This window comes from Lytechinus pictus, chromosome 7 (genome assembly GCF_037042905.1).
Source record: "Lytechinus pictus isolate F3 Inbred chromosome 7, Lp3.0, whole genome shotgun sequence".
NCBI classification, from domain to species: Eukaryota; Metazoa; Echinodermata; class Echinoidea; order Temnopleuroida; family Toxopneustidae; genus Lytechinus; species Lytechinus pictus.
In genome coordinates this window covers 45,347,855-45,636,212 of record NC_087251.1, presented here as the reverse complement: position 1 = coordinate 45,636,212, position 288,358 = coordinate 45,347,855, and the positions used below count along the sequence as shown (strand labels likewise).

At 36.6% G+C, this 288,358-nt stretch overlaps 7 protein-coding genes, 1 long non-coding RNA gene and 1 pseudogene across 18 annotated transcripts; 5 read left to right on the top strand and 4 right to left on the bottom strand.

Annotated features, from left to right (window-relative positions):
• Positions 1-13,287: 13,287 nt before the first annotated feature.
• LOC129264334 (girdin-like) lies at positions 13,288-52,491 on the top strand. 7 transcript variants are annotated; one of them, XM_064102869.1, is made up of 24 exons: positions 13,288-13,532; positions 14,335-14,493; positions 15,271-15,553; positions 16,048-17,116; positions 17,612-17,927; positions 18,991-19,118; positions 19,527-19,616; positions 20,544-20,693; positions 21,818-21,893; positions 22,388-22,549; positions 23,161-23,424; positions 23,721-23,926; positions 25,013-25,118; positions 26,523-26,668; positions 27,425-27,514; positions 28,123-28,168; positions 28,738-28,894; positions 29,788-29,916; positions 32,040-32,165; positions 35,067-35,159; positions 38,155-38,352; positions 39,532-39,725; positions 42,475-42,543; positions 46,951-52,491. In XM_064102869.1, exons 1-24 carry the CDS (start codon positions 13,293-13,295, stop codon positions 47,710-47,712), a joined length of 5,259 nt encoding a protein of 1,752 aa, XP_063958939.1. In that variant the 5' UTR covers positions 13,288-13,292; the 3' UTR covers positions 47,713-52,491. The 7 variants fall into 7 exon arrangements, with proteins under 7 accessions (XP_063958939.1, XP_063958941.1, XP_063958942.1 ...); XM_064102871.1 differs by lacking the exon at positions 35,067-35,159; XM_064102872.1 differs by lacking the exon at positions 38,155-38,352.
• Positions 52,492-63,248: 10,757 nt separating this feature from the next.
• Positions 63,249-92,364, top strand: LOC129264336 (D-glutamate cyclase, mitochondrial-like). 5 transcript variants are annotated; one of them, XM_054902203.2, is made up of 10 exons: positions 63,249-63,721; positions 70,049-70,202; positions 72,506-72,707; positions 77,436-77,586; positions 81,001-81,120; positions 82,627-82,827; positions 83,224-83,490; positions 84,043-84,300; positions 89,405-89,679; positions 90,147-92,364. In XM_054902203.2, the coding sequence occupies exons 1-10, from the start codon at positions 63,589-63,591 to the stop codon at positions 90,282-90,284; spliced, it is 1,899 nt and encodes a 632-aa protein (XP_054758178.2). In that variant the 5' UTR covers positions 63,249-63,588; the 3' UTR covers positions 90,285-92,364. The 5 variants fall into 5 exon arrangements, with proteins under 5 accessions (XP_054758178.2, XP_054758179.2, XP_063958936.1 ...); XM_054902204.2 differs by lacking the exon at positions 72,506-72,707 and adding an exon at positions 71,747-71,942 and having other exon boundaries at positions 63,256-63,721; XM_064102866.1 differs by lacking the exon at positions 63,249-63,721 and adding an exon at positions 67,349-67,449.
• LOC129257021 (uncharacterized) lies at positions 85,509-89,062 on the bottom strand. Its single transcript, XR_008584126.2, has 3 exons — positions 88,974-89,062; positions 86,469-86,572; positions 85,509-85,893 (listed from the first exon to the last, which is right to left on the bottom strand). It is a non-coding gene; the product is annotated as an uncharacterized LOC129257021 (long non-coding RNA).
• Positions 92,365-93,472: 1,108 nt separating the features above from the next.
• On the top strand, positions 93,473-106,794 carry LOC135154801 (cyclin-dependent kinase 2-interacting protein-like). The gene is made up of 5 exons (XM_064102864.1): positions 93,473-93,817; positions 99,888-100,050; positions 100,493-100,628; positions 101,748-101,874; positions 102,361-106,794. The coding sequence occupies exons 1-5, from the start codon at positions 93,748-93,750 to the stop codon at positions 102,555-102,557; spliced, it is 693 nt and encodes a 230-aa protein (XP_063958934.1). The 5' UTR covers positions 93,473-93,747; the 3' UTR covers positions 102,558-106,794.
• A 6,150-nt stretch (positions 106,795-112,944) lies between these two features.
• LOC135154666 (uncharacterized) lies at positions 112,945-115,856 on the bottom strand (annotated as a pseudogene).
• Positions 115,857-119,728: 3,872 nt separating this feature from the next.
• LOC129264337 (mucin-2-like) lies at positions 119,729-132,225 on the bottom strand. Its single transcript, XM_054902206.2, has 7 exons — positions 130,310-132,225; positions 129,666-130,032; positions 128,660-128,900; positions 127,345-127,583; positions 125,898-126,209; positions 125,271-125,453; positions 119,729-124,785 (listed from the first exon to the last, which is right to left on the bottom strand). Exons 1-7 carry the CDS (start codon positions 132,181-132,183, stop codon positions 124,408-124,410), a joined length of 3,594 nt encoding a protein of 1,197 aa, XP_054758181.2. The 5' UTR covers positions 132,184-132,225; the 3' UTR covers positions 119,729-124,407.
• A 252-nt stretch (positions 132,226-132,477) lies between these two features.
• LOC129264339 (vesicle transport through interaction with t-SNAREs homolog 1B-like) lies at positions 132,478-159,450 on the top strand. The gene is made up of 7 exons (XM_054902208.2): positions 132,478-132,577; positions 151,596-151,654; positions 152,306-152,416; positions 153,363-153,440; positions 154,640-154,813; positions 155,966-156,027; positions 157,566-159,450. Exons 1-7 carry the CDS (start codon positions 132,478-132,480, stop codon positions 157,657-157,659), a joined length of 678 nt encoding a protein of 225 aa, XP_054758183.2. The 3' UTR covers positions 157,660-159,450.
• Positions 159,451-178,462: 19,012 nt separating this feature from the next.
• LOC129264340 (uncharacterized) lies at positions 178,463-202,609 on the top strand. The gene is made up of 4 exons (XM_054902209.2): positions 178,463-178,750; positions 185,574-187,626; positions 192,970-193,190; positions 198,053-202,609. The coding sequence occupies exons 1-4, from the start codon at positions 178,730-178,732 to the stop codon at positions 198,227-198,229; spliced, it is 2,472 nt and encodes an 823-aa protein (XP_054758184.2). The 5' UTR covers positions 178,463-178,729; the 3' UTR covers positions 198,230-202,609.
• A 59,778-nt stretch (positions 202,610-262,387) lies between these two features.
• On the bottom strand, positions 262,388-278,434 carry LOC129265682 (neurotrypsin-like). Its single transcript, XM_054903647.2, has 8 exons — positions 277,978-278,434; positions 272,365-272,566; positions 270,869-270,993; positions 268,978-269,334; positions 268,349-268,482; positions 265,984-266,218; positions 264,297-265,573; positions 262,388-262,909 (listed from the first exon to the last, which is right to left on the bottom strand). The coding sequence occupies exons 1-7, from the start codon at positions 278,069-278,071 to the stop codon at positions 265,227-265,229; spliced, it is 1,494 nt and encodes a 497-aa protein (XP_054759622.2). The 5' UTR covers positions 278,072-278,434; the 3' UTR covers positions 262,388-262,909; positions 264,297-265,226.
• Between the last annotated feature and the right edge of the window lie 9,924 nt (positions 278,435-288,358).

Genomic DNA, 288,358 nt, shown 5'->3' with positions numbered 1-288,358 from the left:
CAAAAACCAGACATATAAGTACAAATCAATGAACAGATAATACAACAAGATAAATAACATATATGGGAGGTTCTCGAGGACCCCTAAAAAGCAGAGCTTGTGAGTGGGGCCCTACAATAAATGAGATGTAAACAGTGAAGGAACATACTCTACATACATGTAATGAGAATAAAATACAGATGTCCACTTTTGAAAAGTACCGTTGATCTATGCTGTGATGAACTTTCTTACTGTTACTAGAAGATGGATACATAATAGTATTACCATGTTATATTTTGACGATTATGACGTTTACATGTACTTCACTCATACCCTCTGTGATTGTACAATGAAGCCAACCTCTGTATCTTCATCGCTGAGGGGCAGAGTTACAGCAGCTGTGTACACCTCAGTCACACTAGCGGACAAACTCCAGACCAACCAAATCTATGATACTATTCCCAACGATATGCTATCGGTCGGTTTAGAGCCGGTATTGTTTAGTGTGACTGTAGCATCAATATGTAGTTATACTGATGTCATGACTTACCACTTTCACACTGGCGATCCCGATTCTAGATCGACCAAATCTATCACTTTATTACCAATGACATACCATCGGTCGGTTTGGAATCGGTTTCCTTGGTGTGACCGTAGCATAACATTGGTAAAACTATCCCTGGTACATGGGGACTAGGGCTGGAGAAACAGATGCTGCTTGGTAAAACCAAATTATTTGTCACTCAGGAGAGGAAATTGGCTCAAGCATGCTGCCGGAAAAAGGGTGGAGGAAAGGACAGATTTTCAGTCAGAAGGGTTATGACAAACTTACATGATGTAGCTACATTTATCCCCTGATAGAAAATCAACCCTGAGCTGCTTCTTAGTATGTAGCTGAAACATTCATGTCAGTGTTTGCGTTGCCAAGCATTCGTCTATGTTTTATTTCCTTATTTGCTTTCGAATGTTTGCACCTTGAACTGGGTCAAGCGTTAGATTAGGTTCGCAGTAAGCGTCATTTCCATAAATATTGACTGATTTGAGCAAACTTGGTTTGCAAACAAATTGAAGGAAAATTCAACTAAGTAATGATATTGCCGTGGAAATATTTTACTACTAATACTACTAGGAAATTATTTTTTCCTCTCTAAATGGCTCAATAACCGGTGTGTTGGCGCAGTTGATAGAGCGTCCGCCTCACAACCGGGAGGTCGGGGGTTCAAACCCCGGCCGCGTCAGACCAAAAGACGTTAAAAGATGGGAGTTGCTGCTACCCTGTTTGGCGTTCAACGATTAAAGGGATAGAGCCTCGTCGATCTGGCGCTGCACAGTGGCTGCCGGGCCTACGATCAATTGGGCAAAGCAAATTTTCTGAGTATTTCATTTCATGACTATTTCAAACAATAAAATATGGATTTATTTTGGTTTTTCGTTTTTATTTTTATTTTTTTTATTTTTTTTAATAAAACATTCCTTTGACATTCAACTTAAGATTCATAGCGAAATTTAGAATGCTCTTTCTAGAAATGAAATTAAGTAAAAACGGAAAGTCAGGAAATTTGTCAATAATAATTTGTATTTGCTGCAAGACCCGAGTTGTGATAAGTACCTTATAGATAACCTTATATTTTTTTTCATAGTACTAGGACCCTTAAAACCTCACTAAAAACACCATGTCAGAAGTAGGGCATGAAATCCGTGATGTATCAAAGTTTATCACTTACAATAGTTGATTAACCTCTATCTGTCGCAAGATAAGGTAACAAGGCCGCTCCAAAAGAGAATGCAGAGGTAAATAGATACCATTTACATAAGATGAAAATACAATGAGGGTGCCAATGTTTTCCATATTGGTTGAGAGTAGTAAATAGTAATAACCAAACTCAATGTCATTATACACTCCATCAATAACAGAAGATATTAGATCGAAGTGAAGGGTCTGAAATGGTATGGAAAGTAGGCTCTTGGTTGATAATTTAATCATGCTTTTTAATAATGTACCTGCCAAATCGCGGTCATTAGAGCCCAAAATATGTCATCAGCATGCTTATCAAATACAATTTGCCATCTGATGAGAAACTCTTCCCCTTGGAATCGTCGCCATGGCGATACCTTCCATCTTCTTAGGCCCCACCTCTTAGCCTCCATCCATTAAGGTTGATGACTGAGAAGAGAGAGAGAGAGAGAGACAGAGGAGAGGCAGAAAGAAAGAAAGAAATAGAGAAAGAAAGAAAGAAGAGAGAATGAGGATGGGTTTCATGCCTGTGATGTATTATGCATTACGTGACACCGTTTCATGATGGTTTGCTGAGAAGAACGTGATCTAGGAGGGATGATAAACAGGATTAGATATCAACACCTGCAAGTTAGGTAGAAGACAAATGATGAATATGGTGATTAGTCAGTCAATATTAAGTAGTTCCGCAGTCCACTGTCCATCATGTTTAAGTTACCCATTTTATGAATAATCTGAATTGAACTTTTAATTGTGAATGACGATGAATGAGAATATACTTTGGGACATTCTTTCAAGGTTTCTGAATGATCAATTCTCATATATTTACACAAGAAGTACCATAATTCGTTAGATTAATGTTAGATATTCACTAATTAACAGGTTTATTCATTTATGTGTAAAAGATCTTTCAAAGAACAAATATGACCCTGAACTGTGAGCTAGGTGATTTTTGTACCCAGTTATGGGGGTGATTAAGCCCCCCCCCCCCCCGATATTCTCAAGAGAGTTCTTGGAACCAAAAAAAAGGGAGAACTGGAAATCCCCATTTGTCACGATGTTAAAGCTTATAAATCCAATGTTGCAAGATTTAGGCAGTAAGTTATGAAAACTAGCCCCAATTTTTTTTTTGCCTGAACATGATCAGCTATCTACACTTATAAATTAATATTTTAACTTTGTCTTCCTTATAGGTAACGGACAATTCTGAGAATGTATTCAACCTGGAGCTCGGTGAGCTGAGTGACCTAGACCAGGCCCAGAAGGAGATAGTTTCTAAGAACATGATAAACCATCTACGAAGGCTCGCATCAGAGAGGGATGACTATTCAGAGGTAAGCTAGCAGTAAATTGCCACTTGATCTACGCACACTTGGTCTATTTTTCGATTAGTCTCATCCAATATGGTCTAAACCTAGTTTGACTTCGGTCAGTTCATCTATGAACTATTTGGTCTCATTGACCAAATATCATATTTTCCCATTTATCTAATTTTCAGTTAGGCTATTCCAGGAAAAAAAAATACATGGGGGGGCTCCGGGCGAGTTTGTCTCGAAATGCCCAGAAGAGCTCTGAATATGAAAAAGAGCCCCGGAAAATCCCCCATGGATGTTTTTTGTAAAGGATCATAAAGGTTTTTAGATTTGAAAACTGGGCTATCTGGCCAAGGATTACATGTTGATAGATGTACCAGGGCCCATTGCATTAAAGTTACCATTCAACTTTGCCATCCAATTGTCTACCAGTGCTCAACAGCCAATCCAAAAAATTGAGAAATTGGATGGTAAAAACAATGTTGTAGATTATATTAACTGTCTGTAACGGGGTTTCTGCTACAAACAGTCTTGGAAGCTCAAAACAGGGAGTCGGGAGTAGCTCCCTGCTCGAGTCATATCTGAAAACGGAGAGCGGGGCAGGTCACCATGCACACAGCATGTCTTCTCTCGTTTTAGGTGTAAATCTTCCATGTGAAGTAGGAATCCCCATTTACCAACATGAATCAAAGTCGTCAAATAATGTCTTTCCTGGTGCTAATCCCAGCGCACGCTCTATTTTGGGATGTTCGACTCTGCCGAGCCAGTAAGACGATACGCCTGCACGGGTGACTAAAGCTTCCTCTCGTGCCCCCTTCTCCAGAAACGAGGAAGAGACGTTAACTCCCCACATGAAGCATGCATTCCCACATTCAGAAACATTAAAGGTCAAGTCCACCCCACAAAAATGTTGATTTGAATAAATAGACAAAAATCAAACTGGCAAAATGCTGAAAATTTCATCAAAATCGGATGTAAAATAAGAAAGTTATGACATTTTAAAGATATGCTTATTTTTCACAAAACAGTGATCTGCACAACTAAAATGAGACAGTCTATGATGTCCCTCACTCACTATTTCTTTTGTTTTTTATTGTTTGAATTATACAATATTTCATTTTTTATGGATTTGACAATAAGGACCAACTTGACTGAATCATATAGTATTAAACAATGCCCATTCCACATGTTCAGGGAATAATTAATCGTTGTTTCACTTGACAAGGAGGAGAAAAATAGGATATTCCCTATTTCATATAATAAAATACAAAAGAAATAGTGAGTGGATGACGTCATCAGTCTCCTCATTTGCATACCCAACAGGATGTGCATATAACTGTTTTGTGAAATTAAGCAAAATTTTAAAATGTCTTAACTTTCTTATTTTACATCCGATTTTGATGAAATTTTCAGTGTTATGTTTGTTGGATTTTTCTCTTTTTATTCAAATAAACTTTTTGTTGGGGTGGACTTGTCCTTTAAAAACTGCATGATGTACCTCAACCTCTATTTTGATCGTGTGTAAGTTTTAAAGGTTATTTCCTTTGTCAGTGTTTGAATGAGATCTGAATAGCAGACACAAATTGCTTAAATATGCTGTATTCATGTATATGTATGATCGAAGCGCATAGACCTTGTTCCATGTTTGATGTTGATAGACTTTTAATACACAAGAGTCTGTATTAGCATCATCTACTTCATCCTTCCAACATTTATGAGAAAAGATATCCAGATCTTTTATTTGTAGGGTTGATTGGGTGTCAAGAAGGTACTGAAATTTATCCAACTTCTCAAGTGTGAACATGGCCATGGAAGTCTTTAGTCCCATCTATGATTCATGGCGTCTGTATATGTCAGCTGGATCAGCAGAGAATTGTCTTTCCTGTGGGACAGGATCCGCATAGCCACTGTGAAGCATCGTTTCCTAATTGGCGATGGCACAGTTCAAGGATGTGTCTTACAGAAGCCCTAGACGGTGGCTCAAGCTCTGCAAAGCTCCTGGCCGCACCGATGGTCATTGATGCTTTTAATGAGGAAGAGCATTAAACGCTTTCTAATGAAATACCTAGGTTTATGAGAGGGTGTCTCCAGAATTTTTCCTCCTGAACTGCACTTACTGGACAGACAATACTTGTCTAATTAGAGAATACTTGTCTCTTTCCCTTGTCCTTTGTACTTTGAAGGGATTCAGTAGGAATCTTTTCCATTATTATAGGGCTTGTTCCTAATATAGAGCTGAAATCTAGTGTTCTGCATCAGAATATTGTTAATGCATGGAGATAAGAATAAAGCTCCATGGTCGAGGCTTCCCAGCCCATCAGGGAAAATTATTTTATTTTTTTCCAGTCAGGAAAACATCAGGGAATTTGATAAAAAAATACTCCAAATCACGGGAAAATGCCTCAAATGAGGGGAAAATCAGGGAATTTTGATCGGCCCAAAAGTCGAAAGCACTGTAGTCAGTCAGACTCTGTTATATTTTGTTGCATATCAAAACAAAATCCATTGAATGACTGGTTATGGTGGTACTAATTAGTTTTACATTATTGTTTTTATACTGAAAATACATGTAGTTAACTGCAACAACTTTATAGAAAACCTGCAAAACTGGGAATGGGTTTGAATAATTATCAGGGAATTTTTAAACTTCATCAGGGAAAAATCAGGGAATTTTGTTTTCTTGAAAAGCTGGGAACCCTGATGGTCTGTATTTGATGCTAGTAAATCATGAAAGTTTTATCTTTTTTCATGTTTATCGATGAATTCAATTGATCAGTCATTTTATCTTACATTTTGTTAAATAACATATTTGCCCATTTATTCAGGCCTACAGCCTATATAGGTCAATATACAAGTATGTTTTCAATGAATTTTCAATGAAAAGGATTTATTTCAAAGCATTTTGATAATAATTTAAGTGGATAAGATTAAGATTTGAATCCTACATGTGTTTTACATAAAGGAAAATCTTTTAGTCTCATCTATAAACCTAATACCATAAGAGGGGAAAGACATTTCTATTTTACACAAAAACATGAACAGTCACAAAGAATCCTTCTTATTATATGATGCACATAATTAGCATTCGCTGTAGACTTACATTGAAGGGTTTGCAAATACACAAATAGAAATTGGATGATTATGGCTTGCATGAAGTCTTTGAGGTTGTTTAACTTTTATCCAATAGAAACACCCTCAGTACCTCAATTTTTGTTTGATTCCAAACAATTCTATGCATCCGGTTTCACAGGCCTAATTACAACTGGCAGGCAAAAGATTTTCATTCGAGCCAACCCATTCTCAATTTTTAAATTTGATATTGCTGATTGACAAAAATGAATGAATATGACTGACAATCTAACACCGATTCCAGGGAGGGTACCTACTGAACTTCCTTTTTCCAAATTGGAAAGATATATCACCACTTTGGAACTATTTATTTACTGGTGGAAGAACTAGGGCCATTTTACTCTCTCAAGTGATGGATTTGATCCTGTCAGGTGTAGTCTTCATAAATGTCGATTTATTTTTAAAATGAGCTGGACGAGATACCCTTTTCTGGTCAGATATGGAATGTCAGACATATATCCTCTATCCACTGGTAGTAAACATTCAACCCTCGAATTTTCTCCTTATTTTTGATGAAATTTTTTTAAAGTGCCACTTTAACACACGAGTCTATGGGAAATTATTTAGGCCTGTGATACCATTCTTTCTGCAATCGGGATGAGTCAGTGATAACATTCTAAAAGTTGTCTGAAGTTTAAAGGAGAATGAAACTCTTGGAGCAAGTTAGCTTTTGTGAAAGCAGAAAAATCAAAGGATAAGATCAACAAAAGTTTGAGTAAAATAGGACTAGCAATAGAAGAGTTATGAGCATTTGAATGTCGAGATCACTAATGCTATGGAGATCCTCCCATTGGCAATGCGACCAAGATCTATGATGTCACAGATGAACAACTCTCCCCTTTTGGACACTGAAAATATACCCCAAAACATCTCTTTTTGCTCATTCTAATCATATGACAAACGATTCATCAATGATATAATGTTGTGAAACCTCTGTACTTGTCCTCTCATAAAGAGAACACCTCACCTTGTGATAGACTCTATATAAAAGTGAGAATATAAGTGAAATAAGTACTAAAGTAATGAGGGAGTTGTACGTGTGTGACATCACAGATCTTGGTCGCATTGCCAATGGGAGGATCTACATGGCATTAGTGATGTCAATATTCAAATGCTCATAACTTTCTTATTATTCATTCAATCTTCCTCAAACTTTCAATAATATGTTTCTTTGATTTTTCTCTTTGATATGGATCCAGCTGGTTTCAAGGGTTTCATTCTCCTTTAAGCTCTGAATCTTCATCCAGGATGGTTGTGCATGACCGCATCATATGGCTCGTCTCTCTCTCTCTCTCTCTCTCATCCAGGAAATATGTCACAGGAATAATCTAATATCCGTTCCAGTATCTTCTTTCATAACATGCACAAGTAGGAACAGGCATAGAATATACTTGTTCTATGCCTGGGCATTAGCCTATCACTTGAAAACTGGACTTTTGAAGTTTGAAGAAGTGTCTCCCAGAAAATATTAATTTACTAGATTTTTTATTACTTATAATCAAGGTCTTGTTAAAAAATATAGAAAATTCAATTAAGTTCAATCTTTCTCTCAAAAATGATAGTTCAGTTTCTATGGCCTGTCGTCTGTTGGATGAAGTCTCATGTTTTCAAATTATAGGGGACGTTACACACATACCTTGGTTTGAAGATCAAAGTTGTCACCCTCAATTGGCAATATATGTTGCACTCTCCGTATCCTCATACTGTTGCTTGAAGACAGTTTGTGTATACAGGAAGGATATACCTGATACTTATTTGTCAGATAACTCATAAATCTTTCCCAAGAAGGAAAAGTGCCTAGTAGATTACAATAAGTGCCTAGCTGTTGGATTTTTATCTTTTCACGGTACATAGAGATAAGTTAACATTAGTGACAATTGCTTCCTTCTAGACAGAAGGCAAATAATAAAGAGGGGTATGTTTTTTGTTTGTCTCTGCTGCATAGCAGGAGCAAAGCATATTTACTGTTTTTCCAATATCTCTGTCAATTGGAATGATTTGCATACACGCACTCTTAAGTTGCAGAGATTTAAAATAAGCCCAGGTGGACTGTAGCTAAGGACCAATCAAATTTGAGATTTAATCCTAAAAGAACAAATTATTTTAAAATCTCTAAAGGATTTAACTTAAAATCTCTCGAGATTAAAAACTTCACTGCAGACCATATTGATGTATTTTAATTCCCTGCAATTTGATAGAGTGGAGCAATTGAGTAGAATTCCCCAGATGCATATATTTGTACCAAAACTTTTGATATGAAGTTCATTGAGAGGCAAGATGGGGATAAAAAAGAAGGAGATGGGTGTATAGCAGGAGATGAAAATTCTGGTATACCTTTTCCTAATATTTACTTCAGAAGTTCAGATAAATGTATTTATTTTCAATAAAGATATTTCCAATATGAAATTGTGGATATACCTGGGCCTCCATAACATAAAGCTAGGTGGTTAATCTCATCCGGAGCTGATTTTTTTACAATTGATCATACACAATAATCAATGCAATTAATCATAGAAATCAACCTTATGATCAATCAATAGGCTTTGTGTTAATGGCCCTTGCATGGTGCCTATGAAGTTTATACTATCTATTTCCAGTGAATCTGTATCTTTGGATGAGATATATTTCCCAAAAGTGCATTGCCATAAAAGTCAGGTTTAAGTATCTGGAATACATCAGTTGTCAGATATATGCTCTGTAATGTGGCATTTCTCCCAGGCGTAAGGGACCAAACCACGAATTTTGATGTCAATTCAGATTCTATCGACAAGGCCTATACTGTGGAACTTCTCCCCACAGGGGCCAAAGTATGATTTTTGATGTCCATTTAAATTCCAATGAATCATCGTGATCATGCAGGTGGTCTGCCAGCGGAAAATGCTTTATTGGCCTACATGCAGACATGTATATTTTGGCCTGCATTTTATTTTCCATCTCTTCAAAATGGCTGTCAGATTTTTATAAGCCTTATGTTTCGATTTGAAAGCTGCTGCATTCATCACAGCAATGGCAATTGCCGTCACCATCATCATTTGGTAATTTTACTTGAGAGCAAAGAACAAATTATGCCTACATAATATAAATAAAGGAAACCTATTATGTAGCCTGACATAATTTGAGACCTCTGCAATAATTGAAGCACTATCAGGATTGTGAACCAGAACTTTCCTTGTATTTTTTCTATTAAAAAAGAAAGTAAGTCACATCATTCAATACTATCTAGGCCTTCTTTATTTGCTAGTAGTTCATGCGGCTTTTCATAATAAGGACCGCATGATTGTGTAATTGACATTTATGTTTTGGAGGAGATTGTTATTCATTCAAAATAGTTATGTAGCGCTGACTCAAAAAAAGGAGGGGACCTCTGTGTTTGGTGTATGTATGTCGCCATGACAATCATAAGTCATCAATATTTTATTAGATTACTCTACATTTGGGTATTCCCTCATCAAGTCTTAAGTTGAATTTCGAAAAGGAAATAATCTTGCTGTAGTTGTAACAATTTATCCTATATGCCTTTCCATTGCAATCGTTAGTTCAAATAGTTGCATGCAAGTCTCACATTGTCTACAATTGATACAATCAAGTTATATCCTTTGCAGAGAAAGGGGGGGGGGGCGGGTGCCAATATTTTCATAATGGAAATAAAAAAATGACTGAGCTTTGCTCTTTTGAATAACGACATGCATTCAACTTTTTTTTCTTGCTTGTTCGTATATAGACTTAATCTCATCAATCATATACAACGTTTCCCTTTCGGATCGATGACCGTAATGCTACTCAACTTCATGTAACATGTTACTGTTTACTTGTAGCTTTAGAAAGAATCGTGAAAATATTTCATCAACCATGTGCAAACAACTTCCAGCCGTACCAAAAAAGTTTATCAACCGGAAATAGTGGCATAGTGGCACAATATCTGACTTCAACTGTTCACTCTTGGTAACATTTTTTTTTACTCCTTAATGAAGCACGGGAGATTGACGGGTGTCAAAGGTCGTGATACAGAGACTGATCATGTGGTCTAACCTTACATGATTCACAAATTTTCTTCTCTCGCGAGTCAAAAGGTGCTTTCAGACCGACTCGATCACCAGAATACCCATAGCTCCATTATACTTTTGTTTGCATATTACAAATTTACAGTGGCCTTGATGTTTTTATTTTTTTGTTGTATAATTTCTAATTCACTTTTGTCTGTATATTTCAAATTTTCTACATTGTAAAGCACTTTGATATGGATCTCATGAAAAGGGCCCTCAGACTCAGTTATGATTGATACAGTTATGAGAATTTGATCCGGCCTCAAAATACCTGTTTCTGCATTGATACTCGCCCGATTCAAATCCTTTCAGGGAAAGTTTTTGAAGTTGTGAGCGTGGCCAGTATGGTCTTAATTGTTGACGAGGTGCATGATTCACGATTGAGAGCTCATAGCAAGCTGGCAACCCAGGTGCCACATGGTGCCCACAGCCATTGTACTCACTCGGATTTGAAAGTTCTCCATATTTAGACAAGTACCTACTATTTAGTTGGTATTTTCATTCAGAAATATAAAAAATTATTTGCTTTCACAATGGCAAGAATACCTGTTTTTTCCGATTAGTGTAGATCAGGATAAATTTACTGATCAGGGCCCTGTTTCATAAAACTTGTTATTAACAATTTTTCAATAACAGTTAAAAGCTACTGAAATCCTTCACTCTGATTGGCTGACAGTAAATTTGATATCGAAAGTGTTCATTATTACAACAAGTCTTGATGAAATGGGAGTAGGATAATACCTGGTATTCTTTGTTTTGAAGTCAGACTGAAAGCACCTCAATAGGTTCATGTGGTTTGGATTTCAAACTGAGAGGGTGACAATGACTCCTGTTGTTGCTGCTAATATTCTGCAAATGTTCTTGCCAAGACCCCAGAGGGGTGGTAATTGGGTGCAAAGGGCCCAAGAGTTTCGACTGATGTCTGTATGAGTTTTAAGATTAAAAGTGGTCTTGTGTTTTATGAGTTGGGCGTAACGGAAGTGCAACCAAAGGATATGTAGCTGATCAATAGCAAAAGAATCGGCAACAGCAAGAATACTAAGAATAAACAACAAGGAAACTAGCATTTGTGTGTCAAAGTTTAAAAATAAAATGCAAAGTTACTTTGCAAAATGTTTCCTGTTATGTGAAAATAACTCCCATCTTGAATATCCTTATCTTTCATTTTCTTGAATTCTGTCTTTGGGGGTGTTGCAAGAAAATATTTGCAATCAATCGCAAATATTCTGTTGCAATTTTACAATTGATTGATCACTTTTAACAATATCAAATCAGATTACACTCCTTGTTTCATGGAGCAGATTAGCAATCAATCGCAAATTTACAATTAATTGCACGGCATATGTTTGATTTCGGGAACGAAAATAGACTTGCAATTGATCGCAAGTTTCTTGCAACGCCCCATCAGTTTATTTATTCACATTTGCATGAAACATATAAAAATACAATTCAGTCACATCTGCATAGGCTCCTTTAATATTTCATCAAGAGAGACTCCTTTGATTGAATTGATTAATTGAAATCATTTAGGATGAAACTAAAGCATCTTAGTGTGAATTACGTGCAAAAATCTACATGCTCACATACAGCACATAGACGTCACAAATGAAACTAAGCCATTTATCTCCTTAGCTTTTATTAATATCTTTAATCAGCCACTTAATCTTCATCATTACATGATTTGATAATGCAATCGAATTCATAACAACTACTAATGCAAAGGTATATACTTTGGTATATATTCTGAGAAAGAAATAGTCAACTTCCTTGTATAAAACATAAACATTGCCTGGCTAGTGTGTTTGGCAGAAAAGTGGAAAAGGAAGTTGGTTGTTTACTTCAAAGCTTGTTATTTTAATTTTTAAGTAATTTAATGACAGGTGCTTAAATGTCATTTTTTTATTTTTATGCATCACATATATATGCTTTTCACACTGCATTTCCTTAACCCCATACTATCCTTAACCCCGGACTATCCTTAACCCCATACTATCTTTTTTTCGATTCACACTGTCTTTCTTAACCCCATACTATCTGCTCAGCCGGGGATAATGCATTAACCCCGGACTATCCCTCAGCTCATGAATATTGATGATTTTACCATACAGAGCGTGATTAACGTGCAATTCTACTTCCGTGATTGGCTAAATGCTTAGCCCCACTTTCCTTAGCCCTGTTGGTTTTCACGCTGCATTCTCTTAGCACCGCAATTGTGGTGCTAGCACCACAATAAGCCGGCTAACCCTGCTTTTTTGCAGGGCCAGATAGTACCGTACTATTTACCGTGCTAGCCCACTTTGCTAAAACGTAGTGTGAAAACGAAGTGGGCTAAGCTTAACCCCGGGAAATTGGTGGGGCTAAGACCCCCCCTTAGCCCCACCAATTTCCCGGGGTTAAGGAAAAATATTGCAGTGTGAAAAGCATAATAGAGGATCACTGAAGATTTTAATTGCATTGGTCTGATGTTATGGGAAAACATTCTGTTTATCTCAATCCAAGAAAAATGTACTTGTTTTGATATGTGGTGTTTGAGAAATAAAATATTTTCTGATTAGTTAAGTCCTTTCTTTAATCACTAATCTAAGCACTAATCATTTAAAGACAATTTCAGGATTTTGTGGGTGTGTTTTGTGACACAGAAACTTACTCAAAACTTGTTGATTTTTTTTGTAATTGCGATGTTTATAGGTCAGAAATATGTTTAAAAAAATAAATGAAGTTGAAAGAAATGAAAGCATTTGTTTTTTGTGGGATCATATTGAGTATTTGCAGGCATTTTTGAATTCAGAAAGAAAATACCTGCATTTGCAGTTGCCATGTATGCTCTATTGACATTTTGTTCCCATCAAAAAGATGTACATTAAATAATAATCATAAAACATCACAAACATAGCATTCACCTTTATTCTTTTTTTTTCAAAATGTTATTCAATAACAAATAATGCTGATAATTAAAAAAAGAGCTAATTATAGCAGCCTTTAGGCTAACCTTATATCTTCAAAAATATTAAGATGGGAGCAAATTGTTGCAGGGGCATATATTGGATCACTTTCCGTTCATTATCCATTCATCCTTTTAACCCATAGACTATCATGGAGCTTAGTCAAGAGAAGGAGTACCTCCAGTCTCAGGCAGACGGGCGTGTCCTCTCCCCTTCCCCCTCCCTGACGAGCCCCGGAACGGACAAACGTCATGTGACTGTTGAGCTAGCCGAGTCCAAAGCCAAGCTGAGGAGAATGAGGCAGGACCTGGAGGAGAAGAATGAGATGGTTCTGGAGTACAAGGAGGAGGTGGAGAAGTATAATACCACCATGCAGAAGTTACGGCAAGAGGTAAGCCACAAAAGTTTCAAATATTTAATCCTAAGTTTTAAACTTATTTTCATTTACCCTGTGGCCCGTCAGATGTAAGATACATTTAGTTAACATCGATCTCAAAATTGAAAATTGGAAAAATATAATCTGCCAATATAAGCATGGTGATTTGTCGATTCAATTACACATGCATCTGTGCATTCTCTTTTGAAAGCACTGCTTACAGGTTCTGCACGTTGTAAGTGACGGATTATGGACTCACTGGCCTTCCATAAATAGAACTGAGATTAAATCAACCTCAGACCTTTATTGGTTTGCACTCAGTTATTATGTAATCCGTGTAATATTTGCCTTAAAAATGTATTTTTACACTTAATTTTCTACACTGGACCATGTTAACAGGGTAGCAAACCCCATTAGCCATGACTCTTTAAAGTAACCACTCTTGAGTGTGTCAAATATGTTTTATTAATGTGGTGAAAGTGAAACTTATTCAAATTATTTGGTATTATGTTTAAATATAATTTGTTCTTTTGAATTGATGTGGATGATATTAATGTCTGCTGAAGTGAAGTGATGAAGTATTAATATTATTTATTAATGTCATTTATTTATTTATTTATTTATTCATTTATTTCCAGTTTCATGTCAACAGAGTAACCTCTTGAGTTGACAAACTGCTATCACTGAGGGCCCTGTACCATGTTTTCTTTACTCATTCTTCTGATCAATGATTGACTTTACAATTGAGTTTTGAAAACTTGATTTGTCATTATAATCACTAATTCAACCTTATTTATTAATATTTTTGTTTTGCCAGAATCTCGAGTTGACGCAAGATGCGCGTTCAGCGAGAGCGTACAGGGATGAGCTCGACGTGTGGAAGGAGAAGGCCAGCAAAGCAGAGAAGTACGAGAACGAGATCGCCAAGTACAGGGAGAAGCTCAATGAGCTAGAGTATCTCAAGAAAAGAGTCGAGGTAAGGTTGCTTGTTTATGAATTTGTGTTTTCAGGGATGCCACTTTTCAGAATTAAGTCTGAATTCAGACCTTTTCAACACATTTCAGCCATTAGAATATGCCTTTTTCATGTACATGTAAGAAACGGGTCATTCTAGATGACGTTTAGACTTTTTGTATCAATTCCAAGTGGCATCATGTTTTATGCCATTTTTTCCTCATTGGATGATAATGGCTTTGAAGGAGAAGATTAATGTAGAAAAATATAAAAAAATTATGTTTATTTTGCTGTCATAACACGGCTCTTTAGAAATGCTGTTGAAATTTCTTCTATCAAAGCCATTTCTTGTTGCATCACTTCGTAAAGGCCATTCCGTAGTGTATGTCCATTCCACCCCCTGTATTTGTCTTCTGTTTTCTAGTTTATGTGAAAGGGTTTACTGCTCTCAATTATAATGGCTTGAGCAGATTATAGAGTGAAGAAAAAATGGAAAAATATTAGGGGTCGGACATACAAAAAGTTTGGATTATTTTATTGAATTGCCCAGTTGGCGTTGTCTTTTCAAGACTTCCACAGTTGCATAAAGCCACTTTCACATCTTCAGTTAACCCTTCTTTAATTATCGATATGAAAACCAAGTCCCTCTTTTTATGAGCAGGTCACCACCGCTAACGACAAGCTGGAACAGGGCCACCTTGCCGAGGCAGAGTGTCTAAGGCTAAAGGTCCAGATAGAGTAAATCCGTACAGAAATTGTGCTTTATACATTCACAATTATTACTGTTGTTATCCATCAGGAATTAAAAGAAGACAACACGGTTCTTTTGGAAACCAAGTCCCTACTGGAGGAGCAGGTCACCACCGCTAACGACAAGCTGGAACGGGGCCACCTGGCCGAGGCAGAGTGTCTAAGGTTAAAGGCTCAGATGGAGACGCTAGAGGAGGAGAGAGATATGGACAGGGGTAGGATAGCAGAGCTAGCGGAGGAGGTGGCTAGGCTGAGTTTAGACCATAAACAGAGTCTCAATGAGTCGGCCAGTCTGGGTGTGGAGCTGGAAAAGGCAAAGCTAAACTCTTCAGGTATGTTGGGTTCAAGGATTTCTTTTTGCCAGAAAATAAAAGTAAAGTTAAGGTTTATTTAAGTTTATTCTTGTCATATATCATTCTTTAAAAAAAAGCAAGGTCCATGTATACTTTTAGTTTATTTTTTTAATTAACTTGGACAGTGTTTCTCCTGGTTCACCCAATCTTTTTTAAAAGATGCTGGAATAGAAAAAAGTAAAATAATGGTCTTTAAAGTTTATTCTAGTCATAAAGCAATGTCCGAAACGAGGTTCAATACACTTTCAATTTATTCTTCTGGTTATCTTTAGCAATGCTTCTTCCAGTTCATCCCCTCTTTCAAAATTTGCTGGACTGGGTCAATCTCCACTTCTTTGTGTTTTGTCTGATTTACAGTTAGTCAATTGATATACTCTCATGAAAAGTATTTCATTCCTTTATCACTGAGTTTTTTTTATGGAACTTTGCTTGAATAACAATTTGTTTCAATGCTTTTTGTCCAAATTTAACAGCTGCTGCATCCTTGTCAGCAGAGTGCAATGATAGTGCTTCAAGTAAAGTGCTCAAATTAGAAAAAGAATGTCAAAGACTCCATCGCGAGATGGAAACAATGCGAGAATCTGCCGGGTTAGAAGCGCAGACTCGGCTCCTCGAGGTCGAGAAGGAAAATCAAAGACTCAGCCGGAAGCTTGAAAAAGTGCAAGAGGCCAGCTCCAAGGAGATGTCTGGTCATCTTGAGATTGAACAGGAGAACAGTGTCCTGAAGCGAGAAAAGAAGGCTCTGGATGACACCATCTTGACCATCAAGGAGAATTCTGAGAGGTATCAGAAAGAATGGGATACGGAGAAAGAGCAGTTGGAAAGGACGATAGAAACCCTGCGGGAAAGAAATAAAAAGGATGTCGACCAGAGGATACAGGATGTTGAAAAGGAGAACAGGAAGTTGTTGGAGGACATGATGGATAATCAGAGTAAACTGTCCAAAGCGGAACACGAGACAAAGCAATTGCAGAAATCGTTGGAGAGATTGAAAGAGAGGACAGACAGGATTGAGGACTTGGAAAAGAGCAATGAGGCTCTGGAACTGGAGAAGGAAAAACTATCGAGGAATGTTGAAATGCTCAAGTTGATGTGTGAAAAGTTTGACGAGGTGGAGAAGAACAACACGGAGCTGGAGGTGGAGATCAGCAAGGTGACGCGGGCGCTGGAGTCGGCCAAGGTCCGCATCCAACGTCTGGAGCACCTGGAGAATGAGAACGTGAGGTTGAAAGCGGACACCCAGACCCTGCAGAGGTCGCTGGATGCCATGAAGGGCATGGCAACGCGGATCACGGAGATGGAGCACGATAAGGAGGAGTGCGAGAGGGAGAACAGACAGCTCCAGAACATGGTGGAGGGGATCAAGACGGTGCAGGACAAGGCGGGACAGCTGGAGGTGGATAATATGAAGCTAGGTAATGAGAAGAGGAGGGTGGAGAAGGTGGTGGAGCTCAACAAGGATACCATACACAAGCTGGAGAGGGAGAATGAGAACCTGGAGGCAGAGGTGGAGAGGTTGAAGAAACAAATTGAAGCTCTCAGGTAAGTAATGTATCCTTTAACCTAAACTTTTCAAACCTTTAATCAAAGAAGTAGGACTATGGAATAAGATTGATATATAAAATAAATATCATTTGATGGTTATAATTACAAATTGAAATCATAACAATATACATGCAGTGATTCCTGCATTTTAGCCTTCAAACGAAAGTCAATAACTCCTCGATCATCTATTTTCCCCAAATATATATGTTTAAAAGAACGTACAATATCTGTCCTAATGTTTACTTGAGAGTTCTCTACTTTTGGCATTAAAGATATGCAGGTACACTTTTGTGAAAGGTTGTTTGGGAAGGTTGTTCGTGTATCTTTCTTTCCAATATGTCATGATACTTGCATCGAGGAGTCATTGAATTTTGTAGCTGGCAAGCTATGATAAACATTCTATATACAATTGACATTGATACATTTGATGTTGGTGGCAATTAGTTTCTATGAGCTCAGCTTTCTATTCCTGCCACGTTCCTTCCTTCACAGTCTGAGTGAGAAGCGATTGGAGGAGCTGGAGAAAGACAACAAGACCCTGGAGCTGGAGCAGCAGAACCTCACCAAGGAGAAGCAGAACCTGGAGAAGGAGATCAGGCGTCTCCGGGGTCTGATGGAGTCCAGGGACCAGCAGCTGGACAAGGCCCATGCCAGGATCGGCAGCCTGGAGCAGGACAACAAGCTCCTGCAGAAGACGGTCGGCAAGAACAAGGGATCCGGGGACAGGGCCAAGGAGCTGGAGAGGGAGAACAAGGAGCTACTTAAACAATCTACTATCGATAAAAAGACTCTTGCCACACTCAGGGAGGTAGGTTTCGGCGCAGTGCTACAATCACACCAGTGAAGCCAAACCACAATGACAAATACTGTTATGTTATTCCCAATGACAGACAATGGCCCGTATTCTGAAGTCAGGTTTAAATTAAACCCTGGTTTAAAGTTGTGGTTTAAGTATGGAGAGCCAATCGGGGCACAAATCCATAACAGTACATATCCAATTTATTAACTCAAATTGTTCATAAATGTCTGGGAATGATTACTGAAGTATTTTGAAGTATATTTCCTCATTATGAAAGTAAGAGGAATCAAAATAGTAAACATAAGAAAAATACAATATAAACAATTTTTTTGAAATATTGGCTCCCCATGATTTTAGCACAGAGTTAGACCGTGGTCTAAGTTAAACCCGACTTTAGAATATGGGTCATAATATGTTGGTTTGGAGTACAAAGATGAGGATCGGGGCCCTGTTTCATAAAGGCTTGTTATTATAACAAATGCACAATTTCTAACATGTTTACTCTCAGCACATCAAAATGAATGATTTTAGTAGCTTTAAACTGTTATTGCAAATTTGTTATTGTAACAAGTTTTATGAAATGGGCCACATGTTTTGTGCCAGGTTAGAGTTCAAATAGGTTTCTCATGTGTGGAACCTATTCGATTATTTCCATAAGTTTTATGACACTTTTCTATCTGATTTTCCGATTAATGAGTATCTAAGAACTTCAACCTTGCCCTTTTGGTGCTTGCTGTCAATAAAACAAAGTGATATGTTTAGTTCTACTTCAGTTCAGTGCAAACTGTGAGTATAAATCACCAGGAACCATATTTCTACTGCTTTTAAAATCTCTTTAAATCTTCACTTTAAGAAGAAGTCATTTTCTGTAGCTGTATTTTCACATCATTCTGTAAAGGATTGTTTTTAACAGATTTTTATGTAACAATTCAATAAAGTCTATGAGCAGACTTTATGCTGGAGAACGTCTTTACAACATATTCCACATATAGAACTACTAGAACACTATTCATTATGTGCTTAATAAATAACCTCTATTATTTTCAATATTTGATCTCTATCTCGCTCTCAGGAACTTGTAAATGAAAAGATCAAAACTCAGCAGCTTAGCAATGACCTTGAGAAGCTTACCTCAGAACTGGATCGCATTGGATTAGATAAAGAGAAGTTACTCCAAAGAGAGCTCACTGCGGATGAAAGGTATCCTAGAAAGCTTGCTTCTTTTCACTTCTAACAATCATCCCAAACCCTCGTTTTTATCAGTTCACTTAACAAATGAGTTTGTTCTATTATTCAGGACACTTTGGGTAAGAAATTTTAACAAAACTTGTTTATTTTCTTCAATGTATATTGTGTTGTAAATTGCACTTACAAAATTAATTCTGATCTAAAATGCACTTATTGGATATTTAAAAACTCAAGTTAAACTTGGATATGTTTGAAGGTTATCCAGCAACATGTAACATTGCAGTAATAACATGCAGTGCATAGAATCATGTGTATGAAGCATAATATCAATTTTACATATTATTATTACTATTATTAACATGTAAATTTTATATACCCTATTACTTATGCATGTTTGTGTTACTTATTTGAAAAATACAGCCGTTATAAGGACTTGGAAAGCCGAATGGAAGACACATTTAAGAAAAGCAAGGACATCAAAGATGACAAGATCAACACATTAGAAACAAAGTAAGTTCATTTTTAACTATAAAAAGGCAATAACACCATTTCAGCGTGAATGAAGGTGTAAAGATGTCAATACCTTTGTATTATGTGTGGTTTGTTGAGTATACATATGTATTGTATTTAGACTCCATGTTGACTCCTAGGGCCCAAATTCACAAAAGAGGTTTAAACCAGGTGGGTGTTTGCTGTCCGAAAGTTAAGAGCGACTTAAAGAACAACTGGTGAACCTTTATTACGCGCTAAATAATCACCGATGAGTATTCAATGCTGACTATCATTTACCACAAGAAAGGATCACCAGTCGTTCTTAAAGTCACTCTTTATTTATGAACAGCTTTATGAAACGGCCCCCAGTTGGGGATACAGAACCACAGACGAAGTAGATTTTGTGCATAATTCATCAGGTACACTGAAAAAGGCAAATGATATGTGCATGGGGTGCTAAGTAAGCTCCAAAGTAAGCACAAGTTTTTACACAAAATCTGCAGAGTCCATGGTTTTGTGCCCCTCTTCTCCTTGTTTAAACCTCTATTTTGAATTTGGCCATAAAGTTTCATAGGTTTTTTTTTTAAAAGTTTCATAGTTCATACATAGTTCATGTCATAACGAGATAAGTTGTTGCTTTATTAATGCAAGGAAATTGCTCTGTATCAGATAGAATTACTGGTAGATTGGATTAGTTTCTATCAATGAATGAGCGCCCGCCTCATGATTGGGAGGTTTGGCTTCAATCCCTGGCCAACTCATACCATAAAAAAAAAAGGATATTCTGCTATCATGCCATGCGCTCTGCATATAAGAATGATCTTGTGGCTACCCTTGGTAAATACAAAATAGTATATACTATACTATTCTATACTTGAAACTGTCATATTCTTCAGGAAACCTCAAGTGGTATATCCTTCCTTTGCTCCTGTTCTCTTTCACCAGGCTCCAATCGGCGGTGAGTAAGAATCAGCTATTGACCGATGAGCTGAAGAAGATCAAAATAGACAACGAAATAGTCAAAGAACAGCTGGTGCAAGAGACTAGCAGTGCCAAATCTCCATCTTCCAATACTACACAAGAAGCCAAAGTCAAGTGAGTGATTGAAGACATTCAAGTAGATAAAGAGGGCTGTGTTTTCTCTTAAATCTCTCTCTCTCTCTCTCTCTCTCTCTGAAATCCTCTTAAAAACTACCAACTGAAATAAAGAGGGTTGTGTTTCTCTCTCTCTCTCTTAATCTTTCAGCAGTCCTCTTTATAACCTAATGAATAAAAGTAGAGCTTGTATGAATTGCAGTATATGATTTCATCACCAATGACTGCTAGGATAAGAATGAGAGTTTTTGAATAAAAAGAACTGAGTAAAAGGTAAAAGCCAATTCCAAAAGGCAGTATGACTATGAAGAAGAATAAAGGAATATCAACTTTAACAATTTGATGAGAATAGTTAAAAGGATGAAAAATGAAGCATTCTGTCTATAGAACTTTCCACTCTTAATTGCATTTTTAAGAATTTATAAAAGTAAGATGAAGATATGGTATTTCGCTATTCATGCTTTGGTTGCTTTCCACCCACAAATGATTTGAAAATTATTGCAAAGCTTTGGTCGTGAAATTATGTTAGAAAATCCCCACAACGCATTTCTGTGTTTAGAGTAGTGTGTCCATCATACAGACCTACCAACCAGTACGTTTTAGCCGTATTTAGTACGTTTTTGCAACCAAAATACGGCAGTACGTTTTTTCTTTGAAAAATACGTTTTAAAAAAATATATCTTTTTTTACTAAATCGTAATTTATTGAGAAAAATAATCTCTATATGTCTCTATTTCATAAAACGTACACAAATATGGTTATTAGATCAATGTAATTTCAGGTAACTTATTTTTTTTTCAATCATTTTGTTAAAACCAGGGTGAAGATATACACATGTTTTAATGTTTTAATGAGTGTGCCAAGCATTTTATTATGAAATACACTTTTCATGGGAAAAATGCATTTTTTAAAATCACAGAATACAGTTTTTCATTCCCAGAGGTTGGCAGGTCTGCATATTTATCTCACACGGTAAATATACTGATTTTTTTGTCAAAATACTGATTTTGGGGGGATAAGAATACTGAAAATGCAAAATACAACTTGGCAGCTCTGATCATATGTTGCATGCATAGAAATCCTTTTAAGTGATTAATTGAATAATACTTTTCTTCCATTTTCAGACGATCTGACAGTGACAGAGTTCAAGCAAAACAGATCATGCAGATGAAAGATCACTTAGTAGAGCTTGAAAGAAAGGTAATGTAGTATTTATCATGTCTAGAAGAGCCCCTTCTAGAATTATCATCTGAACTCATTTGTCATTACTAGTACATCAGCTTTGCCTACAGCAGCCACTCTCAGAGAACTTTGAATGTTGGTGGGGGAGGTGGGATCTTGGGACTCTTTTTAATATATGTCCCATGCATATGAAAGAATTTTAAGAGTCAAAGAAAAAGTACATTCTGATTCATCTGACATTCCTGACAATTTGATTACCAGATAGTGTCAAGATACAATATACGTTGTTTTGAATCAGTTCAACTTAGTTATTGCAGTTTGCAGTATTTTTAAGTATGTATTGCAGGCCATGAAAAAACCTAATTTTGTAATAAATAAATATTGTCACCGATTAGATTTGTACGCGAGTTTTTTCTTCAGATACTGCAATATATTCCTGCATGTGAATTCTGTTGTCACCTTACAATGTGTATGTTCGGTGCTGTAATACCTCTAATTTCTTTCTCCCATAGAACGCCACCTTCCTTGCCGAGAACACCAATATGCAGACTCAGGTTCAGAATCTCGAGAAGCAATCGGATACATTGAGGTCGGACTGTAGGTCATTCCAGAACAAGGTTGAATCCCTGCAGGATCAGAACATGTCTCTGCAGGCACAGAATGCCAAGTTACAGGTATGCAGTGTGCCCCGGGAATGAGGCTCGTAGCTATTTGTGGGTTGAAACGGGCAGTCTGAACATGATTTTGAACATAATTGTATAATAGGACCACCAGAGTATCCAAGTATTTGTATGTAGAAATGAAAACTACGTGCCAAATGACTCTGGTAGACAATGTGTAAATGCAATTGCTGAGAAAGTGACTGAATAAGCACGGCAGTCCAGCAAAGTGTCTGGTATTTTTTAAAACAATAATAATGATACACTGTCTCATATGTGCTTATCTGTGTTGGTAATCTACACCTTAGATTTCATGATTTCGCAGTTGGTGATGGTGATGATTTTTTTAATAAGAGGACCGAAGTGTAATGTCCTATTTAACGGACCTGGTAATTAGGATAAATACCTTGCCAAAAGGGCTCTAGCGCACCAAGTTGGAATCGAACTCGGGTCACTAGAATCCAAATCCCTGTGCTCTACCTACTGAGCTATCATGCCTCCATATTAATTAGGTTTGTGTAAATGAACTAGAGCTATCGAAAGCAACTTAATATTCAGTTTGAGAGAAGTTTAATACTAGTTTCCTTCCCAATACCACATTACTCTCTTTTCCTTCATCCACACAGGTGGAACATTCCACCATCTCGGCCCAGATGTCCTCGCTGCGCTCCAAGCTCAACACCCAGGAGACGGACTACGACAAGCTCAAAGACCGCTTTGAGGAGCTGAGTGCCAACCACGAAGCACTGCTCAACGACCACGAGAACCTGGTGCAGCTCCACGAGACACTGTCCACCGAGTACGAGTCTCTGGATTCGGAACATGGCACCCTGAAGTCACACTACAGGCATCTGAAGGGGGAGCTGCAGGATGTCCAACAGAAGTGCCAGGTAAGACCCGAAGTCACGTGTTGTGAATCTTCCTGATGCCATCAGCCACTTTCTGACTTTTGCTACACCCTACTCATTGCAATAAAGTTTCATACCTTCTTTTGTTTTGCAGAATGTTATCATGTTATTGTTATGTTTGAATACTTTGCTTTGTATAAAGCACTAAATTGGATGACTCAACTCTAAACTTCAGTATTCTAGCACTCAAGAAGATTGTGATTATGCCATAGGATTTGAAGTATCGGATGTGAGGGTCATCACCCACTTTGATGTTGTGTAATCCAATTGAATCGCAGGAGACCGAGAAGAGGTACAAGGACCTGGAGACACTGAAGAGCTCCCTCAAGGAGGAGGAGGCCAAGTTCCGTCGGCTGAAGTCCGATGCCCAGAGCGTGGCGTCCCTGCAGAAGGAGTACAACATCCTCCAGGAGAAGCACACCCGCATGGACAAGGAGTACCAGAGGGTGGAGGGGGAACTCAAATCCATGAAGGGTTCACAGAGGTAAGTGAACCGATTGTTTTTGAAGAACTTAAAGCGAACTTTCATTGACATATCATGGGGAAATCAAGGCCAATCTCAGAACGGAGAAGGGATCAAAGTCTTTCACTCGGGCGTATGCCTGGGGGTGTTATGTAATAGACGCCGGCATGTCTGGGAGGTCTAATACGGGAGAGCAATAGTTAGTAGACTAACCAACCAGAAGTAAACTGTGTGTTTTCACTTTGAAACATGTAACTTCAAAGAGGACATTTATTTTGGTTTAGCAATCAAGAGACCTGCTAAGAGTCTAGGAATTGGGATTGTTGGAAACTAGAACTGCGACAACCCGAAGTAAATAACTATCACGAGTTCGGTCAAATTCGTGCTGTCTGAACTTTTATCGCATTAGTCCGACGGGCTCTCTTGACGGACGGATTATATTATGCAAGTCAATTTGCAAATTTCGGATTGATTCAATTTCCCTATGATTTGGCAATGTAAGGTCGCATTAAGAGGGGGGCAAATGTTGAGTCACTGTTAGCACATGTGTTTCGAATCCGTGATTGATTTGCTTTGAACTAATCAGAGTGCACTCCTTCAGTGATATACTACAGTAGCTTTTGAATTGCCTTGGATAACACTGGTTTCAAATGGGGAACGGAAGGAAGATATAACTATTGTGAGCATGGTAATCAGTCCCTCGGCCACAGTTCATATAGACATTAGCATCATTATGTTTACCACAGATATATTTCCTATCACTTTTATCACAAATATATTTCTTATCATTACTGTTACCACAGAGTATTGAAAGAAGTTTCAAAACAGTCTTTTTTTATTGTGGGGGGAGGGAGGTATAATCTAGTTCTGACATTGAAATATTGAGTAAAGCTATTTTTCTGATGAATGATGAATAAGAATAAATATCATGATGGTATAAAGACTGTGATAATTATGGTACCATATTGTTATGGGAACCCAATAATTTGATCCTATCTGTTGATTGTACCATTCTGCATGGGTGTATGGGAGCAGTGATGAGTAGAAGTAAACATTTGACCTTTTCACTATTAGATAAGTCAAAAATATGTTTTGTTCTTATTTCAGGACGCACCAGTTGAACCATACCAACATGCAAGGTCAGCTGTCTGAATCCAAAGATCAATGCCAATCATTAGAGATGGAGAGAGCTAAACTAGAACATAGATGCGAGGTAAGGAGGCTGTCATTCTAGGCACTGAGCAGGACAACTTGACTTAAATAAATATATTAATTTTTTTTTTTTTTGGGGGGGGGCCTAATCATGAGATAAGTCAACCCTTCTTCCAATGCGTGCAGTCTTACACAGTACAAAGTGAATGGAAGTTGAATAATGTCTCCGCCACCGACGAAATGAACAATTGAATGTACAGGTGACATGAACCAGGATAATGACAAATTTTGTCTTTCTTATTTCTCATTTGTCCCATATCAATGCTTCTTTTGACATAAAAAAGGAAATGATGTATGTAATAGGTCAAGAGTACTCTACAGCCGTGAAACACGAATAATTTAAATTTTATTTTGGATTTATAAGAAACGTTATGAACAATTTCTAGAGATGGAACTGTATGTTAGTCACAATTTTCGCTAACGACAATAACCAAAATTTCCCGGATGTCGCTCCATGTTTGCTTGTGTGAACAGTAACTTCCAGTTGCTTGAAGGTAAGAATAGTATACAGCATGAAGGATATTACAATTAAGTATTAAAGGGATGTTCCGGGCTGGAAAAAAAAATGCTTTAAACAGATAAAGAAAAATCAGACAAACAAAACGCTGAAAATATGATCAATTCGGACGACGAATGACAAAGTTATGGCATTTTAAAAGATTTGCATTATTCCGGTGAAACAGTTCCAGGCATGTCTTCATGAATATTCAATGAGCAAATTGATGTCATATCCCCACTTGTTCTTTAGTATTTTATGATATGAAATTAGCTTTATTCAAATTGTTCTACAAAGAACTGAAAAATGTAGATTGACAACTGATTTAGTGCATTAGATATCCATTGTTGCAACTTGCTTCATTATAGAGGAGACACATTATTCACACATATATGAAAAAAATGAAACAATCATGATTTCATGTAATAACATAAAAAAAAGGAAAGTGGGGATGTGACATCATCAGCCCAATTAATTAATATATTCATGATGACATTCATAACATAATGTCAAACTTTAAAATTAACTAACTTCGCTATTTGTAATCACATTTTGATGAAATTTTGAGCATTTTGCTCAGAATTTTACTATTTTTATTTAGATATAAATATTTTCAGCCTGGCGTACCCCTTTAAGTGTTATGATGATTCCTCGAAATGTACAACAACAAGATTGATGAATGCAGTAGAAGAGCGGATGCAACTAGACCTGCGCAAGCTACGGTCTAATAACGGGTCAAACTTCACTGAACAAGAAGTAATATTCCTAGTTCAGTGCAAAAAGTGAAGTGCAAATTCATGCCTTGCGCTTCACGCGGGAAGTTCTGGATATTGTCGATATCGAGCATTCACTCCGTACAGTTAGACCGCTGCTCTAAATGACTTAATACATGGATGTGTCTCCATTTAGATGCTGTATCAGTTGAATGCCAACCTTGAGGAGGAGAACCGTAAACTGATGGAGCAGCTGAGTCAGCTGATGGCTCAGAACTCTGAGCTCCTGGTCAACACCCTGGAGACCAAGGAGCTCCATCATGAGGAGCAAAGACAACTAGAGTAAGTTTGTTTTGTTTATTTTTGTACTTTTTTTGTACTTTTGTTTTGTTTTGCTGGTTGCTTGTTTTTTTATCTAAAAGAAAAGCATGTGCACATGCTGGTATCAAGAATGCTTGCCTCATCATTTATTTGATGCTTTGGCCTTATCTTAACTGGGCTATTTCAGACCAACATATATACGGGGGGGGGGGGGGGGGTTATTCTTATGTATTTCCTTGTTTTTTCAAACCTTAGTTTTTTTTCCGATGAACTTTGTCGGGGACCCTTTTGCGATAAAAAAAAAATCCATCTAAACCAACAAAACTGAAAATAATCATACATTTATGATTTTAATAAGTGTTAAAGAGCAATGTATAGAATGCATTGCTCAAGGGCATTCGGGCATTGAACTGTGGACTTTCATATGTGTAGTGAGGTGCTATTGATGATTTATTCTTATGGTATCTTCACAGATATCGAGTTAAGCAATTCCTCTTTAATCATATTTTAATGTTTTTATTATTAGAATGAAATCTCTATCACTGGAATCAACAAAATTAGCATGTTTAGATAGTGATTTCAATTTATTTGTGTATTTTGAATATTTTTCATTTTTGCATTAACAAATGTATCCATCACCAAAATTCTGATAATTCCAGAGATTATCTCATTAGATATTCTTTATCCTCCTTTTCCCCTTTTTGTTGTTGCCATAGCAAGGATGATTTTACATTAGAGATAACATTTATTATCATATTGATATTCTCTCTAATGCAGGGATCAGCTACACAACATGAGACGGCAGAAAGAGAAGCTAGAAAACAAGATCATGGAGCAGTACAAGAGTTACACATCCCCGTCAAAGAAGTATGTTCTTGAAACACTATGCGACGCATGGTCTCCGATTGCTTATGAATCTAATTCTTTAACCTACTAATAAAGCATGGCAGTAGAGACTGTGGTACTACTGACCATGTGTAATGTTTTTGTTGTAATTGATTGTTATCATGACAAGGGCCTTTTTTTATCTCAGCATTTTGATATATTTTCAATTCAATTCAATTTATTTTTCATTCTTCAACATAATACAAATAATTACATGATAAATCAATTCAATTTAAATAAAAGCATGAACAAAATTTAACATTGAATAAATAATATACATATTCAATAAGTGATTCAAATATAAATTAACATGCATGTCAAATTTAAATCAATATAATCAATATAATTAAATATAATTAAATCAATATAATATAGATATCCTAAGCAGAATTAGTGTTTAGTACAAAAGGTAAGGCTCTGGAAATTGAAAACACATGTCTACTGTGCCCCAGTTGTATATTTTATTGTATCATAATAGACAAATTTACTGTCTGTAGATTAGATATAGAATTGCCAAGTATGAAACAAAAAATAAAGATGCACCTTATGATTACAGATACTGTTTACGTCTTTCTTCCTTGTGTATTTAGGACAAGAGGTGGACTGAACTTCAAATTCATGAAGAGGATATACAAGGTATGTCATTTCATTGTTTCTGCTTTTGATGGAAATTATTAGATATTAAAACTTGTTCTTCCCATGAACTATGAATATAGATTTGTATTTAGAAACTGGAATATATCAGACATTTTATTTCAATCCAACAATCTGTATTTCTTAGCCATTTGATGTATTTTAAGATTCGTGTAAATACATATTCATGCTAAATATAAAGGCAATCATGCATTGTTTGTAGATTTACACAGGGGTTCGTTTGAGAAAATGAACAAAAAAGCCCCCCAAAATCCCCACTCATTGCAATGTTAAAGCTTATCACATGCCGCAGATTTAGGTAGTATGAATAAGTTCTTTTGATAAGTAGCCCCTGATAATAACAATTTTTGTTTCCTGTGCTAAAAAAATAGAGGGGCATTAAAGCCAGTCAGAAGGGCATCCATGGGTCATTGTCTTTGTTGGCCTTTGAGTAAAATAAGCCCTGCATATACCTGTTTGAATTGGGCTAATCTATAAAAGCAGAGAAAATGAGAAAGTGTGATATATATCAATAAAATGAGCCTTTGTGTCATAAATTGTGACCTTGACAGAGTAAATCACGAGACAAGGACAGGGAGAAGAGGAGAACGTTGGATGGAGACAATCATCTCGACGTAGCCCAGGATAGCCTCGGTGAGGCGTCATCCATTGGATCCGGTATCGATTCCCTCGATGGATCAATCGTCATGGAAACCAACAAGAAATTAGGTAAGCACTGTCTGAAAGATTGGAGAGGATTTTTCTTTGTTCAGGTGATCATCTATCAATCCCATTAGATAAATATGTCCGAGAAATGAGACTTGTATGGATGCCAATTGTTGTTCATTGGGGCTATTTTCTTTATTTGTTCTGGTGTGATATGAATATTTTATAAATAGTAATTGTTGTTTACATATGTATACACATTGTAAAGTCTACTTTGCACTTTGGAACATCAATACAATTTATATACCCTTTGTATATTGAGTTTGATTATATAATGTCTTGGGCATCTAATCTTTAAAATATATGTATCTCTGTACTTGTATCTAAGTGCTCGAACTTATATCCTCAAATCTCCCTAGTTATGTAATACCAAGGCATGCTTTTTAGACTTATTTTTAACTAGTTCAAATATATTCTATTGGGTTAGCATGAAGCATTTTGGTGTGAACTTGGGAATCATTCATTTGTAGGTGACCTTGTTTTTGAGGGAAAGTTTTACGGAAGGAACATGTAAGGGGCTTATTACACCTACATAGCTTGTTATTGGGAAGTCATTTAATGTCTTTGCATGTTATGAATCCATTGACCCATATTGTTAAATTTGTAAGAAATTAAACCATGGTTTTAATCCTAATTATAGGTAGCAAATGTGTAACAGATGATAAAGTAATCGGGATTTGGGGCTGTTCAAACTACTGAAACATCTTGTCAGTGATAAATACAGTCATTTTCTTTTTTCATTACCGTGTGAGACTAGAAGTCCAGTATGTAATTTAGCTACCCTACCCGTATGAAAAGAATGTTTTTACATAAAACACATTTATGCAGACCAGTATTACTTTAAGTGAGATGCTTTTGAACGAGAATGCTAATGTTAACACTCCCATTGTGAACAGACGATAGGAGAGCAAGCTTGGATAGCAACAACTCAGTGGTTAGGAGAAAGAGAGACAGCTTTACAGCATCAGCAGCCAATCGACAATCCATGCCTTCACATGTATTAGATGGAAATTCAGATTCCAAAGGTACATATCAAACCACCTCAATTAAAAAAAAAAAAGAGCACAAATTCGGTTATTTTAGCTTTCATTTATTTCACAAATTTTGTTGCAGATATTGGGCCAATGTAATATATTTTATTTTGCTTTGCTATTACCGTTTTGCAACTGCATACCTCAAAAGGGCATATTCTTTTTTATAGCAGGGCATGAGGATAAGGTGGGTTATTTGGTCGTACAGTACCAACTTCAGAGGAGGAAAAATGTCCATTCTGTAATCATCTTTTATTTTAGACTTTAAAAATCTTATTTTGCATAAAGGCAATATGGTATAGGCAATATGGGCTACGCAACATGTGGAAATTTCCAAAAATCATTTGTTTCCAATTTTATTTTTGATATATGAAACGCTGTAATGCTCTCACTTTATCATGGCTCGAGGAGTTTATGAAGTGAGGTAAAATTGACAAAATGGGAGTCTGACTGTTAAAAAGGTTGATTATTTTATGGAATTGCCCTTGTTGAAGTTTCCTTGGATTGATCTGTTCTGGATTCGATCAGAAGTTGCTTTTTAGGGGATGGGGGTAGCAGGGAGTGGAGGTTGGTACATGGAAATCATAAGTTAATTGAGCAACCACAATAACAAGCACAAAAAAGGGGTGGAATTGAACGTATTGGCTCAATTTAATTCCGTCAGTGCATTCTAATTTTCTAGTTGGTATCTCATTGCATTTCATGTTATAATTGATTAAATTGTTAAACAACAAACATATATGTGTCACATGGAAATTGCATGCATTTCAATATATGTTATTGATGGTAATATCATGTTTCATATGATGGTATGAATTATTAATATTATGCTTACATTTTCGTTACACTCGTATGTTTATTTATTTTCTTTGACTTATTATTGCCAATGTTTTGTTTGAAAATAAAATAAATCCTGACACAATTTGCAACTTATATCTATGGAATGCTTGCTGGGCACTTTACCCACATATTTGCATCAATGTTTATTGTTCATTTTTTTTATTTTTAATTTTTTAACCCTGCTTCTGAACATTTTTGTACACTTATCATTTTCACTCAATCCCCATGTCATGTTTCATTATCGTCAACTTCTTCATAATTCAATTATCATTTTCAAACCCACCCTCTTGTCCAATTTATGTTCATTGTTATGGCCCCCCCCCCCCCCTTCCTACTGTTTGTGCCATTTCCTTTTCTTGTGAAATGGCATCCTCTTGATTTTGTCAAATTCCTTTTTTTTTTAAACTAACACATATTCAATTGAAAAATGCAATGACAATCTATTTCTGATTGGCCTATTTTAATTCGATGCATATTCACCCCCCTATGCACTCTCTCTTCCATTGAAAAAAAAAAAAAATCCTATTAATATTTACTGTCCATACCCCCATATGTTTTAAAAACATTCCCTTATAATTTTTTCTACCACTCCCTCAACCTGTATACCGATGATACCTCCCGTTAATGCCCTCTTGTCGACACACCTCACTTCCACGCACTTGCCAAACTAACTGCTGGTCCTTTTTATGCCATCCCCATCTTGCCTTGTTTTTTTTTTTACACACCTTGTACTTTGTAACCACACCTAACCCTACCCTGATCAAAATCACTACTGTTCTTTTTGTCCTTTGACTACGTCCCTGATCTTATCCTACACCTCTGCGCCTGTTTATACTCTCTTGGTAATGCTTCATGTTCTCTGCTCTAATATTTCTCTATTTTTCTTTACACACCCTATATTTTTTGAAACACTTCCAACCCCTCCCTGACCCAACTAACCACCTTTTCTCTCGATGTTCCCTTATTAACCGTTCACATTCGTTTTCTTGATATTTCCTTTTTTTTAAACACCCTGTACTCCTCAAACACTGACCCAACATGCCATTGGCCCAATCAATCATTCTATTCCATCCCTTGCATAATTCAACCATCCATTTTTATTTCCTTGCCATTTACTTTTTTTTTTTACACACCTTGTACTGATCAATCATTGCCCCCAACCTGCTACATGTCCTTTCAATTATCTTCCATTTCCATTCCATCACATCCATCTTGTCCTCTGTCTGTCCGTCCGTCCCTCCATCCATCCACCATCCTCCATTCCATCGGTGGTACAGGAGCCTTCAGCATGTCTAGCGAGGACCTGCGTATGTCCCGTGACTCCCTGGATAAAGGTATGATGCCCAGTGTCAGTACCCCCATGCTGCACGACACACAATCACAGGACAGCCAATCAGACAGAGGTAATAATACACACACACACACACACACACACACACAGCCCTTACCCAGCATGCATTGCACTAATGCTTTACCCCTGCTCATTCTTTAAAACGGTGTTTTTGTTGTGTTTTGTTGACGTGCTTGAGTTTGTTGTGATGAGGACTTGTTCGGCAGTGGGTGTAACATAGTTTGAAGTTTCAAGTTTTATTCAAGTTCTTCGACTATGCATTTATGTGTCTAAAATAAAACAATTTTGGAGTAATGAAAGGAGTTTCTAACAGAAATACATTCACATATTTAAAATAAAAAACACATTCATATTCCTTATTTGGCTCTCCAATTAAGACCTGTGTTTTGAAATCTCTCCTTGCCTTGCCTATTATCAAAACTTAGCAATTCATGGAATCTAAAAAGATGAATTTTGAGCTAAAAAGGCAAGAATGCCCTAATTGTTTTTGCATATAGACAAATATAGTTTTGAAATGCTAAGATGTGTGGTTTTATGATGCTTACTAACTTTTACTAATCGTGCATTTGCTGCTTTTAGCTTACATGTAACATGATATAATCCTCGGCAAGTTATTAGCATGCTCTTAACACCCTATCCCTTCATGCTTTCCTTTAGCTGTATTCAAATTCCCCTTCTCTTAAAGTAAAACACGCTCTCGAGGATGAATTAGGTTTCTTCAATTCCTAAATTCTCATCAGCGTGCTGTAGCCATGAAGCTGATATTGATTGAGAGGCAAAGACTGAACCTCAAACAGCTCTTTGATTTTAGGCTTGGGAGCATTTCATGAAACAAGTAGCGATTTTCACTGTTATAAGCTAGCAAAATCCTTGCGTTTGATTGGCTCAGAGGAAATTTGTCATAAAAAGTCACTGAAAAACTCTTCATGAAATGCTCCCCTGAAAATATTTAAATAGATTGTGATGTAAACTGGTGATTCTTTAAGACTTCTTTCCGTTTCCTCTTCCATGATTGCTTAGTTGGACCTAAAAGAATGGAAAGTACCTGTAATGCTAATCAATGCTAAAATACATTTCTCTCAGCTTTGAAGATACCATTGTACATTCTACGTGGGTGACTTTGTTTGCAATATACAGTTATATCTGCTGCTTCTAATGTCAGATTATTTGCCCCCAAAAAAGTTTGATACAAATTGCTTTAAAAAGGGAGCACTGCAATTGATGATTCAATCAAACCTTTGAAAGCAGAAACTACTCTTAAAAGGTCAGAATTAACAAAAATAAATTAGAATGAGAAAAAAAGTGAATGCAGTAGTGAATGATGAACCCCTGAGCTGATATTCTTTGATAACATTATAAAGGAATAAAGCACCCAGTGTAGTGCAATAATTTAACTATATAGCCTAATGCTTCTAGTACTAAAAAATAATTTCACATTTCATGCCAAATGCTGTCATATATTTTAACAGTCGTAGTTATTACATCATGCAATTTTGAACTCATCGCCAGTCAGCAGTCCAATGCTTAGTCATTCCAGCCCACCAATATTACTTACGCTGCATTTATCAACAAACAATATGCCAATATGAATTTCAACTTTATCTTGAAATTTTCTCAATTTATTCTTTATCTGTTTCCCATATAATGTAGAATATTTTTATCAAGCAATATGTTATCATTATTAGATTTTCAGCATGAATATTTATTCACTCGAAATATTTACAAAAAAATGTTTTCATGAAATTGAAGTTGAATTATAAATGTCAGAATATTTGAATTGTATGTTTAGCCTAGCATTAGTGCCTGTATCCAGAATTATTTCTTAATTTTTTGAAAATATTCATCATAACATGACGAAAGCTCTAATAAAACTGTAAGGGTGGGGGGGGGGGGGTGAACACAGAGATAGGGCAAAATAGCAAATAAAACTCTTTATCTTGAGTGCTAACAAGTTTCCACCCATGATTAGTAATTCATTATGTTGAGGACTCAAGCAGTAAACTCTAGCTGTTGATAATATATCATAGTCATTTGCTTTACTCTTTTCATACACTGGGAGGGAGGGGGACATTATGTTACATGAGCTCTTGTGTACATTTGAACATTATCATTATGCTACAGTCACATTAATTAAACTGACACCAAACTGACCTATGGTATGCCATTGGAAATAATATAACGTGGTTTGGTGGTCTGGAGTCAGTTTCGCTGGTGTAACTGTATCATCAAGTATACTTGTACATGTTGTGTACATTTTGTAAGTTAGCCTCTTGTTTCTTGCTGGTGTAGAAGTTAACCTGATGGATGATATGTTGGGCAAAGATTCTCATAATCATAGTCCTTGCGAGTATCAAACTCATAGCATATATCGAGATGAAGTTGCACAAACACCACTATTGAAGGTCAGGAGATGGTATTGATAACCAATTTTTCCGTCTGTTTTGATAGTTTTGAAAAAATTATCATTCTGTTGATTGTTGTTTAAGAAAGTCACATTGGCAACCTAATTTACAGCAATTCAACTCCTTTGTTGATGTCCGTCATATGTGATTTAACCAGTTCAACATATCTTAAAATTGAGATTTAGGGTGTAAAGTGCTTTAGTTCGGAAGATTTTATTCACCGGATACAAATTATTATCTCATTCCAAATTATTAGGTAAACAAGCTAGAATGTTTTCCACAGAGGGAAGAGAAAGGGAATATTAGCCAATGAATTTACAATGCCCCCTTCTGAATTTAATACCTTTATCATGGAACGTTTGTTTAGCCTGATGAATTATCAAATTTGCAACTGTCTCTCTCCATGTGCTATGATATAACATGTTAAACTCTCCACGCTATACCCAAGTATCAAGAGGTTAACCTTACCAAAGCCCATCCTCATTGATGATGTGTATCCATTGTGTACCCCCCCCCCCATCCCCAAACTTCAACGTCTCTGATCGGAACAGCTCATCGTCGGAGCAGTAACCTGTACTCCGTGGAGGAGAGCCCGCCCTCTAGTGTCTCTCCTTCGTCTGTCTCCAACAGTTTCAACTACACTGGTATGCACACTATTCCCTATGTATTTCCTCCATCAAGATGCACCACTTTTCTATCCTTCTCCTCTGTCAAGGGCATCTTCCCTCTGTCACTTCTGGGGACCGTTTCATAAAGAGCTACAATCATTGTAGGTATGCCAATATGGCTACTACCATGGTAAGAGCCTAGGTGAAGTGGTTCTGACTCTCGCCTTGAAAACAGAGGGTCGTGTGTTCGAATCTCATTGCGTTCTAGCGTCCTTTGGCAAGGCGTTAATTAACACTTTGCCACTCTTGACCCAGTTGCTAAATGGGTACCCGGTAGGATACGCAAAAGCCTATGTAGTATGCTTAGCAATTGAGTCTTGGAACTCTTTTTGGAATGCTCCCCAGGGAGTGGAGAAGGTGCATACATTGTACGCGGGCATGCAAGGATCCGATGACCAGGGTAATATGCTGTAAAGCGCTTTGGGCCATTATGGGAAAAGCACTATATAAAAAAATAACTATTATGGTAAAAGGGCTCAATCAGCAGCCAATCACAATCAAGGTTACCATGGTAGTTGCTGTTAATGGCACAGTTACCATAGTTGTGACTATTTATGAAACAGGGCCCCTGTGCTCTATTCTTATGCTGCTTTTCAAAAATTCTTTTCTTTACGCTAGTCCCCATCAGTTCTAGTTGTTTCTTTTTCTTATGTTCCTCCTGAAAACCCTGCTTGCTTTCAATTTTATCCATCATATTCTATGTTCTTTTCATATTGCTTAAATTCGAGATTTTGAATGGGGTGCCCCCCCCCCCCCCCCTGTCAGAGAATTTGGTCATCTCGGTTTATGCCTTCTTTCACTCTTTTCCCTTTCCCCATTATTCCTTTCCTTTCCTCTTTCCTTCATCTCTACTCCTACTATGCCTTTACCTCTATCTCTGCCAATCGTCGCTTTCTATCCTATCTTTAATTTTATTTTCTGCCTTTGAAATCCCAATCTTTATTCCTTTTTATTTCAGTTACACCTTTCAGTTCCTGTATAGCTCAGTCGATGCATGAATATTCTTTTCTTCTCACACTTCCATGATATTTCAATGATATCCTTCTGCTGTTGTATCACAGGCACATACAAAATGTCCCTTATTGATATGTTCCCCCACCTCGTGTGCATGTTTGTATTTTGTGCATCATGTGATCTTGCATTGCATCTTGGGATATATTTGATTATATATATGTACATACAGAAATCCTTTCATTCATCAATGATTATTTATTTGCTTCATGATGCTCTGATATTATTGCTTCTTAACTTATCAATTATGCTGTCTGTTGGTTATCATATTGTCTACAAGTGCAAATTCATACATTCCATATCACTTTTTTTTTTCAAATGTATTTCTTTGTCACCAGTGGTACTTGAAATGTATTTCTTATGTAATTGGCAAATCTAAGTGATTAATTTTGTATTGTTTTCATTTCTTTCCATTGATTCTTTTTAAGTATTGGTGTGTTTTTTTTCTCATGGATTGTATTACTATTTGGTGATTATTTTACTCCAAAGTTGTATAATGATTGTGCTGAAAGCTTTTCCTGGTGATAAATATTGACAACTAAAGTAAAAAAAAAAATCATAAAATAAAGTTACATATTCTAACGAATACTAGGGAGCATTTCATGAATAGTTTTGTCACTGATTTTCACCGACTTTGATACTGTCAGCCAATCAGATGCAAGAATTCCCAGTAGCTTATAACATCTGTCAGTGAAAGCACTGACAAAAATCTTTATGAAACCTTCCCCTGATCTTGATTTAATGCGAGCTACATTTCTTAGTGATCTGCTCCATGAATTCTATTCTCAAAACATTATCTTGCTCTGACAAGCATTATGTCATTGCCAGGCCCCTAAACACTGATTATATTATGATAAGAAAATAAGAAAAGCTTGTTATGTTTAACTGATTGATGTGACTAAATAACTATTTGCTCATATTGCCATCTAATAACAACCTCAAACTCTTTCGAGAAGGCAGCATTTTAAATTGAAATATTATGTTTGATGATTTAATTATGTATTTGTTCTGCTGTGATGTAAGCAGGCAGAGTAAGAATGTAGCATCCCTAAATGGTTTATTTTAATCCATGCTGCAGTCATTCATGCTTTTGTTGATTTTACATGCTCTTTCTTGAATACAGCTATTAATTGACATTTCTGTCTAACCATTTCATTTTTTTATTGTTGACAGTATTGTATTTATTTCAAATTTCATTTAACTCTGGGGAAAGTGGATATTCTCTATTTAAATGGTTAACTATTATAGGTGGCTTATGTATGGATACTTAATTTAGATGCCTTTTGTAGCAAAATAGTGAAAATAATTATTCAAAGTTAATAACCAAATATAGAATCATGTATTCCCTTATTTTTCTTTTTTCTGGTTATTTTCAAATGTCTGTTTCTTGGTGAATTAAAAAAAAACTTTTCCAATCTACATGAGAAAAAAATAACTCTACCAAATTGATATCAACATAATATTTTGATACTCAGCAATTATAATGTGTATCCATGCATAAGTCAGTTTCTATAATCAAACCGGTTTTTGCCTTTCTAACTGCTAACACTTCATCTTTCTCTTATCCCTCACCATTATTAACAATCTGACATCTAACATTGATTCCACTCCGCTGACTTGATCACACCCCCCCCAAAAAAAAATTGTTTTTCCAACATACCATTTGAACTGCTTTTTGGTATTATTTTGCATTTATTTTGGTTTCATAAAATTTTCTATGATATATTTTGGTTATAATGACGTGACTTTGGCTTAAATCTAAAAAACATAAACCAACCAACAATTTTTTTTTTCTTTGGATGGCATGCATTCCAAATATTGATAAAATCAACATTCAAATTCTGCCACGTAACATTTTGCATGCCCTTTTACATTCCCTCCAAACGCCAAACCTAAACACTCATCAATAAACACTGTACACCCAACACCCACATCATCATCATGAATGCTACACCAATAGAATCTGAAATAAGAAGAGGTGCACTGCGGACGTCTCAGAGCAGCGGTGCTCTCAACACCAGCTGCAACCAATCACCGTCCACGTCGGCCATCCCAACAGCCACCAACGGGAGGCCCCAGCACACCTCGACGCCAAACTCTTCTTCCCAGAATACATCTCCACCGTCCAAGCCCCCTCGATCGCCGACAGGTGGAAGCGGTAATCACATTAACCCCCATTTATTCTTCTTTAGACACGCCCCTTTTGAGTAGATTTTGCCCTCCTAAATAGAATCCAACCTCAGTAGACTTTGGTGTGCGGTGCTTAATAATTAACCTTCAGTGGTTGAGTTGACCACTTGCCTCTCATATTATCTTTCTGATTCCTCTTATTACTGGTATATGTTTATTAACAAATGTGGTTTTGTTGACCATCATATTTTCTTTGTGATCCCTCCTCTTAATGGTTTTACGTTCATTAACAAATTATCTGCCATTTAGTTTCAATCTGATTTCCATCAATGTTTCTTTTTACCAATACTAACATGAGTCCTAAAATGGAGATTGTAATTATGATTATATTTTGTTGTCCTTTTCTTGTTCGTGAATTTGAGTTTTGAATGGAGCTGAACTCTAATGCATGTTTTCTTTGTCTTTATTGATTTTTACCGTATTGTTGGTTTGAAAACGAAACTATGAATTCACTCTTGAGAATGATGCATGGATAGCATGTATGTTTCTATGACAACCAAATCAACTAGAAAGTGGTGAAGAAATCGAAATATAATCCAAATCAAAGAAGGAATGAAATCTGATAGCATTTAGTATTTACTCTATATAGAGGGAACTTTACATAAGCCTTCCGTAAAGACAAGAGTGAACATTTTATTATTTTAATTACTCTATATATATTTGCAGTCATTTTGATAATGAGAAGAATCAGTACCTACTGCTACTTTTGTTTTTATTCCTCAAGTATACTAGTAACGAAATTCCTTGTGGAAAATATAGATCATACAAGGTCTCAGGAGCCCTTTTACCAAATTCTTCTTCATGGCATTATTAGCAAACTTCATACAGAACTTCAATATGATTTTTTTTTTGTATTGCAGTATTTCAAAATACTTAAGGATATAAATCACCTTGTAGTCTAAACTGGAAACATAAATTTATTGGAAGGGGAAAAAAATGACTAGTGTCTAAAGTGGGAGATCTTGCTGTTCCCTTCTCCAATTGTAGAACTGCTAGACGACCGAACTGTAGAACTGCTAGACGACTGTAGTTGACACATGGGGATAATTGCCTTGCATATAAAATTGAATTCATAAGTGTATTGACAGGAAAAAAAATGACTAGTTGCTAAAGTGGGAGATCTTGCTGTTCCCATCCTCAATTGTAGAACTGCTCGACGATGACGGCAGTGGACACTACGTGAAGAACCCCCAGAGAGGTGAGAAGATGAGACAGCGTTCCGGCGCCGTCGGGATGCTCTCGAGGATAAAGAGCCGCTCTAGGGAGATCCTGACAGACCTTCGGGCGGGGTCGCTGGAAAACCTCAACGACATCTCGCGGGACGGCGACGGAAACACCAAAGTAGGTACCAGGCGCTTGTTTGCAAAAAGAAAATAAGCTATTCACTTAAAGAGACGTATTTGTTAGGGTCCGTCTCGTACAGACATGAAATGTGAGACATGCTTACAGAATGTTTTAGCATTTCAAACTTAATTCTTTCTACGCTGAATGGTTGATGGAACTGTGGGAAGGAGGAATGAGTTTCTTGAAATGGGATTCGATATTATATCAGTACTGGAAGTAATTCATGGGAGCCCATGTGAGACAAAAGCATCAATTATAAATTTGGCTACTTTCAGTGATGAATGGAAAGAAATGTAATTGATGGTAAGTTAGAGTAGTTAAAAATGGAGGAATCAGAAATAGAATGTAAGACATCATGGCCTGAATTTGCAAAGGAAGTTTAAAGCCAAGGGCAGTTAAAATACCTGTAAATTCACTATAAAATAAAAGAGATGATATTTATTATTTAGTACATTTTCCTGTCATAATCAAAGAGAAACATAACTTTGTAACAAACCTTGAGTGTTTGTATCATTAAAAAAAAAAGATGTACAGGGTTTTTAATCACCCCAGAGTTTCAAGCTTCTTTTTTGAAGGCCAGGTTTAATGATCAAATTTGCTTTTGGGGGGTTTAGTAGGTATAATGTATTTAAAAAATTATATCTGATAATTGATCCATTCATTTACTAAATTTAAAATTCAATGTAAGTAATAAAAAGCTTGGGAAGATCTCATGAATACCATTGCTCAATACTGTATCTCCCATAAAAAGTACAATACATTTTTTGAACATTGATTTTGCTTGAAAAGTTGTCATTCTGTGGTTTAAAATATTGTTCTTTAGAAAAATATCTGATACAAAATATCATATGAAAAGTGTGTGGAATTGCAAAAGATGGTGCTAAGTTTTAATTTCTATATTTTATTATTATATTTGGTATGTGAGTTTTTATCTTATGGAAGTAAATTGATATTTTAACACGTTGAGTTTAATTGATGAGATAAAGCAAGGTTTTATTACATCTTCCAAGTTTTTTTAAATTGTTGATGAATTGGCAAAAAATGGCATGATTCATATTCATATGAATCAGTCTTGAAGGGGTTGTTTCCAAATTAGCAGAAAAATGCACTTTCCAGAGTTAGAAGTTTACATTCTTCATTTACTCATCATACACTATGCAGAAATGATAATTAATTGTCATTACATTCAATATATACAGTATATGATAAAATACTTTGTTTGAGAACGCCAAAAGACTGCTTGTACTGCAAACTCTGTTCAATAACATTGTTTTGTATCTTATTGTATCATGGATGGATATTTTCAACTTAAAATACATTAACTGCAAATTTGGGAACAATCCTTATATTCTTATTCATTGCCTCTTCAAGCCAGAATTCTTTTGACTCAAACTTAGTGCAGGGTTAATATCATTTTGGTTTGAAATGGATAATGATATGTTCATATTTTTTTCTGAGTCCTGTTTCATGAAACTTGTCTTTAATTCCAAATGCTAGAATTTGATGACAAATTAGTTTTTAGCCAATCTAAACAGCATTCTATGACCATGTTATCAGTCACAAGTTTAGTGAAACAGGTCCCAGAAATATATGTGTGTGCATGCTGTGAATTTTAGCCATTCTCCTTCGTCTTTTTCTCTCTTTGCTTTTAATACTGTATCAATTGGGTGGAGTGTACTACTATTTTAAAGTTTCTGTGCACCTTAAATAGTCAACTAAACCTAAACATTTCTCATTAAAAAAAATCTTGTTAGAATATCTACTGTTTATCAATAACAATCCTTAATCTAAATATGGTCGGGTGTCTATTTTCTTAAAGCTTTCATAGGTGTTTTACAGATATTCCATCAAATTACACTTCTAATTCTATGTCTCAGAATGCAAAGGGCTAAATATTTTTGTTGGAAGGGAAGCTGGGAATAGCTTAATGGTTTGATCACTCTGACAAAAACATCATTTACTGTCATGAAACATTGCTTCAACTGTGACGGAATTCACTTTTAAAATTGCATTATCTATGAAAATAGTGTTAGAATACAGTTTTAATAATGAAGTGAAATTACATTGTCTCCCTGTGCTTCTGGCCAAGGGATATCAAATTTATACACTTCAATGTCACTACAAATAATCAAAATCAGAGGTTAATATAATGTGGGAATCTTTTTAAAGGAATATCTAAGACTAGTTATGACAGTTGTGAGAAGTGACCCCCAAGATATATGAAAGTTAGGTGTTTCGTCAGAAGAAAGGAATTTTACCTGGAATTTAACAAATTTCTTAAGGTGCTGGGTGGAACTATGCAAACCTTTTTTTACTTGCCTTTCTTAAAGAAAGAAAAAAAAACATTGAAAGAATTTCATATGAATTGTTAGGTTATTGTCTTACCATGGACCCTGTGACCCGTTTCATAAAGAGTTACAACTGTTGTAACTTTGCCATAATGGCAACTACCATGGTAACCTTGATTATGATTGGCTGCTGAGCCCTGTTACCATGGTAGTTGCCATTATGACAAAGTTACAACTGTTGTAAGTCCTTAATGAAACGGATCCCAGGTCTTACAGTGCAAAATTGACAGTGCTTTGCATAGGATGTATGTGTGGCTTACATGCACAAGAAAATGTCTGCATGTAGTAAAATATTGTTCAAATTGGGGTATTTGGGCATTTTGTGCAAGTCTGTGCATTGTTCCCTTCTGCATGCTGCATGTTGCCTATTGTTCTCGGTTTCTGTCGCATTTTTGAAGTTTCTCGTCCGGCACCAGTCATTTAATGATAGAATAGGCCTCAGGTATTCTTGCTGGGACTACTATAGTGTAAGTTGAGCATGATTTGTTGTGTTTGTGGAAGTTTTATTATTTTTCTTAATCATCGTTCTTAATATGTGAAGATGTCAAATTGTCCTAAACTTTGTGAAAGTTAATATTGCAATATAGGAAGTTTTGCCAAATGAAAATTTTGATCGAATTTTTATCATTAATCAAATTTATTCCATTCAATCATTAGATCATACATGAATAACAATGGTTATTTGAAATTTACTCTTGAAATTGGAACATGTTTTGCATTAAGGAAAAAAGAGAGAAAATTTTGGAATGATTTCTCGAAGAGTGAATAAAATTTTCATAATATTAAAGAAGAGATGAAATTGGCACTTGATAATCATCAAAACCGTATAAATAATAATGAACGTTTAGATTCGTAGCAATTTTCATATGCACTCCACCTTAACTTCCTTTTATGCGTATGACATGGTTGCTGTTATTCATAGTTCATTGCCATTCAGTTCTTAATTACATTTTGAGATTTGATTTATTCATCATTTTTATTTCTAAGTGTGGCATTTTATACCCATCTACATGTATCTTAAATCTTCAATTTGACAACATTTCTAAAATGTGAGAGTCACTGATATTTTTTATATACTGTTTCATCATTAAGATATAAAAGACCAACATTATTTGTGAATAAGCATTTTTTAATTCTCATTTGCCAAATTAATCTCTGCCATGAATTATTTGTTTTAGTGTACATTTCAGGAATTGCAGAAAATTGTGTGTTGTAAATTTGAGAATGTAATATATGTACATGTAAATATTTTCTTAGAGAATATATCTTTGAACCTAGTGAGGATGAAAACATATATCAGTGAAAAACAAATTTTGATTATGTAGTATTCTTATTGTAAATAAGTTAACTTAGATAACATCTTTGTGATATGGAAAGAAGTCCTTTTTATCTTATTATATTCAAAAATACATTTGCAACTTCCTATGAGCAGTCTTAAGATAAAAAAAAGAAATGTGAAGGTTTTAACTTGGCTGAAATTTTGGAAAAAATACCCCGTTTTTTATTTAAGTATTGATTTTAAAAATTTATTGTCGATATTAGATAAGTGAAATTAAAAAAAATACAGTCATTCAAAGGATCATTCTTCTGAAATGCACATATTGCAATCAATTTATTTTTTTTCAATGAATAATTCAATTTTGTCATATACAACATAATTTTACATTCAAAATTTCAATATTGAAGCCAAACTGTTTGAGTGTGAGCTAAATTATTGTAAGAGCTGTTTGAAATTTATATCCAGCCATTCTTTTTTATTATTGATTATGATTTTTTTTAAAACCCACAGTTATTTTATTAGAAATATTTTTTATCTCTTAAAATAAGTAGGGGGTAAGGAATTTTCAGAATTAATTTTATTATAATGTATCGATACAAAGATAATAGACAATTTTCCTTAGAATATGCCCATTGCAATAGACAGCTACATTGTAAGATATCCATCCCATTTAGCAATGAAAGCTCCCATTTATGTGTGTGTACTAACAGACTTATCAACATATTCACATGTTGACCAATAAACTTGCACCAAATTAAAGTCAGACATTGCATCGTTTTGTTGTGTTTGATGTCTTGTGTACCGTGTGACTTTCAGTTCCTTTTTTTTTTACCCCAATAATACCCAAATATCCTGCTTATTCTAGCTCCGTGTGCATTTCATTTGCTCTTGAATTCAAAAGTACAGTTTACCATGTATTTACCTCTCAAAATTTATGCATGAATTAGAAATATTATGTCTGATAGATAAATAGATAGCATAAAGTGCATAGAGTGTCGTTACTGATTATTATGCACTATAGAAATTTCAAGTATTATAAATCTTTGTTGTAATCTTTTATTGTATTTTATAGAAGCAAGGTTCGGGCATCATTCATGCATTATTTCCTTGCTCAATTCTCAACATATAGCTAAAACTGTACTTTTGAATAAAGAGATTTTTATGTCTATCTTCTTGGTGTGTGTGATTTTGATTTTGGGATATGAATTGCACGATTTCTTATTGAGGTATCTCCGTATGTCTTCTTCATCATGCACGTTTCTGCTTGCACCCTAATTAAACTGCTTAATACAATAATATCAACATTCGCAATGCATGAACCACAACCATCAACATATAACAGTGCAATATTATTTGAACAAAGAAGACTATTATAGATGATCTTCAGAATGATATGAAAATTAGAATAAATCGGTGATAATTTTCACAAAGTTTTAACTTATCCTGTAATTTTTACTCATAAGTACATGTAACATTTAAGGGAAATGCGACATACATAGTACTTGATTGTAGGAAAGTTTGACAATCATAAATAATCATAATGGGAGATATTATTGTGATGAAAATAGATGAAATGATACCTACTCAATGTAAAACAAAGTTGTACTAGTACCGGTAATAAAAATTCATCATAAATTTTATGATAAATTTTGTATTCTTATTCCAAGGTATTTTACAGTAAATCCTGATGTCTAAGATGTGTTTGATATGTAAAAACAATAAGTGATACAGGGTTTTAAATTCAAGATAAAAATGACCAAACACCATCATGTACAGACCTGTATATTGTAGTTAGAAGCATGATCGTGTAAATGAAGGTCAGAAATAAGCGAGATATTTTTCATATACATTTATGTTTTGACATTTTATAACAACTTGTTTACTTGTATTGCTTTGGTATCTCCTTATCCTTTTTTTTCCCTAATGGAATTAAAGATGTGTCGCTCCAAGCGTAATTTTTATTTTTGCACCTTTGGTGGCGTCTGTGCTTATCCTGCATGGCTCCTGTGTTGTTTAACTTGTTGCATGTGCCAAGTCTACTTGTGTCTCTGTGTTATGTAGTGATAGCAGTAGTTTAATAGATTCATCTAACCTGTATAATACCTCGGTCTCACCGGTAAAACAAACTCCAGACCGACTAAAGATGTTATGGTATGTTTTATCCATCGACAAACTATTGGTCAGTTTCGAGTCGGTTTCATGGGTGTTACTGCAGCTTAAATGTGTCTTCATTTTCAAAGTTTAAGTTGTGTCCCAAACCATGTGAAAGCATTGAATTGGTCCTGTGTTACAATGGTCCAGTGCAAACAAGTGATGGGTCATTGTTAGCGGTGAAGGACGATTACACATCGCAGGTTTAGTTAGAAGGCCCCTGGGGCCCGTTGCATAAAACTTTTTACCTGAGAAAACTCAGATTGTTTTTACCGGAGTTTTTGCCCAGTATTAAAGTCAATGGCAGAAATCAGACTAACCTTAGTTTTCAGTTTTTACCAGAGTTTTCTCAGGTAAAAAGTTTTATGCAACAGGCCACTGAAGTTGGATGAAGTCCTTCATTCCGAGAGTTTAGCAAATTCCCTTGCAGTGTATTAGTACAAGGTTTTGTAATTTTTATTTTAAAATTATATTTGCCTAACATAGCAATACGTGCCTTGCTGTTACCCATTGAAAAAGAATTGGCCAAAGAATTCTGTAATAAAGGGCTTTGATTGCATCAAACTTTTTTTTTTTTTTTTTTTTGGGGGGGGGGGGCAAACTGCAGTGAATCACCATATACGAGTAACTGGCAATTTGTGATCGCTCCTTTAAGGGTTCAGTCACTTTTAGCAGAATATCTCACCTCTTAGTCTGGTAGAAACAAATTATTCTTTATTAGGCCAGGACCATTATTGCGTAAGACCATTTGAATGTTTTCAGCTACGATGAACTCCAGTGAACCTTAAATTAAAGTTATCTATGTGTGATCCAGTGAACCATTTCTTTAGATTTGTGTCCTTCACATTGTCTTTTCTTTTAGAATGCTCATTTATGATGTATCACTTTTCTCTTTTTGTTTTTGCAAGGTTATTGATGTCAGTGAGTAGTCATTTGCCATGACAAGTACAGGAAACTTGTTACTGTAGCGTAGTTAGCATAGATGTCTGATTAGATCACACAACTCCTATAGATCAGCATTTATGTTTTATCCGTGACAAACTTAGTAGGGTGAACTTGGGCTCGTTGCTCAAAGAGTTGCATTCAAACGCAAGTCTAAATATCAAACACAATTTTATTTTTAATGAATCAAAAAAGTGCATATTAGGGACTTGTGTTTGATGTTTTTTAGTTGTGCCCAAATGCAACTCTTTATGCAATGGTCCCAAGCTCAGATTAGGATTAAGAAGGTACTTGGAATGCTAGGTAGCTTTAGGTGCATTTTCTGAGGGGAAAGGTTCTTGCTGATTTTGTTGCACTTTCGGATGCATCTTGCATGTCAGCATGACAGAAAATGATTGAAATGATATTCTTTGACAAGTCTCGCTTGTTTCACTTGTTGCAACAACAACAAGGACCACACCCACCTATAGCACCTCCTCCATTTTATATTCCTTCCCTGCAGCACCCTCAAGCAACTGAGGTCGATGGCCCCGTCGCAACGGCACCCCACAAGACGTACGGATCGGAGGATTCCATCGAGGCGTCCGTAACACGAGATCTTCATTCGGTCAACGACAGCAGCAAGCGAACTGTCAAGGATGTGGAGTTTGAAGTTCTGGACGATGAGGAGGAGGAGATCGTCACTGTCCGATCGCCGAAGCGGGAGAAACAGCCTGTCCCCGGTAGTAAGGGTGCTTTGGGTTCATCTGCGTACACGGCACGGCCGTACACCAAGCAGAATTCCCGGGAGGACAACAAATCTCAGTCATCTGCTTCATATGCCTTACCTTCCCAAGGGAGTACAAAGGTGATAAAGCCAAAGCCACACTATCCTGACAATGTGCCCATCAAAGCCAAGTCAATCCCCATTGAAAATGCGGCAAGGGAAATGAGCAAGTCCAGCGAACAATTGAGCCCTCTAGGAAAAGACATGTTGACCAAAGAGAACCTGGCAAACCTTGAGGCTAGGTTACGTCTCGTCAACATAGCTGGTTCTCCGGATTCCAGCCCTTCTAACGTTAGAAGGTCACCGGCTAAAACGGCTGGCAATGCAGAGACCAAGGGCCCCAGCGGAAAACCTCCCGTACCCCTCCCGAAGTCTCGCCCCGTCTCTGCCACAGAGAAAACTCTCAAAGCAAAACCAACACCAGCAACCTCTAAAGAGGATAAGGAAAAGGATCCTCCTAAAAAGAACTCGGTGTGGTATGAATATGGATGTGTCTGAGTGTATTCTAACCAAATAGATATATAAATTAGCTTTATAGGTTATAGGTGGCCTGAAGACTTATGTATCTGTCTTGGTTTGTGCAAGTTTACATTAATGTCAGTGTGAGATGTTGTATATAGACAAAGACTAATAGATAAAAAAAAGCTATTCAAAGTATTGTTATTGTGAAATGTGCAAAACAACTCCTTTTACAGTAAAGTAAATTTGATGATGATTCCATGTGATTTGCACAACTTTGGACATGTACCATTTGATAGATCATGGTATTCAGATTTTCTAAAAGTCACATAAGTTTAGTATTACAATTTTCTAGAGTGAAATGTATCTCATGAGACAGTAATTGTTTTGTTATTTTCATTGTGTACTCTAGGGCGTGTTACGATAATGTCTGCCCTTCAATACGGCACCCGCTTGAATGGCTAATTCTTTCACTCGTTCTGCAAGCAGTATATCTACTTCTCAGATAATTTTATTCAACATGGGCAAAACCAATTTAGTCTAACAATTTGGTCTAACTGCTGTGTGGTCTACACCACGTTTAGTCTAATACCCACTTAGTTTATTTCTCATTTAGTCCAATGCCCTTGTAATCTAATGTCCGCTCCATAATTTGGTTCATAAACACTTGATTTTACCATATAGACCAAGTGTCATTAGACCAAGCGGATATTGGATTAAATAAGTATCTCGCCTAAACGGAAATTAGACAAATGGTAACAGGGCTAAATGGCAATTAGACCAAATGAATAGTAGATAAACAGGTTGTAGACAAATTAGGATTGGATTAATTTGGGTGAGACCAAACACCGAAACAGAAAGTAGGAAAGGCAGATGTGGACCAATCGGTAATTTATTGTATTAATCAGCATATGCATTATGGTATGGTATCAATGATGGAACAAAATATAGTTCACCTTGTAATGATATACATTTCCACACCAGAGAGTTATTATATCATGTAGTATATAAACAAGAAAGAACCAATGTCTTCAAATAGATAGATCCATTCAATTTGATGGAACTGATTTACCAATAACAATATGTGTAGCTATTTTATTTCCATGACCTGGGGGGTGTTTCACAAAGATTTAGGTATGACTTAAATCGCTCTTAAAAATGTCAATGGGTACATTACATGGAACGCGCGATCTCATTGATAGATACGCAGTAGTGCGCGTCCTCATGACACGATCTGACCAATGTGGTCAAGCTTTTCATACTGTACTTAACTCGGTATTTAAGTACGACTCTAAGTCATACTTAAATCTTTGTGAAACACCCCCCTGTTTTGCTTGTCATAAATTTTTCCTCTCCTGACGAGGCTTTCCAAGTATGCTACCTACCTGGGGCCTGTAACACAAGGCTTAGTAATTGATCGTATCCTTGATTTTAATGATCGATGATGTATTGTAGTCTATGTGATCAATCATTGTGCTACGACCATTGCTAAACCTTTGTGCTACGACCATTGCTAAACCTTTGTGCTTGCCAGTGTCTTCGAAGCTTCTTCTTTCATTCTTCTATTCATGTGGAGTCATGAGGACACACATTCATTCTGTCTTGGAATGTGGTACCCCATTACAACCAATGCCAGTCTTTTTGTCAACATTATGGAATGTTGGTACATGGTGTATGAGTAAAAGCTTGCTCCTCTATATTCTGAGTCAGCCATGTTCAGATTGCACATGGTGAATGCTTTTTATGAATTATTTGTTTATATTTTGTTTTCAAATGTTATACTTGTGGGAAAGAATCCATTATTTCACTCCACACCTTCCCACCCCACATTGTTTTGCCAATGCAGAAAAGGGGAAGTACCGGTAAGGAGATGAGCAGGATTTTTGCTAAAACCTGAGAAAAATTGGCTGTCTTTTATTAATGTAACAAAGTATAAGTTGCATTATATTTGTTACCAGCACGCACTTTCACTCTGACACAGTGAGGTTCATACTTCTTCTTTCTATCCATTCCAAGTTCATCCAACATGGTAAATAGATACGAGTGCTTTCAAGATATAAGTTTAAAATCACAAATTATTTCTTCGCTTTGAAATCAATACACAATCAAGAAGATTCATTATATCTATGGAATCTATGGAAATTGAAAGAAAAAATGATTTTGACTGTTTAATGAACTACACAAGACATTTTTAGGTGCTAACCGTGCTAATTTTTTATCCTCCAGATACTTTTTGGGGATACTTTCTTGTTTTGAAAAATATTTTTGTCTTTGTTTCATCTTTTAAGATATCTTAACTAAATTGCTTGCATGGCTTTGTCTCATGCCATGTTAAGAACACTTTTTTCGGAACGCCGAGTTTGGGTGGTCCTTTTCAGGACCAAAACATGTATACGGTGAAACTTTGGCACTCGGTCTTTCTTTGCCATGAAAACCTTCAGAAGTTACTTACCCATGTTTAAAATTATAACGATTGCTCATATCCTTCCTTTTGATCAATCAATCAAAATACTTTGACAATCCATTACTATTATTCGTGTTTTAAAATTATTTTGTTGACAATATTGCTTATTTGTTGTTCACGTATACCTCTTCTGTATTTTTTTTTCCAGTGTTTTTAGTTTTACATTTTAAATATTTCAATTTGCATTATTATTTATAGTATGATTGACTTTGTTATTTATGTGCCGCAATTCTTGTCAGCCCACGATGGGTTTTGCTGTATTGCCTTTTTTTAAATTTCTTTGTCTTGGTTTAAGTCTAGGAATTTACCAAGTATTAGTTTGAATAGTGCCATGTGTATGTGTACTTCTTTCAGAACTCCAATTAATTGAAATATTTTTCTCATCAAATAAAACAAGGCAAATCACGAATTATGATCCCTAAATTACCCATTCGAAATCCAATAATATGTGTATTTAAAAGCCCAAATCATGAAAATCAAGAAATATTGAAGATTTTTTTTGTCATATAAGTTGCCGTTCAACCTGATACGATGCTTTCATTTTTAGAAGAAAAAAAATATAGATTCTGAATCGTGAATGATTTTTTCAGGGCAGCATTATTTTTGTATTTGTCATTTTTATGTGTTTTGAAATATTTTATTATGTACATCCTGTGAAATTCCATTTTTGTTTTCTATCAATATTATGTTGTGTAAATATTTGTTCTTTCTATATGTGCTTTAGCAGAATATTATGAAACTATTGCGAGAGAAATGTACATATTTTTTTCAAAATATCTATAAAATAGAAAGCATTTGAGTATATGAGTTGGAGTGGTGACAGAACTTGTGTATTGTTGAAAGAAAGTCTTCAGAAACTATAGTTTGATTTTATTCTTTTCTTTTACTTAATTTGCAGAGCAATATTACAAAATCATTGCATTTTTTATAAAAAAATCAGAGAATTTATGACAGTATTTGCTCCCATGGAATGGCATACCAAGGAACAATTTATGAAATCTTCCACTTTGTAGTTCATAATATGATATGATGCAGACCAAAATCCCCAAACATGTACATGTATTTTCTTTTTTTTATCTTACTTGCCAGGTCATAAATATTGAAAAATAGATTTCTCAAAAAAAATTATCTTTAGACCATACTGCCATAATAAAATAAGTTTATTAACACCATGACCAATAACCAATGATGAGTGAGTTTTACTGACGTATTTACTCTGAGCCAATCAGATGCAAGCACTTTGGGTTGAGAATCACTATATGTTCTATGAAATATTCCACGGATCGTATGTATTCATAATAAGAAGCACAGTGTCGAATTGGATATAGGATATTTCCTATATGATTTTTATCAATTTTCTCTCTGATATCTCAACTATTTTGTAGACAACAGTGCCTACTTCTCATAATCGTCTTCAATTGGTATAATTTCATGTAAAAAAAAACCTACAAATTTTAACATAAAAAACATCATGATTTATTCAATTTTTCATGGGCCCTTCCCCAATTTGACAAACAAAATATCAGCTGTGTATAACATGAAGTTGTAATTGACTGCAATTGATTTGACATATTTGTAAGAAAAGCCAGGTTCCCATCTTACAAAGATGTTATAATTGATTCAATCAACCTCAACTGGAAATCCATCATTGTCTAAGTTTTTCTTACAGGAAATAATCCGCACAGTGTCCTTTGTGAACAACGAGGGGCACACTGAATTGTCAAAACATCGAATGAGAAACCAATTTGAATACACTTGTGTGTTCGATTTTGGCATTGCTGGCTTTCCATATTTGTAGTTGATGGGATCAATCACAACTCTTTGTAAAACAGGGCCCTGGGACCCGTCTTTCAAAGAGTTGTGATTGATCCGTTTGATCGCAACTATGGAAAGCAAGCAAAGTCATAAAATGCATGTTTGCTAATAAAAATTCTCTACATATGAATGTATATCCATAAATTCATTGATTTCTTGACAGTTTGGTGTGTTCTCCTTTGTTTTCAAAGGACATTTTGCACATTTCCTGTAGAAAAATTATGACACTGATAGATTTCCATAGAGTTACGATTGATTGGATCAATTGTAACTCTTTGTAAGACGGGGCCCTGGTCTCCTTTCACCCTCTTTCTGTAATCTTTTATTCTCATGAACCATTATGATGTAGTTATGTGTGATTTGTAGATCAAATTGTCTGAAAACCATCTCCAAATGTGAGAAAAGAAATAAAAAGAAGATATATGGAAAACATATGAAAATCATGGTTTATGTGAAATCACAAGTGATTTGTCTGTTACTTAAAGTGCATGTGTATGCTGAATATGAAAGAAATGAATAAATGAAATGCTGAAATGAAATGTATTTTTTCGGATGGTATTTATTTGTAATGTTTACAATGTTTGATGATCATCTTTATGAATTCAAGGTTTTATTTTCATTTAAAACACGCTCATGATATCCCCCCAAAGTCAAATTTCGTTGCCAAGAATGTCATGCCATACTTAAAGGTTTTAAAGCAGAAGATTTTAAGTTTAATGCATATGTTATTCCGCACAAGTTTATACCTGTAATTTTGTCAGCATTAGGCAATAAATATAAAGCTGTAAGTATAAGGTTTTTTCAGCATATGGATTTAAGTTTTACATATGCTTCAAAACCTTGTACATACAGACACATTATATTTTTAAAAAACTTCTACTTAAACCACCTTGAAATACTAAAAACCTTACACTAAAATTAAATCATTTCAATGAAATAAACATGAAATAAAATTCTTTCCTCAATAAACTTCATGCTAAACAACCTTATGCTTTAACTCAATCTAGGCCTTGGAGGCCCCCCCCCCCCAATGATTCGCGCAATATTTTCACCATGCAAATTTTTTTGACCGCGCCACTCACTGACTGACTTTTTACTTTCAAGTCTTGCACATCTTTTGAGACCAAATTTGCATCGCCCGGGTACGCGGTTCTGAAATTACGTAACATTTTTGTAAGTGCATTTCAGACCAAAAATTGCTCAAGAATGTGATTTCGTGTTGTGTTTTCAACCAAAAATCATAAATGTATGATTATTTTCAGTTTTGCTGGTCTAAATGGATTTATTTAATGCTATTTATGATTTCAGAAGAGTCCCCGACAAAATTCACAGAAAAAAACAATGAAAAACAAAAAGTAAGAAAAAACAAAGAAATACATAAGAAATTGCAAAAAAACAATATAATGCTTAAGAAATTGATCTCATGTCGCAAGTTTTTCATGCACATTTGCTAAGAACACCACAGAGAGTTTCTACACCAAAGATGTAGACATTTGGTGCTTTAATTATCGAGTTAGAGGAAAAAGTATGATTTTGCATACTAATTATGCATAAATTAGCATAATCAATTAATAGCAATTGGCATGAAATAAATTAATATAGAAATCTGTAGACTTTGTCCCAGACAACCTGCGTGCCAATTAACCTCAGAAAAATGCTATACTGAATATAGAGGGATATCAGGGCTCCGTTGCATAAAAGTTACTATTATAGTAACTTTTCCATCAAATTGTAACTACCATGGTAACAATGCTAATCAGCCAATCTAAATCAAGGATTCCGTGGTAGTTACCATAATGATAACTTTTATGCAACGGGGCCCTGAAACCATCTCTGTGAAATGGAAAAAACAAATGTATTTTTCTAGAAACTGTTGCAAAACACCTTATACAAAATCATGAAAAATGGGTCTCACATGAACCTGTGTATAAAATCCTTATAGAGATTTTTTATTTTATAACTAAAATTAAAATGGTTATTTCTATTATAAGTATTTGGCAGATCCATATAAAAACCTTTATCTGACATTAGAGGGGATTCACCCTAACAAATTGTTTTCATAAAATCAGAAAAACTGGAGATGAATATTTTTTAAGATTTTATGTTAAGAAACTTTAAACTCTTGATTTTGTGATGTCTTAGACAACTCCTTATGTCATGTGATATAACTTTTTTTTAATGTCACATAAAAAAGAAAGTGATTTCATATTTTGTGGAATGGATATATCATTAGACCAAGGAGATATCACCTCTTAGAGGTGATATCTCCTTGACACATCATATGTCGCCCCCTTATTGAAGAAAAATATTTTTATTCACTATGTGCTGTTAAAATATATCACATGATACTGTGGAAGCTACTCGCAAATGACTTTACACAACTTCAATATTTTATAAATCTCTTCTTCATTGACAGATTTTAATCAAACCTTCACTTATAGTTTTCTCAATTTTATCTACTTCATCAAAACCAACTTATTTTCAAGGTGAACTTCACCTTTAAAGGACAAGTCCACCCCCCCAAAAAAAAGTTGCTTTTTTATAAAAAGAGAAAAATCCAACAAGCGTAGCACTGAACATTTCATCAAAATCAGACGTAACAAAGTTATGAAATTTTGAAGTTTCGCGTAATTTCACAAAACAGTTATATGCACATCCTGGTCGGTATGCAAATGAGGGGACTGATGAAGTCACTATTCCTTTTGTATTTTATTATATGAAATATTCTAATTTGCTCCTATTTACCTGTGAAACAAAGTTTTCTCCTCACGCAACATGTGGAATTATCATTATTTTAACATTTCATGGTTCAGTCAAGTTGGTCCTTATAGTCAAATATATAAAAAATGAAATATAGTGTAATTCAAACAGAAACAAAAATAGTGAGTGAGGGACATATCAACTCTTGTTTGCATATCCCTGAGTTGTGCATATTACTGTTTTGAGAAAAATAAGCAAAACTTTAAAACGTCCTTACTTTCTTATAACATCCTATTTTGATGAAATTTTCATCACTATATTCTTGTTTGATTTTTCTCTATTGATTCAAATCAACATTTTTATGTAGTGGACAGAAGCCTTGGAGAAATACAAAATCTTCCTCTGACATTTTTACCTGTTACAAATTTTCATTTTTGTCATGATTTTTTTTCTTTCTGGATTAATTAAAACATACATCTGTTTATTATTTTTATCTGATATTTTGACAACTGAAATCTTTAACTCTTGACATAAATTTCAGCTAACTCCTCTTGAACACCATCTCAACATTTGAACCAGTAGAATTACAACCGACAACTCATGAATTTGGAGCATGCTGGTCTGACTGCCTGGCTTGTTTGTAGCTGGAATTTTTTTTGTGGGGGGGGGGGCAAAATTATATTTTGCCCCCAATTTTCAGAGGTTTAAAGAGAACAAAAGGGGGAATAAAAGGGAAGGGCGAAAAAAAAATAGGAGGAAGAAAAGAAATGGAAGAAAATAAGGAGGCAAGAATTGGCAACTTGCAGGTCACTATTTCAACACCCCCCCCCCCCCAAAAAAAAAAGTCCAGCTCATGCTTCACGCTTTCATTGTTTTATAAGTGAAGACGTTTTGTTTATACATAAGAATAATGACTGGTCGTAAAATACCATTATAAACAAACAGAATAAAACAGATGATAGCTCTATAAAAATTGAAAGGCAAAGTCACAATCTTTGTCAGTGCACATCTGGTCCCCTTCTCGTCATCCTCTTCCACTCCTGTTTACTTTCTCCTCCCTCTTCTTCACTCTATCTCTTCTAAATTATTCTGTTCATCCTCTTCACCTCCTTTTTATTTAATTTGTTTTCTTCTTCCTCTTCCCCCTTTTTATCATCATCTTCTCCTCTCATACCTTACTCCTCTTATTTTTCTTCTCCTTTTTTCATTCTCTTTCTCCTTGTCCTATTCCTCCTTCTCCTTCTGTTATCATTTTTTTTCTTATCCCCTTCTCTCCTTCCCTTTCTCCTCCCATTCTCTTTCTTCTAATCATATTCCTCCTCCTTTTCCTCCTATTCTCTATACGCGGTTCTGAAATTACGTAACATTTTTGTAAGTGCATGTCAGACCAAAAATTGCTCAAGAATGTGATTTCGTGTTGTGTTTTCAACCAAAAATCATAAATGTATGATTATTTTTAGTTTTGCTGGTCTAAATGGATTTATTTAATGCTATTTATGATCTCAAAAGTTCATAGAAAAAAACAATGAAAAACAAAAAGTAAAAAAGAAAAAATGCGTAAGAAATTGCAAAAAAACAATATAATACATAAATTGATCTGATGTCGCAAGTGTCATGTCATGCACATTTGCTAAGAACCCAACAAAGAGTTTCTACACCAAAGATGTAGACATTTGGTGCTTTAATTATCGAGTTAGAGGAAAAAGTATGAGTTTGCATACTAATTACGCATAATCAATTAATAGCGATTGGCATGAAATAAATTAATATAGAATTTCGTAGACTTTGTCCCAGACAACCTGCGTGCCAATTAACCTCAGAAAAATGTTATACTGAATATAGAGGGATATCAGGGCTCCGTTGCATAAAAGTTACTATTATAGTAACTTTTCCATCAAATGGTAACTACCATGGTAACAATGCTAATCAGCCAATCTAAATCAAGGATTCTGTGGTAGTTACCATTTGAGTTACCATAATGATAACTTTTATGCTATGGGGCCCTGAAACCATCTCTGTGAAATGGAAAAAACAAATGTATTTTTCTAGAAACTGTTGCAAAACACCTTATACAAAATCATGAAAAATCGTGTCTCACATGAACCTATGTATAAAATCCTTATAGATTTTTTATTTTATAACTAAAATTAAAATGGTTATTTCTATTGTAAGCAATTTGGCAGATCCATATTGAAACCTTCATCTGACATTAGAAGCCTACTTAAAGGGGACGTTCATCCTAACAAATTGTTTTCATAAAATCAGAAAAACTGGAGATGAATATTTTTAAAGATTTTATGTTCAGAATCTTTAAACTCATGTGAAAATTTGTGATGTCGTAGACAACTCCTTATGTCATGTGATACAATTTTTTTTTAATGTCACATAAAAATAAAGTGATTTCATATTTTGTGGAATGGATATATCATTAGACCAAGGAGATATCACCTCTTAGAGGTGATATCTCCTTGATTAGACACATCATTTGTCGCCCCCTTATTGAAAAATATTTTTATTCACTATGTTCTGTTAAAATATATAACATGATACATGTGGAAGCTACTCACAAATGACTTTACAAAACTTCAATATTTCATAAATCTCTCATTCATTGACAGATTTTAATCAAACCTTCACTAATAGTTTTCTCAATTTTATCTACTTTCATCAAAACCAACTTATTTTCAAGGTGAATTTCGCCTTTAAAGGACAAGTCCACCCCCCCCCCAAAAAAAAAGTGTTTTTTTAATAAAAAGAGAATAATCCAACAAGCATAGCACTGAACATTTCATCAAATCAGACGTAACAAAGTTATGACATTTTGAAGTTTCGCGTAATTTCACAGAACAGTTATATGCACATCCTGGTCTGTATCCAAATGAGGGGACTGATGACGTCACTCACTATTCCTTTTGTATTTTATTATATGAAATATTCTAATTTGCTCCTCATTTACCTGTGAAACAAAGTTTTCTCCTCACGCAACATGTGGAATTATCATTATTTTAACATTTCATGGTTCAGTCAAGTTGGTCCTTATAGTCAAATATATGAAAAATGAAATATAGTGTAATTCAAACAGAAACAAAAATGGTGAGTGAGGGACATATCATCAACTCTTGTTTGCATATCCCTGAGTTGTGCATATTACTGTTTGGAGAAAAATAAGCAAAACTTTAAAATGTCCTAACTTTCTTATAACATCCTATTTTGATGAAATATTCATCACTATATTCTTCTTTGATTTTTCTCTATTGATTCAAATCAACATTTTTATGCAGTGGACAGAAGCCTTTGAGAAAAACAAAATCTTCCTCTGACATTTTTACCTGTTACAAATTTTCACTTTTGTCATGATTTTTTTCTACCGTAGGTGTACCTCCTTTCTGGATTAATCAAAACATACATCTGTTTATTATTTTTATCTGATATTTTGACAGCTGACATCTTTAACTCTTGACATAAATTTCAGCTTACTCCTCTTATTTATTTATTTATTTATTTATTTATTTTGTTTTATTTATTTTATACTGCAGGGTAGGCCTGTTCAGTTCTTAAAACTGCTTTACAAAGGCGCCCTGCAGTTTAAAATACATGTCAAGATAACTATGAACAACAACAACAAACAACATCAAAAATACAAAATATCTAACATCAGAAACAATTAACACCAAAATATAGAGTGGGAAGTGACAATTTAAACATACATAGCATTGTAAATCAAAGGAATATCATTTCGCTCTTTATCAATTCGTATGAAAGGCTTTGCATAATTTTTTAAAAACTAACAAGGAGGTACAAACTTGTAAATTTGAAGGAAGTGCATTAAATAATTTGGGTCCGACATATGCGAAAGATTTTCTTTTATGTTCAATTCTAGCTTTGGGAAGCTGAAGGGGGCATCGTAAAGAATACCGTGTCCTGTATTTCACGGGCCGTTTACATACTAAAGGTTTTAAATAATTTGGAACTAAATCATTCATTATTTTATATACAAGAACACAATACTGATATTTTATACGCTGATCTACTGATTGCCACTTCAGTGACTGCAACAAAGAAATTTGTGATGTATTATAATCTTTTTTCAAAAGCATTCTGGCATATTTATTTTGAAGTTTTTGTATCTTACCTAAATGTATTTTTGCACTGCTTCCCCAAGATGTAATACAGTAATCAATGTAAGGTAAAACCATAGAAAAGTACAGCTTCTTCATAATATCAAAGGACAGTAAGTGCTTAATCCGCCTTACACAACCTATTGCCCGAGATATTTTACAAACGATATTAGTAATATGTTCGCACCAAGTCAAGCCCGGATCGAGCATGACACCTAAGTATTTAATCTTTTTTACATTTTCTAATTGTATGTTCCTGAATTTCACTGACAAATGAGCACCCCTCAACTTTTTCTTTTGACCAAATACCATGGCTTTTGTTTTTTGCGGGTGTAAATGCATATTATTTAAGTCTAGCCATTTACTTATTGAATCAAAATCATCTTGCAAATACTTTTGTACCTCCTTAATTGATTCACCGTGATTAAAAATGGCGGTATCATCAGCATAAAGAGACATTTTAGAATGTACATGCAATTTCAAATTACACATGTCATTAATAAAAATACAAAATATCAATGGACCCAGTATAGATCCTTGTGGGACACCTGATTTTATCTTCAAAAATTCACTGCGACAATTGTTAATCATTACAAATTGCCTTCTGTCTGTTAAATACGATTCCATCCAGTTGTATTCATTGCCAGTAATACCATAGTACTTAAGTTTTGCAAGTATAAAATTGTGAGGAATAACATCAAAAGCTTTGCGTAAGTCCAAGAAAATACCACCAGTAACATGTTTTCGGTCCATTTTATCATACAAAAAGTCTGTAATCTCAGTTAGACAAGTGGCAGTAGAATAAGACGGTCTGAAGCCAGACTGACAATTTGCAAGTAGATCATTTACATTTAAGTACTTATACAATTTATCATGTATTGCTCTCTCTAGTATTTTGGACAGGACTGGAAGCACAGAAATTGGTCTATAATTGTCAATATCAAATGATCCTCCCTTATGTACAGGAGTAATTCTTGCTGTTTTAAAATCTTCTGGAATAACACTAGTTTGTAAAGTTGCATTAAATAAATGGGTTAAAGGGCCAGCTATACTCTCTGCTGCCAGCTTGAGAAACTTAGGGTGAATGCCATCTACTCCGACCGCTTTCGAACAATCAATATGTAATAGTTCTTTCAAAACATACTCCTTTTTGATTGCATAAAATTTAAATTCACAATCTGGAATAAACAGAGTTTGTAAATTGTTTAATAAATCTTTCGAGAAATTACCCGAAGCGGCTTGCAACCTTGAGCCGACTTCATTAAAGGCTTTGTTTAGAACGTGAGCTATTTCATTGTTAGGTATTTGATCATTATCAATTGTTAATTTAACATCATGACTCGTGGTTTTATTTTTCTTAGGTATAAGCTTCGATAAAATGTTCCAGTTCTTTTTTATGTCATTTTCGCAGTCCTTAAATTTGTCCTGATAATACTTCTTTTTCAAATTTTTAATCAAGTTATTAGCTCTGTTACGGGAAAACTGAAATTTATTCCACCAATAAATTAATCTAGTTTTTCTAAATTGCTTTCGATAATAATCCCTTTCGCGTGCTAACACCAAAAAATCATCATTTATCCAAGGTACCCCTCTTTGTTTTTGCCGCACTGATATCACGGGGGCATGCCTGTCACAAATGTCCAGGAGTGTGTTTTTAAAGTAGTGCCACAATTTTTCAACGTCAGTCCCACAGGAATAAAACTCATGCCAATCAACTTTCCTTACATCATCTTTAAATTTCTCACTGTCAAAGTACTTGAATGAACGACATTTAGTTATTTTCGGAGAAAGGGATTGATGTTTCCCTTTAATTGCAGTAAAAATCACAGAGTGATCACTAAGTCCAGCTGACTGCACTCCTGACTTAATAATATTGTCAACAAGTGCATCAGAAATACATACCAAATCGATTACTGACTGGCTATGTGGTGAAATTCTAGTGGGTTCAGATATAACCTGTGTCATTTGCATTGTAGTAAGGAGACTGGAAACTTTTCTAGAAAGATTATTTATGGTTTGCATATTACAGTTAAAATCACCAAGAAGGATGACGTTGTTTGTAACTGTATACAATTTCTCAAGATTACTTTCAAGACTGTCAAAAAAATCTAAATGATTATCCGGTTTTCTATACAATATACCAATAAATAATGAGCTACTATTGCTACGTTGCAACTCCAACCAAATTATTTCTAAGGCAACAGATTCAAGATCCAATCTCCTTATATACGATAAATTTTCTGATATAAAACATCCCACTCCACCTCCATGAGTACATCTATCCTTCCTCTCAAACTTATAACCTTTAACAGAAATCAAGCTATCAGAATGTTCTTTTGTTAACCATGTTTCTGACACTCCTAGTAGATCATAAGGGTTATTATTCAGCCAACATTGTAAATCAGCAACTTTATTAACAATGCTTCTGACATTAAGATGAGCTAATTTTATACCTTTAATATCTTTTAGAGCAAAATCATTAGTTTCGGTTGACATATCATCATGTGCGTCGACAGAAATATTATTACAGTTATACACGACTTCAGTAGATAGATCAGGATCATTCCAAAAAGGTAATACACTTTGGAGAATACATTTCGGGCACTGCCAATTTTCAAACAGTTCATCTGAATCATAGGTCTCTCTTGAGACCCCGCCACAAACTATATGCACCCACTGTGAACATACAGTGCATAACAAAGCCTTTTGATTTATTTTAACAGATTTATTACAAATTGAACATGGGTATTTAATCATTAAATCTTATGTTGAAATTAGGTTGAGATTTTACTTCCTCCACTCTAAGCAATTTATATACATTAATCATTTTAATTATCAAATATATATACATGAAAAACCCGAATATGTGCAAAATAGCAACAGCAACAATAACAATAAAATGTAAATTGTCACACTTCAAAACAAGTGAAAAGTATTACGTGTAAGTAATGAATGTAATTTTATACAAATATTCAATAAAATAAGAACCAAGTTCTAGTGATTAACGTTATTAAAAACAAATCGTATATTTAATAGTGCAATTTAAAGCAAATAGTAAACAGGAATTCGCCTGTGTGCTCAAGCAGACCAAGTATTACAGTTCAGTGAATTTGATTGATATTGTTGTCTCATTCCTTCAATTGGTCAAGTTTTCCGAGGTCCTTTACACTCTTATTCATCGCTGTTACTCTTCCGTCTTGAGTCCAGACTTTGTGGACTTGCGGGAGGTTTCCCTTCTTTACTTGCCAGAACAGCTGAGATCGCTTCCGTGTTAGATTTTCATTGATGTAAATTGAAAGGCCTTTCAGCTTAGCCCATCTCAACATTTGAACCAGTAGAATTACAACCGACAACTCAAGAATTTGGAGTATGCTGGTCTGACTGCCTGGTTTGTTTGTTGCCGGAATATTTTTGTGGGGGGGGGGCAAAATATAATTTTGCCCCCCCCCCCTCCCACAAAAAAAATCAGAGGTTTAAAAAGAACAAAAGGGGGAAAAAAAGGGAAAGGCAAAAAAAAATATGAGGAAGAAGAAAAGAAATGGAAGAAAATAAGGAGGCAAGAATTGGCAACTTGCAGGTCACTATTTCAACACCCCCCCCCCCCAAAAAAAAAAGTCCAGCTCATGCTTCACGCTTTCATTGTTTTATAAGTGAAGACGTTTTGTTTATACATAAGAATAATGACTGGTCATAACATACCATTATAAACAAACAGATCATAGCTCTATAAAAATTGAAAGGCAAAGTCACACTCTTTGTCAGTGCACATCTGGTCCCCCTTCTCTTCCACTCCTGTTTACTTTCTCCTCCCTCTTCTTCACTCTATCTCTTCTAAATTATTCTCCTTCTGTTCATCCTCTTCACCTCCTTTTTATTCAATTTGTTTTCTTCTTCCTCTTCCCCCTTTTTATCATCATCTTCTCCTCTCATACCTTACTCCTCTTATTTTCCTTCTCTTTCTCCTTCTTGTCTTATTCCTCCTCCCCTTCTCCTTCCCTTCTCCTTCCCTTTCTCCTCCCATTCTCTTTCTCCTAATCATATTCCTCCTCTTTTCCCTCCTATTCTTCTCTTCTTATTCTCCTTCTCTTTCTCCTCTCTCTTATCCTTCTTCTTCCTCCTCCTCTTCTTCTCCTCCTACTCCTCTTTTTTTTCCTTCTTCTTATCCTCCTTATTCTAGCTCCTTCATCTCCTAGCTTCTCTCTCACCTCTTCTCCTTAATTATTCTTCTCTGTTCTTATTCTTCTCTTTCTCCTTCTCATACATCCTACTCCTCCTTTTTATTTCTTCTTCTTATCTTTCTCCTTCTTCTTCTTCTCCTCAGCCCTTCTTTCCTCTATCTCCTTCCTCTTCTTCTTATGATGGGGAAGGGGGTAACATTCATTTTGCCCCCGATTTTGCCCCGATTAAAGAACATCTCGCAAAGATAAACAAATGTCACCTGATGATAGGCGTAACTGGTCATGTGACTTTGTCTTGTCACATGACAGTGTAGTAAACTCTGTCGAGGCGAGTGGAAACAAACCAAGGTCGGTCGGAGAAGGATATTCGAGAGGATATTCTTGAAAACCGGGTCTAAAAGTTAAACTAAGCTAATTGCCCGGCTCATATCAGGGATCATAATTCATTTGGTAAAGGCCTACACATTTTCCGAACCAACGAACAGCACAAGTTCGAATTAAGCCCAATCTCAGCCTCACCGCTCAAGCCTCAGCTCCGCACGGCGAGCTCCGCAGTCAGGGCCTCCGCTCAGCTCAGTCAAGAGTAGTAAGACTACTACTAGTACTAGGTTCACTGAGCCTTAGAAACGATTATTGAAGGATGACGTCAACAGGAGCACCTGATATGCAGAAGAACTTCCAGGAGATGATGAGAGGCCAAACTCCAAAGGATGTTAGACTACAGTTCCGCAAAGGGAAATATTTCATGGCAGCCACTTCTGGCATCTGTTCAGGTACTGAGGTAGACCAAAAGCTTCAGTCTCTGTATTTTGGTTGTTCCGCTGAACTGCGTTGGCTCACTCACCATACATAGACTGAAGCGGAGGGGGCCCCTACCTACAGCCAACGTATAGTGAACTAGCGTTTTATAGATCGCGATTTAAAACTTTTTTTAGGCAAAATTGACATTTTCATGGTTTCCATTATCAGTGTAATATAGATAACTTAAGCTAATTGCATACCTTGGGCCGGAGTTATTGAAAAAAATCCTCTGGATGATTGAGAAATCTGTCATCTAAGACATTTTCACCTGACCTGACGGTTTTTCTTGCAAGTTGCCATCTTGAATGACGTCATTATCGTTATTAACTTTTTCATGTCTCGATTTATCGCGATTATAACTAGTATCGTTTATCTTCGTGTAGTGTATCGTATCGTATTATTTTATTCGTATATTGCCATGTATAACGTTAGGTGTGCTGATTGCTGGTGGTAATTTTATTTGATTCATTAATTCATTTTAGTAATTATGGCTGACTACTGGTGTTGTAATTGTGACCGTAATTTGAATAATCATCCTAATAAAAGAAGATCTTTGAATGCAAAATTGGATCACCGTGATTACACCACTGCTGACGCTGTCGAATCATTGGGAATTAAAGTGACACCAGATCAAAAATCAAAAAAATTCATTTGCGACAGATGTTGCAGAATAATTTCAAAATTATCTGAAAGCAATTCAAATGTAATTGAAAATAAATCCAAATTAAAGAAAATTAGTAGAATCAATGTTTACCTGGGGAGGAAAGTGAAAGTGACCAGCTATGCTTCGCCATTTCTTCGGAAGAAACGAAGAAGACTGAGCCTATATTTTGGTGAAAAATTCCTGCGCTTCCACAGAGATTCCAAGTTATGACAGCCCCTCCCCCATATTCACGAAAGTGTATATTTAAAGGATGTTTGATTCGTTTAAGGTCCATAGTTATCATCATATTTAAAAGTCATTGGAATCTTATATTAAAAAATTGAATTATTATAAACATATTCCCATTACGCAGTGGATATAAATTAACCTCTGCAATAAGCTAAACGTAGTGATTGTCAAGGCCAAATTAGATTAAGCGCGGGGCAGAGCGGCCGAGTGAGAAATTTTTCATCTTTAAAATGGAAAAACTTGGCCAATTTAAGCACCTTGACTGCATTTAAAGATAAATCCACATACTAAAAGTTATTGACCATTTGATAATTAAAGAATATTTTTTTTCTGTGTTGAAAAGTGTGGGGGGAGGGGATGCATACCCCCACCCCCCTCTGGATTTACGCTCGTGTCATGAAGAGTAGACATATCTCACCAATCAGTGGAGTGACTACGGGGGACATGGGGGCACCCCCCCCCCCCCTCGGCTGGCAAATTATTTAAAAAACGGGAAAAGGAGAAAAAGAGGGAGAAGGGAAGAGAAACGTAGCTTTTGAGATATGTACATGGATATGGATTCCTAAAATAGGCCTATTGTCCTTAAAATGTCCCTGTTTGGGGTCAATAAATACAAACATTTCAGCAGTTTTGCATTGTTTAGCGAGACGGGCACGTATCATAATTACAAAAAAATGCTTGTGTCCCTTTTTAGGTCTGAATATCAAAGATTTTCAGCTCGCGCTTGGCGCTCGCATTATTTTTTATCAGTAATATACATATCCGTTTAATGGCACTGCCCTTAAAATGCCTCTATTAGTATACTCATTTTTTTTTGCTGGTCCCCCCATGCCGTGACACACGGTACGCCACTGTATGGCCAATGCACTAATGTCAACGTAAGCACGGACTGGAAATGTTTTATATTTAGACCTTAAATGCGGCAAATGTAGTAGTCATTAAAAAAAATCAATGTCACTACATACAATAATTTTGAAAAATCCGAATACAAGGAAATATATTTGGTGTATATTTATGGACTTGGAAACGGGATGATTTAGAACCATTTAATCTCCTTAAACAGGATTATTTATCTCATCAAACAGACAACGCAAGCACCAGTAGGGACTAACATTTAAGCAAATTATGTTTCATAAATAGTTCTGAAATAAAAATACACGTAATATAATTTCATATATTATAACATACTTTGTATTTTTCTCTCTGTGTTTTTCTTTCTTTCACTGCGCCTCGGGCACCCTGCCGAGTGGATTTGGCGCATTACACATCCATTATTATTATCATTATAACATAGGTCGACAATAATTCTTCTTTAACCCCACTTTCTTTCTTCCTTTCTCTTTCTCTCCTTTTTTTTCTTGCCAGCCGATTGGGTGGATCTGAATTGGCGTTCACTCTGTGTAGCATTAATTGGTCTGATTGTCTTTAAAGTTTTGCGTTTTTAGAATAGTTAGACCTAAAGGTCCTACATGAGAGTATAAAGGTCAATATGGATCTAATATTACGAGTCGTCTTAAACAAGCAGTATAGCCTCTATTGTGGTGATAATAGCGACGCAAAGGAGACACTCCCCTTTCCTTCAAATTTGAATGGTTCGATGATAAAGCCTATAATTGGAGCCCTCAAATAACACTTTGAATAGATAGCTATTGCAGAATTTTAACATCATTTCTTAGAGTTTGTTCCCCCTTTTTTTTTTGGGGGGGGGTGTTTGAAGGTTTCTTAATCAGACATTTAAATATGATAGGTATAAAGATGTTGGAAATGTCTTTTCAAAATTGACTCATATCCCCCTGAGACGACAATCATAGCAACTCTGTACAGCGATTTGAACGTATAGGCCTATACGAGAAGATCCAGGACTTGACTGTGTGGATTGCAATAATCGACGTTATACTTAATTTCAGTCAGTGTTCACATAGAAAAGATTTAAAAACATTGAAATAAACAAATGCATTCAATGTGGCCAGTCATCAGAATAGCCCAACACAAAATAAATAGTGTAAAATGAAAGAAGAATAGAAAGAATAAGGTGTAAATAAACGTAATAAATTGTGTATTTGATTTAACTGGGACTGTATGTCTGGTCAGTTGGAGTAGTGGTCTATGGGAACTTCTAACCTATAAAAATATTTTCTGTTAAAATCATTTTTTCACTCATTTTATGTTCAGTGTTAGACTAGTATGCAGATATAGCATCATATAAGTGTTTTAGTGCCATTTGATATTCAATTGAAACGATTATGTAGTATAAATAGGCCATATGTTTATACTGCTTGAATTTAAGTGATCCACAAACCTAGATCTGGGTCTAAACGATGAAAGCTGCATTTTGAATGTCAAAGTTAATACTACGGTAGTTATCATTTTCCCAATATTTTATAATAAAGTAGGCCTATTAAAAAATTAATAACCTTTGATTTCCATATCGGAAAGACGGTGAAAATCGCCGACTTTCCATGTCCAGTGGGGAGCTGGACCCACAGGTCTCTCCCGTCCTCCAAACACTGTAGCGCTTCCCGCTGGTCAGGCTTGAGAGTGAAGTGTTCCCCGAATATCCCCTTGGCTACAGCATCCATCATGCAGGCCTTTCGTTTATGCTGCTTGAACTAAAGTGATCGTTTGATTGTCGTCTGCTACTTGTGATCGTAGCGGTTTCGCTCGCATAAGGAGCAGATCGTATAATATCGAAAGCAATATCGATATCACATTCGTGATTGTTGACGCCCTCTCCGTTCGTTTGTAAATATTTCACAGTTTGGCTGCCATATTGACTATTTTGATCGTGTTCAACCCAATTAAACATCGGTAAAGTATAATTTTTCATGCCTTTTAATCTTATATCGTTTAAAATATTGTCTTCACTAAATATCATGGTTTAAAAGTTTGATGGCTATACATCCTTAGATTGTAAATTCGATGTGTAAAATTACATCAAACTTTGGACTGTGAATTGACAAAAGGGTGGGAATGAGAAAACATGCGAGCCCACACGTATACCCTACCGTCGGTTAATGGGGATTACAGTAAAATGTCAGAAATTGTTGAATAAATCCCCAGAAACGACGGTTATTCCTGTCTAGTACTGAGGTAGTAAAATAGTATGGCAGTGTATCCTATATTCCTATTACCGGACACCTTTATTTCAGTGCTTTAAAAATGACAACTAGAGGAAATACAATCAAGAAATATTTGCACTTGCTATTCCAAATATTATGAAAATTATGAATATGATAAAATTATTTTATATTTACCAACCGTTTTCTTTGCATCGCAATTGTCGCATACCCCTCCACGAAAAACAGTTATTTTCGCGCGCGACAAATTACATCATGATTCCGGACGCGCGCCGGACGGGTAAAGATATTCTTCATTATAATGATGTAAGAAAGAATTTGTGTGAATTTTTCTTCATATATCATATCATGCATAAATTCTAAGCTTATGTTTTTGTTTTTTTTTCACATCAAATCTGAGCAGATGTTGGTAATAAATTCGTGTTTGATAAATTTTATTTTGACTTCTTAGCTGCATGTTCCATGGCATTTTCCAATCTATGCTCGTTCGTATCGTAACGCTCATCAGGTTTGATGAGCTGTCAATCGACGGCTCTAGTCACGAAAACCTCGCGCATGATATACCTCGAGTCTAGCCATCGACGATTAACCACAATACACCACACTTCATCATTCGATCAAAGGAGCGGACGAGACTGAAATTCGGCAAAATCAGGCCCATTTTTCCATCAGAAAATATATCAATTGTTAATGCAAAACTACCTTATATGATATCTTAATCATTTTCTGTCATTTTAGAGATAAATAAGGTATAAGTTGGATTTTTTCGCCTTGTTTTAGCAATCTTGTTCTATGTATTGCTCTGTGAAATTGAATGGCGGAAGTCTTACGGTACAAAATTGTTTTCGTACGCAGTACTATGCGCGTCCGGAATCATGATAGTGTCCGGTAATACAATACGTAACTATACTATCATCAAGTATCATCATTAACAGTTACATGTTAAGCAAATCGATCAATAGCAAGATGGATGAAAGAGTGTTTAATTTCAAATCATTTTATATTGCCATTTTATATGGCATTTCTTTAGTTTATACCAGAACTATAAAATGCTAAAAAGAGATGTTTATAGGCTTTTTTTGCTAGTTAGTAAGAGCAAGATAATCAGATAGTGAAAAAAAGTCTACCTCAATAGTTTTATACCAGATACAATAAAAGACTGGAACAATCTCCCACCAGGGATAAAAAACCTCAGTTCCACACAGTCCTTCAAATCATACCTCGAAAGGTGTCATTCACCAGAGTATATTGCACATTGCATGGAAGCGACATCACATCTAGACGATAGTGCTTCTAAGCGATGTCTGGATTACCCCTTTGTGAGATTGTGCATTGGGACAATGGACGATATGCATTTTTTTTTTGGGGGGGGGGGTTTCATTTGACTTTGAAACCATGTTAATACACAAAGATAAAAAAAAGTAAAATAATTCACTTTCCATATAAATAACAAACTTTTGTTATATTTTAATCTACATATAATATATTATAAACTGATCAAGTCATTTTGGAGAAACAATCCAAGATTGGGATGTGAAAAAAGTGTGCACCATACTTTCTGGGCAACATTATGATTTAATTCTATTTAAAAAAAATTCACGTCCTCTCTTCTTGTTGATGCCTACAATCAGGAAATATGATTATTATAGCAAGTGAGATGTTTGTAATTTCTATGAAAATTCATCATGTATATATATCTAATGATAACAGACAGCTGGCAGCCATCTGTTTCGAGGAGTTTTTTAACATTTTAATATTTTTTTATTTCTCGTACACAGACGGCTCGCTATCGTGCAGCCACCATTAGGGGGTAACAATGCAAAATCCCCCCGACGGGGCTCATTAATTTTTGTCTTTATTTCTTAAAAATATATAAAAAGAACTGGACCAAAATAAAGAGTAGTATTCCGTTTTGGCCTGAAATGCACCAAAACGGGAAAAAAACAGTGACTTACTTCAGCTGTCGCGCAATTTCACTTGGACCCTGTTGTATCCAAACTTAATACATAAATATATGGCCATTGAGTCCCTGTACAGATCGAGCTAGAACTTCGGTCTCTGTATTTGGTGAGTGGAGCCAACGGAGTTCAGCGGAACAACCAACATAACAGAGACCGAAGCTTTTAGTCTAATGATAACTATACCTCTAATCTCAAAAGGTTTCATTGCAAAAAAGGGAGAATGATCAATCATCATTATACCTTTTTACCGCATCTACCAGAAAACACAGTTATATCTGCAGTCAAATTTCCAGGTACATATGTTATCTTCTTAGCTTGGATAAATTCCTAATATCCTGCGTCATTCCCTTTGATTTTTCTCAATATCAGGATACAAACAAGCGAATCTAATGGCTGTTCACAAAGATGTAGCAGCGGATCTGAGGGAGTATTGTCGTTTGAACTATGGACCCATGGCCTGTATCTTTAGCTCGGAACCAGGCCAGTTTGATGTTCCTCAACTCTCTCAGGATTCGGATGTAAGGTATGAAATGAAATTAGAGGCATTTTCATGTGACCTTTATACTGTTTTCGGAGCTTAGCAGCTGCAGAGAGATACCGAAGCCCAAGGCTCTGAAATGTAATTATGATTCTGAATTACTGATTTATTTCTAAGGGGTAGGAACTTAATGCAATATAAAAGATTGTGTGAATTGTTCAGTTTTTCCTGATATTCTTTGCCCTCAGATATGGCAAGTGTTTATGTACATATATATATATCATGTTGTTTTAAATTTTGTTTATAAATTTCCAAAAGTGTTGAAGTGACCAAAATTTTAACATAATTTATAGTTTATTCCCACTTTGATTTAGAATTGAATTATGAATTGTAATGATTACAATAAAAAAAAATCAAGATATAGCTTATGATAAACTGTTAGTATAGAAAAAGAAAATCTGAGGGTCCTTGTAAATTTATATTATTCGATGATTTTCTCGCATCTTACTTATGGTATAACTGTATGGGGACAATGTCATAGATAGCCTACCTTTTCCAAAGATTATTTCAACTTTAAAAACAGTCTATCCGTATTATAACAAACTCAAATTATTATGCTCACTCCGAACCATTATTCAAAAAACTACAAATCATCCCTTTGAATGACCTTTATAAGTTTCACGTTGCAGTCTTTATGTATTCTATTATACATAATCTACTTCCTCTCTCAATTAATGAATATTTCCTCTATAACTATAACGTAAATAAATATAACTGCAGAAATTCTACAGACCTATATATTCCACTTCTTAAATATGATGTTTCCAGAGCAAGTATATGCTATCAAGGGCCCCAGATTTGGAACAGCCTTCCAAATCATTTAAAAGATAGTCAATCATTAAACATATTCAAGAGAAAATACAAACATGCTCTCTTACATACTGTACTATAGCTTAATCTGCCTCTTATGTCATACAGCATGTTGGTGCAAATATTATTATTATTTTTTTTTTCTTTCTTCTTTTAATTCATATTTATCATAAAATATAGAATAATTAAGTGAAATTCTAAATGTTATATATACATCTGTATCAGTATATTTATGTGTATATACGCCATAATGACTTATTACAATACAATATTATACAATATTAAATAATTAACACTTGTGTCCCCTCCTTTGCCTGCCACCCCCCCCCCCCCTCTCCCCCGTTAGTTAGGATTTTAATTCCTCTGTTATCCCCTTTCTTGCATTGTGTTTGTTTTGTTTTTCCTGTTGTACGGTAATCAGGGGGATAGACCTCGATAGGCCAATGGCTTTCTGTCTTTCCCCCACATCCGCCGTACAGCGGAAATCATTGTTTATATTTACTGTGTTTTACTATCTGTTTATGACTACTTATACTTTATACTTGTCAATATCTGTTCTGTCGTATAAGATTTTTATTTGTATTTATGTATTTTTGTATTTTAAAGAGGTGTGAAATAAATGAATCTGAATCTGAATCTGAAAAATCGGTGCTCATTTACTCTGGCATATAATGTTAACATTAACAAGTCATTTTAAATTTTCATGCTTTGATTCATAGAACTGACCTGTCTACTTATTGCATATTCAATGATGGGAAATTAAAAGAAGAGGTTCCTGATCTTCTTAAATTTGGGGATCAGTTGAATGATTTCTGTTTCTTCTACCTGGGATGCAGTTTTTCCTTTGACAAGGCCCTCTTGTCAGGAGGAGTGCCTCTTCGAAATTTGGAAAAGGGAAATGTTTCTTCTTTTAAGGTATTTTGGATATTTACATTTTAGCTCACCGGGGTTCTTTGTGCTGATATGAAGTTGATCTGAATAATTGGAGTGAGATGTATTCATAAGAAAAAAAAATACTACAAATTCAGTAAAATCAGAATTTAAATGACAAAATGGCATTTTACATATATCAATGCAACATAGGAGGATATAAATAGCTGTATGTTAATTGGTACAAAATGGCTCCTCTCTTTTTCATTTTGTCAGATTTCAAATATTTACACCTGCTGAAGCAAGAATACACTCTATGAAAATAAAATGATGTGATTTCATCGACAAAAAAATATGGCAAAATCATTAAAAAATTTTATCCAACAATGAAAAATATTTGTTTTGCAAAATAATGAACAAAGGTTATTCAGATCATCTTAATATGAGGATTTAAGAACTCAATCAGTGAGTTTTGCCATGATTTGGTGGAGGGTTAGTATGGCTACAGGAACAAGAACGTCCATTATTAATTAAGTCTAGGACAGTTAGAAAATGCAGGAGTCAACAAGTTAATTACAAGTATCTTTTTTTTTATATCTCGATCATAGGACTGATTTGGGAGCCTTAAATGTATTTGTCAATGGAGAGTTTGCCGAAACAGTTCCAGACCTTCTGAAATTTGGGGAGCAATTAAACGATTTTTGCTTCTTCTACTTCGGGTGCAGCTTTTCGTTTGACGAGGCCCTCCTTGCTGGGGGTGTTCCTCTCAGAAATCTGGAGCAGAAAAACACAAATGTCTCCATGTACAAGGTAGCTGCTTCTTTTCTACACATACCATCAATACATGAAGAATAACTTATACACTCTAAATCATTTTTATTTCATTTTCATTTCATTTCATTCATTCCACTCTCTTGTTAAAAACATCAAAAGATCTATACAATGTATATTTCACAAATAATTGCACATGAGAAGTGGGGGAATCATAAGAAGCCATATGGGCTTGCCAATGATGATTCCCTACAAAAATATAATTTACAATTGAAAACATTTAAACATAAAAGATACCAAATATCAACTTAAACTATGGATAGGACAGAAAAGAAGAAAAGTAGAGAATGAGATTCCAGGAATGAATAGTACAAAATATTAGAATATCAAGAAGTCATATCCAATGAATGTAAATGACTATTATATAAACGTTTAAATTGCTGGAATGATTTGCAGTCTTTTATAAGTTTGGGTATGTTGTTTTGGACCATTGAAAAACAGTGTATTTTTTGACAAATATGTTCCAAGGGAAGATGAAAATCTTGGGCATATCTCGTATTATATGTACTACAATTTAGAGTAAAATGCTCTTTGAAGGCATTGGTAGTAATGCATTTTTATATAATGAAAACATAAAAACTGCCACATTTAATGATATCATGTCATGCAGTGATAGAATGTCCAACTGTTTAAATAGGGTTTACTATGACTCAAGAAATTTGAATTTGTTACTATATGCAAATTGCCAGTTTTTGCAACTTGAGAATTCTATCAAGATTATTTTTTGATGTGAACCCCCAGATTATTGCAATAATTTAAGTGTGATGAAACTAATGAAAAATACAATCTACTTTAAGATCATCTGTGGTAAGAATTGTAACCTATAAAGTACTTCAATGTTTCTAGCAAGCGTTATGCAAAGGTCGTGGACATGATAGTTTCAAGAAAGCTTTTCATCTAAATTAATACCCAAGAATTTAATACATTCAAGATTTTTAATTTCCTTATTTCAACTGTAAATCAATATTACCAACTAGATGTGTACCAACTATCATATAGTTTTTTTTTCAGTACCGGTATTCAAAATTAATTTGTTTGCTTGCGTTCATTCACTTATATTAGATAGTTGCTCATTAACCACTTTATACAAAGAATTTGCATCTTTTCCTGTAGTAAAAATACTTGTGTCATCTGCAAATAAAATAAATTTTATAAACTGAGTACAAACCGTGATATCATTCATATATAGCACAAAAAGCAAAGGGCCGAGGATTGAACCCTGGGGTACTCCACATCTAGTTGTTTTACAATCGGATTTTATATTGTTGATTTCTGTTGGTTGTTTTCTTGAATCCAAATAATTTTGAAACCACATACTTGTAAGAGGAATGCCTCTTATTCCGTAGTAATGCAATTTATGTAAGAGTATTGAATGGTCAATTACATCAAAGGCTTTGACAGATCTATGAAAACTGTAAAGGCACCAGCATCAATTGCTTGATATTGTGTATTCTAAAATTGCTGTAGATGTGGGGTGCCCCTGCCTAAATCCAAACTGATTCTTAATTAAACAAAATGTCATGCTTGTGAACAACATCAAGTAAACAATTATAAATACATTACAACGTTCTAGTACTTTAGAAGAAATATTTAAAACAGAAACTGGTCGATAGTTGTTTATATCATCAGTTCTTCCTTTTTTATGAATCAGAGTTATACGAATAACCTTCAAGTCATCTGGTACTTCTCCAGAATTTAAACTTTGGTTAAAGATTTTGCACAATTTTTCACTGATAAAACAAATTACACGTTAAATAGCCTTAATATGTATAGAATCAATTCCAGCACTAGTTTCATTCTTCATTATCATTCACAATTTTCAGATGTGCTAATAGGTTTTTAAAAAGCTGTTTGGTTATTAGGACTATTCAAGTTTGATTTAAAGGGATTACAACATGTACGTGTTTGGTTTTCAAATAATTTCTCACCAATATTTACAAAGAAATTGTTAAAGGCATCGGAAATATCTACTACATATCAGTAAGTTTACTATTTTCAAGACTGATGGTATCAATATTCACTGATTTTTAAATATTTTTTTCAACAATACATTAATCAAATTCCAAGTAGATTTAGAATTGTTTTTTACATCTATAAACCTTCAATAGAAAAAGTTTTTTTTTGCCTGTCTTAGTTTCCATGGTACATAATTATGAAATTGTTTATAATTTTTTTCATTTACGTTTGATGGTTTGTGAAGACATTTCTTGTATAATCTAGACCTTTTTTACATAGCTCGAGTATTTAAATTCTCGAGTAATCCACTGTTTTCTATTACATGTTCTAGTGCCAGCAGATTTAAAAGGAAAACATTCATTGTACAGTTTCATGAATTTGCTCATAAAATTTCCATATACAATATTAATATCTTCACTTCTGTAAATATTCCATGATAATTCACTTAATTTTGAGGAAAATAACTGCAAGTTCGACTCAGATAAAGCATGCTTATTGGTTAAAGTTGAATTCTCTTTCTTATTTTGTAAAAAGCTTCAATTGAGTATTGTAAATACTGGCAGGTGATCACTTATATCACTTATCAAGAGTTGCCGAACTCATATGGATGCTGTCATTAGTAAAAATATTATCTAAAACTGGTGCAGATGATGATGTAATATGTGTCAGGATTTCTATGATTGGCTGGGGTGAAAAACTGTATAAAATGTCAAGAATATTATCCACATATGAATTTGAACCTATTTTCATTCAATCCAAGTTAAAATCCCCCATAATAAAACAATTGTGAAAACTTGCATTTATTTTACCCAATTCAGCAGTAAATTCATTTATAAGATTAATTACAGATTGTCCAGGTGGACGATAAACAACGCCAATCACCATTTTCTTGCATGTTATATGTTTGCCATACAACTCATTAAATAGACTTTCCATGGATTCTGATATAAATGTCAATTCCTTAATCACCATATATTTTAGTGACTTGTTGATATATAAACCAATTCCGCCACCTCTTTTGTTTTTTCGATTTTCATGCAAAAGAGTATAATTATCTAGGTTATACCGACAAAGTGTCACATAACCAAGTTTCAGTGATACCTATTATTTTAAATTTGTGCGATATGTTATTTAATAATATTTCAAAGTCTTCAAAGTTTATAGGAAGGCTTCTGCAGTTAAAATGAGCTATGGATAAATGTTTTTTTGTATCTTCATATCTTGCATTGAACATATCTATATCGAAATAATCGTTTACAAATTTATTTTCATTCGAAACATTCCTTATGGTATTATCATTATTTGGAGTACATGTTTCATCCAATGTGTCTTCTATCATAAAACCGTACTGGAAGAATGAAAAAGCATAATATACGACATGGTTTCCTGTAAAACAAACAGAAGAGGAATTGAAAAAACTTCAAGCAAGAAGAGAATAGACATTATAAATTCAAAATACATCAAAATCCACAAAAATTACAATACAAATGAAATTCAATGTAGTATCAATATTGAGCAGATTGGGTTGCATCAGAATATTATCTTAGCAATTACAAGCATGTTGAAATGGCAAGTTCTCGGCAGATAATTTATAAGTCTACATGTATACAAGTTCAATATGTTGAAGGTCACTTTCACAACTGATGAGCTTCTTGACACTTATCCCACCGCTGGCAGGAATCAAAAAGGCTATTATTCCACCATCCGAAGAATAAGCTGAAATTACTCCATCTGTTCCCGAGTCATTGCAAGCAACTTTTGATTTCTTGACGTCAGGTCTTCTACAATTGATATTCCAGAATTTTTGAGCTTTTTCCTATCATCCAAGATCTCTTTATTCTTCCTGGTTAACTGGTTAACTTTACGATTATCGATCTTGGGTGAAGTTTCTTCTTACGTTTGTGAGATGCTTCCCTTAATTGACTCAGATGATGAAGATTCTGACAGTTCAGCTTGGGTTGTCAAAGATGATTGTGTATCCTTCATTCTCCCGACACGATGCGAACGATCTTATTACAAACCACATCAAGGGAGACACCAAGCCGTTTTGTCACAATGTCAGCTACGATGGTATCCGTATTCTCACCACTGGTCTCATCTATACCAAAGATTCATATGCAATGCTCGCCTAGAACATGGGCGGAAATCCCAGGGGGGACGTGTCCCCCCCCCCCCCCCACCCAAAATAGTAGGGGGGACACAATATCAAATGTCCCCCCTACTATTTTGGGTCTTAAATGATGGAAAGAAATACATCATTCAAAAACGAAATAAGACATGTATTTTGGACGAGATGACCATACTTTTTTGGTGATAACCCTTTTTTTTTTGGGGGGGGGGGCTAGTCAAATTTTCCAGCCCCTGGTCCCCCCTACCTTTGGGGAGAGATTTCCGGCCTTGGCCTAGAGCATTGCTCCATGTTATTTGCAGCACTTTCAAGTATTTCAACCTACATAATTTAGACCAATTAGATATTAGAGTAACAGATAATCTTACTAATTTGACATTGGAGAAATTAAAAGTGCAGAGTAGACCATAATGTAATTATGTATTACAAATAGTTGTTACTGTTGAGGATCCAGTTTTTAATGGGTTGAAAATGTTGGTACAGTATTTAAGGTATTTTGCACTATAATAAAGACCAATTTATATATTCCTCATTGGAATTACAGTATCCTTGAGTGATATTCATTCACGGTTTCAAATGTTTTCTGAACACTAATTTCGGTCATTTTCTCCTATCCCTTCCAGAGCAATGTTCAGTGTCATGGGTATGGCTGTTTCTATGGTAACCAGGTAGTTTCCATGAAGCCCATACCTAAGGAATTGGTTGAGAAGAGTTATCAGATTACCCATCCGCTGGGAGACGTCCATGGAGCCCCGATGCACATAGGAGATCCGGGTTAGTTTGTCTATATTAGTGAACCAAGTGATAGAAAAAAATTGCTGTTTTGTAGCCAATTGATATACAGTGCGTCCCACAAAAAACGAAACCGAGATTTATCGATGATTTATCATAACTTAATCGCAAATACAATAGACAAATGACCTACCATTGTAAAGCTTAGAATCTCCTCTTTTATCTGAAATTACTTAGATTATTTCTCATTCACGCATGAGTGAGCAAACACAATTTGAAAAGGGGATACCAAAAAGTCACTTGGCGGGCCGTATCTGGGTTTTAAAAAGAAAACCACATTTTTATAAAGTTCAATATCTGCTCTTTAATTTGATACCTCAATTACAGAAAATGGTCAAGAAATAACAAAGTTCTGGTTATTTGAAACAAGGCTTGAATTTCAATAATTTCATAAAATGAAGAGGTTTTACAGGCTAGCGTTCACACTCCGTTTTGTTGACGATCAGCCATGCATTAAGTCCTTTGTTACCGTGCGATAGCTTCAGTGGGAAACCGGTGAAAACACGTTTATTTAATGAAATTATGGAAATACAAGCATTGTTTCGAGGGATCATAACTTTTTTACTACTTGACCATTTTCTGTGATTTAGGTATCAAAGAAAAGAGAAGATATTTAACTTTTTAGTCATGTGATTTTCTTTTTGAAATTCAGATACCCCCCGCCAAATGAGTATTTGGCATCCTTTCTTCGAATTGTTTTTGCTCAATTATGCGTGAATGAGGAATAATCTAAGTAATACCAGATGAAAGAGGAGATTCTAAGCTTTACATTGGTAGGTCATTTGTCTATTTTATTTATGATTAAGTTATGATAAATCATCGCTAAATCTCGGTTTCGTTTTTTCTGGGACGCACTGTACAAGTGTTTTACAGTTTGGTTTGTTTAGCTCAGTTCAGCTAATTTATTTTCTCGACTTTTTGTGAACTTGCAATTTCAGCTGTGTTCACTCACACCCCAAAGGTACTAAGTCTTGTAAAGAACCCGCAATGTCACACTTTCACTGCTATAATTCTTGTTTCATTGGATGTGATCTATCGCCTTTGCTTTATTTTCGATATAGTGCATTATTTTCCTGTGGAATATCATGCCGTATTGCACAGTCTAATGAATAATGATCGTTATAAAGATGATAATAATTTTATTGGATGGCTTTTATGGGATATCAGAATCATGCAACTCATTATACAGTGCGTCCCAAAAAAAACTATACACTTTTGAAATGGCTGCCAAATACAAAATGTAGCATTTTGGGGGAAAAGACTTACATATATGGAAAGCCAATAAAGTCAACTTTCAAATGACACCAAAAGGTTGGAAAACTATTAATGCTTGAGCGAGCACTGCCCACTGAAACAAAGGGTATGAAAATTAGGGTGGGCTGGAATTAGCCTTCCAATTTATGTAAGTTTTTGAGAGGCAAATCCTTTCGAACTTGCAAAGTTAAGGGCGATGTGATAAATTAATGATCAACCATGACCAGTTTTGGTTGCTTAAGCAAATTTTATAAATTATTAAATTGAACTTTAATGCATGAGTGAACACAAATTACACTTTTTGGGCAGCATTTCAACTTTATCATTTGGATCTCTTTTGGGCAGCATTTCAAATTTATCATGTGGATCTCAGCAATGTGTTCATGGGAGTCGGGAGAATAGGGGGTGAGATAGGACTTAAGTGAGAGAAGTAGGTTGATGGAATAAGGGTCAACAGAACATTCAGCCCCCGCCCCCTCCCTCTTTCCCGCCCTCCCCTCCTGTTGAGAGATTGATGGCTATTGTCATGTACGCGTGGAGTCCAGAGCAGAATGTTGATTATGATTAATTCTGAATTGGGACATCAAATTTTTCCTATCAATCATTTAATCAACAATTTATCAGTAAATCAACTTATTCAATGTGCAAGGTGATCAATCAAACATTCCTTTTTTTCAATTAATTATTTCATTAATCATTAAATTTCTTGGTAATCATTGAAAAAAACCCTGACCATCAGCCACCAGTCACTTGGCAGTTAAGTTTTGAATAGGCTACAATGCAGGAAGTGAGATAGAGAGAGGGGGGGGGGGCTGGGAAATGGAGGTGGAGAGGGGAGGGTACATATGACTTTTAATTTGTAAAATGAAAAAAAGAAGAGGAATGCCCTTTTAACCAAGTCTAAGCATATCTCGCCCTCTTGCTTGTAACGGGTACCATCACATTACTCTGACTCTCATGAACACACTTCTGAGGTTCACAAGATGAATATGCTACAATAAAATCACAATTCCTGTTCACTCATGCATTAAATTTCAATTTAGTAACTCATAAAATTTGCCTAAGAAACCCAAACTTATCTCACTCATTAATTTAGCTTAACAAGTTCCAAAGGACTAACCACTAAAAAAACTGTAAGGCTAATTCCTGCCCAGCCTAGCTGAGCGTAGTCTCTCAGGAGGAGAGAAGCGGGGGGGGGGGGGGTTGAGATAGAGAAAGGGGTTGCTAAATGTTCTGTTGACCTTTATCCCATCAACGTACTTCACCTACCTAAGTCATATTACCCCCTCTTCTCCTGACTGTCGTGAACACATTGTTGAGATCCACACGATAAGACAAAATGCTGCACCCAATTCATGATCACTCGTGCATTAAATTTCAATTTAATAACGCATTAAATTGTCACAAACAACAAACTGATCACAACTGATCTTTAATTCACCAAATTACCATCAACTTTGCAAGTACCAAACAAAAAAACCTGAAAGAAATTGGAAGGCTAATTCCAGCCCACCCTAATTTTCATACCCTTTGTTTCAGTGGGCAGTGCTCGCTCAAGCATGAATAGTTTTCAAACTTTTTGGTGTCATTTGAAAGTTGACGTTATAGGCTTTCCTTATCTATAAGTCTTTTCCCCCAAAATGATACATTTTTTATTTGGCAGCCATTTCAAAAGTGTATAGTTTTTTTTGGGACGCACTGTAGTGCCAATGCTGCAATCAGTGGCGGACCCGCGTGACCTGGGGGGCGTTTCATGAAAGGACTTGTCGGACGTTTTATCCGACAAGTCCCATTTTATCCGACAGTTACCATAGTAACAGTACCTCTCAGCCAATCAACATCAGAGAAAGATGTCAGATCTGACAACTTGTCGGATGAAAATGTTGATGAAACACTCCCCTGGAGGAGACAATGATTGGAGGGGCACTGTATTGTTTGTGAACAAAGCTGTGCCCCTCCATTGCTTTGTCTCCTCCGGGTCACGGTCCGCCACTGGCTGCAATCATCTAAATATTGATTTTACTATGGCACTAATTTTTGGATATTTGTGATATCCCATTCTGAGCCATCCAATATAATTATAATGCCAATAAATGTAAATAAATAAGATATAAATAATTTTATTATCCCTTTGTCATTTAGCTGTCATCGGCATAGATGTTGAAAAGGTTGACTATGGGATAGCTACTCGATTTCATGAAGGAGATGTTGCAGTGTTCTGGCCGTGTGGTGTCACTGGTCTAGAAACTGTCAAAGCTGCCAGTAAGTGTAAACGATTTAAACAATTTACTCTCGTTCTGCCATTGTGGGGTCTATTTTTACATCGAGGTACACCAGGATGAAAATTATTATATCCAAATAAGTATGGTAAAATTCTTAAGATAGTTTAGCAATATTTTGTAAAAATGGTTATATGCATGGAGATATGCTCAAAAATTAGCGGATGATGCCATGTTCCCTCTTTTTCTTTTTTTATTTATATTATTAATTGTATTAATTGCATGAATTAATAGTTTTATATGATATGTACCCTTTGTAACAAAATACATTGCAGCTATTATGATCTTATTCATTAAATCAGTAGTCAATCCATCTTTTACATTCTTGGAGAAATTTTAATGAATATAATTTCATATGATAGAATACAAAAGAAATATTTGGAATATGACATCAGCTTGCTTGTTGCATTTTCATGAAGACAGGCATAGAACTGGTCCCCAAAATAATGCATTATGGTTTCGATGAATTGTCAGATTTTGATAAATTTCTCAGTGGTATGTTTGTCTGATTTTATTCCATCTGTCAAAGTATGTCTAGCCTTGAGTACCCCGTCAAATAGTTACAGTTGAATATTAAATCCATTAGCTTCCAAAAGCTGGAGACTTTCAATCTTTCTTTCATTTTCTCTTTCTCTCATTTTTTTAAATTTGATTTACATTTAACTGGATTTATACCCAAATTCTCACCATGTTGTATTTGTTTCTGTTTATACTGTTTATACAAATAGTTTATTAGGAGGCTGCACTCTACAAGCTCCGCTTTTCAGCAGCCTCCTACATTTCCAGCCTGTTTGAATAGTTATCTTGATTATTGTAATATACATTTTCCTTGTTCTATTGATTATCAAGATGTATGGAACAAAACATATTGTAAATGTTGGAGATGTAAATAAATGAAATGAAATATTGTAATCAAATGATGAATTAAATATTGCTCCTCCTTAAATCCATTTGGTGCAGTAATAGGCAAACATGGTACAGTTGCAAATCCAGCCTAGTAAGATACAGTGCCATTTCATGGCTATACTGTCTGTACGCAACAATGGGGCTGTCTAAAATATTGTGTCTAATCATAGGCAGGGGGACCTGTCCCCCCTAAATTTGATGTGGGGGGGATGGCCCCCCTAAATTTTTTGTTAACCTTTTTTTCTTTTTGTTTGCTTGTGAATTTTATTTCCTACGTCCCTCCTCTAAATTCAGGTGGACAACCCCCTTAAAAAAAATTTGCCCCCTCCCTAAAATCTTGGTTTATAACTTTTTTTTTTTTTTTGCTTTTAATTCTTTTTTTACCTGTGTCCATCCCAAAATTTCAGGTGGACCCCCCCCCTAAACTTTTTGGCTTCCGCTGCCACAATGTTTAATCTAGCTGTATCTACCCCTTCTGGTATATGATAGTAAAGTGGTGCTTTTTACTCTTCTCTTCAATTGGTTAAATTATATAGAGATAAATTTTGCATCTCTTTTTTTTTCTTTTTTCTTTGTTTTCCAGAACTACCATTGGCTTTCACACACAGACCTGGTAGCATGCTTCTGACGGATTCCCCCTGCACGAAACCCAACCCCAACCCACCCCCAGAGGATCTCCCCAGGGTAGTCTGGCTTGCTGATACCCCACCCCTGGGGAGCACCCTCTCTCAGGCTACCATGGATAGGATTAAGAAACTTGAAACTGCAGCAATTGAGGATATAGGTAAGATCAAATCTTTAAAAAACATCATCCAACAACTAAAATTAAACTCAAAATGGTGGATGAAATTTGTTATTGTGGGTGAGAATACAATTCATATTGTACTTAGAACAGATTTATCAACATGTGTTGCATAAATTTTCATATTCTTGTTTAAATTATTTTGGTTAGGTTCACATTTAATTTTTTTTTTCAATTTTATTGAAAAATAATTTCTACTGGTATTCTTTAAAAATGCGTGACATATATCTTGACCTAAAATGGATATGATATCTTTCATTTTGTATTTTATTTAATTGTGTGAAATATTTTTGGTTATATACACATTACCAAAAATGATAATTATTTAAGAAAAATAGATTTACATTTGCTGTGCTATTTTCAAATAAAAATGTACAGGAAAGCGGCAAATTGGCCATCTCCTTGTAGAAGACGATCTCCTGAAGGCTGCCCTGTCACTCTCCCATGCAAAATCAGTTGCCGTAACGACCGGTTTCCCGGTGAAGCTTGAGGGAGACAACCTCTTTGAGACCGACGGACCTCCAGGAGCTATCGCCATGGCAACCATGCTCCAGGTCCTTGGCAAAGACGTGGTGCTAGTGATAGATGATGTTGGAGGACTTCTTGGATGGATGATCAAACTGGTAGACATGTTAGTAGAAAGAGGTTGGTATGGAATTGAATCTTCTTGGTGACATAGCATTTGTTTGTCTGGAGACCTTGCATGATTTATTGATCCTAGAAGGGTGTTTCATAAAGCTTTTCGTAAGGTACAAGTGACTGGTGACCCTTAATTTCTTGTGGTTAATACCTCAGTCACATTTGCTCTAGGGCGACCATGCGACGAGTCGAAAAGAGCTGTTTTAACATTGTTTGTAACAGCTACATATAGGTGGTTTGAATGAAAATGAATAAAACGGCTGTTTTCGACTCGCCGTACGGCCGCCGTAGAGCAAATTTGACTGAGGTATGATATTTGCATAGGTGTTGATTTAGTTTGTAAGAAGGGATCACCAGTCATTCGTAAAGTTGCTTGTAATCTATGAACGCCCAATTGGTCAAACTCCAGACTAAAAGATTTTAGTCTTTACTTTTATTGAATGATAGGTGTTATCTGAATTTTTCATTAATCATGAAAACGACAATGTACCGAAAAATTAATTGAAATATATAATTAAGATCTGATCCACAAAATGGTTAAATGTTTTATTCCATCAGGTGTCCTGTCCAAGACCATTCCTATAGAATGCTACCCTCCTACTGGTCAGTCCGCCTCCAAAGAGAATGCTGTATCCTTCCTGACCTCCCAAGATGGCCAAACTCCTAGGTTCGATCACCTGGTGGCGATAGAGCGAGCCGGAGTGGGTCAAGATGGACTCTACCATTCAGCCTCTGGGAGAGTCAATAATGCGAAGGTTGGAGGGATCGATGCTCTGTTTAATGCAGCGAGAGATGTGGGACATGTATTTACCACAGGTGAGTGACTTATCAATAGATGTTGATTTGACTATTTGATTGCCACTATGCTTTGTGAAAACTATCCTCTTTATTTTGCATCCTCTATCTTCTATTTTGCAGAAATAAGGAGTAAAAGTAAGAATCTGAGACAAATTGGGTTACACTAGTGGGGTGTTGCAAGAAACTTGCGATTGAACGCAAATCGAACGCAACTCCCAAAATTGAGCGTAAGTCCTCCGATTAAACGCAAATCTGCAATTGAACGCAAGTTACGTTCAATCCTGTTGCAAGAAGAAGTTGCGTTTGATCAATTGAACGTAGATCAAGCGCAAGCTTTGCGATTGATTGCACATCGAACGTAACTTATGTGAGATTTTGGAGGACGCGCAAAATTTGCGTTCGATTTACGTTCAATTGATTGTCCATAGGCTTGTGTACTAAAAATTCTGCAAAAAATTTTTTTTTTGTATTTTGTTTTGAAAACTTGTGTAATTAATTATGCCATTTTCAATTTTCCATGGGTTTTTTTCAAGAAAAACTTGAAATAATGTTATTTTCAATCTTTATAGGCCTCTTCAGCAATTATGCCATTATTTTCACACAATTTCAGTACATTCTCTCCTAATATCATTTTAAAGTGTGTCAATCACCAAAAATATTCTGCTCTTGTTATCAGAGGTCATGGAATATTCAAATTGTGATTTCTGAAATAATTTGTATGAAGAAATGTTGAAGAAATAATAACTCTCCATAGGCACAAAAGCCACTCTTTATTAAAACACTTCATGCACTGGCAAATGCTTATAAATATATCTGAGGGTTTGCAGTAAATACAACTCAGAATTTATTTTGCAAGAGCACTAAATTGCTTAAATGCTTTCATTCATACATATCATAATGAATAACATGCCCAATTAAGTTATTTTAGTTTGATTTTCAAATAAAACATACATTTCAGGAGATTGCTACACTTCAAAATCTGAAGCTCTCTTTAATCATAAGATTGCATCGTAGATATATATCACACTTGCATACAGGGATGAGGTCGAGGCTGATTCTTCCGAGTCATGAGGCAGCTTGAGAGAACTTCCCATAGATTCTGTACAGTGACTCGGACCAAGGCCAGCAAAATGTTGCCTCGAGGTCAGCATTGACTACATCCCTGCTTGGACTTGAAAAGATCCATTGATCTGTGCACAAAAAAAGAACACTGCTCAAGACATTCATTATTGATGGACCTTTTATTTTTATTTTTCAATGTTTCTTGCTCCCGAGGAATTACTTCTGAGATTCAGTTATATGAAATAAAATTTCATATCATCTACATCAAGTGTTTCACCACAGAATGTCTTGTTTGAAATTGACGTATCATGCAGAAGACCACAGTCCTTAAGGTTGGCATGAAGAATCCATAGAAGTCCAGTCAGGAAAGCCACAAGCGTCTCTGCTTGAAGGAACAAATCTGGTTTCCAGAAGCAGTCTAATTTGAGATGAATTTGGAGAGCTTCATGGAGTGAAGATTTTAAACAAGCAACGCCCTCATTCTGAAGTCCACTCTAAATGATCTTACTACAGACAGGAGCAGCTCTGAATTCAGTTCTGATAATCAACCTGTCCATAAAAAAATAATAATATAGGAAATAATGCAAGCCCATAACTATACATACATGTAGCTTGGGTTAGTTCAAATTTTGTCCTTTCAGTGCAAAAACGCCCTTAGCAAAACAGTTTTGTGCACCCCATTGGTGCAGAAATGCCCCTATGCCTGCTGGTAAGGGCGTTGTTTGCACCGACATGATGATATGATAGAGGGAAAGTGGCTTACTCCTGAGACCATAGTAATTGGCAATTTGCCATGATGTAATCTAAAAAAGTGTGAACTGATTGTTTTTCCCCAAATAAATGAATCATGGAAATTAAAATATGCAATAAATTAAATCAATGAAAGCAAAATACACACTTTCATACAGTACACCTTGGATGAGCACAACAACCGCCCCCTCCCCTCCCCCCCCCCCCCATCAATGGGATGTCTTCATTGCTGAGAAGTCCAGTCAAGATAGAGATTTGTGTTTGCCTTTTTTTCATTTTGCATTATCCTTTGGTCAATGTGTACAGATTTCACCCCCATCCGCATTACAATCATGGTGAATTATTAATAATAATACAGTTTACATGTAACCTACCATTCAAGAGTTGATAAAATGAATCAATCAGCTGGTTGCAAGAACACACATGGTAGCAGACACAGTTATGGTGGTTCGGTTTATTCCAGACTTCCTTGTCATAACTGTAGTAAGCAATTAAAAGCAAAAAGCAAAGAGATAAAACATGTTCATGAAATTAATATACAAGTTAAGCTCAGTTGCCAGTGTGTTAATCATTATAGTAGTCCCAGGGTGTTTTGATTAAAGTCACTTCTGTCCTGGGGAGGGGTACTATGGTTCCTCAGCTATGGGCGGCGCAATAAAAAATTATGAATCATACCTTTTGCTTTAATTTACTAAAAAAAGCTTGTAATAGAATGCTAAACTTTGGTGTACATATTCCTTTCTAGAGCATTCCTAACAACTTTACTTTAAAAAATCTGGTATAAAAAAAAATCCTTTCATGTTTTTTTTTAAATATTTTTTCTTAACTTCTTAAATGTATTTTTTGTTTTTGTTATTTTCAAGACAAAGTTCATCAGTGACATTAAATTACTATTGTCAATAAAAAAAATTACCCAATTAACTTTTTACATGTAATCATGTTTTTGTCTGACATGTACTTAAACAAACACAATGTTGCAAAATTTCCTGACCCTGTACCTGGGAATTGCAAATTTGGTCTCAAAAGTTGCGCGAGACTTGAAAGTAAAACGCCAGTCAGTGGTGCGGTAATAAAATTTTGAGTGGCAGATTTATTCTGAAAAATGTGAAGGGGGACCATATGCCCCCCCCCCCCCCCGAGTATTGTGCTTGATGTAAAAGGATGTAAAAAAAAAATCATGATTATGCATTCAATATTAATAAAATGATAATGATGCACCATATGAGACACCCTTTTACTGTAAGCACCTGGAAAAGCATTGTAATCATCCATTAAACAATTTAAAGTGAAAAAAAATCTGTCATCTATATAGCACCTCATGTGCTTGCATAAAAATCAAGTTAACACTAGAGTCAGTTAAATAGTAGCCCGGGGGGGGGGGGGGGGACTCACAAAATAATGCATATGGGGATGTGCCGCTGGAATGGGTCGCCTTTTTGGAAGAAATCCCTAAACATGGGGTATGATTTTATGCTGGAAAATCCCTAAACATGGCCCAATTTTTAGATACTGGCCTTAAACATGGGTCCATATTCTACTCTTGTCTTTGGTGCAAATACAAAATTACCTTACATTTTGGGCGATAACTTTTTTCTTTTTTTTTTGCTTGTCAAGTTTTCCAGGCGAAAATGTGCCCCCCCCCCCTTGTGGAAATCCTGGATCCGCCCCTGTAATGAATCCCTAATAATGGGTACCTTTTTAGCCGAAATGACCTGTAAATATGGGTACGGGTTTCAAACCTTCAGCCGCACACCTTTGTGAATTTGTCCAAACCAAATCTAAGTACCTTCCCCCCGGCATAGTAGACCTACATATTGAATCTAAAAAATAGATTTATTTAGGCTTACATGTAGGCCCTATATCTTTTTATATTTATATGTGATGGATATTAAAAATGTGACTCATACGGCACATCATTACAAATCAACGACACAAATAGACTGTCCTTGCAAAGAACCTCTTGTGCAATCTGCCCGTAAGAAATTTTAAAAAGAGCCCCGGGCGGGCAACTCCCTGTTCAATGTTAAAACTTCCCAAAGAATGTGGCAGATGTGGCCAATAGGTTTAATAGCCCAATAACATCTTTAAAAATAATTAATAATATAGGCCTACATGTAGACCCCCTATACCTTTGTTGTTGTTTTTTTGGCCTGGCGAAAAATGTGGAGAACCCCCCCCCCCCCTCCAAAAAATTAAAAATAAAGGAATAAATAAATAAAATAATATTAAATAAATCTAAACAATTCCTCCAAAGTCAAGAGCAAAATTTTCATTCTATCCCAGGCCAGGCAAAGGAAAGTCATAAAAAGGGAGGTTAGACAGACTCTTAAAAAAGAGAGACTAATGGAGAGGATCTAATAATGGAAGTCTTTGATTTAAAGCCTAACGTTAGATTAAAAATCCTTTAAGTTAAAAACAAAAAATTGCTTTCTGTCGAGTGTTTCTCAAAAGTTGTGGCCATTCGACTGCATTGAATCCATTTACTGGATGGTTATTAGCCGTTGAAACTTATATAACTTAAAAATCATTTCAAATATGAACAATAATAATCTTTTAAGGTCATTTTCGATGTTTCATACATAATTAGAGCCTACAAATTTACTTGCTTCAGGGTGATTTTTAACAGCACTGCACCGGGAATGTCCTGCCGTGTTGTTGGTACAACAGTGCATTACCGACACAAAAAGTCAAGTGTGGGACTGGGTTTAAACTGTGTGGTAAAAAAAAATTTGAAGGTGAAATTTCGACTGGCGATAAAGATACATTTTCACATTTTACAAAATAATTTTTTCCCTGGCATAGGTCTAAAACATATAAATTCTCTGAAAACATACATAATGGAGAAAGAAAGCAGTGAAAAATGAATATTTTCTACTTACTCTCTTCCACAATCACGATTATTGCAAGGATTATTTTGCTTCATCAGCTAGTCTTGTGCTGCAGACCCTGTTTACAGCTGCAAATCGTCTGCAAATCAGCTGCAACTTGCGTTCAATCGCAAGCCTTTTTCTTGCAACGCAAATTGGCGATTGATTGCTAGTTGCAGTCGATCGGGATCGGCTGCAAAGTTGCAGTCGATTTGCAATCAATTGCAACGTAACTTTCTTGCAACACCCCATAGGACATACAAAAAAGGTTGTTTATTTACTTGAAATGCCCATAAACTGAAATTACAGTACTATTTGAAACCGTCTTTGGTCTGTGAAAGCAGTGAATTTTTTTTTTCTATATTGTAAACTTTTGAAATTACAGTAATTATTTCATTGGTTCCGGAAAATTTGACTTCAATATTTTTTATTATTTTTTGCAGGGATTGGAGATGGCGGTAACGAGATAGGAATGGGCAAGGTCAAAGAAAGAGTGGTGAGCCATATCCCGAAGGGCGACATTATTGCTACGGTCACCTCAACGGATTACCTCATCTGTGCTGGAGTCAGTAACTGGGGCGGTTATGCCATAGCTACGGCTCTCGCTCTCCTGAGGTTGTGCCCAATACATGACCGCTATCGTCGACGGGCCATCGGACTGCCCCCTACTGAAGAAGAAATTCAGAGCATCAAGGACGCTCTACCAACAGTGGACAAGGTTGGCTATAAATCATGTATAATATTATTAAAATTACAAAAGAAATCCACTTGGCTCATTCTGCTTCATTTTACATTTCTCAAGCAAATATTTGGTATTTCAAATTTCAACAATGTTTTTTATTATGAAAAAATTGAATATACATATGACATAACTTCTAAAAAATAATAGCCAAATAAATTGTCCACATAAATTCATCTTATTGATCAGTATACATAAATCACATATCAGTTTGTATATCTGTATAGATTCATGTCATGCAGTCTTTGCATGACATTCTTTGCAGATGTTTCCTTGAAACCAGGTGTTATTTGTGTTTTGGGTCAAAATTTACCTGCATCAGAACATTTGATGGTATATAGTTGCAATTGAGTGTCATTGGTACATTTTTTCAGTAGGAGTGTAAGGTACTTAAGGCTGTGGTCATTGGTACACTGACAAAATTCATTTTGTTCTTTTTTTCATAGGAAGAGAAAGTTCTTGAGGCTATGGTGGAGCTAGGGTTCATGGATGCGACAGGAGAGGTCAAAATGGCCGTCGATTGGTTGCCGTTTCATGATGTCCATGCTAACAAGATCAAGGAAATATCCAGTGTCTGCTCTTAGAGATGAAGAAGATTAAGCTGAAAAAAGTGAACTTGATGAAAAAAAATGTGCTTGAATAACTCATGGGTAAATTAACCTTTGTGAGAAGTTAAACCATTATTCTGTGGAGTTTGGAGGGTGTTAAGTGTCTGCCATACTAATAGTCTTACCCTTTCTGTTCCTAAGGTGATGATAATAATATGCCACATTGATATAGCGCTTAATACAATGTTTCAAAGTGCTTCATGCTATTACCCTGGCTTAAGCAAGGCTACCCTGATTAGGCCCTGATGCCTTCAAGGAATTCCTTCCTACCGGGGCCACTACACCTGGGTGGAGAGTGGCACATGTAGATAAACGCCTTGTCAAAGGATGCGGGTACTGCAGTGGGAATAGAACCCTGGACCTGTAGTTCAAAATCTGGAGACTTTCTCTCACATGATTTAATCAAGATAATAGCACTATTATCTTAACCTATTGTAAAAGAGTGATTCCAAAACAGGAGAGGATCAAAATCCTAAGGATAGGATGATTCTTTCATATTTCATTGTTGTGGAATGTCTCATCACATACAGTATATAATAATAATAATATGTCCATTTATATAGCGCAGTTACTATGTGCATATACTCAACTGCGCTTTGATACTTGGTATCGTATTATATAGTCATCATATATCAGACGTATTTTTATCCAGAGTGCTTAAAAATTGCTTAAGTAAATCCTATTTTTAAGAAAGACAACTCTCATGAAATTAGTAGACCTATATCGATTCTTCCTAGTATTTCTAAAATCATTGAAAAGATTATTTACAAGAGGCTATACAAGTTTTTGGATACACATAATTTATTAAATTCAAATCAATATGGTTTCATCCATTCTGCTCATAATATGATTATATGATTAATACATGGTTTGGTTTCTCATATTTCCAAGCATTTTTTATTTACAATGGCAATCCATCATCTGCTACTGATTTATGCTAAATGATGTATGCCTGATTTATTTTCAATGGATATTTGTTATATTTATGTTATATTATATTGTCATGTATAAGAAAAATAAATCAAATCAAGTCAATTCGGCTTTTAATTAAATTAAGTGATAAATTTGTTTTGAAAGAATTATGGGTATATCTTTTTATGGACATGTTGCTATATGGAGTGCAATTATACTATGCAGTATATATCAACTGATATGTTTGATTTTGGACAACCATTCCTTGCCTACTGCTTGTGGCAGTTATTCTAGATTATGGGTATTGATATTTGATGTTTTACTGTTGATTTTTATATGTTCATAGTATGGCTACTCATAATTTCAACACCTAGTCTTAGACCATTGTTTTAGTTAAACCAGAGTCCAGAGTATGACCCTTTGTATTTACAGTTTACATTTTTTAATAGTTAACTGTAACTGCCAACAAGGACTGTCTTATATGATAAGTATCTATTTTGTGTGTGGGGGCAAATCGAGAAGCATTTTTACCCTAGACAGCCCTTTTTTTTAAAGAAACTTGTCAGTTATTAAATATCTTTCTTTTTCAAATTTATGATCATTAGATAAAATATAGTATGATGTTGTTGTGGTGTTACCCCCTTATGATGTTCTACATATGTATCCTATACATTTTATTTTTACAATAATCACATGAATAGTATTCTTAAATGCTTGTGAAGTAGTCTATATCTTACCTTTCACATAATATTTGTTAATTTTATCTGACACAGTGTTATTCAAACTGTGACAGATTGTGTTCTTTTGAAATATGGACTGTAGCCATTTTTTCTTGCTCCTTTGCCAATGTCTATCATAGTCACTGAGTGCTATTTTGTGTGATATATATTTGTGTTATTCAATTATTCTTTCACAATATTTTTCTTTTTTTCCAAACTGAAATGGTAATGCTTCATAATACTTGTAATGTGTGTGTTTGTATAAAAATCAACCTCAGTTAATTTTGACCAAAGCAATTAAATGAAATGACAATGTTTGTCCTATATGCAAAATCAAGCAACATTTTCCAAAGAATTCATGACAAATATGTATAAGGTATTACTCTATTTTACTAATAAATGCCATTTTGATGCTCTATTTCAAAGTTTTCATTGCTTATAAGAATGTATTTTTTGTGTGTTCCATTGACTGATTTAGTTAACACCCAAATGCAATATGAATGAAAATACATTATTTTCAACATTACATAATTAATTTTTATGACTAAAATTGCAATATAAAAATAGAAATCTATTATCAGCAATGTGTAATATGTACATGAATTGAAGTTTTCATAAAGAGTTAATGATGCTTGCACAGAATGGATATTAAGACAGAATGGATATTAATTGTGAAATATGAAGGTCTACATGTGTATGGGTTATGGGTGCCTGTATATTTACTAAAAAAAACGAACCCTGATGATCCCTACCCAAAAAATTAACATATAAATAAATAAATAACATGAAAACTAAATAACAAGATAGATAAATAAATAATTATATAAGTAATAAATAAAAAGATAAACAATTATCAACCATGAGACCCTCGGCCTTGAGAATTGTCATCCGGAGAGAAAATTCAACATGGCTATTGCAAGAGTAGATTGATATGTAATATGATATGTTGTTGGATGTCATTTTCAAATATCGGCTGCAATTTTGCAATTTTCATTTTAAAAAAATACTTCCCATGGTCATTATGAGACAATTCAACCAATCCTTCTATTTTAAAATATAATTGTTTTCATCTATATATAAAGTGCTAGTACATTTTTAATCATATCAAGCAAGGTAGTCAAAATGACTATCAAAGAAACAGAATTTAAAAAAATATACCGGTAATATAATATGTGTCCAAATATTGGTCCGGCCGCCTGAGATATTGGCTCATACTTTTAGCCAATCTCTAAGAATACTTCCATTGATAATATAGTATAAGACTTTCAGACATATAAATTGTCTACAACTCGCATGTTTATCCCACTGTCAGCTATCAGGATGACCTTTTTCTTGGACTTCATAGTGCATTGCTTATACTTTTAGCATAACAGCAGGAATAATAGAGCTGCAGTCTACATCTAGATTATAAGGGGTAGGTAAAAAGGTAGCTGCTGATTGGGATGGGATGGGTGGTCACCAGAACGTAGGGCTTAAAATACACAGAGAGAAAAAGCCGAAGAGAATTAAAAGAGTTGTCAAGCAGACGACGCTACTTTATCACCTGATCGTAACGATCACGTGACAGCTTGAGCGACTGACTCGTACGGTACTCGCTTCAAGCCACAGGTCCGTCCTGCATGCATGCCGTGCACCCGGCGAATTCCCAGCCGACGTGATCCCGGTACGTGCGCTGCTGATGATTCCCCCATCGCGAGCTTGCTCCTCCGATCCGATATCCGCTACCCTGCCCCTGGAAGTGGAAGGATTTTTCGACGTGGATCCACTTCTCCTCGGCCGGCCTCTGGCAAGCGCAAAAATCAGTGAGAATGACAGATGAAAAAAAGAGGAAAGGTTCTTCTCGTCGTGCTCACAAAAGTAACACAGACAACAATACAGGTAAGCACTAAATGCAAAACAGGAGTGTCACAACAAGACACAAGAACTGTGCTCTTGCCAATTCCGAGGCCCCTGGTCATGCTGGTGGTACTTGGCTGTGGCAGGGTGACCAGATTTCACAAAATGAAATACGGGACAATCGACAAAGCACGATGCACCAGCAGATCGACCGAGCCAGGTCTTTCTTTATTAAAAAAAAAAGCCTAAAGAATGCTACACAATGTTAGACTTGTAAAAAAACAAAATAAAGTCTTTTATAGGAAGGGAGCTCGAGGGTGAACGAAAGAATGAAGGAGAGAAAGAAAAGAGATGAATCGAGAGAAGAGGAAAGAAAGAAAAATGAAGGGGAAAATTAAGTAAAGAATTAAAAGAAAGAATAAAGAAGGATGAAAGAAAAAAGGTTTTCTGTCATTCTTTGAAATGAATAAAAGGAAGGGAAGATGAATGAATGTGTGAATGAAAAAGGGAGAGAAAGGTAAAAGAAAGTAAGAAAAAAGGAGGAAGAAAGAATGAAGGATAGAAAAATGTTTCCTTTATTCTTTGAAAGAAAGAAAAACAGGAAGGAAGCTAAAGAATAAGGGGGAAAAAAGAAAATAAGAATGATGAAAGAGAGGGAGGTGAGAAAGAAAATATTGGAAGTAGATAAGGAATAAAAAGAAAAGGAGAGGAAGGGAGAAGGAAGCAAAGAAACTAAGTTTAAGGAAAGAAAGAATGAAGGAAATCTAAAAAAACGAGAGTAAGAGCAAGAAGGATCGAAAGAAAAATGAACAGAGAGAAAGGATCAGGAAAGAAAGCTAGGAAAGATTGGAAATAAAGATAGATGGAACAATATTTTACAAAAGGCAAGCAGGAAGAATATAGAAGGATGAAGAAAGAGTAATCAATGACTGGAATAGTCTTCCTGAAAACCTTATACAAATGCCAACAACAGACAAATTTAAAAGACATATTGATATATTTTGGCAAAAAATACTCTTTGAGCTTCCATGACTCCTCACGCAAGCTCATGAAGTAGTAGTTTTCAGTGACCAATCATGCAAGAAGCGACCGGGAATTACGGGCTTGCGCCTTCATCCCGTACCAGATGATGATGATGATGATGATGATAGAAAAGAAATAAAAATGAAAGAAAGAGGAAAAAAGTTCAAACTTCAAGCACAAATAAAAAAAATCAAATCATCTAACGAAAATCTCAACAAGTATTTGGGGAGTTTTTGATATATTTTAAAAAATTGTTAGAAAACTAAAATATTTAAGAAATGAATAAAATTTCAAAAGTGAAACTTTATCGAACTTAAAAATTAACATTGCGGCATCACACACAGGCATCTCTCATCCCACTACAAGTTTGCACCGATCACAAGTCTCAAAACTGACAAATACAAAAGCTGAAATTTAGTTATGAATAACTTGCTCCTCCGATTAAATTACCAAATCAGTAATCCGAGAATCCATACTATAATTGTAAAAATTTCCTGCCGTTTTTGTGATTATTTTGGTGAAAAAACTGTTTATCATGTCAGATTGTTTGGGATTCTTTGCACCATTGAGAATCTGCCCCGATCCTACAACATGCCTACATGTAGCTAGTGGAGGAGCCTGCCGCACACAGGCAGGAGGCCAGTCCAGGCCACGTGCAAGCAGCAGTTAGTACAGTATGTATGTAGGCCTATTGACTTTGCGTGTGTGTGTGTGTAGATCGAAGAAAATATGGGTAGCAAGAAATCACTGCAGAATTTGTTTACAGTAATCAACTTTATTGTTGTCTCTGCTTCGTCATCTGTTGGTTATTTTGTGAAAATTCTTAATTTTTCTATGTATTAATTATTTTTTGTTCAACATTCTGAAATATGGGACAAATAGGCGTCCCGGGAAGGTTTTTGGGACAAAGGAGCAAAATATGGGATGATCCCGGAAAATACGGGACGTCTGGTCACCCTGGGTGGTGGGTCTTTTCTACTTTTAGGGGTTTAATAGTTTAGTTTGGGAGAAGACTTGATCTGGAATATTGCGATGAGGATGAGAACAAAATGAATTTACCATGGAAGAAGGGATCATGACGACATGAGAAGCCTTGAGGACTCTGTGATGATATTTTTTAATAATACTTTTACATCATGGAGCCTTGACATACAAGACATGTAAACACGGATGGATTTCCCTAGGAAATCCATCTTTAGAACTAGAAATAACTTAGATTTGTGGGATTTGATTTATCTGTAAACCTTCATACGCCTAATGCGTATGAAGGTTTGAAAATCTCTTAGTATAAGAAAGATTAGAGGTTTCTTACCAGACCAATCTCCTGTATCCATTCATAAACACCACAAATACAATAGGCTTGACCCTTGAACTGCTTTGTTATGATGTAGCTTCAATGAGCTATGTTACAAAATGCCGTTTTGAAGAACAATTTATAGGCCTACATGTAGATAAAAATTATCATTTAACAAATAATAAAATTTGAATTGTTCTTCAAAATGGCATTTTATAACGTAGCTCATCGAAGCTACGTCATAACGAAGCGGTTCAAGGGTCAAGCCTATTGTATTTGTGGTGTTAACAAATGGATACACGAGATCGGTCTGGTAAAAAACCTCTTATTTTTGTCTTACCTGCATACATGTAGCAGAGCGAGACTATAGGCGCTGCGTTTCCGACGGCAGCGACGGCGGCGTCGTCAACATTGAAATCTTAACCAAGGTTAAGTTTGGAAATGTCATCATAACTTAGAAAGTGTATAGACCTAGTTCATGAAACTTGGACATAACGATAATCAAGTATTATTGAATATCCTGCCTGAGTTTCAGGTCACATGACTAAGGTCAAAGGTCATTTAGGGTCAATGAACCTAGACCATGTTGGGGGAATCAATATCGAAATCTTAACCAAGGTTAAGTTTTTGAAATGTCGTCATAACTTCTAAAGTATAAGGACCTAGTTCATGAAACTGATCATAAGGGTGATAGTGTATCACTGAAGATCCTGCCTGAGTTTCAGGTCACATGACCGAGGTCAAAGGTCACTTAGGGTCAACAAACTTTGACCATGTTGGGGGTATTTGTGAAATTGTCATAACTTTGACATTTTATGGATCTAGTTCATGAAACTTAGACATAAGAGCAACTAAGTATCCTTAAACATCCTGTGTGAGTTTCAGGTCACATGACCCAGGTCAAAGGTCATGTAGGGTCAACAAACTTTGATTATGTTGGGGGTATTGGTGGAATTGTCATCATAACTTTAAAGTTTATAGATCTAATTCATGAAACTTGGGACATAAGAGTACAGTAACCATGTACATGTATCCCTGAATATCTTGTGCTTGTTTCTGGTCACATAACCAAAATCAAAGGTCATTTAGGGTCAATGAACTTTGGCCGTGTTGTGGGTATTTGTTGAATTAGAAAGTTTATGGATCTACACATGTAGTTCATGAAACATAGACATAAGGGTAATCAAGTATGAATGATTGTTTTGCACTTGTCTTGGGTCACATGATCATGGTCAAAGGTCATGTTGGGTCAATGGGCATAATATTTTATTATCATATGAGCGTTTTCTTTTGTGATTAATTATTTAATACACTGTAGCTGTTTTCAAATTCAGCACTGCTGCTATATCGAATCGCGTAATGCAGGCGAGACTGCCAGAGGCGTTCCACTTATTCATATTAATACTAAGAGATTTTTCAAACCTTCATACGCATTAGGCGTATGAAGGTTTAATAGAAAAATAAAATCCCACTAATATAAGTGATTTCTAGTTCTAAAGATGGATTTCGTAGGGAAATCCATCCGTGTTTACATGTATGCGCAGCATGTCAAGGCTCCGTAATGTAAAAGTATATGTAAAAATATTTTTGAATATCATCACGGAGCCCTCGAGGCTAGATCATGAGTACGATTTGATGGATCATGGAGGAGGATGGAGTGAAGATGCGATGATGAGAAAGAGAGATCTGATTCTGATCACCATAATCAGGGTGCTACATAACTTTTTAGATGAACTTGCCCTGTTTGGCAAGTAAATTTTTAAATAGTTGGAATATACTTGCCTGAAATCAATTTCACTTGCCCGAAAAATCCTTGAAAAAAGTTTTACTTCTTCAAAGAAAATATTAAGGTTTTAGAAACCATTGACCCTTTTTTCTCTCTTTTGACATGAACCGATGCACCTCGTTCTTGCATTTTTTTTACAAAGTGATTTTATCTTGCCCGCCATGACCAAATTTAGGGTCGGTATATCATATCGACCCAATTTGGTAATTCTACTGTGAGAATTTTGCTTGCCCAATTCGGGCAAGTAGTTTTGGTCTTTACTTCAAAACACTTGCCCGACTATAACTTTTACTTGCCCTGGGCAAGTGCTTATGTAGCACCCTGCCATAATATATGATTAGTGGTTTATGGCAATTATGAACTTAAGAGGCAGGATGGGGATGATTGATGATTTTGATTTTTGGATTGGATCAAAGATTTCAACTCCTTTCCCCAGCTAGCTCGGCAAGATCAGTAAGAATTGACACATCCTTATTTAATATCTTACAACTTTATCATCAACCAATTATCTCAAACTGAAATTAGGCAAATCTCTAGGGACCGGACATATATCATATGAATTTTGTTTTCTTTAGTCTTTTCTTAGATTAAAACAACTTCATTGGGTAATTTGTTGAAATTTTCTTAAAATTTAAAATAGGAGCACGATGCAGGAGAAGAATAATCAGGATGTCTGAAAATCTGTATTCTGGCAGTCATTTCTATTTAAAATTGCTCTTTGCCACCCCCTTGTTTTCCCTTACTTTACACTTTGTTACAATTTTTTAGAAGCTTTAAAATTATCACCATCATCATGTGTGAACTTGAAATCCTCAATTCCGGTTCATATTATTTTTGAAAGTTGTATTTAATGAGTATTAAATTTGTTAAGGTATTATGAAATCTTTTGAAGAACATATTTTTTAAAAGTGTTTTTTCATCGATGTTGACTGATTTAAAGGTACTCCTGGCTGAAAATAATTATATTTACATAAAAAAGTAAAATTCACTGATCAAAATCTGATTGCAAATAACGAAGCTATAGAATTTCAAAATCAAGCAATATTTTGTGAAAACAGTTGAGAGTTATACTATGTATGTACATCATCATTCATTAGATGAGCTGGTGATTAGTGTCACATCTTCACTTTCCTTTTTCTTATGTTACCTGAAATCATAATTATTTCAATTTTTCATACATGTGTACATGATATGTCTCCCTTTATTTTGCAGCGATGAATAACTTATTCATGAAATCAATTGTCAATCCACTTGTTTTTTTAGTTCTTGAAAGAAAAAGTTGTATACACATAATTTCATATCATAAAAATACAAAAGAACAAGTGGGCATATGACATCAGCAGTTTGCTCATTGAATATTCATTAAGACATGTTTTTAGAACTGTTTCACCAAAATCATCTATTAAAATTCAGGACTTTGTTATTCATTGTCCAATTTTGATCAAATTTTTGTTTTGTTTGTCTGATATTTCTTTATCTGTTCAAATCATATTATTTTCAGCCTGGAGTACCCTTTTAAGATTCCAACCCTTAACAAAATTACAACAATTATTTAAAATTGTCAGCACTATAGAAAGTTTGTTAGTTATGGAAGGTTCATGAGAAATTTGTGTGGACCATGTTCTACCTCACCCCCTTGTAGACCAAAAAGCTTCAATCTATATACCATCGGTTGTTCAGCTTAACTACGTTGACTCCACTGATGGGGATGATGGAAAGAAATGCCTGAAATTGTTTAATGAATCCCCAGTAAAAAAAACTTATTTCTGTCTAGACTCTTTACTGCATGATAGGAAAAAAACATGATAAAAGTTACCTGAAAAAAAGGAAAGAAAAAAAAAAAATGAAGGAGAAATAAAGAAAAGGAGAATAACTGAATTTTTTTAAAGAAGATTATTAATTCTTTCTTTTAAAAGCTGTGGCAATAATAGTCAATTCTGACTGGTTGCCATCAAAACCAAAGAAGGAAGAAAAGGATAAACTGAAGATTGCAATCTTATTTCTTTCAGGTGCTAGTCCATCTGGTCATCAGCAGCAGAAGCTTCAAGGGAGTGCTAGGGTCATCAAGGACCACTGCGCCGATTGGCACAATCATATTGAGAAATGGAATGGAATGAATGATGCAGGCTTCGACATCATCAACAAGATCATCAATCTTAAACTTCAATATAAGTAAGTGGGTGTACAATCTTGATTTCTAACGGTGAAACCTGTTTGTAAAGATAACGCAAGGAGACAAGAAAAGGTTTTCACAAGGATAAATGCTCTGTTGAAACAGAAATGGATATACTGCAGATTTTAAATTTAATTGCCAGGTTTAAAATGTAAATCCGATTTTAGACTGCATCTCTTCTGACAATGAATTTAACTTATAAAATAAGTGCTATTTAGATCTACCAAAACTGACTGTGACTCAGCATTTGATAACATGATAGCAAACTGAAAACTTCTCACTTATGACCTCTCCTTTTGTCATTGGCCAAATCACCAAGTATACTACATGTAATACTTCTTGAAGTTCTTGTTGTCAATGCATAAAGTTGTTGGCAAACAATTGTGTCTATTCTTCATTGAAAACAAACAGATCAATTGCTGCTTGTCTCTTTTCATTCAGGAGTGATAGAGAAAGCAAGCTTGATGTTCAGACGAGGACCAAGAGTGAAGTAGAGTTCTTGAGTGAGCTGAATGATGGAATGCCAGAAGGCCTCGAGACACTGTGTGAACAGCTGACTGCCATACATACATCTATGGTAAGTAACACTTTATTGCTTGCATGTTAGTTTTACAGGTCAACCTTATGCATTGACTTCATCTCGCCGCCATCTTAGAGGCTGAAGCCAATGCTTAGCATGTGTTTGGTGATCTGCAGTTTGCATATCTTTGATAACTCTGCAAGCGTATTTCTATATCCTCTGAGGGAGGGCGCTATGAGATAATGTAATCATATGCGTACGGTCTATTCACAGTTATGAACAAAAACGAAGGCCCACTTCCATAACACGAAATTTGGTCAAGTATAATTTCAGAAGCTTATTGCAAATGACTTGTCATCAGTTACAAGCCTTGTGAACCAAGTTGGTGTTTCATAAATCTGTTCTTAAATTACGAGCAACTTTATGAGCGACTTGTGATTCTTTCTTGTAAGTGATACACACCAGATTTCCATTGGCGTTGATTTAGTTCCAAAGAAAGGGTCAACAGTCATTCATAAGGTCAGTTGTAACTTGCAAACAGCTTTATGAAACACCCACCAGTTTTCATTAGAGCCTCTGCAATGAAATTTGTATTGATGTGACTTGCCGTATTTGAAAGGTTGTTAGTAGTTAATAAACATTATATTTCTTCCTAATCATTTTCTCAGGATTTTATCTTTGGATTTAGAGTAGATGTAATCTGGTATATTGACCATTTTGTCTTGTGTTCTTGAAATTTTCTCTTTGAACAATACTTTCATATTGGACCCTGTCATAATTGTTTACAACGACTTTTGATAAATTGTTGTGACAAACTATCTCTTTATCTGGTCAAATTGAATCATTTCAAATATCTTAAAACAGTACCTTAAAATGTTTATTAAGCTTGCCATTTTTTATCACAATATTTTTTTAATCGCACAGGTGCAAAAATTCATTAAAAAAAACTTGTGTACTTTTTTTTTGCTCAGAAGCGAAAATTTGCATTGGTTACAGTTTACATTGGACCCTTTGAGAATTTCAGGGGCTCTTTTTAAAGTTTATGAAGGCTCTAAGGGGCATTTTATTTTGTGGATTACCCTGAGGCCCATGTACTTTTTACCTGAAATAAAATGAGGGGTTAGAATCTTATACTTTTTTCAAAAAAAAATAAATTCTTTTCTGATCGCATTTTAGACTACACTGATGAGCAAGATGGCATCTATCACTAAGCACTTCCAAGGTGTGGAGAAATTGGAGCAGAAAAAGAAATCTGACCAGGATGCCAGTCCATTGTTTACAAGCTGGTCAGTAGGCAAGTTTGGTAAGTACTGGTCAATAATGATCTCTCTAACCAACATATCACCATTAAATTGCTTTGTACAAGTTTAAATTGTATAATTGGAAGTTGGAATTAGATACGACATCATTCCGTGTCTCATTCCTTTACTGTATTGAACTCATATGAAAACATTAGGTCACTCATGGTAGGTTAAGAATCAACCTTAACTGATTTTCCTCTGGAATTTGTTATTTGTTTTTTTAAATTCCTTTGGTTTACTTAAGTATAGAATCTTTACTGTAAGAACTCTTTGAAAACAGATCCATCATGTAATATGTGAAGCAGGCTCATGATTGAAAATATTATATTGTGTCTGTGTAAAGCTTTAAGTTCACCCCAGAGAAAATGGATGGAATGAAATGAAAAATGAAAAATGAAAAATGAAATGAAATGAAATAAATGTGACTTAGCCTATCTCTCTCATCCTTCATCTAATGCATCTCTTTCTTCTGCTCTTCCTCGTTGCAGTTCAAGCCTCTCAGCATCTTCAAGAAATGTACCAGAAGGAACTTGAGGTCAAGAAGGTGATCGTCGAGGATGTAGCTCACCATGACAACCGTGACATCATGATGATGTATGCCTCCTCCTGGCTACATCAGCCATATATAGAAGATGATGCCATCGTCACATTGGAGAGTATGCTTATAGAGACAGGATTCAGGTGACAGTGTGGCTTGCTCTCTTAACCAAGACACCATATGATGATGTATGCTTCCATGTGGCTACATCAGCCATTCATTGAAGATGATGTGACTTGCTCTCTTGACCATAACACCATGCTGTTGTATGCTTTCACCTGGTTCCTTCAAGTATAGTTTGGAGATGATTCAGTAATAACGTTAGAGTGTATGCTTTACAGAGACAGGATTTGGGTGATGGTGTGACTAGCTCTCTTACCCGTGACATCATGATGTTGTATAACTCTTCTTGGCTACGTCAGCCGTAAATTGAAGGTGATGCAGTAGTTATGTTGCAGAGTATGCTTACATAGACAGGATTTAGGTGATAGTGTGACCTGCTCTCTTACCCGTGACATCATGCATGGTGTTGTATAACTCTTCTTGGCTGATACAGTGGTTACGTTTGAAACTAGAGTATGCTTACGTAGACAGGATTTAGGTGACAGTGTGACCTGCTCTCTTAACCATGACATCAGGATGATGTGTGCTTCCACCTGGCAACATCAGCCTTACATTGAAGACGATGCGTCGTATGCTTACAAAGACAGGATTTAGGTGACAGTGTGACCTGCTCTCTCTACCGTGACATCATTATGGTGTATAACTCTTCTTGGCTACATCAGCCATAAATTGAAGGTGATGCAGTAGTTATCTTGCGTCGTATGCTTACAAAGACAGGATTTAGGTGACAGTGTGACCTGCTCTCTCTACCGTGACATCATGATGGTGTATAACTCTTCTTGGCTACATCAGCCATAAATTGAAGGTGATGCAGTAGTTATCTTGCGTCGTATGCTTACAAAGACAGGATTTAGGTGACAGTGTGACCTGCTCTCTCTACCATGACATCATGATGGTGTTTAACTCTTCTTGGCTACATCAGCCATAAATTGAAGGTGATGCAGTAGTTACGTTGCAGAGTATGCTTACAGAAACAGGATTTGGGTGACAAGATGTCTAACACCACATTGGCTAGCCCATTTGGTCTAGTCTTGATTTGGTCAAATTTCCGTTTTGTCTACACTACACTTGCTCTTTATCCTTTCACTTTAGTCTCTTTGTTATTTAGTCTAATGCCCAAATGGTCTAATCGCCACTTCATCTGCTTCTCATTTTGCGCTTTGTCAAATGAAAATTTGATTCTTATACAGTGCGTATAGAACATGTTACATTTACTTGGAAAAGCTGTCAGAATTTTGTGTATGAATATGAAGGAGACTTTTTGATATTGGTAGATGCTCTAAAGTCTTCTTTATCATCTGATAACAAAAATGCACATTTTCGTTCCAGCTTGACCAAATACTGACTAATGGAGGTAGGCTGTGACTATCCTACTGATGATAAATAATCAGTCAAGGAGCACGTGGTATTGGTCCAGATGAGGCTACGCTGACAATTCAATTCAATTTATTCTTTATTGTCAATAATAGCACAAGAAATGCGTCATGGTCACATATAAGATTCCATAATATAACAAGTACATATCATCAAAAATGCTGAAATTATACACTTTGAAGGGCACTGCTTAGTTAATATTTACAATTAATTGCACTAATATAAAACTAGAAAAATGATGAAATGACGTTGAAAAAGGGCAATTTATAAATTAAAGGTTTTTGAGAAATGTAATTGAAATTAGTGAATTGAATATTATAACCTATTGGCGATAAAAAAAAAGGAATCAAATTATTGTAGAGACAATTGGGTTTAAATGAAATTGGACAGAAATGAAAATTCCATTGATACTTATTTATTGCACTGTTTGAAAGAAATCTGGCAGAAAGAAAATTTGTAACCCAAAAATATATTGCTAATGCATTTGTAAATAAGAAGTAAACCAGTTAAAAAGAAAGATGTTCTAAGATTAATATTTCAAAGATGTTTCTGTATTGCACAATAGCAAGAGGAAGGAAGCAAGGTCCGGCGGAGAAGAAACATGTAATGCAATTCCAAAGCAAAAATATTTTAAATAATGAAAATATATAAAGATAAGAGGGGGTGTGGAATAAGAAAACAAATTGATAAATTGTCCAGTTGAATGATATTCACTGTTGACATTCGATATCACGGATCATACGTTTCCGATTGGGTTTTGCAACCAAATAGAAAATGCCATGAATGAGTCTGAGTACCGACTTGTCCGACACTTCATCGAACCCAACCTTCTTCCTGAAGGCAAGATCTTAAACAGGAGGTTGAGATTGTGATTCTTATTAGACATTATATCATTTGGCTTCTTTAGTATTCTTTTACATTCTTCTGCTAGATCCTCTGTGATTCCTATGATTTACAACACTTTGCATTTTCTGAAAATCCCGGGGGTGTCGTGGTCTACTGGTTACGACTCTCGTCTTTCAATCAGAGAGACGTGGGTTCGAACCCCAGCCGTGGCGTGTTTTGCTTCATCAAAAAAAATGTACCCACATTGTGCCGCACTCGACCCAGGTGAGGTGAATGGGTACCCGGTAGGATTTATTCCTTAAATGCTTTAGCGCCTATATGGCAGCTCAGCTACAGCCGGAGTAATATTATGATACCAAGTATCAAGCGCAGTAGAGTATATGCAATTATAGTAGCTACGCTATATAAATGGACCATATTATTATTATTATTATATATGCTCTAAACCATAATGTGCCCTGCTATAGACATCTTGAGTCTGGAAGACGTCAGGCAGCCCAGTACCCATTATCATCACTCATCTGTACATATCAGCAAAGTCATTCTGTAATCGAACACAACAGACAAAATAAACATCCAGTCAATATTCCAAAAGATACAGCTTGAGAATGGGCCCAACAAGGGTTGAATATTAGGTTTGAACTTGAGCTGACCTTACCATAACATTTCTTCTAAGAAAGACTTTTCAACATGAGCAATATTCCAATGGTTATGTGGCAATTCTTCCATAATGTGGACAATGTCACCCACATAAACATCGTTCTCCTGCTCGTTCCATCTCTGTCGCGATTGAATTGTGTAGGCAGGTACTCCTTCCTCCATGACCCAAACAGTCAACCAATTCTTTCGCAAATTCACACTTCAGTGTCAAATTGCGTTCTTCCAATTGCGTCAGAACTCTATCATGTTTCTTAAATGCTCATCCTCTGAATGACCTGACACAAGAATATCGTCCAGTATGCCTGCACTCCCGGCAAATCCTGTAAAACTTGCTCAATAAGACCAAAGACCAATCAGTTTTTGTTGAAACAACCCTTTATGACTCGACAGATTGGTATACTTCTTCAACACAGAGATGTCAAAACCTTTTCGGTGGATCAGTCCTCTTTTGTCATATAGCTTGACCATGTGTAAACCTTTGACATTGATATTATCCTCAGTGTACACACATGGCATCTTCACCTTGCTGTTGTCACCAATATCTGCTATTTTTCTTCCTCACTACACCCCATAGAGCGCCAGATGGTTAATCCTAGCTCGCTTCATGAGGGTGAGAAAATATCCGCCGGGCTGAGGCGACGTGCTCTCCCACCTCCCCGATATATGCAGGGGTCATGAATTTGACACCCCCAACAGGGAGATATGGAGAATCTGTTTCCAGCAATAGCTTATCAAGAGGGACCCTCCTCAAGGCGTCCAACTGCTCCCCAGTGAAATGCTTCACCATGCAGCTGAAGCTAAAGTAGGTGTTGGGGAAAACTTTTCCCCAAGCCTCGACCTCTTGAGGTCCAAGGGTACAACAGTGGATATGATTCCTCTGATATCTGTTGACCCTTTTCCTGGTTGCTTCTCGGACAATCCGAGAAGGGATATCAGAAGTTTGTCCCTCTTGTCCCCGCAGGTGCAGTACGAGGACTTTACCAGTAGCCCCGACCTGCTCCAGGATGGTCGTATAGACCAGCAACTGCTTTGACCAGGTCGAGGGCGGGAGAAAGTGATCCAAACCAATCTCCCCGAGAGCGCTTGTCTTAGGGTCACAGGCCAGTCGGCCCAGGGCGTCTAAGTCTGCTTCCTCGAAACTGGAAGTGAAGCAGGGGAGTACCCCCAACGAGACCTTCCAGTTACGACCCTCCGGGAACACAATGTTCTTGTACCTCTGGTGATCGCAGAAATTCGCGACACCCCCGGTTAGACAGACTGGGACCCGAGGCTCCCTGCCCAATGTCAACTCAGCACACCTCCAGCCCTTCTTTCCAAGAGGACCCTCCAGGAAGGGATATCAGAAGTTTGTCCCTTTTTATATACTGGACAAACTATACACAACAAAAAAAGTAAGTCCCCCCTTAAACAAACATCAATAATTTCCGAACCGATGCGAGTTTTTAATATATTTTTACATGAGCGTGTAGGTAATTTTATAAGCTATCCTCTGAGTAAAAGTTATGGACGTATTTTACGCCATGCTTCAGTGAGCACCGTCAGAAGGCAAAAATGTCACTTTTCAAAAGTCACAAGCCAAATATCATTACTTTGATTCCATTTTATTGGAACTAATTCCACATTCTCATCATGAAAAATAGTCAGAAGACTTGTAAAAGGTACTTTCTAAAAGACGATACAACTTTTTTGGCTAAATTTCACGGTTGAATAAACACAAGTCCAAATTTGCTATAATTGGATGTTTTACACATTTTTATCAATAAAAATGATAGAATATGATGACAGTTATATTTGGGAAGAGTATCTTCAACAATTTTCATCGTTTCACGGTTCAATGAACATTTATTGAAAACAAAAAATATGATTTTCAAATATCATAGGCATGTACTGTTTCATTTTGGTAACTGAAAATGATCTTTTCTCAACTTTTTCGTTATGTTCATGACCAATTAACATGCTTCAATGATTCAAAGGCGTTTAATTAAACATTCACGCTTGAATGAACATGTGGAAACTCCCGACCATACAAGTACAGATGAAACTTTTTCACCCCAAAGATAATAGCTAATCCCTCTTTATCAATTTGTGCATAATTTTTCTCTGCAGCATTCAAAGTCCTAGAAGCATAGGCAATCGGTTTTTCTGAACCGTCCGCAAGCTTATGGCTTAAAACTGCCCCTAATCCATATGGACTCGCATCCACACTTAGAACAACTGGCTTTGAAGCATCATAATGAACCAAAACCCTATCGCTAGCAAGGGCCTTTTTCGCATATGTGAACGCGGCTTCACATCTTTTGCACCATTTCCATTCAGTTGAGTGCTGTAGTAATGCATAGAGGGGCTGGAGCTCGGTGCTCAGATTTGGAATGAACTTGCCATAGTAATTAATCATTCCTAGGAAAGACTTCAATTCAGATACATTCTTAGGCTTGGGGGCTTTGTTAATGGCTTCAACTTTGTCTTGAATCGGTTCAATGCCCTCAGCAGTGAGAATATGCCCCAAATATCTGATTTTGGATTGTAGGAATTTGCACTTATCCTGATTTAGCCGCACATTATGCTTAGTTAACCTGGCAAATAACTCTGTGAGTACATTCATACGCTCGTCAATGCTTTCTGTCGCCACAAGTATATCATCAACATAGCAGAAGACATTCGGCATGCCTGATATTATTTTGTCCATGGTAGCTTGAAACAAAAATGGCGCTGTTTTGACTCCAAAACACAAACGCTTTGGTGCGAGCAAACCTTTGTGAGTGTTCAACACAAGAAGCTTCGCAGATTCTTCATCCAGAAAAAGCTGATTGAAAGCGCCAGTAAGGTCAATGACCGAGTACACTTTTGGAGTGGTACCGTTTTGAGCAAGTTTTGCGAACAAGTCTTGTGCATTTGGCAATATGTAACCATCATCCTCGATTACCTCATTCACTCTCTTGTAATCACCACACACGCGAATGGCACCCTGTGCTTTAGACACATGAACAGTTGGTGACGCCCACTCGCTGTGAGTGACAGGCTAGAAAATATCATCCTTTACCAGTCTCTCATACTCTTTATTTACGTTTTCCACCAGGGAATAAGGGACTGGTCTAGCCTTCTGAAAGCAAGGCTTTGCATCCGGTTTCAGTTTTAAGGATGCAGTGAACCCTTTTATTCCAGTCTTATCCTTTTTGAACAACTTTGCATGTTTAGTAGGAAAGCATTAAGCTTGTCCCTTGTTATGCTGGGATCAACCCTCTTTTGTTCCTTTGTTGTTACAGAAATTTTATTTTGCATGGCAAAAATGCTTTTCCAGTCCAGCTTTATCTTGTTTAGCCAATCTCTCCCAAACAGGGCAGGTCTTCTGCCCTTTACTACTAGAAGTTCTAGCATCACCGTCCTCCCCCCATTATACACCACAGGTATAGTAATACAGCCAAGAAGGGGTACGACATGTTTGGAATAACTACGTAGAGTTATATTGGGTTTACGAAGAGGGTATCTCGGTAATTCAGACTGATACACGACTTCCGACACCGTTGATCGTGCCGCCCCGGTATCTACCTCCATTTCCAAACTAGTACTACCTATATTAACATGTACATAATAAGGCAAAGATGTATGATTGCACTCACCCTCAATATTGTGTAATCCAAAACTACTCTCAACATAATTCACATCATCATCATGATCATGGTCTACTATTGTTTCTGAGTCAGAGTTTATTCCATCTGGCACTTGGGCAACATACTGGTTTCGTCCCTCTTCCCGTCTCCTCGATCGGCACACAGAACGAATATGTCCCTTCTTCTTGCAGATGTGGCATGTGGCGTCCTTAAATCGGCATCTATCCGCCGGATGGTCTCCTCCACAGCATTTACAAGACGAATTCTTCCAAGGAGGGGATGCGCCAGGTGATTTCCTTGGAAACTGTCGGTTACCCTGGTAATGCCCCTGATATGCTACACGATGAACTTCACTGCTGGCCACTGCTGGTCCCATGTGCTGCTTATTAGCAGCACCAGCCATCTCATCATCAACGGGACCTAGCACTCTCAAAAGTTAAGCTTATGGCGAGAAGCTGCCATTGGGTACGTGACATCTTCTGGTGGAGTCCTGAAACTAATCTGTCTCGAAGAGCTTCCAACAGGAAAGCTCCAAAGTCACACGTCCAAGCCAAATTTTTCAGCCGAACGATGAAGTCTGCTACTGTCTCCCTCTCCCCTTGCTGAGCCGTCCAAAACTTTAAAATGTTCCTTAAGACACCGCTTAAGCTCCTCATACGATTTAGTATTGGGCTGACTTGGGCTGCAAAGGTTTTTCAGGAGTTTATAAGCCACAGGACCGACACTAGCCAAGAAAAGATTAGCCTGCCTCTCTGCTGGTATTGCATTGGCACTAAGGAAAGCATCCATGCGGTCCGAATAATCATCAAATGACTCAATTGACTCCTCAAAACTTCCAATATTTCCGTACACTGCCATCGTGGAGAATTCGTTAAATCCTTGTCGCCAATTTTATATACTGGACAAACTATAATATTTCAATAGTCAAACAGTTCCAGCAACCCTTTATATTACTCAATACAAAGGAGAGAGACAGGTACACATGTCTTGGTAGTATGAAAACTTAAGCTCAAGTGGTTTATTCAGAATGCCAGTGGTCAATCCCATGGTTAAGATACATTCCACAGTAATGAGTCATGACAGTAGAAGTTACTTTCTCTTTAATATATAAGGATACAGAATGGACTAATCTTATGAATAGGCATTAGAAAACAGCCTACAGAATATGAAATAGTGAGTTGACAGTATATTACATCCCTCTTGTCCCCGCAGGTGCAGTACGAGGACTTTACCAGTAGCCCCGACCTGCTCCAGGATGGTCGTATAGACCAGCAACTGCTTCGACCGGGTCGAGGGCGGGAGAGAGTGATCCAAACCAATCTCCCCGAGCGCGCTTGTCTTAGGGTCACAGGCCAGTCGGCCCAGGGCATCTAAGTCTGCTTCCTCGAAACTGGAAGTGAAGCAGGGGAGTACCCCCCACCGAGACCTTCCAGTTACGACCCTCCGGGAACACGATGTTCTTGTACCTCTGGTGATTGCAGAAATTCGCGACACCCCCGGTTAGACAGACTGGGACCCGAGGCTCCCTGCCCGATGTCAACTCGGCACACCTCCAGCCCTTCTTTCCAAGAGGACCCTCCAGGAAATCTAGGTGGAAGAGACTGTCCACGGCCAGAGGTATGGGGGGCTTTGCAGCGACCTCCTCAAAAGAAACACGCCCAGCCTCCGGGTTAAGCCCCTGGGTTCGTTTCCAAACCGGGGGCGGAGCCGGGCCCTTCGGTGCCGCAGGGGTAGCCGATGCTCCCCCTCTAGCAGTTGGTGGCGCGCCCGCTCACCCTGGACCCATGGCGCCGATGCCCTCCCTCGAAGTGAGGCAGGTAGGCCAGAGGTGACGCTGCCGCTCCATGGCGGGTTCCCACCAGGGAGTGTCGGGGTAAAGAAACACCAATCCATCGTTCCCACCCCCTCCATCCAATAAAGGGAACCGGTCCCCATTTTGACCTGGGGACAGCCGTTCCGCGAGGTATTCGTGTAGACAGCAGACCCAACCAGCATACGCCATCTCCACCGCATGCGCATATGCCCCTTCCAAAAATCCCAGGGTAGCGCAGATGGGGCCATCCTAATCATTGCGCCCGGATAAAGGATCGCATAGTTTTCAAAATTCTACTTTTGGTTCATCATATCATCAATGGATCCGCACCTGATTACAACAAGTCTCTTACACACCACTATCAACCTGCACGCACACTGCGATCAACCCAATCTAGTCTCATGCATATCCCACTATCTAAAAAATCCTGGGGCGATCAAGTCTTTGCTCGTGCCGGACCAGCCCTGTGGAATTCACTACCACAAGAGCTGAAGAACTCAAACTCTGCAACATCCTTTAAGGGCAACCTAAAATTGCATTTGTTTACCAGCAGGTACTAGGTTTGAAGACAGTCATTTTTCGTCATTTTTAATTACCCTTTTTTGTAATTCTCTTAGTTCTCTTTACTTTAATGTTTTACTTCCTTCAAAGCGCCTTGAGCATTTAATCAAAATCGAAAAGACGCTATATAAATCATATGTATTCTTATATGGAAGGAGTTGGCCCTGCACGAGCCACTCCAATGCCTCCAAACAGCGCATTTGCCTCTCATGGATGGGCCGGTTAGTCCCTTCCATTTCCTCAAACCCTGGAGGCGCTCGTGGAGTTCCCCCTGTGATGGGTGCCGCTTGGGCCCCCGCAATGTCCCCAGTGGCTGATGGAACCTTGACCGGCTCCCCAGCCCCCATTACCTGTGAAGGGGCGGGTTCTACCCCTTCGCCTTGGTCCTGAACACCTGTCCCAAGGTCAGTGTGGCCCAGAGAAGAGATCAGGCCGTCCTCCTCTCCAACGGAGCCCTCAAGTTCCCCATCAGAGGGTAGCGGAAGATAGAACGCTTCCTCCATCTACAGAAAAGACAAAAAGGGAGAACAGAAAAATATGATATAGGTATGTTACAAAAAAATGAAAAATCAATATTAGTGTATAATTTTGGTACCATCATTTTGAGCTCAGCAAGAACTTTAATTTGATACCTCATTCATCCATATAGTCCCAGTAATAAAAAAGTTACGCCAATTTCCAATGCGCAAAAATGTCGATTTAATTCTTATGTTATCCTTTGTTTTGAAAGACAAAAGCTGTGATCACAACTGTGACCAAAGTACACTTTTTTAAACGAAAAAGAACATAACTTCCTTATGAAATAAGATTTTTTTACATGAAACTTTCAGGGATGATAGTAAGGTATATGCTGAATACAAGGCCATCCATTTTATCAAGTTTACTTCTAGATAACATCAGAAAAATTAATTAATTAATTAATTAACACATATTAATGCAATAGCTTTCATAGGAATTGATGCGAATTTAAGGAGAAAGGCTTTACAACTGCCTCTTTCATGGCAAAAATATTCTGGCAGACTAATTATATATGAAATTGACAATAATTTACAAAATCAGTAATTAGTTAATTAATTAATAATTAATCAACTAATTAATCAATTAGTAATTAATTAACTAATTAAGGTTGGGGTAACCAGATCCTGCTATTCGACTTTAGGAATTCCCGATTTAAAAAAATACATATATGATACAGTGGAAACGCGGTATAAAGAGATCTGATATAACAAGATAATATTTTGGTCCCAGCTCTTTATATTCTTTTTTTTTAACCCTGATATAACGAGATTCCTGCTATAACAAGGAAATTTTGATGGTCCCAAGGACCTCATTATACTGAGTTTCCACTGTATAAAATGCATTTTAATTTCAGATGTGTTTGTATCAACAGTCAATCAACAAATTCAGAATAATTAATAACATTACTGATAATTGATCCATGTTAAAGCTTCATTTAGAAGAAAAATACAAGTAGATCACCTTAATTAAGCATGACAAAATAGCAACTTTGTTACTGATGAAAACAACAGTACACTCATGAAACAGCTGTTTAACAAAAGACCAGATCTCCATACAAGACGTCAGCAGCAAGCCGATACATAGAAATGTTGTAATCAGTAGCATCATCATATTTGTCTGATTGTGACCAATATGCCATCCGGTACATTTCATTTTTCAGTTTCTCACACTTTGCATTGTACACTTCTAGTTTTTGTTGTTCATACCAGGCATGGCAGGCTTTTCTGCCAATAACTTGACCATTCAGAATAGCTTTCACAATTTCACACTTTGATTCTGAAAACCCCAGATGAGGAAATGCCTCCCTAACATTTTCTATGTCTGTTTCCTTCAATTTTTTCTCCAGCTTTCTTCTTTCTTTTGTTTGATGTGACTGTTCTTTCTCCTTGTGTCTTCGCATGATCTCTTTTCTCAGTTCTCTCTGTTTCTTTTTCCTCCTGTTCCTCTGCATTCTTCCCCATCTCACAGCTTTCTGCAGGACATCCTCTTTCCTGCCCTCTTCCAACTTGTCCAAATACTGGACTGTTTTATTTTTACAGGCACGCATCCGGCAAGAGAGTTAACACATGGTGGCATTTGGGGCTTTCTTCTTGAGCGAGCTGAACATACCCATTAATTCTTCTGCGTCGATATTGTGGGATCTGGTAGACGCTACTTCCTCCCGTAATTTCTCTGTGATATCAACATCAAAGTACCTGCTATACTGTCTTTCCAAGACATCGACGATTGCCTGGAGGCTACTACTCATCATAGCAGAGAACTGGTGGTCATCGTACTCAAATTCTCGCCAGGCCTGCAGGGTTGTGTCAATCTGAAGTTGCGCACCGAAGAAATCTTCTGTTGCGTAAAGCATATTCTCTGGATGACTAGCGGCTTCCTTTAGGGCCACAATGACCACTTCGACAACTCTAATGTAATCAGCATGGTTGAGCTCATTCTCATTTGACGTGTGAAATTTCCTCATCCATGGACCTGTCAAATGCTTTCCGAGAATGCCCAGCACATGAAGCTCAGATCTTGCTTGGTCCATGGTGAGATCATGAAGAATTGCAGCTCGCAAGCCACCACATGATGTCCCGGTCCTGAGCAGAGTGAGAAAGTCATCATAGTGTTCCACAAGTTTCCCACCAATGTGAAAGATGATATGTAGACGATTTCCACGGTAGCGAGGAAGTACACCACGTGGTATTTTCTTGTCATCAAGGAAAGCTATGAATCCACGAGGATCTCCTTTTTTTGTAGCGCAGTTTGTTCATTTGAAGTATGATATTAGCTGCTAAGCAATTCTTCCCAAAAACCTTGCGTGTTATAGATTCCTCGTGATGTTTAAGAGCAGAACGAACAGAGGATGCAATGGAATCTAGAGGATGGAGGTGGCAATTAAGTTCATTTAATGTCTTGCCCCACTCACTATTTACCACTCTTATGGCAGTGTGGTTGGCAGCACACCTATCGGACATGGTATTGGAAATGTTGTTAATCATCTTTTTTCTGGTCTCTTGTAAGTCAGCACCATTGAAATAGCAGTAGGTTTGACATAAATTTTCCACTGTGTCGCAAATGTGCTGGGCATAATCATCTGCCGTGCCGCCAGCTAATTCATCTACAGCTGCAGCAAGACAAGATTATTTTGTAGTGAAGTGCACGCTATTGATATGCATTTCCTCCTGGGTGGTGGCATCGAAGCCCATGGTAACATCCTTCGTAGACAGAAGAGTTTCCGCTGTCTGCAGCTCTGCCAAAGCCCCAAGTTCTCGTGCCATGAACTCCACAGTGCTCCTTTGTGGGACTTGATCCGACTCTCTTCCGCTTCTTCTGTAAAACTGTGAAATCAGGAAGGGTATGGATGCTGTTGGGGTGTTCTATCTGACATGATTGCGTCCATTTGTCACCTTTTTCTTCTCCGATCGATATCTCATCGATGTATAATGTCTCAAAATCCTCATTAAGGTGTTCAGTCTCTTGATCTTCCTCGTACATCTCAGCTCTCACTTCGCGGACTTCTGCGTCACGGCGTTGTCGCTGTCGTCTCCCGGCGGGGCGATCATCGTCACGGCGGCGATCGTCATCGCGGCGGCTGTCATTCCGTCTGTGTTGATTGTTGTTCTGGCACAACATTGATCGCGAAAAGTGTCCTTCTCGTCCACAGGATTTGCACTTCTCAAATTCGGCTGGACATCTGTCGGCATCTGCGTGTCGATATGTGCAGTATTTACAGTTTGCCTGTGTCTGGCGTTTATCTTCAGGATAACGTCGACCACGTTCATGACGTTGATCTCGCCTGAATGACTTCGAGCTGTGGTCTCCATCCCTTCCATTTCCATTTCGCTGCCCTCTAGCGCTTTCACGTCCTCGGCGCCTTGCGTCGATGGCATCCACGGCTCCTTTCTCGACGCCGTCATTGTGCGAGGAAAGCTGTTTCACTTGCTCGGCGCTGACTTCTGCCAAAGTACACATATCTGTGCACTGCTTTAAAGTCAAGTTCTCGATCTGTAGGAGTTTTTCCTGGAGCGCTTGATCCCTTATTCCGCAGACGATGCGATCCTTCAGTAGGGATTCTTCAAGTTGCTCAAACTCACAGTCGTTTGCGAGTCTTTTGATCTCCGTCAGGAACTTAGCAAAAGGCTCACCATCATGCTGATTGCGGGTATTGAACAAATACCTGTTCACAGTTGTGTTCTTTTTAGGTTCACAATAATTTCTGAACTTCAGCTTCAAGACATTTATCCTGTTCCTTTCGTCATCCGCAAATTGAAAAGTTTGGCATATAGCCTGAGCATGTGGCCCTGCCACGTGGAGAAAAGTTGCACACCGGACAATCTCCGGCTTCTCCGTCAGTTGAGTAGCAATCTCATAGACGTTAAATTCCTGTATCCAATCGTTGAAATTCTTGGACAAGTTCCCTTCAAAGGACAGTTGTCCAGGAGGTCGCAGACCCGACATAGTTATAAATTCTCAAGAAAGCGCTGGTTCTTAAAACCTTCTGACACCATGTGATGTGACGAGCACAATAAAAGATACTTCTTGACTCCAAGAGATACAGTTGCAGAGTGTCTTTATTAAGGTGCCAATCGACTAGCACAAATGTATCACATCTCAACAGTAGATGGCGCAATACAAGTATACGTACATACATTACACACACCAAGATTTTTTTCAAGGCATTCTCGGAAACTTTAGTACATCAATACTAACCAGTGACGTTTCCAAAGTTGTATTTCCTGTGATGCCACTCTGGGAAATGGTAGATCTGGCCCATAGAAATCAATCAGTCTGTCTTGCATGTTTCCAGTAAGTTTGTGTATCATCCTAGGCAATCAACAGCATCCCTTGAAGCAGACAATCCTTCAAATCTGTATGCCAGTTGTTGCAACAGACTGTCAAGGAATGGTAGGAATATAGTACGTCTGTAGAAAGTGCAAGCCCCTTTCCGGGAAGTGATACTTCGAAGGGTCTGTCTCTGACATGTACGAGGAACTGACATGACTTCACCTGCTGTCATGGACATGGACTCAGCTTTTTTCCAGACACCTCTGAAAGATATCTTGGCTTTGGTTCTGACTTTCGTCAGTTCTTCTTTGACTTGACTGATTCGGTCATAGGCTGCAACAAAATCCACATAAGTTCCTTGTAAGTTCCTGCTCAGACCAAATGTGAATCCGAATAGGTACAGAACTGTTTGGAATGCGGCAATGAAGGTCGAACTCTTCATAACGTAACTCCCAATCGCTGTCCAAGACGATGAAGATATGCAATAATAACACGATAACACCTACCCTCATCTTGTGACGTTTCTTTACATTTTGCCCTCTTCTAGAACCACAATCTTGAATTCGGTTGCGATGTCTTTGGGGTATTGATCTGGTGGGCAAAAGAAAAAGAAATCTGTGAACTGAAATTTTAAAAAAAGTGATGACTACAAATATCTTGACCGAACGTTCACTACTTTTATGGCTATTCGTTTAACCATTGGAGGTGCAAATTAAAGTATCCAGAAGGGATGTGGTCATGTCTACACCTAAGATGATGATCAGCATGCATGCCCTTTCAGGACAGAAATTGTGACCAATACTTTGCATCAAAATGACATAGGAATAAGTGCAAAAGGTTTATAAACAGCATAAAAAGTGAATAACCTTTCGTCTTTCTCTTAGTGTCTTCCGCATCGTCATAGGCTTTCTGTCCACTGCACTGTCACAAATTCCAGATCTTAGAAGTTTTAAACAAGGGAAGACGAAGACATGGTCCACTGCCCACTGGTCTCGACGAGCGCATCATCGTAGCAACGGATCGCCGTTGTTTTGTAATGTATCATCATGTTACTTATTGTTTTGCAAGGTGGTGACAGATTGACCACAGGCTCACACTCGCCCAAACGCAAACAAGTGCCAAAACAAGGTCGTGTTGCTAAAAACTTCATGTTTTTTTAACTCTTTTTCTTTTTATTTTCATTTCGTCTTCTTTTTTTTATTTAGCTTGATTGCTTCATCTAGTATTATATCTCTCTTTTTTCTCTTCTTTCTTTTTCTCTTTTTGCTATTTTCCCTCTGTTTTCTTATTTCTGCCTTATTTCTTTCTCTCCCTCTCTTTTTCCCATTCTCCCTTTTTCTCCGCAAAGGAAGAGACAAGGGCACCACTTTTAGCCCTCCTGTCGCCCTCCTATATTAACAGAGAGCCCCCCCCCCCCCAAATAAAAAAACGGGAGAGTGAAAAGAAAGGCGTTTGGATAATTATTTTGTATTTTTGGCTGATTTCCTGTCTTCCGTTTTTTCTCTTTTTCTTGTCTCTCTTCTCTTCTTTTCCATTTTTTTAAGCTCTGCCAACGGAAGTGGGGTGATAAGGATGGGTGACCGTTTTGGCCCTCATTTCGGCCTCCTAGATCAATAACAGAGCGAAAACAAGAGGTAGAAAAAGAGGTCTATATATTGTTTTCGGTTTAGTATTTTTTTTTTTGCTCTACCTATTTTCTCTCTTTTTTCTTCTTCTTTTTTTTTCTGTCCTATTTTTCCTTTATTTGCTCTGCCAATAGAGGGGGGGGGGGTGTTGGCTTGGATCCGCCTATGGTTAACCTGCATCACTCGGTTGCATTTTTGTTTCTTACTGATAAAGAGAAGACTTTAGAACATCTACCTATATCAAATTATTTGTAACATGACTTGACATAACATGACAGCTTTTCCAAAAATGTATTTTTTTATTGAAACACACTGTATAGTTCATCTTAATATCATAAAGAGTAAGTGATATATCCAGTCTCGAAGTTGACAAATTATCAGTGAATAAACTAGGATAAGACCTTACTGTCTGAAGACATGTTGAGGTCTGAAGTCCCCGGGGCAAGGATAAGACCATGCAGTAGCGTATGCAGGATTTTTGAAAGGGGGGGGGGTTCAAGCTGAATGAAATGTACATTTCATTCATTCAGCTTGAACCCCCCCCCCCCCTTTCAAATATCCTGCGTACATTACTGATCAGTTTAACATAAATGTTCTGTCGCTGTAAGTAATGATTGATGGTGAAATTACACTTTATCACATGATTAACTTTTGACCAATCATAGAGCAAGATTTTGAGTATGTGGAATGTGAAGTATGAATAAGCACTTTAGTGATTTAACCTGACATTGACAATTTAACATTTTGTACAAGTAAATGTAATAATCATCTGTTGAATTTCTTGTCTTTATAATTGCAGAGATTTGACCATGTATCGTTTATTTAAATAAAGAAAAGGTTTATTATTTTGAAGATGTATGTTACTCAGACTAATGGTCTTATTATTTTACGTGTTTTTGTTTTCATTTCGTAAATATGTTTTTATATTCATAATGTATGACTTTCTTTCTTCTTATAACCATTTCTTTGAAATAATTTGTTTCTGTGCCATATTCAGTATAGAAAGGTCTCAACCTTTCTATATTGAATAGCTCATATAACAATAATAATAATAATAAATACTTCTTATTAAGCGCTTTTTCAGAAGTTACAAAGCGCTGTACAAATGACAAAACAAATACAATCGGTGAAAACTTATAACAAAACTACACAAAATGAAACACTACTTGCAATATATTAAACATGTTAAAACAATGAGATTTAAGCATCTTCTTAAACACATCAATAGAAGAACATTGTCGAAGTTTATGGGGTAATCTATTCCAATATTTTGGGGCGAACACAGAAAATGACCTATCACCGACTGATTTGAATGTCCGGGGGATGTGAAGAGGGATATGTGATGATGACCGAGTGTTATACATTGATTGGCTGGCGAACTGTTAGGAGGTCTGACAGGTATGATGGAGCTTGATCATTAAGACATTTGAATGTGATAGTCAGAGACTTATGCTCAATTCGATTTTTTTCTTTCAGCCAATGTAATTCTCTTATCAGGGGGGGTTGTCTGTGTATATGATGGTTGACCCTTGCTGCTTTATTCTGTAATTTCTGTCATATCCAAATGAATTTTCAGATTCTTCGGGAGGAAAAATATTTAATTGTACGTTTGATATTTGTAGTGCTGCAAAACTTCACTCAATGCTCACCATTTACCAAATACATTAATATTAACTTATTCTAAGAAGTTTGCAAAACCTGAATTCCATTGTTATGATTATTTAACTTTTTAACCACAGGTGGTTAAACATACAGGTAAACTTGTTTGAGTCAACCTTCTGCAGCCAAATATTCGCCCAAGTCGAAGCAATTTTTAGACCACTTTATGCAAAACATACATGAAAATTCAACTAATTTGTACTACATTATTGTTCTAAAGTAATATAAAAAAGAATAGTGAACACATAGACAAGACACCAATTATTTGTTCATACTCATTTAATGGAATATTCACATGAAATGTGTATATACAAGGGCAACGCTATGAATACTTCAAAAATATTTCACATTGCTTGTTTTTATTCACATAAATATTATGAAGGTTTTGAATTAGAAATGTCACTAAAATTCATTCAATTCCTAGGCATGGCTGTATATTTGTTCTCTTCAGAGTATGAATTATAATTTCATGATGGACAGATTGTCTATCAACAGGAAAGACCAATAATTGGGTTATGTAAAAGAATCATTTCAACAATTTTCTTTTTGATCATTTTCTTCTCATTCTGTATATAATTGTAATTTATTTTAATAATAAATAATTTTTTCACAAATGCAATAATAAAAGAAAAAATATTTATACTGTACAATTAAAAAAAAGGAAAACATTGTTATCTCCCTCTCCAGGCAAAATGTATCTAGATTTTTAGGGAAAATATCAAATTTGATGAAAAAATGTTTCGTTTTATGTAAAGTAAACTACGACATGCATTGCCCAGAGTTAAATGAACCATTCTAACCAGAAAAAAGTACCTTTTGCACTTTTCAATTACCAGTAAAAGGTAAAAGAAGAAGCATACCTGTTTGACAGGTAGTGAGTGTTATGTTGTGTAACTTGATCGCCATATTTATAACAACAAAAGTATATATTATGGATGTCTAAACCAACATGTTTACATGCAAAACCCACAATATTACTTGAGAGGGGAGGCGATTGAATTTTCTGTATTGTAAGCAAATCTTATACTTCAAGGTGACATTACTTTTTAATTAACCATAACCCAAATAATACTGGATCCAATGTACAAGATCAGGGGAACATTTCACAAAATGTTTCATCAATGATGTTCACTGACTACTTTGCTCTCAGCCAATCAGATTGAAGAATTTGCAGTAGCTTGTAACATCTGTAAGAGAAAATCATCGTCAAACTTTTCATGAAATACACCCTGTTGAAACCCGAAGCAGTCTAAGAATTTTTGTTGTTGAAATGTTTGTTTCTCACTTTCAAACCTTCATGAATTCAGAGCACATGTAGGTAGGTCTTTCACATGAGTTGATTTTTTAAATTTTAAACTTTGAGCATTAATAAGAGTATTGTCATGGCTAACAGAAAGTGGCCTTGTGACATATTGGATGTTTTTTTAAGTTGGTTTTTAACAAATATAACAATCATTATAATTGTCATAAAGTTTGATGTAATTCTATTTTGAAGTGGAGAAAATGGTTCTCTTTACAAAGACATAAAACGAAGTTACAAGCCTAGACAGATATATTCAACCTCTTTTCTACCCTATAGCTACTTGTGCATCAACATATTTCCTACAGGAAACTATCTCACATATCCAACCTACCAAATTTGATAACAAAGTACTAGGATGGAATTGATTACTTAAGTCATATTTTCAAAGTATTTCCAGTAATGATGGAGATACATGTATGGGGACTACTTTAAATAAATGATGAAACTATCAGTCTGTACTGACCGCACAGAAACGTTTTTTTGCGCTAACAATGCGCTAACAGAGGCCCTGTTACAACTGGTAATGTGGCAGCGATGCCCAATGTTACAACAATGCATGACACATTGAAATAAATGTTTTGGCTTCACAATCCGAAAGATGTGACTGGGCTTATTACTCTTCGCAATCTGTTACGCTAACAACCTTTCTGTGCGGTCGGCACAGATCGCTCAATATCCAGTTGATAAAAACCACTTGAATTTGGCAAAACAGTACAATATCATATTTGATCATATCAACATGCACATTTTCTCCAAACCCCTTTATTAGAGGATTCTTAACACAGTGGTCCATATTCTGTAGTCAAGTTTAACTTAGGCCATGGTCTAACCCTGTGCTATTATGGGAAGCTGAAATTTCAAAATTTATATTGTATATATTCATTGTTTTCTGTGATCATTCCCCATATTTCAATGGTGATGAAAACTACTTCAGTTATCATTACCAGACATTTATGAAAGAATTTAGTGCCAAATGTGCCAACGATTCAAAGCTATACTGCTGGAGATTGGTCACATGTGGCTTTCCATAGTTAAACAATCAACAAGTTACAACAGTAGGAATTAATATCACAGAATGCAAATCAAAAGCCAAAAGAAACTGGGGCCCGTATTCTGAAGTCAGGTTTAACTTAGACCATGGTCTAACTCTGTGCTAAAATTATGGGAAGCCATAAGTGTCAATTTCTTTTTATCAAGTTGTATGTTTCTTATGTTTACTGTGCTCTTTCCTGATTCATCGACAGTGAAGACAATCATCTATTTATACTTCCTAGACAATTATGAATGCTTTGAGAGCCAAATGAGCTGAAATATGATATCTCTATCGTTAGTGATTTATGGAACAATTGGCTATCCATACTTAAACCACAACTTTAAACCTGAGTTTGAGTTGAACCCGACTTCAGAATACGGGCCATAGGATCCACAGTCAACTATGGTATGATTTATTCCCAACTACCTACTTGGAGCTTTGCTTTTTGCCTATCATTCATTATTATCAAAGCAAACTATTTTTGTATTCAATATATTTCATTCCTATTAAGAGTAGAAAGCCCACTATTACAAATTGCATATTCTTATCCTACTTCAAACTCAAAACGCAAACTTACTATATTATCTCATTATCTAATATGACTTGATTTGAATTTCTAATAACATTAATTGCAAAAAGCCAATATATTTTTATAATTCCAGTTGATGTTACAAAATCAATTTTATATGTGGGATCAAGGAATTGAATAATTAGTTCAAACGGAAATGTGTCCAGGTACATCTACATTTTTTTTACTTTGATGATTTAAAAACGACAAATTCATTGAAAAATTAAACATAAAAACCTGTTGGTCTAGATCTACACTTTGGTGTATAAAACATGTGTATCCATTGATAAGAGCACAATACACACTGTGTAGGATTTCAACAACCAGTAAGTCATATTCTGAAATGTTGGAAAAGACAGAGGTCGACACCGGTGCCAGTAGTCCGTAACTGGTAAAAATCACTGCAGGTCAAGTAAATTTCAAGGACTTGTAAAACTTATTGGTCAGATATGTCCAGTAAAAAAAAATCAAGAATAAGATTCAGATTATGTCCGCTTTTAAGTTGTCACGAAAAACAATGTAGACAGATAATGTGAAGAAGTTATAACACCCATCTGATGAATAAACACAATGGCCTGAATTCACAAAGGTGGTTTTTAAAACCATCGGGTAAACCCATGGTCTATGCAGATTTCCTGTATAAATTACGAGTATTTACCAGGTATATTAAAAATTTCCAATGCTGATGCACGGTCTTGTTGCAGTGCGCCAAGTTGACGCCTATTGCCGTGGTTATCCACTCTATTTTATTAATGAGTCCACTGTTTTGAATTAATGAGTCCACTCTTCAAACAGTGGACTCTTGAATATAATACCTTATACCTTATATAATATACTGGTACTTAACCATGGCAACAGGTGTCAGTTTGGCGCACTGTGACAAAAGCGTGCATCAGCACTGGACATTTTTTAATATACCCGGTAAATAAGCATACTTTATACAGGAAATCTGCATAAACCATGGGTTCAACCGATGCTTTTAAAATTAGAAATGACCTTTGTGAATTCGGGCAAATAACTCTCTGGTTGTACCAGATGAAAATAAAGAAAATATATGTGTTCACAGACAACTACACCGAGCATTTAATGCCTACATTATTAGTGGTGATGGTGGTGGAGGACTCTAGGGATAACAATAATTGGCACCTCAAAAACGGGCTTATTAGCTATATATATATCAAACTACTAAACTATGTACATATGTGCATATATAGTAAACATCGGAAAAGACGTGTTTCAAGACATTTCAGACCAGACATGCAATGTACAGAGCACACTCCCATACTCAACCTAATAATAGTAGCTGAATACACATATCAAATTCATGCACGTATAAAGTAGACCAAGCAATATCTAAAAAAAACATATGTTGCCGTTTTCAAAAATATACACAAACATATATTACAATATTTACAATGCATGATATATTTTGCAGAGGAGAAACTGACAAAACAAGCTGGCTGCCTACTTCATTTGTTTTTTAAGTCTATTTCATACTGATGTACACTATTGACAAATCCAACTTCAGAATTTTGGCGGTCAAAATAAAATCACTTTCTTCACTGAGTTACGCAATTAGCCAGTTGCAATTCTAGCTATTAAGTGCATGCATTATCTTTTGTTAGGAATACTACAAGCCCCCCCCCCCCCTCCAATAGATATTTTTCTAAAAATCAGCATCCAAACCAAATATAGAGACAGATATGTCAGAACATTTACACAAATTAATACTTTTGCTACTTGAAGATATTACTGACCATGAATGAAGTGCATACATATTAAGCTGAAATACTGGATAAATATGTATGATAGAAGAAAAAGATAGTGTGATTGCAGTGTAAGGTATACACAATCAAAGACGAAGTAAAAGAGAGATAAAGTTGAGAAAATTAAACGAGACAAAGGCAAGTTAACCTGACAAACTACAATGACTGATGGTGAAGACCATGTGATGCACAATACTGGCAAGTTGGGCAAAATGGCAGTTTATATATACAGACAGCAGGCTCATCCACCTGGCCATGGTTTTGGAGTTCTCAATCTGCAGACTGATTGATCAAACCCATCTCAACGGCCATATCCAGGGACATCCCCGCTGGTAGCTGGACGCAACTGCCGTCGTCCAGGATGTACTGCGGGCTGGGCTCCTCGACCGTCTCAATGGCACCACCCTCCATGGACAGAAGAGCTTGGACGGTCTCGATGGTCATGCCCTCGGGCGTCTGGATCTGCATGGCGGTGCCGTCGGGTTTCTGGAGGAGGAAGGTGCCGTCCTCCAGCTGCATGATGGTGGTGCCCTCGGGTAGGACGGTGGTCTGCTCCACCAGGTCTTCTGAGGGGGTGTCTCCCGTCTCCATGAGGGGTGGACCGGACTCGTTGGACGCCTCTGCCTCTTGGGCTTTGGCAGGGTTGCTCTGAAGAAGAAAAATCATAATGGAATTTGTGAAATTGACCTTGCACAGCAGAACATCAGAAGTTGAATCTTTGCCAAGCACAATAAAATTTGAAGACTGCCCTCCTTTGTTTTAAGGGCCGAGTCGCATTGGATTTTATTTGTGTGTGTTCTAATGGCATCTTATCAGTTGGATTGCAATAGATGTATGTCATTTACCTTCGTCAGGACACTAAAATGATGTTACTGGTACCTTATCACATTAGTCAAAGACCTATGTTCTGGCATGCCCTATTTTTTTTTCCATGACATTTTGGTATATACATGTATAATCATGATGAATTATCAACAAGGTCAAACTTGCACTACAATATAATTGGTACGTCACTTGAAAAGGCTGATTACATCATATCTAATCAAAGCTACCATTTACTTCAAACATATACCACAAGTCGGAATAATCAATATGGCTTAAGATAAATGGCAGTCATAAATAGAAATTCTTACATCAGGAGAATCTTGAGTAGATGTGAGGAGCTGTGAGTCTGAGGATAAGCTAGAGCTTTCCTTGGCTGTATCATCCTCAATGGCAGTGCTTTGTTCTGATGATGGTGTAGTGGTAGTAGTAGTAGCAGGGCTGGTGGTGGTCTTGCTCTCTTGTGACGATGTTGACTGGGTGTTGGTAGGTTTCTTTTTTTATGAAATTAAATTAAGAAAAAAAATAATTGGGAATAAAAATTATCTTTAGTATGTCCACTCCATTGTGAATAATGTTCGTCAAGCTTATAATAATTGTGATGTACATTGTAAGATTAATTACTTGATGTACAATCAATAGTTACATTTATTTATCTGGGGGAAGAGGGGTAACAGAGAGAGAGGGGGAATACACAGATTAAGACAGAGAAGAGACTGAGACAAGAAAGAAAGAGAGAGCAGAGAAGAGGGGGAGAGAGCATGTGAGATAGAGAATGAAAACTCAATGCATATGCAAGTATGGTTGTCGACTTTATGGCACCAATGTAATTAGTTAACGACTAACTTAAGGTAACATGAATAAAGCTTAAGTTATCATTTCTGAATAAGAAAAAAAAGACACATTCACACAACTGATTCAATGAAATAGGCACTCACTGTTCTGATAGGCTTGAGTGGTGGCAACGCCGTCGTCACACTGGTTGTCTTGGCCGTCGGGCTGGATTCAAAAGCTTTGGTGTTCGATTCCATGCCTTTGGAGGCCGATGATATCGGACCAAGAGGAGGGATGGGTCTCTTTTCAGCAGCAGGTTTCGCCGTGGTGTTGGCGTTGGGGACGTCGGCGATGGATGCTATGGTTCCGATGGTATGGACCCTCTTGGCAGGAAACGAGGAAGGGGTGGTGAGCCGGGAGTAGCTTGACCGAGGAGAAAGGATGCTGATTGTGCCAGGGGTTTTCTTGCTCGGGGGCTGGTGGAATTTTTGAAAATTGCCAAGAAACTTTAATTTAAACTTTGATTGACTTTGATTCATAAATTGACTAGCAAATTACATTTTACCATATGAAAATTGATCCTAGTGGTCCCTGCATTTTAACCAAGTGGAAATTAGACCCCAGAATAGACAGAAAGACTTTTTTTTGGGGGGGGGTTGTAATTGTATAAATCATTCAGTTCAAATCATACAACAGATACAGGTCATTACAGTGATGACTAAATTTGGCATTGATAAAATATTAAATGATTGAAGGGTATCTGCTTTCAGCCATGATAGTAAAACAGCTTTGTCCTTATTAACCCTAAGAAGACTGGGGGGGGCTGATTCAGCCCCCCCTTGACGTTTTTCGCAATAAATCCGCCGCGCGAATTTTTTTGACCGCATCGCTCGCTGACTTTTTACTTTCAAGTCTCGCGCAACTTTTGAGACCAAAATTGTGACCCCCAGGTATGCGGTTCCGAAATTACGCAACATTTCGTAAGTGCATGCAGACCCAAAATTGCTCAAAAACGTGAATTTGTGTACAAATCCAATGCAAATAGTGTTTTTAGCCAAAATTCATAAAATGTATCATTATTTTTCCTTTTACAGCTTAAAATCAATTTATTTTATCTTGTTAATGGTCAAAATAAAGTACCCGACAATTTCCATTGAAAAAACAATAGAAAAACAAAAGTCGAAAAACAAAGAAATACATAAGAAATTAAGAAAACAATAAAATACATAAGAAAATAAATGTGATATTGACATTTAAAAAAAATAAATTTGATCAGAGGCCTATAAAGAGTATATGAAACAAATATTTGCATTTTAGGGGCATTATTTTGTTAATTAGAGCAAACTTACGATTTTACGCATAAATTAGCATAATTAATGAGAAATGAGATTTTTCGCAGAATTTTATATTATAGTTTTGTAGATAATGCCATGGGTAACGCGCGTGCCAATTTTCGTCGCGATCGACGTCCGAGATCATAAGGGGGGGCTGAATCAGCCCCCCCCCCCAGTCTTCTTAGGCGTCGAAATAGCCCAGTCTTATTTAGGGTTAAATGTTGAGAAATACAGAAGAAATAATAACTTGGGTACAACGTGGTCCCAAAAAGTTTACCTCACTCTTTGGTGAATTTGCCATTCTGCGCTTCCTCTGCAGTGCTTCACCTACACTCTTTGCAGCCTTAGGTTGTTTTTGTTCTTTATCTTTGGATAGTGCTTCTTGCTTCTTCAGAAGTCTTACAGTCTTTGGCAGAGCATCGTCTGAGGGATCTTTGAAGCGATATCGTCCAGTCTCCACACCAAGAACTTTAGCCATAGCATCGTCCTCGATTAGAATCTCTTGTGATGCGTTTCCTGTGCAGAAGGGGAGGGGGAATAGAGAAGTAATAAAATTAGTAAAAGATGCACCTTAAGGCGACCGCACACCTTACGCTTGGTCTGCGATTCATTTTTGGAATAAAACGTAGTAGAATTTGATGCTAATATTGAGACTTGGAATATCTTACTGTGTAATGTTCGAAATCATTGTACGAATACCTATGTTCTAATCTGTGACTATGCTATCATCCTTAGAATAAAAGCAAATTTAATATCCAGTCGTAATGACGTCATAGCAGTCGTACGATTGGCTACGATTTGAAACTAATTTGGCCTTTACTCCAAAATAAAGGCTTGCAATCTTTCAAAATAGTTGTATTAGTATTCTTTCAATTAATGTTAACCTCAAATAAAATGATATGTTCCATTCACATTTTCAGAAAATGAGTAAAATGCAATTTGTTCCACAATCGGATCGCGAACAGTCGTAAGGTGTGCGGTGGCCTTTACATATATGCTTACATTTTATTTTATGTTCAACCCTTTAATTCCCCATATTTGGTATTAAGTGAAATGTAATTAACTTGATAATTGCTGAAACTGGATTGAGCCTATATTAAATTCAAATGGACTAACTAGTTAAAGATAATCCCACAGACTCTATGAACCTACAAAGAGTTGATAAATGTATTTATTTTCATTCCGATATAATACAAATGGACTGAATATATATCTACAGTGTATGTGTTTTTCAGTGACCTCACTAAATCTTTAACTCCAGTTTACAAAGTTTCTATGGGTTCTTCTTTAGAATGAAAGATAGTCACATACTAAATGGAAAATTCCAGAGCCTGAATGTAGGCCCCAAAAGTCCTCCATACAATCAACAAACATGTACTATGTTCAGTTTTTATGATTATTTAATATACAATTGGCAAAAAATACTTCATATAATAAAATACTTTATATAATAAGGTACATTAACAGTAAATTAAGACATGTTCAGCTTGACATAATCTACTTGTTTGATTTGTCATGTGCAACTAAACATCTTAATATAACGACCCAAGAATTAAAAAAAGGGGGGAAATGAAGAAAGAATGTGTATTGACCTTTCACAGAATGATCCTTGACAGGAAAAACTGGAACACGCTCCAGACACGACGCAGCCATCTTCCTGGCTTCAAGATGCATTTCTTTGAGTGCTTTCAGGATGGTGGGAAAGATTGCATCTTTGGTTGTGGTCTGCTGGGCTCTGGCGACTATGTACTCCCAGGGAGTGATGACCTTAGACAGCATAGGCAGCGTGACCTTGATCAGATCATCGTCAAGAGGGGTCTTGGGGTCAAAGAACTGTAATATGAAGTCATCATGAATATTCATAAGATTGATGCATTGTTCAGTGAATACCATATGAGATTTTGAGAAAGAAGAAGTTCATTTCCTGATTATGAGATGAAAGGTCAAATCTATCAATCAGTTCTTTTACAACAGAATCATTAAAGGATTATAATGAGTAGAGTAAATGATGCTTATACCAGATCCGCAGAACATTTATTTCTGGGCCTATTTTTATAAAACTAATGTTTAGTAGATGATGTTACGATTCAATGAAAAAAATGACATTGACCAATCAAATGGCATCTTCAGTAACATTAAGCAGTACCTTTAACTTTATCATTCAATCAGGATTCTCATTTCATCTTTAATGATGAAAGGGATAGTGTTTGCAAAGTGCTAAAGCTAAACAGACATCCAGATGTATTATGATTTTGTTCCGATTGAACTTTTTGCTAACATTTAATGTAGATCTACAGGGCATTTGAATATCACACATAATTTCTTAATCAGTTGTTATTGAAAACTTACGAGACAAAGCAACAAATATTTCAAGACTTTATTGTAATTAATCAATTAGTAACAAAAAGCAGAATAAACTTTCAAAAACAGATTGAACAATCATATTACTTGCATTTCATAGAAAATCTTAAAATACTTTAAGCCCTATTTTGATACCATCATCACACCTTACGGAAATTAAAGTAAGTTAATTCAACATCCTGTATTAAAATGGTACCGTATTAAAAAAAAATCCCCTGTAGTATAATTTCCAGTCACCTTTGAAGTTGATGCTTCTGCCTTTGGAACATCTTTGCTGTTTGAGGTTATCACTGATGCATCGCCACTCTGATCAACGACCTTACGACCCGACCCTGGGGGTCTTCCTCTACCCCGCCCCCTTGGTTTATAAGGATAGTGGTAGGTAATTATAGCTGGTTTCGGCCGTTCTGGTTCTGGTTCTGCTTGTTTGTTTTCTTGGGATGTCTCTTCTGAAGAACTTGGCTTATCATCTTCGGGCTTGGGACTGGGAGATTGGTTCCCATTAGGTTTCTCGGCTGCCTCACTCGGGGATTCAGCTGCCTCGTTTGTCTCGGCTGCCTCACTCGGGATTTCAGCTGCCTCGTTTGGTGTCTCCTCCTTTGTTCTACAAGAAAATAAATATAAAACGAATTAAAAATACACCTTTGTTTTCATTATTTTTTCTCAACTGAACTCTTGCTTTGAGAATTATATGATGGTAAAAGTTGAAAAAATAAAAGGCTTTTTGAATAAAAAATTTGAAAGGTGAAATCAAGAAAAATTTCACAAATTCAAATAATAACCCCCCCCTCCTCTCTTTTCCTAGAACTGATGATTTAAACTTTAAAACAAGTTATGTTGTACAATGTACAGAGACTATTTAAAAAAAAAAAGACTCCTACTCTTTGTCACTTTGTTTCTCATCAGTCTCCATCTCCATCTGTGGGTCTTCATCTTCCGTCTTTGCAAACACGGCATCAGGATCTCCATGTGTCTGGTTGTCTCTGTAGTGTCTGGCCAGTCCGCCTCTTCCAATGTACCGCTTCTCACAGTTCTGGCATTTATACCTCCTCTTCTGATCATAGAAGCTAAGTGTCGAGGTTGCATTTTCACCATCATCATAATCCGAGTATTCTCCATCAGAGGAACCTGGCTGGTCTCCCATCTCTTCATTGGACATGGTTTTGTACTCCTTGATTCTATACAGTGGAGGCCTGGACACTCGTCCAGATCGAGTCTTGCAGTTGGCCGGTCTCTTCTGTCTCATGAGATGCAAGTCCTGCGAGGACGGCACTGCTGGAGCCATTCCCTTGGCCGCTGCTTTTCCACCACCTCGACCAACTTTTTTCTTTACTCCCAAGACTATGGCTGGCTTAGGACTCGGAGAGGATTTGACCGATGTTGAAGTGGGTGAAAAAGTTGTTTTTGTGGTTGTTGGAGTGCTATTACTGGGGAGCCTGTTGGACAGGATGGTACCGGGTGGGAAAGTTCTGACGGGTGTTTGCTGCTTGTTAGTTGCATTAGTTACTACTTTCATCATCGGAATAGTGCTTCCCTGTTTCTGACTTGTGGACAAGATGGGAGCAGAAACTGGAGTCGTGGTTGAAACTGGAACTTTAATAAGAGCTGGAGCCTTAGCTGGTGTTGAAGATGAAGCAGGTGGAGGAGCTGGGGCTGGAGTTGGTTTTGATGACTGGGTGGTCACAGTGGCTGGAGCATCTGGAACGCGAACAATGGTGATTGGTTGACCAGGATTCTTTGCCAAGAGGGCCTGCACTTCTGGGGTATTCACAATATTCGATATAAGCGTTTGGCTGAGAGCCCCTGTCCCTGGAGGGGTTCGAACAGTGATTGTTACCGGTGAAGGGGTTGAAGGTGCTACTCTCAGAGTTGGAACGCTTGTGATTGGAGCCGTCTGTTGCTGTGAGATGGCTTGAATGAGGCCAGGGGTATTCAGCAGAGATGTTCCAAGGCCAATATTACTAGAAGCAGAACCTGTCAACAAACTATTTCCATTCACAAGTAATGATGTATTTTGAGCTGATCTTGCCAAATTCAAAGATATTGGATTGGCCGCAGGTGCAGCTACTACAGAAGTGGGAGTGGTTCCTACAGCTGATGCAGAAGCAGTTTCCAGGATGTTTAATGCATCTTTATTTTTTGAGTTTTCGGTGAGAGAACAATCGCTGCCTGAATCGATCATGGTTGCAATGGACCCAAGTAAAGAACTTGCTGCAATATCTGATAAGACATTATTCGATGATGAAGACATGGCTGAATCATGATCCCCAGAAAGAGCAGAAGATTCGGTGTCAATTTTGGAAGATTCAGAATCAATTTGGCCAGTCAAACAATCAGCTTGTGATTCAATTGATCCATCAATCAGCCCATTGTCATTAGATGACGTGCTGTCAGCAATCAACATTTGATTCTGATCTCCAACGACGGGGAATCCATCTCCTGGTTCGGCTTCAGGAATGACAGTTTCAGAAACTTGTTTATCATCATGATCATCTTCTTCTAACAAGCCGCTACCCGCGGCTCCATCGGTGTTTGCGTCTGTCTCTCCTGCCGCGGCAGAGAAATTTATTTCATCTTCCTGTCCAGATTCATCCATCTTTGAGAGAGCCTCGGACAAAAGATCGGGTGTTTTTCCTTCCTTTGTTCCTGGAGAGCTTTTACCGATAAAGCCTTGCTGTTTTACATTATCCTGTGTGTCGGAATCGGGATCAGAATGGGTTATTTCTCCAATAATTGCATCCTCCGCGTCCGCCATGTCAAAGCTGCCCTCAACAAAAGTAAACCCTGCGAGATATATATATAAAGGAGACCCTGCGCAGTCGTTCTCAGTTAATTAAGAAGTTATTGTACCAAGAAGTACCGTAGCGTCTGAAATAGAATAGTATAAAACGACTGGTAATAGTCTAGGCACTTGATTGAGGTCACCTGATTGTGTTGTATTCATTAACGTTGTAAAAAGTTACGGATCGGGAGTCGGAGAGTTACACTTGGTCGGACTGAGGAGAAAGGATCATATTCTTCTGGATCTGTGTTAAATAAAACGTCCAAAATGTCATCGGAGCGATTTGAAAGGATTGAAGATGACTATAGAACTCTCTGCGACACAGTCAAGTACAAACTTGAAGCAAGAATTCCGAATTCATCTGGTGGTAAGTCACACACACACCCATCCACATTCATTTGAATTTTGATTGACTGAAAATGTGAAATGAATGATTTTGAATGACTGTCTTTTTTGTGAGTTAGAAGTTAGCATTGTTTGTAACAGACACTGGTGACTGAAGTCTATCTAACGTTAGACTAATCTAACTTTAAACTTAAGAATTGTATTGATCGACGTCCACTTAAGTTGAACTTGAAGTTGAAATTTTATTTCAGCTTTGCATGATCATGATGATGTAAACCAATTCATTAAGGAGTTGGATTTCTAAATTAATATTAATGCTTTCTCTCAAAGAACCTGTAATGGGGTGACCATAATTTGCGCACATTTCAGAAGTGATCCTGAAGTTGATTTTCAATCAAAAATATCTCACAGTTCACCCAAAATTAATCAAAATCATAAAAACTAAACAAGCCAATATCCCAAAGTCAAAATTCACTTGAAGTAGGTCAAGGGTTTTGCTGGTAGATCTAAAAATTCCATGGCGATCGACTAGTGCGCTCGGCTGAAAAGTTTCATAAAAAGTGTGACCTTAATTTGCGCAGGATCAGGATCATTTTGCAAAGCTTTAGAAAAGAAATCAAGCAGACAAAGGTAAAATAATTGTATCAGATGGAGGTTAAAATGCGATAGATTAGGTTGGTATCACATTTTACTTCCTTATTTTGGAGACTTTTGCTCACAAACTGGCGATTTCTTGTAACTTATCGAGAAGGTCAGATTTTCTCGGAGCAGACGCAAAAGGTAACAAAATTTGACAATGTTTTGCCAATATTTTCACAAATTGAGACCTTACCTTCAAGAAAATTACAATACTGAGGAGACTCTAATATGTTAATGTAATTTGGGTCGCTTTTTTCTTTTGGAGATATCAGTTTTTCAAGATATTAATTAGATATTGAGATATTCGACCGTGCGCAAAATTAGGTAACGCGCAAATTAAGGTCACACCACCATACCTGTTCTATGTTCAAGTTAATTTTTTAGTTTCGTTATTCATTCTTGTATTTTTTACTAGGCTGTTTCTCTGTAATACCTGTTAATTAAGCAGAGGCAGAACATAGATGCCAAATTGAAGTAGGATGTTGTGTCATCAACAAACATTGACAGAGTTTCATTAATTAATAAAGATGGACATTAGTCTAGACTCTTAACGTATGTGAAGGGCCGGAGGGGAGATTTTTCTTTCTTTTTATACTCTTCATACTTTATGCTGTTGAGCTTTTTCTACCTAAATTTTTGCTTTTCTCTCTTAGTCTTACTGTATGTCACTATTTGCAAAACCAATGTAGGAGCATTTGGGGTATTTGTTCAGATTTCAGATTGGCATGGGTAGAGCTAGACAGCTGGCAGCCGTCTGTTTTGAGGAGTTTTTTAACATTTTTTTATTTTTTAAATTTCTCCTCGTACACAGACGGCTCGCTATCGTGCAGCCACCATTAGGGGACTTGCAATGCAAAATCCCCCCGTAGGGGCTCTTCAATTTTTGTCTTTAATGAATAAAAATTTTGAAAATTAATGCGACCAAAATGCAAATTAATATTCCCTCCTGGCATTAAATGCCAAAAAACAGAGAAAAATCAACTTAAAAGGAACAAAAACAGTGACTTACCTCGGCTGTCGCGCAAATTCACTTCCCCGTTTTATCCGATCTTAAGTACATAAACATATGGCCATTGAGTCCCCTGTACAGATCGCGCTAGAACTTCAGTCTCTGTATTTGGTGAGTGAAGCCAACGGAGTTCAGCTGAACAATAACAGAGACCGAAGCTTTTGGTCTAGGGTAGAGCATGCATGGACATAGAAAATTTTCATCTGGATTGTACATGTTCAGGGACCTTTTCCAAATGTGATTTGAATATGTTGACAGTTTGACTGTTCTCTGTAATACCTGTTAAGCAGAGGCAAAAACATAGATGCCAAATTGAAGTAGGATGCTGTGTCATCAACAAACATTGACAGAGTTTCATTAATTGATAAAGATGGACATTAATCTAGACTCTAACAGTCAGTCCGCAAGCCCCTGTGTTAATGAGCAAATGAGCAAGATTTATCCAAGTCCTCTCGTGGCTGAATTCATGTCCCTGCAAAATCTCGTGAATTGTGAGACTTTCTATCTCAAAGAATTTAACCACTTTCTCCTTGAGTAATATTGATTATTTTTGTACCATGGGCAAGAGTAAATGTTACCCTTTTATATTGGTCATTTCTTTTGAATGAAATATTTTGATAAATAAGTGAATTTTTTACCTGAAAAGATGCATCAAACATAATTTTCTTCCTCTGTTTTCACTTGCAAATTGTGCAACATTTTGTGTTTTAGGCACCAACATTATTTATATCATCAGAAAGCTCAAACTCTATACTTTCTTACAATGTCACTCTTGATATGTGGCATCTTTTAGATGGGTCAGCAGCCAGTTATTTCCATCAAGATGTAAGACGAGATTTCTGAAATTTCTGAGTAACATAAAATCCAGAGTTCTGATTGGCTGAATACTGTTTTCAAAACAAACAGGCGCGGGTAATTTGAAGAGATTACCACATGGTGAGTGTGACCTTGCAGAGGCCCAGTGTGGGGAACATTGGAATTTGCGTGGGTGTGTGGTCTATGACCAATCAGAGCGCAGTATTCTTGTTTTTGAGCTGCAAAATGTACTTGGCCTATGAAAAGCTGGCTGCTGACCCATCTAAAACACATCTTCTTATAAAAATTATATCATATTAAAGCTTAGATCTTCAGCTTTATCATGATTTAAAAATCATTTGTGCCTAAACAGAAATTAAGTGTGAAAACAACAACTTTTGTTGCATGAAAAAAAATATTTTGTTTCATTTTTTAGATCCAAATTTTTCCCTATATTACAACATTCTTTTAAAAATCCAAACACATGACCTAAAAGAATGATTCTTCTTCTTTACAAAGATACCAAAAACATGAAATTTGGTCAATATTTAGAGCAGCAATGGCCGAATAAAAAGAGGTGTTTTGGTTCGCACCAAGCTCATTAACTATGCAAAAACCCTCTTGTCATGAATATCACTTGGATAAAAGAAGCTACTTTTTCAGGGCTTGCGGACTGACTGCTAATGTATGTGAAGGGTCGGAGGGGAGATTTTTCTTTCTTTTCATACTCTTCATACTTTATGCTTTTTAGCAAACTTAAGCTTTTTCTACCTAAATTTTTGCTTTTCTCTCTTAGTCTTACTGTATGTCACTATTTGCAAAACCAATGTAGAAGCATTTGGGGTAAATGAACTTGAATCATTTTGCATGTTGTTATAAATATCAACACAAAAATTCAACCATTTGTTCAGATTTTGAATTTTCAAGATGATTCTCAAAGTATAAGTGCATGTTCCATGAAACTATTGTCAAATGGATAAATATAATTTCAGGTCACTTGGCAATATCATTTGGAGTAGTGCTATCAACTTAAAAAAATAAACATTTAAAGGTTTTAGTCTGTATGTTATTGAAAATTCTAAAATTTTATAGGGGAAGTTCACCCCGATGATAAGTTGGTCTTAAAGGTAAATTGTGACATTGGTTTATTTCAAAACTTTCTTTTAGATTTCACTCTTCGCTTTTCACAATACTCATAAACAAGTTCTGAGTCCATACAATGTATTGCATTGGTCAGAAAGAACTGTTTTTATTCTCAAAAAATATATAAAGAAGAGAAATTTTGCCATGTGAGCTTTCTTTTGATGCATTATTTATAATTGATATCACAAATAAAGAGCGCCATCTTGAGACCAAATTACGTCAATACCTCCTCATGAATATTCATATCCATCGCCTCTGCGCTAGTCTCACGTGCCGATCTGTATACCGGCTAGGCCATGTACAGTAGGCCTACAGTATCGGATTGAACGGCTGAGTCTATTTGCGTCTTTTTCATTCATTTCCTGTAGGAGCGTGTACATTCGCGCAGTCCCTCGACGGCAAATACAAATGAACTTGGAAACAACCAAGGAACTTTTTGAAATGACCATCATAATAATTGTGATGTTATGCACGTTGTTTTTCAAATCGCGGAGAATAGGTCCTACATCTGGATATCTGGGCAGAGTACCAGGTACCGAGAGACGGCTTTCCTTCCCTTTCCTTGCTTTTCATCTTTGCTTCGTTTCTCTAGCTGTATTTTTTTCTTCTTTACTTGTCCAGGGTATGAAGGGAGGGAGAATTATGGTTGCTTGTGAAAGGTCTATTCTTATTTTTTTTAAATGTTTTATTTCTATTTTATTATTATATATACATATGCATTTTTGTTTCGATTCTGATTCACGGAATTGTTATCAATTCTTCAGGTTCTGTATTTCGATTTGTTCATTATTATCACGTGTTGTAATAGAATAAGATTTTTCAAAGGAAAAGGAAATAATTTTGTATTGAACTAGCTTGGCCGCAATTTTTCATTATTTTGATTTGTGCGTTATAGGCCTATAAGATGCTCTTTCTCTTCCACTGATTATTTGTCAATATACTGCCTCAATGTATTGATCACTAAAAAATGACAAATACCGCGTGGCCTAGTGTTCCCTCCTTTTTTTAAACAATATATTCTGGGGCGGATGCAGCTTTCACTAATAACGGGGCCGGGGTGAACAATATTTTCATCCACATTTTTCCCGATCGATCGGCAGCGTGAGGTATTATTTTCGAACTGTGTATTGTGTCCTGAAAATTGATCTGAGCAATATCTTATCTTATCTTATCTTATATCTTATATCGAGGTTTTTTACCTGACTGCTAAATAAGCACGAATGCCTGTGAACAAGCAACCAGGGGACCAATGGCTTAAGGTCCTCTCCGAGGGACCTGGTAATGAGGATCATTAAATTTTGACGAATTGACGGATAAGGTGCCCAAAATTTTGAATTAGTAAAGGCCTATTTAGTTCCCTTGTTCGTTTTACTATAAGCCCTTAAACAATGTTTCCGTGTTTTGTATTACATTGATCAGTTAATATTTCTTTATGTCTCATACTATTTTGATATGAATTATACCTTGTTATTGTACTTGTTACTATGATTTTATATACAAATAACTCTGAACTTGTGAACCTGTTTAACCATGACTGAATGAATAAATCAATAAATGAATTGGTATAGATGAATAGATGTTCCATCGAACAGGCAATGCGAACACAAAGCGCGGGCTAAATTATTTTTATACATGTGTAGTGACATGATTGGCTCCCACCCCTCCCCAAGTCTGAATTCCCCTCACCATATTTTATTCATTCTTCCTCTAATATTCCCCCCCCCCTCTGCTTTCGTTCATATTACTTTGCGCTGCCAATATCGGAGGGGGGGGGGGGCGTAACGTTTGCCTCCTGGATCCGCCTATGATACCGGTGCGTTGTTATAACAATGTAACATCGATCCCCTCCAAGTTTCTCTTTGTATTTTTCTTTTCAACTTGTTATGGTAGTATATACTGAACAAGAACAAGTATGACGTCTCCTAGGTGCCTCTCCCTCCACCCACTCCTCCTTGGTCCGCTGCATGGGCTCGGATAATAAAATTATGTACTTATCATGGTGATAAAACTGAGGGGCGTCCTTTTCAAGCCTTTGTGCTTATGACTGTTCCCTCCCTTGCAATGATTGTTTATTGTTATTTTACCGTGAAAAATTGTCAATATATTTTCTGTTGTATGATTTATTTTTGCATGGAAATAAAGAATCAATCAATCAATCAATCAATATATATATATGTATGTATATATATATATATATATATATATATATATATATATATATATATATATATATATATATATATATAATAAAAACAACTGTCATTCAAACTTGTCACAATTCAAGAATCTTCCCTGAAGAAGGTAGATGTGTACCGAAAATTTCGAGAGTGAATAAAAGAACTTAATTTGTGTTTCGCATTTGTGATGTCTTATTATATATATATATATATATATATTATATATATTCGAGGACATACAGCTAGGCGGAACTATTTGGGGAAGGGGTCTTCCATCTCTGTGTGATTCCGAAGTTCCGATGATGGTTCAGCGAATGTACTTCATGCAAAATCACGTTTTGGCATGACCTCTCAGCGCTGGGCATATCGACGGACAAAAAAAATGCAAACATGTGATGGATCGAAATGGTAAAAAATATCGCGCCCACATCATTTATTTTTTTAGTAAGGCACTCACTTTGTTTTGGTTACAACTTGTGCTTATAATGTTCAATTTTCAGGTTGAAATGTCACAAATCTTCAGCTCGCGCTTTCCGCTCGCATCAAAGGTACACATTATGTTCTCGGTTTCAAACTGCTTAGAATATCCAGTTTTCAGGTTGAAATATTACAAATTTTCGGCTCGCGCTTCGCATCAATTATTATTTATTAAGACACACAATTAAGTTCTTGGGTTCAAAAAAGTGCTTAGAATGTCCAGTTTTCTGGTTGGAATATCGCGCTCGCGTCCATTCTCCAATTAGATGCACATCTTTTTCATAACAAAATTGCTCGGAAATGTTTGATTTTCATGTCTTATTAGTCATGTTAGTACATGCAATGTCTAGAATTTATAGCTCGCGATTTGCGCTCTTAACACCTCGCAACAGTGGCGTAACTATGGGTGGGGGCACGTGCCCGGCCCCAATCGGCTTACCAAAAAAAAAAAAAAAAAAAAAACGGGGAAAAGGATAAAAAGAGGGAGAAAGGAAGAGGAACGTAGTGGGAAAGAAGAAATTATTATTCATTATGATTGTATATTGTATCATAATCATGTTATGTTATTTTACATAGGAAACATTTTTTATCATAACTTTATGAAACATAATTTGCTCAGGTTCCATGTCTTCATTGTTCCTGGTGCTCGCATTGTCTGTTTAAAGAGATATATAAACCTGTTGTACGAAAACCTCCCGTTTTCAAGTCAATATACACCAAATATATTATTGTTTTATGTAGTGACATATGGTTCTTTTTCATGACTACTTAAAGTGATTGCCCCATGTTAAGGTCTTAATATAAAACATTTCCTGTCCGTGATTACGTTCGCTTCAGTGGATTGGTGAGATATGTCTGCTCTCAATGAATTCCTAAAATCAGTCCTTGAAATGTCCCTTTTTCTGATCTAAATATCCAAAATTTTCAGCTCGCGCTTCGCGCTCGCATCATTTGGGTAGTGAAATACGTTTGGTCTTAGTGAATTTCTACAAACAAGCCTTAGACTGCCCGCTTCAGGTCTGAATTATTAAATTTTCAGCTCGCGCTTCGCGCTCGCAATATTTGATTAGTGAGATGCGTATGATAATCATGATTACATTGACTACAAAAAGTGCTTCATGTGTTCAGATGTAATTCTAACAAAATCAGCAAGCGCTTGGCACTCGCATTACATAACTATAGTGAGATATGTATACTCTTAATGGATTCCTTTAAAAAAAAATCCTGTTTTGGGTCAATATATACACAAATTTCAGCTCGTGTTTCGCGCTCGCATCATTTGGTTATTGAAATACGTATGGTTTCGCGAATTCCTACAAACAAGCCTTAAATTGCCCCTCTTCATGTTTGAAATTCCTAAAAAAATTTAGCTCGTGCTTCGCGCTCGCAATATTTGATTAGTGAGATGCCTATGTTATTTATGATTACAATGACTACAAGTGTTTCAGATGTGTTTAAAGTTGAATTAAGAAGACGATTCCAAATATTGAGATATTTACATTAATAGCAACCTTACAACCCCCCAAACACTAATAGGTGATTCGACCCCCCATTTTCTTTTTTCAAAATAGTGAATTTGAACGATTTATCCGTACCCATTTTCCCTGAGTTCGCTCCTGCAATGCCTACCGAGACGGGTGTTCTTTGAGTGTGACGTCACCGGGGGGTATTCGGTCCCGGTTTAGTAAACAAGGCAGTGCCGTTTTGTGTACTATGCACGTACTCCTTCATATGGAATAACTGCAGTTGAAGTTGTATCTGCGAGCCATAGAACTTGCAAAGAGGAAATGATTAAAATATTTGTGGCCGTACTATTATTCCAAATATGTGAATTCCCTAAGAATGATACCATAGACCCTAAAGGAATAATTTCAAGGTGAATAATATGAAATTTGATCGAGATCTTCTCACCAGTCGATAACGTAGCAGACGTGTTATTATGACATATTTATCCGCGTGTGACGCGGCTCTTGCAAAAAAACACAGTTGGTTGCGGAATTGCTTTGTGCCGACCGGCCGCCCGCTCCGGCGCAGCTAGCTGTCGAGCTACCGTACCGTTCTTGTTGTCTTCAACCATAGAGATGTATACTAATTACTATATATCTTTCTGTCTTCAACTCACTTCCGAATTGCGTTTGTATGTGTGACGGTGACCCCTAGCGTAATTAAATATAGAAAACAACTCAGAAGGCCGAGAAAGAATACTATACGTTTGGTTCAAGATTGTTCTGTGGAATGAGCTATGAGTGGAAATGATCCAGAGGATATAAAAGTGGAGTCAAAGACAAAAGAAAAGAAGAAAAAAACGCCAGGGGATCGCTGCACGGCCATGAACTAAGTCGACATACCAGACCATAACAGTACACTCAATGCCTGGGTGTTGTGTGTACTAGTATTATGCGTTCAGCGCGCGCTGAGCTAGCCGCCGGAATTACTTTCCAGCTACTCACTTGATTGAACATCGTGATAAAATAAATGAGAAATAGTGAAAATATCATTCAATAACTCACTGTTTGCTATCTTACATCATGATTGAAGAGTTCATGGTGGTTATTCATACTGTTTTTTATACAGGGAAAGTAAAGATTTGTACATATCAGTCCTATTTGTTTGATTTGAGTTGCTTTGAAAAAAAATTGTAAAATATCTTTCTCTCTCTGCATAGCATTTCTGTATGACATTCAGGCACCTCTTATACTAAATTCCCCCCGGTGACGTCACACTCCGAGTGACTTTTCTGTACACTCGTCTCTCGGGCTCTGACAGGTGGCTAATTTCATAGACTTTCAAAGCAAAATATCGAGAAGGCAGAGGATTATTGTGACATGCTATGTGTTTGAACAACTTATATATACTATATATTGTATGTAGAACCTATATTTATGGAAACTCACCCCCTTCTTAATTCAACTTTAAATGTAATTCTAACAAAATCAGCAAGCGCTTGGCACTCGCATTAGATGACTATGGTGAGATATGTATACTATTAAGAGATTCCTAAAATATAGTCCTTAAGATCTCCCTGTTTGGGATCAATATATGCAAAAAATTTCGGCTCGCGCTTTGCGCTCGCATTGTTTAGCGAGACAGGTACGTATCATGATCACAAAAATTTGATTATAAAGTCCCTTTTTAGGTCTGAATATCAAAAATGTTCAGCTCGCGCTTCGCGCTCGCATTATTTGATTGCTAAGATGCGTATGTTATTCATGATTACAATGACTACAAGTGCTTCCTCAAAATGTCTCTGTTAGGTCAGTATACCTGACAACTGAGCGCGCTTCGCGCGCTCACTAAGTGACTCAAAATTTTTGCTGGTGCCCCCCAATGCCGTGACCCACGGTACGCCACTGCCTCGCAATAATTTGCGCGATTTGACCAAAATTGTTGAGCGGCGAGTTTCACAACTTCAGATTTGAAAATGTTCAAACTGCTTGCTTGCTACGCTCGCTCCCAGAAAAATAAAGCCTAAATAGATATTTTATTAATCAGAAAAGACTTTAAAAAGGTTTTGCTCAATTTATTTACTACAAAACGCACAACTACTTAACACAGATGATAATCTCATGGTGAAAATATCAGTTTGCATAAAAAATGCAAAATTTTGCATATAAGTGCCTTTTTTGGCTTTGCCCCCCCCCCCCAAAAAAAAAAAAGATTGAAAATACGTTCCGCCGCCTATCGCACTCGCTGGTATTTTTTTACACCCTCTCAAATAAAGCAGACTTACATTTGCCCTTTATTTTGCCTACAATGGAACTTACAGGAAAGCATATCAAACAGGATGCAAATGGAGGTATATTCAGCCGGGCGTTATTTATACGCTTTGGAGTTTGGATTCTTGTTTGCCTAGAAAACGTAAAGTATTTCAAGAGTTTTTATATTTTCATTACATCTTTGTCCTTATTTCTCTATATCCGTAGCTCTACCATGCGCGTATTCGGGGGCGCCAAATAAGGGAGAAAAGGGAAGGAAAGAAAAGGGGAGGAAAAGGGAGGGAGAGAAGAAGAGAAAGGGGCAAGAAAGAGAGGAGGGAATAAGAAGCGCCGCATTGGTGTTCGACCTAGGGGGGGGGGCGCCGAATCGATAATCGACCTAGGGGCGCCGAATTTAAGTCCAACATAGATAGGGGAGCCGAAATGTGGTTCGAATTAAGAGGCGTCGAGTTGATATCCGACCTAGGGGGCGCCGAATTGATGTTCGACCTAGGGGGCGCCAAATCGATGTTCGACCTAGGGGGTGCCAAATTGATGTTCAACCTAGGTAGGGGGGGGGGAGCAAAGTGATGTTTTACCTCGGGGAGCCGTATAGATGTTCGACATAGGAGGGTGCCGAATCGAAGTTCGACATAGGGGCACTAAGGGGGCGCCGAATCGATATTTTTTCGTAGGGTTGCCGAATTGCTGTTTGACATGGGGGGATGCCCCGAATTGATGTTCAACCTAGAGCATGTAGGGGGTGCCGAATTTATGTTTTGCTTAGGGGCGCCGAATTGATGTTCGACCAAGGGTGTGCCAAATTGATATTCATCCTGGGGGGGGGGCGAATTGATGTTTTACCTCGGGGCGCCGTATAAATGTTCGACATAGGGGCACTGAGGGGCGCCGAATCAATATTTTCCCTAGGGTTGTCGAGTTGCTGTTTGACATATAGGGCGCCGAATAGATGTTCGACCTAGGGGGCGCCAAATCGATGTTCGACCTAGGGGGTGCCAAATTGATGTTCAACCTAGGTAGGGGGGGGAGCAAATTGATGTTTTACCTCGGGGAGCCGTATAGATGTTCGACATAGGAGGGTGCCGAATCGAAGTTCGACATAGGGGCACTAAGGGGGCGCCGAATCGATATTTTTTCGTAGGGTTGCCGAATTGCTGTTTGACATATAGGGGCGCCGATTTGATGTTCAACCTAGGGGGTGCCGAATGGATGTTCACCACACGCCAATTTGATATTTGTCTCGGTTACTTAAAATTCAGGTTCAATTTACCTAGGGAGGGGAGGGGGTGCCAAACTCATGTTTGCTCCCATCAATTACCAATCCTGTTCATGATTACCAGAAGTGCCTAATTTTAGATCAGAATATAAAAACAAAAAAACAAATTCATCCTACTCTTCGCGCTCGCATTAATTGTTTAGTAAGGTGGCGATCCTGTTCATGGTAAGATAAGTGCTTAGAATGTCTGACTTTGTATCGAAATATATATAGAATTTTAATCAGCTCGCGCTTCGCGCTCGCATAAACTGTTTTGTTACTGATCATCCTTTTCATGATAACCGAAAATGCTTACTCAAATGTACAAATTTTAGGTAAGAATATGAAAAATGTTCATCTCGCTCTTTGCGCTCGCATCAATGTTTAGTTAGATAACAATCCTGTTCATGATTACCAAAAGTGCTTAGAATGTCAAAATTTTAGGTCAAAATGTCAATTACTTTTTAAGCTCGCGCTTCGCACTCGCACAAATTTTAGGTCAGAATATCAAAAAAAATGAACTCGCGCTTAGCGCTCACATTAATTATTTAGCTACATACCCATCCTGTTCATGGTTATAAAAAGTGCTTATGATGTCCAGTGTTGGATTGGAAATTCAAAAATTGTCAGCTCGCACTTCGTGATCGCATAAAATGTTGATAGATACCCAGTTATCCTGTTCTTGATTGCCAAAAGTGCTCATAGATTTTTTTTCAGAATATAAATAAAAATTCGCTCACGTTTCGCGCTCGTATCAATAATAATTGTTTAAATAATTCATATACATATCATGTTCACGGTTGCAAAAAGCGTAGAATGTTTGATCGGAAAACAGATGAAAATATTCCCCTCCCCTATTGACGAAAGCTGGATCTGTCCCCGGTTAAGAAATTACAGCTCCCGCACATAATTTTAGTGTGGTCTACCACTCTGATGAAAAGTTGAACTAAATTGAAACCCCAAAACGCTTAAAAATTCTATGCTTTCTGGTCGCATTTATTCTTTTCAAGAAGTGGATACAACTTTGATCTTTTTTTACATGAACACATTAAAAAAATGGTCTTCGATTGCCTTTTTTCACGTGATTGTGGAATAAGACAATTCAAAATGCATTTAGGCACTTATGATTGCCTGACTGGTCGGGTCGGGGTGTAATTTTCCGAAAAGTTCACAGGGGCGCAAAAATAGTGACCCCCTCGTGGTGCAAAATCCTGGATATGCGCATGTCCGTCGGGCATCGTTTCCAGTTTTGAACCTCTTTATCTATACCGGTGTGATACTATATAAGTCCATGGATCAGATCGTTTTACTTCCATGCATTTCGTCTGATGCCAAATCGTCAAATTGCCAACTCGCCTACTATCATTAAAGTCTACCATATGTTCATCCACTATCGTCTAGTAACCAGTTGGTCCAATAGCCATTTAGTCCATATACCATTTGGTCTAATTGGACAACGTGCTATTGTGCAAAATGAATGAAAATGAATTGGATAATGGACCAAATAGTTGTTCGACGAAATATTGATGGACGGAATGGCTATAGACTAAATTAAATTGGACCATGTGGTGAGTGGACAAGTTGGCACTTGGCAGGCGACGAATTGACAATTTACCAATGTACCTACTAGGCCACTGAATTGAACTTGTCTGAGTGTGCCATAACACCTAAACTGCATGCTTCCTCATATCCGATACCCCCCCCCCCCCCATCCCCCGCCGCCCCAAGAAAGGGAAGGGGGACATGGAGGAGAGAGAAGAAAGGAAGAAAGAAGTAGATTGTTGAAAGGGAATCAAAATAATATGAATCAAAGGGAATATAAATGCAATATAATACTCTGTTTGAATCGCTTCTCTTTCATGGAATTTATATTTTGAATAGATCGTTTCGTTTCAGTCTTTCTCATTATTTTACTTTCAACCCTCTATTTCATCAGCTTTACTATCAAAAACCTGCGTAGCGAATTACAAAACGTCCCATCCTTGTTTCACCACCCATGACATAACGTAATTATCATTTTATTATTATCATGTAATGAAATTCATACTGTGTTTACACGCTGCATCTGCTGTCAGTTTGACTACCTTGTAAATATTTATTTACAAGGTAAAGCTTATTTCCAAGGTAATATTTATTTACAAGGTAAAGCCTATTTCCCACTGGAAAATAGCTTTCGAGCTTTCGTGGGTCATCCTGTGTAAGCCTGTTGTTTTTAATGCTACTGTATATATATTATGGTGACTTGCGAAATAAAATCAATCAATCAATATTTTTTGACGATATTCAGTTGAAATCAGTGGCGTTCAAAATAATGGGGAAGGATTGGGGCTATATGGATTCCCAAATTTGTCACGGCCAAGACAAAAAGAAAGCAAGACGGGGACCTATTATCTGAATATTATGTCAAAATCTATCACCGATAAAAAATGATTTGTGCCCGACACATATATCTGGCCCCTTCATATTTTTTATGTTTATTATTTACGCCAATGGTTGAAGCTATGTATTCATGAATAGTTCAAGCATGGTTCCTAACATCTTTCTGTATATTTCGATGTTTACACAATTCCTAGCCTTGGGTTGGGGTTGTGTGTATTCCTTATGTTCGCATTTTTCAATGTTATCTTTCTCTTTATTTCAATATTATCCTCTCCAACTTTATTATGGTATGACTATTCAATGAATTATAATTACTCGTTTGCTTGCATGCTCCATGACCGCTTTGCCTTCACTTCTCTCAGTGCGTATTCAGAACTACATGTATTACTGTATTCTCATTGATGCCCCCTGGAGTTGTAAAACACCCATAAAGGCAAAATATTATATTTTCATCGGCAGCACATGTGCATTACATCATCATAAATTAAGAACATCAGGGTCCATGATCAGAAAAAGTGTATACCCATTAAACCTCGCCAGATGGGGCTTGCCCAAAAATAACAATTTTATTTTTGTCTTGTTTCGAAATTTAATTTATGTTTTGGCGGCTATGCTTCAAGCACATATTTGCTTATATAGTTTGCCTCTGCATTTTACTCATTATATATATATTTTTTTATATATTGTATTTCTCCATTCACTACATATATGATCATGTCTCAAGCATTGTAAATTTGTTTTGTATATTCTTCCAATAAATGCAGAAAATCCTGCAAAAAAGCCACATCACCACATAGTAAACTTGAACCATTCCAACACTTTCTACGATCAATACGATCGCCTCGACTGATCTGATACGATTAATTATTCCGCGATTATAATTATGGCCGCTTGGAACCGGGGGTGCAAAGCACCCCAAGATTTTACAATGGGGTGTGGCGTGTATTATTTTCCATGTAGGCAGCTCCCCCTGGAATTCTGGTAGGTGTCGAATTGGATAAATGTAGGAAAATTACCAACATTTTGTATTGTAACCCTTTTAAATGTTTTTCTTTTGCTTTGTCAAATTTTCCTCAACACCGGCCGCCACCAAAAAAAATCGTGACAGTGTGAACTTGGCACTTTATTTTCAATCATAAAAAATGATTATATTATTTTCCCGCATGAGTTTTGAAATGTTGACACGTACGCCAGAATCTCTTTGGTCCCAATATGAAGCATAAATTTCCACATCTATCATCAACAGTTATCATTCGTTTTTCCTATAGTTATAGCAGGGAAATGGGAGTTACCATTCCATTGATAAATAAGTCTAAAATGTTATGCCAATCAAGATGCAAGTAATGCCGGAAAGTACTGTCTTTGTCCTGCTCATGTGGCAGTCATTCACACTTTTTCAACGGTTGAACTGCTCGTGCACACCCTGTACTATGCGTAGGCCTTTCCTGGAGGCCTTTCTTCCTCTCATTTGTTGTAATAAAATTTCATCTTTTTATCAATTCTTTACTTGTTTACTGTCTATAAAGGGGTAGCAAGTTGATCTCCCATGGGGTGCCCCTATCTATTGCTGCATCATTTGTATCAATTTCTCTTTGACCATCCATTTCTTGGGAAAATACATCAATTGGATGATCCATTTATATATGCCTATCCATCCATTCTTTCAGTCATCCATCCACTCGTCGTGCTGATGGTTTGATTATAGCATGGACCTAATAGGTCCATGATTGTATAAAGTATAAAGCGCCCTACAAATGTTATTATTATCATTGTAGGCTACCGGTACCCCCACCCCCTCCCCATACTGCATAAAAACTCGGCGACCCATGGACTGGTCCACATGTTGTACGTTGCTGCTTCTACAGGTTTGCTTAGTCTTTTCTCACATACGTTGTTGCACTTTGTCCCACAGCGTGCCTTGTAAAGTTATGTTGTAAAACTCTTACATGTATGCTGGTCGGCCCTGGAAATCACAACTCTGAATACGTAAAGTGGTTCTAGACCATAGCACCGCGCAATACTCAACTTCTCATTTTTCCATATCTCGATGCAAGCTTTCTTGTGTGGATGCAAAAAATAAGAGTTTTCCCAGAAATCTTGTCCCTGACGTCATGTCTGCCCCCCTCATTTTTTTGACTCATGACGCCTTTACTCTGCTTGTTCGACCTTAAGCCGTTGGTCCCCTGGTTGCTTGCTCACAGACATTCCTGCTTTCTTAGCAGTCAGGTAAAACTCGGTTTAACCAGGGACTGGTTTAACAGAAATAATAGAAATTTGCAACTTGATGCGTTGTCACATTCATGCTATCACCAGGGAAGTGTTACGCTTCCCTGCTATCACGGTCTACACAATATAGACTATACGTACGTACTTCGCATCAACAGGTTTCTCGGCTCACCTTTTGACCTCGCGAGTTCAATCTAAACAAACGAAGAGTAGTCAAGTGTTGCATTGGGTTATAGGCCTATATTTAACCCTGCATTGGGGTTTCATCTTCGTTATGTTAATAGCTCTATGGTTTTACTATAGGCCTATATTTAACCCCGTATTAAACAAACCCTGTTTTATATCGTAGAACCCGCCCTGAAAGTAATCGTTTTTCTCTTCGCCCTTTCCCTTTCTTCATGCTTGGCTGTAGACAGAATGGTGGTGGCCGTCTGTTTAGAGTTTTAAATATTTTTGGTTTAACTTTTTTTTCCAATTTCTCCTCTGTACTTTGCGATCGAGTGGAGCCAAATAATCTGAAACTGACTGAAACATTCAGGAAAGATTAAAAAAACACCAAAATATCAAATTAGGGTATGTTGTATTCAGATCCCTTTATAACAGCTCTCCTGATTCTCTTTCACTAATTCACTTCTTTCTTTCTTCTCTCTCCTCCCTCCCCCTTTCCTCGCTCTGGTTCCAGTATGTAGCACGCCAAGCTATACATGAAGGGAAAAGGTGCATAAAAGAGCTACAATCCACATGAATAAAGATCAAACTCGGAACTCGGCCCTTGCCCATCTCTGGGATTCTCGTATCTCTTTTAGTCTTGGAGTATACTTTCAGATTCATGACATAAGATTCCGAAAGCAAGCCGTATTGGGCAATCCTTTGCTTCGTCATTCACGTCAGATATTCAACGTGTCTGAATCCCTTTTCACGCGTACGATACAATCATGAAACTACTAGTATCCTGTGTGTGCAATCGCTAATAGTGGATTATATCTGAAACTAATGCAGAGCGCAAGCATGTCGCTAGCCGCCTAGCATCGGCTCATTGAGCTTGCACGCACCGTTCGATGTTTGCTTTCTACTCAGCTACACACACAGTACTGCACTTTGTTGATACGATGATTTCTTGATACTGCGCATGCACCATGACATATTTCATCAATATGCATGAGGTCGTAATGAATATGCATGATTCGAACGGTGTTCTAATATCAATTTATTTTTTAACCCGAGAGGGCGTCAATAAGAAAGTTCAAACTTATATCGTTTAACCGATCAAGTCATAATATATGTTTTACCCCTCAATATCATGAAAATAGAAAAGTTATGCAAGTTTCTTTTCCGTGATAAAATAGAGCAATAATATAGGTATTTAATGAATGTAATAATTTCAAAATTGATTCATTGCCCTTGTCTGAGATCAACCAATCATACACTATACCTTTAATTAAAGCAGACAAACTAGAGAAAATTGAAGGTTTAATGAATTTCTGCCCAAGAATAACATAATTTTTTATCTTTTATGAATTTTTAATTTTCCTTTTTGACACAGGAGTAGTTCCTTTATAAAATGTCGTCTTTAGATTTTTTTTAAATATAATTTTCTATTAAAAAATGAAAGTGAGTGTATTTGTGGTGTGAGACATCTGACTTATCATATCATACCCCTTTCAGTGAAAAGAATATGTTTCATTAAAAATATGTACAGTAGTTTATGGAATTTATATTACTATTACTGATGTGTGCAATTGTATCAACAAAGTTTTATGACATAATGTTTGAATTGCCAATTAAGTATAGAACCAGGGAGATAAAACCTCCCCGGTTTTTAGTGCAATGCTAAACTAAATTCCCCCTAATGATAAGGTGGTTTTAATGAAATCAGGGGGAAAAAGGGAAAATAATGGTAACAGTTTGATGAAAATCCATCAAAGAAAAACAGAGTTTTGTGTAATATGTGTGTCTTGTAATAATAAAGGTCAAGTCCACCCCAGAAAAATGTTGATTTGAATCAATAGGGAAAAATCCAACAAATATATAATGTTAATTGTTATCACCGAAAATTACATCAAAATCGGATGTAAAATAAGAAAGTTATGATATTTTAAAATTTGGATTATTTTCCACAAAATAGTTATATGAACAAGTCAGTGACATGCAAATTAGAGAGTCGAAGATGTCCCTCATTCTTTCTTTTTGTTTTTTATTGTTTGAAATATGAATACAATATTTCAATTTTTACAAATTTGACAATAAGGACCAACTTGTCTGAACCATATAGTATTAAACAATGCTAATTCCACATATTCAGGGAGGGATTAATAGTTGTTTCACTTGACAGTGAGGAGAAATGTTAAAATATTTCATATAATAAAATCCAAAAGAAATAGTGAGTGGATGATGTCATCAGTCTCCTCATTTGCATACCGACCAGGATGTGCATATCTGTTTTGTGGAAAAAATCCAAATTTTAAAATGTCATAACTTTCTTATTTTACATTCGATTTTGATGAAATTTTCAGTGTTATGCTTGTTGGATATTTCTCTTTTTATTCAAAAGAACTTTTTGTTGGGGTGGACTTGTCCTTTAATCCCCAAAATATAATTTTCTCCAAAAGATGAAAGATATTTTTTTTCATGCGAGGGATAGATTATCAATCACATCCTTTCATACCCCCTGCTTTAAAAAAAATGGTTGATGTATTCATCATGTTCCACTGAATAATTTCGTTTATGGAATTTATATATTTTAGGGGGAGCTGCTTGCATATGACATCACAAATTAAAACTAAAAAAAAAATCATATCTCTCTCTTGTTCTTGATGGAATTTCACCAATCCTTCATTGATATTTTGCTATATTTTTCTGTTTTAATTAGAACCAATTATTAAACTTTTCATCAGAGTGAACTTCTCCTTTAAGTGTAAGTGGGTCTCTCTCTCTCTCTCTCTCTCTTACTGTTACTACTTACATCTCTGTTTTTTTTTCTATATATCTCTCTCCCCTCTCTTTCTCCCCCCCCCCCCCCCTCTCTTCCCCCCTCTCTCTTTCTATCTGCATTTTTATTTTTGGGCACAACTTCTTGTTTGTAGATTGTTCATACACTCATGCATTTTTTTAATTATTATTGGTGCTACTTGTTTTCAGGTGAAATAAATGATAAAATAAAAATAAAAATTTTCACCACATGTTTCTTACACTTTCTCCTTTAAACCAATGTTTTTTAATTGTAGAGGAAAGAAAAAAGCTGGTACGTGAAGTTCTTCGAGAGACAGAGGATCTCCTTTTGATGGTAAGGAACTAAATATGGAATAATACAAAGGGTATAATTATGATATTGATTGATACTTTATGAATTAAATACTTTTTTATGGTTCCAATTTAGAAAGAAATCATGAAATGTCTGAAAGGTGTATGTTGCAGTATGAGAATACTGCAAACCTTTCGTTAGATTGGCGTCGCCTTTGGTCAGCCTAAATTACCATCTTTTATTATTGCATGTGTAATGTATTATTTCTAAGATTCTATTATTATTGCTATTGTTATCTGCGTAAAAGTTACCCAAGGGGGAATCAATATTAGGGAGAATCCTGGAAGAACAATTGGTTTTTGTTCTGTTTACAAAAGAACGGGTGACATTACGGGAAACCGAATCTATATTAGGGAGAATTTTGGATAACAGGAGGGGACATAAATTTCCCCCAATTATCTATGAAAAAATTGTGAAGAAATTATCTTTTTTATTTGTTTATGTACATGTATCACTTTTTTATTATTTATTGATTTTACTTTCTTATATTTTATGTTCATGTAATTATTATTATTATTATTATTTTTTTTTTTTTTTTGGGGGGGGGTCATTTGACCTACATGTAAGTACAAAACTGTAGACTGTGTTATTATTTTATTCTTATTGTGCTTTTATTAACCCTTGCTATGACAGGTTACAGGACTTGAAAATGAAGCAAGGCCAGCACCAGGAAGCTTTAGAACTCAACTTATGGGCAAAGTGAGATCATATAGGAGAGAGGTGGAAAGGCTTCAGAGAGATGCAGTGAGTTTGAAAATAATCAATTTTACCCTAGATGCGTCATTCGATAAGTCTATATTGTTAAAGACATTACTGTGATATTCCCTAACTTTTATTTTTTTTAATATTTTCCTCTTTCTGATGTTATTTATTCTTTATATTCCTTTCTCATTATTAACAGTTCTTTTAAGTCACATTGCTTGTAGAGATATGAAAAAACATATACACAGTAAAAATCACATCGGTTTAAACTTTAAAGATCTTTGAATATCCTGAATTAAATTAACAGTGGATTTAAATTGCCATTTTACATAAAAGAGTATTTCATTCTTGAACTCATGCTAAATTGATATACATTAATGGTTTTTAGAGATACAGTACATTTATTGGAAGTAACTGGTGATATTACGAATTAGAGATGCAGTCAGTGATGAATTCAATTAGAGAAATCATAAATATGAACTCATCTACAATAAATAAAAATATATGAACAATATGTATTCATCTGGAGAAAGAAATGCCCATTAAACTTCAGAAAAAATCTACAATTATGTAATGAAGTCAATACATGATATCTTTCCTTACATTAAAAGAATGTAAAATGTTTTTCCTAACCCTTACTCCATAGGGTTAGTGTTATGGCTTTACTTTTATGTGTATTCTACTGAAGATGACAAGGAAATACTAATTGAAACATTCTTTTCAAGACCAAACATATGCTCACAAAAGAATACATGTACCGTGGCGCCCCTATACATATTCATTCTTCGCCAAGGAAACCTGCAAAAGTTACCAAAGTGAATTTGTACTTTTGTTTAACAATGAACAATGTATTGAATAATGATTTTAGTTTTTAATGAATGGTCCAATATTCATTTGCATTACGTTTTGTTGGTATCTCTTTGCTAAATTGTTCAGAGTGCATAATTGGTAATTTAATGATTGTACAATTTGTCTAATCTTATTTCAGCAACGGTTTAGTGGACAAGCAAGTGGCAGAGATGAACTACTGTCAGGCGGGTTATATAGTGCCAAGTCAGATTTTGAAGTAAGTAAACCATTTGTTCAGAACTTTTGAGCAAGCAATTCTGGAAAGCAATGATAATATAACTAAATAACAATGACTGAATGAATGGACGGATGGATGGACAAACAATAAAAATGAAATGAAACTTAAGAATAAACATTCAATATATAATGAATAACTGCTTGCTGGTACTTGTTTCTATTCTTTGGTTGTAGGATAAACTGTCTCTGAGATCGAGATACTGTGTAATATTGAAATAATATATTTGATTTGGGTTTCTGCTACCTTTTACTCTTGAATCTGTACAGCCAAGATGTTCCAGCAGATCACAAATTACTTCGAGGATAATAAGAGACTTACAAATCTGAATCGTACTTGGGTTGATCTGTACATTGCTTTACATATCATAAGAAAAATATATTGTCAGATTTACAGAAGCCAGTGAAGTTTAATAAGAAATGGAGTTGTGTGATTTAACTTTCTAGTCCACCTCTTTTGTACATCTGAATTCTGAGCATATTATAATTTCTTACAATTTCGAGTTATATCATATAACAAACTATTTCTCAGTGTGAACTGAGAAAGGTCCAACATTAAATGGGTGCTTTTTGCTGATAGGGCCCTAAATGCACTTAAAATTAAGAAGCGCAATCATATAGGAAACCTGCATATAGTCCATGTTTTTGTACCCCCCCCCCCCGCCCACTGGTTTAAACCTCGTTTGTGACTTAGGGCCTTTGAGAGTTTTGAGCTTGGCAGTCATACAGTATGTTCACTACCTTTATCTATACAAATTTGTAACAATATGTTATCATATATGAATGATTTATTTCTCTCAACATTCTCTTTATGATATTTTTTAATCAAAATAATGATGTCTTTGATTTTATTAAGATGAAAATGATGTATGTGTATATATATATATATATATATATATATCTCTCTCTCTTAGCATGCCATAGGGATACTATCCTAGTTTTTGTAAATTAGTTTTTGTTTTTGTTTCTAGGAATGCTTTATTTCGATCCATGTTTTACTTAAACAAATTATTTCCTGACGATGTTTTTTAAGGGATTCTGCGCTTCAAATATATTTTGTTTATGCTTTGTTACTACTATATATTATTATCTACAAATCACTATTTTTTTGTCAATTTGAATATTTGTTTTGCTCGGAGAAAAAATGAAACAAACAAACTTGTTCACTCTTCCCCACTACAGGCCCACCAGGATACGCAGAAGAACCGTGTGATAGGGGGCGTAGAGAGCCTGAACCGAGCCAGTCAGAGCCTTGATAGAACGCAGAGGATAGCAGCAGAGACGGATGAGATAGGCGTTGGTATATTAGACGAACTCGACGGGCAGAAAGAACAACTCATTAGAACGAGAGAACGGGTAAGTGAATTTCTGGCTTGAATAGTCAGTAAGGTGACAGTTTTTGTCAGGGTTTTTGGATGACAGTTAATGGCAAAATGTGTATGTGCACTTGCATAGTTCTGGGCCCAATCTTAGGAGTTGTGATTGATCCGATCAACCACATCTATGGAAAGCCAGCAATGTCATTATATGAAATGCATGTTTGTTTAAAGTGTTTTCGATATGATGTACAGTATATACATTCATTCATCATTTTCTTTACATTTCATTTTGTTCCTTTTTTTGTCTCGCCCACCAGAGGTGAAGGCAAGACTAAGGGATCCAAATATCGTCCGTCGTCCGTCCTTCACAAATATTATGACACATAACTCCGCAACCGTTAGTCACTTTTCAACCAAACTTGGTTAGTAGATGTACTTAGGGTATCTGCATGTAATGCTGCAGTTGGATCGAAGTCACATGGTAAGGTCAAGGTAATTTTCAGGTCAACGTTACAGTTTACGTGCAAGACTCTCTTACGACACACAACTCTGCAATCGCTTTTACCCAAACTTGGGTTGTTGATGTACTTAGGAGACTTGCATATCATGGCGCAGTCAGAGGTCACATGGTAAGGTCAAAGGTCATTTTTATGACATAACTCCCCAACCGTAAGTCACTTTTGGACCAACCTTGGGTTGTAGCTGTACTTAAGAGACCTGCATGTTATTGTGTTCAGAAGTCACATGGTAGGGTCAGCGGTCATTTTGAGGTCAACATTAAAGTTTATGTACAAGACTCTTATAAAAAATTTTATTCCATCCCAATTTATATTTTACAATGAACTTTTGATACAATTCTGTTGCATGCCCTCGCAAATCACAATATTTCTGGTTACTTTCACAAGTGGGCGAGACACAACATCGCTTATGCCTCGTGTTTACAAAAGGACATTGTGCAAATTGCACGGAGAAAAATTTATGATATTGGTGGATTTCTATACAGTTGAGGTGGATTGGATCAATCATAACTCATAAAAGAATGGTGTAACATTATCTTTTTATGCCTTCACCCACCGAAGATGGTTGCCAGAGGCATTATGTGTTCAGGTTGTCTGTCCATCCCATTTTCGTTCTTTTATAAACTAACAAATATTAAAACATTAATTTTGTTTCTTATCTTTAACTGTAGGTTGAAGATATAGATGACGGTCTTAGCAAAAGTAGAAGAATACTCAACAGTATGGCAAGAAGGTGAGCACTGAATTTGAATTTATATTCCTGGGGGGTGTTTCACAAAGATTAAAGTATGACTTAGAGTCGCACTTAAATGCCGACGTGTACACGATATGAAACGCGCAATCCTATTGATCAATATGCAGTAGTTTGCATTCTCTTGGCATGATCTGACCAATGTGGTCATGCCTTTTATAACGCATGCAATGACGCATTTGAGTCCGACTCTAAGTCATACTTAAATCTTTGTGAAACACCCCCCTGGATCCTCACTATCTTTTATGCAAACCAGGCAGGTGGGTGTTTCATAAAGCTGTTCGTACAGCTATGCACAACTTTACGCACAACTGGAACATGTTCTTTGGTGCTGGGTCAGTTACATAGCGATTATCCTGTAACAATAAAAAGGTCACCAGTCATGTGTGAAGTCATTTGTAACTTATGAAATACGCACCTGATGGGGTTTTGTCTTGCATTTATGACATTTATACCATGGATTTTATTTGAATTTATGTAATCTAAATTAGGATTATAATTTTTTTTTAGGATCTACCTACTATTACAACACAAATTAATGTTATCATTCTTTTAATACACTTATATTTCAGATATAGCTTAGTCGAACTTTTGAAAATAGAATGATTTACCTTCAAATCTCTTTGGAAATAATATGGTGCCATTGTCAATACAATTTTTTAATGGTTTTAATTGTTTGGGAGGAATGTGAACTGTGTAGTTTTATCTATATCATACTTTTTTTTAAGGAAATTATAAAATTTTACATTGAACATGTTGTAATTGCTAGAGGGTATTTCATGAAAGGACGTGATTGACATTTTACCGTAGTAACTGTCAGAAATCTGGGCCCCGTCTTACAAAGAGTTGCGATTGATCCGATCAACCACAACTATGGATGGCCAGCAACATCAACATCTTAAATATAAATTTGTTCAAAATACTTTCTTTATATGATGTTTATTCATACATTCATTGCTCTCGTGAAAATTCAGTGTGATTCTCTTTGTTTACTATGGAGATTGGGCAAATTTTCTGTCGAAAAAGATATGGTATGGATGGATTTCCATATATTTGAGATTGATTAGATCAATCGTAACTCTTTGTAAGACAGGGCCCTGTGCTTCTCAGCCAATCAAAACCAATAATAGTTTTGAGATATGACAACTTGTCAGATGACAAATTTTGATGAAATGCTCTCCAGGGCCCTGTCTTACAAACAGTTGTTGTTGATCCGACCAACCATAATTATGGAAAGCCAGCAATGTCAGCAGCTAAACTGCACATTTATTAAGAATATTTTCTAGATGTGATGTATATTCATCGTTCTCTTGAAATTCCAGTGTGCATCTCTTTGTTTACCAAGGACATTGTGCAAATTTCCTGTAGAAGAAATCATGACGATGATGGATTTCCATATATTTGAGATTGATTGGATCAATCACAACTCTTTGTAAGACTGGCCCCCAGGTGTCAACGCTGTGTACGTGTATATGTCTTCATGTTTAAAATGCTTTTCCTTTCTTTGTTTCTTTGTGCAGAGTCATCACAAACAAACTCATCTTATCAGGTATCATCTTAGTGGAGCTTGCAATCCTAGGTGTCGTCATTTGGTGGAAATTCTTCTCAAAATAACCTTGTCCTAGACCAAAAAACATTTTAGGAATGAAATAGATATTGATGATTTTATATATATATATATTGGTATATTAACTGGAACCAGTGAAGCAGTTGGCAATGTGACAGAATACGAGAATGTGGATGGAGACGATATTAGGATACCATCATCATCAGCAGCAGCAGCATCATCAGCTCTTGGCTTTGGAGTGTCAAAATTATTCTCAAAATAACCTTTTCCAAGACAAAAAAAAATGTAGGAATTAAATTTACTGGGGCTAGAGGAACCACTGGAAAGATGACAGAATATGAACAGGCAGACATCGTCATCATCAACTCTAAGATGTTCTGGAGTGTGGAAATTCTTAGAACTCATCCAATCCCAAATTAGGAATTTAATAGGTACCAATATATATATATTTTTTTTTTTACTAATAAAGGAGTTTAATGTTACTAGATACAAGATAGATGACAAAATACTAATAGTGAAGGAGTTGGATGTAACTATGATGATTGCAGAATAATTATGAGCATTTGGAAGAAATCTCTGGATTTGAAGTGTAGAAATTCTTCTCAAATAGTCTTATCCCAGAAAATGAAAAGATATTTAAGGAATGGAAAAGATTAATTTAACTAGGACCAGTGAAGGCACTGCATGTCAGAATACGAGCATGTAGAAGTAAGACAATGAGGATATTAAGAATGCCGCCATCATCTCCATCAGCTTTTAGCTTTGGAGTTTCAAAGCTCTTCTCCAAATAACCTAATCCAAGACCAAAAGTATTTTGAAAATGGAATAGATATCAATATATGTTTACTGGGACTAGTGAAGGAGTTGATGCTACTGGAATGATGACAGAATAATCATGTTTGGCAGAAGGTATAAAGATGCATCATTAGCATCATCATCATTGTTACCATCATCATCATCATCATAATTATCACCATCATCACCACCATCATCATCATCATCATGCTCAATACCATTATCGTCATGATCATCATCATCACCACCATTATCATCATCATGATCTTCATCACCACCATCTTCATCATCATCACCATCATCAACACCATCATCATCATCATAATTATCACCATCATCACCACCATCATCTTCATCATCATGATCATCATCATCACCACCATTATCACCATTAAGATCATCATCATCACCACCATTATCATCATCATGATCATCATCACCACCGTCTTCATCATCATCACCATCATCCTCACCAACATCATCACCGTCATCATCAACATCAGCTCTTGTATTCTCTGGAGCGTGGTATTCTGCTGATCCTGTCATCATTCCTCAGGTTCTTGACCATCTTTCATAAATCATGTTATAAGATGACAAACTGGATTCTAAAGATATGATTGGTTGCATATGACCGGTCATTTATTCGGCCTAATGCGTAGATTTACTAATAAACAGTGATGAGCGGTCATTGGTAAAGTGCAACGACCGGATATGATTGTGAGACAAGATTATCAAATAATAAGGATCCACATCATTATCTCGTAAAAACATAATACACATCATTTTGCTCATGCAGCTCAGGGATTTGATAATTTCCCACACCTTGTTACCATACAAATAGTCCAAATGCCCCCGATGATGTGTTTTATATGTATGTTATTGATTGCAAGTTATAGCTACTGAATTTGATTGGCCACAAGCACATTTCTAACACTTGTCATTGATATTAGGGTTGTATGAAAGGAGACCTGGATCCCTCATTCATACACTGTGACCAAAATCATGTAAATTATTGATTGTACAATTAAAGGGTGAATGTAATATAGGTATGGCACGGTGCCCTGTGTCTGTGCAAATTCATTCACATGTGCATGATTCTATTAGCCTTTAAAAAAAATTTATGTTGCCCTCATCCGACTGACTGTAAAATGCGCAAGAAAAGGGTTGATATATATGTATTCATATATATATATGTATATATCTTTCAGCATCTGCATTTAAGGCAAATTTTTTTGTCTTCTTTCAATGTTCACAATGCGCCTTAACGCCCTCTACCTTCAACTTAACGTCTAAATGTGTATTATAACGGAATAAACCCATTCATAGACTTTGTCCTTACGTAGGATGTAGGCATATATATATATATATATATATATTTATTTATTTTTTTTTTTAATTTTTTTTTTAGAAGACCCAAAACATATCATGCAATGCTTTTGTGAGTAAATGATCAGATTTGGTTGAAGTATTTGCTCAAATTTGTATTCAATGGCTTTAAAAAAATACTCAAATATGTGTTTTAACATATTAAAGTCATCCCATGCATGAAACCTGACCCAACTTTCCAATTTTGGGCTCATGAGGGTAGCGTATTTTCTTTAAGGCCCAGTCAAAGAAGACACTCCAATGACCATAATCATTCCATCTCCTAGAACAGATTTTCATTGAAAATCAGTGTAAAAGTGAAATTGATAAACAAATATATAATTTTAGGATTTAAATCTAGGCCTTAAAATGCTGTCTCAATTGTTGGAAACCTTTGAATCTTGTGTAAAGTGAATGGGTGTGCAGACATGGTGCACGATTCTTTGTTCCGACTCAAAATGACAGGCTGTGGTTTGGGGGGTAACAATTTTATATTTTTTCTAGTCTTGTTTTTTAGATTTTTTTGCATATTTACTTTTGAGAATACATGTATTCAAGGAACATTTGTTCAGTCGGAAATGGGAGTCCCGAACACCATTGGGGAACATTATTTTTAAAGTAACTTTTTGGTATTGCTTAAAGGGTGTACTTTAATGAATATTGATCTTATAATTGCCAAATAATATCACATGGGGTTCAAATAGGTAATTTTTGGCAGATGTAGGATCTACTGTGTCTGACTATTTATTAGGTTCTGCTAATTTAACATGGGAAAATAAACAATTAATTAATACTACCAGATCTAGGGCAAGGATTGGCTTTAGCCTATGCAGTGGAATCCAAGAAGGCATAGGTTAACAATTTTCCAAAGTGAACTTAAATTTGATAAAGAGCCAATTGCCAATTTACCAGTAAGATATAAATAAATGATTCAATGTAATATGCATGATTTAGTAATATATATTACATCACTGTAAAACTGTATATCATTGCATATAATATTGAAAATACAATTGTATTATCATTAATTGAATTTGCAAATAATCAAGATTAAATTGTTCTGTATATTAGACAGGAACAATAAAGGAATCATGATTTATTACCTTGTCTTGGGGCATGAAAGTAAACAACCTACAAGGGACCTGTGTGGAAAACCTTTAATTGGTTCACTGAATTTATGAGGGTTAGAGTCAGGGTGCTACATAACTTTTTAGAAGCACTTGCCTGGTCGGGCAAGTAAATTTTCAAATAGTTTGGAATACTTGCCCCAAAATCTATTTCACTTGCCCGAAAAAATCCTTGAAAAAAAAAGTTTTACCCCTTCAAAGGAAAGTTTTGCGGTTATTTAAACCATTGACCTTTTTCTCTCTTTTGACATGAACTGATCTACCTTGTTATTGCATTTCTTTTTCCAAAGTGATTTTATCTTGCCTGCCATGACCAAAATTAGGGTCAATATCATATATCAACCCTAATTTTGGTCATTCTACTGTGAGAATTTTGCTTGCCCTATTCGGGCAAGTAGTTTTGGTCTTTACTTCTAAACACTTGCCCGACTCTAACTTTTACTTGCCCCGGGCAAGTGCTTATGTAGCACCATGTTAAAGTTCATGTATTCCACAGCTTATGGCATGGTCAAGACAGAGATGGGTGGATAGTGTAGGGAGGTATTGAGAGAGATTGCAATCAATGAATTGAAACGAAAGGAGAAGATGGGGGAAGAGAATAGGGTTCTGTGAAATTTGCTCAGGCAACGATTGCTCCGCTCTAAATTCCACACACTAATCGAATGACCAACTTCAACCCTGGGTAAACCCTATATATCGCAACCCTTACCCTACATCTTAGACGAAATTAAGCCCGGAGCAATTGTCGCAGGAGCAGATGTCGTGTCACCGAGAATAGAGGGAGAGATGGGGTGGGGTGGGGTGATGAGAAAAAGAGAGAAATGTCGGATAAGAGGAGAGGGCGACTACAAAGAGATCGATGGATCCAGAGAATGATATGAAGAGAGAAGGGGGAGGCGTGTCAAGGTAATGAAAAAAGAAAGGGATCTGGGTAGAGAGACGAAAAATGGGGTCTTGATTGAGAGGAATAAGGTTACCTTGATAGTGATCAAGCTTCATCAATGAAAACAGAGGGAGAGGAAAAGAGATTCTAATGTCGCCCTCATCGACATGAGCCAGTAAATCTCATTGTATTGTTTGTATACAGTACTATTGGCAGGTCTTACTGGAAACCAGCATAAAAAAATCACTTTGGTTTTTGCAGGGGCATGCATTGTGTTTTATGCGTGACATGTACACCACTATACATTGAAAAATAGGTTGTCTTTCGCTATAATTATTTGTTTGGGTCTACTTAGAAGACTACACCTAGACTGGGTAGCAATAATTTTTTGAGGGTCAGGGTTTGCCTCGTCAATCTGGGTTGCTTGATCTGGGGATTCTTACTTGAGTAAGATTCGCACCATTTGTCAAATTTTTGGTAAGAAAGAATCTTCTAGTTTGTTCTGTAATTAGAGATATTAAAACCATGAATTAATATTACATGTATGTCCAATCTCTTGTTCTTTAGTATTTTATTTGGTGTCGTGTACAAAGAATCTTACATGAAAATGTTGCATGTTTGTTTTTTGTTTTTTTAGATACTGGCGTACGTGACGGAAATGAAGAAGAATGGGGAGAGAAAGAAAGAGAAAAAAGGGAAAGGGATTCGGGACAGAAAATGAGGGGAAAGAGATAAAGGGGGAAATTGAGAGAGGAAGAAAAGAGAGAAAAGGAGAAGCTTAAAGAAGGAAAGGGAGAAAACAAAAAGGCGGGAAAGAAGAGAGAATGAGAAAGAAAATAATGAAAAGGGAAAGAGAAAAGAGAGAGAAAGAGAAGGGAAAGGAATAATTGACAGGAAAGGAATGAGAAGAGAGAGAGAGAAAATGAGCAAAATAAACGAAAGAGAGACAAGAAAAGGGCATCATTTGACTTCGATTGTTTTGGAAAGGAAGGGGCCGTACCGAAACGGCCCTGCACCCCCATACAAAATAGCGAATTAGGTGGGGGAATAATAAGTTATAATACGTATAATACCTTGAACTTGTTATAGTTAGAGAGTGTTTCACGAAATTGTTAATTAAATGATAATTATGCTCATCCTGCTCAAACAGAAAATAGTATATTTCACTTTATTTCCTTGCTTTCAGGTCAGTATATTAAAAATATCTGCTCGCGCATCACTCTCAAATTTATGTTTTGGTTTTAGTTATTTATGAAAAGTTTACATGCAAAAAGGGACTAAATGCACTTTTGTTCATTCTTTATAAATCAACATATTTGATTTCACCCACATCTATGCTTCCTTTCAGGAGGTTCTTACACTATATATTTAAGAGTCATTAATATAGGTAAGCAAATTGTTTTATGATTCTTTCATATTTATCATTTTTATGGTTTTAGTCCCTTTTACTAGAAAAATAATTTCAAGTTGTTGCTATGTCAGGAAAAGCTTAGGCCTATATCTGCAACTAGTACAGGACAGTGAATTATTTCAACATCTAAACTGAAAATAATGGAAGGGTATATATATATATATATATATATATATATATATTATATATATATAGGGGAAGAGAGAAGTAATACATTGATTTTCAACCTTCTACCTCTCTGGGCCTTCATACATAAGGACTGAATCCAAATATATATATAAAAATTCATATAAAAATAAAAGAAATCTGCACGATTCTTCTAACTGCCATTTCATAACGTAGACCTATATTTATGATTTTTAAACATAGGAACAAAACTTCCTGAATGGATATAGTTTTGGAAATTGAATTGAAATTATTTTCTTCTCTTCATTTTTTTTTACTACTTGAAAAACTACTGGAGACATGTCGTCACCCCCTAACTCCATAGCGCTCCGCCCCTGTCAAAATACAAAACATCCAACTCTTCTGCATTATTATTTGATTTGATTTGATTTATTGTTTTCTTCTGCATCCATAACATTCGTATTATACATTTTTCATAACATAATAAACATAATATGCTAGCATTTTTGGCATGAATCATAAATAAAGAGTATTAAAAAGATAATTTCAGACAAAAATGATTAACTATAATGATATTCACAATTTGCAGGAGAAGGATTGTCATCATAAGCAGATTGCTTGAAAAAAATGACAATCCCAAACTTATACTAATTGAATTAATTAATACATTTATAAAGCAGAATGGGCATACATTTTCAAATACGAAACATGAATTCATGCAATATTATAGTATGAAGATGATAAAGCTGAGGGTGACGGTGATATGATGATGTTGATGATGATGATGATGATGATGATGATGATGAAGGCCATGGAGATGATGCTGCACTCTAAAAACTGGAGTGCTAATTTAGCTCTTAAGGAGCGTGTATAGTGACTGCACTTCGGAGTGCTGATTTTCTCGTTCAAATTTGAACTAAAAAATCAGCACTCCGAAGTGCAGTCACTATACACGCTCTTTAAGAGCTGAATTAGCACTTCGTTTTTTAGAGTGTGGTCATGATGAAGATATTGGTAATGACTAAATCGAAGGAGGAATAAATTCACGATAAAAAGGATACGACACAGAAATTTTACTTCAAATATTCTGATAATAACATAGATTTAACGTTTGCCTTAAATGAGTGAAGAGACGAAGATTGTTTTACAGGCTCTGGTAGAGAGTTCCACAAATCTGGACCATGGTGTCTTATGGATATCTGCGCAATAAGCAATTTAGGGTTGATTAAATGGAAATTTGAAGAGTTACGGGTAGGGTAAGAATGACTAGATGTATTCAGAGTATAAAAATTGTGGAATGAAGGTGGGAGCATGTTATTTACGTACTTAAACATAAGTAGTAAACTTTGAAGAGTATTTATGTCAAATACTGTTAGAGTCTTTAGTTTATGGAATAATGGATTTGTGTGTGATAAATATTGGGAATCAGTACAGATTCGAATTGTCCGTAATAAGTATATTGTATTAATTTTAGTTTTTGCACATGTTGCCCAAACTATGTTGCAATATTATGATATATAAGGCAATATTAATGAATTGTAGAGTATGACAAGAGTTGTATGTGGAATTATGTTTTTCATTTTGTAAAGTATACCAACGTTTCTAGAAATACTAATAGTTATACAACGTACATGTTCATTCCAATTTAAATTTTCATCTATTGTGACACCTAAAAACTTTGTTTCTGTTTTCCTTTTGAGAGGAGTATTGTCTATGTTTATATTGTAAGGAAATTCGTTATCATGTGAGTGTGTATGCTTGAAATATATAAAGTTTGTTTTATCTATATTGAGTGAAAGCTTATTACACTTAAACCACAAAGATAGTTTTGGTAATTCACGGTTAATGATATCTACTAAAGTTTCTAAGCTATTATGTGAACAAAAAATGTTGGTGTCATCTGCAAATAATACATTTGATAATAAAGGTGTTACAGAAGTCAAATCATATATTAAAAAAAGCAAGGGGCCTAGGATTGATCCTTGTGGAACTCCGCATTGTATTAACTAAAAATCAGAAGGAATATTGTGAATTACATATTGTTTTCTATTGGACAAATAACTCTTAAACCAAGATAGTGTAATTCCGCGAATTCCAAATTTTTCAAGTTTTTTAAGTAATATCTGGTGGTCAAGAGTGTCAAAGGCTTTGCTTAAGTCCATGAATACGCCTATTATATGTTCTTTTTTTGCCATTGCATTTGTAATTTTATCGTATATTTGTATTAACGCCTGATCAGTCGAATGTCCTTTCCTGAATCCATATTGGTTAGAATTTAGAAAATGAAAAGTATCTAGAAACTTATAAAGTCTATTGTAAATAATCTTCTCTAATATTTTGGAAATGCTGGGAAGAATAGAAATAGGCCTGTAATTTGTTATTTCATGCGGATTGTCTTTTTAAAAACAGAATTTACCTTTGCAATTTTTAGGGAATCAGGACATATTCCGGTGCTAATCGACAGATTAAAAATATGACACAAAGGAGAGGCAATATTGTGTATGGTCTGCTTAAGAAGGAAAGTACTAATTCTATTATGTATTTGTTATAAAAAATCGTTTGTTTTACCTGGAACGAAAATGCCCAGGGGCTGCAGAACGGTTTTGAAAGTGGGGGAGGGGGGGGGGGGGTAACCATGCAAAAAATAGGTTTTGTAGACGGTTTTTTAAAATAAAAATAAAAATGGAGGGGCGGATGAGGACTTGACTTCAACCACATGGCTTGCAGGAAAGCAGAATTTCCGAGCATGCCGATCTTCAAATAAAATAATTTTACTTTGAACTGTCATATCTTGGGCAAAATGTGGTATGTTAAAAGAATGTACATGTACATGTACATCCCTGGCACAAAATGGTGAAACGCTACTTGGTCGAGCTCTATAGTTTGTCTGATACACCTTCACAGATTTATTTTTTAATCTCAAAGGATTTCAAGGGCGTAGGCAGGGGGTGCACCTTCCACTGAGGCAGAAGTGTTCCGACAATGGCAAGCAAAACAAAATTTATACCCCTTCTTCTGCTTTCAACAGCTGATTTTCCAAACCCAGTTCCACCTATATCACCAAGATGTGCACCCCATACCACTTTAGTTCCACCCCCCCCCCCCATGATGTGCACCAAGCTCAAATCGGCCTATAAGGCGCCTTTGGATTTGAATTTAAATCCCTCGAGATTTAAGATTAATTTTCAGGATTCAAACTATATAAATCCAGAATATCGACTGGTCCCTAACTATACTGCAGTCTATCAGATTTATTATTTTGAATCCCTGAAACTTAGAGTGTGTATAGTTTGCATGGTGAGTTCAAAGGGTAGCTAGTTCACTTTTATCATGAAAATATAATATTTTGATCGAATTTATTTATTTATGATTTTGGATTAATTTTTAGGATTCAAACTAAATCCAGAATATCGACTGCTCCCTAACTACTGCAGTCTAGCTATCAGATTTATTATTTTGAATCCATGCAACTTATATATGGTTTTGCATGGTGAGTTCAAAGAGTTGTTTACTTTGTCATTAAAAAAAAAATAATATTTTGATTGAGATAATTATGATTTTGGATGGTTGGAATGGGGACAAAATAATCTTGTGTAGGCTTCTTGATATTTGTTCCTTAGGTTCCTCGTCGAAAGTGCATGTACAAACACGGGTGTCCAATTTGTAATGACTGATTCCCATAGAAGTGACGTGTTGCATTCCTATCAAGTGGAAAAAGTATAATTTCTGCTTTAGGGCTATGATGATCAAACTACCATTTTGTGGACATTTTTGGCTTTATTCAGATCTAAAAAAAATATATATCAAAAGTAAAATCATAAGGAATATGATCATATTTGTATATGAAAAAAAAAATTAATAAATTATACAATATGCACTGACAATTGAATATAGTTTTTGTAATTCAGTGTCCTGTTTCATAGAGACTTGTTATAATAATAGAAAGAGTATTTTATGTGAACAGAAAAAGAAAGGTGAATTGGTTAATGTACTCCTAGTAATAGTAAATGGAGGTATTTTTATGAGATCTCTATGTAATTGTCTATGTAATCGTGGTATAATCTACACCATAGAGTTGGATAATTTATCTACCTCTGTGATTCTACCACAGAAATTTATTAGATCTCTTCTCGTCTTTAGTAATTTTGCAATAAGGGGAAGTACGCCCCCTACAGTTTTAACGCTGTAGATTAATTGCTACACATTTCTTGGCGAAGAAATCGATCAGCCGGGAAAGTCTCGTTATTCTGATTAATTTCCAGACCATCTAAGGAAGATATTATGGCGAGTAAATCATCTCCAAAAGGTTCTAATAAAGTGCAGAAGTGTAGTCCAGGAGGATCTGGTAGTAGCCCGACAGAAAAGGTGAATAGGTGTAACGTTATATTTTTTGTATGACCTCCGTACGGTAACTCGTACCGGAGTTCACATCGTACAGTCGTAATTCACGTTAATAGTTCGTGTGTCTTCAAAATGGTCATGATAATTATGTCACACTCGCTCACACAGTCACAGTGCTGGGTGTGTGTGCAATTTCTATGTAACGTTACACAAGTGTTGTCACAATTCCTTGATTAGAGTAGCACATGAGCGAAATCATCTGTTTAGTGTTACCAGAGTCTGTCTGACTGAGTGAGTGATGGGCTGAGCCTGTGTGACTTGACCTATGAGTTGTGTGGCCTGGACTCGACTGGAGCCCTGCCGGGGGGGGGGGGGGGGGGGGGGGGCACTTCCATTGACGAGTGGATACCACGCATGACCAAAAACATATAAAAAGGATTTCATTTTCAAGATAGGGCATGTTTCATATGTAACTTAATTCTTAAAGGACAAGTCCACCCCAACAAAAAGTTGATTGGAATAAAAAGAGAAAAATTCAACAAGCATAACACTGAAAATTTCATCAAAATCGGATGGAAAATAAGAAAGTTATGACATTTTAAAGTTTCGCTTCATTTCACAAAACAGTTAAATATGCACATCTCGGTCGGTATGCAAATGAGGGAACTGATGACATCACTCACTCACTATTTCTTTTGTATTTTATTATATGAAATATGAAATATTTTGATTTTCTCGTCATTGTCATGTGAAATGAAGTTTCATTCCTCCCTGAACACGTGGAATTCCATTATTTTAACACTTTGTGCTTTAGTTTAGGCAAGGAGGTCCTAATCATCAAATTCATAAAAATTGAAATATTGTATAATTCAAACAATAAAAAACAAAAGAAATAGTGAGTGAGTGACATCATTGACTCTCTCATTTGGATGTAACTGGCTCATTCATATAACTATTTTGTTAAAAATAAGGGAAGCTTTGAAATGTCATAACTTTCTTATTTTGCATCCGATTTTGATGAACTTTTCAGCATTGTGCTTGTCTGATTTTTCTCTATTGATTCAAATCAACATTTTTTTGAGGTAGACTTGACCTTTAATAATGGTGTCAAAAACACTAAAATAATGAAAATGGTGATTTCGCTAATCGCTAGGAATGTGTTTACGGTCCAATTTGCAAGTGTATAAAAAGACGAAAATACTTCATAAAAGGACATGTCCACTCTAACAAAAAGTTGATCTGAATGAAAAGAGAAAAATCCAACAAGCATAACACTGAAAATTTTATCAAAATTGGATGTAAAATGTTGTTGTTGTTCATTGTGGGTCGTTTCCACACCCAAATGATCTCCTCGGTATACTCTCAATAAAATAGAGAGTTAAATATGACATTTTAAAATTTTGCTTGATTTCACAAAACAGTTACCGGTATATGCACATCCTCGTGGTATGCAAATGAGGAGACTGATGGCGTCATCGACTCACTATTATTTTGTATTGTATTGTATGAAATATTCTAATTTTCTTCTCATTGTCTAGTGAAACAACAATTTCCTCCCTGAACATGTGGAATAAGCATTGTTTAATACTATATGTTTCAGTCAAGTTAGTCCTTATTGTCAAATCTGTAAAAAATGAAATATTGTATTATTCAAACAGTAAAAAACAAAAGAAATAGTGAGTGATGGACATCATCGACTGACTCATTTGCATGTCACTGAGTTGTGCATATCAATGTTTTGTGTAAGGCTTAGTTTTGTGAAAGATCTTCACCCAGTTATACAGCACAATTGAAAAATAATTATAGACAGATTCAATTATTAAAATATAATCAATGAATTTATTAGACGATTTAATGGGTTTGATCATTAATGAGCTATTAAAAAAAAATTATATTCTACACTAGGTCATTTCTAATATCAGCCCCACAACTATGGAACAAACTTCCCCTTTAATAGGAATTCAACAACTTATATAACTTCAAACTAAAATAAGAAAACTTACTTATTCCAGTGGTATGTATTCATTGTAGCATCTTGGAAGCACTTGCAGTGCAATAAAATGTTTAGAAATATTTTTTGGTGCTATATAAATGCATATTATTGTACAGAAAACTTTCATCAGTTGGGGATGATAAATTAAATAATTTTAAAGCTTCAAACATGGAGTTGGTCCATGCTTCAACCAACCTTAATGATTATTTGGGGCGAGCTTTCATCCACTCCTGCAGACTCTCTCAAGCCAATCGATCAGTCACAAAGTTTGCTGGAGGTAGTACTACAGACCACCACAGGCAGCAAACTTTGCGCTTGAGAAAGTTCACAGTCCGAGTGGATAAAGCTCGCCCAAAATAATCATTAAGGTTGGTTGAAGTGTAAGAATTATTTAGCATATTAACGGTGAATTATTTCAATGAAAGTTTTTTAGTTATGCAATGTATGAAAACAAAAATTGAATGCAACGTACTACATCTATGATAGCATGGAATGATTCTTATTCATGAGCTCTTTATCTTTTTTTATTTTATGGGATCCTTTGTCCAATCTTCCTTCCTTGGTCCACATTTGCATTTTACCCAACAAGCAAGTTAATAAAAAAAATTTATTTATTAAAAAAAAAAAAGAAATTACTGACCAAAGAATGTCAATGTCTTGCATGGCCATACAAATATGTATTGATTGATGTTTATTTAATGCATCACAATTCAGCTTGGCTTCCTATATGTATGATTTTTATCATCCATCCGTCCGTCCGTCCATCCATCCATCTAATCTACAAATTTGCAGTTAGTGGCAAGGGAACAATTCCTTTGCCCCCACCCAATCCTTGATGCCTTCCGTTCACTCCCTGCCCCCTCTGTAATATACAATTTTATCATTTACCGGTATGTTTCTCTTTTAATTACATATTTAAAAGAAATGTCTGAATCTGTAATTGTCCATGGATGCCACTTTTCAGACTTAATTTAGACTTGAAGTCTGAATTCAGACTTTTAACTTCTTTTTACCCTTGTTTAGAAAACATACTTCAGTGTACAAAATGGCCCATGCTAGATGAATTTCAGACTTTTTTAAAATCAATTCTGTCATCTCTAGTAACAGGTACATGTTTGTAAAAAATGAAGTTATTCAAAAGCAATTATTCAGTTTATTATTTGGCCCAGAAATGGCTGTGTGCTTGCAACGAGGCCTTCTTCATTATCACGTACCTTTTATTCATTTTTGTAGAGTCATATATGTACATTAGCTGTGGACTTTCTGTACTTTGTCAGAGGTCTTAATTTGCTGGTATGTTTCATGTAGATTTTTCTAGTAATCTTTTTTTTTTTAATGGATCAAGTCAATGTTCCAATAATATATCACAATAAGAGGCCTACTTGTACATGTAAATTTTGAATTTGTGATTATCTTTTATAGTTCAGTATTCTGTGGTTACTGTTAATTACTTTTAAAACAGAGCATTTGATTTGGAAACGTGCAAGTGGTCTGCTGTTGATGTTTGTTATTCATATTCATATTTGCAGTTAGTGGCAAGGGAACAATTCCTTTGCCCCCACCCAATCCTTGATGCCTTCCGTTCACTCCCTGCCCCCTCTGTAATATACAATTTTATCATTTACCGGTATGTTTCTCTTTTAATTACATATTTGAAAGAAATGTCTGAATCTGTAATTGTCCATGGATGCCACTTTTCAGACTTAATTTAGACTTGAAGTCTGAATTCAGACTTTTAACTTCTTTTTACCCTTAATTAGAAAACATACTTCAGTGTACAAAATGGCCCATGCTAGATGAATTTCAGACTTTTTTAAAATCAATTCTGTCATCTCTAGTAACAGGTACATGTTTGTAAAAAATGAAGTTATTCAAAAGCATATCAATCCCACAATCAATGTAATTCAACTGACCACACAAATTAAAGTAGGCAAAAAATTGAAGTGGAATTTGGGGATGAATTTCTGTGTGTTCCATGTTGATTTTCAAATTTAAACAGCAACATGAATCACGATTGAAAACTCAATTACATGTACAAAACACGGAACACAAACACAATCAGTGGTGCACTGTTCATCGTTGATTTATATAAAGCTGACTATTTGTCAATTGTCTTTAAGTATCCTGCTTCGTTACCGCGGCTTGACCCATTGCAGTGCGCAGTTTGACCCATCACGAGAAAGGTTAATTCTGGCACCTGCTTGTGTAAGCTTCCACTGCGAGAGCAAATTTAAGACGTTTTCAAAACTCAATTGTTGTGTTCATTGTCACATTGTGACGCTGAAGGTTGTAAAATCTGTGTTGATTGCATTTACAAATGCATCTTTTTTGACGTTTAAGATTTTCCTGCGAATCGTGTTTTGAAAGACATTTATTTTTACGACCAAGAACGGAGGGCATTGAACACACCCTTTTTTTCCTCATTATGTGCATTTTGTAATCACGTTTTCAATCATGATTCATGTTGCCATATAAATTTGGAAAGCGACATTGAGATTCAAAAATTATACAAACTGTGTGTGAGAATTGTTGTTAGTTCGTCTGGAAGTGTGGCAGTGCGATGCTTTAGATCTACGCTGTATGCTGTCGGTCGGCAAACAAATTTTTTTTTGTTATGTACATGTAAGAGGGGAGAAATGGGGTCATTTAGATGTTTCTTTCTTTATGTATGATAGGAAAGTTCCTAACTTTATTAAGATTTTTTTTCCTTACAGTAGTGCCCCATGCACACATGGTCCTACATGATACATGTACATGCACTTTACATGTGCATGTATCCAATAAACCATGGAATACTAGATACTTTACATTGCCTTTAACTTTAACGAATACTAGTGTGTGCTGTGATTATTATTAGCTACAGTTCCAGTTTCTGTCATTTTTTAAAGGATATTAAATGCACTTTAATACAAGTACATGGTAGGCTAATTGAAGAAGAATCAAGTGTGTTCTTTTTCAAATAGTATGAATGATGGCATTCTTGGCCATTATTTATTGGTCATAGAGTATATGAATAGGCTTCTATGCTGTATGCATAATTGATGAGTAGATCAATTCTATCTTGTATGAAGTAATGCAGTATTGACATTGAAGGAGTATGCCTATGCATTATGTCTCAACCCAGGGGCCAATATGTACACAACGCAATCCAGGTGTCATAATTGTTCTTAACCTCAAACCTAGATAAGCCTCAGGAACCACAAAACCATTGGAAATGATCACCAACATGGCATGAAAACGATCTTGCGATCTTTAGAAAGTCTGACCAATTATGTCTTTGTCTCCCCTTAGACACCATTTTGATACTGGTATAATAAGGGAACAAAGAGTGCATGCTGTATTGTTGGAAACTATTCTATGGGATAGAAAAGGAGATTACCTAATGAAAGCAACTGTAAGAAGACTACTGGCTGCTATACAGTACTTACGATTATATTGAACAAAGAACCCATTGCAAAGTCATCTTAAATTGAGCCCGGACAGTTATTTTTTAAAGAGCTATTTTATGATGCATACAGGAAGCCTACATGCGCCATTATAGACCATTTCATTCCAAACTTGATTAGTCGTGTCAATAACAACCATGAAATAAATGATAAACAAATTGATCATTCCCTGTGCAGTCTTGTCACCGATTCTCATCGCAGTTAGAGCAGCGTTGTGTGTATTTCATTCATAGCGGGCCAAGGAGAGAAAGAATGACGAGAAAAGAGGCATTTTGTTTGCAGGGCAAACAGGTTTTATTGATTCTCTTGAAGATCATTGCTTTAGTAGGTTTGTTCAAACCTACTGGAGAGTAGACTCACAATTATTCATTTTATTATTTGGCCCAGAAATGGCTGTGTGCTTGCAACGAGGCCTTCTTCATTATCACGTACATTTCATTCATTTTTGTAGAGTCATATATGTAGATTAGCTGTGGACTTCCTGTACTTTGTCAGAGGTCTTAATTTGCTGGTATGTTTCATGTAGATTTTTCTAGTAATCTTTTTTTTTTAAATGGATGAAGTCAATGTTCCAATAACATACCGCAATAAGAGGCCTAAATGGCTACATGTACATGTAGATTTTGAATTTGTGATTATCTTTTATTGTTCAGTATTCTGTGGTTACTGTTAATTACTTTTAAAACAGAGCATTTGATTTGGAAATGCGCAAGTGGCCTGCAATCAATGTTTGTTATTCATATTCTATGTTTTTTGTTCATTTTGTCAATCTGAACTTAAAGGGATGGTGCATTAGACATATATTGCTGCAACTTATTTCATTATAAGAGAGATATTATTCACACAAGTATGAAATAATGAAAAAAATTATGATTTTATGTAATTTAACATAAGAAAACGGAAAGTGGAGATGTGACATCATCAGCCCACCTAATGAATATTCATGACGACTGTTTTCAGAAAATATTGCTAAACTTTAAACTTCAATAACTTTATTATTTGTTATCCGATTTTGATGAAATTTTCGGCATTTTGCTCAGTGAATTCTACTCTATGTATTATAAAGATACAAATATTTTCAGCCCGGACCATCCCTTTAACAGAACCAAGGATATGTCTAACTTTATAATAAAACACAATGAATTACATGTACAAGATAATAACCAACCCTGGATCTTTACACTATATTTAAAAAAGAAGTCAAAATGAAAATAATCATTGATATTTTATTGAAATTCAGCTTCACAATTGACTCCAACAAGATAACAAAACAATGGTGACAGATAATGCTTTGTGGCCAATGAATACTTTTTACTCAAATTTTTGACATGACAATCCTCTGTCCTCGGTCTATGATCTTGTTCTTCATTCTGCCCCATCATGTTTTATTTTCATATTTCCTATTGTTACATGTAAATAGTTAAAAATGAATAGTTTTTTTTTAATGAACACTTGTACAGTGTGTACTTGTTCTTCTTTCTTCATTAGTGTATTAGGTAACAATTTGATAATCACAAAAAACGTGTGTTCCTAACCTGTGTACCAGTACTTTATTTCTGCGCATCCTCAGCCAGTTATTATACCAACATCTGTCTGATGATGAGCTCTCTGGCTGATCTGATGCCACATTGTAAACTCCTGAAGAAGATGGAGAACCATCTGAAATTTGAGTAAAATAAAGTATTTAATGGCCACATTACAGCAACTGAATCTGCTCTTTTGTTATGAAAGCTAGATATACATTGTAGCTGTTCTGGAATGGGAAATAATTATTCCTTGTGTCACATGAATAGGTACAGCTTCCATGTAAAATGTACAGTCAAATTTGATTTACAATACATGACTGTATCATATGGCTACTGTGTAATAAGCGAAAGCCGGCAGCATGCAGTTTGCTTTGAAAATGGAAGTAGGCCGACACAATGATGTCATAGAGTAGAGTCATCATTCAATTTGTCCTTTTTCAAACTTGTTTCTGCAGAAATGTCTTTCCAAATGCCCCCTTTTTGTCTTAGACTTAGGGATCCAAATGTCGTCCGTCGTCTGTCGTCCGTCACAAACCTTATGACACATAACTCCACAACCGTAAGTCACTTTTCAACCAAACTTGGATGGTACATGGACTTGGGGGACCTGCATGTTATTCTGCAGTCCGAGGTCACATGGTAAGGTCAAAGGTCATTTTCAGGTCAACGTTAATGTTTACATGCAAGACTCTCTTAATCACGATATTTCTGGTTATTTTCATAAGTAGGCGAGACACAAAATCGCTTTTGCCTTTGTCTATATTTCATGTTTGTGATTTTATACTTTTTACTTGTGACTTTGATTCTGCAGGAACTTGTTTCAAAATGTGTTTCAAGTCATGATTCAACTTCTAGGGTAAAAAGTGGCGCATATTAACAATGCACCCCGAAAATCATGTAGTGATAATGAAAGGTCCATACAGGCACTCACTGTGATTCTGTTTGTAAAGAGATGAGAATAGCTCGGTGTAAATATGACCATCGGTGTATTGTGCTGAAAGCAGTGTTGATATGGATACCCCTGCATTGTTGAATGGAATTACAAACCGTTGAACAGCATTGTGCAAATAGCTTGACACAAAAGTGGTAATCTACCAATTTGTTAACCGCATTACTCAAATATGCAACAGGGGAAATAAAGATAATCTTTCCGTGGTTGCTTGCTACACTATATTACAATTTTTAACGGATCCTATGGGAATATCCATAGTGTTCTTTGTCTCGCCTGCTAGCAAAAAGAGACTATAGGCGACGCTTTTCCGACGGCGTCGTCAACATCAAATATTAAGATTGTGAAATGTCATCATAACTTAAAGTATATGGGCCTAGTTCATGAAACTTGGACATAATGGTTATCAAGTATTACTGAACATCCTGCCAGAGTTTGATGTCACATGACCAAGGTCAAAGGTCATTTAGGGTCAATGAACTTAGACCATGTTGGGAGGAATCAATATCAAAATCTTAACCGAAGGTTAAGCTTTTTAAATGTCATAACTTAAGGTATATGGACCTAGTTCATAAAACTTGGACATAAGTGTAATCATGTATCACTGAGTACCCTGTTCGAGTTTTAGGTCATATGACCGGGGTCAAAGGTATTTAGGGTCAATGAACTTTGGCCATGTTGAGGGTATTCATAGAATTGCCAGATGTCATAACTTTGAAAGTTTATGGATCTAGTTCATGTAGTTCATGCACCTTGGACATAAAGAGTAATGAGAATCACTGAACATCCTGTGTGAGTTTCAGGTCACATGCTCAAGGTCAAAGTTCATTTAGGGTCAATAAACTTTGGCCATGTTAGGGGCATTCGTTGAATTGCCATCATAACTTTGAAAGTTTATGGATCTAGTTAATGCAACTTGGACATAAGAGCAATGAAGTATCACTGAACAATACATCCTGTGTGAGTTTCAGGTCACATGCTCAAGGTCAAAGGTCATATTCAGTATCAATAAAATTTAGCCATGTTGGGGATACTTTTTAAATTGCCATCATCACTTTGAAAGTTTTTGGATCTAGATTATGAAACTTGGACATAAGAGCAATCAAGTATTACTTGACATGTCATGTATCCTATATGAGGTCCGGAGGTACAGTGTACATATGTACATGTATGAGTTGAAGTGCCAACATAACTTTGAAATTTTATGGATCTATAGTTCATGAAACGTGGACATACAGTACATGTACATTGTACATGAAGGGTAATGAAGTATCACTGATCGTTTTGCATGAGTCTTATGTCACATGATCAAGGTCAAAGGTAATTAAGCATCAATGAACATAGAATTTCATATTAATAATATATGAATGGTGCTTTTTGTGAATAATTATTCAAAATCTGCACTGCTGCTATATTGAATCGTGTAATGCAGGCGAGACAGCCATAGGTATTCCACTTGTTAGTGCATTTTCGGGGACCCCGCTTCCAGAGCCTGAACTAATCTGTCGCGTGCTTTGGAAATACATGTATGGCGCAGATAACGCAATTTTAAGGACGTAATTTGTATTTTTCAGCCTAAATTTCCGTTCCAGAGCATCACTAATTCAGGCAGCCATAGAGATTCCAATTTTTTTCCGTTCTGGAGACCGTCAAATTTGTAATTTCTCACTTAATATGAATTCAAACATAATCCAATAAAATGACTACTCAAGTGTTTGTATGTATTAAAATGAAAAAAAAATATGGACCAAATGGCTCTGGAAAAAATTATGTAATTGCTGAGAAATGGGCAAAATAAGCACGGAATTCCATAAAATGTTGGTATTTCTCCAAGCAGTATTAGTACATTGTCCCAAATATGCCTATTTGAGTTAGTTATCAGAAATATCGGTTTTCAGCTAAGATTAATTATTTCACAAAGATACATGTAAGTTGATTTCAATGTACCAGATCTAGAAGTTTATGTAGGGTCGTAATTAACCTTGATTTTAAAGGTTTTCGTGTGGAGCGTTGTGAACCAGTGGATTGGGTACCCATTATGATTTATTCCTTGAACGCTTAATAATAGCGCCTATTAATATGGCGGCTCAGCTACAGCCGGGTAATAATATGATACCAAGTATCAAAGCGCAGTTGAGTATATGCACATACATGTAGTAACTGGGCTATATAAATGGACATATTATTTTTTTGTTTTTCTCATGAAATAATTTTTGGCTACAATTTATTTCTTTAACCTACATACATGTAAAAAAAATAAAGTAAAAAAAATAATGGTAGGATTTTTGTGTTACATGTACATGTATAGGCCCATTACATGTACGTTGAAGGCCCCCTCCCTTTCGGGCTCCGAAATTTTGATGTCCCAACATTTTTCTATACATGTATTTCATGATATAAAAGTATGATTTTGGATTTGAGACAGAGAGGGAATAATTTTCCTGGTATCGCATCGCAATTTGCCACACATTGCTATGCATAAAGTCTTTTGTATACGGTACTCATATTTTTCCATAGGACTGAACATTTACTTAGTTGAGAGCTTTTCTCTTATGACCAAAAATGCTATTAAAATTTGTAAAAGTTATTCCCTGGACAGACATATTCCTTTTGGTACATGCACCAGTTTTAGTACTTGTTTTGTATGTATCATGTCAGTCATCTTTCTCTAAAACAAAGGAAAATTCAATTTCACTGGTGTTTTAAGCCAAGTTTACATGGATCATTTCCGACCCACCAGCAAGCTTCTTTCAAAGTCACCCCGATTCCAGGAGATCTCCCCAGGGCATATGCAATTTGCTAGTGTATGTTTAGTGCATGCTCCCGTGCACACACTCCATTGCATGTCCACAATGGACGTGTGTGGAGGACATACGCACAACGGGAACGGAGCTCCTAAACGGAAGATGCTTGATATCATAAGAGTTAGCGACCCGTTGAGTTGATGAGAGCACAAGCACATGTGATATTGTTCCTCTTCGGCTCTTTTTATAGTGCTAGTCACACTCTTCAGTGCTATAAACAGATCTGCGTATTTGTGGACTAAACACTTGGAGAGGGAGGTCTATGGATCATTAGAATCTCATGGCTATGCTCTACTTTTAATAGTGTTCATGTTTTTCAGTGTTGACTGTTGAGAGGAGTGTAGTTCTAGCATGGATTCAGCAGAGTCAGAGGTAGGCAATACTTAACATTAAAAACTATCTGTGAATTTTTCTCAGGACTTCATACATACTGTACATTGTTTGTTCCCTATCATTATAAGATTTGATGCTGTGCAAGTCTTGTCGCTCTTTCAGAAATGTTGTTGCCTGTTTTGATACTACAAAGCAATATATATACCACTGGCCTGTACAGCCAGGCTGACTTCTAATTAGATACTGTGACTCGGGGGGGGGGGGGGGGGGGGATATTTCCCCTTTCTATTTTTTTCCAGGGATCCCCCTTGTATTGTAAAATTTAGTGAAAATCTCTGTCATATTAAGTCCAAATTCGTATCAATTCTATATTACATGTACATAGGCAAAGGGTATTGGTTTAAAAATGAAAATTTTCACTATTATTTTATCATGAAGAATTTCTGTTCACTCACTTCGTTCACCTGCACAATCGCTGATTTATATCAAAACAGAATTAGGGCAATGACCTTTGGTGAGCACTCTATCCCTTCCATTCAGAACATAAATTCACTGCCAATGAGTTCCGTACGACTGTTATCAATCTAGAATCGTCACCTTGTCTAGTGTCTACATGTATGACATATCCCTCTATGGTAGATTAAGAAGTTCATTGTGATGTGTATTAGGGAACTCACATGTATTTTTATAGCATTAAATGTCGTTTTAAGGTAGGGGGGAAATTTCAAGGATAATTTACAAAATCCCAAATCAGATGCCAAGTTCTTCTTGCTATCAAGGTTCAAAGGGGAGTGGGCATAGATTTTGTGGTTACGTTTGTATTCTCTTTCTGCCACACTTGCCAACTCCTTTACTTCAACTTGGAGGATGAGGATAAATCAAATCCATGTACTTAAGTTTCCAGTCCCATTTACAATCTGATACATTTTTGAAGAGGAAATGTGCATAAAATCCATAAATATAAACATATTCTAATCTGGTGTCAAATTTTGCCCAAACGTCAGGGTTTTTTTTTTAAAGAAAACAAATCAGTATCACATTGAAATGTAATTCAAGCTTTTAGAAATATGCTCAGTTGAAAATTTGAATTAATCGTATGATACTGGTATAATGTTGATTCCAACTGTAGCATATTGAATTGAATCATAAAAAGCAGTTTGGAATTTAAATGGAAAATGCATCTTTTTTGCACAAAAACAGAGAAGTTGAAATGCAGGAAACGATTTAGATACGCACTTCCTGGGGAAATTGTCAATAAATTAACACATGTTCGCTGTGGAGGTTACTCTGTATGTACAGTAGTAACAATCTGATTAAGTTCCTGCATGCATATGCTATCGTCTACAGAGAGTGCTGAAGCAATTGAGCTATGCATTTACTGTACAATACATGTACAGGCTTACATTTTGTAATGTTCATAAAGTGGGACAAAAGAACTCGGTGAAGAGAAACCAGTTTTGAAAGGTAATTCTTTTCTCTTAAAACTGAATAATTGATATGAAAAACAAACACGGATCTGGGGGAGGGGGGGGGTGGGGCGGAGAGTGAGGGCGCACCCCATAAAAATTGAAAATAGAATGCCTTCATTGTGCAGGCTAGTATGAGCGATGAGCTTCTTTTTTTGGGGGGGCGGTGATTGTCAAATCTCTGACTTTCTCCTCGGACAAATTAGCACCCAGGAAAAGTCTGACTCTGGATCTGTGCCTGAAAAGGAACAATGTCTATCTATCAAAGTAGTTCAAAGTGGCTCATCCCTACTTTTTAGGACAAATTTTAAATGTTTTTAGTTTTCATGATATTCTTGTTTTTATTGATAAAGCAAAGTTGGTCTCTGATATGAATTTTAAAAATGAAAATCAATTGTGAAGTTATGGTACCATTCTTCAAATCAATTCGTCTGTAAATTTTGCTTTAAAAAAAAGCAACTTAAAAAAGCAATTTTAAGTAAAATCAGTCAATCACCATACATGACATAGTTCATGTAGACCTGTACACATGTACATGTACAGTCATACATGTGGAGGAGCTATCATTGGATGGAAATGTAGTGTTCACCAAAGCAGCATGCATATTGCATGTGCTTCGTGCCAAGAAGCTGTTTTGATCTTGAGTTTGGCAGATCACGTTCCATTAGGCTGTAGAGAAATTTCAGCTTTGCCAGCCGTATAATTCAGATGCTCACCTCGTGAATTAGCACAAGGAGTGTGTGTGTGTCTGGGTAAACCTTGTCGCTTTCAATTATCCATGTTTAGCTGATGGAGTTCACCAGACCAAGGTTGGTCGAGGGTGCTGATTTGCGACCTGATGATTTCAAGTTTCTTCAAGTACATGATATTCTTGACCAAACTTATGAAGGTATGGTTGATACGTTGATAATGCAGTGGTTACGTCTGGTCTAGTGGTGACGAATCTTGTCTTTCAATGAGAGGGACTTGGGTTCAAATCTCAGCTACGGCATTACTTTTCCTTCAGCAAGAAATTCATCCACATTGTGCTGCACTCAACCCAGGTGAGGTAATTGGCACTTGTCAGGATTAATTCCTTGAATGCTATGAGCACTGGAAGGAAGCTTGAGCTAAAGCCTGGGTAAGTAGGTGGTTTCAAACCGCCTCGATCACAAGAATCCCCGTTAAATTACGAGAACTTTTTAAGGCTGAAAAATACCCATTAATTATTCCTGCATTCACACCGCCCTGAAACATACCCTTCGGGATAAGTTCCTGAAGTTACGAGCATGCGCAGTATGGTCTGATAAGCAGCAAGGCGCGAAATTCAAAATCACTAGCCCAGCAGCAACCCATGCACGGCGCCGCACCCAACGACACGCTGGGCTAAAAGTTCCCGTAATTTGCTTTCAGACCGCCAAAATACCCACGACCTTGGAAAAATCCCCGCGAAAGTTCTCGTAATTTCGCCAAGTACCTACTATTTATCGGGTATTTTCTTTCGGGGATATTACGCGTAGTTTGCTTTCACACCGCCAAAATACCTGGTATTTTCTGATCGGGGTAAATTTCCCGATCAGAGAATACCTGGAACTGGCGAACTTCGAGGCGGTCTGAAACCACCTACTGATTCGCCTTTGAATAGATTTTATCTGGATACTGTTGATGACGATATAAATGCCTATTATTATTTTGTTATTGTTGTATTGACAATTATAAAGTGCTGGTTGGTTGTGTTGCGATCCTGAATAGTGGTTCATAAAGTTACCCTCAAGTTTACAAACAACTAGATAGAATAGTGATGTATACAGTGGTGCTAAAAAATTAGCAGACCCCACCAGAAAGTGAAGGTATTGATAAAGTATTCAAGTTCTGCCATGTTTTAGATATTTGATTGTGAAGTCAGGTGATAAAATATTGCATTTAAATAATAAAGTTTGTTTCTCTGGGCTTGCCGAAAATTGTAGTGTTGTTATCTACATTCAACACTCAGCATGAAGGAGTGCATTTCATGGTGGGGTTTACTAACTTTTGAGTACAATTGTATCGTTTAGCAAGAAAGGATCACCAGTCATATCTGATGGCGCCCTACTGGCAGCACGTCCTTTATTTTGAGCTCTCATTCTTTGATTTGATTTTGCTCATTTTTTCATCGTTTGTACAATTTTGCTGAGTTTTGGATGTTGTTTATTTGATTGTGCTATATGTTGTGATATCTTTGGACCATTGAGGTATGTGTATGACAGATTTTATGAGTGATTGTTTGAGCCGATATATAGGCCTATAGTATTCTACATAATAGGTTCGTGTATCATTTTAAGAAACTGTTACGATACTTTGTATGAGAACTTTATATGTAACTTGCATGTTTGTAAAATTGATCACAATTCGGCCTTTGGCTGTGATGATCTTTTAATAAACCATTTTATCTATCTATCTATCTACCATGTGCCAAGTTATACATAAATTACAAAAACCTTTAATGAAGCATCCCCCTTTTAATCTTTTATCTTCCATGTTATACATGCTGGCTCTATACATGGAGTTCCGTGTTACAACATTTTGCTTAGCAGTTAGACCGGGTAAATTGTCAAAACAAATTTATGGACTGAATAATGAGTACATCAACAATATTTTTTCCTAGATCATTGAGTTTAAAATCAGTTGCATGATGGCTTTGTGATATGTCAATAATGCAGTAAACATAGACTTGGGGTGAAATTGTACGGATTTGAGGGTACGTACAGATCGTATATCATCCATAACAAGATTACCGTAAAGTATGCAGTGACTGATACCTTGTTGTGTTTGTGTTGCGGAATACTGCAAGAACCATGGTAATTTGATGATCCTTGCCTGAGTTGATTAGATCTGATTCGCTTCTCCCCTGCTTCTCCAATCTTGGTTAGACCAGTGAGAAATATCTCCATGGTTAATAGACACTTCAGATTGAGTAGATCATTTATACTAAGAGGGCTTGTGTTCACAATAATGGGCCCATTTACACAGATAAAAACTAAATGTTTTGAAGAACCATTGGGTTTGGACATGTACATGGAAAACTAGAAGTCTTATGTGACTGAAGACTATACATGTATGCTAGTCATGCCTCAGATATCGGTATATAAAAAAAATGTGTGAAAAAAGTAGAAAATATGTGTGTTTTCTAGTGTACCTACATGTACTTTGCATCGACAACCAAAATTTTGATATGAGGGGGAATACATATATTGCTTGTAGTTTTATGAGACTGAAGAAAATATTGTGTTCTTTCTTGTGTAAGTACAAGTTTAACTTTGCATTGACAACACAGATTTTGGTATGAGAGGAAAATCTATCAGTTTGTTTATAGTATTGATGCATATCACGAGTCTGTCTAGCTTGAAATTGATGATACATTACATGTATCTAGACATGAACATGTAGAACTGCAAGTTTTGCGATGCCAATAATGATTACTAATTTTCCAGTGGATAGTACACTTCAGAAATAAGGTCATTTTATGGAGCTGAATCAGTGAGGCATTTCAGAGCCGTCCTTTAGTGTTTTGATCCATATTATTCTCCCTACTGTTACCCCATTCTGCACAACGATTCAATAGGTTTAAGTCCAATAAATCAATCAAATCCTTTTCATTGGTAAACTCTAGACTATTCATGAACTGTACATGTGCAATGAACATCCCTACAACGCTGGCAAACCGACTCAGAATTCCCTGGGAAAACCTATGTACTGTCATTGGTTCTTTCTTTTTAAGAGATTCGATGCATGTTAGGAAAAGGTTGAAAATGGTGCACTAAAACCATTTCATACATAGTAATTTTCCACCAGTCAGTATTTGTATCCTGAGCTCAATTCATATTTTGGTCAAAACACAGAAATGGTAACAAGGTGTTTATGTTTTTATTGCTTAAAGTACTGCACATATAGGCCTTCATATAATTATTAGGAAGGAAAAGATGCTGTGGAGCTTGTTTGTCATCAAGATTAATAATAAAGAAAAAAATAAAAGGGAACTTTAAAACCAGTCAAGTACAGTAGATTTGGACTAATTTCTGGATGTGAATTCACACACCACATACACTGTACTGGTCTTAAACCAACAAGTTCCTTATGCCCAAACAACTTCTTTCATCATGATTGTAATGCATAAAATGTGTGACCCCTATCCCATCCCACCATGCACACAAATTACCTATTTTTTCTGTATGTTTTTAATGTTCAGTTGAGACGTACATTATCTGCATGTATACTGGAAAGGTATTATTACCCAATTAAAGAGGTAAATCTCTGTTTAGGCATTGATTTTTTTTGGGTGTTATGACGGGACATGGTAATTCATATTACAGTACATAAATATTCCTCTAGTGTATTTGTAAAGAATGGTATACAAATAATGAATGTTTATGAGTGCAATTGACAGACTACTTCATGAGGTGAAAGATGAAATGATCCATTCAACAAGGCGTAGCAGAGTTGAATGGATCATTCATTTCATCTTTCACCAAAGGAAGTATTCTGTCCATTGCACGAATGAAAGAACATTCATTATTTGGTTTATATGACACCTAAAAATAGATTCTTTTTCATATGAAATTTGTGAATTTCGATGCAAAATATGCTCATATGCAGTGCGAGCTCGGTCTGTTGATTATCGCGTACATACAACATGCGCGATATTTTGTGGTGCCTGCTGTCTCGGTGCGCACGTGCAATGGACAAAATCGTATGGATCCAAAATTGCACGATGAATGGATCTAAAATTGCACGGTTGACGACGTCATTGTAAATTGGGCTGAATGATCGATATCAACCAACCAATCAAATGACAAGGATCTATCTAGGTGTCATATAATTTGCTCTAATTCTCCATGAAGTGAAAACAAGATCACCACAAATATCCTGTATCCTGTAATCAACGAAGCGCGCACATTCCTGGTTATCATTCAAAGTCAAAACAGCAGTGATCACTTCATTTGATCACACTTGATTCAAGCAGTGTGTCATGAATCACCTTGTCTGTGATTTTCACTGACAAATTTGCTCTGAGCCAATCAGATGCAAGGATTTCAGTAGCTTATAACAAGTTGTCAGTGAAAATCACCCACTATATACTTCATGAAATGCTCCCAAGGTGAATATAATGGAACTGGTTGAATATACAGTATATATGTATTTGCTTCAGACCTTATCAAAGAGTCTTCACTGAATAAATATGTACTGGAATGAGCTGTTTGGCAATCTGTGCCTGACGACAGTACAGCTACAATGTCATCAATTTTGGCCATATCAATGTACCAAAGACATTTTATCTCTGCTTTAGTTCATAAAATGAAATTCATAGTTACACACATTTGTTAGCCTACTTGATTGATGTTTATTCTTTCTTTCTTCTGTTTTTTTCTTCTTTCAAACAGAATTTAAAGAGCAGTAACTCTCCCAGATTGCATGCAGCAGACCAGTCCAGTCCTCAGAGTACCAAACCTGTAACATCACCCAGGCAGGATAGCATAATGCCAACGACACATATAATAAGCCCCTCGGGGAAGAAAAGACTGTCTCCTACCTGTACGACAAATCGCTCAATCAATAATAACATGCATACTCTGAATGTGGACATCAGTCTGGCAAATGCCAAAGTGAACAGTGTTTCTCCGGGAAGGCAGTGCCTGTCAGACTCCAGGCTCACGGTGAAACCATCAAAGAACATTCCAGTGTCCAACCATCGCAAGAGAAAGATAGACATCGACGGTGCAGAGATTACCGCTGTCATAACCGTGCCCATGACCTCTCCAAAACAGAAGAGATTAAGTCCCCCAGATATCTGCAACAATGTGAATATAAATGTACAATCGAAGAAAGATTTAACTGTCGACTGGAACCAGAATGAAAGGAATATTTCTGATGCATCTTATGGAAAGAGGAGGTCAAGTTGGTCTGAGACCTCTCCTGACAGTTACAAGCATTCCCACAATATAGGTCACAGAAAAGTATCCCCCAGGGTGTCCCCTAAGATCCCAAATTCTGCAGAACTCCATGCGGCCATCGGTTGGAAGGCATTCCCAAATTCCAAAACGCAGAACAATCACAAAGACACCCACAATGCGGACAGGCATACCAACAGCGTTTCTCCTACCAGTGCAAAGGTGCAGCAGAATGGACGTCTGAAAAGCAGCCATGCATCGATAGGTGAACATAAGAGACCAAGCCTTTCCCACAGCATCTCGAACGATTCTGTTTTTGATGAAAATGTTTCGGAACCCAATGAAATCGACGAAGAAAGATTTGAGAAGGTTGACAGTGAGGTTGCCTTCATTAGGACGCCTGGGGTAAAGAATAACGCAGCAGGAGATATGGGTAAACCTAAACAAGCTACAGGAAGAACATCACCCAGAGGGGGTGGCAAGCCAAAGGAAGTCGTTCGGAAAAATACTCTTGGCTCAAGCGATTCAGGTGTTGATAGCAAGAGGAAACGAAAGGGATCCGTCTCAGAGAGTGTTGGGAGCGAGTCTGTATTAAGCAGTTGCACAGAGGATTCATTCACTGACGATGGAAGCATGGCGGGACGCGAAGGTCTTAGCTCTCCCGAAGATGGAAAGCCGAAAAAGCGCAGGTTCAAATTTGCAGACACGCTACCGCCGCGTGCTCCAAGGGCAAGACGAGAAGCGAGTCTGACGGCAGAGACCAAAGTGCATCTGTTGTACGAAAGGGATGATTTTGTTGAGAAAATGCCTGTAAAAGTGTCAGCACCAAAGAAACCTAAGGCAAGTCAGAGTGTAAGTGATGCACAGGGAGGTGATTTGTTGACAAGTAGATCTATATCATCAGATATCAAAGTTGCAAAGGATACATGTAAAGTTGGAAGTGATTCCAAGGGGAAAAGGATTACGGAACATACTAGTGTGACGAATGGACAGGAAAAAGCTAAGGAACCCAAGAAACCTGCCATAAAGGCAAAACTGAAAAATGATACACCCCCAACATCTAGCAAATCTGAACTTGCTACTGAGACAAGTGCACAAACATGCTCCCGCTGTGGAAAACCTATAAAACCTCAAGGCAATAGAACTCCAGATGAAGCCTCAGATAGAAAGAGTAACAATCTGAAAACGGAAACTTCACCTAACAACAAAATCAGTAGCCCCAGCAGTACAACTCTCTTACCGACCCTCAAAGAACCTGCAGTGGTTCCGCATTCTACAGCAACTCCAAACCACTTATCATGCTCGTGCACGCAGGCTCAGAGGAGTATTTCTGAGCCTGCGCCAGACAATGCCCTCATGAAAGCTTTAGCGCCTCTACTGGGGCAGCCGAGAAGGGCCTCTATTGATGCTGCCGAATGTGAAAAACTGAACGCATCTTTGAAAGGGGCTTTCCTGCTGAGGCTATCAAGACATTCCATTGATGCACCTACAACCATTGCCAACCAGCTTTCTCTACCTTTAGCCCAACTGGGTATCCTTCAATCAGGTAAGCTCAAAGTTCTGATTCACATACATGTATATAAATCTATGGTACTCATGCAGGCCATTAAGTTTGATATTTTGTAGTGAAAGGCTACTGTTATATAAATAATAAAGCACAATTGGCAAAAAAAAAAAGTAAAAAGGGAAAACAAAATATCTTAAGGCCAATGAGAGGGACATTTGGGCCAATAGGGCACCCAAAGTCATGGTCTTGGATTAATTGAACCCCTTTTATATCATGACATAATATTTATTAGGAAATTGGTATATAACCTCGGGTGCACCATACATTAGATCCAACAAGGAACAATTCTCACCAAATGTCTATTCCACATGTTTCTTTTTAATAGTTTCAATTTAAATCACTCCAGTATGAAATCAAATATATTTCCTCTTCATAGTTGTTTATTACATGTCCTTTGCATCGTGTACCAAGTTGTATCATTGCTTGTAAATCAGCAGGCTAGGCCTGCTCGACATGTTTACATGTACCTCTTGGCTATGTCCATGCTGGGGTGTGTATATTATGGCCCTCGTAGAGCTCATTAGAGAGATCACGGCATCAGACACCTGTGTAAGCTATTTATAAGCCAGACGGTAGGGGTAGCTTCAATCTGACTTGCAGCTCGTCTGTATGGCATGCGTCCAGTGTAGCCACACCATGCGGCTACGGCGATTGTGACAAATTGTACACCTTCAGAAGAGTGACTACTCCCATGCTACTGCAAGGTGTCCCCCCCCCCTCTCCCTTCCACACTCGCTCTGTCTCTCTTCTACTCTCACTCTTTCCCTTTGTCTCTTCCTCGTAGTTCTCTTGTATGCAAATGCATGCAGAGAGTGTGGCATACATCTAAGTCTGATATTTTGTTTCATTCTGCAGTAAAAACTAAAAATAATGAAAATTCATACAGCTGACTACTTTCAGAGTATTCCTGAGTTTAAAATTGACATGTCTCATTCAAATACCTGCAACAATGTAGAGTGAATTGACAGAGCTCCAGTTATTAACTCAAAACTAATATTCCAAGTCTGTAATTATTGCCTATACTTTATACTGTACATAGATTTTTCACTATTTCTCTTCATTAACCTTCATTTGAAATTCAAATCGCTACCATAGAGATTATTAAACTTTTTAGTTACCTTACATGTAGGCCCTATGTGCATTTTTCTAGGCTATTAACAAGATTATCAAACTAAGTTTCCTTACATGTATATTTTCATGTACATTTCAATAAAAGGGATGGTCCAGGCTGAAAATATTTATATCTCAATAAAGAGTAAAATTCACAGAGCAAAATGCTGAAAATTTGATCAAAATCGGATAACAAATAACAAAGTTATTGAATTTTAAAGATTTGTATTATACTGGTGAAACAGTTCAAGGCATGTCTTTATGAATATTTATTATGTGGGCTGATGATGTCATATCCCCACTTGTTCTTTTGTATTTTATTATATGAAATTAGGTTTATTCAAAAAATTTCTACCAAAAACTAAAACAATTGGATTGACAATTGATTGAGTGCATTATTTATTGCCGCAACTTATTTCATTATGATGCAGACACATCATTTACACAGGTATGAAAAAATGAAACATGATTTCATGTAATAACATAAGAAAAAGGAAAGTGGAGATGTGACATCATCAGCCCACCTAATGAATATTCATGACGATGTGCATATATACATGTAACTGTTTTCACAAAATATTGATAAACATTAAAATTCAATAACTTTGTTATTTGTCATCCGATTTTGATGAAATTTTCAGCATTTTGCTCTGTGAATTTTGTTATATTTATTTAGTTATAAATATTTTCGGCCCGGACCATCCCTTTAACATGGAAATTCCTATTAAAAGCCATTCACTCGATGTGCAAAACGGGAGACAGAAAGACATGAAACCATCATTGTAACATAGCCAACTTCATATATAGAAATCAGTCATTCATTTGATACCATCTAAGATCCCTGGGGTCTCATCCCCTGTACATGTATGTTCACAACACGCTTTGCTTCTCTCCATTCGACGACGTGTAAACATGTACAGTTGAGTTGCACAGCACAGACAAATGCCAGGGTCAATGTGTTTCCCCGAGTGTTAAATCAGCACAAAGCCGCTTTCTTGTCTGTAGGTGAATTCAATCTCACAAGCAAATACAAAGTGAAGGGGGACTGTGCCTGGAGGGATGTCTTTGATGTGTGTTTTAGCTCTGATTATGTATATTGATCCCGTGAGAATAGACAGTGATACCACAACATATTAACAGAGAACAGTAAGCATAATAAATGAAGAAAGTAAAAAAGCAGCAATGACTGACACGTACATACTGTTTTATATTGATCAAAGGAAAGTTGTAGACTTTACATATTTCTAAAGATGTTTGCAAATGCAAAAAATTTATTGATTTTATGAATAAAATTTATTTGAAAAACATGCATTTTCAAGCACTATATATTCCTTGAATTCGCGTACATGTGGGCGCGTCGTGGTCTAGTGGTTCTGACTGTCGCCTTTCAAACAGAGGGTTGTGGGTTCGAATCCTAGCCATGGCGTGTTTTCCTTCAGCAAGAAATTTATCCACACTGTGCTGCACTCGACCCAGGTGAGGTAAATGGGTATTGGCAGGAAGAAATTCCTCAAAAAGCTGTGTGCACCAGAATCGGTAGACTAGCTTAGCCGGGGTAATATAGGAGCGCCTTGAGCACCTTGAGCTATACAAATCCTATATTATTACATTTATGTAGATTGTGAAACAAGATTATTGTACTGTAGATTTCAATGCAAGAAAATTTACAAGTATGATGAGGAGGGTGATAAATGTTTGAAATTATAAATAGGTTATCTTATATATGATTATGAAAACTTTGAAGTTTGAGTTTTAAACACACTATGGTAGTAGATTTAATAAAAATGATTATTCACAATCAATTGATTTGTTGATTCATTTTATTCCCCAGATACATTATGTCATAACAGATGCAAGTATTCATGAGATAAAAAGTATCAAAATACTGTGACGGGAAAGCTATTGAAAGCCGAGATGGCTCGTTTCCAATGGGGTTTAATCCAGATCCAAATATTCATACATGTTACATGGAAACATCAGACACTCGACACACCGTAGAATACAGCATACTGAGAAAAAGTAAATGTCAAGGCACATGTACAGTGTAATATGTTGGAACAGTGTAATGATATATTTTTCCTCGTAAGAAACTGATATTGGCCATCAGTGTCAAATCTTCCACTTTATGGGTGCAAATAATGAAACAGACAATTGGTGAAGCTTTCGCAACCTGTATTCAATTTCCTGACTGACGGTCTTCTCTTCTTGTTTTTCTCTAATTTCCCTTGGCTCTCCTGTGGATTTCCCCTTTTCGGGTAAGGGTTTCATGAAACAAACAGTAGGTGATTTACACTGACAATTGTTACTGAAATCCTTGCATCTGATTGGCTGAGAACAAATTAGTCAGTGGAATTTCTGACCAAACTCTTTATAAAATGCTCCCTTTCTGATTTATTCTGAACTCGTCTATTTTTTGCCATGGCATCCTTCCACGATCTATTTTGTATCACCTCTGTCTAATATCCACTTTTCCTCCTTCCAATAGGCCTACATGTACAGTTCATGCACTTTTTTTCTCCTTCTCCCCATTGTGAATTCTCAGCATCTATATGTATTTGCTCTGTGTTTTTCTCTTTGTATAATTAATTAATTATATATTATAGTCTGTCTTTTGAGGGTAGTGGTTAGTTGACAAGTTGTGCTACATTTTAAATTCCCGTATTTCAAAGTTTTGTCTCACCTGTATAGCGGAGTGAGACTATAGGCGCCAGTTTTCCGACGGCATCAACATCAAATCTTAACAGAAAATTAAGTTTTTGAAATGACAGCATAACTTAGAAAGTATATGGACCTAGTTCATGAAACTTGGACATAAGGTTAATCAAGTATTACTGAACATCCTGCCTGAGTTTCAAGTCACATGACCATGGTCGAAGGTCATTTAGGGTAAATGAACTTTGACCAAGTTGGGGGTATTTGTTGAATTACCATCATAAATTTAAAAGTTTGTGGATCTGATTTCATAAAACTTGGAAATAAAAGTACCGGTAATCAAGTATCACTGAACGTCCTGTGCAAGTTTCAGGTCACATGACCAAGGTCAAAGGTCATTTAAGGTCAATGAACTTTGGCCATGTTGGGGGTATTTGTTGAATTACCATCATAACTTTGTAAGTGTATTGGTCTACATGTAGTTCATAAAACTTGGACATAAGAGTAGTCAAGTATCACTGAACATCCTGTGCAAGTTTTAGGTCACATGACAAAGGTAAATGAATTTGGCCATGTTGGGGGGAATTGTTGAATAAACATCATAACTCCGAAAGTGCATCGCTCTAGTTCATAGAATTTGGACATAAGAGTAATCAGGTATCACTGAACATCTCACATGAGTTTCAGGTCACATGACCAAAGTCAAAGGTCATCTAAGGTCAATGAACTTTGGCCATTTTGGAGGTAATTATTAGATTGCTGTCATAACTTTCAAGTTTATAGATAATCAGATGTGGATATATGGGTAATCAAGTATCACTGACAAGTCTTAGGTCGCATGATCAAGGTCAAATGTCATTTATTGTCAATGAACATATTGTATCATTATATGAATTGTGTTTTTTGTGAATAATTATAGTAGTTTTCAAAGTCAGCACTGCTGCTATATTGAATCGCATGATGCAGGTGAGACTGCCAGAGGCGCTCCACTTGTTCTCTGTTACGGGTTCCCCCATCTTGCCTATTAATGTTTAAAGTAGAAAGATTTTGGAATTTCCAGAACCCAAGTGGAAACTTTGCACTTCATCCAAGCCCAATTAAATGATTAAAGCAGCCTCATTTTCGCCATTTACAGTACAGTTGACAAGGGCTTCAAAAATTTACCGAAAATAATAGCACCAACAGGGAAACTACATGTAGGCTTACAACAACTGGAATATGACATCAAGTGCGGCAGTATGTACTTCACACAAAGTTGTACAATATTTTAGAAGCTAATGAATTTGTGTTTCATCTATGTCGTTCAAATCTATGCCAAGCTACTGTGTACATGTAATTCAATAATCAATTTGCTTATACTGTATATGTATGTTTCTAAATGTATAGGCCTACTTATTGATGAATGATGCGAAATTTGATCACACAATTGTTGGTTTACAATGTTATTTTTTTATTATCATTAGATTTATTCATTCAGTTAATTTAAACTGAGCAGATTTACTACATACATATGAGCATGAGAATGTGATATTGACAATAATTGATTCTCTCTTCTCACAGGAAATTTGCATGCATCAAACGGTACGCCAAACAATGGTACAATAGTTACAGTCCCCCAGCCTAACGACGGTGGAACTACCGTCACGGAGTTCATCAACTCCAAGTCGAAAGTCGTTCGGAAGGTGGTGAAAAGGCCCGGTCTCAAACCCTTTCATCGAAGGAAATCTACCAATGGATGGCGAGGGGAAGGCAATCCAGTGCAGAAACCTGTTATCATTAATGTAAGCAAATTTTTCCTTTATCTTTAAATTTAGTCCGAAATAGATACTCAGATGTGTTATATTGTGTCCTAAAAAAGAAAAGGGTATATTTTGTTTATTCACATGTGGATCATATTTAAGTCTAGGGGGGGGGGGGGGGCAGAAATATATCACTAGGTAGGGGCCTACACATTCACAAACGTGATGAGAAGTACATGTTTTTGCTCTATTGTAATTGGCTTAATATCATACAGTGTACGTGCATGGTGTGTTAGGGTATCATAAATAACCAATCAGAAAAGGATCGTGTTCAGGGTATTTTCCCCCTTTCATATTTGTACAGAATTTTCAGGGCTACATTGATGATGGTTATTAAGTTGGTCTTTAAGTATTATTTTGACCAAGCAAAGACAAGTTTAGGGGTGGAGTTGCTGGTCGCCTGTAGTGTAGTGTATCCCCCATCCACTCAATCCTCTTGTGTGACAATACTACATTTGGCTCAAAATTACTGAATTTCAAAAATGTGATCACATTTAATGGAAATTCAATTTTCATGGATATGCATTTATTTTTTATGTTTGTGATTATAATATTTTACCAAATAGACAGAATCATAAATGTTGGGGTGATATTTAAGCTATTGATATATGTGTCATTTATGATCTACTTCTTCATCATAATAATTAGATTTTTAGTTTTGCTGTAATTCATCAATTTGCATTTATACTGGTAGTTTTGGTACATGTATTACGATAACATTACAATATTGCTTTTGGATCATGTGGATGAAGAATCACTGTGGATAATTTGGGGTAGATTATTTGTACTTGAACAAAAGCGTCTCCTTGTTTGCAACCGATCTCTTTCTTCTGGGTTAAGTTTCAAATACGGTATGTATACCACTTCGCTTCTGTATGGCGCATCATACCCGGAGAGTCTGGGAGACAATCACTCTTTCATGTATTAGCTTGTGAATCCTTTGCAATATGTATGAAATGCAACCCTACAAATTTCATGTGGCACCCAGCCCAGTCAGGCTGTCATCCGTAATATGCCAAGTGATAAGTTGAGTGTAAATACTCTAAACACTCCGATCAGAATAATGATACTTAGTCTCTATTGGCAGGCTTTCGTCGCTTCTGATGTGTTTAATCAATGTGTCATTTCGGTACAGCGGTCGTCATGAAAATGAAAAGGGCAATCAATACAATGTACATGTACATGAGTAGTTTAGAAATGACACTCAATTCTGAGTGACAATAGTTTTAATCTTTTGTTGAAATACTCTTTCTTTGGTACAATATTTGTATAGATCTGCTTTTTAAAGAGGAGATGGAACAAGTTTTTATTTCTTTATTCTGACATTGCCATTGTTAGCTTTCAGGTACATGTACATGTACGTTTTAGTTCATTTTAGCAGTGGAACATAATTTATTATATACCTCATACTAAGATAGTTATCACTGATTGGTCAAAACTGCATCATGTGACGAGGTGCTATGCCGTCTATCATCATCTTAGGGCTTTTACTTACTGTCAATTTCTTCTATCGAACCCTCTGATAGTACTTATATCACCTGAGAGCGGGACCGCAAGTTATGTTGCTATAAAGCGCGCATCTACCTGGCTAGAGCTATTGAACATTAACTGACTGCTGCTGCGCTTTTCATGCTACTGCTCGGGTCATGTGTGCGCAGCCAATGGTGCCCTGGCTGGCCATAGCAGTGCAGCTCGTGTGTGTGTGTGTGTATTTGAGTTTTGTCAGATGTGTATCAATCAGATATGATTATTTACGTCTGGGACCGACCTTTATAGTCACCAGCCGAAAGATGTGACCAGGGCTCGAACCTTTGCGTCAATTTGGAACTTCCCCACAGTTTGGATTACAGGCGCACGCCACAACAACGCCCAGTTTAAATTACAAAGTGATTATTCCACTTACATAAGACTGCTTTTCGCCGGTGAACTTCACCAGCAAAGGGGAAAGTGTCCAGTGTATGAAAGGTACACAGGAGAACGTCCCCGGCGAAGTTTGCAAGTGAAAAGGCCAATATGAAAGCTCACCGTGAGAACTTCTCTGCTTTAATGACGTCAGAGGTCAAATTTCATATCCCGAAAATACTCTGAACCGAGATTCTGCATGCTGAATAAAGCGGAGGACCGATCAATCCATAGAGTTAAATACCCTCGAACATACCGTTTCTTTTTTACTAATGATATTTATGATAAAAGCATCTTTTACATGCTAAAGATGCACTGAAAATATTGAAATACTCTGATTTTTTTTTCTTTTAATCTTTCTAAAAGATATTGTAATTTAAACTTTTTAATACCTTTAGTACTTGATAAGAAGCAATGTTGACAATTTTCTTTTTGTTCATTGTGCACGTGCTGAGCTTGTTCAGCTCAGGCTAATGAGTATTAAACGTTGATTTCTGTATTGCGATATATCGGAAAATTAAAAAAGCGCTGGCCTTCATTTTACCCCGGTCTGCACCTCCGCCCGGGCAAATCGCCCATCGACTTTCGCCAGGGAAGAGATGTTGATGCAAAAGGGCACAGTTTTCTCTTTGCTGGGGAAAGTGAGGAATGCTTGCCGGAGAAGTTTGCTGGGGAAAAAGGAAGAGGCCAGTATGAAAGGGACATAACAAATCAAATTAGAGAGTGGTCCTAAAATTGAAACCCGTAGGTCTAGGCTGATGTGATTAACAATGAGGTATATACATGTATAAAACAAACATGGACTGCTCTTTATTCAGATGACAGTAAAAATCATCATTCCCTCGGTGCTTTTCATACTGGGCCCCCTTCTTTCAACCCTGGGCCAAGGACTCGGGGGGGGGGGGGGGTGATAGAAGGGCTGGTATGAATGCACCTTGGGAATGATAAATTTACACAGTCATTCTCATGTGCAGTCAATATTTGTATACATTATGATACATTTTGTAATCTTTGGATGTGATAACGTGGTTTTAATTGATAGAACAGAGCTAATGATGAGGATCATTTCAACGATAGATTAGATTGTGTAATGTCCATGTACTGTACATGCTTAGTTATTTTGTAATCATAAAGATTTAACAGGCATTGATATAGATTTATGTGTTCCATTCAACCGCAGAAAATCATAGAAGGAAAAGAGTTTGCAATGCAACAAAGTGTCTGATCATCAAGACTGCTTTCATATATAGAGATCATAGGTCAAGTTTAAAAGCCATATTGTATTTACAGCTTTCTTGTTAAATTGAAAATACATGTGATTGAGCACCAGTACCCTGTGCAATTGGATTTCAGCTGGCATACATTGTAGACAGATGCTATTAAACCTTTAGAGTATATACGTTTATTGTGAATTATGGCTTAGCAAATAAATTAACATCATTTTTTTTCAGTGGGGTATTTGAAATACACTATTTTACTTGAAATCTGAGAGCACTTTTTTTTTCAAATTTTCGATGTCAGCCAAAACTTCTATATTGTATACCACTATGAAGTGGACATGACTACATTTATAAAATCTCCTTTTGGAGCTTTAGGAGACATCTCTGCAATTTTTGAAGATGCAAATTGGCAACTGATAATTAAAGTCTCTAAGGTGTTTTTTAAATATAAAACAGTTCTGACTCATACTACATGTGTACATGTACATACATGCATGTACATAACATTTATCCATATATTTGATAAAGTCTTATGGGTTAACAAGGACATTGTACATGTAGTTGGATAAAGAAAACAGAATATCATAACAAGTAAAATTAAATAAGACTTGAATGATGAACAACTTCCTCAATATTTTTTTTTTCCTTTTATGAACCCAGAGATTTTGTTGTACATGTAAAATTTAGCATTCTCATAATAAATTGTATTGAAGATAACTTGTTACATCAAAACCTTGTGTTAATGATAAATGAGAGTGATATGCAATTGGCTTTATTTTGTATGCCTATATTAGTTGTGTAAAACCTAAATGTACCCATATTTCTATGATCGGGAGAATTCTTATTGTCCACAGACACCAGCTTTGCAACATCATAGGTATAAAAGAAATTATTTGGAATAATAATCACTCTGTTTGAATTAGCTTTCATAACAAAATGCATGTGTTATGAAACAGTTCTTCAGTTCTTGGTTAGTTGATTATTTCTGTGTTGTTCTCTAGAACTTTGTCTGCCGATCAGAATGAGAGTGTCCAAGAGGTGCGTTACTGCTGTGAATCCATCCACAGACACTTTTAATATAGTAAACATAAATTGGTAAAAACTAAAAAAGAAATTACCCCGGGGGGGGGGGGGGCAGTCAAATATATTGCTGTACACACGCGTGACCAAAAAACGCGTTAAAAGGGGTGTTTTTTCAGTGTTGTACGCGGTCCGCGCGTGGACTCGTTACGGGTATCAAAAACACTGATTTTCAAGAAAAAGGGTGGTTTTGAAAGACTGGTCAATGGTCAATCGCGGGGTCAAACGTACATGTATTTAGGGTGTGTTTTTTCCCCCAAAGCTTTTTTTTTAAGACTAGCCAAACGTGTCTAGGGTATTTTTTTTCCCAAGCTTTTTCCCCCGAGGTCATATTTTGGCGACATCTTGTTTAGGGGCCAAAATGTGTGAATAAAGCCCGCGAAAAAGTTGTTTATTTTATTAAATTATTTATTTTGCACCCTGAGAAAAACTCGTTTAGGGGGTGTTTGGAAATTTCTTGGTCACGCATGTGTACAGCAATATGTTTGACTGGCCCCCCCTGGGGGAAATTACTTCAAATACTTTGAAATTGAATGAGTTTCCACTACAAAATGTCTTGCTACATGTATGTGAAACAGGACTACTTCAGTAGTTGATTATGTAAGTACTGTTTAAGATTGTTCCGTTCTCTTCCTTTGTCAGAATGAGAGTGTCCAAGAGGTGCGTTTCTGCTACGAGTCCATCAGAAGGAAAGATGATGTCATCAAGACCAGAGATTGTGTCTTACTGAGAGCAGACCTGAGGAAACGAGACCTGCCGTTTGTTGCCAAGGTAGCAGCACTTTACGAGGATCCCGAAACAGGTATGTCTTACCTTTAACACATAGTAAAAACAAAATCAAAGAACTTTAAATTTTTATGCAACCTGGTAAGATCTTTCTGAAACAAATGTTAAATCCTGCATGTATCAACTTTGGCTATTAAAAGAAAGTTCAGATACCCATTTTGCCTTGCCATACATGTACATGCAGTCCTAGTCATTTGTCAAGTTTTTATGTGTGACAAATTGTTAAGGACAGCTTTATTGATCACTTTTCTGGATGTTGATTAACCTAAACAAATACATGTAATTTCTTTCAGATGATCCCGGCTCATTGGTTGATGCTTGTTTCATATATTGTCAAGTTTTTTTTTTTTTTATTTGTTGTCTTGTCATTATTAATTGTTATATGTTCCTGGAAATTAAATAAACAAAAATATAAAGATACACTTGATACACAGTATTTAAAAAAAATTAAACCAAGCCACCACAAATTTGCCAAGTGGTTTCATACAAATTCGTGAGATTATAGTGTAAACTGTCATAAATTGGTATTAGCTTTCTTTCCAAATAATTGTCCATTCTATTTTCTTTGAGTAGTTACAGTCTCATGCTCAAAGCCAGTATACATGACTTGACACACTTGAGAATGTTTGTGTTCCGGTTGTATTAGCGTTAATCAAAACAGTTGACAGGGGTACATATGGATATCAAATTAATGTGCTCTCGGCCCAATCCTCACCTTCACAGCCTTCACATTAAATTAAAGGTCCCTTTCTCTTCACGCAAGAAAGGAAGTGTTCACATGACCATATGATTATGATTTGTCATATTGCAGTATTTGATTCATTTTGATTTGATGATAATGATGTTAATAATGGAGGTGGGGTGCCAGTGATGGTGGTTGTGATGATGATGAATGATGATGATGATGACGACGAAGGACGATGATGATGATGATGATGAAGATTTTGATGATGATGATGGTGATGAATGATGATGATGGTGGTGATGATGATGATGATGATGATGTCATGATGATGATGATGATGATGGTGATGATGATGATATTGGTGATTTAATGATAATGATGTTAATAATGGAGGTGGGGTGCCAGTGATGGTGGTTGTGATGATGATGATGATGGTGATGAATGATGAAGATGATGATGACGATGACGATGATGATGATGATGATGAAGATTATGATGATGATGATGATTGTCACACCTGAATAAATTCAAATGGACATAACTTGTGTCGAATGGTGACTCTCTCAACTCACTACTGTAAAACTAAATAAATGACCATGGAAGACAATTATTATTTAGTTCAACAAATAAAATATGTTTAGTTTTATTACTCGTTTTCCGGCTTCAACTTCCAACATTTAAATTCAATCTTCTGGTTTTAGGTGGACCAGAATAAACAGAAGATAAACAATAATAACAAAAATATATTCAACTCGAAGGAAGTTACACAATAGTATATATATGGTTACAAAACAATGCTTTAAGTCTCTGGAGGGTATAAATAAAATAACCCACTTTAATCAACTGTTGCTTCCTGCTAAAAATTCATGAGGAGTAACGAATGAGTAAAACGAGCGATGATAAACGACCATCATCAGATCTTGTCAGCGAGGGTGCTGTCCGTTCTTGGTGGGTGCCCTCTAATAAACCTTTACTCCTACTCTTGACTGGTCTGGTCAATGGCTGAAAATGAGCTGCCAGACTTCTTTACTTCTGAAGAACCACTGGGTGAACTCCCATGTAGATGAAGAAGAACCCATCTACAATTAAACAATTTCCAAAACTTAAAAAGTCTACGGAATACATATAGGACAATAACCATAACATAATAGGTTATCTATATTCAAGGAAACATCATTTCCCTAGCTTAATTCAAGTATTCAAGTATAATCTAGAATGACATAATTCGGTCATTGAAAAGAAAGCATCATCATTTCTCTTAAATCGAACATTTCATACAAAGAAATTCCATGACATGAGAAACACTTTCCATAATCCATTAATGCTTAGGAAAAGCAAAGTTTCTTATATATTTTAAGAATATCATTTTAAGACCTTTCAATATTTCAACAGATGGAATTCTTGTTGACATATAATAATCTTTTAATGAAAAAATATAGTTAGCATCTTTCACATCTCACATTTTAGAGGTTTTCTTTGACCTTTTGTTATTCTCAATGAATAATAAAAATCCAAGACATAAATGAGACAAAAAAACAACTAAACTTACAGTTTGACTGGGATGACTAAATGCAGGAAATCAGGAACAGGCCTCCATGTTGGTTTAGTGAATCTTGACTCTGGAATATAGTTTTATTGCAGCGCAAGTGTTTGGCTTAAAACTCTAACTCTCCATTTCCAATCACCCAACTGGACCCAAGGACCAATAGGTCCTGCCTGTGTGAAAGCTGTGCAGATAGTGAGGTACTCCTGCTAAAACAGGCAACCCACCCAGTTCAAAAATGCTGAGTATGTTAATTACAATTAAGTGCGATGGAGCCTAACCACTGAGCCTAACTACTCACTATTCACTCCAGAGCACTATTGTGCATTACATAATACAAAGGATTAAGAATACACTTGAGGGGGAAGGTTGAATCTCTAACATCACCCCCTCCTTAAGAAAATATTTCATATTTACATTAAATATTCAATCTATCCCCAAAAGTGGATTGACATAGAAATAAATCTAAGCTCTCTTGCTTTACTTAAACTTAATTTAAACTCAAACTGCCCTGCTTAGAAAATCCGCGCCAACATTCTCCGAACCTGGTATAGCTTCAATATGGAACCTGTAAGGTTGGAGAGATAAAGCCCACCTCATGATTCTACTATTAGTCGACTTATGGGGTGTTGCAAGAAACTTGCGATTGAACGCAAATCGAACGCAACTCCCAAAATTGAGCGTAAGTCCTCCGATTAAACGCAAATCTGCAATTGAACGCAAGTTACTTTCAATCCTGTTGCAAGAAGAAGTTGCGTTTGATCAATTGAACGTAGATCAAGCGCAAGCTTTGCGATTGATTGCAAATCGAACGTAACTTATGTGAGATTTTGGAGGACGCGCAAAATTTGCGTTCGATTTACGTTCAATTGATTGTCCATAGGCTTGTGTACTAAAAATTCTGCAAAATTTTTTTTTTTGTATTTTGTTTTGAAAACTTGTGTAAATTATGCCATTTTCAATTTTCCATGGGTTTTTTTCAAGAAAAACTTGAAATAATGTTATTTTCAATCTTTATAGGCCTCTTCAGCAATTATGCCATTATTTTCACACAATTTCAGTACATTCTCTCCTAATATCATTTTAAAGTGTGTCAATCACCAAAAATATTCTGCTCTTGTTATCAGAGGTCATGGAATATTCAAATTGTGATTTCTGAAATAATTTGTATGAAGAAATGTTGAAGAAATAATAACTCTCCATAGGCACAAAAGCCACTCTTTATTAAAACACTTCATGCACTGGCAAATGCTTATAAATATATCTGAGGGTTTGCAGTAAATACAACTCAGAATTTATTTTGCAAGAGCACTAAATTGCTTAAATGCTTTCATTCATACATATCATAATGAATAACATGCCCAATTAAGTTATTTTAGTTTGATTTTCAAATAAAACATACATTTCAGGAGATTGCTACACTTCAAAATCTGAAGCTCTCTTTAATCATAAGATTGCATCGTAGATATATATCACACTTGCATACAGGGATGAGGTCGAGGCTGATTCTTCCGAGTCATGAGGCAGCTTGAGAGAACTTCCCATAGATTCTGTACAGTGACTCGGACCAAGGCCAGCAAAATGTTGCCTCGAGGTCAGCATTGACTACATCCCTGCTTCGGCTGCTTGGACTTGAAAAGATCCATTGATCTGTGCACAAAAAAAAGAACACTGCTCAAGACATTCAATATTGATGGACCTTTTATTTTTATTTTTCAATGTTTCTTGCTCCCGAGGAATTACTTCTGAGATTCAGTTATATGAAATAAAATTTCATATCATCTACATCAAGTGTTTCACCACAGAATGTCTTGTTTGAAATTGACGTATCATGCAGAAGACCACAGTCCTTAAGGTTGGCATGAAGAATCCATAGAAGTCCAGTCAGGAAAGCCACAAGCGTCTCTGCTTGAAGGAACAAATCTGGTTTCCAGAAGCAGTCTAATTTGAGATGAATTTGGAGAGCTTCATGGAGTGAAGATTTTAAACAAGCAACGCCCTCATTCTGAAGTCCACTCTAAATGATCTTACTACAGACAGGAGCAGCTCTGAATTCAGTTCTGATAATCAACCTGTCCATAAAAAAATAATAATATAGGAAATAATGCAAGCCCATAACTATACATACATGTAGCTTGGGTTAGTTCAAATTTTGTCCTTTCAGTGTAAAAACGCCCTTAGCAAAACATTTTTGTGCACCCCATTGGTGCAGAAATGCCCCTATGCCTGCTGGTAAGGGCGTTGTTTGCACCGACATGATGATAAGATAGAGGGAAAGTGGCTTACTCCTGAGACCATAGTAATTGGCAATTTGCCATGATGTAATCTAAAAAAGTGTGAACTGATTGTTTTTCCCCAAATAAATGAATCATGGAAATTAAAATATGCAATAAATTAAATCAATGAAAGCAAAATACACACTTTCATACAGTACACCTTGGATGAGCACAACAACCGCCCCCTCCCCCCCCCCCCATCAATGGGATGTCTTCATTGCTGTGAAGTCCAGTCAAGATAGAGATTTGTGTTTGCCTTTTTTTCATTTTGCATTATCCTTTGGTCAATGTGTACAGATTTCACCCCCATCCGCATTACAATCATGGTGAATTATTAATAATAATACAGTTTACATGCAACCTACCATTCAAGAGTTGATAAAATGAATCAATCAGCTGGTTGCAAGAACACACATGGTAGCAGACACAGTTATGGTGGTTCGGTTTATTCCAGACTTCCTTGTCATAACTGTAGTAAGCAATTAAAAGCAAAAAGCAAAGAGATAAAACATATTCATGAAATTAATATACAAGTTAAGCTCAGTTGCCAGTGTGTTAATCATTATAGTAGTCCCAGGGTGTTTTGATTAAAGTCACTTCTGTCCTGGGGAGGGGTACTATGGTTCCTCAGCTATGGGCGGCGCAATAAGAAAATTATGAATCATACCTTTTGCTTTAATTTACTAAAAAAAGCTTGTAATAGAATGCTAAACTTTGGTGTACATATTCCTTTCAAGAGCATTCCTAACAACTTTACTTTAAAAAATCTGGTATAAAAAAAAATCCTTTCATGTTTTTTTTTTAATATTTTTTCTTAACTTCTTAAATGTATTTTTTGTTGTTGTTATTTTCAAGACAAAGTTCATCAGTGACATTAAATTACTATTGTCAATAAAAAAAATTACCCAATTAACTTTTTACATGTAATCATGTTTTTGTCTGACATGTACTTAAACAAACACAATGTTGCAAAATTTCCTGACCCTGTACCTGGGAATTGCAAATTTGGTCTCAAAAGTTGCGCGAGACTTGAAAGTAAAACGCCAGTCAGTGGTGCGGTAATAAAATTTTGAGTTGCAGATTTATTCTGAAAAATGTGAAGGGGGACCATATGCCCCCCCCCCCCCGAGTATTGTGCTTGATGTAAAAGGATGTAAAAAAAAAATCATGATTATGCATTCAATATTAATAAAATGATAATGATGCACCATATGAGACACCCTTTTACTGTAAGCACCTGGAAAAGCATTGTAATCATCCATTAAACAATTTAAAGTGAAAAAAAATCTGTCATCTATATAGCACCTCATGTGCTTGCATAAAAATCAAGTTAAGACTAGAGTCAGTTAAATAGTAGCCCGGGGGGGGGGGGGGGACTCACAAAATAATGCATATGGGGATGTGCCGCTGGAATGGGTTGCCTTTTTGGAAGAAATCCCTAAACATGGGGTATGATTTTATGCTGGAAAATCCCTAAACATGGCCCAATTTTTAGATACTGGCCTTAAACATGGGTCCATATTCTACTCTTGTCTTTGGTGCAAATACAAAATTACCTTACATTTTGGGCGATAACTTTTTTCTTTTTTTTTTGCTTGTCAAGTTTTCCAGGCGAAAATGTGCCCCCCCCCCCTTGTGGAAATCCTGGATCCGCCCCTGTAATGAATCCCTAATAATGGGTACCTTTTTAGCCGAAATGACCTGTAAATATGGGTACGGGTTTCAAACCTTCAGCCGCACACCTTTGTCCAAACCAAATCTAAGTACCTTCCCCCCGGCATAGTAGACCTACATATTGAATCTAAAAAATAGAATTATTTAGGCTTACATGTAGGCCCTATATCTTTTTATATTTATATGTGATGGATATTAAAAATGTGACTCATACGGCACATCATTACAAATCAACGACACAAATAGACTGTCCTTGCAAAGAACCTCTTGTGCAATCTACCCGTAAGAAATTTTAAAAAGAGCCCCGGGCGGGCAACTCCCTGTTCAATGTTAAAACTTCCCAAAGAATGTGGCAGATGTGGCCAATAGGTTTAATAGCCCAATAACATCTTTAAAAATAATTAATAATATAGGCCTACATGTAGACCCCCTATACCTTTGTTGTTTTTTTTTGGCCTGATTCACTGGATGGTTATTAGCCGTTGAAACTTATATAACTTAAAAATCATTTCAAATATGAACAATAATAATCTTTTAAGGTCATTTTCGATGTTTCATACATAATTAGAGCCTACAAATTTACTTGCTTCAGGGTGATTTTTAACAGCACTGCACCGGGAATGTCCTGCCGTGTTGTTGGTACAACAGTGCATTACCGACACAAAAAGTCAAGTGTGGGACTGGGTTTAAACTGTGTGGTAAAAAAAAATTTGAAGGTGAAATTTCGACTGGCGATAAAGATACATTTTCACATTTTACAAAATAATTTTTTCCCTGGCATAGGTCTAAAACATATAAATTCTCTGAAAACATACATAATGGAGAAAGAAAGCAGTGAAAAATGAATATTTTCTACTTACTCTCTTCCACAATCACGATTATTGCAAGGATTATTTTGCTTCATCAGCTAGTCTTGTGCTGCAGACCCTGTTTACAGCTGCAAATCGTCTGCAAATCAGCTGCAACTTGCGTTCAATCGCAAGCCTTTTTCTTGCAACGCAAATTGGCGATTGATTGCTAGTTGCAGTCGATCGGGATCGGCTGCAAAGTTGCAGTCGATTTGCAATCAATTGCAACGTAACTTTCTTGCAACACCCCATTAGACTGGTTAAGGTAGACGAGGGGTTTGTGATCTGTCTCCAATATGAACTCTCGTCCATCTAGGTATACCTGAAATTTACTAATTCCCCAAACGATTGCGAGACATTCGCGTTCAATGGCAGAGTACGCTTGCTCCCTGGGAAGTAACTTTCTGCTGGCATAAGCAACAGGGCGTTTTCCTTCTTCTTTTTCTTGAAAGAGAACTGCTCCGATACCTGTTGACGAGGCATCAGTGCGAATGATGAAGGGCTTAGCGACATCAGCTAAGCAAAGAACTGGAGCTGTAGACAAACAGTCTTTCAACTGCTGAAAAGCCTTCTTGTCTGATTCACTCCAAACAAGCTTGTTGGGCTGACGACCTTTGGTCTTGTCTGTCAGAGGAGCTGCAATTGATGCAAAATCAGGGATAAACTTGCGGTAGTAGTTTATCATCCCGATGAACGATCTCATCTGCTTCTTTGTCTCTGGCGGTGGAGCGTTGCGAATCTTTTCCACCTTGTCTTGCATCGGTAGAAGCTTGTCCTCTCCCACGATGTGGCCTAGATATTCAATCTGGTTACATCCTATTTGACACTTACTTGGCCGTGCCGTCAAACCAGCTGAACGAAGTCTGTTGAAGACTTCTCCAAGAACATGGAGATGTTCCTCCCATGTACGAGTATGGATGAGTATGTCATCCAAGTAGTTATGAACGCAAGGCATACCTTTGAGCAGTGATCTCATTACCCGACTGAAAGTTGCCGGCGCATTAACAAGACCGAAAGGCATCCTGCAAAACTGGTACAGTCCACTTGGACTACGGAATGCAGTCTTCTCTTTAGCATCCTCGGATAAGGGAATCTGCCAGTACCCTTTAGATAGATCTACTTTTGAGAAGTACTTACATCCTGATAGACTTGCGAAAATCTCATCACTGTTGGGAATGGGTTCTGCGTCGAACACTGTCACTCGATTCAATCGACGAAAATCTACGCAGAAACGGTTTGTCCCATCAGTTTTTCCAACTAACACAATTGGCGATGAATAAGGAGACTCAGACTGCTCAATCACTCCCATCTCGAGCATCTTCTTGACTTCTTCCTCAATTGTGTTCTTGCGAGCATGTGCAGTTGGGTATGGTCTCTGACGTACTGGCTCATCTGTAGTCAGCTTGATTGAATGAGTGCCCAACTTACACTCTCCTGGAAGATCAGTAAGGACTTCCCTGTAATCAAGTAACAAAGACTTTACCTCACGCTTCTGCTCCTTAGATAAGTTCTTGCACACTGAAACATCTTCTGTCGTCTCAGTTGCTTCAAGTGGATGGAGATGAATACCGATGGACTTGAGCTTCCCTGACATCGGACTAGCTTCACTGTCATCATCCTCGGTCACGACAACAGCTTGAGCGCTAACCGCTGGATCTTCATCACCCGTCAAAGACTCTTCTCTGTCTTCTTCTCTGCTGATATAACGTTTCAACAAATTAGCATGGAAAGTCTTAAGTTTTCCATTAATGTCTAACCTATAATCCTGATCACTGAGCTTGTGCACAACAGTGAATGGACCTTTCCACTGTACTAACAATTTGTTGTGTTCAGTAGGTAACAACAACAAAACTTGATCTCCTACCTGAAATCTTCTCTCCCTACTCTTCGAGTTGTAGTACTTTGAACTTCTTTCCATCGACTTCCTCAGCTCTTGCTGTGCAACCTCTAACGTCGATTCCAGTCGTTCCTTCAGCTCGACTACATACTGGTAGGTTGATTTCAACTCCTCATTCTGCTGCTTACCCGTCCAAAGTTCCTTGAGAATCATTAAGGGTCCTCTTACAGTGCGTCCATACAGGAGTTCGAAAGGTGAGAAACCCATAGAAGCCTGAGGAGCCTCCCTGTAAGCAAACAAAATAGGTGCGAGATACCGATCCCAATCAGAGGGACGGTCTGAACAAGTTCTTCGTAAAATCTTCTTCAACGTGCCGTTGAATCGTTCAACGAGCCCATTGCAGGCAGGGTGATATGGGGTCGTCATCATTTGCTTTATTGAAAGCAACTTCCCAATATCCTTCATAAGATCAGAGGTGAACTGAGTGCCCCGATCTGACAAAATCTCCTGTGGTACACCGACTCTGGAGAAAATCTGAACAAGTGCCTCTGCAACAGTAGTTGTCTCTATGTTGGGCAAGGCTACCGCCTCTGGGTACCTAGTAGCACAATCAACCACTGTAAGAATATACCTATTCTTCCTGGAAGTGATAGGTTGAATCGGTCCTATCAAATCAACAGCTATTCTCTTGAATGGAACATCGATAATTGGCATCTTGCCAAGAGGAACTCGTGGGACCCTTCCCTTGCTAATAGTTCTCTGACAGATATCACACGACTGGCAGAATCTACTCACATCTGCTTGTAATCCTGGCCAAAAGAAACTCAACATTATCTTATCTGAAGTCTTTTTGACACCCTGATGTCCACCCATAATACCTTCATGTGCCAGTTTCATAACAACCTTCCGATAGGGCTTAGGCACAACAAGTTGCACAACCTGGTTTCCATTCACAACACTACTTGGTTGGAAAACTCTATGCAGCAAACCATCCTGAAAGAAAAAATAATTTCTCTTACCTTCTTTGCTACCATCCTCGGTCTCAGCAAGTTCTCTTGCCTTCTTAAGTGTAGGATCTGCTAACTGTGCTTCCTGTATATCCTGTGGAGAAACTTCTGGAATGGGAGACATTACCTTCAAAGGAGCTTGCTTTCTCTCAGCAGCTTTAACCTGTGACCTCGTCTCAACAGCCATCCCCACCTCAGACAAAGCATTATCTGTGACAACATTACCTGATGTCGGCATTCCCCAATTTGGATTCGGCGCATCTGGAGGAAGAACATTCTGGATATTTCCTACAATAACATCAAACAGTGGTGCTCGTACACAAAGCGCCACAACGGTTCCTACAAAAAACGGACAATCAATATGTATCGTAGCCGTAGGATACCAACGTACCGTACCATCAATGAGAATACACAGCTTGTATTTCCCAGTCATCTGATCCTTCTTGACTAGTTTCTTCCGAATCACAACACAAGTACACCCTGTGTCTCTAAGAACAGAAACTGTCTGAGAATTCACAATACCATCAGTAACAGGCATTAGTTCGCGTAACTTACCTTTACAAGTCGCACACATCTCAGATATTTTCTTCTTCTGTTTCTTCCTCTGTTTCCTCGTAGGTCTTGTCTGGTCCATACCTGAGGCAGACATCATGACAAACAGCCCACTCTCAAGCTGGGATATATCACTGCCATCACCTAAATCTTTAGAAGAAGAACACGTAGGACATGGATCATGAGATTTAGTCTTACCTGAAGACTTCCTATGTTTATTGGTTTTGGACCCAATATCTACAAAACTTCCACCCTTCTCAAGTTTTGATTTAGAACTTGACTTACAATTTCTTGCAAGGTGACCCATTTGATCACACAGATAGCAAGGACCAATTTGCTTTCGGCCCTTAGGCTTTTCCCTATGAAAACCATCACTCTTTGTTTCAGACTTATGAGGTGTCATTACTTTGGTTTCCTTTCTTGGACCCTTGAAATGACCACCATGTGCTGAAATATAAATCTGAGCAGTTTCAGTCATTTCCCTTGTCGACTGAGGAGTACGCTCTCTCAGGTAAATAGCTAATCCTGGATTTATCTGCTCTAAGAACTGCTGTCTAATTATCAAATCTTTCAACCCTTCAAATGATTTGGCTGTATCTGTCAGATCTACCCATCTCTCGAAGTAATGTTCTAACCTCGCCATAAACTGACCAGCAGACTCTCCTGTCTCTGGAGTTGCTCTGTAGAACTTCTTCCGGAAGTCATCTGCAGACATCTGGTATCTACGAAGGAGGGCGTCCTTGAGAGTTGAATACTTAGCAGCTTCATCTGGTGCCAACCTACTGTAGACTTCTAGAGCCTTCCCTTGTAGAAGTGCACCTAAATTAATGGCCCAACAATCACTTTGCCATTTCTGACTATTTGCGTACCTTTCAAAACGCTCTAGGTATGCATCTATGTTATCCCTACTTTCGTCAAAGTGAGGTAACTTTGGGACTTTTGTCAAACTATGGGTTCGCATACTGTTATTTCCTAACTGGGATTCATTACCCTTATTAGCCTGCACTAAGGCCAACTGTTTATCTAATATATTTTCCTCTAACTGCTTTAACTCAATTTCCTGTCTCCTATCTTCCCTTACAGTTGCTCTCTCTTCTCTTGCTTGTTGTTCTCTATCCTTAATGAAATCCAACAAGTCTTTACCCACTAATCCTAACTCCTTACCTAAGTTAATCAATTTTTCATCAATAGAATCCATTATGAAAACTTAACCAGGCAGGACTATTGTATCAAAAGGTTAAAATTCTATCTGAGAAAATAACTTCTTCCAAACACGCGCGCAAAGTTACGCAAAATGATTACTTACCAAAGAATCAAGAACACTTTAACCGACTTGGAAGACTTGCATCCGATTTCCGTTCTAATCACCAAATCACAACTATTCCTATTATTGAAGAGAATACAAAACATTCAAAGAGAAGTAGCATTAACGATCAAAACGGTAAATAATATTCACATGAAATTACATTCTATGGAGTATCCTGCTTTGACTTGATAATATCTAATATATCCCATTATACAAAGCAAAAATAATGTCCAAGAACAATCTATGAATATTCTTAGGTAGAAAAATTCCAAATTTGTACTTCACAAAATGAGAATATCTATTTCACTTTTGGTAATAAAGAAGTATAAGAGGAAACCTTATTCTGCGAGAGGTCCCGGGTTCGACTCCCGGACAAGCCCCCAAAAATGTCACACCTGAATAAATTCAAATGGACATAACTTGTGTCGAATGGTGACTCTCTCAACTCACTACTGTAAAACTAAATAAATGACCATGGAAGACAATTATTATTTAGTTCAACAAATAAAATATGTTTAGTTTTATTACTCGTTTTCCGGCTTCAACTTCCAACATTTAAATTCAATCTTCTGGTTTTAGGTGGACCAGAATAAACAGAAGATAAACAATAATAACAAAAATATATTCAACTCGAAGGAAGTTACACAATAGTATATATATGGTTACAAAACAATGCTTTAAGTCTCTGGAGGGTATAAATAAAATAACCCACTTTAATCAACTGTTGCTTCCTGCTAAAAATTCATGAGGAGTAACGAATGAGTAAAACGAGCGATGATAAACGACCATCATCAGATCTTGTCAGCGAGGGTGCTGTCCGTTCTTGGTGGGTGCCCTCTAATAAACCTTTACTCCTACTCTTGACTGGTCTGGTCAATGGCTGAAAATGAGCTGCCAGACTTCTTTACTTCTGAAGAACCACTGGGTGAACTCCCATGTAGATGAAGAAGAACCCATCTACAATTAAACAATTTCCAAAACTTAAAAAGTCTACGGAATACATATAGGACAATAACCATAACATAATAGGTTATCTATATTCAAGGAAACATCATTTCCCTAGCTTAATTCAAGTATTCAAGTATAATCTAGAATGACATAATTCGGTCATTGAAAAGAAAGCATCATCATTTCTCTTAAATCGAACATTTCATACAAAGAAATTCCATGACATGAGAAACACTTTCCATAATCCATTAATGCTTAGGAAAAGCAAAGTTTCTTATATATTTTAAGAATATCATTTTAAGACCTTTCAATATTTCAACAGATGGAATTCTTGTTGACATATAATAATCTTTTAATGAAAAAATATAGTTAGCATCTTTCACATCTCACATTTTAGAGGTTTTCTTTGACCTTTTGTTATTCTCAATGAATAATAAAAATCCAAGACATAAATGAGACAAAAAAACAACTAAACTTACAGTTTGACTGGGATGACTAAATGCAGGAAATCAGGAACAGGCCTCCATGTTGGTTTAGTGAATCTTGACTCTGGAATATAGTTTTATTGCAGCGCAAGTGTTTGGCTTAAAACTCTAACTCTCCATTTCCAATCACCCAACTGGACCCAAGGACCAATAGGTCCTGCCTGTGTGAAAGCTGTGCAGATAGTGAGGTACTCCTGCTAAAACAGGCAACCCACCCAGTTCAAAAATGCTGAGTATGTTAATTACAATTAAGTGCGATGGAGCCTAACCACTGAGCCTAACTACTCACTATTCACTCCAGAGCACTATTGTGCATTACATAATACAAAGGATTAAGAATACACTTGAGGGGGAAGGTTGAATCTCTAACATGATGATGATGATGGTGATGATGATGATATTGGTGATTTAATGATAATGATGTTAATAATGGAGGTGGGGTGCCAGTGATGGTGGTTGTGATGATGATGATGATGGTGATGAATGATGAAGATGATGATGACGATGACGATGATGATGATGATGATGAAGATTATGATGATGATGATGATGATGGTGATGAATGATGATGATGGTGGTGATGATGATGATGATGATGTCATGATGATGATGATGATGATGGTGATGATGATGATATTGGTTTTGATGATTTTAGTGGTGATGATTATAGTGGTGATGATGATTTTAGTGGTGATGATGACGAATTGAAGATGATTGAAAAATGATAAAAATGATGGTGGTGCTGGTGGTGGTGACAATGATTTTGATTTATAACTATGCAGATGTGAAATACAACATTCAGATATTATGAATAATTTAGAATTAAATTCATCAAGATACTATTCATTGGGTCGGCCGTACATAAGGTTAACTTCTTTTTGGCTGCTACCCTTTCAGTATAACACTTTATTTATGTCGATGTCTGATTTATTTCATGTTTGTACTATTTATATTGTTTTTATACTGAGAAAAATAAATTGAAAATTGAATTGAAGTATTGTGCAGCGATAATGGTGACAAAAATAGATAAAGATTTTGATGATATTTTTAAGATAACAATCGCAAGATAGTTTTATGAACATATTTCAGTACTTGTTGATGTTTAATATAGACTATGCCAGATCTCTATGGTATGAGGCAGCGCTAGTGATCTGATTTATGTTGATTTTTGCCCAGTATGCCTGAAGAAAGAAGTGATCTAGGCAATCGCTGACATATACCAAAGTTTGAAATTTGATACTGACTGTACAGCAAACTTTTCAGAGGGAGTATCGATTTCCTCCTGAGAATTTTGTTTCATATCAATCAATAACAGTTGTTTTCAACTAGTCCATATTGGAGTGCTCAGAAATCGGTACATTTTGAACCAGAGCGATGTAATGTTACTGTACGATACCAATTGCAGACATTGGGTTGCTGTTATCACGATGCATGGCCAATATTCTCTGTAATAATCATATTATTGAGAAACATATTTAAAATATTATCAAAATGCAGTTTGTTGTGTTGTACATACATGTATCTACATCGACTACATGTAGGCCTACATGTAGTTTGCTTGCCCTTTAGTGTCATAATAAAAAAGTGAGTAACCGCTATGTCTGACCTTTTCATGATGATACTGTGTGCTTCATAGTTCCCCTTTCTAGTCCATTTGAAGAGTCGCAATACTTCTAACAATGCTAATTAAAAGTTTGCAAGCTACATGTAAATGAAAGCACGATGGAAATTTTTCGAAGTAATCATTGCCTAAGGGTGCATTGCATAGTTCTCACACACGTTAGGCATGTGTAAGCTCTTTTGAGGCAATATCCATATGTCACAATGTCATAGATTTCTTTCGTTTTTAAATATAATCTATTTACATGTATGTCCCCTTTTCTTTCTGTCGATAGATTATGTTAGTTGAACTTGACGTGTAAATTTATTTGATTCAGACAATGAGGCAGCCCATCACTTTTTTTTATATTTTATTGGAAATACCTGCATCACTTTCACTATGGAGCTACCAGCTCCAGCTCCATGGCTTCACCGATTAATGCTAACTGTTATACAGCCAGCAAGCTATTAAATTACCCTAGTGTAATCATGATTCTTTGGACAATATATCTTCCAGTTCAGATCTCATGCAATAGCCATGCGAGATCGGGGATTTCATTCTGAGAGCAAGCCTTTTTGAATGGGTTTGTGTGCAGATAACTTGCCCTTATGGTATTCAGCGAACAACTCTTGGCAGACTCTCATATGAATCCCATTTCGTCACGGGGTACTGTAGTGAAAATTAAAGCAGAAAAGATGGCCAAATCCAGCCAGATACATGTAATCTCCCGGATCAACCCAGCCCTCTCAGATGCTATGACTCCTTGCATATGCACATGCAAAGGAAGTGATATTGCCATAGTTTTTATATTCAACTCATACAATTGCACATTGATATTGATATAATTTTTCAAATTTAGTATGACATGTAGCATGGATTAAAAATTATTTGCTTCATATTTAATACATGTATGTACATGTAAATTATCTGTTCAAAATGAAAGTACATTGTCAATTCCATAAATATCAAGTTTCCGAGATTATAAAAGGAAATTCACTGCTACTTATCACTGTGTCTACACGTATGCTGTATGCGTCTCCCCTTTAACCATTCTCGTATTTGATGAGACATTCATGGGTTGTGATATATTACATCATAAGCATATATCCTGTGTCTGGGGACAAACCTCCATAAATAGTCCCGTGTTTATGCCACATACTGTATTTCAGCGATCGCTATCACAACACGAAGATCGCCCCGGTTAACCACTGCGAGCAAAGAATCGTCTGTTGAAGTTGGGAGAGTCCCATCTGTTTTGCGATGAGATGATTGAGTATGTGTAAAAGTTCGAGATTGTCCATCGGTAACAAGGCTCTTCAGAGAATACAACAGTCACCTGATACTCGTCCTCTTGTCAGTCAGTCAATTTTCAGTGGTTAGGGGGCAAACAAAAAGATGATAGATCTCTGCATTACAAGCGGGTGAAACAGGGAAGATGATGATGATGGTGGTGGGGTAATGGTGATCAGGTGATGATGATGATGATGATGAATGATTAAGATGAGAAGGATGATGATGACAGTAGTGACTCTAGGGATGATAATGTTAATGATGAGAAGGAGGAGGATGATGATGACGATGACAATGACGATGTTGACGGGACTATCCTCTGCCTTTTATTGCAATTTTTTTTTCTCTAATCTTTGCCAATATTATTTGTTGTATGTTGGTGTGTATCTCTAGCCAATGTTGCTTCATTTTTTTCTTCACATTATTCATCTCTGAAAAATATATTGTTCAGATGCTCAGAGTTGATAGGCAAAAATGACTGGTAGGGAAATATGATCATGACACTGTTCTCATTACTCTTTCTAAAACAAGTTGTGGAAACCGATTCAGGAAACCAGTTTGGAAGATCACTGTAGCTTTCCCACTTGATCACACGAAAGTGGTTTTCAAAATCACTTCACGTAAAGCGATCTTGTTGCTATGGAAACGCTCTCAGTGGGGTGACACGGTCCACGCAAAATTCGAAACCGCAGCGTAGGCATTCTACACCTGTCGTGTGGAGTAGCGCGCTCAAAATGTGTGAAGATCGCTTCCCGAAGAATGATTGTGTCCTCACTTACGCTAAAACTACTGTAACGAGGCAAAGCAATCCTTAAAACTACTTCACGAGGTGGTTTTCTGAACCGGTTTGGAAGATCGCTTCCAAGATCGCTTCGACCATTCTCACTACACGTTAAACCAATTTCCACAAAACTAGTTTCCAGTAAACTAGTTTTAGGAAGGTAGTGACAATGGTGTCCATGTGTGGAAGATTTTCTTAACGAAAAAAATCTATGACAGGATGAATAAGTCAATAGTATTGTAGCCTAAAATATTCAATGAGATCATAATTGAGGAAGCAGTCTGTGTAATTTGTTTCCTGCGTGTGTGTTTTACATAAGTTCAGTTCCCAGCTTCTTTACGTAATTATGCTAATTGTTTTATTTATTTACTTTTGTGCTTTGATTGCTGCTTGATTTGATTTGTTTCTCCTGAATGGTTTGCTATTTAATAAAGATTTGTTGTTTTGGGGGTCCCTTTGGAATGCATTCAGTTTTTTTCAAATAAAGCGAAATTAGTATTCCAATAAATCCCAAAGCATTGTATGACACCAATTTATATTTCTTTATTAGATCTGAATTTGTGCAAAAAATCAGTACAGTTGGCCATTTAGAATACAATCACTGTTAAATAAATGAGTGTAATTTACATCCTCAAAACACCCTATAAAGCATCAAGTTAATGGACACCAAATTTATGTACAATGATGAACTGATTTAAAATTATACGATTCTATTTCTCTTGTTTAGTTTATCAGTTTTTCTTTGTAGTCCTCTTTGTTGTCATGATCCTGCCAATAATTGCCTAACATATGAAAACCCATCAAACTTGGAAATTTGCTGAACACAAAGTTTGACCATACTCATTGTGCAGATCATGTCTCATAAAATAAATATACATCATCTGTCCATTATAATTTTGTCATTTAATAATAATAATAATAATAATAAACAGTTCTTGTATAGCGCATATATCACGATTATGAATAATGTCTCTATGCGCTTCCAAAGGACTTGGATATTATTACCCCAGCTGTAGCTTGGCAGCAGTAATTACTAAGATTACAGCGCACACGCATTTCAAGGAATAAATTCCTGCCAGGTACCCATTCACCTCACCTGGGTTGAGTGCAGCACATTGTGGATAAATTTCTTGCCGAAGGAAATTACCCCATGGCTGGGATTCGAACCCACAACCCTCTGTTTCAAAGTCCGGAGACTAATCCACTGGGCCACAACGCTCCACAAGGATATAAGCCTCAATTTGTATTGCATAGGCTTACTCTACACACCATTGGATAGGAGAAAATGTAACTAATATAGATGTAGGGTATTTATCTGATATTCATACATGTACTCCCCTCCCGCTTCCTGCCAGCGTGTACTCACAGTATATGCGAGGGACACAGTCTCAACTCTACTGCTGCTCACGTATCCGCTTATCGACAGCCCACACAGTGCTTCTAACATGTAGGCTACTAGTGTCTTTATTTGGCACGCCAGATATATACAAGACACCCATGGCCAAACGACCGACCGCCATGCTTACTCTAAGGGCTGGTTAAGCGGGGGAAAGAAACCGAGACGATTGATTGAATTTGATCGAATCACTCTCGTCCTCGGCTACATAGTAAAAGGTGCCATGTCTCACCATTTAAGATATATTCTCTCCCAAGCAAAGCAGTGATATTTTAATGACATTTTGATAAATTTGATGAGTTTGGTGAGGGATGGTTGATGATAGAGAATCATTAACCTCACTGCAGTACACTGTAGTTCAATTATCGGCTATTTGATCGAGTATGATTTCCTGACGTGGATTGTAACAAATTGATTGTTGTCCATGACGGAGATAGGATGTGAATTATGTGTTTATTTCAGGGCAGTTGACCTTTCCATTTCATACTTTACATTGTGCATGTTTGTTCTCTCCGGTTTTTGAACAGTTATTTCCTGCTTTTGTTATTAGCCTGAAGTTTTGAGATGTTCGTTTTTTGTTGAAGATGAAGGGAATTGATGTAGAGTTCAATCTTTCTAATAGCTACAGAAATGCTGTCCCTTTGAGCATCTTGCTTTTTAAACTCTCATAACTTGTATGCTACACATGTACTTCATGGAGTTGATAAAAGGTACCTGTATTTTGCTTTCTTTATTAGCGCATGTTCTTTTTATATGTATGCTCCAATCCTGATTTGATAGCACTTTGTATGAAATTTACTCACATGTATATGTGAATTCTTAAAGCATTTACAAATAGATCAAGCTACAAAGTAACATTTGCATAAAAGAGATCATGTACATTTAATGTAAATCTATTTGATAATACTGATCTGTCTCTGTTCTGTACATGTAGTTTCAAACAAATAAAATGTAAGAAGATTAAGCAAAAGAAAAAAAATGGTATTCAGAGTGCACTTTAGTATAATGTTTTTTCATTCAATCAGTTCAAAATCAGGATTTATACTTCACTGCTCTGTGACTGAGTAGAATCTATGTGTATGTAACTCATCCCCCCTCCAACTGGTTACATGGTCTTTAATATTCATTCAAAATCTTTTGATTCTTTGCATACATTGATCATGATTTTTTTTAAATTATTTTCAATAATCGAAAAACATGATGATAATGATGGATACTTTTCTAGTATTCATGTCCGTCTGAGTGATATCCCCAATGAACCCTGACTTTATATAAGCATAGCTGCCAATATGGCTCTTCTGCATTTCATAGAATAAATTCCTGTCAGGCACCTGTACATGGTTATTTCACTTTGATGTGCAGTTGATGTTGTTGATGGTGGTGCTTTGACAAGCGACAATTTCTGTGGACATCCTATCTACATGTAGCTGCTATGGATTTAAATCCTTTATAAAAGTAAAAAGAAACCTCCATACATTGCAATTGTAGATCAAAGTCTTGCCAAGAGGTACATGTACAGTGCCGCAGCAGGATTTGAAGTTTTGAAACCCCGTACATGTACTGTACCTTTCGATCTGCAGTCCGTGGACATGACTCCACCATAAAACTGACCATCTTGTCAACTTTGCTTCCAATTGTAACGACCAGCCAATCAAAATCAGGGATTCTGTGCAAGTTATCATTGGAAGGCAAAGTTATCATAATGGTGACTTTTCAGTTTTCACAAGGTCCTGTGACACCTCTATCAGCCCTGAAGATATGCTAGTAACTCAAGGCATGTTTTTATCTTTATTCCTATAAGATTTAGTTTTATCATAGAGTTACTAGTTACTCCATGATAAAACTCTTTGATAAAACTAAATCTTTATCCGAGATTATGGAAGAGTGCTGTGGATCCCAGCAGTCAGGCTCCCAGTTCTGTGTCATTTTCATCCTTCTCATTAGGTGGTTTCAGACCGCCTCGAAGTTCGCCAGTTCCAGGTATTCTCTGATCGGGAAATTTACCCCGATCAGAAAATACCAGGTATTTTGGTAATGTGAAAGCAAACTACGCGTAATTTCCCCGAAAGAAAATACCCACTAAATAGCAGGTACTTGTCAAAATTACGAAAACTTTCGCTGGGATTTTTCCAAGGTCGCAGGTATTTTGGCAATGTGAAAGCAATTTACGGGAACTTTTAGCCCAGCGTTTAGTTGAGCGTGGGCACCGTGGGTGGCTGCTGAGCTAGTGATTTTGAATCTCGCGCCTTGCCTGCTTATCAGACCATACTGCGCATGCTCGTAACTTCAGGAACTTATCCCGAAGGGTATGTTTTGGGGCGGTGTGAATGCAGAAATAATTAATGGGTATTTTTTAGCCTAAAAATGTTCTTGTAATTTAACGGGGATTCTTAATTATGATCGGGGCGGTTTGAAACCACCTATTGATTGGTGTCTGCTGTGTCATTTTTGGTCGGATCTTCAACTTGTTAATACATGTAGGAGGGGTTTACTACTAAATACTACTCATAGTGAGCAGAACTGCTGGTCTGCCTACACCTTAGGATGGAGTTTCTCTGTAACTCCATGCTTGTAACTCCATGGAATATATTCATGCAGGTGTTTCTCACAGATTTAAGTCTTACTAAAAATCACTTTTATATCTCAAATTACCTGTGGTATATAATGCATCGCCACATTGCAGGGGCCGCAGAAGCGGGGGGGGGGGGGGGCTTTTTCCCAAAACCGTGTACAAAAACGTAAGAATGACCAAAGGATTGTGATTTTTTGCATGGTCAGCCCCCCACTTTTGTCTCAGCCCCCCCACTCTGAAAACCGTTCCATGGCCCCTGCATTGGTTAGATCATGCGCACTGGATCCATGTTACTGTGCATCCATCAATCAGAGTAGGTGTTAAAGAACTTGGGCGTGGCGGCACTTCGGCAAAAGCTTAAGTCACACTTACAATCTTTGTAGAACACCATCAAGGGCCCATAACACAAAGCTTAGCAATCATAGTAGAATATTGTTAATGATTGATTCCATTGACTACAATGTGCAATCAATCGTGAAAATCAGGCGTACGATCAATCGCTAACCTTTGTGTTACGGGACCCTGGAGTGGTCTGTCAGTGAAGATAATGAAGAATATCTCCAATCGGAAGAGGAGTGGGAGTGCTTGAGGTGGTAACCAAGCTAATCCTTTAACGAACCACCCGATATGGCTATTAAGTTGAAATCAATGACATGACAGGAATCGCAACCCGAGTGTGGTTTGCTTGACGGCATCATCATCATTTATTCATTGTCACAGCTACGCAGCTGTCTTTATTGATCAGTTTGCAGCACGGAGAGGGTCCCCCATGCAATGGGATACATTCAAATCCATTCTCAGCCTGCCTGTCTTCACTCCCGCTCCACCACAAAACTTATAATGTTTACATTATAACCATGCACTTGACAATGGAATGGCATCCCCCTGTGTTTTACAATCCCCGATGTGTATCACCTAGCCACTCCAGTGATGGAAAAGCTACATGGAGCTCCTACAGACCACAAACTGGCTGAAATCCAGAAGAAGATACATGTACTGCAGTATGCAACACACTTGCACATGCATGTCTATAAATTTGCATTTTAAAATCATTAACAGGGGCGGATCCAGGATTTTCCAAATGGGGGGGGGGCACATTTTCCCAGAGGAAAAATTTGACAAGCAAAAAACAAAAACAAAAAAAAGGACATTACGTCCACGCAAAGATTTTGGAAATAAAACAAAAAATAAAAACGTCTTCACTATCAAAGGGGGGGGGGGCACAGTCGGCACACATCTGTTTTAACAGCATTTTTACATTACAAATTTTAATTGTGCCTCTTAAAAGGGGAGAGGTATGGGCCGGCTTTGCCCAGTGCAAAAATGGTTCCTAGAAAAGTTAATTGAGCTGCCCAGTTTTTCCTCATGAATGTTCAACCATCCACCCTGATATGTCAAATAATGTGAAAGCAAATTGTGCAGAGGAACGTGTCAAAATGTGGGAGGGGCTGGTCTTTGTAGAATTCAGCACATTCTAATACGAAATAAAGATTCACATGGACACTGTAGGTCTACATACACAGTATAGAAGAAATGGGTTGTTTTTGTAGCGATCATTCAAACAGCAATCAGTAAAACCGTCATTATTCCCATGATTCACTCAAAATTAATCCAGTTGAGTTATTAAATGTCACTTTCATTTTTATGGTGGAAAAGATTTCCAAACATGAGGTACACACATGTTTGAAATGATTGGCCAGTGTGATATTTTATGCTTTCAATCAGTTTTTTCACAAATTTTAATATATATATTTTCTTTTTTTTTCACTACCCCTCCTTGCATGATGACATTTTATCCAGCTCTTTTAATTTTAGTTCCTTTTAGGTCCATGTTTCTGGGGCCATGATTTTCAGTTCACAGTCGCACATGTTTTAGCCTCTTGATTACACATATTTTTTCCATTCTGACAATTAAAGTTAAGTCTAGATCATTAATAAACTGGAGGTTACCACTCATTTGGTGGTGCATGGAAGGCCATGTTACCGATACTTGTCATGGGTTTCGGCATTGAGCATTGATTTGAAATTAATATGGGGTATTATCCCGATCATCCCTGCGCTCGAAACACTTCCAGGTACACGCTTCAGTTTCAGTTGCTATCTCAATGGTGAAGCACACTACGCATTTGATTCCACTTATAGCCCAATCTCATGGAGAGGACTTTGTGCGGTTTCACACTCAAAATTTTGAGTGTACTAGAACAATGCCATATTTGGGAGCAGAACCAATTTATAGACCAATTAATCATGAAAATAATGAGGATATGGACATTCAAATAAATACATGTAGGCCTATACAGATAAATAAAAATTGTAAAAAAAGAATCTGATTGCCCCCCCCCCAAAAAAAAAAAGAAGAAGAAGAGAAAATAAACTGAAAAGTGGGACATCAGCTTCCAGCATTGTTCTAGGTTGGGAGAATCATATTAAATAGGCATGATGATACTACTAATGGGCATTTTCACCACAGATGGACACAGAGGCAAAAAAATCAAGTTGATATTCATGTCAAATGCTTTATGTTTTTTAATAATACAAGACCTGAAGTTTCTGAGACAAAATTTTTTTCCGACTCTGGCAGCCATTTTTTATTTCAAATTGGCTGCCAAAGTATGGATAAAAATTAGTGCTGAAAATAGTATATTGATACATAATTTGTTTTGACAGATTTTTAAAGAACAGGTTTGATCATGATGTTTTCGCCTGTGATTTAGCTTGCTATTATAACACTTTTTAAAATCCCACAGAAAGAAACACCAGTAATTCATTCATCTGATAAAAAAACATTGATGAAATATGTGATATGGTATGTAATGTCAGTTACCGAAAACATGAACTTTTTTTTCTCTTTTCTTGGAAAAGAGGATAAATTATATGAAACTTGGTAGATTTCCTCTCTAGGTAACACCCCTCCCTTCTACACCAAAATTAAAGATTACCAATTAACAATGAAGCCATAGGGTACCATTGAATATATGTAATGTCAGTTACCAAGTGAAAAATGTAATGTCAGTTACCATGATAAAACTTTGGTTACCAATATTGAAATGCAAATATGTGGTCAATTTTATGGTGAAGAAGTATTGTATACTTGTTATTCAAGTCTTTCACTTTAAAAGTCACACCAGAAGGAGCTTGCTATTGTATTGCCTAAATCTGCAATATTTTTTTAAGCTTAACATTGTGATGAAGGGGATTTCCAGGGTCCCTTTTTTAGTTTCTAGGATTCTTTTGAGCATTGCCTCGCTAAAAGTAAATTCCTGGGGCGGTATTCTGAGGTCATTTTATCTTTAAAATATTTAATTTTATCTCTTAAAATGAAATTGGTATTCTGAGATGACATTTATCTCTCAGATAAAATCCAAAATTTTATCTTGCGTATTTATGATGATACGCAACAGAGCAGTGGCTGCGTAGACATACCCATCGCGTATCTGGCCATTGCAACGCGGGTGATGTGCTTGCGCTTTGAAATGATGCTTGAAAAGATGCGATATAGACTTCGAAAAAAAGATGAGAGTATTGCCATTTTTGTCTCACCTGCATAGCAGAGTGAGACTATAGGCGCCGCTTTTCCGACGGCGACGGCGGCGGCGACGGCGACGGCGGCGTCAACACCAAATCTTAACCTGAGGTTAAGTTTTTGAAATGACAGCATAACTTAGAAAGTATATGGACCTAGTTCATGAAACTTGGCCATAAGGTTAATCAAGTATTACTGAACATCCTGCCTGAGTTTCATGTCACATGACCAAGGTCAAAGGTCATTTAGGGTCAATGAACTTAGACCATGTTGGGGGAATCAACATCAAAATCTTAACCTAAGGTTAAGTTTTTGAAATGTCATCATAACTTAGAAAATATATGGACCTAGTTCATGAAACTTATACATAAGGTTAATCAAGTATCACTGAACATCCTGCATGAGTTTCACATCACATGACCAAGGTCAAAGGTCATTTAGGGTCAATGAACTTTGGCCGAATTGGGGGTATCTGTTGAATTACAGCCATAAATTTGAAAGTGTGTTGGTCTAGTTCATAAAACTTGGACATAATAGTAATCAAGTATCACTGAACATCCTGTGCGAGTTTCAGGTCACATGATCAAGGTCAAAGGTCATGTAAGGTCAAAGAACTTTGGCCACGTTGGGGGTATTTGTTGAATTGCCATCATATCTCTATAAGTGTATTGGTCTAGTTCATAAAACGTGGAAAACAGAGTAACCAAGTATCACTGAACATCTTGTGCGAGTTATAGTAGTTTTCAAAATCAGCACTGCTGCTATATTGAATCGCGTGATGCAGGTGAGACGGCCAGAGGCATTCCACTTGTTGTTAAAAAGAAATCTCTGTAAAGATGCGCAAGCGTATAGTGCAAGGGTATTGAAGTCAACAAATTTGACGCAATCTCACTCCTTCGCCACACCTAGCGGAATGGATTTCCATTGGTTGAGTGAAATGAGAGAGTTATAAAAGCGCATTTCTAATTGGATATTGATTAAAAAATAGGTATGTCTTGCAGAGATAAAATGAAGATAAAATTGTTCTCAGAATAGCAATTTGGAGAGATTTTTAGGGTATTTTATCTCACTGATTTTAACGGAGATAAAATGTTTTATTTTATCTGAGATAAAATGGATCTCAGAATACCACCCCTGGTTTTTATGCCTGTTAGTAGTGTGGATGTGTGATACAATTATATACAAGTATAGATGAAAAGTGAAATTTGACAGTTCTGATCAATGTTGCATGGATCTACTAAAACTGTGGTTTTTTTTTCTAATTTACAAATAGTTCAGTTTCAGTTTAGAAGCTGGAGTTTATTTTTTGTTGACAGCTTAAAAAAGAAATTAGCAAAGAAAATGATTAAACAAATTATGAAGAGAATAGAAATCTGACAGATATGAACAAGCATTGCTTGCACTGACCAGAATAGAAATCAATAAAACTACATGGCTGCATGAGATTCGGGGGAGGGGTACGTGTAGCCTAGGGGAGGAGACCCTTATTCATTTTGCCTTTTTTGAGGGGAGGGGGAGGTTGGAGAAGGAAAAGATTTAAAACTTCAATATAAAACTGATGAATATATTATGGGTGTATAGTCAGAAAAATCCATGTGTACAGTCAATGCAATATTAAATTACTATAGGAAAACATGTAGCTGCAATGACCCCCCCCCCCCCCCCCCCCCCGAGTAAGTAAAACATACATTTCTTATCTTTTGATAATTCAAAATGTGAAGTATTATGAAACTTTTATGATTTTAAAAAGCCTCACATAAAAGTACGAAGAAAATTATGCTTTTGAAAATCATATAGCACTGGTAAATGTTAATGTGTATTGTCAGTTACCGACAAGTAATGATAAAAATGTTCAAATCAAAGAAAGGAATTAAGAAAAAGAAATTTTTTTTTCATTGAAATGTTCCTAGAAACTCGAGTATACTTCCACACCAAGCTCACTTTCATGTGAAGCCCTGCACAGAAGATACAATGCAATGATTCCACACATTTGACTTCCATGTGTTATCTCTATGGCAAATTAAGTGTAATGTCAGTTACCGTAATATCAGTTACCAGCATGGTTGCGGAAAAATTATCATAGCCCCCAAAAGACAAAAACAAATTGTTTAATATTTTGACACATCTTAACCTAGTAACGGAGGTATATTTACATATTCAAATTATTACTCTATCTACTCAGGGACATGAGATATTCCAATTTTAATGAACACCCTAAAATTGCATGTCCTTTTTCGTAATGTCAGTTACCGACACATTTTTGCTTGCTGATGCGTAAAAAAATGTGGTTACATAGAAAAACTTAGTATCAGAGTATACAGCAAGGTTCACTTTATTAACTCTATCAAAAGCAAACTCCCATCATTTGTTGTTTTAGAGATACACACAATGAAAGGTGTGGAAACATTGTGCCGTGTAATGTCAGTTACCGTGAAAATGCCCTAATGAGATTGCCATTCTAAAGTCTTTACCATATAATTATTGCATAAAAGAAAACATGTTTTCAGTTTATTGTTTTTCAAAATCATCATTGTGATATTTCTGCTTTCTGAAAGCCAGAATAAACACCATAATTACCTTTAAGAGAATGATTTGTATCATAGCAGTTATCAAATGACAGAAATTGGAACACTAGGTGGTTTCAAACCGCCTCGATCACAAGAATCCCCGTTAAATTACGAGAACATTTTAGGCTAAAAAATACCCATTAATTATTCCTGCATTCACACTGCCCCGAAACATATCCTTCGGGATAAATTCCTGAAGTTAGGAGCATGAGCAGTATGGTCTAATAAGCAGGCAAGGCGCGAGATTCAAAACCACTAGCCCAGCAGCCAGCCACGGCGCCCGCGCCCAACGACACGCTGGGCTAAAAGTTCCCGTAAATTGCTTTCACATTGCCAAAATACCTGCGACCTTGGAAAAATCCCCGCGAAAGTTCTCGTAATTTCGCCAAGTACCTACTATTTAGCGGGTATTTTCTTTCGGGGAAATTACGCGTAGTTTGCTTTCACATTACCAAAATACCTGGTATTTTCTGATCGGGGTAAATTTCCCGATCAGAGAATACCTGGAACTGACGAACTTCGAGGCGGTCTGAAACCACCTACTGTGGTATAAGGTTCGGCCGTCAGTCAGGGAATGAATGGGCCACTGTGAGCGCAGCTGCTGCTATTGATCACATGATATGTGTCATGAATCACATGAATTGAAAACCCGATGAGATCCAATGAGCCCAGAACAGTTTTTCAATATTGAGCTGATTTGAATTGAAGAAAGAGAGGCATTAGTCTAGCAAATGATACAATCAAAACACTCAAACATGCTTATTCATTTTTGCTCAAAAAACTGAGTATCTACGATCCATACAGTTAATAAAGATCACAAACTTTGTAGCAATTTCATGATAATATTGATTTTGTTCTGCAAACAGAGTGTGGTCTGATCTATAAAGTGACTTAAATTTGGTTTAGTATTGTACATTTAATCAGTTTCATTATAGTTTTTATTTTCCTCTGACAACTGAGTATGGTCTATGATATTTAAAGTCGATAGAGATCATGAAGACTTTCCCATTGGTGTAATATTCTAAATCAGTTTCATGGTAATTTTCATTTTGTTCTTCCCTCTTTGTAATAGATAGTAAGTGACTTTAGATCACACAGACTTTCCAGTCAGTACTGTGTTTGATTTTCGTTTTCATGATGATATTCATTTTGCTCTGAAAACGGATTATGGTGTATGATCTATGATGTGCTTGCCTGACCTTGAATCACAGTACTTGTAGGTCGTTAACCAATCACATTGTGGCGAGAACAAAAAGCTGTGTAGCGTAGATGCATATTAGTATAATTAATTAATTTGATTTCTTGTATATCCCTGCAGACACGATGTAACCTCACCTGTTGTAAAAAAAAATGAAATTACAAAAGTTTTTTTTTTTTGGAATTTTGATTAAACACAATTTTGTCAGTTCTATGAATTTCCTTCTTGACTAGCGGTACACATATTTTTACATAACCATTACATTGTTATGTATCTTAATGCTTATTTATTAGAATGACATTGTAGCTTTCCAGGTGAACCATTTTTACAAGTTTTTTGGGAGAGAAAAAAAGCTAAAATTAACAAAGGAAATTTAGGAATGTTCATAAAATCTCCCAAACAAAACAGAAAGTGAAGTAATGCAACAAAGCTACATGTAGTTTCAATTGTAGAATTCATGTGTTTGCTGTTTGTGCTTTTTATGGTACATATCCTCATCGTTTTCATGATAGCAGACAGAAAATAATACATAGAGACAACTGTTTAAACGCTATTCTAGTGAGTTTAAGTATTTGAATTGAATTTCACGGAACTGATGATACTGCAAATGTGATGATACAAGTACTTATTAAGTACTCAGAAACCATTAAAAAGTACATCAGTGGTGTACGGGGGGGGGGGCTTTCACGACCAAGAAAAAAAAAGAGAAAAGGGGAAAATATGGTGTATTTTCTGAATATTATGTCAAAATGTATCACAAAATTTGATTTCTTTTCAATACATTTTTATAAATTTTGCCAGGTACGCCATAATATCTGGCCGACTGGCCCCCTCAAAATTTTTGGCAAATTTCGCCACTGATGTACATGTTTTATGTTGTGTAATACTCGATTCTTTAATGTGGAATGGACCAATAGTTCACCAGGCATCAGGCTGGGTAGGTAGCTCCTGAGATGATTGAATGGTGTATTATTATTCACGTCACTGCACTTTGATGTTGGTTAATGGCTGCTGCTTAATAGCTGTGCCAATCAATGATTGGTTTCTATAACAATAGAGCCAGCTGATGATCCAGCCCTTGTAGTAATGAATGTAATATTCGATCATCATGTGGGTAATTGATTATTGACGATCTTCTGTTACTACCTTTGACAGCTTTATTTGGTATTTGGTAAATTATGTAAATTTATTGGGGAATGCATATATACGTTTTCCTTTAAAGCCCATCTTAAGTTATTAAAGATATGATTCAATTAAGTAAATTTTATTGGAATGTTTATTTAACTTCTTAGGTTTAGTGATTGTTGTAGATATTTCAACACTAAATATAATACACTCTAAAAGTTAAAGGGTGGAAAGGGGTAAAATCTTCCTTTGAAGGTCAGAGGGAGGGACTCCTTGGCCCTTTTCCACCCTTTTTGCCTTATGGGCAATTCCATAGGTTGGTGGACATGAGCTCAATGTGTCTTTGTACATGTAGCCCATCTGAGCCGTAACGTGAGTAAGCACTTTATCTGCACCCCTTGTAAAGACAATGTGTTCTTTATTTTTTTAATTATATACAAATTTGTCTCCATAATATATTTCTTTGAAATGGATATAATCAACTTTCATAAAAGCCTTGCATGAGGACACTTTTCACTTATGTCCACTTTTCATTTTATGCATGTCCAAATCATGTAACATGAGTAACCGACACATTTCAAAGATTTGCCAGGAGCATAATGAAATTTCCCAAGTTTTGTTTTTATACAAAGGATAGTCAGACTGCGTACTATGTTGTGATAAAGAGATGTTTAGTTCCTATCAATAATAATGGAGTTACAGCTCCAAGTATGAGTCAAGGTGTCTCCAAATGTAACGTGAGTAACCGTGGAGTAACCGTGGAATAGCCCTTATGTGTTTTGTGTAGGCCTATAATATGTATATTGTACCGACTTATAGAGGATTGTTCAAATTATTTTGAGTGTACTACTACTACCATATCCCTGCTTGAACAAAATAATGTCAGAAGAACAACTCACATGTGCGTCCATATGAACTATACTGTTCATGTACATGTATGTACACTATTCCATTCTGGTCTGTGTATACAGTATCATGTTAAAAGGAGGAATTGACTTTGATTTTGTGGTTTCCGGTGCTTGCCAGTGCTTCTCACAAGGTCAGGCTCTGGTTTTTTTTTTTCTTAATTGAAATATTTGAGACACATCACACTATACTACTTCAGTCTCATTGACCAATTTTGAGTCTTGTGTATCATTATTATGTGGATAAGGATAATACATTGCAGTTACCATTTCTATAATTTATATTAATAATTATTTCTTCAAAGCATAGATGTTGGCCTACAACAATAGTGATTGAAAATAACAGTACTTAGACCATTTAAACCTGGTAATATTACAGTGAATATTGAGAAGAGAAGAAAGCCATTAATGGAAGACATGATCTTTCTGACGATGAATTGCCATTCCAAGAAATGTCCTGTATAAGCTCCCAAAAGGGAATTTTGAAATTTCTTTTCATAAGAGAAAAATCTGATCATGGATCATGCCATAAATGATCCTACATATACATGTAGCTCTTTTAAAGTGTGTAACTGCCTTAAATCGTCGGCGTTCATCCGAACCATCGTGTAAATTTTTATTTAAAAAAAAAAAATCAATTTTGAGATTTTTGCAGAAAATGAAAGTACAATTCCTATTCTGTTCATAACTGAATTTCTAGGCAGCAATTCATTTTAGTTTCTGAGATATGAGGGGATTTCCACGGCGATGCCATATAAATTATTCATAAAATGCGCCTATCCCATTGGAAACGTGTACTGTAGTAAAGCAAACAATTGCTGCACGCACTTAATATGCAAATGCGAGGTCTGCCAAACTGTCATATCAGCACTGCATCGACTTTACAAGTGAAAATGCGAGACAACGTTTTGACGGAACGCACGCACTGAAATCGCAGTCAGGGTTGTTGTATCCCCTATGGCGTTTTTGTACAGGGAAAATATAAACCGCTCAAACCATTATTACAAGCATGTAGCTCTTATGTTATATTTTCTCTGATCCTTGTTTTTGTTTAATAAAATAAAAATAAAGATACCATTGTCAAGCAATTGTCTTGGTCTTTCCAACCATGTATTTGTCTAGCAATGAATATGTTGTAAGGCTGGGGAACTAAGTGTGAATATAGTGTGTAATAGTAAACTTTGAAGTCGATTTTCTCTGAAATGGGTTCGCATCGTCGTATGTGTGATATGAGCTGTTTAGGGTAGCATCATGACTAATGATGGAGGCGCGATAGCTCAGTCGGTAGAGTGGGGTTTCGGATTCCGGTGACCCGGGTTCGATTCCCCAAGTGGTGCGCAAGTGCCCTTTGGTAAGGCATTTATCCTCATTACCAGGTCCCTTGGAGAAGACCTTAAGCCGTTGGTCCCCTGGTTGCTTGCTCACAGGCATTCATGCTTTCTTAGCAGTCAGGTAAAAAACCTCGGTATATAATTATAAACAGTTACTCATTTAATGACTCCTTGTGTTTTTCAGTGCTAGTAGCTTTGTGTTTTAACTTTTTTTAGCCATGCCTTTGTGCATCAGTGGTATGCGTAAATCATTAGTGAGTTACTCCTTCGGACTAGACACTCTCATGATCATGAAACACTCAAGTGGGATAAACTGGTAAATATTTTGTAGATTTCCAAACATTGTTCTGGTGAGTTCTTCTTGAAACACTTAATACCCCTTTTTGAAACCCATCCTCCAATTAGCCGCCTAAGAGTAATGCGGATAATTCAATAAAAATTGCGTTCACAAACTCCGAAAATAATCCGCACTATTTTTACGAGCGCCCGTCCTGAAAAAGGCGGATAATCGTCATGACAACTGCACACGCCCCCTCCGATGCGGTTGTGTGGGAAAAGGGTGACCTTGTGACCGCACCATGGCAATTATCCGCATTATTTGGAAATGCGTTCATAAAGTCAAAATCTGGTCCCGATGCCGCTATTATGCGGATAATTGCAGCATCAAAATAATGCGGATAACTCTGGTCCTCCTCCGATTTAACGACCAAATTATGCTGCTATTAGCCGCATAATTGGGTTTATGAAAGGGGTATAAGTATGGTATGATCCAGTCAGATGAAAACGTTTTACTATGGATAGGTACTCCATTAATTGGATAATTTAAATCACTGCTTATAACTCACCTCTCTATTAAACTGTTTAGTTTGATGGAGGCACACCCCTTTTTTATTCTAAATAGACCTGTTGCTTTTAATAGTTTAAATAGTCAGTACTATTACAGGTTTGAAATAACCATATAAGGCACCCTACAAATGTCATTCATTATTATTATATCATGATTATCATCTTCTAATGTTGCTCATCCTTGGGTTAATGCCAATGAATTCCCGAATGTTTGGTCATTTACTCAAGCTGTCATGTTGTATGTGAAGAACATCAAATGATGCATTCACTCTCTCTCAATAGGTGGTTTCAAACCGCCTCGATCTCAAGAATCCCCGTTAATTTACAAGAAACTTTTCAGGCTCAAAATACCCAATATTTGTTGCATTCACACCGTCTCGAAACATACTGTTCGGGATAAGTTCCTAAAGTTACAAGCTAGCGCAGTATGGTCTGATAAGCAAGCAAGGCGCGAGGTTCAAAATCGCTAGCTCAGCAGCCACACACGGCGCCCACGCGCAACTACACGCTGGGCTATAAGAAAGTTCCGGTAATTTGCCTTCAAACTGCCAAAATACCTGCCACCTTGGAAAACTTCCCTGCGAAAGTTCTCGTAATTATGACAAGTACCTAGTGACTACCTACTAACAATAGTGGGTATTTTCTTTCGGAGATATTGCCCGTAATTTGCTTTCGCACTTCCAAAATTACCTGATCGGGGTAGATCAGGGCAAATTTCCCGATCAGAAAATACCTGGAACTGTAGGACTTCAAGGGCGGTCTGAAGCCCCCTTATCTGGTTGTGACTGTCTTGAATGGATCCCACAGAAAGCCAAGATAAACAATCTCTTAATCACTCCCACTCCTACTCCTGCTGACTGACTGTACAGGAAGATTTGCCCCTCAGCGCTTGCTCCTTTCGCTCCCGAGTTCGAGATGACAGGAGAGCTGTATTACATGAATGAACAACTCTACGCTTTGTGCAAACAATGACAGGATCAAGAGGGCATCTGAGGACACACCAGAGTCATGTTTCATTGGTTTATATTTACTGCAGTTGGGCTATGACAACATGGGTTAAACTATAGTCCCCCTGCTCCATAAGGAAAACAACAAAAATAAATCACAGAATTCTGGAAACATATTTGGCCATCATACCTATTCACAGTGTAGAGCATCTTTGCCAAATTTTACCTCCATTGGAAATATTCTAACATTTTCTCTATGTACAATATCGTATGTTTAGTCACCAAAGAACACAGAATTTGATGTTTTAGAACACTGAATTTGGCACTTTATACCCCTTTCATAAACCCAATAAAACATATCCTCCAATTAGCCGCCTAAGAGTAATGCGGATAATTCAATAAAAATTGCGTTCACAAACTCCGTAAATTATTTTTACGAGCGCCCGTCCTGAAAAAGGCGGATAATCGTCATGACAACTGGACACGCCCCCTCCAATGCGGTTGTGTTGGAAAAGGGTGACCTTGTGACCGCACCATGGCAATTATCCGCATTATTTGGAAATACGTTCATAAACTCAAAATCTTGTCCCGATGCCGCTATTATGCGGATAATAGCAGCATCAGAATAATGCGGATAACTCTTGTCCTCCTCTGATTTTACGACCAAATTATGCTGCTATTAGCCGCATAATTGTGTTTTATTGGGTTTATGAAAGGGGTATTAGAGAACAGAAAACTTGGGTCTATAGGTGTTAAACCCATTTGCTCTACTTTCAACCTGGTCTTATTGCTGTTTGGTCTATTCTACACTTGGTCTAATGTCCACTTCATCTGCTTGTTTTTACTTTGTCAAATGAAGAGTTTGTTTATAACCAGTTCATCTTAAAAAGACGAAGTGGTATCAGACTAAATAGGTAGGCCTGTAGCCTAAATTGGAATTAGACAAACTGGTAATTAGACTAAGTGGCAGTTAGACCAAAAACACTATTAGACAGACTTGTCTATTAAAGGTCAAGTCCACCCCAGAAAAATGTTAATTTGAATAAAATCAAACTACCAAAACGCTGAAAATTTCATCTAAATCGGATGTAAAATAAGAAAGTTATGACACTTTAAAGTTTTGCTTATTTTTTACAAAACAGTGATATGCACAACTCGAATGAGAAAGTCGATGATGTCCCTCACTCACTATTTCTTTTGTTTTTATTGTTTGAATTATACAATATTTCATTTTTTATAGATTTGACAATAAGGACCAACTTGACTGAATCATATAGTATAAAACAATGTTCATTCCATATGTTCAGGGAGGAATTAATTGCTGTTTCACTTGACAATAAGGAGAAAAATAGAATATTCGCTATTTCATATAATAAACTACAAAATGAATAGTGAGTGGATGATGTCATCAGTCTCCTCATTTGCATACCCACCAGGATGTGCAAATAACTGTTTTTGTGAAATTAAGCAAAACTTTAAAATGTCATAACTTTCTTATTTTACATCCGATTTTGATGAAATTTTCAGCGTTATGCTTGTTGGATTTTTCTCTTTTTATTCAAATAAACTTTTTGTTGGGGTGGACTTGTCCTGTAAGTAGACAAAATGAGATTAGACTCATTATATCATCTGCGATAAGACCAAATGTGTAGTAGACAAAGTGGTTGTATTGAAAAAGACCAATCAGAATATACTGCTTCATCAAGCCCTATATGATATCATGGTATCCATAGAGATGGTAGTTGAGTGTGAAGAATCAGTCCGGTTGATGTGAAGCTGCAAATTCCTGGAAAATTATACCATGTCAAATTATTAAAATGAAAATTTAGCAAAATTCAATGACTGGAAATTTATTACAATTAGCCTAGTGGGATATAAATGATTTATTTAGTCAAAGCACTTTGCAATTCTGATACTGACATCAGTTGATGCTAATTAACCCTTTAGCACCTGAACCGCCCGAGACCGCCCTTCCTATTTCACACTGAACCGCCTTTAACCGCCCGTACGTTTTCTTCGCGCTATAGTATCTCTTGTCTATGATTTACCGTGGTAATATTGCGTGTGCATACCGCATAGGTTGGCTGCTACATAGATCTGCATAGAAAAGTGTATGCTCCTATTGAGTATAATAGAGAAAAACCGATTGACATGCATCGGTGTGTAGCAAGTTCCAGACTGTTGCGCAGTCGATCTCAGCAAAGATGGCTGCGTCCATGTCTCGGAAAACCACTTACTTCGCCGAAGAAGCTCGGGCGTTGCTATATGTTCATCAAAACGTTGGATATCACACAGAGTGACATCTAGATGTGAGTTGGAATTAATTTTTGACATATTTGATCCAAGATTTGGCGAAAACTTAAGTATTCTGTCAGTGATACTTTACATTTTTTTGAAGGCGTGGGACTGGGGCGGCTGAAACCCGAACTTTTTTTTTTTTTTCTTCTCGCTCTGCAAACGATTGTCAAAGGTCAATATTCGTACATCTGATTGAACTTTGCCATGTACCATTCTATTCAACAGGTCCTATGCTACAAAATAAATATAACTTGTAATGAACAAAAGTAAATTTATAAAAAACTATTTCAATTTGTTTGGAACAATGCCTACTTATTTCCAGTTTTATTGTTTCCTCCAGTGAGTAATTGCCATTATGCATAAGAATCTGTAGGTGCTAAAGGGTTAATGAGCTGAAGTTGGAATGTTGTGGTCCAGTGGATTAGTCTCTGGTCTTGTGAACAGGGGGTCATGGGTTCAAATGCCAGCCATGGCACAATGTCCTTCACCAGGAAATTGATCCACATTGTGCTGCACTCAACGCAGGAGAAAGGAATAGCTGCCCAGCATAATTCCTTGAAAGCACAGTGCTGGAAACATTAAACTTGCTTTATTCCTTGTGGAAATGCGTTCATTCCTTTTTGTATTGCAAGTTCCATCTGCATGTCTGCTCCCATGTACATGTATGTTTTCCTCATAATGAAATGCAGAACGTATTGTTTCATAGGCAAGGCTGGTTGTTAAAGCATGGGTTAGCTCCATGGTTAGAGCAGTTTTATAACATTTACTACAAAAGTTGAAAGGAAGCTGATGACAGGCTCACATGTTATGCTTAGCATGAGAGTTATTGTGTCTATTTGATGGAAGGATTCACTGTCTTTTTCATCCAATTATTTTCATTTTGATACATGCATGTTCACGTAGTTAAAGTGAACTTAAAGGACAAGTCCACCCCAGAAAAATGTTGATTTGAGTAAATGGAGAAAAATCAAACTAGCATAACGCTGAAAAGTTCATCAAAATTGGATGTAAAATAAGAAAGTTATGACATTTTAAAGTTTCACATATTTTTCACAAAACAGTGATATGTACAATTCAGTGACATGCAAATGAGAACATCAATGATCTCCTTCACTCACTATTTCTTTTGTTTTTTATTGTTTGAATTATACAATATTTCATTTTTTACATATTTGACGATAAGGACCAACTTGACTGAACCATATAATCACACAATGCTTATTCCACATGTTCAGGGAGAAATTAATCATTGTTTCACTTGACAACGAGGAGAAAATTAGAATATTTCATATTTCTTATTATAAAATACAAAAGAAATAGTGAGTGGATGACGTCATCAGTCCCCTCATTTGCATACTGACTAGGATGTGCATATAACTGTTTTTGTGAAATGAAGCAAAACTTTAAAATGTCATAACTTTCTTATTTTACATCCGATTTTGATGAAATTTTCAGTGTTGTTCTTGTTGGATTTTTCTCTTTTTATTCAAATCAACTATTTGTTGGAGTGGACTTGTCCTTTAACCTTTATAGAGCTGTGGTCATGATTATACAGTTAAAGGGGAGTAAAACATATCTTTATATTATGTGCATTGAATGGGCAAACAGGATGTTGTAGATTTTTTTAAGGGGTGGGGATCTGCTGTTGTGGACATTTAGATTTGTTTTGACATGCTTGATAATAAGAAGTTTTTTGCTCTTTGACACAAGACGGATTCAAGTACACAGTAAATGTATTGAAAATGCCTGTCAAATGGCAGAGAACAGCTGGGAGGTCTTTTTCTAAAATTGGTGATGAAAAATTTCAAAATTCAAATATTTCAATTTTGTCCAGGGTCCAGGACAAAACTGCTGTTTTGATTCCCCAATTTTCAACAAAGACTTCTTGGCTGTTCTTTGGGTGTAAGGCAATCGACAAAGCATTTTCTATGTTCTTGAATCCGCCGTGTGTCGCAAGCGAAGACTCTCTATTGTGTCAAACCAATTAAAGGTAAATTCCAGTTCTGGTAACGATCTCAAAATGACTTTTTACAGAATCTAATATAATGACCCCCATGTGTCTGTTTGTATGAATAAAAAATATGTGCCAAAGGATTCTGGAAGAAATTGTGTAATTGCTGAGAAATAAGCAAAATAAGCGCGGATTGGTCACTTCCGTCGGGTCTTTATTCCTGCAATAATAATACACTGTCCCACGTGTGCCTATCTGTGTTGGCGATCTTCAGTGTGATCGTATTTCAGCTTAGATTTTATGATTTCACAAAGTTCAGTTTATGTAACTGTACCAGATCTAGATCCACGATGATATAGTCATACTTAACCTTGGTTTTACAGACTTTCTCACGAAATAAGTGTTTTACTGCAACTACTGTAATTTAGCTTTAAGCTAACTAGATGTGAAATACAAATGTAATACATGTATATGAGTATGATAGTTCATGCTTGTAATCCTTTGAACACGATTATGATATAATAAAAGATTACTTATAGGGGATAGAAAGATACACAATGATCATGACAGCAATCTTGATGTGGGGATTAGTTAATTAATCTTTGTTTAGCCCTGCTCACTGAGAACGAAGTCTTCACCTCTTGCACAGATAAAACCAGAGACAATAGTGAGGGCCACAACCGACAACCCAACCTCGTCTACTGGCTAAAGAAACCATCAGCTTGTACTGTACACACGGGTGTTGAACGCATCCTTTCCGATCAGATCAAAATCACGGCACTCTTCGCCTTCTCCAAGTCCGCTCCTCTCTCTCTCTCTTTATCATCTACATGTATCTCAGGCATGCGTTGGAAATCTGACCTTATTATCTCCACCTTGGCTTGGCTTCACTGGCCAAACACTTAGGATATGCATGCCGATTTGTTTCCATATCATGAAGATAATGGATTACCACATAACCTGATCAAGTGATTTGCTTGTCTTCAGGGGCAATAAAGTATCAGTTTTAATTAGAATTAAAGGAATAGGCTTCTACTGTGATTGCTAACAATAACATGCAAATTTGTATTTTGAAATCATATACTGTGATATATCATATTTCTTTAAAGTATTGATAAATATTTGAAAATCGTCTGGATTTTTTAATTTAAAAGGCTATTGATTCTAGCTGCTTTTAATCATTGTACAGTTTTATACTTTGTTGTACGTCTTTGTATAACCCAATCTGGTTTTCATAATATTTTATAACAACAATTATGACAATGAATACTTACAAGAAAAGGACTTATAGGCTATTTTTATTTCATTTGTGTCTTAGGATTTCATTTTATATTATCCATTGTGATATCGCTAAAAATTAATTATCGACTGACCAAGAGTTACCATAGCATTGTTTGCCCTCCAACATATCTGCCTGTGGGAACTCTATATCTTTTAAGATTTCTTTTTATTTGCTATCCATTATACATAGCTAGAGAAAAAAAAAGATTATTGATCAAGAGTTACCATAGCAATGCATGGATATTAGTCTGATGACTCCGGATTGTCTGAAGTGGTACTGAAATATTAATCATTATTGGTAGATTGTCAGTCACTAGATCTCAGTGCTTCAACTTTGACTTTATCTGTCACCTTCAAATGGTATATCAGCCATTACGACCAGCTAATAATGAAGAAAAGGGCAATATCATGGTATCCATAGTGCATATTATATATTATTAGATATATTATTAGATATATATTTGAAATACTGTCAATTGAATATATGTTCTTGATGTTTCACTCTTCTTGATTATTCTAGTGCATTTCATGAAGTAGGGAATATTGTATTGTCAATAAAAATATTAGAATTGGTAATCTAGTGAAGTATTCTCAAGTGCAACTACATTTCAGACCCCCCCCCCCCCGCACACACCCACAAAATGGGGGGGGGGGTATTATGAATCCTAATGAATTATTTTGAAATCTCATAAGATTGAATTTCAAATCTTTAAACGTTGAATAAAAATGCACTTTATCTCAATCTTATATTGTGCTGATCACTCACTGTTCACAGCCAGTCTGGATTTATTTTCAATCCTTCAAAGTTAGAGTGTAGTTATCTCATGAAGCAGCATGTGCATTTTGATTGCAGACAAACTCCCATGAAATACATTTATCCAGATAAGTTTTAGTAAAGATCCATTAAACAACATGCATGAATTCATTTTCTTATCTCACAAAATATCATCTCATGGATCTTTGCTGTCTGGAATTATACGAGATTCTTTCTCTTGTACAAATAAAATAGTATTCCCCCTCGACCTCATTCATGATGAGCTGCAGTAATACTTTCTTTAATTACTCAAACCATATATCCTGTATTGACTACCATCCTCTTTCACAATAGGGATGTTATGTTCTAGGATGTGGTAGTGAGTGGTAAGTTCTAATAGTTTAATTATACTTTTCTCTGCTTTCAATGTTGTTTTTGTTTTTGTTTTTATCTTGATGTTATCAGGTGATCTGATGATGAGTCTACTATGGTACTACAGACCGGAGCATACCGAAGCAGGCAGACTCAAATCACATCTAGAGGTAAATTTGATTTCATTATAGAGTACCAAAGTGATGTCACAAAAAACGCGCTTTTTCTACCATCCATCCTATTGGCAGGGCATGATGAAAAAACCCACAGTCAAAATTGGGGGGAATCGCCTGAATTTAGGGGGAATCGGTCCATGGCGGCCTAATATATGACCTCATTAATACATGATTAGCTCCATTGAAATCAATGTATTTTATGCCTGGTTCATAACCTCTCGATCTTGGCCAATGATACGTTGATTTTAATAGAGCTAATTATGTATTCATGCACTGTTAAAATTTTTTAAACAATGCTGTTTATTTTATGAATCAAACAACCATGCTGAAAGGTCAAGTCCACCCCAAAAAAATTTTGATTTGAATAAATAGAGAAAAATCAAACCAGCATAACACGGAAAATGACATCAAAATCGGATGTAATTTAAGAAAGTTATGACATTTTAAAGTTCCACTTTATTTTTCACAAAACAGTGATATGCACAACTCAGTTACATGCAATTGAGACAGTTGATGATGTCCCTCGGTTTTTCTTTTGTTTTTTATTGTTTGAATTATACAATATTTCATTTTTTACAGATTTGGCACTAAGGACCAACTTGACTGAAACATATAGTATTAAACAATGCTAATTCCACAAGTTCAGGGATGAATTAATCATGTTTCACTAGATAATGAGGAGAAATAAAGTACAAAAGAAATAGTGAGTGGATGATGTCATCAGTCTCCCTATTTGCATACCGACCAGATTATGCATATAATTGTTTTGTGAAATTAAGCAAAACTTTAAAATATAACTTTCTTATTTTACATCCGATTTTGATGAAATTTTCAGTTCTATGCTTGTTGGATTTTTCTCTTTTTATTCACATTAACTTTTTGTTGGTGTGGACTTGTCCTTTAATTGATTGAGAATTGAATATTGGAAATTAAATTTTGTTGTTTAAGATTTTAAACTGCAAACAACTACTGTGCAATTCATATAGTAAACAGCATTGTTTAAACATTTTAAACAAGTGTTTTTACTGTGTGAGGTCATATCTTGTGCCCCCATGGACTGATTCCCACCAAATTTGGGTGTGGTGGTGTGCTCTACCGAAATATGTTATCAAAAATTGTCGTAGCTTTCAATTATAGAAAGCTATCAGGAGACATCTCACATTTTCTCGTTTCATACTGGCAATAAGTACACATAGATGTACCAGCTACCAGCTACAAATCTGACATTTACGTGTTTATCAGGGCTTTAATTTTCTAATGCTCCCTATTCAATCTTGATGCTAATGGGAATATCTTGTATTCTTCCTGCGTTTTATATTTGTGTTGATGGTATCCCTTGGAGATACATGTATCACTGATAAGTAGATTTCATATATGGAATTTCAAACCACCCCGACTGAATTTTAAGCAGTTTCTCACTTCCTTGCTCGGGTTTCTACTGCTGGTTACTCAGATAAAAAAAATTGATATCTTAATACAGTATTTTCTAATTACTTGAAGAGTATTAATATTTTTATTCTTGGAAAATATGAAGAGTTTAAGACTTAAGAGTCCACTGGGTAGCCTGATATACAGATGTGCTATTTACTTGGGGAATTCAATCAAAACCATATCATTAATCATAGTTTTATTCTGATTTTATATGTCCTACTTTTTTCTTACCTTTTTGAAAAATCATATTTTCTCTAAAGGTGTTTTGTGATCTTTCTTCTAATTACCATCTTTAATTGTTGCCTCACATAATGCTGGTCATACTGATCAGGCCCGTTTCTAGACTTAATACTTTGGTGGGGCTTCTGGGGTCTTGAGACATTTTTGTCTCACCTGCATAGCAGAGTGAGACTATAGGCGCCGCTTTTCCGACGGCGGCGGCGGCGTCAACACCAAATCTTAACCTGAGGTTAAGTTTTTGAAATGACAGCATAACTTAGAAAGTATATGGACCTAGTTCATGAAACTTGGCCATAAGGTTAATCAAGTATTACTGAACATCCTGCCTGAGTTTCATGTCACATGACCAAGGTCAAAGGTCATTTAGGGTCAATGAACTTAGACCATGTTGGGGGAATCAACATCAAAATCTTAACCTAAGGTTAAGTTTTTGAAATGTCATCATAACTTAGAAAATATATGGACCTAGTTCATGAAACTTATACATAAGGTTAATCAAGTATCACTGAACATCCTGCATGAGTTTCACATCACATGACCAAGGTCAAAGGTCATTTAGGGTCAATGAACTTTGGCCGAATTGGGGGTATCTGTTGAATTACCATCGTAACTTTGAAAGTTTATGGATCTGATTCATGAAACTTGGACATAATAGTAATCAAGTATTACTGAACATCCTGTGCAAGTTTCAGGTCACATGATCAAGGTCAAAGGTCATTTAGGGTCAATGAACTTTGGCCAAATTGGGGTATTTGTTGAATTACAGCCATAAATTTGAAAGTGTGTTGGTCTAGTTCATAAAACTTGGACATAATAGTAATCAAGTATCACTGAACATCCTGTGCGAGTTTCAGGTCACATGATCAAGGTCAAAGGTCATGTAAGGTCAAAGAACTTTGGCCACGTTGAGGGGTATTTGTTGAATTGCCATCATATCTCTATAAGTGTATTGGTCTAGTTCATAAAACGTGGAAATAAGAGTAACCAAGTATCACTGAACATCTTGTGCGAGTTATAGTAGTTTTCAAAATCAGCACTGCTGCTATATTGAATCGCGTGATGCAGGTGAGACGGCCAGAGGCATTCCACTTGTTTGTGTTAGTACAATGGAAATGAACTATTATGTGTAGCATATGTGATCACGCAGCTTGTCCTCCTCCCCCTGGCCCCAAAACATTTGTTTAATAGTAAGTGAAAAAAAGTTGAGAATTGAAAGTTGAAAATGCTTGAGAATGTTTTTCATATTCCATTTCATCTACAATCGTGTATGATACCCATCGGGCCCTGAAGTGATTTCCCGGGGTTCTTGTGAGCAATTTTTTTGGGGGATTGCCCTGAGCCCCTAATACCCCTTTCATAAACCCAATAAAACCCAATTATGCGGCTAATAGCAGCATAATTTGGTCGTAAAATCAGAGGAGGACAAGAGTTATCCGCATTATTCTGATGCTGCTATTATCCGCATAATAGCGGCATCGGGACAAGATTTGGAGTTTATGAACGTATTTCCAAATAATGCGGATAATTGCCATGGTGCGGTCACAAGGTCACCCTTTCCCAACACAACCGCATCGGAGGGGGCGTGTCCAGTTGTCATGACGATTATCCGCCTTTTTCAGGACGGGCGCTCGTAAAAATAATGCGGATAATTTTCGGAGTTTGTGAACGCAATTTTTATTGAATTATCCGCATAACTCTTAGGCGGCTAATTGGAGGATAGGTTTATTGGGTTTATGAAAGGGGTATAAGTAAGTTTTTCCCTGTGATCAATACATGTAGGCCTATACATCTGTTTTTGTGAGCATAGTTCTCATCTGGTAGTGGTACTCTGCACTCCTGTGATAAAGGCTCATTCTCAAAAGGTCATTTAATGGAAACAGATGAGGAAGGAAACATTAATCCTTGTTATCAATCATCAGCTGAATTACTAAATCACCTTTTTTGTCTATTGTTAGGGTATTTTGACCCAAACCACAATAGTCATATAGAAGCCAAAATCTCAAATGGCTCAGTTTCTTAATCTTCAGGAAATGCCTTTCTGAGTAAAAAGATTTGGCAACATTGGACATCTAATTTTTCCAATACAAGAGCCAGAGTGTGCATTGATTTTTTTTCTAATAACTAAAAAGTTCCCCACTAAAAATAACAGCCCGGAAGGGGGGGGGGGGGCACCCAGAAATTTCGAATTATTGATGTAGTGACCAGGAGGACTGAGTTGTCTCAATTCGTCATGTCATGACAAGAAATCTATGTATCATGATCTTCATGTGATGTTAAAACATAGGACAGCTCCAAAAAGCTTGATAGTAAAGACTTTTATAGCAACCTGTTTTTGCCTTTATAAAAGAGTTCTCTCCAGGAATAAAGAGACTATGTTCAAATGATGTTTGGATGCCATTGCCATATTTAAAATGTGAAGCTTTTGTTTAGCTGCCCTCATTTGTTATGAATTTTTAGATGTGAGGTTTTAACTAGTTTGCTGTGCAAACCCTACACTCGAGTCAAGGGTCTGAATATACGTCCTGTAATGCCTTGTGTACTGAAGGCCCTCTCGCTCAGGAATTGAAACAGCAAGTTTTGTATGTGCTGGTCTTTGCGTGGAGACCCACTTGTTGATCAGTTTCAATCAGGGTCTGTGCCTGCAGACTAGGTTTTAAAACTCTAGTTCAGCGACATGATGTACAATTCTAGGGGTGCATTTATAAGCCACTCTTTCACCCTAGAATCATCATTTGAAACACGTATAAAAAGACGTTTCTACAGAATCACGGTTGCATTCAGTCAAATTAAATATGTTTTACTTTCAAGTCACAAACATGAAACACAGAAAAAGAAACACGTTCGAAAAAGGTCAAATAAACGTAACAGGGATTTGAATTATGATTCTACGACGTCATTATGTCAGCCTAGTTCCATGTTTGTGCAATACTAGTTCTCCACAGTACCCATACGCATGCATGGAAAAAGACTGTGTATCTTTTGCAATTAAAACCGTCAGGATAGTTGACCTATCCTAACTTGGTCAAACTGCGCGCTATGATGCGCTCTGGCTGGGCTTGAAATGAGGGAGAATCAGTGTTTGAGAGAGGCTTGATTGAACCTTATTCTGCAGTTACTGTGATTTATGTTTGTACCCATAAATGATTTATGTTTATGATTCCAGCTTTATGATATTGCCTGAACGCAGCCTAAATTGAACATTGTGTTGTGCAACATGATAAAAATAGGGGTATTCCCACCTTCATGAAGCAGCAGTGTAGGCAAACCAGGATGTTATTGTTTTTCTTGACAAGCTCAATCACTTTATACCATAAATTTCTAGATTTCACACACACCACAAATGGAGGAAATACCTGGAATTTTTTTTTCAGATTGGAAATTCTGATCCAATTCAGAAAATATCAGTTAGATGTGAATGAAAACTAGCAAAAAAAAACCTTATTTCTCTTTATTTTTAGTTGCACAATTCACAAATATAATCCCATTGCAATATATTTAGTTAAAGGTCAAGTCCACCCCAGAAAAACGTTGATTTGAATAAATAGAGAAAAATCAAACTAGCATAATGCTAAAAATTTCATCAAAATCGGGTGTAAAATAAGAAAGTTATGACATCTTAAAGTTTTGCTTATTTTTCACAAAACAGTGTAATATGCACAACTCAGTGACATGCAAATTGACAGTCAATGATGTCCCTCACTCACTATTTCTTTTGTTTTTTATTGTTTGAATTATACAATATTTCATTTTTTACAGATTTGACAATAAGGGCCAACTTGACTGAACCATGTAGTATTAATCAGTGTCGATTTCACATGCATGTTCAGGGAGGAATTAATTGTTGTTTCACTTGTCAATGAGGAGAAAATTAGAAAATTTCATATTTCATATATAAAATACAAAAGAAATAGTGAGTGGATGACGTCATCAGTTTCCTCATTTGCATACCGACCAAGATGTGCATATAACTGTTTTGTGAAATTAAGTGAAACTTTAAAATGTCATAACTTTCTTATTATACATCCGATTTTGATGAAATTTTTGGTGTTGTGCTTGTTGGATTTTTCTCTTTTTATTCAAATTAACTTTTTGTCGGGGTGGACTTGTCCTTAAAGAAGGAATGAGTGGATTCTCATAAATAATGGGCAATTTCCTAATCAGAAACATGTGAAAATACCAATGGAGATCATGCCCATTGCATATTGTTTGATTGGTTATTTGATACTGGTCAACCCCAATCAGCTTTATACACACTTGCCTTTATCAACTGTGCAAATATTAACATGGTCAAGAAGTAGCCACTATATGAAGCACCATTCATATCTTACAGGTAGTGACTCTGGAGCCCCTTTATCAGGGGCTGTCGCTTCTGAATGTGTTAGCCAGTGTGTGCCGACGAAGTGTGCATTTCTTAATCATATTTCATAATATGCCTTATGCACCAGCTCGTAGCCTAAGATCATCACACCAGCAACTTCTTAAGACTCCCAAGACACGTGTAGCATATGGTGTGCGAGCTTTCTCTGCCTCAGCACCTTCTCTCTGGAATAATTTGCCATTGAATTTAAGAATTTTACCATCACTGGAGACCTTCACTTTTAAAAAATCTGAGTTAGAAGGTCACACTTGTCACCTGTGTCTGTGATATGTTACAAAAATGAAGCCCAGAAAAAATTGTGTTCGAAAATAATTATTTAGTGCTTCAAAAATTGAAATATAAAGTGACCGAAAACACTATCTTAATTTCATCCCATACACTTATGTGTACTATTTAGACGTCTATAAGACGCCTATTTACAAAATCGGGGTTTGCCTTGTAGTTTTAGCTTTTCATTTATGGTTGTTTTCAGGGTTTATTAGTTCTAATATTGTACATGCACTTGTACACATGTTTCATCTTGGTTTGAGAATTTTTTTAATCGGCTGCTCACAAAGTTAAACAATACCTTTAAGTCTTATCTTTTCTAACAGTATGAGGTCGCGTTTATCCGCCACTTTTTCACCCTAGAATCATGATCTGAATCATGATTTAAATCATGATTCTGCAGAATCACGATTGCGTTTAGTCGAAATTGAATATAATCATGATTAGAATCACAAACATGAAACACGAAAAAAGGGGCGTTTGGAACGACGTTTCTGCAGAATCACGTACGAAAATGTTCGAATAAACGATATCGTGATTTGAATCATGATTATATGACCTCACTGTGTCGGGCTACTTTCGGTTTGACTCTTGCCAAGCTCAAGGCTCTCTATATGCTCATTGTATGTACATGATTACTCTGCATGCATTTCTTGTCATGTTCAAGTTCTGTGTTGGTCATCGCATCGTCCACTACTTTTCATTTTTTGGTCATGTCTTCAACTTCAAGTTCTAGTAAATGAATTAACTGGACAGACAATGATCTCAGTTGTTGTTGAGTATAGAGTGTCAATATTAAATTGGATCTACGCTGAAATTCACTTCCGAACACCATTTTGGATAAACTAACAAGATGAATAGAAGCATATGGACCCTATATGATAGAATTAAACAAAATTAGGTATAGACTGAATTCTGGAAGCAAAAGATTTTTCGAGAGCCGAAACACGTGCGAAAAACTTCCTCTGTCAAACTGCGCACTAGTGATGCGCACTGGATTGGCCCGAATCTGAGGAGAAACAGCATTGGAATGAAGGTCGTCTAAACGCTGATTCTGTGATATCGTGATTCATGTTTGTGTTTTGAATCATGATTCAAATCATGATTCAAATCATGATTCTGGCTTGAGGTCGCATAAACGCAGCCTTAGTTATTGGCGCTTTGACACTCGTCCAAACTTCTCATTCTTTTTTTTCTTGTGCACCTCGGAATAGAATATTTCTAGATAGATGGCACTATATAAATGCCTATTATTATAATAATAATATAGGGTATTTATATTGCGCACATATCCACCTTGTTAGGTGCTCAAGGCGCTCCTATATTACCCGGCTAAGCTAGGCGTTCATAGCGCACACAGCTTTTAAAGGAATTACTTCCTACTGGTACCCATTTACCTCACCTGGGTTGAGTGCAGCACATTGTGGATCAGTTTCTTGCTGAAGGAAATTACGCCATAATAATTATTATTATTATTATTACTATTATTATTATTATTATTATTACCATTATCGCAAATGATTCTGAATGTAAAGAATTTGAATTTTTGATATTTTGATATTTTGTGATGTTAGCAAAATGCAATTCATGAAATCGAGAAATGTGACTGGTCACACATGCAGTGCATCGGCCTACATTAGGTAAAGTGTCCGCTACTGTACCAGCTGCAGTGAATCATTGTTAGTGCTAACAGAATTGTAACGGGGCCGGTCACACGTTTCCGACTGTGAAGTCAAACGTGTATCCAAGATGTACATAATGCACTGTTTTGCAGTTATGCATCGCTGCGACTTTACCGGTTGTGACAGGGTCTCTGTTAGCGCAATGTTTCTGTGCGGGCCGTTACACGTGTGGCAGCCCCTTTTATTGGATGCAAATTGGGCGTCATTGGAACGCCTTTAAAACTTCAAATGGAAGGGTATATACTTATTAGAAAATAAGAAAGGCTTACTTTGAGCTCTGCACCTCTGATAATTTCAGGGGATACTTCATGAAACTAATTAGGTGGTTTCAGACCGCCTCGAAGTTCGTCAGTTCCAGGTATTCTCTGATCGGGAAATCTACCCCGATCAGAAAATACCAGGTATTTTGGTAATGTGAAAGCAAACTACGCGTAATTTCCCCGAAAGAAAATACCCGCTAAATAGTAGGTACTTGGCGAAATTACGAGAACTTTCGTGGGGATTTTTCCAAGGTCGCAGGTATTTTGGCAATGTGAAAGCAATTTACGGGAACTTTTAACCCAGCGTGTCGTTGGGCGCGGGCGCCGTGGGTGGCTGCTGGGCTAGTGGTTTTGAATCTCGCGCCTTGCCTGCTTATTAGACCATACTGCGCATGCTCCTAACTTCAGGAATTTATCCTGAAGGGTATGTCTCGGGGCGGTGTGAATGCAGGAATAATTAATGGGTATTTTTTAGCCTAAAAATGTTCTTGTAATTTAACAGGGATTCTTGTGATCGAGGCGGTTTGAAACCGCCTTATTTGTTAGAAACTTCTGAAATCCTTGCATCTGATTGGCTCAAAGCAAAATTTATCAGTGAAATCCACCTACAAGAAGAATCTCCTGATAAGGATTTATTTTCAATCAAGGAATCTAATCCTTCAATTGCTATGGTGTCTCTTTTAAAGGATTTTGAGTTATTTCTATAAATCTGACCAAGAATATATCATTAATATAGCAGTGAGATTCTAAACTAAGCTGTTTAGACTTGTCTCTTTGGTATATCTTTCTATTGATGATTATGTTGATGATTATGTATTATAATAGATAACATGTATCATTTTGTTTGTATGAATGAAAATGAGACTAATTATAATTTATTCATGTTTTAAGGTGAATTTGTGCCTTAGCGTTTAAGTAGCACATTAGTCATGAAGCTGAGGAGAGAGGATGAGAAAAAAATTTAATTTTTTTAAAAAACTGGTCGTTGGTAGAAGTAAGATAAGGAAGAGGTTAGATAGAGAGGATATGTATTGAAAGGAAAATAATTACAAAATTGCGAAATAGAGAGGGAATTTATAAACTGGTAACTGATAGCCGTAGCTACATGAAAACTTGCTCTTGCTCTTGCTCTTTCATATTTACTATATTGTTCATGAAGATATAATCATTATGAGGTATGGCACATGAAGGTTTTACAGATGTCTTTTTTACATTCTTTATCCCATTGTCAAATATGATAGATTGAATGAGACTGAGTTTTTGTTACAGGCAGAAGCAGGGGTTCTTCTAATCACCTAAAACGTGTATTGTCACCTCATGCATGAATTCGAAAAAAAAACATACATGTATATATGGGAGCTGTACTTATATTTGATCAGACGTTCAGAAATTTAAGATAAATATTTGATAAATATATCAAGCTTTTGATCTGTTTAATTGTTTTCAGGAGGTTAATTTACAGAAAGTCTAAAATCACTACATTAAATAAAAATGCATGAAATAAAATGATGGCAAATTTTGGAAATACATGTGAACTATTCTCACTCTTTATAGAGTTGAGTACTGTTTTACATGAAATCATAAATGTTGATGAATGCAGAGGATGATTTTTTTTTATAATGAGTCACAATACAAATTTTTTTTCTGTGCATGTGTACATGTAGAAATAAAGGACAAGTCCACCCCATCAATAAGCATAACACTGAAAATTTCATCAAAACGGATGTATGATAAGAAAGTTATGACATTTTAAAGTTATATTCACATCCTGGTTGGTATGCAAATGAGGAGACCGATGACATCATCCACTCACTATTTCTTTTGTATTTTATGATATGAAATATGAAATATTCTAATTTTCTCCTCATTGTCAAGTGAAACAACAATTAATTCCTTCCTGAACATGTGGAATTAGCATTGTTTTTTATGCTATATGGTTTAGTCAAGTTGGTCCTTATTTTAAAATCTGGAAAAAAATGAAATATTACATAATTCAAACAATAAAAAACAAAAGAAATAGTGAGGGACATCATCGACTGTCTCATTTGCATGTCACTGAGTTGTGCATATAACTGTTTTGTGAAAAATAAGCGAAACTTTAAAATGTCATAACATTCTTATTTTACATCAAATTTTGATGAAATTTTCAGCGTTATGCTAGTTTGATTTTTCTTTATATATTCAAATCAACATTTTTCTGGGGTGGACTTGACCTTTGATGATAAAAACTTATAGTAAGTGCTTTAAAAGCTGCATGTACCAATGTGCATTTTATATTAATATGTGCCAAATCACAATCATTTTTGAAATGTCATTATTTACTTGCAGATTAAAAAAAACCAAGCATATTTCTGAGGTATATATGCCCTTGTGTTTTGAATGCAACGAACATAAGCTACTTTTACAATGTAAGTGCAATCGTGCTAACCTGAGAAAAGTAGAAAAGAAATCTGATCAAAAAGTGATCCAACCAGTTAGTGTAGTTGTGGAGCGTTGTGGAGCCTTGTGGCCCAGTGGATAAGTCTCCTGACTATGAAACAGAGGGTCGTGGGTTCGAATCCCAGCCATGGCGTAATTTCCTTCAGCAAGAAATGTATCCACATTGTGCTGCACTCGACCCAGGTGAGGTGAATGGGTACCCGGCAGGATTAATTCCTTGAATGCATGAGCGCTGAAAGGCAGCTCGAGCTAAAGCCGGGGTAATAATAATAACAACGCGCCTCGGAATAGAATATTTATAGATAGATGGCGCTTTATAAATGCCTATTATTATTATTATTATTAGTTGACAGGAGCCCATGAATTTTGTGGGTTTTTTTTTAAACCAAGGGCAACAAGAAACGGAGGGGGGGGGGATATGCAAGGGAAAGAGATCATGAGAGAAAGTTTACACTACAGGAAGAGGGGGTAGTTGATCGGAAATGATCTTTATTGATGGTGTGGGCGGATATTCGGATGAACATGAATTATGAATTGCTAAAGGGCATAGATGACTTGGATTGACATGGATGGAGAGAGCTCTATTGAACTTGAAAAATATTGAATGATGTATAATTATCAAACAAAAAGGGTCGATAAATATGTGTTTATCGTCTTAATCATAAATTAATGATAAACTAATGCAGACACAGCAAACAATATCATGAGATAGTCTCTAAAATTATGATCAGTTGTCACTGTGTCATCGTAAATTGTCTAGATATGGTTCATTCATATAAACCTAACTTTGTAAAACAATGAAATATATGCTGACAAATTGTCACACTGGAATTATCAGCTTGTTTGTTGCATTTCATGAGGACTAATGTAAAACTTTGAAATGTCACAACTTTGTTCTCCTTTTTCCAATGGTGATTGAATTGTCAGTGTTTTGTTTGTCTGATTTTACTATATATGGTCAAATCACACAACTTTCAACCAGGAGTCCCTTTTTATTATGATGAGAATTACAGTATGCATACAAAAAGAAAAAATGGAGGAGGATTAAGAGGAAACACAATATTTACTTAAAAAATAAGCCTTGTTTGAGTACACTTGCCATGACATTACCCCTATACCTCAATTTCTTCTCTATCCATCTGTTTGTAGCAGAGATCTGAATCACTTCACTCCTGAATTATGAATGATGTACTTTAGCCATAGGCTACTCCGAGCTTGTCACTTCTGCGTGACGGACAAATTCATCTTTTTTTGTAGCATGTTGGTGCATAGAAAGTACGATTTGTAGATTAGTGTGTGTGTTCTCTCAAATCTATTTTCCGCAAACAAAAAATTGTATTTAGAAGGTTTATGATTTATGAGATGATTTCCTGAATCTAGCATAAATAAATGTACATTATAAGAGTATAGAAAAGGGCATGAGAAATACTTCAATAAATAATTATTCATATTTTGTCTAGAACTTTACATTATCATTTTACTCTGTTACCTAATGAAAGCAGGTACATGTAGTCTCTGAACAATGAGAATGGGAGAATGCAGGAATTAATAGTTAATCTGCATAAAACCTTACCATTAATTATAACTATACAATCAATTGTAATTGAAGTTGAATCCTGTAATTTGATTGGCTGTTGGGCAGTTTTGTCATGGTAGTTGGTATGGATTGCACGGTGACATATTTGCTCCTGCGACAATTGCTCCGCCGGACTTAATTTCATCTAAGAGTTCGGTTTAGGGTTGCAATATGGGTTTATGTTAGGTTTAGGGTACGGTACAGTGTTAAACCCAGGGTTGAAGTTGGTCATTGGATTAGAGTGTGGAATTTAGAGCGGAGCAAATGTCGCCAGAGCAAATGTTAAACCCAGGGTTGAAGTTGGTCATTGGATTAGTGTGTGGAATTTAGAGCGGAGCAAATGTCATGGAACTGGATTGCACATACAGTAACCATGTTGACAAGTTCAGTGTTATTGGGTCTGCGAACGGAGTGATTACATGTATATAAGATGTGCTCTTTATCATGTGAATACATTGTATGCTCTTTTGCTTGAGGTACTGTAGTGCATCATTGCCAATGATGCTAATGATGCGAGTGCTGCGATGCCAAGTCGCTAATGAGGTGTATGAGCCCTGAAGGAGTGATTGAGAATGATTTAGGTCTGTGTGAACTCAAGAGCTCTTCGTATGCCCTACCTACTTGTTTCTTCCCGTGAAATCATTAAGAGCATCAGTCTTCTTTAATAATGGGAGACTCCCTGAAAAGGAGATTTTAGTTTGTTCCGGTGAATTCTCAAGGAAAGATGACTTACAGAGTTCTAGGTGTTTTATAATTAAAACTGTACACTGTTCTACACTGCATTTGCCCAATGAAACAAGGATGTTGTAAACTGAATATGAGTTATTAATGGTTGTTTATTGTGCTCTCATTGATAGAATATTAACTATGACCACACCATATCAAGTGACATGTGTCAGGCAAAGCATCATGGTATTACATTTACATGTACTTCAGTTTAAATGGCAGATACATTTGCATCTTTGTCTTTTACAAGAAATGTTGTATTGTCACTCTTTCTTGACAGTGTACAGCAGTATTATAGATTGAATCTCTCCTTGTATTTGATTTGATTATTGAATATGACAACATGCAACTATCATGTTGCATCATGTCTATCTAGCGCACTAAGAGTAAATATTCTGTTTCTCTTTGTTTCTTTGCAGAACGAGATCTTTGCTTGCAGACACTGGGATATTAACAGCGTTGCATGCATAGAGGACAAATGCTACGTTGTCACCCTAGCTGAATACAACAGGTTTGTGTATGAAATTTTAGTAGGGACTTAAAATGCAAAATTCAGTTTTGGGGATTTATGGGTAAATTGTGAGCTTTTGCATTCTATTCATTTTGTTTGAAAAGAATATTGGTTTAAAATGTCTAATATTTAGTAGATAAGATCCAGTATTGTGTTTTTATTCATTAAATATATATATATATTGTTTATTTCTTTATTTCATCTTGTTTTTTTATTCATAAAATTTACTTATAAAAGGGGGCCTTCACCCTACAAGCTCTGCTTTTTAGTTGGTCTCCTTCCCTTTCGATTTCATGGTATTATTGTTTTATAAAAAATGCTTTAAATGTTATATTTTGTAAATATGTATATTGAACTATCATTGTAAATGTAAAAAGATTGAAAGAAAAAATAAATGAATTGAATTGAATTGAAAATGATTAGTGTGCAGTCCCATATTTCTTTCCTACATGCAGTAAAAACTCCTCAGGAAAGTTTGTAGTTTTTTATCAATTTAGTAACAACTCAAATTAAGACTTTACACCCTGTTTCCATATTTAACCAATATGATTTTCCACATACTTCAATTTTTTTTTCACATAGAGTCATGTGATGATTTATGTTATGAGGCCTTCTTTTATTTCTTTCATTATTTTATGCAGGTTCTATTCCAAGCTACAGATGGCGATGGAAGGAATCCGTCCTAGTAGAAGCTATGTCCCTGAACCTCTGGAGAACTACCCAAGGAAAGATTCCATACCACCTCAGGGTTTTGATCCCGATGCAGTATTCCTCTGTCGTCAGGTCTATGACTTCAGGCAACGGCGTGTCCTCAAGAATCCATACTGATGGACCACTTTGATGAATAGAAGATGATGGGTTGGCCTGTACCTCTGCACAACAACCTATTAAAGATGACATCCCTCTGCTGGGTTTTGATCCTGGTGTTTTGTTCATCTCTTGTTAAGTTTATGACTTCTTGCAACATTGTGACCTCAAGAACCCATACTTATGTTCATATTCACCGCTTGGTGAACAGAAGACGTTGAATCAGAATGAATCTACCCAAGGAAAAATGCCACCCCCACCTCAGGGTTTTGATCCTGATGCAGTGTTCCTTTGCCGTCAAGTGTGTGACTTTAGGCAACAGCGTGTCCTCAAAAATCCATACTGATGGACCAATTGATGAACAGATGTTGGGTCAGAAGGTGTCCATCCTGGTAGAAGCTATGTCCCTGAACCTTTGGAGAACTACACAAGGGAAGGTGCCACCCCCACCCCAGGGTTTTGAACCTGATGCAGTGTTCCTCTTTCATCAGGTTTATGACTTCCCGCAATGGTGTGTCCTCAACGATCCATACTGATGGACCACCTGATGAACGGGAGATGTTGGGTCAGAATCTATCCATCCGAGTAGCAGCTATGTCCCTGAACCTTTGGAGAACTGTACAAATGAAAGGTGTCATACCACCTCTGGGTTTCTTCTGTCCTCAAGTCTATCACTTCTTGCAATATCTTGTCCTTAAGGATCCATCCAGATCGGCGTAAACACCCCTTGGTGAATAGGAAACGTTGGATCAGCCTAATCCTTCATAGATCTACCAAAGTAAAGATGACATCCCTCTCCTGGATTTCGATCCTGACACGATATTTCTCTGTCATCAGGTTTATGACTTCTGCAATGTCATGTCCTCAAGAACTCGTACTGATGGACCACGTTGGGTCAGCCTGAACCTCTGAAAAATCACCTATTAAAGATGACATCATTCTACTGAGTTTTGATCATTGTGTTTTATTAATCTCTCATTAGGTTTATGACTTCTTACTCAAGTCCTCAAGTACTCATACTGATGTTCATAAACACCACTTGATGATCAGGAAGGGTTGATCAGCCTGAACCTCCAAACAACTACCTATTAAAGATGACATCCCTCTATTGATTTTGACACAGTTCGGTTGTTAGGTCATTGACTTCTCACAACATTATATCCTGAGGAACCGATACAGTCGGACACCAACAACACATGGTGAACAGGAGATTTTGGGTCAGATTGTATCTGTGAACAAACTACCTATTGCTAGATTTTGATCCTGATGCAGTATTCCTCTTTAAGGTTGATGACTTAAAGCAGCCTTGTTTCCTCGAAATTCCATACTGATGTTCAGTAAGAACACTTGCTGAATAGAAGATGATTTTCCAGCCTGAACCACTGGCTAACCACCAAAGTAAGGATGATATCTCTCTGCATGATTTGATCCTGATGCAGTATTCATCTGTCTCCAGGTAGGTGTTTCATAAAGCTGTTCGTAAGTTAAGACCAACTTTAAGAACGACTGGTGATCCTTTCTTACGCGCTAAATAATCACCAGTCGTTCTTAAAGTCGCTCTTAACTTACGAACAGCTTTATGAAACGGCCCCCTGGTTTATGACTTCGACGCTGTTACATCCTCAAGAATCCATACTCATGGACCACTTGGTGTACAGGAGATGATTTGTCAGCATGAACCTCTGAACAACTATCAGAGTAAAAGATGGCATCGCTCTGCAGGACTTTGATCTGTATGCATTATTTGTCTGTTGTTTGGGTCTGTGCCCTGAATTCCATACTGCGGGACCACTGGTGAACAGTAGATTTGGGTCAGCCTGAACCTTTGAGCATCTACTAATGTAAAAATTGCATCATTTGCAGGACATTAATCCTGATGCATTATTTGGTCTGTTGTAAGGTCTCTGATTTCTTGCAACGGCATATCCTCAGGAACCTATGCTATTGGTTACCAACAATACTGGGTGAACAGATTTTGGGTCAGACTTAACCTTTGTGGAGCAACTACCAAGGTAAAGCTGACATCCCTCTGCAAGATATAATCCTGATGCAGTATTCGTCCGCTGTTGGGTCTTTGACCCCCTGCAACATCATATCCTCAGGAACTTTTCCATTGGTCACCAACAACACTTGATGAAGAGGAGACATGTCTGGATGACCTCCTAATTGCTATATTCTTTCACTTTCTACAGGGTTCTATGATATTTTTTAACCAAGATTTAAATCAAGATGGTTTGATCACTCTCAATCTCAGAGTACTGTTTGGAGATGATTTGGAAAGAAGGTTCATTCTAAACAAAAAGGAAATGAGGATGATGATGGTTTAGTAGTATCTGTATCCTCTCATGGCATTATATTATGCAAGTACATGAATTTTTATTAAAGGAAAAACTAGAATAACAACAAATACTTATTACGGCTCTGAATGCAGCAATGCCATAAAGTTCACTGTTATTATAACTGTGTGAACAAAAAGAGATTACTCACTATTTCCAAATCTTTGAAATTTGCCGACAGGAAAATTGGGTTGTGCTAGATCAGAGATTAAGGCTGCGATGATGATGATGAAGTAAGGGGTATGCGACTTAAACACAAGAAACATGCACAGGGGCAAAGACGGTGAAAACTGAATGAAGTCGAACAGCTCTGAGAAGATTGTGTGTTTGCCGAGAATATTGAAGTAAACCACCCATTTCCACTAGATTTTTTCCTGGAAATAATCATATTGATGAAAATGTGAGTTTTTAGGGATTTTTTTAATTTATCTTCTTCACTATCCTCACACTAATACATTTTCTATCAATAAGACCCTTAAATGAGCTCATACATGTCTAATGATGCAAGCTTCATTGGTCTATGAATATAGAAGGATGTCACTTTCAGATACCCTGTTGTGTGCAATAAATCGTTGAAACTTTTCTGCCCGATGTCCATGCTTACAGCGTCTTATTTGTAATTAAGTGAAGTTGGGCATAGATTCGATTTGTAACACCATCGAGAGCTGTGGGAGGGGGGGTACAAAAAAATGATAAATGTCTACACTAACCTGGGTTGAGTGCAGCGTAATGTGGGTAAATTTCTTGCTGAAGGGAAACACGCCACGGCTTGGAATCGAGCCCACGTCCCTCAGATTGAAGACGAGAATCTTACCCACTAGACCACGACGCCCCCACTTTACCACATTGACACTGTCCGTTAAGATTAGCTACCACACAATTTGTGTACACTTGCCAGGTTTGATGGTGAATTAAATTCTAAAACAAATCTTGAAACAGACTACTAGTAACTTTACTTGAGGTGCTTTCCAAGTTACAATGTATATAATATAGATATATATATGTTTTACTTGTGTAACTTTCCTCCACCACTTTGTGCATTCATTAACCTATTTACTTTGAGATTATATCAACCCTTTTAGAGTTTGTACAGGGCTGTATAATTTCCAGTTGTCAATTGGTTAATAGATTCAGATTGTATAATTTATAGTGTCAAATATTTTCTATTTCTCTCTCTCTCTGTCCCGTCTCCCCATCTTCATTGTCGATTTCTCTTTTTTATCACTTAAGTTATTTGTGTAACTGTAATGTAAATAATAATCAGACTATATTTGAATCGTTGTCTTCTAAAACAGATAGTACATTGTCTATATTTTCTTTTTCAGATTGTATTTTTATGTGTGTCACAGTGCATTTTGGAGAGGATATAAAGTGCCATAGGGAATGGAAAAGTGTTGTCTTAAGAACAAATTCAGTGTTTGTTGTACTATTTTTTTGTGTGAAATCAAGTTTTCGACAAGTTTATTTAAATAACATTCTCTGTTATTGGTGCTGTTGGTGACATGCAGGTGTAATGACAGAATATATGAATGAGATTGAGAGAATTTGCATTGCTTTCCACTTTTTCTATATTGATGTTCTGGGGTAAAATCTATGTTGGTAAATTTTTCTTATTTTGGGGCCCTGTTCATCGCAGTTATTTATGATAGGTTACTATAGTAACCATGCTTTTCTGCCAATCATGGTTAAAGTATTTTATTGTAGTTTTCACAGATGAAACATAAATGAAATTATACTCTCTGTTTTTTTAATTTTTTTGTTTCATAGAGAAATTGTACTTCCTTCATGTGATTTGCTTATTCTTAGAATTATAATGAATTATTCAAATAGATTTTATTGAATATTGATATTCTTATTTCAGATTATTATTTCAAATAAATGAAAGTATTAATTTCATTGAATGGACATGAAATGTTTAGTCCAGCAATTGAATTCTATTTGCACTCCAAAATGGAGTAAATTTGGTTTTATTGAAAATATTGCTTATTTGAATATTAATGTGCTAATAATGATCTGAGCTGCATTATGCCTCAGCTAAAATGCTTTTGAATTTCGAAGAATGATTTTATTACAATCGGTGAGTGGGCATAAAATGTCCAGTCCAATTAATTGAGTTATATTTGCACTCAAAACCGGAATAAATACTCATGTTCTCATCCATGCGACATTATCTCTTTGCTTTCAACCTTGCATTTCTAAGAATGTGTTACAGCGAATGGGGACATGGGAAATATTGTTGAAAGAGTTTTTCATGTTTTTACCTAGAAAAAAATAATAATCTACTAAGGATATATTCTTTACCAAGTATCATGCCCACGATCATGATTTATGTGAATGATATATGTCATGTGTCTTTCAAAACCGGTCACACTTTGGTCATCGTTGTCTCTCTGATTGTGTTTTTATATTGAATTAGGGCATTCAAATTGTCAGTGTACGGGGAATCCCAAGTGATTTTATTTTCATCTTTGTAGCATCAATGAATGATGTGCATATCCATTGATTAATAATTCAATGAATTTATGATTCCAAGTAGGCGATTGCATTGCATTGGATTGTTTATCTGGTGATGATTCTATCCCGTGCAAGCTTGATATTTGTTTCTTTCATCTGGATCAGTGATGTTTCACTTTGTATTGAATGAAACATCACGTCTTAATCTGAATTATCTTGATTATTTTCAGCTTTGTAGAACCAGGATATACATGATTTTATTCTGAGTGTAGATAGACAGTTTTTTTTAATTCAGTTGTTGCAGTAGAGCCATGCTTTTAATGCAAATAGAAAATCTTGTCTGTTTCAGTCAGGAAGAAATCTTTAAAAAAAAACGGCAATTTATTAGATGAAAAAAGCAGGGTAAGTAATGAAATGAAGAATCTTTTTAATGGTTTCAGGCATTTTTACATTATTACTAGAGAAGGGAGAAATATTAAGTGTAGATTTTCTAAACTTCCTTGAGGAGTTGAGAAAGGATATTGCATGAGCTGCTGGATTGTGTCAATAAACAAAATAGTAGACAAAACTTATGAAGTGAAGTTAGTTGTGGCAAAAATTATTTTGAGTCATGAAATCCTAATGAATTGCGAAGAAATGGAAGAACAAATTACAGAATATAATTTGATATATTTTATTTTCAAGCATGTTTTTTCTTATCACATATGGAATCCTCCACTTGAAGTACTTCCTTTTTGATACATTTTTTTCATTTTGGAGAGTAATTATGAGTAACCCTTTTGCGATAGGTCTTTTACCTTGTTTTTTATGTAAGAAAAGAAGATTGTTTGGTATTGAATGATAAACATCATGTAATACAGGTTTTGTTGTCTTGACCTGAAAATGTTAAAATTATTTTTTTTAAATGCTCACTGGTTTGAATGTTAAAAAGAAACACAGCAAGGAAAGCATCCTAAAACTTAACATTAAAAAAAAAAACCGTCAACTTGAACTTTGTGCTTTTCTTTATATAATTTTGCATATTTTGATGTTCAGTTGATTGATTGCGAATAATCCGTCTCTGGTTCTTAAAGTCAATTACAGTTAATTTTCGATTGAAACACTTATATGTACTGATTTTAGTCAATTTTTCTATTATATTTTTGTTAATTTCTCTGTGTATTTGATTGCAATTTATTTGTTTTTAATGTTGATGGTGAAATATTGAATTCGTCTTCTCATCCGCTTCTTCACTGAAAAGTATTTACGCTTTTGACAAAGTGACTAGTTTCCTTTCCCTTTTATCATAGAGTCCATAGATATCCTTCCAGTACATAGAACTGTACATGAAGCCTTGAGCGCAGATAGCACTGTGCTTTGTTCTCTTAGAATATCAAAAAGTAGTAGAAAATAGAATTATGTTGTTTGGCATAACATCATATGCTCTTAATGTTGAAAGGGGGCAATTTTTTTCTATATAAACCATAAGAAGATGTTTGCCATTTACCATACGTTCTTTGAAAATCGATTAAAGCCTTCATCTTGTAAATACGACATCATGTGCTTTGACAAAATATAATCATAAATAGAGTATTGACTGTGTTCCTTTAAGAAAGTATATTGAAATAGTCCAAATATGGCACCTTAAAGATTTTTTGTTGTGTGATAAAAAAATGTTGACCTTTGAGGGTCATACATGTATATCAATATATTCAAGATGGTTATATTATATCATTGTATATGTGTGTTAATGTCATGACAGATAAAAAGATTAAATACTAGAAAGAAGTGTTTGCTTGAAAAAGAAGGCAGGATTGTGCTTTTTTATTATTTTGATTGTCATTTATAGTTTAAGTTAAAGTCAAGTAACAATTTTGAATAACAAACAGTTTAAAACAAACAAGACAAGAAGAGATGGCCTGATGATGCAGGATCAAAGATCTAATCATGTTGACATCTTTCAGAGTAGTTGATCACACGACTAAAGCGTGGATCTCTTCAGAAGAGATAATCAGGTGATAAAATATTCAATCGTGCCATGCTGGTACACCCCCCCCCCCCCCCGGTCATCCCGGTAGAAAATGATGAGATTATGAAATCTGATTCTCATGTAGACATCATTTTTGAATATTTTTTTAAATGATTATTTTATTGTTCGAAATAGACATGGAATGAAATACTCCGAAAATTTGTTTTGCCCAATTGATCATGGGCCTGGCAGCTGCTGTGGAGCGCCAGATCGACGAGGCTCTATCCTTTTAATCATTGAACACCAAACGGGGTAGCAGCAACTCCCATCTTTTAACGTCTTTTGGTCCAACGCGGCCGGGGTTTGAACTCCCGACCTCCTGGTTGTGAGACGGATGCTCTACCAACTGAGCCAGCACACCGGTCATAAAACAGGTTTTTGTCATCTGTTCATCTCTAAAAAAGCATGTCGTCAGTATAAGATCCATGATCATCTCATATTCTAAAAGTTTACATCATGATGAGATCCATGATCTTGTTACCTTATTGTACAATATATGGTTGGATATTTGTAGCTATAGTAGGCCTATTTCTTAAAAAAAAACATTGTTCTATACATAGAACATAAACAGACAATTTAAATTCCCTTTCCAACCTCATTCCATACTTTCTGTACACTTCAGTACATTCTGCAGAAGATATGTATTTCTCAATAAAATATTTAGACTCTTGCACAGCACAATTTTCTGGCACGTTCAAAGTGCTTTATCTGTTTCAGCGAAAGAGCGCCATCTCTCGTCTTCTTCACTACTGCTCTTTCCTTACATCAATGTGGGAAGAAAAAAATATTTGTATGTATATATAAATGGAACCATGGCCGGCGCCATCAAATTTTGATTTTCGGGGGGGGGGGGGGGGGTAAGACAAATGGAGGCCCCCTTTTACTTGGATAGCGGGTAATTATAGAGTTAAATGCCCCAAACCTCTCTTGTGAGTACATGTATTTTAATTCTACCTGCTTCCTTGTTTTTCCTCATTTTTTCACCATTCATCACACCGAAATTTTCACAAAAATCTGATAACAAATGAGGAAGTTATTGAATTTTAAAGCTTACCAATATTTTGTGGAAACGGTTATATATGCACGCCGCCACTATGCATTAGGTTGGTTGTTGATGTCATGTCCCCCTTTTCATTCTCTTTTGTTATTATATGACATCGTAATTATTTCATATTTTCATACACGTGTGTACGATTTACCTTGTTACATAAGTTGCGGCAATGATTATCTTGCACCTTAAATCAGATTTTAATTACTTTTCCACATCTCATTCATATTGTTATTCCTTTTCCGAATTTGATGAAAATAATTTTCACCCTTTTTTGGGGGTGGGGGTTCTGATTTTACTTTATCTCTTCAAATCATATCATTTTCTGCCTGGACCCCTTTAACCTATAGGCTTCAGCCCCCCCCCCCCACTTTTTTCCAAAACCGTGTACAAAAACGTAAAAATTACCATAGGATTGTGATTTTTTGCATGGTCAGCCCCCCCCCCCCCCCACTTTGAAATCTTTTCCGCGGCCCCTGTCTAATACCTTGTGTAATTTTTGTATGAGCTAGTCTTTGCGTGGAGATCCACTTGTTGAACAAAGTTTCAATCATGGTCTGTGCCTGCAGACTAATTACGACCACGGTCCATTTGCATATAAGTTACTATTATCATGTTTATAATTTTACCATCCAATGGTAATTATGGCAACAATGCTCAACGGCCGATGAAATTCAAGAATTCCCTATAGATGATACCATTGGATGACAAAGTTAGTATTATCATAGTAGCTTTTATGCAACGGGGCCACGTTAATTAAAAGTACAGTATTAGAGACGTCTTTAAGGGGAAAAAATGGAGAGATTGATTCTTTTTGTAAAATATATTATATGCATTTAATTCAACTTTTATTCATACAAAATTCAATGGCATGAATATATCGTAGGTGCTTAAAAAGGGAGAAAAGCCTGAATGAATTGGCGCCATGAATTACAAATTAATATATAAATTACATTAAAACAATGACAAACGGACTACAATAATTATAAATAATAATAATATGTCCATTTATATAGCGCAGTTACTATGTGCATATACTCAACCGTGCTTTGATACTTAGTATCATAAAATTATTATTACCCCGGCTGTAGCTAGCTAAGCCGCCATATTAATAGGCGCTAAAGCGTTCAAGGAATAAATCCCGCCTGGTACCCATTCACCTCACCTAGGTCGAGTGCAGTACAATGTGGATGAATTTCTTGCCGAAGGAAATTACGCCTATAAAACAAACATCCGAAAGGGAGTTATTACAATGAAAATAACCTTGGTTAAGACGTTTTTGGTTCCGGAAATATAGGCCCTACTTTTTTTTTTATTGTTGTAGAAATATATATGCATTAGTTGAATTAAGTAATGAATTCTATTATTCTAGCAAATAGGTCCAAGGGCATTCAATGTATATGAATCCAGATCGGATAAGCATGCGGGTGGCAAAGAGGGGTTGTAACTATTTGAATTTACTTCTAGTTTGCTACGAATGCCATGGATTTTTCAATTTGAATTAATCTTGAAGGGAATTGGGTAACATTATTCTCATTATGACACAGAAACATCATTTAACATTTTGTGATGAAATTGTATCTTGCATTGCCAAGATATCATAATTTCTTGGGAAAAAAGGGAAGCTCTTTTGGATAGGTAGTGAATAAGAGTTTTAAAATAAATGCTCGTCTCGGTTAAAGGATAATTTTCTTCACATTTCTTCAAGTTGTAAATCCCATAATCAATAGTAGATATAAACAAAAATTGAAATGTTAAATTAACACTTTAAAGACTGCAGGAGGGACAACTTTTTTCAGATGTTATATCCAACCTTACATAAAGCCGAATCCAAATCATTTAAGTGGTAAATGCAGACACGGCAACCAATTGCTTTTTAGAGTATTTGTTTCTCTTTTTGCTATGAATACACCAATACTTTTTTTGTATGATTTGTTACTTTTTTTTATTATTTCCAATCATGGAGTATGTATTATACACATCTCGTGCCGCGGCGGTCTGACAGTTCCAGACCGGTAAAAATCCCTATCAGGCTAGTAACTTGTTGCATGAAAAGAACAAGTAAATTCTCGCCTACGAGCACATGTTTAAAAGGGTGAATTATCAAGTTTTAAGTAGGGTCATTTCACATGTTTTTTCACCGATCTCACTACAACAGGCTGGCGATTAAAGCCGATTGTTATGTTGAGCCAAATGTTTAAAAATTGTCTTTTTGTCAAAAAATACTTTTTTCTCCTTCTAAGAATACTTTTTTTGGTTGTAGACGGTTGGCAGGTCTGTAAATGCAACATTTAGAGAAGGTTGTCACTCCAGCCTTTCAAAATATTTATTTTAGCATTTCAGTTTTTAGAGTGTAATGAATACATGGTACAACCACAACATATACATTGCATATATGAATCGACATTCTGAAAAAAACAACATACATTTGGGCTTGTTATGATCGTCTGCGTTCGCGGAGCGGGGATGGCCGCACCTTTGAAGAAAACTGGGGGAGCTTTTCTCGAAAGGGTGGGTTGAGGAAGGGGAGTCAAAGAAACGCACCTTTTCGGGAAAACCGGGGGAGCTTTTCACGAAAGACTGTGTTCAATAGTTTTCTGAACCAGTTGTTTCTATGAAAATTATTCATCAAATAATAACAACAATATAATATTAATAGACTATGTAAGTAGAAGTGCACACCCCCAAACCAAAATGGCAAAAAAAGGAAAGGAAAGAAAAGAAAAGAAAAAGAAAAAAGAAAAGAGAGAAAGGTGAAATATGATATCATTTTCTGAATATTTTTATGTCAAAATCTGGTACAAAATTTGATTTTTTTTTTAAAATAAAAAAAAAGATTTTTTTTCTTGCTCGCTCACAACTGTTAGTACATTTTGCCCAATACGACATATCTGGCACCTCAAAATTTTGGACTCATTACGCCACTGATAATTAGGAGAAAAAGAAGAGAGCTTGCAGTTTTTTTGTGATTTTGAATAAAATTGCATATTAATGAAGTAATTCTGGGCCCATAAGAATTCCACAAAATCATAAAACAATGGAATTAGGAGAAATAGCATATTCTATTCTGAATAAATTAGCATTTACCTAGAAATAATGAAACATATCAGTGGCGTAATGAGCCAAAGAATTTGAGGGGGCTAGAAATGGCGTATCGGGCAAAATTGAAAAAGAAGTTGTGAGCGAGCAAAAATTTTGACAATTTTATCTTTAAAAAAAAAATCAATTATGTATGGCATAATATTCAGAAAAAATATATTTCACCCTTCTCTCTTTTCCTTTCTTTTTTTTTCTTGGACGTGGTTATTTTTTTGTTTGGGAGGGGAAGGGGGCAAGCCCCCGAATTCCCCCCCCCCTCTCATCTGGACACCACAGGGAAGCAATTACTTTGAAACTGGCTTTCCTTCGCAAGCTGCTAGCTAGTAGTAACTTGTTACCATGTACGGTAGAATCCGGTGGACGCGTGCACCGCCGAGACTATTGAAAATAAATAAGCCTAAATGAAAATGCACAAAATTTGTATTTTTTCCTTCCTTTTTTAATGCAAATGTCCGTCGAAGTGTTCCAAAGATGACACACATGCACCCACACACACACACCCATGCACACACAACCTCATCTCATATGCGGCCTCAATACCCTCGCACAAATTTACACACAAATAAACAACTGCAGGTACAAGAGACTACTCAGCACTGACTCTCGTGAAAAGCTCCCCCGGTTGTCTCGAAAAGGTGCGTTATTTTGACTCCCCTCCCTCAACCCACCCTTTCGAGAAAAGCTCCCCCGGTTTTCTCGAAAGGGTGCGGCCACCCCCGCTCCATCCCCGCTCCGCGAACGCAGACGATCGTAACAAGCCATACATTTGAGAGTAATTACAATCCTACTTTTGAAAGTACCTAGGGGTGCAGCATATTAGATATATGAAAATAGTAAATTAATAGACTTGAAATTCCAACAAAAAGTAAACATACATTTAAAAAGAACACGACACACGTTTAATGGGATCGATATTTCATTAATGAGTTTAATACCGAGATAAATGCAATATAAACATTCATTGCATTTTGTTGGGCAATAGAAAAGAGGAATTACCTTTTATAGTGAGTAAATTTAGTCGGTGTTTACTTTTCAACAATCATATCGTAATTCAACAATTATATCTTTAAATGACTCTTCTTTCCAAAAGGATTCAAGATTCGTATGAAATAGACAAATGATTTCCATAATTCGTTCTTGCATAGTTTTCGAATACAAATTACATTGGACAAATCTTTAAAATGGAGGGTCGTTTGGATTTATAGACAGAAATATGATAGGGTTCCTTTTGAAGGAGTACGTCAGTTCCAGCCCACAGCACTATTAGCATCATCAACTCATCATCATCACCATCATCATCATTATGATCATAATCATCATCACCATAATCATCATCATCATCATCATAATTAACAGCTGATTTCAAGTCGGAAGGACTAGAGTTCCTCACGAAGGGCTTCTTCGGTTCCATTGGTGACTCCTCGTCCGAAAGACTGATTCCAAGTCCAAAGGCCGGAAGGGTCTCTGATGGGGATACTGAAGTTCCAGTCCTACCGAAATTACCGTCATAAAAGAAAGACTATAGGCTTCATCAGGTAGGGCTACTCCGGTTCCAGCCCTACCAATATCATCATTACTACCTGATTGGTGATTCCAAGTATGAAAGACTGATTCCAAGTCAGAGAGTGTCCCTTTCTCTGGAAGAGTATCTGGAAAGGGTACTTCAGTTCCAGTCTCATCCACTATTACCAACATCAATCCTGACCAACGTCACCACCTAGATCCCCTGTTTCTGTGTCATTGCTCTTAACCTGCGCGTGCGATCCAGAAACAACCGATTCATAAGATGGCGGCAGGTCGTTGTTATAGCTAAGGGCTGAATCAGTAACAGTGGAATCAGGGTTCGACGCTGAAGGATATACTGCCCTGACTTCGACCATGTTGACTGTAGGTTGTGACCTAACAGAAGTGGAATTCGTCTGGGCTTGGATTCCTTTATATAAGCGCCAGATGCAAAGGACTACGAAGAAAAGGATCGTGATAATTGCGAAGCCAACGACTACGAATAGCCATGCCTCAGGTCCAGGAGAGGGTTGGTAAGCTGTAAGATTTCATGCGGAAAGAAATAAATGTATTTATATTTTTCCCTTCTGACCGTCATGTCTTTGAAAAAATATGTCAACGTCAAATTTGTTATCACCATCATCATGATCATGATCACCATCATCATCATCACCACCACCATCATCATCGTCATCATCATCATCACTATCATCATCATCATCATTATCATCACCACCACCACCATCATCACCATCATTATCATCATCCTCATCATCAACAACAGTGGCGGACCGTGACCCGGAGAAGACAAAGCATTGGAGGGGCACAGCATTGTTCACAAACAATACAGTGCCCCCTCCAATCATGTCTCCTCCGGGTCACGGCCCGCCACTGATCAACAACAACATCATCATAATGTTCCAGAAGAAAGGAACATTCTCAACTTACTTGGTGGTTCTCTAGTGGTTAGTATCCGAATACAACTCAGTCCGGCAATGTTTTGAACAGGACATTGTCCGATTTGACCCCATCCACCGTGGTCACATTTATAAAGTCGTTCAACTCCAAGACATGCGTGAAGATCGAACCAAGCCTGTTTAGCGGATGTCGATAAGTTGTAAGACGTCAGATCCAATGTGTCCCCGATGAAATCCCATCCCGGGTCCAGTTCCAAACATATTTGCTAAAAAAAGGGATTATGACTGTGTAAATATAGCATTTATGAAAGATGTTATTAACAAAATCAATGCATGTAAGCGATAAAGATGTATATGTATATTATTCATTTCTTTGCTATTCCGCCACGGCACGAGGACCCTTTGAAGGAAAGAAGAAGATGACACATATCAGAACGACAATATTTTTCTTCACAAAGCCTGAATGATTATCTCAAAACGATGGACTTATTTAAAAGTGAAATTTAAAGTGAGATTTCTCGAGATCATTTAGGAAGAACAAAGAGACATTTTGTCTAATTGTCACACCTCTGTATGTTTTTGCATCCAAGGTTGCGTTATACCAGTTATAGGAGGGGTTATTTTCTCTTTCTGTGGTAGTATCATTCATCCTAAAATAGCAGTATCCAACACATAGACAAAGCCAGTGAAAAAGCATTTTGGAAATGATATCATCAGCCCTTGGGAATGGTGTAATATAGGTAGTGGGTAGTGGAATTGTCTACTACTTCAGGGCGTGACGACCCTGCCTGACACGAGTCCCGGGCTCAGCTGGCTCCGGCTGTCAGTAACCGGTAACGGTCCCTTGTCCAGGGTAAGAATTCCCACTGCATTTGGGGTCACCTTCTTAGGAGTGGCTACGGTCTCGAGATTTCGCTGTACTCTTCAAGGAGGGACCGGTATAGCAGGGCAAGTACTGTACCCAAGCTTAAAACTTCAGTACAAAGACAGGGAGATCAAACCTTTTGCCACCAAGAAGTCTTGTAGCGATGAGAAAGAGAGTAGCCTGACAAGACGATGCTGGGATCTGCAGTTCCAATCTTGCCTGATGCAAGCGGCATCGATATTGGTCGTTGTTGACGCAGAAATGACAATATCACCCGGTACATCCTATATGCGATTAAGCAGCCTTATCTAGGGGGGGGGGGGCTATGCTTGCTTCAATCGGGAGCCTGAGGGACTAGAAAAGCCTATAAAATGCTTATCTTCAGGACACCCAGTTGGCTTGTCACGGTCAATGGGCATCTTACTACGTAGTCGAAATCAATAATATTGGAGTTTGAGGATCTTAAATCAGGACAACGATGCTATAAAACGACCAAGTGTAGATGTGCACTCCTAGCCCATGAACTCTGAGGACTGTAAACCAAGTCTTGGACTTTCTATTGCCGCCACAAACCCCTCCTATATACATGTAGAACGCTTCCATTGGCGATGTCCCCGTAGCATATTCAGGATTGGCTGACAAGACCGTGTGAGTATCGAAGCCACATGATCCTCGTCCAACTGAAGCTGCGTTGGGCTTGGCATGTCGACGGGATGGAGAAAAGCCGCCTTCCGAAGATCGTCCTAGCTAGACAACTTTCCTCTAGCGAGCGAAAGAGAGTCGCACCTACGCTCAATACAAAGACAGGACGCGATGAAAACAAATGCATTATCATTGTACAAAATAGGCTATGGCACATTTAAGCTCATGGACAAAATCGAAAGGCATGGAGAAACCTATCAAGAAGGCATGTGCATCATTTTGAAGCATTGTAGGTCCATGTTTGAAGCAAGATAATGTGCTCTATACTGTACCGAGCCAGAGGAAACAGTAAACAAAAAGTCCATGCCCGAAATCGAGATGGTTCTCCTCATGATGATCAAGTTGACGCCCAAGATGACCAAGACCAGGGGCGGATCCATGATTTTCCAAAAGGGGGGCACATCTTTCCGAGGAAAAATTTGACAAGCAAAAAAAAAAGGTCTTCACTTTCAAAAGGAGGGCACAGTTCTGTTTTAATGACAGTTTTACATTACAAATTTTACTTTTGCTTCTCAAAGGGGGGGGGGGCGGCACGGGCCGGCTGTGCCCCCCCCCCCCCGGGTCCGCCAGTGACCAAGACGGGAATCTGTATCTCAAGAATTTGTTTAGCGCTTACTAACTAAATTAGTGTCAACATTTTGTTCACATTGCATTTTTCTTACATTATTATGTTCTCTGTTTCTGCTTAATTCAAGGATGAATAACATCATCTAATCTTATTCCGGGACAGAATTGGCTTTCCATTGTTAAACCAAAACTTTATACCAGAATATGGATCATCAAGATCAAGGTCAAGCCGTGCCGTCAAGGAACTATCTTAATAACTCACATAGTAAAACCTATGGTAATCTTCCGAGCATACGGAGCGCCATTCCCCATCGTGGTAGATCTCAACTCGTCCATAATCGGGGTTGATTTCACCGTCTTCATCGATCAATCTTACAGGGTGATTTGCAACTGATTCTGTTCAAAATACGTAATTTTATGATAAAAATTAAGACTCGTCTATATTCCGTAGAAGAAAATATTATGCATATAGGTCTATAGTAAACTAAATGTTCATCTTATCTATTAATCTTATTTATCATAATTTCCTCATCAACCTCAATGAGAGATCAAAAAATATTTAATGCAGATTAAATCAATGATTTGTTTTCAAAAGGTATGCAACTAATAGAGATAAAGTAAAGTATGGAATTATAAATCATATAATTATTTATGATAATGGTGATTTATCAAACTTTGCTGTGTCGCGATTCGCACACTTTTGCTAGTCATTTTAATGAAGAGGAACCCATTTGAGCTTAGTTTTCTAGAAAATGTTATCTGCATCATATCAACTTGCAAGTAATTCAAGATTGCCACTTTGAAAAATGCGCTTCACCAATTAAGATTTCTATCGAAGAGAGAGAGAGAGGGAGCAAATTGTAAAATCCACTGATTCATCACAAAACTCACCATATGGATAGCAAACGACACCAATGTCGTTTTGATGAATCTGCGTAGTTGTATTATCATTTGTAAACATCACATTGCACTGAGATATATTAGTTGTTAAAGAAGAGAAAATGAAGCCCCGTGTATACATATCACATTGCAGGTCGTCGATTAGAATTGGTCCGTCTCCTCTCCCGAATCCCGCGGAATTGGTACGGAACGACGACCCGTCCCGGTATCCCAGTACCCTGCAAACGACCCCAAGGGTCTCCTCGTCGAACGATCCTCTGTCGGCAACAGAGCCCCACTCACCATCCAGGTGAACCTCTAACCGACCCTGCTCTGTGAAGTTACTACCCGCCATTCGGATGTCGAAGTCTATGGAGAGATTAGAGAGTTTTTGCATTTACTACGGAGACACTCTCCACAACGCATCGATTCCTTTGAAAACGCAATTAAAATCACAATGGAGAGCTGAGAGGGGTTTTGTCGAAAGTTGATGGACTGGGACAGCAGAACATCCAAAGATTTGCACCGGACGAACAATTGCAAATAATGTCATTGTCCAGAGTCAAGAGATTCCGATGCTGTCCCGGTCCGCGCCTACTTTCGACAAGAGCCTCTCAGTTCTCCACAGTGCATTTTCAAAGGAATTGGAGAGTGCAGAGTGTCTCCGTAGTAAATGCAAAAAGTCCGGATTGAAGAGAATGATGATCGACACAATACAAGAAAGAAGATGAAAATGAGGGAGTAAGAGAGACGGCCCAGGAATGCGGGACTGTGGGTCTGGTGGGGAGAATGATCTACAGCCACTAGAATGAGCTTCCAACCTTCCTGTGTATATAAGTCAATTGCCTTGGGACCACTGAGATCTATTCGAATTAGACGAAATTCTACCCAGAAATGTTGTGCATAATCTATTCTGAAAGAATTGCTTCGTCTTGCGCGACTTCTAGAAGTGCAACTTGAGCAAGTTTACTTGTAAACTCTATCAAACCTATGACGTGTCACCGTGTCACAATGGCTCGTTTTCTTAATCACGGACTACATGCAGAACTATCGAGTTGTTGTTGTTGTTTTAAAAAAAAAACGGTTATTGTTACATCTCTTTCTACGATCCCAAAGGAGTCCAAATTTGAACCCTATAGGGGGTGCTACAATAGCAGGCTGCTATTGTAGCACCCCCTATATAGGGTTAGCAGCACCACAAGGGGTGCTAATGCGTGTAATTATGCTCATTTGTGCAGCTTTAATAGCGACATTAAACACCGTAATCATGGTAATAGGGTACAGAGACCAACCAGGTAATGAAGGTGCAGATTTGAATCATTCTTTACGTAACCTTTTAGGATGTAAACGAGCATTTCTTGGTGCATAGGGGTCTATAATAATAAAAAAATGTGATTTTTTTTTGCACTTTTAGCCATTTAGATCCTTAAAGGGGAAGTAATTCACCCTGACGAAAACTTTGTTCTAAAAATAGCAGAAAAAAATTATTGATGAAGGTTTGAGGAGAGTTAATTAAAGATAAAGAAAGTTATTAGAAATTCAAGGTTTTGTTTTAAATTTGTGACGTCATAAACGAGCAGCTGCCCCATATGTTATGTAATATAAAATGCATAAATTTCATTTGTAATGGTTCGTGACGACTTATTTATTTATTTTTTTAAGGAGCGGGTGTGAAATATGGTTTGTGTATTGATATACTAACGGAACAGTAAAAAACATTTCCAGTTTTCTGCGAAAATGACATTTCATTGATTTTTCAGTTACCATAAGATATGTAGGAAAGCTGCTCGCATATGACGTCACAAAGCAAATAATGAAAATTCTGATAACTTTTTTATTCTTTGATGGAGTTTCATTTAGGATACAAACTTGAACCTTCATTTCTTAGTGTATACACACTCACCACGGGGAGGTCCACAAGAGACTTGTGCGATGTGATCTGAAGGACAAGGCGGAAAGATCGGTATGTCCCCATCTGTGAAGGTACAGTTCTCAAGGCGATCTTCTGTTCCTATACAATCGAAATCTCTGTAGGTGGAGTCACAAAAACAGTACAACCCCTACAAAGGGAACGTTGGTTATAATATAACGTGGTCTAGTGGTTCTGACTCTCGCCTTTGAAACAGAGGGTCGTGGGTTCGAATCCTAGCCATGACGTGTTTTCCTTCAGCAAAAAAAATATCCACACTATGCTGCACTCGACCCAGGTGAGGTGAATGGGTACCCGGCAGGAGCAATTCGTTGCATGCACTGAGCGCCGGTGACGGTAGCTCGAGCTAAAGCCGGGGTAATAATAGCAGCGCTTTGTAATCCTCAGGCAAAAAGCGCTTTATAAATCCAGCTATTATTATTATTATTGTTATTATTACATAAGATGATTTATGTGAAAGAAGATAAATGGGACATTTTCAAAAATATTAGACAAGGAATACAAGTAAATTATGACTGTTTGAAAACTTATATCATGCATATCGGAACAGGAGAGCACCCCTTTCCAAACCCTGCTTCCCTCTCCTCGAGTGCTCGGGTACCTCTCCTTGCCCCTCTGGCTCTTGTTGCATGTCCTGTTGACAATTCCTGACTACACCAATAAGACAGTGCAGGGGCCTGTAACACAAAGCTTAGCAATGATCGTAGAACATTTTTCTGCGATTGATTCCATAGACTACAGTGTACAATCAATCGTGAAAATCCAGTGTACGATTAATCGCTAACCTTTGTGTTACTATACGGGGCCCAGTTGTCGGTCTACGGCTGACTTTGTTCATAAAGTTACAACCAATCGCAGATATTATTTGCGACTCATTGAGTTAGGACCTTCACCCCAAATTGAGAAAGCGTAATTCTCTTGGCAGATTAGCTCATTGCTGGCCATTAAACAGGTCTCCATTTCAAAGTGACATTCTGTCATGTAGTATTTGCCTATATACCTGACAATGATTTTCATGTTGTTTACCAATTTACTTGGTTGTTGTCAAATTGGTTGCTTTCATCTACGATTGTATTTTGATTATCATAAACGTGTCCAGATTTGGTCATTCGACCTTCTAGTCATGTGCCGGGGGTGTTGCATGTATTATTCCCCATAGGCAGCACCCCAAGGAATTCTGGTTGGTGTTTAAAAAAAACAGAGAGATGTAAGCAAAATGACTTATGACCTATATTTTATAGTGAAACCCTTTTTTTTTCTTTTGCTCATGAAATTTTTCGTTTTCGGGACGATAATAATTTTCTTTTTTAGTGAAATCCTTTTTTTGTGTGTTTTTTTTTGCTTGTCAAATTTACAGCACCCCCAGTCAAAAAAATCGTTCCCAGGGCCCTACTTCCAGTAGCGCAATGAGTCAAATATTTTGAGGGGCCAGACATAGCGCATTGGGAACAAATTCTGAAAATGAATACCTATTCCAGATGTAACCAGAGATTGGTCCAAGTGATACCGGTTTTAGACTCAGTCCTTGCTGGTAGCCAAGCTGTCGACATGCCACCTCCGCGTCAAGATGATCCCAGTCCTGATCGCAGATTAAACCAGTCACACCATCATAGCGATACTGAACAACGCCTTCGAAGCTTGATGAACCACTCAGTAGGTTCATCTCACTCACTGCGTATGGAAATTTGAAATTATATGATAGATAAGAACAGGCGCGGATCGAACCGGATTAGTTTTGAGATACCGACTAGTGTTGGCATGTTTATTATTATTTATATATATGTGTGGATTTTGATCAATAAATTTTGAAACTTGAAACTATTATTATTGTCCAAAAACAATATGGCCGCTGAAATGGTACAGGGGGTCAGTTCGTATAGCTGTTGGTAAGGTAAGAGCGACTTTACGTACGTCTGGTGACCCTTTTTTGTGGTAAGTGATATTCACCATTAAATGTTAATTGGTGATTTAGCGCATAAGAAAGGATCACAAATCGTTCTCAAAGTCGCTCTTAACTTACAAACAGCTTTATGAAACGCCCCCACTATTGGATCTGATCCGGCTGGATTTCCGCCTGGATAAGAGGACCCTCCTAGTGGTGAGACCATGGAGATACTACTCTGTGTTTATAGCTCCATGGTAAGACAACGTCCACTTTTAAATAATTCAGTCTTTATTTTTTTTTTTGGGGGGGGGGTGACTGGGAAATCAATCCACACTGCAAAAACTCCGGAGTTGATTTACCACCAGCCCGGAATCTATCCTGTATATGACCACAGAAGTATTTAAAAACAACAACATTTTGGAATCAAACCGAAACTGTTTTATGTTGTATAATCACCTATCTGGTGTTAGACCAAAACCAAACTGGTGTTGTTTAACACTTCTATACGGTGGGGACATAATTTTATAGATTCTAGGTTCGTGGTCGGAGGTTTTGCATTGTATAGGATAACAAGTTCTGTCTTAAAATGACTCGGAAATAGATCCGATGTGACACAGAGAGGATCAGACCTGATCCAGAAATGATATATTAACCTAATTCGGAGTCATTTTCTCCCTGTAAGTGTCAATGGACTAATTTGTGGGGTCAAAACTGACCCTCGATTTTTTTTTTATTTTAGAGCGTCTGATAGAACACCAAGTAGGAAAAAACCGAGGATTTTTTTTTTAAATCACACTGTTAAATAATGTCACGTTGGTTTTGTTTAGGTTTATTTGCGGTATTAAAACCTACCCTCATTCTTTCCAGGGGAGGGGATGGGTATGTCTTTAATTTACATCAAATATTTTTGGTTGATTTTCATTTATTTATCGGTATGCGTCCTTTTTACACCAAAAATATAAGTAAATATACACTCAGCGAGGCAAAATATTTGGTCGATAGATATTTCCTATTGACATATGGTGGCACATTCTGATAGCCATGGTTTAGTGAAACCTGGGTTAATTTAGACCACATTTTTATGGAGTGCCAGTTGTCATCTCCCTCATTCACCAATTGAAGGTTTTCTTTTCCTGCTGCCAAGAAAAAATGTCAAAAATATAATTTAGACGTGAAATGGAAAGAATAAGAAAATACAAAAATCTAATGAAGTGACGAATTAATGTATGCATTATAATTGCCTCGAATATAGAAGAAATCTGAGTAAGTCCAGCATTCCATAGCAGTGTGGCTTAAAATTCTAGTTTAGAAAAGGTTACACCTAGGTTTAATAATTGGAATACCGCCCATATAGAGTCAGGTCGATGGTGACTCTCGTTAAAGGAGAATGAAACTCTAGGAGCAAGTTAGCTTTTGTGAAAGCAGAAAAATCAAAGAATAAGATCAACAAAAGTTTGAGTAAAATAGGACTAGCAATAGAAGAGTTATGATCATTTGAATGTCGAGATCACTAATGCTATGGAGATCCTCCCATTGGCAATGCGACCAAGATCTATGATGTCACAGATGAACAACTCTCCCCTTTTGGACACTGAAAATATACCAAAAAACATATCTTTTTGCTCATTCTAATCATATGACAAACGATTCATCAATGATATAATGTTGTGAAACCTCTGTACTTGTGCTCTCATAAAGAGAACACCTCACCTTGTGATAGACTCTATAAAAGTGAGAATATAAGTGAAATAAGTATAAGTAATGAGGGAGTTGTACGTGTGTGACATCACAGATCTTGGTCGCATTGTCAATGGCATTAGTGATCTCACCTACATGGCATTAGTGATCTCAATATTCAAATGCTCATAACTTTCTTATTATTCATTCAATCTTCCTCAAACTTTCAACAATATGTTTCTTTGATTTTTCTCTTTGATATGGATTCAGCTGGTTTCAAGGGTTTCATTCTCCTTTAATATTTTGACGAATGATATTTTTGGTTTCAATTTTCTATTCATCTACGCCATTCACATGAATATTGAATTATATTTTAGATGACAAATTTTGATACTCTCCAATTTTCATGGATAGAGCAGCTAGCAAAGAGGAGTAAGAATGGAGAAAAGGTCGGGAATACATTTTAAAAACAAAATATTTTCATGGAATTACCCAGAATATTAGTTCACATTGTATACTACACTCTACAGTGCGTCCCCAAAAAAACTATACACTTTTGAAATGGCTGCAAATAAAAAATATAGCACTTTGGGGGAAATAACTTATAGATATGGAAAGCCGATAAAGTCAACTTTCAAGTGACACCAAAAAGTTGGAAAACTATTCATGCTTGAGCGAGCACTGCCCACTGAAACAAGTGGTATGAAAATTAGGGTGGGCCGGAATTAGCCTTCCAATTTCTTTCAGGATTTTTGTTTGGTACTTGCAAAGTTGAGGGTTCTTTGGTGAATTAAAGATCAGTTGTGATAGTTTGTTGTTTGTGAAAATTCAATGCGTTTATTACATTGAAATTTAATGCATGAGTGATCGTGAATTGCAATTTTTAGTGCAGCATTTTGCCTTTATCATGTGGATCTCAACAATGTGTTTATGAAAGTCAGGAGAAGAGGGGGTAATATGACTTAGGTAGGTGAAGTACGTTGATGGGATAAAGGTCAACAGAACATTTAGCAACCCCTCCCTCCATCTCAACCCCCCCACCCCCGCTTCTTTCCTCCTCAGACACTAAGCTCGGCTAGGCTGGGCAGGAATTAGCCTTACAGTTTTTTTGAGTGGTTAGTCCTTTGGAACTTGCTAAGCTAAATTAATGAGTGAGATAAGTTTTGGTTTCTTAGGCAAATTTCATGAGTTACTAAATTGAAATTTAATGCATGAGTGAACAGGAATTGTAATTTTAGTGTAGCATATTCATCTTGTGGACCTCAGAAGTGTGTTCGTGAGAGTCAGAGTAATGTGATGGTACCTGTTACAAGCAAGAGGGCGAGATATGCTAAGACTTGGTTTAAAGGGCATTCTTCTTCTTTTTGTCCTTTTACAAATTGAAAGTCATAATTATGTACCCTCCCCTCTCCACCTCCATTTCCCAGCCCCCCTCTCTGTCTCACTTCCTGGATTGTAGCCTATTCAAAACTTAGCTGCCAAGTGACCGGTGGCTGATGGTCACTTTTTTTATTGAATTATTACCAAGAAATTTAATGATTATGATGATTAATGAAATAATTCATTTAAAAAAACCTGAATGTTTGATTGATCACATTGCACATTGAATGAGTTGATTCACTGATAAATTGTTGATGAAATGATTGACAGGAAAAAGTTGATGCCCCAATTCAGAATTAATCATTAAATCAACATTCCACTCTGGACTTCACGCTTGCATGACAATAGCCATCAGTCTCTCAACAGGAGGGGAGGGCGGGAAAGAGGGAGGGGGCGGGGGCTGAATGTTCTGTTGACCCTTATTCCATCAACCTACTTCTCCCACTTAAGTCCTATCTCACCCCCTATTCTCCCGACTCCCATGAACACACTGCTGAGATCCACATGATAAAGTTGAAATGCTGCCCAAAAAGAGATCCAAATGATAAAGTTGAAATGCTGCCCAAAAAGAGATCCAAATGATAAAGTTGAAATGCTGCCCCAAAAGTGTAATTTGTGTTCACTCATGCATTAAAGTTCAATTTAATAATTTATAGAATTTGCATAAGCAACCAAAACTGGTTACGGTTGATCATTAATTTATCACAACGCCCTTAACTTTGCAAGTTCGAAAGGATTTGCCTCTTAAAAACTGACATAAATTGGAAGGCTAATTCCAGCCCACCCTAATTTTCATACCCTTTGTTTCAGTTGGCAGTGCTCGCTCAAGCATAAACAGTTTTCCAATTTTTTGGTGTCATTTGAAAGTTGACTTTATTGGCTTTCCATATATGTTTAAAAAAATATCCCAAAATGCTATATTTTTTATTTGGCAGCCATTTCAAAAGTGTATAGTTTTTTTTGGGACGCACTGTATAAAACAAACTATGTTATAGTTAAAATGACAAGATCGGTTTATAGTCAGTTGGGTGCAATTGATTTTTTTTTGCTGCTGCAGGAGTTTTTTATTTAATTTTGATCTAATATTTTCACTCTTTTTAATTTTGTAATCATTTGATCAAACCACATTTATATTGCATTTTTTTTCATTGTTTTAAATAATGTGTGTGTGTGTGTGTATTTGAGTTTGTCAGACGTGTATCAATCAGATAGGATTTTTTTACGTCTGGGACCGACCTTTAACGTCACCATCCGAAAGACGTCACCAGGGCTCGAACTTCGAACCTCTGCATCAATTTGTAACTTCCCCACAGCTTGGATTACAGGCGTACGCCACAACGCCCAGTCATTTATATTATATATACTGTTATATATGTTATATTTATATATATATATTATATTTGTTATATTTTTCTTCACACTTGTTATTTGTAATGTATCAATGCATCGTGGTGACCCCTTTTATAAGCACCGCTTCTCCGGGGTCTCCGAACCATCTATTTGTTTTGTTTTTCTGATACTTTGTTAATATTTTATCTTGTACTGTTTTTATCCCTTTGATGGTTGAATAAATGAAGTGAATTGAATTGATGTCTAGTCATTTACCTTAACTTTATTCTGGTCCCAACTGTATATCGATCGATCGATCTAGTCAAAAGTGACTAGAAAAGTAGAAAATAGTCAGATATGCTGAAGCACCCCATAAGATTTTTCAGGGGGTACGTGCTGCGTATTATGTACCATAGGCAGCACGGGGAAGCACCCCCTGGAAATCAGATTGACAAATAAGGGTAAGATTATTGCTCCCAAATGACGGAGATAATGGGAGCAATAACCTTTTAGTGTTTGTTTATCTATTTGCTTGTTTTGTTTTTTAACCCCCTGAACAAAACCCTCAGCACCCCCTATTCAAAGATTGTTAACCGGCAGGGCCCTGACCTAACTGACACTTTCGTGTAGTATCTGGTTTTATCTAGTTCAAGGGTGCTATGTAATGGTAAATATTTAATCTATATATCGTGTAATTCCAACGGGGATATAAAATAAATTCAAAACAAAACTAAAAATATACATATACATATCTGCATAGTCACAAATGAGAATGGGCGGTAGAAACGTGAACTTATAATTATATACTTACTTGCACCGAATGCACTCCGCCCCAACAATGTACACCATACTCCATACGTGAATACATACATCCATATATTCAATATACCATCCATCATGTCCATGCCAATTGAAGCGAATTTGAAAGTCACAATTTAAACGCCAATTTCGATGAACAGGCCACCCGAACAGATGATAGTCTTTGACACCGAATGTGCAGCAAATCCGCGCTACATAATTATGATGCTTGAATATAACATGGTTTAATACAGCCGGTGTTTGAAGTAGACAATGTATTAGCAGCGCTGAGCAGTAGTAAATTTCCAGAAAATGGAATAACCATAAATGCATGGTATTTACGAGGAAACTGGTATATATAATAGTGATGATGATGAATTCTGCGGTTGAACGTGGGGTTGAACGGAGTCACAATACATACGCCACTTCTTTTCACCTGTGGCTCTGACTTTGGCTTCGATGTAAACAATGGGCCGTGTATGTTTGCAAACCCATGTATAAACATAACATCATACTATCAAACTTCGTCATGAATTGCGAATTACTGAAGATTGTCCATTCACAGGAAAAGCAGATAATTCTGCAAATATTTACGTTTGATATATATTTATTGATTTCATATAGTGAATTTGCATGGATAAAACGCAAGGTCACTTTGGTGGAAAATATTATTATATCCTCTTTATTTGAAATAAAAAAATGGCACATTCACAAACAATTAAATAGAAAGAAAAAAAAGTACACAGCATAATATGATATAAGGGCAAATATACATGAATTGTATTATGCTGACTTCCTTGCTTCCTTGCACACAGATCTATGGCAAGATTTTCAAAACGAACAATCTAATATGCGACTGGTCACACCATTAGAATTTAATGTGTATGTAAATTGATGTAATGCATATATAGCCAACCAATCGCCAGTCACATTTTCCCCAAAAGAGCATTCCACCCCCATCAACCGGTTCATCTTTACATGATTAAATTTACACACACTATATTATCATGATTATGTTAGCATCAATATTACTTTATTCACATTTCATTAGAGACAAAATATATAACATTCAATTTCAAATTGATTGATTTAGCGCTTCTTATTACACATAAATATTTTATTTTAATAACAAAATAATACAATCATATACCAGTACTAGTACTCTACAATGAAAAAAAAAATATGTAGTGCTTTATTGCAAACTTGCCATGAGTCCGACCGATAAAAATGGTCAAAATCAATAAAAAGGAAAGGAAAAGGGAAAAGAAAACGACTTTTTTTTTAATGGAAAAGGAAAAAAGCGAGAAAAGGTATACGAAAGAAGAACATTTGACAAAGAATAAATCATTCCGAAATAGGTTTATGAAATGAAATAGCATGATGGGAAATAAATTAAAAGATGACAAAATAGCAAACGATAGCGGGAAACGGAGGTAGAATGGAATAAGTCAAAAGCTAAATTAGAAAACAAAGAAAAGGGACAAGAAAAAAAATAATAACACGACCGGGCTGCCGAGGATTGAAAATAAAGAGCGGGAAGAAAGATGGACTGCATACAACATTGTGCTATAAGCTTGCTAAATTTTATGCAAATAAGCTACCGGGGCAAAGGGGCTCTTCATCAATAACGCCCCCGTTCAATCACTGGCGTACAGGCACGGGGGGGGGGGGGGGTCTTGGTTCCACACCCAAGAGGAAATAAAAGAAATTATAGGAGACAACGTATAATGAAATGAATGGAAACAATGAAATGTGTTATTTGCTGAATATAATGGAAAAATCTATCACATAATTAGAATTTAATTTCAATAGGCATTTTTTTTTCCAGCTCGCTTTGCACGCTGGCGACTGTTAACAACTTCAAGTCTATTCAATTCAATTCAATTCACTTTACTCACATCCATTAAAAAGGTACACTATACAATATACAATATTATATGAACAATAAAAAAACAATACATAAACAAATCAATATAATGACAAATAGAAAGAGTAGAACCAACATGCAGTAGATGTAGGATGTAAATTTTCCCACATTGCTATGTTTTGCCCCCTCAAATATATCTGGTTCATTACGCAACTGGGATGAATACAGGGGCCGCGGAAGCGGGGGGGGGGGGCTTCAGCCCCCACTTATTTCCAAAACCGTGTTCAAAAACGTAAAAATTACCATAGGATTGTGATTTTTTGCATGGTAAGCCCCCCCCCCCCCCCTTTGAAAACCGTTCCGCGGCCCCTGGAATAAATGTGTTGTGTAAAAGCTATATTTTGTATATACCCGCGATTTGATTAAAATAACGGCAATCTGCGAGGTTTAAATGGCTTTGATATCAAGAAGTTCCAGGGGCTCCGCCCCGGACCCCAACCGCACAGCACTGCCGTATATGATTATAGAAGGGTTGGGCCATTGGCCCCCAAAAGTTCTACAAACAAGAACAAAAAAGGGAGGAAAGAAAAGCAAAGGAAAAGTGTAGGATATCATTTTATTTACTTAATATAATTTCAAAAATATCTCAAAGTTCGATTTTCATGAAAAGGTGATTTTTTTCTCGCTCGCTTCGCTCGCTCGGGACTTGTATTAAGCAGCTTTTGAGCACAATGTGTCATACTGCGCCCCTCGTTTTTTTTTTTGTTACTCTTCACGAATCACGCTACTGCCGCAAAGAATCCTGTTCACAGTGGCGTACAGACCACAAAAAATGAATGGAAAGAGAGAAGAGTGAAATATATTGTTTTCGGATATCATGTCAAATTGGATTTTTGTATTAAAAAGGTCAAAATTTTTGCTCGCTTCGCTCGCTCGCAACTTTTTTTTAAAAGATAAATTCTGCCCGATACGCAATATAGTCGCCTCATTACGCCTGTTCATACCATGATATGACCGGCAAAGTTTTGGCTCTTGCCCCCCCCCCCCCTGGACACAGACCCCTGTTACGCCGCTGTTACTATGATTCAAGTTCTGAGCTTTTCTGTCTGAGAAATGGTGGTAAACACATGGTCATTCCTTAAGGCTGGAGCGGGAGCTGGAGAAAAGATATTCACGTCTTGATGTGCGTAAGTTTTTCTTTGCTAACCGAGTGATAGATGTGTGGAACAGTCTCCCAGAAGATGTAGCTATATACTGCTTGTTCAGTGATTGCATTTAAGAATAGACTGGACAAGCATTGGTAGAAGATTGCCTATGATTTTGAGTGATTTTCGATTTCGTGTGTTTTTCATGGAATTTTTTGCTGTCTACGATATCCCTGCCACCCCTCCCTGTCAACATTATAAGTAGTGCATCTAATTTTGTCTGAAGGAAAGCAGCAATAGACATTCTACTTTGATCGATGAACAGGCTTAGTCCTACAACATCGTTGTAGTAAACTAAACTAAACTATACTAGAATCTCCAAAAATTTTGTTTGATATTGACCATTTGTATCGGTCGGACTCATATTCACCAACAGACTGGTTATATAGGCCTACTTTTTAAGAGTGATGTGATAATGAGTCGCATGCTACACCCCTTTATATTACGAGTAATTAATTATTATTTAGTTATTAATATATATTGTAAATCAACCATTGGAATTGGGACAGGAGGCTTCATGCCACAGTAATTCAGTTAACTTATTCTGTCCCTGGCGTTCCAATGGTTGATATTTCTTATTTTGTATTGTTTATGTAAATGCATTTTTGTATTATTTGCCGAATAAATAATATTAATAATCATAATAATAATAATTATAATGAGTTGGTTGTTCATTGTTTCTACAAATCTTATATCCGACATTGAAATATTGCACATAAAAATCACGGTTCACAGTTATGCAAAGCAATGAACATTCGGTATGAAAACCGTTAGCACAATTAAAACCCTATACTATTTTCCACGGTGTCTGCAAGAAGAAGTATGATATACATTAAGATATTGTAACAAATATTTATCTTCATCGTTATTCTGGAAAATGTGTATTCATATTATTCGTCACCTTTTATTCAAATATGGTGGCTCCTTTTTAGCCATGAAATCATTCATAAACATTAAGATATTCCATTAGTAGTTTAAAGGTTTCTTATTGATATTGTTCCTCAACTGCAATCAACATGGTCTCCTTTTGAATATGTTATATTCATCATTTTTCTTGCAAAATTTAATTGCAGGATAGTTTCATGGAAACTGCATGGCTTCTATGCACCACTCTACTGCTGCTGTGTCCCCCCCCCAACTTTGTTTCTTTTTCCTCTTCCTTCTCCTCCTCTTCTTCTTCTTCTTCTTCTTCAGTAAATGTGTTCTGAATGGAAAAGTCTTTGGTCTTGCGATGGAATATTTCTTTGGTTTTCTCATTAAATGCTTTTATAAAAACTGCATGGGGTCAGGCATCAGCTTAACTCATAGACAAATATTTCGGGAAATCTGACATTATTTGAGAATTGTCTCTAATTGCGACCCCAAATAGTAAGAAAATTGTTGATACAACAATCGGGAGCGTTGTGGTCCAGTGGATTTGTCTTCTGACTTTGAACAGAGGGTCGTGGGTTCGAATCCTAGCCATAGCGTAATTTCCTTTGGCAAGAAATGTATCCACGTTGTGCTGCACTCAACCCAGGTGAGGTAAATGGGTACCTGGCAGGAATTTACTCCTTTGCGCTGTAAAAGGCTGCGGGGCTAAACAAGGTTAATTGTGTCTTGTTTTAAAGAAAATACCCAAATGCCAAATTCAGCCAGTTAAAGATCAAATTATAGTTGTGACTATTTGTTCGTTTGATCCGTTCGATACATTTCATGAATATCCCCTGCACCCCTGAAGGTGATACCTTCTAAACCTATGACATGGTTGTAGGTTGGTGGCGCCATTTCCTGTGGATACTGTTGAAAGGGTGTCTTGTCCTGTCCAGGTCCTGTCGTTGAGAAACCTTCAGGCGGAACATCGGGCGACAATGCGTGGTTGGTGATGCCTTGATAGTGGTCATCACTCGGAGCTTGAGTGTCTTGGGAATTGGCGGAAACGACGGCCTGGCTTTCCTCTCTCTTTTTCTTCTTCTTTGGCTTCTTCACGAAGCAATAATAACACAGGTAGACGAATAACATACCCAATGGTATGCCGATGCAGCATGTGATCCATATAATGTCACTGGTCTCTATAGGACCGGATGAACCACCGGAAGAACCACCGCTGATGCGGGTTCGGGGACGCCTGTATCCTGTATGCAAAAAAAATGAAGAAAGAATAAGAAATCCACTCTTAAAAAGGATTGGAAAAACCCAATGTGTTGGTGAATAATAAATTATGTTCGACTTACAAAAATTGTCAAAATCAACCATTTTGACCATTTTACCATGTAAATTGGAAAGAATCTACCACCGCGGTACCAGAATTTTGATTGATTGACAATATCGATCGGGCACATTATGTCCACCAACAGATTGGTTAGGCCTATATTTTGACCAATCTTTTTTAAGACTTCGTGGAACACGAGTTTTCGACCACTAGTGACGATAGTCTATACGTTAATGAAGTGGGGGTGGAATGGGAGTGGCCACACCTTTCGAGTCTAACAATGGAAGGGGCTTTTTCACAAAAGGCAATGACATGATAAGTTTTCTGAAGCAGTTGTTTCTATGAAAATCATATATCAAAATGATAGCAAAACCCCAACATGATGTCAGTAGGAGAAAAGACGATCTGCCTGCCTTTTTTGGTTGATATTTGAATAAAATTGCATAATTGTTTACCGAAAACATTTATCTATTCAAACTTCAAACTTCAAACTTATTTATTTCCCTTGTATGGTCTTATTGCTTACATAGTATATCCCTTTGTATTGATTTGTATGCCTTATTATTTCATATTTGTGTAATATGTTGAGTCGAAATGAAATAAAGGAAACTTGAACTTGAATTTCATAATTCTCGACCCCCAAACTTACATAGACATAGAAAAACAACTGGTACATGAGACTCCCCCTGAAGTTGTCTAGAAAGGGTGAGGCCACGTCCGTTCCACCCAACAAACGTAGACTATCGTCAAAAGTCCACATAATTATTGAACCGCACTATAGTGTCTCTCGTAAGGCTATTAATATTAATAAATGTGCCTTTTGTACCATACCTTAAACATATAGTTATCTCAATTGACATCATTTATTCCTTTCACTGCAATTCAGTTTAAACGCTTTTATTTTACTTCAATTTGAAATTAAGTATAGTAATTAGTTTATGTGAATGTAAGCTGGAACGCAATGCCCGATAAAAGGTATCAAGCAATAACCTTCAATATGTGGACAAATCCATGAAAATGATAATAATGTGCAAACAGTGTCAAAATATAAACCAAAAACATTGCCCGGCATCCATGCCTATATGAACTTTGAAAATGGGAGAGGGAAAAAAAAAATAGAGAGTGCATTGTGTAAAGGGGGGGGGGGGGGCTGAGAAAGGGAAGAAAGAAAGAGAGCGATAGAGAAAACGGGTGGTTCTACAACCGAGAAAGAAAAGGAGAAAATGAAAAGAAAAGGGGTGAAATATATTATTTTCTAAACATTTTGTCATAATCTATAACAGAAAAAAAAATCAGCTTCTCGTATTAAAAATTGATAATGAAACAGTCTATATCTGGAAAATTTGCTCAGTCACTCGCATTTTGATACTAACTGTAATCCAGTATTTTACGTCACAACAAAGCCATTACAATATAACCGTCATCGTGATAGTCCTTCAAGTGAAAGATGGTAGTATTATGCACGCAGTTATATACCCCTGTGCATAATTTATAGCCCGTGATGTGATAATTACACACCGGTTGAAAGAGGTTTTGGGGCAACATTCTTTCTTCCACCTACTGAAAATTTGCTCGCTAGCTATGCTCATTCGCCACATTATCCAATAATCACAACTCATGGAAGACGATTTTGGTCACCATGTCTTCCAACTACTGAAAATTCGCTCGCTCGCATTTTGATTAACTGTAGTTCAGTCGTTTATAACACAACAAATTCATAATTATATAGCCATTGATAAAAAAAAAATCCTTAGAAACCTTTAACTAAAAAAGGATTATTTATACTGTAATATACCCCGTATACTTAGCCTTAGGTGTGGGGGTGTCCCCAAAATTTTTGATTTTTAGGTCAATATATTGCTTTCACCCCCCCCCCCCCTCCCCCACTGCTTGGACCGGATTTACGCCAGTGTTAGGGTGTATGGGGCAACTTTTTTTAAGTCGCAAAGGCCCGAATTCACAAAGGGGGATTCTGCAAAATCCACCTTTGTGAATTCGGGCCAAAGAGAGCGAATAGTGCAAGCAAATTTTCAGTATTTGGAAGACATGATGAGCAAAATCGTCGTCCATGGGGTGTGATTATCGGATATTGTGGCGAACGAGCATAGCGAGCGAGCAAATTTTCAGTAGGTGGAAGAAAGAATGTTGCCCCAAAACCTCTTTCAACGGGTGTGTAGTTATCACATCACGGGCTATAAATTATGTACAGGGGTATATAACTGCGTGCATAATATACAATCTTTCACTTGAAGGACTATCACGATGACGGTTATATTGTAATGGATTTGTTGTGACGTAAACTACTGTAGTACTGGATTACAGTTAGTATCAAAATGCGAGTGAGCAAATTTTCCATAGTTGGAAGAAACAGAAACAGAATCATTATCGAATCGTCTTTCAAGGGAGTGTAATAATGTGAGAAATTGCGGCGGTGAGCGTAGTTAGCGAGCCTTAAAAAGTTGCTTCAGTCGTTTAAAATAATATGCATTAAATACAGAGGATGATAAGGTATAAAGAGCAAATAGGGATTTAAATAGTCGAGTTTTGTTCAATGAAAGCCCATTTCCTCACTGGTCAAAGGTGAGATGAGAATGAAAACAAAAATAGGATCTTGATTATCGGGAATAAGGGTGCCATATGAAATGATCATAGGCCATCACAGGTCACAATATAAACTTCCAAAAACGTGGAAATATCACAATGATGAATATGAAAATGAAAGATTTCGAATAATCTTTAAGATATATTGGGAGATGATGCAACATTCCAAATTTTGAGCAAAATTCATTTATGATACATCTATTACATTGTTGTGTTAATTAATGTGATTTAAATTCCTCGATAAATGGATAAGATGGTAAAGATGAATGTTTCATTAACGGCATGAACTCATCGCATACTTTTGAAGAATATGGTAGGCCAAATATTTTTCGTACAAAATCCCCGCTTCCACAAAGATACCAGATGAACCCCTCCCATATTCATGAAAGTGTATTTAAAGGATGTTTTAATTCATTTATGATTAAAGTCATATTTGAAAGTCACTGGAATCACATATTCATAAATGGACTTATTATAACTAAATTCCCATGATGCAGTGGATATAACCTTTGCAATAACCAAACGTAGGGATTTGACACGGCCAAATTCTTATAGATGGGTTGAGCGTGAGAGCGGAGCGACCGCGCGAGAAATTTTGCATTTTTAAAATGCAAACTTAGGCCAAATCAAGCACTTTGACTGCATTTAAAGATGATTTTTTATCTTGAAAAGTGTGGGGGGGGGGTGATTCCGGGGGTGATTGTACATGCCATTCCCCCTCTCCGAAAAGTGTTGGGGGTGATCCCCCATCCCCCGGGATTTACGCCCGTGGCTCCTAACTACACTGTACTGTCCCGGGATACTGTCCCACCCTATCTCAAATTGTTGCAGCTTTCACGGTAATTCTCAAACTGGATCGTGGGCGTCGCATAAATGCCGTTACTGTGCGAATAATGGGATATCGCGTCAGAACCCAAAATAGATCTTACAGCTGCACCATGGCTAACCTTTGTACAGACATTCGTGCACTGCAAAAACACCGGTGTTGATTAAACACCAGCCCGGTATCTATCGGTCCACTCCAGAGAAGCGTTGAAACAACACCAGTTAATCAAACCAATATTGGTTTAACACACTAATTGGTGTTGCTTAAATGCCAAATTGGTGTTAGCCTATAACGCCAAACCGGTGTTGTTACAATGCCTCTCTGGTGTGGAGTGATATATAGATACCAGACTGGTGTTAAATTAACACCGGTGTTTTTCAGTGTGTATAGTAGAGTGGCAGAAAATAGAGATGCAATTAAATTAGGGAATGTGATAGACAGAGAGAGTATGGGGAAGAGGACGAAAAAAAAAACACGATTGAAAGACACAGAGAGAGAGAGGGGGGGGGGGGGGAGAGGAGAATGCTGCCATTGATGGTTGAGTGATCAGTCCAGATACCTGGTGTTTAATAGAGTGCTAGTTGTATTGTGTGTAATGCTTCATGCCTAGCAATGAAAAGGAAAGTGGTATGGCATTGACACTTGTTAATGAACCTTAAACATGTTTTGTATAACTCTTATGTATTAGCATGGTGTATTAGCCTATGTATGTAGATAGATAGCAGTTGCTGCTGTACTAGGATAGTGGTAAGAAGACACACCTTACGAATCAGTCTTGGTGTGCAAAGATGGCTGGTTTATTTTCTGATCAAATTTTGGAAAACCAGAAGACACGGGCACTTTTCTTTGTGAAGTCTTCTTTACACTTGTAGTTTCCAAGTTCATTCCCTACACTACCATCGGTGAGTGATAATTGTGATATTGTTATTACTAAGAAATGTGACTTTATGAAGTGATGTATTCTGTAGAAGTTTAGTTGAGCATTGTACATGGTGAAAATCTCAATAAAAGTAAGAGTGGTAAGATAATCAAAATTCTATCAAACAAATGAGATTTTGTGCAGTTTATCTTTATTTCGTTGAATGCTGTAAAAGAAATGGCTTTTTAAGTATTGTTGAATTCAAAGAGAACATATAGTACATATTTTGTTTGTGCCTTTAATTGTTTTGTGCTTTAGATGGCACAATACCCAGAGCTTGGTGTTTTGAAACCACTGTCGTGTCTTCTGAGCGTCAACAAACTTTGAAGCACATGGAAAATTTAAACGAAAGTGGCGTCATAGAACGGACTGGGACGTTCATCTCATTTATGGTGATCTGTATCAATCCAAAACTTATGAATAATTGACTCTTTTCGATGAATGACCTACAAAAAAAAATTGAGAGTGATTGCGAAATCAACAAGAGACTGTGTCGCCAAATCATGAGATTATTCCCCGAACGTTATCATAATCTTGGTCAATATGTATTGCAGGGCCAGTAAAAACATCATGCAAGTAGTTTGATTTGAGTCTGATTGTACGTGTATTTTAGAGGAGTAATATTGGCTCTCCATATGGAACCTGTGGATATTTCTGATCCAAATCCATAGTTACGAGATTGAGAGTTAGAAACGCCGGTGAGACAAGACAGTGTGGACAGTACAGTTCCACTTCTCAATTGTGACGGATTGTTTTTCAGAAAGAGAATTATCAATTTGAAATTT

Excerpts from the sequence above, each read along its gene's own strand:
- LOC129264336 (XM_054902203.2), top strand. The coding sequence starts at position 63,589 with ATGACGTCAACAGGAGCACCTGATATGCAGAAGAACTTCCAGGAGATG. Across the intron at positions 82,828-83,223 it reads TGCAGCAATTGAGGATATAG|GAAAGCGGCAAATTGGCCAT; the intron begins GTAAGATCAAAT and ends AAAAATGTACAG. Across the intron at positions 89,680-90,146 it reads CTCTACCAACAGTGGACAAG|GAAGAGAAAGTTCTTGAGGC; the intron begins GTTGGCTATAAA and ends TTTTTTTCATAG.
- LOC129265682 (XM_054903647.2), bottom strand. The coding sequence starts at position 278,071 with ATGGACATGATGGATGGTATATTGAATATATGGATGTATGTATTCACG. Across the intron at positions 270,994-272,364 it reads TCTGGTTACATCTGGAATAG|AGATTTCGATTGTATAGGAA; the intron begins GTATTCATTTTC and ends CTCCACCTACAG. Across the intron at positions 265,574-265,983 it reads AACCACTAGAGAACCACCAA|CTTACCAACCCTCTCCTGGA; the intron begins GTAAGTTGAGAA and ends GAAATCTTACAG.
- LOC129264340 (XM_054902209.2), top strand. The coding sequence starts at position 178,730 with ATGGATTCAGCAGAGTCAGAG. Across the intron at positions 187,627-192,969 it reads ACTGGGTATCCTTCAATCAG|GAAATTTGCATGCATCAAAC; the intron begins GTAAGCTCAAAG and ends CTCTTCTCACAG. Across the intron at positions 193,191-198,052 it reads AGAAACCTGTTATCATTAAT|AATGAGAGTGTCCAAGAGGT; the intron begins GTAAGCAAATTT and ends TTCCTTTGTCAG.
- LOC129264334 (XM_064102869.1), top strand. The coding sequence starts at position 13,293 with ATGGAGCTTAGTCAAGAGAAGGAGTACCTCCAGTCTCAGGCAGACGGG. Across the intron at positions 17,928-18,990 it reads CTCTTGCCACACTCAGGGAG|GAACTTGTAAATGAAAAGAT; the intron begins GTAGGTTTCGGC and ends TCTCGCTCTCAG. Across the intron at positions 22,550-23,160 it reads CACAGAATGCCAAGTTACAG|GTGGAACATTCCACCATCTC; the intron begins GTATGCAGTGTG and ends TCATCCACACAG.
- LOC129264337 (XM_054902206.2), bottom strand. The coding sequence starts at position 132,183 with ATGGCGGACGCGGAGGATGCAATTATTGGAGAAATAACCCATTCTGAT. Across the intron at positions 128,901-129,665 it reads CAGAAGCATCAACTTCAAAG|TTCTTTGACCCCAAGACCCC; the intron begins GTGACTGGAAAT and ends TTCATATTACAG. Across the intron at positions 127,584-128,659 it reads CAAGGATCATTCTGTGAAAG|GAAACGCATCACAAGAGATT; the intron begins GTCAATACACAT and ends CCTTCTGCACAG.
- LOC135154801 (XM_064102864.1), top strand. The coding sequence starts at position 93,748 with ATGACAGATGAAAAAAAGAGGAAAGGTTCTTCTCGTCGTGCTCACAAA. Across the intron at positions 100,051-100,492 it reads AATCTTAAACTTCAATATAA|GAGTGATAGAGAAAGCAAGC; the intron begins GTAAGTGGGTGT and ends CTTTTCATTCAG. Across the intron at positions 101,875-102,360 it reads CTGGTCAGTAGGCAAGTTTG|TTCAAGCCTCTCAGCATCTT; the intron begins GTAAGTACTGGT and ends TCCTCGTTGCAG.
- LOC129264339 (XM_054902208.2), top strand. The coding sequence starts at position 132,478 with ATGTCATCGGAGCGATTTGAAAGGATTGAAGATGACTATAGAACTCTC. Across the intron at positions 132,578-151,595 it reads AATTCCGAATTCATCTGGTG|AGGAAAGAAAAAAGCTGGTA; the intron begins GTAAGTCACACA and ends TTTTAATTGTAG. Across the intron at positions 153,441-154,639 it reads GTGCCAAGTCAGATTTTGAA|GCCCACCAGGATACGCAGAA; the intron begins GTAAGTAAACCA and ends TCCCCACTACAG.